This window comes from Hyaena hyaena, unplaced genomic scaffold, assembly GCF_003009895.1.
Source record: "Hyaena hyaena isolate Hyena2069 unplaced genomic scaffold, ASM300989v1 scaffold_1032, whole genome shotgun sequence".
Taxonomy (NCBI): Eukaryota; Metazoa; Chordata; class Mammalia; order Carnivora; family Hyaenidae; genus Hyaena; species Hyaena hyaena.
The window spans coordinates 1,150-289,507 of NW_024081665.1; the positions used below are offsets into that span (position 1 = coordinate 1,150).

General features: G+C 36.2%; 1 protein-coding gene across 1 annotated transcript; it reads left to right on the top strand.

The window, feature by feature from the left end:
* Nucleotides 1–888: 888 nt before the first annotated feature.
* LOC120223708 (polypeptide N-acetylgalactosaminyltransferase 13) lies at nucleotides 889–223,977 on the top strand. Its single transcript, XM_039221941.1, has 11 exons — nucleotides 889–1,024; nucleotides 4,371–4,446; nucleotides 8,655–8,821; nucleotides 9,409–9,616; nucleotides 13,312–13,482; nucleotides 26,580–26,697; nucleotides 57,089–57,269; nucleotides 168,475–168,614; nucleotides 181,390–181,488; nucleotides 211,078–211,212; nucleotides 223,604–223,977. The coding sequence occupies exons 1-11, from the start codon at nucleotides 889–891 to the stop codon at nucleotides 223,742–223,744; spliced, it is 1,572 nt and encodes a 523-aa protein (XP_039077872.1). The 3' UTR covers nucleotides 223,745–223,977.
* Nucleotides 223,978–288,358: the final 64,381 nt, after the last annotated feature.

Here is a 288,358-nt window from a genome sequence, read left to right on the forward strand (position 1 = left end):
TATTTATAGAGATTGGGGGTCTGAACTTTAGTGGTTTAAAACCAACTTTCACTGCAGGAGTCTTACTAAGATTGGTCAAATTAGGTGATGTAATAGTTTAGGATTGGTGGATACAATGAGGAGTCTTGAAGTCAGTTTATAAGCAAGCCATTTGTCTAGTTATGTATGATCCTGAGAAGACAGCTGAGCAGCCTATTTTCCTTAGAAGGGAATTGTTTGAGCAATTTATTGTTTGAATCCATTTATTTTCTGGAAGCCCTTGAAGCATGCAGTAAAACTATTTATGGGTTTATAGCCTTGTCACAGTTCTGATAGTAAACCTGTGTGGTTGCAGAAAGTTTCAGTTCTCAGGGTCAAATGAGAATATAAAGCATATAGTACAATGTCTGCTGCATAATTAAGAGCTTAATAAATGTTCATCACTTAATACTGGTTATCTTATTATGATGTTTCTTAAACCAGGGCTTGACTGCTAGAGGAGATGGGCTAACCCTGGCTGGGGAATGCAATGTTTGCTAATTGGACTAATCCATAGGGTAAAGCAAGGTAGTGGGTTAGTAGGAGGGAGCACAAGTTACTAGATAGTTAGCTCATGGATATTCAAGACCAGGTAAGCAGCAGAGATCTCAGCAGGTGGGCAGATCTTGGCCCTCTGAGTTTTTCCAGCAGAAAATAATAAGCAGAGATTAAGGTGAGTAAGCAAGAAGATTTACTAGCAGACAGCCACAGGCAGTCAGAGAAATTTCAGATTAGGGCAATAAATGCTTTAGAAGACTCAAGAAGACTAAAAAAGAAAGGCAGGACGTGGATTCCATACCACTATACTAGACAAACAAGTAGCAGTTTTCAAGCTGGAGCAGTGTAGACAACACCAAATCTGTTATCGAAATGGCAGTGGAAATAAGGGATAAAGTGGGAGCTTGGCCACCAAAACTAAGGACGAAAGATCAGTTGTTAGAAGATGACCATGGTCAGAATCCTATCAGCAGCAAAGCTGACCCAAATAATTTTAGAGACTGTATCTGTAATATTCTAGACAGTGCTTCATAATATAAGAATAGCGTAATAATAGATTGCATTCACATCCCTTTATAATTTCGTGTTTTCTGTAAAAGTGCTGCAATATAGAAATGACAGCTGCCTTCCTTCAATTTAGGTGATTGACAAAACCCAAATTTAAGGAGTTTGCTCACAAATCCTATACAGCAGAAGGGGGTGCCAAACATGTTTCCAGGCACAGCGTGCTCTCATATTCCAAATAACAATGATGCTACCTATGTCAGAGGGTACTGTGTTATGATACAGTGACTTGCAGATCAATTTTCTTACACTCTTTTCCATCCCTATTCCTAGCTCATTTATGTGCCTTGGCTCTAGAAGCTAGAAAAATAAAACCAATCAAAGATTTTTTTTTAAAAAAGTAGAAAAACTGGTATTTCTACACTTATAGTTCAGAGTATAACAACACAGAGCTATAAATCGAGAAGTAGATCTGATAATTCATACAATAGCCTGCCTCATTGTGAAATTTTCATGCAGCAACCCCCCCCCCCACTCCCATATTAAATGTATTTTGTAACATGCAGGATACTAAATTCTGGAAAGGCAGAGATACATAATATTAACCTTTCTTTTTCTTTTGAAGAATCCTTTAGTCCATTGAATTAGAAAACTATATTGGAAAAAGTATAATATGTCAGGAAGATTGAGGCACATGAGGGATAAGGCTGAGGAAGGGGGCTGAGTGGTCTTCTCTGAGATTAGTGGGAGATGTAGAAAGAAATTCCCTAGTTTTCTGTTCCTGTTTCCTACAACAGGGCACTCTCCTAGCTGAGGTCTTTATGACATATTTCAAACAGAAGGCAACAAATATAGATTTTTCAATATGCTTCTTTCCCAGTAACCCTCCCTCTCCATCCAACTCAATAGGTCAAAGAGCACAGAAGACACAAGGAGTAGATCTCATAGCAAATAGGCCAAGGATGAATACAGGGTCCAACCAGATTTTAAAATAAAGGTACTTGGGATGTATGAATTTTAAAAACAATTCAATTAGTCAATAATTATGACTTACAGGAACTTACTCTTAGAAGGTTTAACACAATGTACATATAAATCAACATACAGAAACCCACACAAAATTAAGAAAACCCATGCTTCATTTTACTGGAGGCCCCAAGCTGTTCAGTTGTTATGAAAGAATCACTTTGCTGTTGCCCAAGTTTTCTTTGCACGGATGCATTGGCGAATGATGAAATTTCCCTGTGTGAATATGAATTTTAATGATTGGGAAACATAGAAACCACACATAATTCTGCAAGGTTCAAGGCAATTCCCATAGCTCTTAAAAATAAGAAGTATACAGAGGGCTTGTATTGTACGTCTTTATTTTTAATTACTATTATTAATCTTCTTGATTGAGGCAGTAAAAAGTAACCACTGACTCACTGAGCAGCAGTTCAACAAGTCATGAAAACTACATTGTTGACAGGCTGTGTAGTCCTAAATGGATTGTGTCTAACTAAACCACTGTGTAATTATGGATCCTTTGTGATTTCACATTCTCCTCTTATAGTCAATCTTTCTTTCTTTGATGTGGCATATTGTGTTCAGTAACTTATCTGAAAACATCAATATGGTTTTGAAAAGGATAAAATCAAATTCTAACGGTCTGTGTTCCTGTAATGTGTGCATAGCCAAGGGGAAAGATGGTAAATAGGTATGCTCCTTCACTGTGTTCCCATGCTCCAGACATTGGAAATACGATTCTACCCCCACGTTCTCTATAAAGGAAAGCAACTGGATTTATTTCTCATGTGTTTATAAATCAACAGCTGATACACAGAAGACTGGACCAACATCAGTGTACATTCAGATGACAGAACAGATTGTAAATGAAGTGGAGAAGACTTTTTGACTCTAGTGCTTACAATTACAGGAAGAGTGCCTATTAATTTCATCTGATATAACTGCAAAAAAGAGCTATATTAACCTTAAGCATCTAATTTTAAAATTTCGATATAAGTAAAAAGAAGGTTCTACATATATATGTATATGTATATATATATATACACACACACAAACACACACACATATACACATACGTATATACATATATACACATTTAAAATCAGTGTTTCTGTTAAATAACTTTAGACAACATTTCTCAGCTTTGGCTGCACATTCAAAGCTCCAAGGGATTTTTAATCTCTTTGAACCTGGCACACCCTAGTCACCTATATCAGAATCTCTGTGGTTGAAACCCACACATCAGTATTTTTTGGTAGCTCGTGGGATTATCCCAATGTGTAGCCAAGACTAAAAGCCACAGATACATTATTACAGAATTAAAAAGAAATAATCTTCCATTTCCTCTCAAGTATTATAGATTTAGCATGTCATAATAGAGGGTAAAAATAAAATGCTGCTATAATAAAACTTACGATTTTACTGGAATGCCAGTTTTTGGGAACTTCATCTGAGTAAATGGCCATCAAATATTCCTTTCAAATTGATGAAAATTACTATTGCCGTCTGCCACTTCACTCTAAAAGTTAATTACATATATATTGTATTCCCACAATAATGTCAACTTTTGCCAATTCCATTTAGTTGTTTACATAAAAGAAAAATAATGTCTTCTTAGGACAGATTGATAAAAGAATATTTGGTCTCTATGTACATAATTTCAATGAAAGCTGATTTTCTATGCATCATTTTAATCGACTAATTCTAGGAGAATAGTTATTTCTCTGATTTAAAGATATATATTTGAGTGTAAGATTAAGGCATATTTTAAAATTCAGATGATTTGGGGCGCCTGGGTGGCTTAGTCGGTTGAGCGTCCGACTTTCGCTTAGGTCATGATCTCACGGTTCGTGGGTTCGAGCCCCGCGTCGGGCTCTGTGCTGACTGCCAGCTCAGAGCCTGGAGCCTGTTTCAGTCTGTGACTCCCTCTCTCTCTGACCCTCCCCTGCTCACGCTGTCTCTCTCTCCTAGAAATAAATAAAACATTAAAAAAATTTTTTTAAAAATATAAAATTCAGATGATTTTTTCTAATATTGCACACACCAGTAATATCATTTAAAATATTTAATATAGCGTGACTATGGGGCAGAAACCATCACTGCTACTAATATTATTAAATAATAAAAAAATATTATTTTTATTTATTACTTTATTATGCAGAATACTGAACCCAGTTCTGTGACTGGAGGCTTGCATTCTGGAAAACAAAGACTTGAATTGGTTAACTTTGAAAGTTGTTTCCAAATCCACCATTTGGAGATTCTGGGCTTTACATGCAGTGTAGACCAAGCAATGTCTGATGCACATGTCAGATTACCTATTTAATCTTACTGTGTAAAAGATGTAAAAGCTGAGGTAGACAGTGGTGAAGTAAGTCTTGCAAACAAGAAGCCATTTGCCGTGTGTCAGAAGAAGAGGTTATTAGTGAGGTCCAATCTATTTAAGTACTGATCCCACATCCACCATGTAGGTTTCTTCTTTTAGTTTTGCTTGTTTTTAATAATTTCTTATAAAAGCAGTGAGTTGTAAACTCTGACAGCTTTAATACATAAAGATATTTTTAAAAAAAGAACCTAAACGACATTTAAGTACTTTTTCTTGGCTAAACAACAAATATCGTGGGGTATCCGGATGACTGTAGGCTGAGCATCCGAATTCAGCTCAGGTCGTGATCTCATGGTTTTTGCCTTGAAGCCCTGCATCATCCTCGCTGCTGTCAGAGCCCCCTTTGGATCCTCCGTCTCCCTTTCTGTCCCACTCACACTCTCTCTCAAAGATAAATAAACATTAAAAGAAATTACTGTATTTACCTGTTCTAAGATGTACCCTTTTAGTTTTACATTTCTGAAATCAGGATGAGTTTTACAGTCAGTGGGTAGTTGCATTCATTGCCTACCAGCTGGCAGTTGTTATATAAATGGTATTTCTTAAGCTTGTACAAATGAAAGTGGTCATAACTGTTCACATAGTCATACTTCATCCAAGTTTTGTGCATTATTTATACTACAAGTGCAGAGTTTACTGGTCATTCAACATTTCTTCAGAAAAGTTACAATCTGATTCAATATTGGGGTGGGGGGGGAAATGTGTGAAAAGAAAGGCAAGGGAACAGTGGCAAGTATTAAATTTCATACCAAAATATTTATTGTTGCAGCAATGACCACAACTCTATATTTTCTTGTTAATCAACAGCTGACTGATTTCTATAGCCTTCCTTCTTTAGCGTGTCAACCAGGAACCAGCAGAGACAATATCACCAGAGATCTCATTAGAAATTCGGAATCTCCAGCCCCTCCTGGATCTACTAAATCAGAATTTGCATTTTATCAAGATGCCCACCTAATTTCTTGGCACCTTAGAATTTGAAAATCATAACTTTGTAGTTCCAAGAAAGATACCCACAAGATGAAGCTGTTTCATATTTTGTTACTGAGATGTGTGCTAAATATATGCCTCTCATATGTTAAGCAATGTAACCTAAAGCTAGAGAAAGCCCCTTGGAATAGATGAAAGAAACTTCAAAGCAACAAAAAGCTGGTGTGACTGACTGATAACCCAGCATGACAATATTGATAGAAATCTATGTCCAAATAAGTTTAAAGGCTTATTCTGTAATCTCTATTTAGGTATGAAGTAGATTCTAATGATAAAAAAGCATATGCTGTGGTTTATTTGATAACTTTCTTTTCTTCCTAGGGATAAAAAAATGGTGGGGTATCTTACTATAGATGAAACAATAGATGCGATGAAGTACAGGCAATGGTAAAAGTACAGTGTAGAAACCATGGAAATGATAACTCCCGTTCATAAGCATCTATGCACTTGAGATAACAGGATAAACTGACATTGAAAATGATTAATTTGTATAACTTAAGAATTATTCTTATTATTCTAGAAATTATTTTATTATCACAGAAAATTTTCTTTGCTTACTAGTTGTTTAAATAGGAAGAAGAGAAAGAATAAATATACTAGACACATTTTATTTTCATGCTACATTAAATAATGATACAGTGTAAATTTTCTCTAAGTAAACATAACGCTTGCATTAATAGTAAATTAGTTCATTATAACTTTGTCACATATAGTGAATATAAAATTAACATTTATAAGTAGATTTTTTAACCACAAAAACAAAGTATGATAGAAATAGTTTAAGAAGCTGGATTTGAATATCTGCTTTCCATTTGGTATTTTAAAAGATTTGTCTAGGCACTTGGGTGGCTCAGTCGGTTCAGCGTTCGACTTCGGCTCAAGTCATGATCTCACAGTTGGTGGGTTCGAGCCCTGCATCAGGCTCTGTGCTGACAGCTCAGAGCTTGGAGCCTGCTTCAGATTCTGTGTCTCCCTCTCTCTCTGCCCCGCCCCCACTCGCTCGCGTGCTCTCTCTCTCTCTCTGTCTCACTCTCTCTCAAAAATAAATAAACATGAAAAAAAACTTGAAAAGATTCATCTAAATACCTCATCCATTTTTTTTGTTGGCATTTAGCATACAAAACATACAACATACATGCATATATAACATACAAAAAAAATTAAAAGAAATCACTTATTTTTCAATGATAGCCCTTACAGATAGTCACCTATCTTTGGGTCAGATAGGTACTTGTTGACTGTTGGAATGCTTCAGCCTCTTATTCTAGTTTTATTTTTTATTGATGATGATGATGATGATGATGATGCTCTTTACCATACTTTTTGCTTAGCATGCCATTTTGTTGAGGCAGAAGAATGGAGGTTTGAGGAAAATCGTGGATAGAAAATTTCTGATTTACCAACATGGCTTTCTGAGTTCATTTGGTGATAAGCTTCCTGGACGCCCAAGTTAAGTGCTGATGAGGCATATAGAAACCATTTGCATCTTGCAATGGGAAAAGAGGACTGCAAATCAAAATACGTTTTCCCATTACATTTTGATTTTCCTGCATATACAATATATTCTGTAGTGTGGCTGATTAATGAATGTTTCCAAATAAATATACGCAGAAAAAAATGTCACGGTTCAGGAATAGTACCTTCTTACCTGACTACATTGCAAAAGATTTCACCGAGTAGTTGATATTTTAGACCATTTTAAAAGATGATTAAAGTCTCAATAGGCATACAATCAGTATTTGTTTAATTCTATGCCTTTATCTCCCATATTTTACTGATTTTTTTCCCACTTACCTGTGAAGGAGTCTAATCTTAACAGTGCTTATTTTGTGTCACTTTTTAGATCATTCAGGAGTGTTAGGAAGTATTGAGTTCATTTATTTTATGGGATGATTTTAATTCTCTAGCTCTTTAGAATATTTTACATGAAACAATAACATAAGGTGAATGAACTTCCATTCCTATTTCAGATAACAAGTGATTTTTTTTCTAAAATTTTTATAATTATAATGACTTAAATATCTGAATGTTGACAAGTTGATGGGGTAAGGACCATCTACGTGTTAAACTTGGGATGATCACCTAGAGCATGACACATACCATTTATCCAGATGTATCTTTTAAAAAGTTTTTTTTTGTTATTGTTTTAGAGACAGAGTGTGAGTGGGGGAGGGGCACAGAGAGAGGGAAACACAGAATCCAAAGCAGGCTCCAGGCTCTGAGCTTTCAGCACAGAGCCGAACATGGGGCTCGAACCCGAGATAATGACCTGAGCCGAAGTCAGATGGTCAACCAACTGAGACACCCAGGCCCCTTTTTAAGTTTATTTATTTATTTTGGGAGAGAGAGAGAGAGAGGGAGAGTGCAAATGTATATTTTTAGACTGATTGCTCAAAAAGTTAAATCTGGGCTTCTTTGAATTTATAAGAAAAATTAAAAGTTTCTCTCAAAACATCAAGTTCTGAAAGTAATGACAATTACAGTGTGCTCTGTGTGACTGGCAGCTTCTGAATCACCTGGAATTTTTTTTTTTTTTTTTAAATGCAGAATCTCAGGCTGCACCCCAGACTTAGTGAATCTGAATCTTCATTTTAACAAATCATAGGTGATTTGTTATGTACGTCAAAGTTTGGGAAGTGCTGATAGACTATTCCCTTTCCTGATCTCCAGTTTTGATTATATATAGTACTAATTGGGAGTCTGCAAAGTAAATCAAGCCCCTAAACCTTTCCTTCAAATCAGACCTGGTTTTTTAGCATCCTCAAACAGAATGGAAAACACACATGCCTAGATTTTAGAACAGAAAAGTAATCTCAGTTTTACACGCTCTAAAACCCTGGGAATGTATATCTTTTCCTGTTCTTATGACTTTTTGAGTTATACGATAATCTTTTTTCTAAACAAGGAATAAAATTATATCCACTCAATGAATTCACATGTCCCTGTTGTAACCTCGTCTTCTACTGATAGTCAGAATGTTATTTTAGCTTTCTCAGCCTTGTGGAAATTATGTTGCTTTGTTCCCTACAGGAATTAAGATAAAGTATTAGTAATTATGCATATTTAATTTTCAAAATGCCAAGTAATTACTCACAGCATTTTAAAAAGGAAAATTTATTTTAGATAATCATGAAATGTTTCCTTAGTAAAGGGCTTTCAAGTCTAAAGTTGTGTTAGCATGGATATTCTTAATTACAATCATCAGAATGGAAAATGGACTTATTAACATGTCTCTCTTCTTCTTTTCCAGATGCAAGACAAAGGTCTACCCTGATGAACTTCCAAACACAAGTGTAGTCATTGTGTTTCACAATGAAGCTTGGAGCACTCTCCTTCGAACTGTTTACAGTGTTATAAATCGTTCCCCACGCTATCTGCTCTCTGAGGTCATCTTGGTAGATGATGCCAGTGAAAGAGGTATACATATTTTTCCTTCTTAATAGAAAACTTTATTATGGTCAAAAAGATAGCTTGGCAATGATCTGTTTTTTCCTTATAATCATATGAGTCCTGAAATCACCTATCAAATTTTCATCTGTGTCTCTGGAACTCCAGGAATATGAAATTAATTCTTTCAGTTTCTCTCAGGATTCCATTTGATCCATACTAACCTAAGAACAGGCCAAAATGATTTTCAAAAATGTTTATTTATTTCCCAACTCAAACAGTCACATGATTGAGCATTAACTTACTTTGTGGACATCTATCGTGTTTTGTTTTTTTGTAAGTGCAGGTAAAAACAAAATGACTTACAGTTAAAGAGTCTCTGTTTGTCAATATGGCCCAATTTCTAATTCGAGTCTGGTATATTAACTTCCTATAATATCCTTATCTTTGCCAGATTTACTGATAAAAATCTCTGTATACTTATTTCACCTAATGCAAAAAAGTGTTGATAGGAGATGGCTACCATTTCTGTTTGTTGAATTCCATTTGGGCAGTAGTATCTCTGCTATGTCTTAAAATAGTTCCAAAACTTTATCAATTCTTATTGCACATTACAGATTTTCTCAAGTTGACATTAGAGAATTATGTGAAAAATTTAGAGGTGCCAGTAAAAATTATTAGAATGGAAGAACGCTCTGGATTAATACGTGCCCGCCTTCGAGGAGCAGCCGCTTCAAAAGGGCAGGTCATAACTTTTCTCGATGCACACTGTGAATGCACGTTAGGATGGCTGGAGCCCTTGCTGGCGAGAATAAAAGAAGACAGGTAAGAACTCATGTGTTATGTCTGCCTGGGTTTCGACTGACCCTTTAGGACAGTTCCAGGTGCCGGTCAAAACTTCTCTGTAAATTGCTATTTTTAGCGGGTTTATTTTCTAGCTTTTAAATTTTTTTTAACATTTACTTATTTTTGAGAGGCAGAGAGAAACAGCATGAGCAGGAGAGGGGCAGGGAGAGAGGGAGACACAGAATTCAAAACAGGTTCCAGGCTCTGAGCTGTCATCTCTGAGCTGTCAGCACAGAGCCCAGTGCAGGGCTCGAACCCACAGATCATGAGATCATGACCTGAGAGGAAGTTGGGCTCAACCAGTTGAGCCACCCAGGTGTCCCTTCTAGCTTTTAAAGAGTACCTCTCCTCCGTTGAATAAAGACCTTGGCTTATTCATGCTGAATATGAATATTTGGTTAAGAAATAGTCAAACAATCCAAAAAGGAAAAAAAATGTTGAATATTCATTTTGTAACGTGATAAAACTGAGTCCAATCTGAAATGGTGCCATATTTTATAAAATACATTTCAAAGCACCTGATTTCATCCTCACAAGAACCCTGTGAGGTAGGGAATGTAAATGTTCTTGTGTGTACTTGTAATAGGGAAGGACGAAGAAGTGAAGCAGCTTGTCCCAGTTATGGGAAGTGATGGGAACAACAATTCAGTTCTTCCCATTCCTAGACCAGCCTTCTCTCTAATAGGTCACTGCCTTTATTCAAAGTCTTATTCTAAACCACCTAAAGGATCTTAAAAATGAAGATACTCACACATTCCACTGGAGTGAAATCATGATTAGAAAATTAAAACTATAAGAATTTTAATTATATAAACAATATTGTCAATCTGTATATACAAATAGTGAGATCTGAAAAGTTGAATAGTACTTTATAGAAACTAACAACCCTCATATATACCTGCAGTTCTTTCTGATGGTGATGCCGTCAAATACTGGATTCTTTTGTGGATATTTGTAAACACTGATGATGAATGATTATAATTCCTAAGCACCTAATGAAGTCAACTATGTTGAATGCTCTCAGATATAATAACAAAGAATCTTATGACATCTTGTTTCCATAGTCATTTCACCTACAGTAGAAAAGATCTTCTTAGAATTGAAGTTTTTAATTAAACATCCAGGACAGGGGTTGCTTAGTGTGAGCTAGTCCAGCTACATCAGGATTTGGTACTTGCCATGAAGATAGATGGAGGTTGTCAGTAAAATGAACCATGGTGGTTGAAGAAAGCAGTGGGAACCTTTTAGCCAGCTGAGTGTTGTACACAGCTAATAACATTTTCCACTCTGTGTATTGTCCAGTATACACAGGAGCATGAGACTGGCAAAGTAAAATGAACTTAGAGCATCTTAAATGCATTTCCTGGCAACTTTTCATACATTTTGCCGTTTTTTAAAACATGTGTTTCATATTCAACTTACTGAATTTTTAATATAGTATTCAATATCGTCAAGAATAGATCATTTATTTTTTAACCCAACATGTTTAGATTGTATTTGCATATAGTGAACTCTAATGTTTTGTCCTGCTTATAGGTTCTAAAGTTGCCTAGCTAGATAATAAAGTCCCATTCAAAATTAGCAGATCTAATTTTGCCTCACTAAAAATTAAGTCATTAAATTTAATGAAGAAAGAGAGAAAGGTATGGATTTTGTAGGGACTGGAGTTACTAAGAAATGTTTCCAAGGCTAGATAAATCCTATTGATTCCAGAGAGCTTTAGACTAATTGTGTGGAATAGAAGACCTAACTGAAAAATGAGCATTAGTGGGGCACCTGGGTACTTCAGTCAGTTAAATGTCCCATACTCGATTTTGGCTCAAGTCATGATCTCACAGTTATGGGATCAAGCCGCCTTATGTTGAGCTCTGTGCTGACAGTTTGGAGCCTGCTCCAGATTCTCTCTCTCCTGTCTCTCTGCCCCTCCACCACTCACATGCGCACATGTACACTCTGTCTCTCTCTCAAAATAAATGAATAAACATTTTTAAAAAAAGAAAATGAAAGTTGGTAATACTGGTGTTACAAAACCAGAATAAATAATGGACAACATTTATTTGCTTTCCCCATTTATGGGTGATTCAAAAGCATATTTGTGTATTTACTGCCTGCTAAATACGAAAAATAAGCTCTGCTTTCCAGAACTAGCTACAAGCAATGCAAACTTGACTAGACCTGAACATTTGCTCTAAAGATGAAAGATTGATTCCATAATACAACAACTAAGCCAGGAGTAGAGGAAGACTGAGAAGAGCACAAAATGGATTAAAAGAATATCTAATCTTCTCTCAAGGTGAAAGTTTCTTATCCTAAAAGAGCTACCATCGTGAACACAAAATCTCCTGGCTCTTCCTCTTAACTTTAAGAAGAAATGGGTCATAAGATAAAACACCAGAAACTTAAGTTGCTTATCTTTCTCTATTTTAAAATACATAGATTATTTAGCAGTGCTATTGCTAGGAATTTACCCAAGGGATACAGAAATGCTGATGCATAGGAGCACATGTACCCCAATGTTCATAGCAGCACTCTCCACAATAGCTAAAACATGGAAAGAGCCTAAGTGTCCATCAACAGACGAATGGATCAAGAAGATGTGGTTTATCTATACCATGGAATACTACATGGCAATGAGAAAGAATGAAATCTGGCCATGTGTAGCCACATGGATGGACCTTGAGGGTGTTATGCTGAGCGAAATAAGTCAGGCAGAGAAGGACAAATATCATATGTTTGCACGTATAGGAGGATTAGGAGGAACTTGACGGAGGACCAAGGGGGAGAAGAAGGGGGGAAATGGTGGGGGAAAGGGAGAGAGGCAAACCATGAGAGACTCTTGAATGCTGACAAAAACTGAGGACTGATGGATGGGGGGGGGGGCATGGAGGAGGGCACTTTGGGGATGAGCACTGAGTGTTATGTGGAAACTAATTTGACAGTAAACTATTTGTAAAAAAAAATAAAAATAAAAATAAAAGAAGTTAGTCACAAAAAATAAATAAATAAAAAAATAAAATACGTAGATTATTTACAGTAAATTCCAAGATCTAGGACAACACACTTAGAAATCATCATGTCCCTAATATCTTTCAGAGGAAACATTTACTTACACTGATGATCACGATTTTTATTGTTGCTTCTGTTTGTTGATTTTTGTTTGTTTTTTCTAGCAGGTATTTTCCCATGAGAAAACATTTAATTTTTTTTTGGAAAACTGTCTCTTTAAGTTAACCTATCCCCTTTGAGATTCAAAATACCAGGTCTAATTTGCCGTCATCCACTCTCTACTTCCTGCATGCTATTGCTTTTCAGTTGGCTCTAGCTAAAATGATGCATAATATCCAAGCAACTCTAGTAATCATGGTGTGGGTGGAGGTTTTATGAAAAATAGACCATATTCATCCTGCTGAGTTAGTACTTAGAATGCATTTGAAGATCAGCTTGAAGACCAGTTGCTATATTGGATTGTATTATACATGATAGAATGAAGTAGAGACTATAAAGAAGATGTAGTATAAGGAGATGATTCCACAGAGAAAAAGGATAAAACGAAAATAAAGTCATAGTAAAGTCACAGAATGATTAAATTTCAACTAAGCTATACTGAGTTTGAGGAAGCTAATGTAGTGTTGAAATTATTATTTATATGTAAACTGGTTTTGATTTTTCTGCAGGAAAACAGTTGTATGCCCCATCATTGATGTGATTAGTGATGATACCTTTGAATATATGGCTGGGTCAGACATGACTTATGGGGGCTTTAACTGGAAACTGAATTTCCGTTGGTATCCTGTTCCCCAAAGAGAAATGGATAGGAGAAAAGGAGATAGAACATTACCTGTCAGGTATGTAGATCATATCTTCCAAAGGATAGCATGCGTATTCCCATAATTAAGGAGTATTATATATGTGTGCTCTCACTTTTAAGTTTTTAAAAGGCATACACCTTTTATTCATATACACATTTGCATTATCACTTACATATTATCTAAGAATCAATGACAATATTGAATTTAGTTTAAATTACCACAGGCAAATTTAACTATTGGCAGAAGTGCCGAATTTCTTTTGAGACTTTTTATATTCTTATATTCAAAATATATTTATTATGAATTTTCTAATTGACAGATACGCACTGGCCTTGATGCTGCAGGTCAATAGATATCTTAGCTAAATGTATATGCCTTATATTAGAGTTATTCTCAAAATTGAAATAACCAAAAATGTTTTGGCAAATAACCTAAATTTACCAATTTCAAAGAGCTTTCTTCCTTATAGATACAGAAGAAAGAACCATTTGGAAAATTTTAATATATTAATGATTATGAAGGATTTATTATTTGTTATAAATTAGTTAAAATAGCCACTTGAAGTATTTATTCATAAAAGATGTGTTTGCTCTTAATACAAAATAAGAAATCTGATATGCATCTTTAGTTGTTTTGATAAGCATTACTCATTGTATTAACATAAAATTATCACCTTCTTATTTGTATATATTATTGTGTGCCTCTTACCTGCAATAATTGATTTCTTAACACTTTATTGGAGAGAGGGTTCACTGGTTTAGCTCTTTAAAGATGAATTTGGCAAATCATGATTTAGTTTGAACAATAGAGAAAAGCCCTAAAACACTGTATAATCCATTATCCAAACAAGAATGTCTCCTAAGCTACTAAAGAAATGACTTATCCATTGGCAAGACTAATTGTCTAATGAATTAAAACTAATTCTTATAACTATAAGAATTCTTATAACTATAAGAATTAGCTCATGGAAAAGAACAGCTCTGTTTGTTATAGAACAGTTAAATATTGGAATTGGTAATCCTCTTGAGATATTACTACATCGAAGACAAAAATAAAATCTGTTTCTACACAACTGCATGAAGACATGAAGTTATTATGTGAATATTTCAAGTGTAACTTAATGATCTTCAAGTCTTGCTGTAATCTTCACATTCATCAAGTCTTGTGGATCCTTACTCCTAACAACTTGAGAAAATACAGTTGCTCATTTTACCATTGTTTATTAGAAATCCTGTTTTCCAAGATCATGGTTTCATTTAGCATTAGCTGATTTTTTAGCTTCAGATCCCATGTGAAAACTATCAAGACACTTGGCCAGTACACTCAAATGTAATGTGTTTATTCATTAAAAAATGAAGTTTAGGGGTACTTGGGTGGCTCAGTTGGTTGAGCGTCTGACATCAGTACAGGTCATAATCTCACAGTTCATAGGTTTAAGCCCCACATCGGGCTCTGTGCTGACAGCTCAGAGCCTAGAGCCTGCTTCAGATTCTGTGTCTCCCTGTCTCTCTGCTCTTCCTGCACTCACACTCTCTTTCAAAAATATGTAAGCATTTAAAAAATTTTAATGAAGATTAAAGAATATGTGAGTGTATTCTTGTTTTCTTAAATACATTGGCAAAAGACACGAGTCATTTAACTTATTTTCTTACAGAGTTGAAAAGTAGATAACTAAGAGGTAGCCAACATTTCATAGTAAGAAAATACTTATCTCATTCACAAAAGTAAATATCTGCATAGAAATTGACCATTATTTTTCATCTTTCATTAATTAAAACAAAAAAAGGAAACATCCAACTTGCTATGTTTTAACCACAATTTGTGTGCTTTTATTGTCGTAACATGCAGACCCAATAAAATCTAAGAATATTTTATCTATTTGCCTCAGTAACTGCACAATATTTCACTTTCTAAAATGCTGAGGGAGCTGGAAGAAGGGAAAGAGAGAAACTTCAGTCTTTGCTGAAGTTTCCAGATTTTTATGGCAAAAGGTTAATTAATTCATGGCTCTGTTGTAACAGCCTGCAGGTAATTTTCATCAGCATAGCTGTAATGTGAACTTACTTTGTGCTTGTAATCTATTACTTGAAGACGTGATCATTTTTCTCACATTCGTACAAACAGATAAATCATTCTAAGGTGTTGAAGACACAGTTTTCCCCTACTTGATTAACAGAATTCTGAATAGCTACAGTGATTAAAATGGGGTTGAAATTTCAGTTTTCTTAGCAGAATGCTTCATTTAAAATGTCAGTTGTGACAGAACTTTCTAGTGAGTATAATTGTCTAGTTAGTCATCATTTAGAAATACAATCATGCATCTGCATACATAGAGGACCAACCTGAACTTGTGACTTAACCCTTGTTATACCACATTTAAGTAAAATTTAGAATGGTTAAACACATTATTCTGCTGTCACCTCTAGACTTTGATATTTTCATTTGGATACTAAGTGGAGTTTGTAAAATATTTGGTATTTGTGAATTATGAGTATGGAATGATAGCACACATAATCTTGAACGTTTAGTCTTTAATCAGTAAACTGTCCTTGACATTTCAGTAATCCTATTATATGACTTTTCAGTAATATCTCAATTATATGTGCAACAATAGGGTAATCAAATTGTTAAACCAGGCTCATAAACCAGAAGCTTGTATGTCAGATATTCTTTGTAGATTTTTTTTTAGTGTATATAGTGTTTTACATTAAAAAAATTACCATATGAAAAATGAGATATTCTAAGTAAATGTATAAATTTTTAGCTATTCTTGAAAAGTCAGAAGATCTTGCTACAGTTGTCTTGTTTTCCTACCTGGCACCATGAGGTTGGCTTAAGTAGAAGCTCCCCTTTAGAAATGGCCTGAAAGTTTAGCCCAGTGCCCCGACTCCATTTTTTGTGTGTTCCTGACCCTGAGGCTGAGGATCAGTATCCATTTGTCATCATTCTTGTACTTAAATCTTGTTAGTACCTGTATCCCAGTTAAAGGTGAGAGAAATATGCTTATTGCAACTATAAATCTTTTAAATTTGTGACCTTGGGGCGCCTGGGTGGCTCAGTCAGTTAAGTGTTTGACTTTGGTTCAGGTCATGATCTCACTGTTGGTGAGTTTGAGCCCCGCAATGGGCTCTCTGCTGAGCCTGTTTCAAATCCTCTGTCCCCTTATCTCTCTGCCCCTCCCCTGCTCACACTCCCTCTCTCTCTCAAAATAAATAAATAAACTTAAAAAATAAATAAATAAATCTGTGACCTTGACTTATGAGCTACTGCCTGGGAAACAGCTCAGTTTGAAACTCAACAGGTTAGCCCTGTATGAATACATATCTGTATCACCTAATGGATAGAATAGGCAACCAGTCCAAAAGTTATCTGGCAGTGCAGATAATCTCCCAAGTCATTTCTTTAGTTTGGGGGTGTATTATGACTTTCTCTAGTACTTGTAATTTTCAAGTTGATATGCTTCAGGCTACTGAAATGAGTTCGATTGCATATGCAAATGCACATGCTGCCATCACACTGTTGAGCACTGTGTTAGGTTCTGTGCATATAACGATGAATCTGGCTATCTCTCCCTGAAGTAGCTCACTGATACTGGCTATGTGTATGCTAGACAAGAGAATGAGGCCAGCCTAAGTGGCCAGAGTGCTGATGCACAGGAGTTAGACTATGTCAACAGCTAGAGTGGTATGTGCATCTGGAAAAGAATCTGGCTTTAATCTTACTTATCATTTTAGTCTCTTAAGTTATGCCCTGTTGTAAATCCTCAATAAGTCCTAGATAAATAAGGTTATAAAGATATTAGTTTCTACTTTAATCTCTCATTGATTAAAATTGATTACTTTATTAAAAACCTACCAGTGAGGGGCGCCTGCGTGGCCCAGTTAGTTAAGCATGTGACGTTTTTTGATTTCGGCTCAGGTCATGATCTCATTGGTGTGAGTTCAAGCCCTGACCAGGCTCTGTGCTGAAAAGCGTGGAGGCTGCTTCAGATTTTCTCTCTCTTTCTTACTGTCTCTCTTTCTCTCTCTCAAAAATAAATAAGTAAACATTAAAAAAAAAAAAAACAACCCACCAGTAATTGATCAAGTCTGTATAAACTTCTTTACTTTTTGTGTCTTGCATTATGGACTCTTTTACATTTTGTCGTTATTAATATTCTTAATATGACTTCATTCTTAGAGTACCATGTTCAATATCTTTCTAAAGTAAAACAAAAGAGTTTTAGATTTTCTTCTAATATTTGCTATCGTAATAAATCAAACATAGATATAATGATGAGTTTTATTCTTTACATGTTATACTTACTTGAATATCCCTTTTTATTAACATTTGTCTGATATTATACATTAGTTTTTCTCTCAATTGGAATCAGGAGTTTATAAAGAAGATCAAATAAATTAAACATTATTAATGATTTCTCAGATTATAATTACTGTTCCTTTATTGCAAAAAACTCATAAAATGTTCACATATATTATTTCCTGTAAACTTCTAGAATGATATCATTGAAGAAGCATTGAAGCTGGCTTTGGAGGATCTGGGTTTTATTTAAAAGCTACTCCAATAAGGAAATTACCCATTCTTTTCAACAACAAAAAGGAGAATTATTCTCTCTCTCTTGTTTAACTCATGAAGTACTGAAATATTAAATGAGAAATATATTTGAAAGGAGTTTTATTTCTTATAATGTACATAACAAATATATGCATTGCTAAAGAAGTGTGACAAGTATCCAAAAATTTAAGGAAGCAGAAGTATTTTGTTATATTTCCCTTTAGCGTGTTTCTTTTCAGATATGTTTCTCCACAATTTAAAAATTGATATATTATGGGGCACTTGGGTGTCAGGTAAGTGTCTGACTTCAGGTCATGATTGTGGCTTCAAGCCTCGTACTGGGCTTGCTGCTATCAGCACGTAGCCCATTTCAGATCCTCTGTCCATCTCTCTCTCTGCCTTTCCTCCAATCACATAGGCTCGTTCTCTCTCTCTGTCTCAAAAATAAACATTAAAAACATTGACATATTATTAATATTTGCCCATGATATTAAGTTTTTTCCGAACTAAAAATTTTAACAGCTGTTAGAATCTCAATTATTTCCTTAGATCTTCTTTTATCTTTTGTAAAGACGAGAGTTATTTTACACATTATTTTTTTTTTTTGTCAATTATGTCTTCTGATCTACAGTTTTTACATATATCATGGTCTTTTAGAATTATGCAAACAAGGAAGATGAAATTCGTTTTAATAGTTTTGCGATCTTTGGGCAACTTGAATCCCTCCCTAAATTATCACTGACTCAGGGTGCCTGGGTGGCTCAGTTTGTTAAGCGTCCGACTTCGGCTCAGGTCATGATCTCACAGTTCGTGGGTTCGAGCCCTTGTGGGGCTCTGTGCTGACAGCTAGCTCAGAGCCTGGGGCCTGTTTCAGATTCTGTGTCTCCCTCTCTCTCTGACCCTCCCCTGTTCACGCTGCCTCTCTCTCTCAGAAATAAATTTTAAAAAACATTAAAAAAACCCACAAATTATCACTGACTCTAATTTGTAGTTCTTCTAGTAAGTATAATTAAAAAACACTTATTTTATCCTATAAAATGTTATACAAATATAAGACAATATTTCCCATTACTTAATAACAGGGAAGAATGTATTTCTTAATTTTTATCTGTTAGATTTTTCTCTATTAGATTTTTCTCAGTGCAATGAAAATACATTTTTACTTTGGAGGAAAGAAACAGAGATAGATACTCTCAGATCCTGTGAGACACTTCTTTACAATAGGAGATATTAACGCAAAACAGAGAGAGCAAAGTTATGTGACTTTGATAGAAAAAGGTGAACTTTGGAATGTTCCAACTGTTCAACATTCCCATGTACTCATGTTAAAATATCATATGTGTTGGTTTTAAAAGAAAAAAAATCCACCTTAGATGAAGTATATGAATCTATATTCACTGGCAAAAATAGCACATTTATATTATATTACCTCCGAATGGTTTAGAAGAAACTTTACAGCACTTCCCTAGTGGTCTGTTGAGATGAGATGAAAACAGGGCATTAATTAAAACATTTAAAACATCTGGCCCCATTGTTTATTTTGACCCTTCCTAAACATAAATGAAAGTAAAAGGAAAGATAAAAAATTTGCACCAATTATTGTACATCCTTTTGGAAGCTGAGGGTTTTATCAGGTTGTGAGGATTATGAAAAAGGATTATGGAAAAAGAAAAATATATATATATATAACTCTTCCATTCTTGCATCTTCTTACCCAAGTATATGTTCAAGTGAGTATAACATGTGCAATGTTTCACTAAACCCCATTTCTTTTCTCTGTGAAAACCTTTATATAAATTCAACATCTGGTTATTCATCACAAATAAAATAGTAGTTATGCTTTTGCTTCCTTTCTGTCTTTTCTGCTTTCTACCTTGGGGATACTAGAATAAAGAAGGAAGGAGAGAAACTCAGTTTTTAAACCTGCAAAATGGTTAACCAAATTATATTTTATGATTTAAAATAATTGAGATTATGTGACTATTGCAGCTGTTTATGCCTCATATTTCTGTAAGTAATAAAATATTTACATTTATCATTTCTCTTTATTCTAGTTTGTAATAAATGAGAAATATTAACAGAGCTACACACTTACAGTCTAGATATTGTTATTTGATCATTGTAAATAACAGTCTGATGCTGAGCTATAGACTCTCAGATCTTAGTTTTTTCCCCCCAGAGACCTTATTTAATTGTCAAGTAAGATTAATAGAATCCTAATATGTTAAAGGGAAAAATTAGTGAGAAGAAATGATGTTTCAATAACTTTGAAAGAAATTGCTTTGAAGAGCAATGCTAAAATTCACAGGACAACATTGTGCATAATTTTCGAGCTGAAATCAGGAACAGTGTATTTCTAATGACTTATGCCAAATTCTTTGATGTATATTGATAAGTTGAATGATTACTAATTGGTAAAGAGGGAGAGAAATATGTAGGGAGAGGGAGAGAAGAAGGAAAGAAACAAAGCAAAGGAAGATTATTTCACTAATCAGACCACTACCCAACTAGGGGCTCTTGTACAAGTCACTTAAACACATTGCAACTAAATTTGGTGGACCAAATCTATAGAGATTTTAAAGCCCCGAAACACTGCAGTTCTTTTAAAAATTAATTAGACTCTGAAAATAATTCTTTAAGAGCTGATTATAATCTTGCCAAACACAGATGTTTTCTCTTCCTTATTAAAATTAATAATTAAAATATGTAGTTCCTATTTTGTGCTGGTATTATGCTAAGAGTGCAACACAGATTTTTACATAGATCCTCATTTTATAGATGATTAAATTGGAGCACAGAGTTTAAGTAGTTTATTGAAGGTCACACTGTGGGATTGAGTGTTGAACCCAATTCATCTAGGTACCAAGTCCATACTCCTAAAAACTAAACCCAGTCCCCTCTCTAGTCTCCTGTGGTCTACCTGCTTCTCACACGGTTATCCTAGTGTGAAATAGCAGATATAACATCTTACTGGTGCAAATGTAGGCATCGCAGTTTAGTGTTAGTGAATGATCAAATGAATTCTTTCGTAATTTCTTTAAATTTACCAGCTTCTGGTGAAACACTTCTGTATGTTTCCATGTCAAATGCTTACTGTTTCTAGTCCTTTCCTCTATTCTATGTTGATGTAAAGCTTTGTATCTTTCATTCTAAAATACTACCAAACTCATATCCCAAAATTTTTACTAGATGATAAAATCCTGGAATTAGCAAAGGCATCTTTGTTACTCTTCAGTTTAGCAGATGTGAAGAACAAATTATTTTTGTAATTTCAAAAATAAAATTGCAGATGATTTACAAATACATTGAATTATGGCCATGGGATTACATGCATATGTGTTTATTTCACTTATTTAACAAATATGTATTAATAGTCTAATGGTATTAAACCAATATATTGTCTATATGTATAGAGGTGATAAAGTGTATACAGAAATAAATATAATACTGAAAAAGAAGTGACAAAGTGCTTTGAGAAAGACAGGGCTATCGAAGGAGGCAGAAGTGTGAGATTATTGGGAGAAGAAGGGCTGTGCTGAGGGCAGGCTGCATGGAATTATAGCCTTTGGCCTAAGAACAGAGCACATTTGAACACACAAGAAGAGGGGCGCCTGGGTGGCTTAGTCGGTTAAGCGTCCGACTTTCGCTTAGGTCATGATCTCGCGGTTCGTGGGTTCGAGCCCCGCGTCGGGCTCTGTGCTGACTGCAGCTCAGAGCCTGGAGCCTGTTTCAGAGTCTGTGACTCCCTCTCNGCTCAGAGCCTGGAGCCTGTTTCAGAGTCTGTGACTCCCTCTCTCTGACCCTCCCCTGCTCACACTGTCTCTCTCTCTCTCTCTCTCTCTCTCTCCTAGAAATAAATAAAACATTAAAAAAAAAATTTGAACACACAAGAAGAGTTTAAAAAGGAAAATCCAAGTGACAAATGGATGTGGACACATGTACCAGGGTGGGAAAGTATGAAGCATTTACTATTAACAGCTTAACCCTTAGAATATAGGGAAATAGAGTTAAAAGGAATGGAGATCCTCCTTGGGCGGCACCACATCTCTGATGTCAGAATAGAAGCTGGAATTTATTTCTTAAAATACATATTGCAACATCTGTTGACATTTTTAGAGGAGTTTTGATGTAGAGAAACTAATGTGGCTATGGTTTGTAGAATACGTTTTGGAAGCAACAGACTCTAGAAGCAAGAAGATTCCCTTAACAAAGAGACACGAGAGGACTAAAATTGGATAGTAACCATGATAGCAGAGAACAGAGATAAGAATCAAAAATACTTCGGAAAAATAAGAGGAAGTATTTGGGAAATGATTGAATGAGGCACAGAAAAGAACGTTGCTAAAAGGGGTATTATCACTTATACTGAAATTCTGGAAGGAGATAGAAGACACTGAAGGAGAAGCAGATATGGAAGAGCTAGCACATTCTCAGTCCTATGTCATATACCCTGAGCAGAGTCAAAGGGATTTTTTTTAGAAAACATCTGGAAAATAATTAGAAAAGCGCAAACAATGCAGAAAGAAGAAATAAAAGGAAACACAGATTAGGACTCTGCCTCACAAAGATGACAAAGACATAAAACAAATGAACTTATGCAGTTAAGGAGTATAGGAAGAGGAAAGTTACACTGAGAGATTCTTAGGAAGACCACATATTGGGACAAAAGCAGACAATTATTAAGCACACACATCTACAAAACAGTATTATGACTGTACATTTCACTCATGTTATACGTATGCAGCTAAGAACTGGAGACAGCCAGCAAGGAAAGGGATATCAATAAGATTCATAAAATGAGGGGTGCCTGGGTGGCTCAGGCAGTTAAACGTCTGACTTTGGCTCAGGCCATGATCTCACGGTTCGTGGGTTTGAGCCCTGCATCGGGATCTGTGCTTACAGCTAGCTCAGAGCCTGGAGCCTGCTTCAGATTCTGTGTCTCCCTCTCTCTCTGACCCTCCCCTGCTCATGCTGTGTCTCTTCCAGAAACAAACTAAAAGAAAAATAAAAAAATAAAAAAATAAAAGTTTCATAAAACAAATGGGAAAAGCCTCTCTGGAAAAATGCTATTGGAGTCTGAGATGAAAAGTATTTCAATCAGGGAGGTTGCTGAATTGTGTTCAAATGCTTCCGAAGACATTTTAAGGAAAGCCTATTCAAGTTCACAATCAACAGGGATCTTTTAGAAAGAAATTATAGTAGAGATGGGAATAGGATCTAGCTTCCAGTTAGAAGGTCAAGAGGAGTTGAGGGAGTACGTAGAAAACATCCTTTCAATAAGGTTCCCAGTATAGGGAATACAAAATATATGTCCTTCCTTTCAATAAGTAGCAGGATGGAGTGAAGGACTCTTTGGTTTAGGATAGAACTTGCTTGAACAGTATTGTAAGCTCAAGGGGATGATCTAGAAATCAAAGGCATAGAACATAAATGTAATAGTCAATGAGCAAGAAGCTGAAAGAGTAGCCAGAAAAGAACAGCTGAGGCCAGAAGAGTGAATGTTAGCTCACAATGAAGGAGATATTCTTTCCTCTGAGGCAGGAGGAAGGAAGAGGCTGTGAGGAGATACATACACATACTGAGGTAGAGATTGGGGGAGTTTAGATTTTATAACTGATGACATTTTTATTTTATGCGTTGCCTTAATCTTCGGTGTTTTGAGGAGAATCCAAGACTTTTAGATAAGAGTCAGTTATAAAAAATGAGACCGCAGAACAGATTAACACAGATGAACGGATTGTTAGCTGTTGTAGACTAAGCAGAGAGTCAATAAGTTGGACTTGCAGTATGACTAGTTGACCTCATCTTATTATTTTCCAGGGAGTCTCTGGTTCCTAGGTGCAGAAGTAGATAATGCATGGGTAGGTTTACCCAGACACTGATACTTACAAAAAGAGAATTGGGTCAGATAAGGGAAGGATAGAGAATTTAGGATGCTAAGCTATTTTTTCACTGACATGGCAAAATCTTGGAGAGAGTTTGGGTGGAAGGGAAGGGAACAGTTCCTGAAGGGGGTCATTATGTGTGACTCCGGAGTAGCAGAGGAACCCGAAGCTACACTATAGAATAAAAAGTGACTGTCACAAGCTTGAAACAGGCGGGGTTAAGAATAGAAAGTTGTGTTTAGAGAGGCAGAGTTCAGAGTTCAACATCTTGGATCTGAAGTAGATGCAAGTGATTTTGAAGTCCAAAATGAGGGTGTGTATGGGACGTCATAAGTGAAGGACACTGGAGACCTTTGAATGATTATCGACAACAACAATGACGACAAAGACATACCACCTAACCTTACCAACTGTTTGTTATGTGTTGGGAACTGTGCTAAGTGCTTTGCTTCTACTAACTCTAATCACCTTCACTTACTGACAGTGGAGGTGATATTCACAGACATTGGGTGCCTTATTTTCCCCCAAAATGGATTGAATTGATTAATAAGGTTAGAGAATATATAGGTTTTTAATTTTCTAGGCACCCTGAACACCTGAAGTCCACACAGGCATACATGAATAGTTCATTAGGGATGATACAGAGCAATTAACTTAGAACAGAACATGTTGCATAACACTGTTGATATTATATAAGGCACAGTTTCTAGACTACTTGGGAGAGCTGACATTGCAAATACAAAAAAAAAAAATCTCTCTAGGAGCATCTGTCTTCAGAAACTACAGGATTTTTTGAGGAATTGTAATTTTATGTTTTTATTTTTGTTACTTTTTAAGTATAAGTGAAATTTGAGTCATTCTTACGGTTAAATATATATATTATTTTAGTCATTTATTGCACACTTCTCATGTATTTATAGGAACTATGACCAATTGCAAGATGATATTCAATGCATGGATTTAAACTAAATGCATCAGTACTTTATTAGTAAATAGATAAGTGAGTAGGCATTCTGAACTGATCATTAAAAATGCATTACTTAACAGTCTTAAGCACTTAGTTGCATTATGATAAGATAATTGCAACAATTTTTGTTCCTTTTTCATTAAATAGACTATCCAGCACTCTTACACCTTGGTATAGTAATTGCCATGGAGTTCCAAAACCCCAGTCAGGTGAGGGTGGTGGGTACTCCATAATTACCATCTGTTTAGCTCTGTTAGTGTTTCTCATTATGTCTCAGAAGGTCAGTGTTTCTGTTCATGATAGGAACACAGCAAGACCAGAAGTAATAAAATAGTTCCGAGACTAAGGATGTTCTGCTACTCCAGGTGACAGACAATTAATTGCTTGAGTATAAAACAGTGAGAGCAGCGGGAGAGATAGGGAATTTTGCATTGTGGTAGATGTCCAAGTACAATATTATTCGGTGGTTTTTCAATGAACTATACTGTTCAATCAGAGGGTATTAGCATATCCTGTGGCAGAAGAGGATATAATCTCCAGAAAAGGAAAACATTGTTTTTTTTAAGCAATCTCGGTCTACTTGAATGAGTGTCCAAATCCCCTAGACCAGTGTTTCTCCTGTTTAAGAGCATATTAAAATCAGCAGGGGACTATACACAGTACTAAAGGTCAGGCTCCACCTCAGGCCAATTATATCTGAATCTGTGGAGTGTGAGTGATACCCAAGCATGGAAATGTGTTTTTTAAAGGTGCTTTGGGTGCCTCTAACATGCTATGAAGGTTTAAAACCACTCTTCTACAATTAAAATTTAAAAATTGTCAGTATAGATAGATCCATTTGTGAAAAAACTAGAATTTTATTTTTTAGTTTCAATTCATTCTGCTTATACAGGAAGACTTGCATAGTGTAAATCACTGACTTTAATTAATCTTTTAAAATTAATAATTAATCCTTTAAAAGTTTAACATCTGACTCCTGAGTTCCTATAGAGAAGTCTTGAATGTGAGAATCAAAAGGCATTTATTCCTAGAAAAAGGTTTTAGAATCTCTGCCAAATGTTCTGCTAAGCCTCTAAATAGCATATGAGATTTATGTTTAGCCAGGGTCATCTGATTAACTCTATCATTTAAATTGGGTAAAGAGAAGAATAAATAATTAGATATAAAGCTCTTATATTAAAAAATATTTAACTACCATTACATACTTAATTGCCTACAAATATTTTATAGCATTTGATATTTTTCATATTGAAATAGGCTATAGATCTTTTCATAGAGAAACCACTTCCCAAGGTTTCTAGAATTCATATTAAAATGATTTATAATTAGGTGACAAAAGATCACAACTTGTAGTTTCATGACCAGTTAAGCTCTTTAAGGGTAGAGCTAAGAGCCCTCACTTCTCTTCACTATGCTTTTCAGAAGGAATTTACAAACCCCTGTCTTAAGTGGCCAGTGTTCCTTCCACATATCTATTGGATCACCTATAAGAAAAACATAGACTAATCTAAATTTAGTTTTACAGAAAATGTGAACTAAAATGCTACTTATTAATTTTAAAACCTCTTACACTTTGGCTTTATGTTTCCAGTTTGAGATTTTTGAGTGCTAGTTTTTTTTTTTTTTTTTTAATTTAAAGTGTCTCAAAACTATTTGCTACAGTCTCATTAAACTCCACACATTGTTTTCAAAAGATATTCTTTTCTTTTTGTTTTTTTTTCAACTAGGACCCCTACTATGGCTGGTGGCCTATTTTCTATTGACAGAAACTACTTTGAAGAGATAGGAACTTACGATGCAGGAATGGATATCTGGGGTGGAGAGAATCTTGAAATGTCTTTTAGGGTAATTGCATTTTACTTTATTTTTTTTAACTCTGAACATACTATGCTGTAGCATGCACATGTAGACCCAGTAATTTACTGTCAAATATTTTTTTTATGAAGTGATGCAAATTACGGAACAGTGGTCATTTTAATACTTATTCTGAAGCTTTGCTAGTCTTTTTGCATGCAATATTTACTGTTAAATGGGAAATTGCAGCCACTTTTAAAGTTTTCAAAAATAATTCTTTTATTCATAGTACAAAGACTTAAGAGCTTTCAGTTTTTTAATAAAGAAGGGTTTTGTTTTTTAAATAAAGCATAACCCTATAAAATCAGATTATGTTTTTGAACTTGAAAGTGTTTATGTTACCAGAATATACAAGTGCTACCTGAGGTTATTCTCAAATACCTTTTAGAATAACCTGTAGTCAAAGGAACTGGATAATTATGCAAGGAGCGGGATGGATTTCATATTTTATTTTTAAATGAAATAAGTTAATGATACTTTTGTCTTTATAGAATTTTACATGAAATATTCAAACCATTGTATTGTTTTCTCCAAGATTGTGTAATGAAATTGTTAGCGTTTAGATATATTTATCTATGAAGTCCAAGAGTTATGACCTAATTCCTCATTTAGAAAGTAAAGTTTGTTTTTCACTAACAGAACTATATTTGGTGTTCTGCAAGTAAGGTCAATATCTGAGAATAAGAATTACTTTGAATTTATATAATGTGGAATTTGGTGAATCTCGGATAATCAGAATTATTTTAGAAGTACAGAATGGTCTTGCTATATATTTTTTGACTATAAACCTTTCTTATAGCCAAATATCTGATAATACCTTTAGTTCATGGATTGTTATTCTTTCCATATTTGCCTATATACTTAAAGTCAGACTAGAATTTGCCCCATGAGATTCCATACCATACTCAGGAATGCCTTGTTGACATCAAGCACATGATATATCTTTGCACAACTTTTAGGGACATTTGGGGACCCAAGCTTTTTACCTGGTGTAGTTCTCTAAGTGCAGAAATTAAGAGATGGATGTTAATTTTAAAAAAGAACAAAAGAATGAAGAGGAAGGAAAGAGGGAGGGAGGGAGGGAGGGACTAAGGAAGGAAGGAAGAGAGGGAGGGAGGGAAAAAGGGTAGGTGGATATTCAAAAACTGAAAAAATGTATGTTCTTACCTTGATATGTAATGATGAGAGTATTTAGCCGTTCATTAACCAACATTCCCTATATGTTGTTCTGGGATTACATTAGGAGAAAAAAAAAATCAATGTAGCTATATTACTATTATCTGTGATTCTAATGCCCACCTTTTCCCCCTAAGATTCTTTTTCACATCTTTTCTCCTCACCCGTTAAGCTTGATTCTCTGCCAATGGACTCCCCTTACTTTCATCACATAGCTCACATACTGGATGGATGCTCTTCATGTAACTAATTAAAAGATGCGTTAGCAAGGAACTTGGTAGTGAAACCAGGAGAACATGATGAGGAAATGCAACAGAAATATAAATGTGCAAAAAGAGAGATTTCAGAATATGGTAGGCAAAGCAGATACCAGGATGACAGAATGAATGCAACTAGTGGCCTTAAGACTGATTAGATCCCTAGAAAATGACACAGGAAGTTGGCTGCGATTGGTTGTTTGAGATCAATAAGACATAAAGCACAGTAACTCCCCCTTTTCTGTGATTTTGCTTTCCACGGTTTTAGTTACCTGTGGTCAACTATAGTCCAGAAACAGATGATTTTCGTTCTTTTTTTAAAAAATGATTTATTTATTTTTGAGAGAGAGAGTGAGTGTGAGTAGGGGAAGGTCAGAGAGAGAGGGAGTCACAGAATCCTAAGACAGACTCCAGGCTCTGAGCTAGCTGTCAGCACAGAGCCTGATGCGGGGCTCGAACCCACGAACCATGAGATCATGACCCGAGCCGAAGACGGACGCTTAACTGCCTGAGCCACCCAGGCGCCCCAGATGATTTTCCTTCTGACATAATGTCAGAAGGTCAATAGTAGCTTAATGCTGTGTCACAGTGCCTATATCATTCACATCACTTCTTCTCATCATATAGGCATTTTATCATCTCACATCATCCCAAGAAGAAGGGATGATACCAGGGGCATCTGGGTGGCTCAGTCGGTTAAGCATCTGACTTCGACTCCGGTCGTGATCTCACAGTTCATGGGTTTGAGCCCCACGTCGGGCTCTGTGCTGACAGCTCAGAGCCTGGAGCCTGTCTTTGGATTCTGTGTCTCCCTCTCTCTCTCTCTGACCCTCCCCTGCTCATGCTGTCTCTATCTCTCTCTCAAAAATAAATAAAACATTAAAATTTTTTAAATTAAAAAATAAAAAGGAAGGGATGATACCATATCTTATTGTATCTTAGAATACAATAAGATGTTACGAGAGAAAGAGAGAGAGAGAGCACATTCACATAACTTTCATTGTAGTATATTGTTATAATTGTTCTATATCATTATTAGTGATTATTATTAATCCCTTACTATGCCTAATTTGTAAATTAAACTTTATCGTAGGCATGTGTGTATAGAATAAAAACATAGTCTATCTAGGGTTCGGTAGCATCCTTAGTTTCAAGAATCCACTGGAGGTGTTAGAACATATCCCCCATGGGTATGAGAAGACTCCAGGAATAAGCGACAATTTTTTGAATATTTTAAAACATATCACAGCCTTTAGTTTCCATATGCCTTCAATAGAAACAGAATATGTATTTTGCTTTCTATTAGACTTGATTCATGTTTTATTTTTTCTTTCTATGACAGGAATATAAATGTACACTTAAGAGTTAGTACTCCAGCTGAGGAAGATATTGGGTAAGAGAAAATACTAGAACAGTATATAAAGAGAAGGAGACTCTCTCTTTAAGTTAATTTCATGAAAAGGTGTGTGACCTGATGAAATGATATATGTTGAGTACTTCAACTCAGATGTCCTGAAGCTAATATCCACATCAATCATTATACAATAGACATATATTGAACATGCTCTATGTTCATTTTTCAGATACCGAGGCTACAAAAATGAATAAGACATGATGCTTTCACTTTCACAGAATCATTTCTGTGAGAGATACATAAGTATTCCTGACAATAAAATGTGATCATTTCTTTAATAAAAGTATGTATGAGGTTTTCTTGTCTAGGAAATGTAGGTATAGGCAAATCATTTAACCTTCATTGTGGAAAGGTGATTATAATAATAGTGTAGTTAGTGTTGTTTTGTAGCTCTAGTCTTTGCAGGTAGGGCAAGGAAAAAACATAGAAGTATTAAGGGCTTGCAAAGTGTTAGGATTTTGGCTGGCCTTAAGGGTTCAAACCAATCCAAAGGAATATATTTGTGTGGATTTATTTATAACAGTATAACTTGATATTTGATACCCAGACTATTATAAGTACTGAGAGACATTGCAAATTTGATGAAAACTCTAGATCTCCCAAGAAAGTTACATCCAGTTGCTTACACACAATAGGGTTGAATACAGTTTTAAAGAGTTGAAGAATCCCTTGAAGTGTCAGGATAAGCATCTTTGGCATAAAAAAATAGTGACTTCTAATACTTATAAAGCTTGTAAATTGAGTAGTTGAGAATTGAACTGCACCATTCTGAAACCAGTGGCTATGCTACTATTATACTGTTACTTCCCCATTAAGATTGAGTTCTTCCTAACATGACAACCCTAACAAGTTTATTAGGATTTATTAATATTAGTTTATTAGGATAAACTAACAGGTAAATGTGATCTTCTTCCACAGTTCTGAGATGGTTGTATCATCTAGTGATCTTATCTTCCTCTTATAGATGTTAGCCTCTTACGGTAGATGACAAACATCCAACAGCAGTGCAAATATGTGCATGTAGTTCCTAATTCTGAAAACTTAGTCTCATATATCACTCACCACTCCATTACATAACAATCATTGAAATATAAATCCTGAGAATACTGTCTAAACATAAATGTTAATTTATTTGACCTGTATGTATTGAGTTTCTATTCATTAGTTGTACGGGATACAGTAGTGAGCAAAACAGACAAAAGTGTGTGTCCTTATGGCACTTAATTTTAGTGGAGACAAACAATAAGCAAAAGAAATGAAATGTATTAATATATTAGTGATAAGTGTTAAAGAGCAAAATAAGAAAGGGAATAGGAATATGAAATGATAAACATTGGAGACGAGTAGGGGTTGAAAATTTAGATAAGAAGAACTCAGAAGTGAATATATAATACATATAAATACCTGGTGACAAAATTAACTGAGTATCGTATGAATTTACCATCAAAAGAATCATGTATCTTTACATGATATCCCTGATGTCAACAGAAATACCACCCACTAAGCATTATCACCAGAAGTCCTTGCCTTTCATGAGCAATAGCACAGGAAAAAATAATTCCAAGAATGCACAGTATTTTGTTCATTTTAAAATGAAATAACCTGCCATTGTGGAGCCAATTGGGGTCATGGAAAAAGAGAGTAAGAAGAGGGTCAGAGGAGCATCCCACTTCCATGAAAGGTAGACTAACGGTTACAAGAATGGTCTGGGAGCCAGGTGCCTGGGTTCAGGAGCTGGCTGGAGCACTTCAAGGTAGCATGTCTTCTAAGCTTTAGTTGTTTATGTCTAGAACAAGGAAGATTGTAACACTTTCCTGATATGTTTTTTGAGGAAGATTCAGTGAGATTATATATATAGTGCTAAGTACCCTACTAACCACAAATAAAGTAAGTCATGAGTGGCAGCTGTCATGAGCAAGTCATGACACTCCTGAGCATGACTTAGTAACAAACTTGACCTTAATTATCTGGCCTTAAATACAGATAATCAAATGAGAGAATATACACGAAAATCCCTTTAAAATAAGAATATGCAATACTTACATAAAGTGCTATTACTCTAGGTGTTAGGAAAGGTGTGGTTCTTAAACTCCCTAGACCAGAAAAGAGGTTAAATTTTAGGAAAAAAGAAGACAACTTTTTTTGACTGCTGTAACTTCCTTTGAGATAACTACAGATATCCTAAGAACCTAGACTTTAACTATCTACCCATACTCATAAAACAGTTAAAAGAAAACATTTGAGTTAAAAATATCAGGGGCCCCTGGGTGGCTCAGTCGGTTAAGCATTCGACTTCGGCTCAGGTCACGATCTCATGGTTCATGGGTTTGAGTCCCGCATCAGACTCTGTGCTGAACGTTGCTCAGAGCCTGGAGCCTGTGTCTCCTCTCTCAGCCTCTCTTCCACTCATACTCTGTCTCTCAAAAATAAATAAATGTAAAAAAATTTTTTAAATGTCATCTAGACTTGGTGTAATATGAAAGATTTAAACACACACTTGAATCAATCAAAGAGTGGACAAAATATGTGAAAAGAATTTCATGATATTGGACAGCAGGTCATGCAGGACAACAGTCTCAAAGATGGGAAGCAAAAAAGGAGAGCCCATTATGTTTGCCTCAGCATACTGCCTTGACAAAGTGCCTAGATGTCAGCACCAGAAGGAGGACCTCAGCAGATGCCCATGTACTTCTCTGCAGAGAAGATGAAGCCGAGCGCTTGAGGAGACCTAGGCAGGAAAGAATTTGGTGGACAGAATATTGGAAGGAGAGCTGCACAGACAGAACTCAGGAAACATTGGGTACTGATCAGTGCATATGTGTGAGGAATGAAACTAAGTTTGAGGAAAGAACCGTCAGTAAGATTAGAGGTCTCACTGTCCAGTGCTCACCCAGGACCGGCAATAGTGCCTGTACTCTCCAGCCAGAGTGATTCATGGGGTATAGGGAAAGATAAGTATTGGGAAACTATATAATACACTTCTTCTTTTAAGTTTTTACTAAGTTTTAAAATTTTATATCCATTTAGTTAGCATACACTTTTTCAGGTGTACAATTTAGTGATTCAACACTTCCATACATCACCCGGTACTCATCACCACAGGTGCCCTCCTTAATCCTTATCATGTATTTCACTCACCTCCCAACCCATCTCCCCTCTGGGAATAAGAAACCATCAGCTTGTTCCCTAAAATCAGGAGTCTGTTTCTCTCTCTCTCTCTCTCTCTCTCTCTCTCCCCCCCCCTTCCTCTCTCCCTCTCCTTTCTTGTCTCCTTTTTCCTTTGATTATTTGTTTTATTTCTTAAATTCCACATGAGTGGTGTTTGTCTTTCTCCAGCTGACTTATTTTGCTTAGCATAATACTATCTAACACGATCTCTGTTGTTCCAGATGGCACAATTTCATTCCTTTTTTTTTTTTTTTTGCCTGAATAATATACCATTATATATATACCACATCATCTTTATCCATTCATCTGCCAGTAGACACTTGGGTTGCTTCCATAATTTGACTATTGTAAATAATGCTGCTATTACATAGGGGTATATGTATTCCTTTGAATTAGTGTTTTTGTATTTTTGGGCTAAATACCCAGTAATGTGATTACTGGATTTGTTTATTTTGAGGAACATTCACAGTGGCTGCACCACTTTACATTCCCAGCAACAGTGTACATCCTACACCAACACTTGTTGTTTCTTGTGTTTTTTATTTTAGCCATTCTGACAGGTGTGAGGTGGTACCTCACTGTAGTTTTGCTTTACATTTCCCTGATGATCAGTAATGTTAAACATCTTGACATGTGTCTGTTGGCCATCTGGATGTCCTCTTTGGAGAAGTGTCTGTTCATGTTTTCTGCCCATTTTTTTAAGTGGATAATTTGTTTTTTGGGTGTTGAGTTGTATCAGTTCCTTATATATTTTTTCTATTTATTTTTCTTTTTAAAGTTAAATCCAAGTTAATTAGCACATAGTGTAATAATTTCAGGAGGAGAATTTAGTGATTCATCATTTACATATAACATCCAGTGCTCATCCAAAGATGCATCCTCTGTAATATCCCTCACCCCTTTGGCCCCTTCCCCAACCCAACACCCTGCTGGCAAGCCTTAGTTTGTCCTTTGTATTTAAGAGTCCCCTAAGGTTTGTCTCCCTCTGTTTTTATATTATATTTATATTTTATATTCTGCTTCCCTTCCCTTATATTCATCAATTTTGTATCTTAAATTCCATAGATGAGTGAAATCATATATTTGTCTTTCTCTGACTGCCTTATTTCACTTAGCATAATACACTCTAGTTCCATTCGTGTTTTTGCAAATGGCAAGATTTCATTCCTTTTGATCATCCAGTAATATTACATTGTATATAAATATATACCACATCTTTATCCATTCATCAGTCGATGGACATTTTGGGCTCTTTCCATGCTTTTGCTATTTATTGTTGATGGTGGCTACTCTAAATATTGGGGCGCATGTGCCCCTTTGAATCAACACTGTTAGATCCTTTGGATAAATATCTAGTAGTGTAATTGCTGGATGGTAGGGTAATTCTATTTTTAATTTTTTGAGGAACCTCTATACTGTTTTCCAGAGACACTGCACCAATTTGCATTCCAGCAGTGAAAAAAAGTTCCACTTTCTCTGCATCCTCACCACCATTGGTTGTTGCCTGAGTTGTTAATTTTGGCCATTCTGACAGGTGTGAAGTGGTATCTCATTGTGGTTTTGATTTGTATTTCCCTAATGATGAGCGATGTTGAGCATCTTTTCATGTTTCTGTCAGCCATCTGAATGTCTTTTTTTGGAAAAGTGTTTGTTCATGTCTTTTGCCCATTTCTTCACTGGATTATTTGCTTTTTTGGTACAATACACTTCTAAATAGCCTGTGGATCAAAGAAGCAGTCAAAGTGAAATTAATCATTTTTTAACTGAATGAAAATGAAAATGAAAACAGAGCATATTACAGTTTGTGTTACCACTAAAACAATACTTAGGGGGAATTCATAGCATTAAATAACTATATTTGAAAGAAGAAAATAAGTCCTAAAATTCATGACTTCAGATTCCACCTTCAGAAAACAGGAAAAAAAAAAGAGTAAACTAAAATATGTAAGAAAAAGGAAATAATAAAGATTGAAGCCAAATTCATGAAACATAAAAGAGGAAAGATTTAGATGAAAGGAATGAAATAAAATGCTATTTCCTTGAGAAGATCAATAAAACTGATAAATTTCTAGTCAAACTTAATAAGAAAAATAGAAGACACAAACTACCAATATTAAGAATGGACAAGGTAACTTCATTGTGGATTCTACAGATATTTAAAGTGTTATAAAGTAATATTATTAACAATATTATGACAATAAACTTGACAGCTTTGATAAAATAGACTATTTCCTCAAAAGACACTATTAATGCTTACAAGAAAAAAATAAATCAAGCAAATACTCCTGTATAAAGGAAAGAAATGAAATTTGTAGTGTAAAAAAATACTTTTTACAAAAGTAACTCTATGTCAGATGACCTTACTGGTGGATTCTACCAAACATTTTGGGCAGAAATAAGAATCGTTCTACTGAAACTTTCAGAAAGTTGAAAAGGATATATAGTACCTCCTAACTCAAACTATGAGATCAGCCTTACTCAAATTGCAAAACTTGACAGACATTGCAGGAATAAAAACAAACGAGTAGAAAAAGGGTACTATTGTCAGTAAATATCACTGGAACAACTACATATCCATGTGGACAACAATTTCTTAAATTTATACCTCACACTATTTACAAATTAACTGACAAATTATAAAAGGAAACATAAGAATAAGACTTTTCTGCCTCTGATTAGACAACCCGTAGAAGTAAAAATTGATAAACTGGACTTCATCAAAATGAAAAACTTTTGCTCTTCAAAGCCACTTTCAAGAGATTGAAAGGATAAGCCACTGACAGGAAGAAGTTGACAACAAATAATATACCTGATAATGGACTTGTATCAGAAAAAAAAAGACACTTAAACCTGAATATTAAAAAAAAATCAACGCAATTAAAAATGGCTCGAAAATTTGAACAGACACTTCACTAAGGTAGGCATAAAGATGACAAGTCAGCACATGAGAAAATCCTTAATATTATTAGTATTAGAGAAATGGAATTAAAGCCATAATGAAATAACACTAGGCCTCTATTAGAATTGCAAAAGTTAAAATGTTGGTGAGAATTTAGAAGAACTGTACATGCAATGGAGTTGGGAGTATGAAAAGGTGTAATAACTGGAAAACAGTTTTACTTTTTCTTAAGCAACTCCTAGCTATTACTCAAAGGAAAGGAAAACATAAGGTCATACAAAGAGACATGGACTAATGTTCATAGCAGTTTTGTTTACAATAGCCAAAAGCCAGAAACAATCTAAATGTCCACCAAAATGTGTATGGATAAACTATGGATTATTGATACACGGAGTACTACTGATAAAAATACAGGAACTATTGATACACCCTGCAAAATTCTGAATTTTGAAATAATTAACACTAAATCAAACAGGGCAGACCAAATAGATTGCATACTGTATGAGATAATTCATATAAAATTTTAGTAAATGCAAGCTAATCCGTAAGTGACAAAAAGCAGGTAAGTTGTCTAGGAAGAGGCTACGGTGAATGGAGAGGAGAAGAGGGAAGGGGGAGCACATGAAAACTTTGGTGGGTAATGGATGTATACATTTATCCTGATTGTGGTGATAGTTTTGCATACACAGTTTAAATATATGCAGTTCAATGTATATTGAGCTGTAAAAATATGAACACACACATACATATACACATACACACACACTGGACAGACATCCTCCAAGGAGAAAGAAATGAAGGGAAAATGTAATGGATCGTATCTAGTCAACTGTAGACCTCTATAGTCTAGATTCTCACTACATGTTAGCCCACTTACTTTTTTTTTTTTTTTACAAATAGTTTATTGTCAGATTGGTTTCCATATAACACCCAGTGCTTATCCCCACAAATGCCCTCCTCCATGCCCATCCCCCCTCCCCCCCACATCCATCAGTCCTCAGTTTTTGTCAGCATTCAAGAGTCTCATGGTTTAGTCCACTTACTTTTAAATACTGTGTTTATCAGAGTCTCATAATTTCAGGACAAATTATGTGGAATAAATGAGATTTACTGAACTTTTTAATAAGCTGTGCCATACTATGGAAACATTAATTTTATTATCATTACCCTTAAAATATAAGCTACTTTGTGTCAATAACCAACATTTTAATCAGCAGGATGGAATTCTCTATAAGTGCCCCAATTTTCTTTTTATTCCAAATAACAATGAACACAGCAGTATATTTATTTGAAGGATATAACCAAGTGAAATGTCTTATGATATAAAATCCATTTATTTCCAAATTGCACAAGCAATGAAGTGGAAAAGAAATGAGAGCTGACATAATAAATAATGGAAAAATGAAAGGCAAATGTTCTTACTGAACTAAAGTATGGTAAATGAGCCAAAGAACTTTGTAGACTTTCTGGGGATTGTAGTATCCAGGTATGTGAAAGTATTTAAAGAAAGTAAAGAACTATCTAGAAATGTCCACACAATTCAAATACTGACAAGTAAAAATGCCAGTTATAATAATTTGTTAGACAGAAATAAATTTAGACAAAAATCTAATTATTTGTTAGAACTCTGCCTTTTTAAAAAACTTATTTCATACAAATTTGAGGAGAATGGATTGTCAGTGTATAAAACTTGACTGTGTTCATTTTTTTTTTTTTTTGGCCAGTCATAGAAACTGGACTATCATGGAAATATTTCGGTTACATGAACTTAATCTCACCAGATTAATGTGTTCTTCACAATTTTGGTGGACATGATTTTGTGGAATCCTTTCCTTTAAATACAATAAAGCACTTTCTTCATGTTAATATAGAGATTTCTTAGCCTCTTTTACCCCTAGCTTCATTGAGGTATAATTGACAAATAAAAATTATATACATTTTTATTTACAACATGATTTGACATGATTATCACTATCAAACTAACACATCCATCATCTATCATAGTCACTTTGTGTGTGTGTGTGTGTGTGTGTGTGTGTGTGATGAGAACAGTTAAGATCCAATATCACCAAATTTCACGTATGTAATATAACATTATTAACTATAGTCATCATCCTGTACATTAGATCACAGAACTTATTCATCTCACAACTGAAAATTTGTACCCTTATAGAATCTTTTCTAAAAAAGGCTAGGAGGTCATAAATGAGATCGTGTTCATATATAGACTCAATGAAGAATATAAACCAGTATTAATAATTATTTGGCCCATCAGACTTCCCTCTGGTTACCTATTTTGTGCAAAATAAACCTTAAACACATTGCAAATAGCTTGAATTTTTAGCTTCTGTGCTTATAATGAAGTCTTCTGGCGTCTGGGCCACCATTCTACCCTAAACCATTGTTTAAACCTATCTTTTTATTCAATCACTTTATTCTTTGTTTAATTAAAACCACAGAATAAAATATCTCCAGGCAAGAGGAAGCTGAGACATTGTTTCTAAAGACTGTATTCCATCTATTATATATGTTTAAGCATTGTGTCAGTAAGAGCCATGTGATATTCAATTAAGTCTTCTATAGAGGACTCAATTTTTCTAAAATAAATGTGTTAGAATTTTATTTTGGATGTTAATTATAACAAATACCTGATTTTATATGGTCTCTTAGAAAAAACAGGTGAATAACAGGAATTTATATGTTAATCAAACTTTAGGAGAATGCTAGAAACATTAACAGAACTTGTTTGGTTTTTAAAGCTTGTAATAGCCTAAAGCTTGGTTATTTTGATGTGGTAGCTGTACCTCTTCATTTAAACTTTCTGGTGCACAAAACGAGATATGAGAATAAACTTATATTGGATGGTCCTTGACATGATTCTTCATCTTCCAAACATACTATATGGAGACATATTTTTAGAAATATAAGGCATTGTAAGAAATTTAGAGATGCCAGAACTTGTTATTAATCTCTGGCTCTTTTTTATAGTCAATTATTTCTTGAAGTATTTTTTTAAATAATTTTTTTGTGTTGTTAGTACCATTCACAATCTAATGCCTTCTTAAACTATTAACATTTACTGATACTTTTTCATAACTTGTCACAAAGTCTTATCACATGAGTGTTTCTTTAGAAAATGTAACATATACTATATTTATCAACCTGGAAATATTTTCATCTAATGTGTTTCCCATTCTGTATTCATTCTATTTGTTATTCTATCCATTTATCCGTTTATCTATGTATGAGTTAATGCGAATGTGAATAATTAAGTATTTGTGAAGACCCAGAATATGAGTCTTTAATAGTAGTTATTACAAAGGAAGAATATAACATGAAAGAAAGTATGGATTTTAAATGTTTATAGCATAAATGTCTATATTGCAAATGAGTGCTGAGTGATGTTCACCAGATATCCTGAAAGATTCAGGACTCAGATAATCAAGAGAATTGGGGAATTATGAAACTCTGGAAAATGGATAGGAATTAAATGCATAGAAAGAGGAAGAAATTGAATTAAAGTGATAGAAAATAATACATTTTACTTTCATAAATGTATAAAACAGAAATGAATTACATTTCTATAAGATTTATTTAGAAAGACATGTTAGAAATATATTTTATTCAAAGATCACTCTGTTTCATTCTATCTTCTTGGAGTAAACTATTTAATGGAAATAAAGGTACACCAAAAAGAAGCTATTGATTTCTGAACTGTGATAACATTTTTGGCAATATTGTTCTTTAACAAATACAGGCATATTTCAAACATTCTAGGCAGAATTTTCTGTATATATCAAAAAGCCACCTGGCTTTTTCAGTGAGTTTTAGTGCATTAAGAAACTTAACAATCAGAATTAGAGACAAGTATCTGAAATGTTGGGAAACACACCCCAATTTTGTGACTGTTTTTTGGCCCTTCTCTGCTAACATGTACAGATATCTTATGCACACCCACATGAACTATAAAAATCTTTATGATCCTTCTGATCCTAAATATGAAAGACCTCAGTTTAACTGTTTGAATTTATGGCAGTAAAAAGAGCTATGAAGAATGTTAATGTGCTCAGAATTATTGCACAGAAAAGTTTGACACCTTTCATTATGGCTAAGCTTACTAATACCTCCCATTGAGTGTACTTAATCGTTAAAAAATGGTCCTGAGAAATAAGGCAATTTTCCTACTGATTTACATTTGAAGGGCATCTAAAATATTTTGATAATGAAATGTTTTACTTTCTTTTTGTATCTAAATGTGTGCTGCTTTGAATTAGATTTGAACTATTTATTTTACAAATTAAGGTTCTGTTTTTTTTTCATGGAAAGGGCAAGTTAAAGTAAATAACTTCTAAACAGATTTCTAGTGTTGACATTTGAAGAATCATTGGTATATACTGTGTTTGATTAAAAGAAATAAGCCTGACATTAAATTCAAGTAAAGTTTGCAAACATAGTTCAGAAAATATAGTGATGGTAATTTAGATCTTATGCTGGAGGATGATGATAGACAATAAATCATTAAAGAAAACTAGTCCCTTAATTCAGGTAAAGTGCATTGAGGAAAATAAAATGAGAGGTAGAGACCTCCACTACATAAGAGTGGTCATGGAAGACCTCTCAGGAGGCACGTTAACTAACACCAAACTGACAGGAAGAAGCCAGTTGTGGAGGGATTTATTTAGCGGGAAAACATTCAAGTTAGAGCACAATGCAAGATGGAGTAAATCAGAAAGGACTTAGACAACTATGAAATGAAAAGCTGAATTCTCTTATTCCAAATAAGATCACAAATATCATAAAGCTTTTGGGAAGGGAAAGCTTTATTATTCAAGGATTAAGAAATAATCAGTAGTCTCTCAGAACAATATTTGATGGATTGATTGATCGATTCAGCCAATAGTTAATATGTACCTGATATGTACTAAGCACTGTACTAGCCATTAAAGATGTAGAAATGAACAAAGCAGCCAGGCCATGCTCTCTAGGAGTTTATTTTTTGATGAGGCTTTACATTTAAATAACACTTTGTAGAATTCTTTTACACATGTGATCCTAATATATCTCAGTATAAGTTAAATATGAGGAGCTTTTCTCCTCCATAGATTTAGTTTTGTCTTTAATGCCTTTTGAAATGTTTGCATTATACTTCAGGTTACCTCTCTGTAGCAGCCACGTATCAACCTACCCTCATTTTACCCATCAATCACTATAGTTATATACTTAGGCCTGCATTAGATAGACTGCGTATATGAGTGATGTGGCTCTTGATTTCTCCTAGAGAATCCAGTATGATCTAGGTATTATCTGTAAGTGGGATATAAAGTGCATCAAGTTCAAAAGAAGGAAAGATTTCTGTGATCTAGGATACTCAGGGAAGAATTTATAAATTAATAACCCAAGGGTCTTGTCTTGTAGAGAGCAGGGCAAGAGAGGAACAGGGGCTAGAAACTGGCAAGCTCTCAGATCTATATTCCTGTGGTCCTCCTTTGTGCTTTCAGCCATACCTAGGTTTAGGTCAGAATATCCGGTCTCCGTGCCTTTATTTCCCTGTTGAAAATTACATGAATAACATATAACTAAATCATGAAATGCATTTTTTGCAGAACTATGATTCAAGTGACAATTAATGAGGCATCCATTAAAAACTCATGAAATTGAGCCTATTATATACCTATATTTGCTCCCCTAAAGATTTTTAGGACAGAATTCCAAACTGTTATTTTTATATATGTGCATTCAGTTGAGAAACCTAGTGCACCTTGCTAGCCAAACTTAATGCATTCAAAATTGAATTCATGCACTTTTTATTAAAGGGCTAAATTTAAATCTCTATGGTAACTACAGCAATAAATGTGCAACGTCTTAAGCTATGATTATACTGTCACACTTAGTGATGTCTATCTTAAGTACATGACTACCAATCGTTTTACTGTTGTTCTAGTCAACCAGAAATGTAGTTAAAAAAGGAAACCAATTATGAGATTTATTTAAATAAGGCTGACTGATTTCAGCAATAACAGATTTTAGATACTAGGAATGATTCTTTTAAGGTGTGAAATAATGTTGAGGGAAGACTTTGATCCAACTGTTCTGAAATTGAGTATTAAGTACCAATAAAATTGAGTTTTAAGTATCATTTAAAAGGTAGTCAGATATTTTACATTGTATTTTTATACTTTATTCTATTTTATTATACTTTTATATTTTATTAAGCTTTTTTATTTTATCTTATTTGGTAGTTGTAGATTTTTAATATTTTTTAAATTACCCTTAAGAATAAATCCAAATTAAGTTTTACTACATCTGCAAAAAATCAAACTTGACGAATTAAACATTCTTTTAATCCTTTATAATCAAAGTAGCCACTGGTTTACACTGCAAATAGAGTAAAATTGAAATAAAAATTTTGGTGTAGAGGGGCACCTGGGTGGCTCAGTGGGTTAAGCATCTGACTTTAGCCCAAGTCATTGTCTCATGGCTTGTGGGTTTCACTTATGAGTTAGAGCCCCATATTGGGCTCTCTGCTGTCATCACAGAGCCTGCTTCAGATCCTCTGTCTCCCTCTCTCTCTCCCCTTCCTCCAGTTGTGTTTTCTCTCTCCCTCTCTCAAAAATAAACATTAAAAAAAATTGATGTAGAATTATTAGCACTTCTCTTTTCCCATCATGATGTGTCCAAATGCTAAAATATGTTTCTGCAAGAACTACTCCACTATCCAAGATTTAACTACATTTTTCTACTCATTTCAATACTTCATAGTCCAGCAATATGCAATTCTAATTTTGTATTTTTTTCTCTAATTGGTCAACCATGTTCTTTATGTTTCTATTTAAATTATGTATTTTAATTGGCCAACCAACTATTATATTCTATATTTTTAACTGGTCAAACAAAGCTATTCGGATTTGAGCAATTACCATACCTTCTAGAATTCTTGAATTGAGAATCTATAAATAAATTATTCAAGGGCAAAGTGGAATTCTATAATGGTGTATTTGGATAGTGATTGAGACTGATGTAAGACTCATGCTCCTTGATCATGCTCTAGATCACTCTCTGGCCCTTTAGAGAAGACCCAGGAGTTCCTTTTCTCATTTTGAGAACAGAATAGAAACTCTTGACTTTTTAAGGTCATGAAGAGTTAAAGATGTACCTGAAGAAGTTGGAAATGTGTTGCAAATGTCGAGGCAAAGTATAGGGAAGGTGACAGATTTGAGAGTTAGCTTTACAGAATTTATAATTAAATGAGCATGTGAGAATCGATGAGTTTGCCAAGAAAGAAAATAGGGAGAGTAGAAGAGCAAGGCATGTCCTTAGGTAGCACCTACATTTAGGGGTGGGAGAGAAAAGAGAAAGTGAATGCCAAGTCAAGGCTGTCAGAGAAGAACAAATATATATCACAAACACTTAGAAAGTTATGGTGATTGTCAACAGTGTCAAATGCTGCAGAGAAGTAAGAAAGAATAATGAAAGCTCATAAAAAGCTTTATGAGCAGTTGCAGATGATAGAATCAAGATACTAGAATATAAGATGTGAAGAAAATTGGATTGTGAAGATATGTAGAGAAAAGAACTTTTTAAGAAGTTTCCCAGTAAATGGGAAAGAAAACACATAGTAACTTAAAGGGTAAATATGACCAAACTATTTCTTTTGTATTTACTATTCTTTTATTTTACTAGGGGGGTAAAATAAAATGTAAGCTGAGAGGAAAGATTAGAACAAGTAGGTAATATTGAAAAAGAAAGAAGGAACAACACCTGCAGGTGTTGAAAGATTATTACAGAGATAATAAAGGTCGTCTGTGCAACACTTTCTAGTTTATATCAGTTTTGTGTTCATCATTCCATCAAGTCTTTACCAGAACACTGTGATTGAGTAGTAGTCATCGCCATCTTATTCTTAACTAGTAATTTTGAATTTCAAAGAAACTAAGTCATGTGGACAGAAATTGGCAAGGCTGAACATCAAACCCATGCCTTCTGCTCCCAGTCTAGTCTTCCCCTATTTTGAGTTCAAGATCCCAAAGGCACGGTTTAATTTTGGAGAGGAGAGTTAACTCATTTTCCTAAAGAAAAAAACTAGGGCAATATGAGACATTTCAAGGTGGAAATGCGTAGAGAGTCTGGTCATCTGTTCTTGAATTTTAAAAAAAGTAGAAAACCAGAAATTCTCTACAGAGAGGATGGTCCTGATAACATGTTTTGATAAGAGGAGCAAGCTTTGAATTAACCACATCTTCGGCAAGCATGTGAACGAACATTGATGGTCCCTATTAACCTTTAAATGGAACAACAATGATATCTTGAAATCTTTTTTACATGTTAAGTATAAAATTTTATTTTATTTTATTTTTAATGTAATTTATTGCCAATTTGGTTTCTACACAACACAGAAACTGGGAACTTACCTTCACTGTGCTTAAACAGCATACCTGAATAAATCAACTTTGCCCTGCACTCTCTGTTCGTGATGAATTAAGCAAAGTAACATGCTAAATGTGACTATTTTCATCCTTACTTCTTCAATCTCCTTTTAAAGTGTAATGTAGCCTACACTGACTACTACCAATTTATTTTTAAAAGATCAAAAGCTGTCAAAGTACAGTATTATTTTCCTTCACAGTGGGTCTTTCGGGTATTTGTAATGAGTGCTGGAGGTGACATCAATATGGATATTTTTATATCTTTCACATTTATCTCACTAAGCATTTTATGACAAAAAAGGAAAAGATGCCTATAAGGTGATTTTTGGTAGGGAATCATAGTTTTCCATTGATAGCATTAGAGTTTTATATGTGCTCCCTAGGGAAAGTATTTATCTGAAGCAAAACTTATAGCTTCCTATAAAAATGTCTCAGGTCCAGGACAAGAAACAAAATGTCTCTAGCTGACTAAAAACCAGGAAAATAATACCCTGTCCATGAAAGGATTACTGTTAGGATAAGTGCCTCTTAAAACAGATTTTTTGTTGTAAGCATGAGAGACTACTCTTCAACTGTCCAATGCAAATTGATGACTGGACTTTAATATGCCTAGGACTAACACTCAACTAGATGGGACTGTGAGCTACTTGAAGACAGAGAGCTGTGCTGGATTATTCTTCCTCTGTGCCCCAGAGCCCAGCACGGTGCTTGACACAAAGTTAATGGCTAGTATATATTTGTAAAAGACACCAGCCAAGGCCTAAGGAAAAATACTGGAGAGGGGAGAGGTAATTTCCTCTTCTCAAGTTTATCCTAGGGCCTTATGTTTGAAAAACATTTGACCACTTCACAAGTTATACAGGAAATCTCAGTTAATCTAAAATCCTATGGCCGCAACTAGGGAGGTGGATGGTTTATAGAGGGAGAGATCAAATAACTGAAGCATAACTCTCTCTGAGGTACCAAGTTTTCTTCCCCTACCCCATTCAAGTACTTTGTAAGTGTCTCTGGCATCCATGAAAGAGCAGGAGATGTGGTCACACACTGCAGCTGGGTACCCAGGTGGTCTACTGATATTCAAAGAGGACTGTTTTGGCATGAATTCTAGGGCAGCATCACGCACCTGCCGTAAGCCACTCTGTGGCTACAAGCGGCAGATGTTACTAGTAGCTGACAGGCAATCAGATCATCACGCATGGGAGGACACCAAAGCGAAATGCAAAATATCTGACCCAAATATCATTTGATAAATCACAGACCCTTTCCCTCCAGTTCTCAAAAATTGCGTCTAAATACAGTGTTTTTTTCCACACTCAAGATTTATTCATAGGATTAATTGTACAAGGAAGAAAGCACAAATTCCAATAATTGTGCCTTTGTCTTCATTAATAGTCCCCTTAAATGCATTGAAAATACTTCCAAAACCTCTAGTATTTATCACATTTTAAAACTGATAATTGAAAGATAAAAGAGTATGACTGTCTCACATATTATTTCTCTTGCTTTTTTTAAATGTAATCTATGCTAATGTAAAAAGCAGTATTTTTTTATAAACATGAAAAGCTAGACACTAATTTTCCTAAGCAGATCCACCTTATATTATGGAGGATTTGCAATATCCGGTGGGCTGTTTTATGTTCTTCATTTCTCGCCTGCTGGACTCACACATGTCATTTAAACAGAAGATGGAAGATTTGCCATAACACAATCAGGATCTACAGGAGAATTGGGAATTTCTTCAATATCAGCAGTCCTAATAAGATGTGGAATAATGACAAGTAACAATTCTCCTGACACCAAGAAATGCAGTGGCCATAATGTGTGGTAATTCTGAAGGTCAGACAGCTCCAAGGCAGAGGAAGTCACTGGAAGGCAAAAAGTAGAATGTACATTATAAAATGTTGGTGTATATATATATTGGAGGTATCTCTACTATGCATTTTAACTGCTGGGAATGGGTGTTTATATATAAGGAGAGTGGTAGATGAGACTAAAAAGCTCCTGTTTGTGACTGCTACCACCTCACCATACCTCCGGTGCACACTGGTTCGTATGCGAACTACCTCAGCTCTGTTTCAAAAACAGTTCCCCCACTTCCAGCCATACCCAGTCTAAGCACACTTTTCCATTCTTCTGCTCTATTTCCTTCTTCTCTTCCTTTCACTCCCCTCCCCCTCCCTTCCACCCTCAACTCAAATGACTTGACTTAGCAAATGACTCTTGAGAGTTGAAGGTGGTAGGGAGGGGGAGAGGAGTGAAAGAAAGGCAGATTTATTTCAGGATTAATGTGTTAGGTCCTATAGAAAATTATTAGGTATAAAAGGGTCCATTTGGAGTGTGAGACTTTCATGAAATTTATTTCTAAGTTGAAAAGAGATCACAGATTCTGGCTGTCCAAGGATGGAAAGTACTTTGGAAGGGACAGTACTTGATAACTAGATATTTTTGTAGCAAATTGATGGGGAATATGAATAGTATAGGTTCAACTCAGGATTGTATTTAATGCCAATATGAAAATAAAATCTTTGGGGTGCCTGGGTAGCTCCATTGGTTAAACATTTAACTCTTGATTTCAGCTGAGGTCATGATCACATGTTCATGAGATCAAGCCTTACATCAGGCTCTGTGCTGACAGCAAGGACCCTGCTTGGGATTCCACCCCCCCCCCACTTTCAAAATAAATAAAAAATTTAAAAAACAAAAAGAAAAGACAGTCTTCAAAGTACTCTAAGATATAGTGATTTCCTGAAAAATTCTCTGAGAGAACAAAATCACTTTTGTGATTTCCCTTGTTTTTATAACATTTATGACCTTCCTAAAATAGGGAACTTCTAACACACACACACACACACACACACACACACACACACACATTGATTGCCTCATAATATTTATAGTGTTATCCCTTTCATACTTTCTCATGTTCAGAGAATAATATCTACACAACTTGTACTTCTAAATACAGCTAAAGTCAAGCCAACTTGCCTAAGTAGGAAAATGTTGATTACAATTTTGGAGAGATGTATCATTTCTATCTAAAAATCTGATCTCTAAAAGTGGTCATATACCCTATATAAAGGAATCAATCTGAATCCTAGAAATCTGGAAGAAAATTTAGCCATTGTTAACTTCAATTCTTGAAAAGTTATCTGAGGCCTCTCAAAACTGAGAGACTTATTCTAATTTCTATAATTAGTTTTTATTTTGAGTCAAGAATATAGTTTTACAATTTCCAATCTGATGCCTTCTTTTCCATAAAAATAATTATTTTTGTTTTAAGCATTAAATTATCAAGTACTGGATAGATTCCTTGGGCATGTTGACTTTGTGATCTCTTGCAGCTCAGGTGCACACTTACAGGCCACACAGCAGCTTGGTGTACAAAGGTCTTTACCTTGAGATGTTACAATACCAGCTCTAGAGTTCCCTTCCAGATCACATAAATCTCCCCAACTATACTGTGAAGTGAAAACTAGATCAAGAGTCAAACCAACCAATTAAATAAGACATCCTCCCCCCAGTCAAAGCAACTATGTGGAATAACTGGAAAATTTCATGTCAAGAGTAAACAGAAATGCCTACTGAACATCTTGACCCTGACCCTTTCAATTAATTACTTCTATGCCTCTTGTGTTTGTGTTCACATATCAAGGATTGTAGTGCCTTCAGGATCTCAGTGAAGTCTCTTTTAGACCTTGTTTCAGTTGTAAGAGTAAAGAATTTGTCATCAGTCTACTTGAATATGTATAAACAAAGTGGAGAGTAGAAGTGCTAAGAATGATTATTCACAACCAACAATAAACATAGAATGAAACAGTTTGAAAATTGAGTAATCATTGTTTTGTTGCAGTTTTCCCCTTGCCAGAACTGAGAAAAATAATCACTTTTGTTTCTAATTGCATCTCATGGTAGACACATTTCATGTATGCTGTGTAATTTTCCAGATTTCCCTATATCACTATTAATAGATTAATCAGCCAAGTCAGCATGTATGGAGCACCAAGATCAGCAAAACGTCTTTGAAACCTCATAAACCCTGATTTAATGGTAAACTTAAGTTCTGTTTGGGATTTTTTTTTCATTATATGTGACTTGTGCCGATTTCAGGAAGTAAAACATGTGATGGTGGAGTTCAGTTTCATAAAGTGAAACATGTGATACTCCTCTCAAAGTGATAATAATACGGGTAGGGAGGTAAGATTACTATATGTAAATAGTGTATATATACATAAACATACATACACATAAATATACATACAAACAGGCACAGACACACAGACAAGAACATTCTGTAAGATGACAATCTATATAGAATTGAGAGCTGTCCGGGGTGGAGTGATGAGGAGTAACTGCTGTGAGGCAGTAGAACCTGAGACCCATGAAATCTGGTTCCTAAGAACTGTCTCCCAGAACAATATGTATGTTGGGTCTAATAGGGAAAGCATAGATAAGGGAAAGCACACATTAATTCTTAATTTTAATTCCCCAAATTATATCAAATTATTACATTCCTCTGTTTTCCTTAACATCACTCTGGTCCAAGTCATTATCATCTCTTCCCTACATTCCTGAGTTAACCTCTTAATAAACCTCTCTACTTGCTCCATTTCAATCCATTTTTCAGGTAAAGGCTAAATATCTTTACGAGTGCCAATCTGCCTCAGTCCTCACAATAAACCTCTCTGCCTGTGGTCGATTCTGCTAGTCTCATGTTATTACCTGAAACCTGAAGCACAGAAAGACGAAGTCACCAAGTTCACCCTGCTAGTAAGTGTCAGGGCTAGCACATGACCTCAGGAGCTACAGCCTCTACCATTCATAACTATTGTGTTATGTAGCCTCTACGGTATATTGTTGTTGCTACTAAGGCCATACTCAACAGTGACTTTGTGCCAGAGATAACATGTGTCCAGGTTAGGAGTGGGGGCATAAAGAGTAGTATGAAAGCAAGCAGCTGCATGAATTTGGCACCACAGCTGTAAAATTAGAAATAGTAGCACTAGAACTGAGATTGCAAAGTTGGAGCTTATGAAGTTTATGAACCTTAATTAAAATGTCACTGATGTAGGTGCCAAAAAACATGAAAAAAATGATGTATGTTAGTTAATTGTCATCTAGCTGGGGGAAGAAACTCAAGTACATAATCAAATGAGCAATGGGCTCATTAATTAATAACCTTTTCCATCATCAAAAGACACTCATAAAAATATCTGGGAAAGAAAGCAAGTAACTAGCTGGCCTCAATTCTCTGTGGATAAAAAAACAGTTTGTATTTCATACATGGTCAAATTTACTTGAGAGAAATACAGTATACAAATACTAATCTGTTGGAAGCCTGGAAAATAACAATCAGATATGCTCAGTGATACAAAGTAATTCGGACATCACATGCTTGTGTGGATGAGACATCATGTTTTATTCAGTTTATGCCGTTTGTTCAGACACTGTAAAATAATTTCAGAGAACAAAATGTAGTGTTCTAATTGGAAACTAATTGGCTATTCTTTCAAACTCTGCACCATACCTAAATCCTTAAACATTAATATTGCAATTTTACTAAAAAGCACAACTGAGGGCAAATTTTGACAAGGTTTAAACAAAATATTTTTTTAAGAACCGACAATAAGCCAATTATCTACAGATATTGGTTTCCCTCAAGAGCAATGAAAGTTGAATAATCTACAAATAACATTTTACTTCTTCCCAGGTGAAGTGTCGGGCACAGTGCTTGATATACACTATCTTATTTGAGTCTTAAGGAATAGTTATTAGTATCCTTATTTTCTAGTGGGAAGATTAAGGCCTTGCAGCCTTAAATAGATTTTACAAGTATGCACAAATAATAAATGACAGAACCACCAGAAAAACTATTTGCTTCTTTCCAAGCCCAAGTTCTTAATGAGTATATCATACTCTCCCTTCCTTCTTTGCTTCCATTCTTCCATTTTTCTGAAGTATTTATTGAAGATACACTAAGGAAAATTATTATGGTAGTCATTGGGTCCCCACTCAATGTGAATTCTTCTTACCTTAAAATTTAGCCATATAGTTTTCTGGGCAATTGTTTATGTCTTAATTTTCTCACATTACTGAAGTGCCTACTAAGTACAGAGTAACTGTTTGGTCAATTTTTTTTTAATGCTTATTTATTTTAAGAGAGAGAGTGAGCACATGGGCACAAGTGGGGGAGGGGCAGAGCGTGAGTGAGAGAGAAAGAGTGAGAGAGTGAGTATCTCAAACAGCCTCCACCCTGTCATCACAGAGCCCAACAGGGAGCTCAGTCTCACAAACTGTGAGATCATGACCTGAGCCCAAATCAAGAGTCAGATGCCTAACCCACTGAGCCACTGAGGCACCCCTTATTTGGTCAATATTTGATCAATTAAATGTTTTGTTTTTATATTAACTAACAGGGTATTATTATGACCAGATAGCAGCCTAACTAATATATAATGTTTTACATTCTTACCTTGGTCTTTTCATTTTCATGCAAATTTTGTGGAGAGGCTTTACCTGGGAAATGCAGTTTAAGTGTTAATCCACACATTCTATAATCACTAATGGCAATGCAAGAAGTTCTCACGTTATTCCAGGAGTCTGTAAATACGGCTCACAAGCCAAGCACAGACCAGTCATCACTGAGTTATAGAACAGTTACTTCTACCTCCATTACCTCTGCTAAATATACCTAAGAACTGCCTTCATCTGAGAGAGTCAAAGTCAGGGCCAAGTTTGCTTTCTGTCCCATAAGTCAACAGCCATCACTGCATTACACCTGTACATGTGCACACAAAGTCTTATTGCAAGTTAGCATGGTAATGAAAAATCAACACTTTCATATATCCGTACCTTTGCCTCTGGGGTGGGAAAGGTGAGCAATTAATGGAACTCAATTTTTGAATATTTTCAAATTAGGTATCCCTTTTTTGTGCGTGTGTACATATTCAGGTGTAGAAACCATAAGCCTACAAAGAAGGGTAGGGCCAAGAAGTGACAGAGGAGAAATAAAGTGCCCTCATTTACCCGAGTACAGTGCTAATCTGTATTTGCAAAAAGGCAAACTCAGGAGACAGCTGTCAGTCCCTGGTTTGTATGCAACAGGGCTTATTGAACAGTCTAAGTTTAGAGAAGCACAAACTTTAAATGATTTTTTCCCCCAATCATTGTAAAATGTTCTGAGGAATATCCCTTTCCAGTGCTGATGTGGTTCAGGACAGACTCAATAGCTTTCTAGCCCCTTCTAATTATTAAAAGTATTAGTAATGCTCCATTAGAAGCTTTGGTTTCCCAAGCAGTGCACACCTCAGATTCTCTTCGCTCCGCAGGCCCCTACTGACACAAGCGCGCAGAAGGGGGAAGGCAGGGTTTTCCAGGTTGCCGCTCCCCCAGGGTACATCAGATAGGAGGGCTACAGAAATCTCAGTCTCATCTGATTTTATGTTTTACGGTGGCTGCTTGCTCAGTATGGTCCCACTGGCTACTGGTGGCCTCGATCCATGAGTCCTGTATACACAGCTTCATTGTTTTCTCACAAGTGCTCTCAGCTTCACCTTTTATCCCCTCTGTTTTCCAAAGTCCTTTAGCAGAGGGAAATCTTGGAGTCTTTCTCACCGTGTATGACCTCTAACTGCCCTTCTCAGTGTTACATCTCCTTGCTGATCTGCCATGTTGCTAGGTTCACAACTCATCTTCCCTCTTCTGTATTCCATGATCTGTAGCATTTGGGGACCACCAACGTCTTGTTCAGTTGTCTCCAAAGACTACCCCTTCCCAGGATCTCTGCGTCACTGTACCTAACAACTCCACTGCGATAAGCTGTCCAATAAGCCCCAGCCCACCTCAGGATTCACTAGGACGTAAGCGTTTCCTATATTATTAGTGCCATGTTTTTCCTGACACGTGAGGCTTTCCCACAAACTCACTCACCACCCTGTGGTGTGTTCTGCTAGCAACACCAGTGTAGTCTGTTGATTTTATTGCTCAGCAAGTATCTAACAGGGAGGAAATGCCAGTCTCTCCTTTACTCACAGAGTTCCCCTATAGAAGTTGATTGAAGGAAGAAAGAAGCTCTTCATTCATGTCTAATCCATAGAAGAGGAGGGGGCACAAAGAAGAGAATATCTGAAATTCCCTCCAAGTGAAACACATCATATGCTATGTCTTCTGAACTTGGGATACATTGTGGAATGTGCTGGTCACAGTACAAATACCTGAGTACTTCACAAAATCATGCTTTTAAGAGAGAGTTAATGTGAATTTATTCAAAGGATTATTTTAATAATATTAAAAGGGAAGATTGTATCATTTAGCAACCTTGCTTGTCATAAGCCATCAACCATTTCTAATGTTAACTTTTTGTGTTGTAACCCCTCAATCCCTAAGGCATGTGAAATAGCCAGTGCATTTGATTTTAGTAGACCACTCTACTTAGATTGATACTCAGAGTATTTCCTTTAAAAATGCTATTTAAGAACCCTTCAAAATATGTCTACTTTATCTCGAGGGGTGCCTGGGTGGCTCAGCTGGTTGAGCACCTGGCTTCGCCTCAGGTCATGATCTCACATTTCTGGGTTCGATCCCCGCGTTGGACTCTGTGCTGACAGCCAGGTCAGAGCCTGGAGCCTGTTTCAGATTCTGTATCTTACTCTCTCTCTGACCTTCCCCTGCTCATGCTGTCTCTCTCTCTCTCTCTCTCAGAAATAAATAAAACATTAACATATATATGTATATATTTAAAAATATGTCTACTTCATCTCATCATCTGCCAGGAATGCTTATTTTTATATTAATCAGGGAATTTAATTTTGAGTTATCCATATCCATTTTTCCATTCAATGAACATGCAATGACACCTCCTGTGTCACAAACAGTGAGCTTGTCTCAGGGATACAACAGTGACCAGATAGCTCCACTGCCCTTTTAGAGTCTACATGCCAGCTGGGGGGGAAAGTGCACAGCAAAACAGATAAAGAAATAAATTACAGTTTGTGATAAGCCAAGAAGGAAATAAACAGAGTGCTATTGCAGAAAATAACTGGGATGGGACCCTTTATTTTATTTTTCTCTATTTTTTTAGTGTTTTATTTATTTTTGAAAAAAAGATACAGACAACGTGAGCAGGGGAGGGTCAGAGAGAGAGGGAGACACAGAATCTGAAGGAGGCTCCAGGCTTTGAGCTAGCTGTCAGCACAGAGCCCGATGCTGGGCTCAAACCCATGAACCATGAGATCATGACCTGCATCGAAGTCGGATGACCAACCAACTGAGCCACCCAGGCGCCCCTGGATGGGACCCTTTAAATATAGAAATTAGGGAAGAGCTCTTTGATGTAGTGTTGTTTTAGCTGAGATAAGAAGTATGGGAAAGAGGCAGTCAGGTGAAGGGCAAACAGAATTGTATTCAGGTTTAGGGAAAGCCCTTGGTGAGGCTTCGGTGTGTGAAAGAATGTGAGATTTGCTATTCTAGGAAATGGCAGAGGGCCAGTGTCACCAGTGCTTCTTGATAGAGGGAGAGAATCATGTAGGGTCTGGGAGGCCCTGGCTAAAGGATTTTGTTTATATTCACAGTTCAGTGAGAAACCATTGAAGTATTTAAACACTGAAGTAAAATGAAATGATTACATTTTTTAAAAACTACTCTGATTTCTCAGTACAAAACAAATTATAGGAAAGCACCAGTGAGAGAGCAAGGCAGTTAAAATTCTATTGCAGTTGACCCACAAGAGATGTTGGTGATTAGGACAAGGATGGTGACAGAGCGGGAGAGATGGGTATGCTGAGAATTCTTTTTACAGATGGCAAAGCCAGGATTTATCAGATTAAGTATACGTGATGGAGAAGGCGCCTGGGTGGCTCAGTGGGTTAAGCATTCGACTTTGGCTCAAGTCATGATCTCGCATTCCTGGTTTCGAGCCCCTCATTGGGCTCTGTGCTGACAGCTCAGAGCCTGGAACCTGTTTCGGATTCTGTGTCTCCCCCTGTCTCTGCCCCTCCCTTACCTACAGTCTGTCTTTCTCTGTCTCTCAAAAAATAAAATAAAACGTTAAATAAATAATAAATAAATATAAGTGATGGGAAAAGGAGAAATCAATAGATTTCTAGGGTTTGGCAGCAGGGAAATGCTTCTGTTTTCTTATTTATTTATTTATTTATTTATTTATTTATTTATTGTATTGACCACCTGAGTGAGTGGTAGCACCATTTATTGATGATTAAAAAGACTGAAAGGAAGTAGGGAGCCTGAGTGGCTCAGTCAGTTGAGCACCAACTTTGGCTCAAGTCATGATCTCACTCTTAATGGGTTTGAGCCCTGTTTCAGGGTCTGTGCTGACAGCCCAGAGCCTGGAGTCTGCTTAAGATTTCACTCCCTGCTCACACTCTGTTTCTCTCTCTCTCAAAAATGAATAAGCATTAATAAAATATAAGTGATTTTGGCAGATATTATGTGAAGGTAGTCATAATCTAGTAATGAGCAAAATTATCAATGTATCAGGAGAAAATCAAAGAGAAAACCAGACCAGTGAAGTTAGTTCTTAAGACAAACTTAGGCATAAGTTTGACTGACATACAAGTATTGATTTGTCTTTGATAGAAGAATCAACTTCCTCCTCTTTTAATGGAATAGAACAATGTAAGGATTTCATAATTCCCAGAAGGTTTATGGATTTAATGCTATAAAGATGAAAGAATTACTAATAGATTAAATACTTTGATTATTTAAGAAAGTTCTGTCTTTTCAGGGTCAGAGTGAATTCCATTCTTCTTTTGTATTTCAGTTATATTTTATACTTACATTTTAGTGTTAGGTTGAAACTTCTTTACTGTTAGCATTATGCTGTTTAGACAATTAGAAAATGAGAAAGAATAGATTGCACATGTAATGTACAAGCCAGTGTTGCTGAATATAACTTGTTATTTAGCATCTTCCATCTTCTGGTAAAATGAATGTCTCTTATTGCTGACCAGGCTCAATAACAACCCTCTTCTAAGATGAATAGTGCTTGAGAGGTCAACTGGAGAAAATTTTTTCTTTCAAAATAAGCAATTCTCCTTAAAAGTGGAACAATGTTAATTACCATATAAAACCCAGGCCTTTCAGGGAAGCCTGTGTAGCTCAGTTGGTTTAGCATCCACCTCTTGATTTCGGCTCAGGCTATGATCTCCCGGTTCACTAGTTCAAACTCCATATGGGGCTCTGAACTTACAGTGCAGAGTCTGCTTAGGATTCTGTCTCTCCATCTCTCTCTGCCCCTCCCCCACTCATTTTCTCTCTCCCTTTCTCGCTCTAAAATAAATAAACGTTTTAAAAAAACAATCCTTCCAATATGTAATGATAACCATGACTCTTGTTTACTGGGATAATCAACCTGTAACACATATGCAATATATTACGTGTAGGTAATAAACATATACATATGAGTGTGTATTTTATGTTGTATGTGTGTGGATGTTTGTATATATTAGTATATTTTATAGATGGCATGCATATACACATGCACATATGCATGCATGTATAACCTATAGCTAAATACTGTAATTTTATAGAAATAAATTTGTTAGGGATACTTAATAATTAGCCTCAACTGCACAATAAATCTAGGATACCAAGAAATATAGGGCATGTTTCCTGAGAGTTTACAGTTTTATTTATTTTTTATTTTTTATTTTTTTTACAAATAGTTTATTCTCAAATTAGTTTCCACATAACACTCAGTGCTCATCCCCACAAGTGTCCTCCTCCATGCCCATCCCCCCCTCCCCCCCACATCCATCAGTCCTCAGTTTTTGTCAGCATTCAAGAGTCTCTCATGGTTTGCCTCTCTCCCTTTCCCCCACCATTTCCGCCCTTCTTCTCCCCCTTGTTCCTCCGTCAAGTTCCTCCTAATCCTCCTATACGTGCACACATATGATATTTGTCCTTCTCTGCCTGACTTATTTCGCTCAGCATAACACCCTCAAGGTCCATCCATGTTGCTACACATGGCCAGATTTCATTGTTTCTCATTGCCATGTAGTATTCCATGGTATAGATAAACCACATCTTCTTGATCCATTCATCTGTTGATGGACACTTAGGCTCTTTCCATGTTTTAGCTATTGTGGAGAGTGCTGCTATGAACATTGGGGTACATGTGCTCCTATGCCTCAGCATTTCTGTATCCCTTGGGTAAATTCCTAGCAGTGCTATTGCTGGGTCATAGGGGAGTTCTATTGTTAGTTTCCTGAGGAACCTCCACACTGTTTTCCAGAGGGGCTGTACCAGTTTACATTCCCACCAACAGTGCAGGAGGGTGCCCGTTTCTCCACATCCTCGCCAGCATCTAGAGTTCTCTGATTTGCTCATTTTAGCCAGAGAGTTTACAGTTTTAAAAGAGAGATAATGAAGTAAACAATTGCTTGCAAGACAGAGTAGTCACTTCTTCATGAAAGGATGTTCAAAGTACAAAAGTCACAATTACAAAACCTCCCTACAGAACCTCTTAGAAGAAATGATCTTGGAGATAGATTTGGAAGGATGGAAAGATGGTGAACAGATATAAAGGAGGCCTAGCACATTTATAAGAATAACATACCCAAAGGTATAAGATTCCAGGAATATAAGATAGCTGAGAATTAATAATCATTTAAAATTGCAGACAAGTGGAGTATAATTGATTTTTCTCCAAATCAAATTTAGATACCTACCATGACATCTAATATGTACAAATTCATTAATTCATAGCAGATTTTAGATACTAAGTACTATTATATGGCGATTAGGTTAACTACTAGAAACTGAAAATTTGGTAGTTTGACAAAGGCACCTGAAAAAAATAATTATAATTTACTTTCACAACTCCAACACTACAATATTTACATCTATCAAGCTCTTCTAAATTACAATCCTTTGCCAAGCTAAGTATACCAGTTCGAAATTTTGTGTCCATCTAATGTTTGCTTGAACCATCTAAGATCTAAAGATTTGGCCTTAGTTAGCCTCAGTTATTTGTCAGACATTATTCCTGCATTATTTACAATGATTGTGATATGATTGCTCTTTTTCCCAGATTTGGCAATGTGGAGGCTCTTTGGAGATCGTGACTTGCTCCCATGTTGGTCACGTTTTTCGGAAGGCAACTCCTTACACTTTCCCTGGTGGCACTGGCCATGTCATCAACAAAAACAACAGGAGACTAGCAGAAGTTTGGATGGATGAATTTAAAGATTTCTTCTATATCATATCCCCAGGTAAACAATTCTGACATCTTTCTTCATCTGCAGGGGAAAAGAAAATATTAAACATGCTGAATATGTGTTTTGTTATTGCTACTATTCTACTAGTTTAAAATGTCATTTATCACCATAATATTGCAGAAAATCATGTTTGAGAAAGTTGTACTATGAAGTCATTTTTCATCTAAAATGAGAAGGACTATACTTATCTCAAATGGCTAAATACTCCTTTTTCTTTGTTTCATTCTTGGCACAAGTATTATGCCAGAAAAGTGGAATAAGCAGTACACAGAGAGATCTAAACTTAATTAATATGTATCAGCTCAATTTAAGAAAAACAATTTTTTAAAAGAAGTAAGCCTTTATTTTCTTATTTACTAATGAAGCTGGATGAGTTGGTAAGAAATTTTGTTAACATTTAAACGGAGATGTCCCTACTGCATAAATGATTTCCTAAAGATACAGGATGGAAAATTATGCAGATATAAAACTTTATCTTTTTAAAGAATATTAAATAACATAGTGAATTCTTCATTGATAGATATGTAGAAAGCATAATAAAGGATAATAAAATATGATGCTACTTTAGTTACAAAGGGTAGATATGGAGATAGAGGTAAATGTAGGCTATCACTGGATAGTAGGATTATGAATAATTTATTCTTTTCCTTACACTTTTCTAAATTTTTAAAATAAAACATAGTAATTATTTTTACATTTATTTTAAAAAAATTAAAAGGAAGACATATTTTAACAAAGAATTTAAAAACTGTTTTAAAGAATGTTACTAGCCATTTAAAAAAGGAGAAAAAAATAAAGTGTGAAAAAATATCCCATACCTGGGTGGAGTGATTATGAATGATTTTATTTTTATAATTTTCTAGAATTTTCCCAATAACCATACTACTTATTTAAAAAGACAATGTCTGAGACATTACGTTGTTTTTTAAGGAAGTAAGATGAGACGTTATGAGAAGATACAAGCAAGGAGAAGATACAGAGGCCTTCAAGATCTCAAAGTTTAGAGAAACAGACCAAAGCACAAATTAATACAACAGGAATTCAACTGTATTAACAAAATAATTTTTAAAATTCTATGTTGATAGTTTATGCATACGCCTTGTGTTCATAAATGCCATCAGTATGTAACCCACAAGAACACCAAAAATGTATGCTCACGTCCTCTTCTCTACATTATAATCTATTGCATGGTTTGAAAAAAACAGTTTGGGTTCTAACTGACAGGCTCTGATTTCTGAAAGTATATATGAGACTGTGAAAATTCTTCTTTTACAAATAAAGGGACAATGAGCAGTATGAACTTTCTTATTAAGATCCAGTATTACTATAGAAAAAAAATGAGAGCAATGCCTCTGTAAATGTGTGATTAGGCGAAGGATTTTTCTCACACATTTTCAAGCCTCTTCTATGTCAAGAAGCTATTGTCAGGAACACTATTTCACTCATAGATGTATTTCTCTTTACAGTAGAAAGCCAGTCCAGATATGCACAGAGTTGAGTTTGGCAAGGACATGTAAAATGCGTAGCAAGGCAGTGACATTTATATAACCTTTTCATTTTCTTTTGATAATACTTTCTGAATTCAAATCATTACTTGTAGAAATATATAAGCTCAAATACAAAGAAAGGACTAGTGGAAGAAAGAAATGTGCCATATGTGATTACATACAACTTATATTCAGGAATATAGTAATTGAGAATAATTACAACCATGTGTATTATAGTCACCCATGATGAATATTATTTGTAAAAAGTGATGTGTTAGATTTTGTATAATTTCCCATTGAGTGAAAAAGGCAGATAAATGGTAGAACTATTTCTCAAACTGTAATGAAATGAAAGCCTTAGAGTTTAAAGGGTAAAAAGGAATGCTTGCTATCTGGAACTATTGACTTTCTGTTGCTCAACAGGGACTGTTTGTATATTTTGGAAGGTGTAGTTTTTACATTACAATAAATATCATTTGGAAGCTTATTGTTCTTATGAAATGGGCTCATTTAAATCCACAAAGGTATTTTGGAAAGCAGAAAAAGGACATTTGGGGAATATGCTGAAAATATTGAGGAACTTCCTAAGGGGCATTTGTGTTTTTGTGTGTCTCTCAGGCTGGCAGTGTTGCCAAGCACAGACCCTGCCTGCTGTAGGATGGGCACAAAGGCAAAACCAAAACCACAAAACAATAAATTGCTTCTCACTGGAAAAAGAAAGGAAGTAAGCTGGAAAACTAGAATTGGATGCCAAAAACAGTTCTGGCCTTAGGCAACTTTCAGATCATCCAAAAATAGATAAAGTGTGTTTTACTGGGGAAATCAAGAATCTGTCGGTTGTACGGCGGTGAGCCTTTTTTGAGTGAATAACTAGTTTAGTCGTCACTGATGGTCTCTGATACTCTTAAAACCAAAATCATGGATTTCTTTGCTATCATCCAGAATTGTTGGGATTCTATTTTTCATATCCTTGGGTAACAGGAATGTTTGTAAGGAGAAAAGTTGGTGTATGGGTATAGTAGGGAGATACATGCGTGCACATCTACACTTAGAAATACATCCTTTAATATACATACACACATAAACACACACACATGTATTTATGAAAAACTCTAAAAAGCTTATATTGAGTTCTGACTAATTCTCCATAACTTCCTTAATAACCTGGCTAAGGAAACTATTATCATGCTTTCTAGAAGGACCTTTTTGTATCTATCAATTTGCTGAAGATGTTTTGTGAAGAGACTCCCATTTTTTACACCCAAGGCTTCTATTAAGAAGTCTTATTCTCCTCTTATGCTCTTATGCAGCTGTTCAAAATGTGATCTTTAAGTACTGAGCCTTTATGAATTGAATTCTGGCAACTTTGTTTCCTTCCAATATAATCTATAAAATACTACCTATTTTCTTGGTTCGTTTCATGCTTCAACTCTGTCTTGAAAAAACTGGGTATTCTTTCTCTCTCAAAAGTGCATTCCCTGTAGTTTTGATACCAATGCATTATTACAGTGTACCATATTGTTTTATGTCTATTACTTGTCTCTATATCCAGAGTAGTTCAGAGATTTGTAGTTACAGTGCTTAGCAAGTTTTCTGTCATTTTACCTTCCTTGAAAAGCTATGTGTTGAATCATTAGAAGAACCAATGAATAACTAAATGAATGGATGCATTTTAAAAGGAAGCCTCTTCTGTTTCTTATTTTCTACTGAACTCTCCATGGATGTCTGGTCTGTACCAGACTCCTCACAAGAATTGCAGCACATTGGAAAACTTTGTCCCACCTCTCTGACCTAACTCCTGATTAGGAACCTACTTCTCTGACCTAACCTTTGATTAAGAAGGACCCACTGATAAGAGGGAAGTGAAAGTTACTCTTCATATATCTGTGATATCATTCCTCTGAGTTTGCTATCCTAAAAGAAGGTTTCATTGGTTTACTCGTGTTCTTAGGGCATTATGATTACACCATAATTATAGACACACACAGTATATAATCCTACCTGCCAGGACTAATATAAAAGTCTAACAGGCACAATTTAGGAAGACAATAACATTCTGTAATAGAGCATAATACCAGAGCCCATAAGCTTAACATAAGTCTACTTTTTCACATGTTGATTTTTATTTTTCTCATGACGCCCATTAATTTAAAGCTAAGATGGTATGTATAAATAACTATGTATGTGAATTACTTTATCTGACTTTTGTTCAGAATATTTACTGTATGTACTAATTGTCTCGGCCTATGCTCATTAGCCATTGGCAATATTGATAGAAATGCCAGTGTCTAATTATGTCTCCCAAATGGGTGTATGAATGAAGAATAGAAATACTTTGAAATAGTGTTGAAGTATACATTTTCAACATTTGTTTAGTTTGCTTTCTGGCTGCCGTTTTCAGGATGCAAATACTAGAGCATCATTGATTTTTAAAGCCCTGTAGGCTCTTAAGGTCTGAGGCAGTTTTTACTAGTAATTGGGCTGTTACAGCTTGAGGCAATGTGATTGTCCTAGCAAATCCTTTGAAATGAAGTGATGTAAGCAGAAACCACTCTTCACAGAGCAGCCCATGATAAATGGCAACATTTTTTTCCCTACTGGTCACAGGTAAAAATCTTAAGAACTTTAAAATAGAGTGTAGTCATAACGCTAACCATATCTTTGAAATGCTAGCTGTTCTATAAATATTGATTTTCTTTTGGGGGAGGTAGATTTCTAACTGTGTATCAATTGACATGGTGATTAGAAGAAGGTGTCCTTATATAACCTTCAGTTGTTCTTCCTTTTCTTAATGGACTGCTTGTGCTCTTGTTTTGAGCAGAAACAAAATGAAAATAGAATTTAAAGATCCCCCAAACATACCTTTAAAGGTATTTAAATGTAACTGGGAAAACAGCTTACTTTCCCTTGGCAATTCTGTAGCATTTTGATCTGTATTCCAGATAAACAAAAACCACACATTTAGAAACACATCCTTGAACTTATTCTGAAGGTTAACTCTATCTGCTAACCTTTTAAAAATACTTGAGAAAAATCAGTTCATCAGAAGCAGCCTTTGTTAGCAGCATCTTTGCATCATTATGAAAGCTGAAGACCTATGTTCCTTTCTGTCTCTTGAAATTTTTATCTATGAAATAGCAAATATTTTTCAGCATGCTGATTTTTTGAAGATACAATATTTAATAGCCAGCCCTTTGAGTGTAGGTCCTAATTTCTTTTATAAGTCATAAATTGTGGTTCCAGGCTGATTTCATGAGCACAGGTTTTGATGTTCCCCACATGCACATGCAGCATGCAGTTTTTTAAAAATAATAGTCCAGGGATATCAGCTTTTGGTTGGGTTAACATGAATTCATCACAAAAGAGCACCTGAATATAGCACCTGTGAATTTTGTATTTTTATTAATAAACACTTTTTCAGCAGCCACTGACTGTGGTCTCACCAAGTGAATAGGATAACATGAGGAAGAAATTCTAAATCATTTTAATATGCTTTATTGTAATACCACATAATTCATGTATCTGATTGATACCATGAAATGCTAAATGTGGAAGAAAGGGATGACAGTTACACTCAATATTGTTGGTATTGTGGGTGGACAGCGTTTTTTCCTTGCTACCATTAAATAAAGACATTCGATCCCTTTTTATTGTTGGTATTTTATGGGTATTTGTTTGTGGTTTGGTTTTTTTTTTTTTTTATAATAATGATACTTCCATGCTTCTGTCTTCATTGGATAAGTATTTATTCCTGATCTACCCTGTGCCAGGTAGGGAGGTTACAAACACAGAAAAGATATTGCCTTTGCCTTTAAAAAGTGAACTGTCTACATCATCACATTTAATTAGCTTAAATGAAAAATAAAATTAAGTGCTAAGTACATGAGGAACACACTGTCAAGATTTAAAAGGCAACTTGTGAGAACTACCAACATTCTCCTTGATTTCTACTTTTCACTCATAAGCATCAGAATCCAATAAATCTCTAAATCTTTTCTCTTCTACCTGCTAAGTTTTTTCAAATCCATTCAGTTATTCTTGTTCGTGCAGTCATCACACATCCAGAGGAACTCCTGAACATCCTGATGGGTCTCCTGCCTAAAAGCTTGCCCACCTTTCACCCACTTTTACCATGATGCTCAAGGACACTCCTGAAACTAAATTTCATTTGATCTCACACTTACCTAACAAACTATTAATGACTTAACAGAAAGTCAAGAATCTGGGATGTGGCCAACGTGGCTCTGTGTGATCTGGTGCTCACTCAGCCTTCCAGCCTTTCATCCTATATTTTCAACCCTAGCTTTCCTCATACCAACCGTGTGGAACTACATTCAGGTCTACAGCTCAACATATTCCCTACAGCTTTTAGAGTCTTGCTTATGTCTAACAGAATTTGATAAGTTCATAGTATTTGATGAGTTAATGAATGAGTTTACCTCTATATAAAGTGCCATAATCATCCACCGACATTCATGATTCATGTAGCAGGTTTACTAGAGTTTTTCTGGGAACTCCAATGGCTTCCTCTGTTATAGTATTTATGCATTTTTAAAGTATTTCTTCCCTCCACTAAGCTATGTGAGTAAAGGGACTATATTTGTTGCTTGGTTAGTTGGTTGGTTGGTTGGTTGGTTGGTTTTGTTTTCAGAGTTCATTGAACTTAGTTTTTTTCTTATTATATTTGTCAGAGGCAGAATATATGTTCTAGGCATGACTGCTATGTCCCCTTGTCCCAAAATAACCCTCTGTGAATCATTTGATGCCTATCCTTCAAATCCTTTTCCTATGTATTTGCACACATAAATAGACATATATACATATATTAAGTAAATAAGATCATATAATAGTATTGTTTTAATTTTCTTTCTTTTAACTATATAGTTTGTCCTATAGTATTTTACATAGAATTCACATAAGATTATGTCATTCCACTTTGCAACTAAATAATACTCTATTGCATGGATATTTCAAAACATATTTAATCATATCCATAGTGACAAACATTTGTGGGCTTGTAGTTGTCTGTTATTATAAGTTACAGAGGCATTCTTGAAATGATATCTTTTGCTAAACAAACAATATTGTTTGATATGTCTGAAGAACATAGCAGCCTAAGAGAATTGGTAGCAGACTACCTGGGTTATTTCAGGTCCTGGCTTCACATAACCCCTCTGTATTTACTTAACTTATCTGCACTGAGTTTCCTTGCTGAACATGGGATTTATAATATTAGGGGCTCCAACATAAAGATTTTTGAGACTGAAATGAAAAATAGACATTTAAGCACTTTGGACAATGCTTGCCAAACATTAAACACTCAGTTAGTGCTAGATATTTTTTATCATTAGCCAGATGTGTTCATAGAAGTAGATTTAGTGAATCAAAGAATATGTACATTTATATTTTGGTAGAAATTTTCAAAACTTTCATCCAAAATGACTGCAATCATTATTCCACCAAGGACTCTTAAGCACTTATAATATGCTATCACCACTCTAGATTGTCAATACTTTTTATTTTCACATAGATATGTGTGTGCACATATATGTGTATATTTATTTATATTTGCTTATAGATTTATATACATATCTAGTTTCTTTTTTCAAATTGCTGCTAGGAATGAATATCTTTTTTTAATTATTATTACCTGGATTTCTACTTTTTATTCATATCCTTTGTTCATTTTACTATCAGGTATCTTTTCCCTTTTATATATTCATAGATCTTTATGTATTTTGGTAACGAATATTTGTATGTTACATACACTGCAAGTGTTTTCTCCCAGGCTACACATGTTGTAACTTTTTTGTATACTAAAAGATATCTTAAAAAAGAATTTAATTGTTGAAGTGAAATCTGGCTGGCTTAGCCTTTATGGCTTTAGATATTATTTTTTGTTAAAACAGACTGGCAAATTTTAGGTACCCCACTAATGTTTGTTGAATGATTTAAGTGTGAAGTTAGTAAAATGTGTAGGATTTTTTTTAAAGTAGTCTGTGATCTCTCTGGGCAAGCAACAGAAGCAGAATGCTAAAATCAGATAACTTTCCTTATGCAAAGTATTATTATCTTTATCCATGGAACATAAAGTATTAGCTTCAATAGTTACATCAGCTATAGCTATTTAGTCAGTGATAACAGTTAAAATTTTAAATAACTCTATTAAATGATTATATGAGTTCCTATTACAGTGATTATTTCCAAATATCTTGAATTGTATTCATGGTCCATAAAGTTAATAAGCAGATGATATATATTATATATATGTAATTATATATATAATAATTATATAATATTGAATTTGAACATTAAGGGTGGACCATTGTATCCTCAGAGTCTTCGATTAACAACTCAGCAACTCAGATAATAAGCCTCTCAGATAATTTTAACATTACCAAATCTGAGTAATTTCAAGTATTTCTAGACTGAATAAATATTACTTAAGTCCTAATATAGATTTATCCACATAATTATCACTGTCTCCTAGGATTCAGATATCAACATTATTCTTACATTTAGTTTTGGGTTCATCTTCAAATGAAAAATGTACAGCTCTAGTCTAATCCCTGTGTACGTGAGTGTGTGTGTGTGTGTGTGTGTGTGCAACTTGTGCAATATTCTGAAGTTTCCAGTAAGTAAATTCTACCTCATTTGGATTGAATGCTCATTATTTTCATTTCCTTAAAGCTTGTTCAACTAGTCAGAATAGGAAATTACAATGTTTTTCAAATTGGTGAAAATTATCAAGAACACTTGTGTAAGATGCATGGATTTTTACTCTCAGAAGTTGGTCAAGAGTTTTTATTTGATGTAAAAGCATTAAATATGGATCAAACATGATTCAGGTACATACAGAGGTTTTCCCATACCTACTTTCATCTTGTGATCTTCAGAGTGCCCCAATTTTATTATTTAATTTTAGCATAATTAAAATTGAACAGCTTAACACTTACACAATCAATTACATTAAATTTCAAATCTAATTCTTAACTCAGTTGAATGGCTCACACTGACACACGGCAGCAGTCATTTACATAAAGTTATTGGTGGTTCGATGGTTAAAATTTGCAGATTTCTTTTCTTTTTTTTTCTCCTCAAATTGCAGATTTCTTACTTTAAATCCTCTCAGTCTAAGTCCCCTGCATTAGGTGTTCTGGTAGATTATCTTTACCAGGATTTCTATGTTATCATCACCGGTTAGCTGTTTTAAATAAGTGTTATTTATTTACATATATTCCTAGGAAAGTGAGCAAAGATAACTTTTAGAGAATTAGGAAACACCATCTTTTCTAGATCCAATAATGATAGAAAGGGGATTAAACTTCTCAGTGTGCTAAATTGGGGCTCCTTAAAATAATCCTTGGCAAAATAAAACAATATAAAAAGGAACTAGCCATATGCTAGCCTACTAGACATTAAATACTAATGGCATTGGGGGTGCCTAGGTGGCTCAGTCGGTTAAGTGTTCGACTCTTTTTTTCTTAATTTTTAAAATTTTTTTAAAACTTTATTTCTAAATGAGAGACAGAGAGACAGCGTGAGCAGGGTAGGTCAGAGGGAGAGGGAGATCTAGAATCTGAAACAGGCTCCAGGCTCTGAGATGGCTGTCAGCACAGAGCCCAACGTGGGGCCTGAATCCACGAAACGTGAGATCATGACCTGAGCCAAAGTCAGACGCTTAACTGACTGAGCCACCCAGGAGCCCCGTGTTTGACTCTTTTTTAATCGCTGGTCATGGGTTCAAGCTCCACATCAAGCCCTGTGCTGACAGTGCAGAGCTTGCTTGGGATTCTCTCTCCCTGTCTCTCTTTGCCCCTCTCCTGCTCACTCTCTATCTCTGTCTGTCTCTCAAAATAAGTAAACATTTAAAAGAAGAAAAAAACACTGATGATAGATTATCTTAGCATCCTAATAATTTACAGTCTCTTAGGAGTAGTCTCCTTTAGCATGTTAACACAAATTATCTAGAAAATAAAAACTCTAATTTTAGTAGTTATCCTTATTCAATGAGGTTGTAAGTTAAGGAGAGCCTTTGGTAGAAAAGAATGTGGGACAATAGTTATAGGCCACATTGGAAAGGTGAATTAGAGAGACAGGGTGAGGGCTTTGCAAAAGAAAATGGAAACAATTTCTGAAAAGGCAAGATGCCTATTTAACAAATAGGCCTCTTGCATGTTTTTACCAGATGCAGCATTATATGAAGTAGTTATAGTTAATGTGGGGTTGTCAGTGCCTTAAGAGCAGGTGGCTGCAATATTGATAACTGTCTGTGAGCCCCCTGATGTGAAAGCTCTACTGTAGACCGTGTGCACACATACACATGAGCTTATTAACACATAGTCAGCGAGGTAAGTGCTAGCTCTATATTAATTATGTAGAAGTACTGATGTTTTAATTGCAGGAGACATGACCAAATATTGAGAATTGTTCTTTTTTTAATGTTTATTTTTGAGAGAGAGAGTGTGTGTGTTAGAGAGAGAGAGAAAGGGAAAGGGATGGAGAGAGGGGGAGAGAGGATCCAAACAGGACTCTGTGCTGACAGCAGAGAGCCCAGTGCGGGACTCAAACTCTCAAACTGTGATATCATGACCTGAGCCGAAACTGGATGTTTAAGCCACTCAGGTGCCGCAAGAGATTGTTATATTTTACAAATATATTTAAAGTGTCAAAACAATGAGGAACTCAGATTAACATTTATCTTTGGTTAGTTTTGCTAAGCAAGTAAATTTTAAATAATACATGATATTAGCAATGAGAATTAAGGCATATTCTAAACATGTGGAAATAGCAATAAAATATATCTAACAGTTAAACTTGTCTAACGTATATCGTTGAAAATAACATAAATGAAGTCACAGTGATGGTGTTCTTATGAAAGTTATTCTGAGAGGTGCCTGGGCGGCACAATGGGTTAAGCATCTGGCTTCAGCTCAGGTCACGATCTCACGGTTGGTGGGTTTGAAAGTTATTCTGTCAGAATTGTCATTACTCAACGAACTTCATCATGACAGTATTTTAATTTTTAAACTGTTTTGTATTATAAACCACACATTTTTGGCACAACATCTCAGTTAACAAAATTTGAAAACTTTAAGTGGGACTTTTGCACCACTTAGTAATTTAGGAAATTCTATTATTTCAGCATAATTTAAATATATTTCCAATAAAAATTCTTATTGGAATTAAAGAATGTAGATATCAAGTGTCTGAATAAGTGATTTAATTGATCAAAATGAACATTCCAAATTAGATGTAACTATATGTAACTAGCCTTCAATCTAGGATATATAAACAACAGTGGAAAGGGGGCTTTTGATTTAAAGATAAGAAAGAGTGAATTGTTTTTTACTAAAAGGGGATATTATGTGGAAGAGCTTAGACATTTGTGTAGATTCAGAAGATAAGAGATTATAAGCAGACAATTTTAAGTTCTCGACCTAGAAGCTTTCCAGAAATATAATGAATTGATTTGCAATGCAATGAGTTTTTTGTCTATGGAAATATTCAAACAGAGACTAGATGTCTGTGTTTTAGAGATGCATTAATGAGAGTTGAGTAAGAGGTTGCATTTGATTTCTTATCAGATCTTTCTAACTCTAAAATTCTATCAGAGAAACTTACATAGCAATGAATAAAAACACATTATATTTATTAGCCCTAGGTTAAAATTAAAAAAAAAAAAAACGATTTCAACCCAAAATGAAAAACTTCTAATAAATTTTTCAACCATGTACAGAAAGCCTTGGAAAAGGGTGACTATCTATCCTTGTTTGCTTGGGATGGGCATGGTGCATGTCTGTTATCTGGGCATAATTATTAATAGCATCTCCTTTCACTCATAACACTGTCCTGATTTGAACAGCAAATTATTTAGTCTATCAGCTTAAAAGGCATTGAGTAAATTGTACGTGGAGGTGACTGTCTCTGGAAGGGGCTGGTGGACTGATAGAAATAGCAATCATTATGCCATTGAGCGACACAAGACTTCTATGCAGGCAGATTCTTGTCTTACCAAAATCTAGAGAAAATCCATAAGTATTTTAGACTTTTGGACTATCACTTTCAATAAATGCTCTAGTGAACTCTCTGACACCCAAAATAAATGCCCTTCCATGAAATTCTATCCACAAAGATATAATTAGTTTTTTTTGAAAAGCTATCTCTTTGAAGATAAAATGATGTCACTGAATTCTGATTCATCTTGATAATGTATTTGCCAACATCTTCTTATTAATATGTCTTATTACTACTTTTTTCACTTTTTATATGTAGTAAGTTTTAACTTTCATTTACAAAATAGAGTATAAACGTATTCAATTTCTTGGCTATACCAGACATAAAGGAAAAATTATGCTAATATGCATATATGAAATATATATAATGATGTAACAGTATATCCTTTACCACATAGTAGGATGTATGTGTGCTATATGTACATATTTATGCATATATATTTCCACATGAGAAAGAATATAAATATACATAAATATATATATTTTTTTCAGATTCAGAATTGTTTGGGAGGTATTGACTTATTTCTATCTGATTTTTTGACTGTGTAATATATTGTACTTTCTCTAGCAATAATACAAGTGCCTTACTTTAAATATACTGGAAGGTAGGGGCATCTGGGTAGCCCAGCTGATTAAGCCTCTGACTCGATTTTGACTCAGATCATGATCTCATGATCATGAGATCCAGCCCTGCATCAGGCTCTGCACTGAGCATGGAGCCTGCTTTGGATTCTCTCCCTACCCCTCCCTCACTCTCTCTTTCTCTCTCTCTCACGTTCTCTCAAAATAATTAGGGGCACCTGGGTAGCTCAGTTGGTTAAGCATCTGACTTCAGCTCAGGTCATGATCTCACAGTGCACCGCATTGGGTTCTGTCCTGACAGCCAGCTCAGAGCCTGGAACCTGTCTTCAGATTTTGTATCTCCCTCTCTGACCCTCCCATGCTCATGCTGTCTCTCTCTCTCTCTCAAAAATAAACAAAGCATAAGAAAAATTTAAAAATACTTAAATATTTAAAAATAAACAAATAGGAAGGTAAAGCTATATAAAATACCCATTTTGATTGAAATACTTTATAGGTTACAATATAATGATAGTAGATTTCCCTATAAGTTTGGAAAACTAAGTAAACATACCATAATAATATAATGCTAGTACCCTTCTTTCAAAAGTCAAAAGATTTCCTATAAAATTATTTTGTCATCCCAGACCATTAGGAAATCTTTCCTGAGAGAATAGGTATTACAGACGTCTGTGCACTTCCTGACTCCCGCCATTAAAATCCTGTGGCATCTATTGTAATTTGTATTGGATCAACCCCAATATTGTAAAATCATATTTTCTTCTTACCAAGGTTTATGCGTGCCAGATAGTGCACAACTAGTGGACATCTTGATGCTTGTGTGTTCACCAATGAAGCACATAAATCAGATGAAATGTTATCAAATACAAATACTTTCGATAGTCATGGGTCCTGTTTTTGAGAAAGTGTATGCAAAATCAGACTTAACTATTACTTCTGTGAGTATGGTGAGTCATTATTTGAAAAATGAACACTTTCAGGAGAAGTTATATATCAAAATTAGATGTTTCCATGCCAAATCTGTGAAGTACACAATTAGAATATATATAATTTATCATCTCAAATTAATAGTTAACCAATCTAGAGTCTCCACCTTTGACAATGAAAATATTATTTCTTCATTGTCAAATAAAATAAGAAAATTTAGAAGCCAGTGTAAACATCTAGGAAATTTTGCATGCACTGTGTTCTGCTTTCTTCCATTGGACTTTCCTGTGTTTAGAGTCACTGTGTTTTATTAACAAAGAAATAAACAGAGAAGGAAAGCAATGAGGTGCTGGCTTCTTGGCAAGCTTCTGAGCATAGGTTCAACAAGAATGTTTCCCAGAAATGTTCATTTATATTAGACACCACAGTGTGCTCACGGAAGCCTTTTTGTTCATGGCTATCAGTAAAGAGAAATAGAGGAGGGTGATACCCATGTGAGAAAAATACAAATACATGGTCTAAACAGGAGCCATGGGATAAAAGCTGTGTTTTATTTGTAAATTTTGTAGCATCTTCTATGGCCCACTTTCTCCACTCTCGCTCTCTGCAGCTTTCTTTTTTTATTGTTTTAGTTTTTAAAGAATATTTATCGTAACTTTCTATTGAAGTTCAATACAATTCAGAAAAGCGCACTATTTATAAGTGTGTAGTTCAATGGATTTTCACACCCCAAACACACTTGTGTCATCAGGATCCAGATCAAGAACCAGAATATTTCAAAGCCTCTTACCTCCCCTGTTCCTAGAAGCCCCCTCATGCCCTTCTGGTTACTACTTTTCTATAAATTCTGATTTCTAAGATCATAGGTTTGCCTGTTCTTAAATGTTTGTTACATTAGTGGAATTATACAGTGTGTGCTGTGACTGGCTTCTTTTGCTGCGCATTATATTGTATAGATCATTCTACACAACACAATCGTTCTTATTGTTATGCAGAATTCCATTATGTGACTATAACATACTTTATATTGATTCCCTTTTTGTTGATGGGCATTTGGGTGGTTTCCAAGTTTGGGGCTATTGTGAAAAGTCTTGAGAATTTGTGTACTTGTCCTTGAATAAACATATGAGTGCATTAATGTTGATATGTTCCTGGGAGTGTAATTGCTGGATCATAAAATTTATAGCTTTTGGTTTTACGTAAAACTTGTGTGTTTTCCTTTTCTGATTATGGGTTTTACTTTCTTATTTTTTAGTTGAGTATAGTTGACACACAGTATTACATTAGTTTCAGGTGTACAACTTAGTGATTTGACAAGCTTATACTTTATGCTATGTTTACTACAAGTCTAGCTACCATCTGTCCCATTACATTGCTATAACGATTTCAATGACTGTATTCTTTATGCTCTTCTTTTTATTCCTGTAACTTTTTCATTCCATAGCTAGAGGCCTATATCTCCTTCTTCCTTCCACCCATTTTGCTGAATCTCCATCCCCCTCCCCTCTGGCATCCATCAGTTTGTTCTCTGTATTTACTGTTCTGCTTCTGCTTTTTGGTTTTGTTCCGGTTTTTTTTGTTTTTTGTTGTTTCAAATTTTTATTTAAATTATAGTTAGTTAACATATACGGTAATATTGGTTTCAGGAGTATAATTTAGTGATTCGTCACTTACATTTAACACCCAGTGCTCATTACAACAAGTGCCCTCCTTAATACACATCACCTATTTATCCATCCTCTGCCCATTTCCCTTCCATCCACCCTCAGTTTGTTCTCTATAGGTAAGAGTCTCATATGATTTGCTTCCCTCTCGTTTTCCTCTTCCCTATGTTCATGTTTTGTTTCTTAAATTCCACATATGAGTAAAATCATTTGGTGTTTGTCTTTCTCTGACTGATTTATATCAGTTAGCATAATACAGTCTAGCTCCACCTACTTCATTGCAAATATCTTCTCCCATCCTATAGGCTGTCTTTCAGTTTTGTTGAGGACCAGAATTGGGATGCCTCCAGCTTTGCTTTTCTTTCTCAAGATCGCTTTAGCTATTTGGGGTCTTTCATGGTTCCATACAAATTTTAAGATTGTTCTAGCTCTGTGAAAAATGCTGTGATAGTTTGATAGGATTGAATTAAATGTGTAGATGGCTTTGGGTAAACATTTTAATATTTGTTCTTCCAATCCGTGAGCATGGAATATTTTTCTCATTTCTTTGTGTCACCTTCAATTCCTTTCATAAGTTTTCAATAGTTTTCAGTGTACAGATCTTTTACCTCTTTGGTTAGGTTTATTCCTAGGTATCTTATGGGTTTTGGAGAAAATGTAAATGGGATAGATTCCTTGATTTCTCTTTCTGCTGCTTCATTATTGGTGTATAGAAATGCCACACTTTTCTGTATGTTGATTTTATATCCTGTGACTTTACCAAATTCACACATCAGTTCTAACAATTTTTGGGTGGAGTCTTTCAAGTTTTCTACATGCATTATCATGTCATCTGCAAATAGTGAAAGTTTGACTTCTTCTTTGCCAATTCTGATGCCTTTTATTTATTTATTTTTGTTTATTTTTTTCTTTCTGATGTTTTCTGATGCTGAAGCTAGGACTTTCAGTAATACATTAAATAACAATGATGAGAGTGGACATCCCTGTCTTGTTCCTGAATATAGAAGAAAAACTCTGTTTTCCCCCCATTGAGGGTGATGTTAGCTGCGGGTCTTTTGTTATATGGCCTGTATCCCTCTATCCCTACTTTATTGAGGGTTTTTATTAAGAATTGATGCTATATTTTGTCATTTTTTTCTGAATCTTTTGAGAAGATTATATGATTCTTTTGTTTTATTAATGTGGTATATCACATTGATTGATTTGTGAACATTGATCCTCTCCTGCAGCCCAGAAATAAATTACACTTGATTGTGATGAATGATTCTTTTAATGTACTGTTGGATTCAATTTGCTAGTATCTTTTGAGGATTTTTGCATCTATGTTCATCATGGGTATTGGCCCATAATTCTCCTTTTAGTGGGGTCTTTGTCTTTTTTGGAATCAAATGCTGGCCTTGTAGAAGGAATTTGAAAGTTTTCCTTTAATTTCTATTTTTTGGAACACTTTGAGAAGAATAGGTATTAACTCTTCTTTAAATGTCCAATAGAATTCCCCTGGGAATCCCTCTGGTCCTGTACTTTTGTTTGCTGGGAGATTTTTGATTACTGATTCAATTTCCTTGGTAGTTATGGGTATGTGCAAATTTTCTAGTTCTTCCTATTTAAGTTTTGGTAGTTTGTATGTTTCTAGGAATTTATTTCTTTCAGATTGCCCAATTTGTTGACATACAGTTGCTCATAATATTCTCTTATAATTGTTTATATTTCTTCGGTGTTGGTTGTGATTTATCCTCTTCAATTCATGGTTTTATTTATTTATGTCCTTTTTTCTTTTCTTTTTGATAAGTCTGGCTAGGAGTTTATCAGTTTTATTAATTCTTTCAAAGAACCAGCTGTTAGTTTCACTGATCTGTTCTACTATTTCTTTGTTTTTGTTGCCATTTCTGTATCATTTATTTTTACTTTAATCTTTATTATTTCTCTTTTTCTGGCTGCAGCCCTTATTAACTATTCCTTTTCTAACTTTTTTAGGTGTAAGGCTGGTTGTATACTTGAGACTTTGTCTTGCTTTTGGTGTATTGCTATATACTTCCCTCTTATGGCTGCCTTTGCTGCATTCAGAAGTTCTGGACTGTCATGTTTTCATTTTCATTTGCTTCAATTTATTATTTTTAATGTCTTCTTTAATTTCCTGGTTTACCCATTCACTCTTTAGTAGCATGTTCTTTAACCTCTATGTATATGTGGTCTTTCCAAAGAAAGACATGTGTTTTTTTTTTTTTAAAGATTCCATGTATGAGTGGAATAATGGTATTTCTCTTTCTGACTGGCTTATTTACAAAGTATAATACACATCAGGTCCTTCCATATCTCAAATGGCACAAACTCATTCTTTGTTATAACTATATAATATTCCATTATGTATATATACCACATTTTCTTTATCCATTCATATGTTGAAAGACACTTAGGTTGTTTTCTTGTCCTGGCTATTGTAAATAATGCTGTAATAAACATAGGAGTGTATATATCTTTTCAAGTTAGTGTTTTATTTTTCCCTGAGTAAATGCCCAATACTGAATTACTGGATCATATGATATTTCTATTTTTAATTTTTTGAGGAACTTCTATAGTATTTTCCATAGTGGCTAGACTTTCCACAAGTCTTTCACCTCTTTGGTTAAGTTTATTCCTAGGTATTTTATTGTTTTCAGTGTACTTGTGAATGGTGTGTTTTTTTCCCTTTTTCTGTGATTTTGTCATTAGTGTATAAAATAGTTACTGGTTTATGGGTATTAATTTTGTACCCTATCACTTTACTGAATTCATTTATTACTTCTAGTAGTTTTTTGGTAGAATATTTAGGAGTTTGTATACAGTATCATGTCATCTGCAAATAGTGAGTTTAACTTCTTCTTTATTAATATGGATGCCTCATATTTTTTACTCATCTGATTGCCATGGCTAGAACTTCTAGTATTATATTGAATAAATGTGGAGAGAGTGGACATCCTGCCTTGTTCTTAACCTTAGAAGGAAAGCTGTTTTTCACCATTGAGTATGATGTTGGCTGTGGGTTTTTCCTATGTGGCATTTATTGTGTTAACGTATGTTCCCTCTAACTCCATTTTCTTGACAGTTTTTATCATGAATGGATGCTGAATCATATCAAATGTTTTTTTCTGCATTGACTAAGGTGATCATATGATTTTTATTTTATGTTATGTTAATGTGGTATATTGCATTGATTGAATATTGAACAATCCTTCCATCCCAGGAATAAATCCCACTGTGGTGAATTTTTTTTTAAATGTATTATTCTGTGTAGCCCATAGCTTTGTTAATTATTTTTCGAAGGCCAGTCTCATCTGCCCTAGGCATGGGCCAGAGAGAGTAAAGAAGTCTCTTTTATTCTACTTTCAGATGCCATGCCATTCTGGTACTAAAAGCTAGATCTTTCCCTGACAAACCTATATCATCCAAGATTCTGTGTTTAATTGTGAACTCCATCCCAGATCAGACTCTTGGGGGCATTAACATTGAAACGTTTTGTTTTTTTTGTTTGTTTGTTTTGTTTTATTTTGTTTTATTTTATCTGTAGAGTTAGAGTCAGAATCCAGTAATAGCTATGTAACCTAGAACAAATTATGTAATTTTTTAAAGTTTATTTTATTTATTTTGAGAGAGAGAGCGAGAGAGAGAGAGACTGTGAGCAGGGGAGAGGAAGAGGAGCAGCAGAGAAGGAGGGAGAGATGGAGAGAGGGAATCCCAAGCAGGATCTGTGCTGTCAGCACAGAGTCTGAAGTGCGGCTCAAACTCATGAACTATGAGATCATGACCTGAGCTGAAATGAAGAGTCACAGACTTAACCAACTGAGTCACCCAGGTACCCCTGTAAGCTTTTTATGCCTCAGTTTCTGCATCTATAAAGTAGGAATTTTTATATTTATCTCACTGAATTTCATTTTTGAGATTTTGGGATTTTCATTTATATCACAGATCCAATTTTTGTAAGCATCAGTAAGATAATACAAATATGTTGAAAATGAATCTGAGACATATCAAGGACTTAATGAACTATAAATAATAATAAATTTCTGAAGAAAATAAAATAAAGAAATACTGATCTCAGGCTAAATATTTTATACATATATATGCATGTATGCAGTTATTGTTAGAACAGTTATTTTAAATATTATTGATAAATATTAGATGTGACAAAAATTATTTGCATAATAAAATCACACTTTTTTTCATATAAGAATATATGTCTGACTTTTGTTAAGGCAGTGTTGTTTAGCTTGGGACAGAAATCACAAACCATGCTGAAAATGTGATGAAGTATACAAAACTATTCCCAATTAGATACATATATACACAACTTTATTCATGCCAATTTGGAATTCATGGAAGATATGGTTCCCATCTATGGAATTCACAGCAGCCCAAGACCCCATGTCTAGAACTCTGGCTTGGAAGACCATATGGTAAATTAGAAATCTTAGATACAAGATCTAAACATGTCAATTTTTTATTCTGGAAAAGTGACTTAATCTCTCAGGTATTGAATATTTTTATTAAATTGGCAGCTGGAAATGATGATCTCTAATTTCAACTCTAACATTCTATTTTCTTATGAAATAACATGCTTCTCCAATTATTTTAAAATATGAGATTGTTTTCTGCCACTTGCTTACGTAGGTATGAATGGGATGATTCAGCAGCACAGACTAAGGAAGTATATCTTTCTCTGACTCAGGCCTTTTAAATTGGAGCCAGACGCAGAGGGGAAGAGCCAAAAACAGAAAGGATAAGAGATTTGCCTTCAAAGACTAGGAGAACAATTAAGTAGAAATATAACTGGGTATTAGTGGCATCCTTTAATCTTCAGTCCTTCCTAATTTTATCCTTGATCCCTAGTCTTTAAAGTTGGTCGTAGTCAGGTTTTGATTTTTGTTTGTCTTTGTTCTCATTTTCTATTACTGTAAAACAAATTATCCCAAAACTTAGTGGCTTAAAACAGAACATATTTTTCTATCTAATGATTTTGTGGGTCAGGAGGTTAGGCAGGGCCCAGCAGAGTAATTCCTGTGTTTCCTATGGCAATGACTGAAGCCACTCAGTGGTATTCGGTAGGCACAAGTCTGGTCGGGAGAGTCCAGGATGGCTTCTCTTGCATATCTGGCACCTTGCTGTGATGGCTAAAAGGTTGAGCTAAACTAAGATGGTCAACTGAAGTGCTTTTCTGTTGCCTTTCCAGCAGAGTGATCTCAGGGCACTCAGATAACTGTCAAGGAAGCGCTAGGGGAAGCTTTATTTGCTTACTTATTTACATATATACTTTTTTATTTTTTACTTTTTTTTTAATGTTCATTTATTTTGAGATAGAGACAGAGCATGAGCAGGGGAATGGCAGAGAGAGAGAGAGGGAGACCCAGAATCTGAAGCAGGCTCCAGTCTCCAAGTTGTCAGCACAGAGCCTGATGCGGGGCTTGAACCCATGACTGTGAGATCATGACCTGAGCCAAAGTCAGACCTTCAACTGACTGAGCCACCCAGGTGCCGCTAGGGGAAGCTTTATGTTTCCAGAGGCCTGGGCAGAAGCTGCAAGCATTGTTATGAGCTAGTCTTAGGAATCCCAACATGCCTATTCAGCTATGTCCTATTAGTTAAGCAAGTCATTAATGCAAACACAAAACCAAGGAGAGAGATTTTATGCTCTTTCTCTAATAGAAAGGAGTAGCAAAGTATTTGTGATCATTTTTAATCTGTCACAATCAGCCCCCCTAAACTTTGGGTAAAGAAGTTTCAGTTAATCATACTTTTTGTTTCATGTCTATGGCTTAGCTAGCTAGCTAGCTCTCTACCTATTTTTCCCTTAATCCTCCCATCATAAGCAACCATTTTAATTTCTTTAATTTGTGTATTTTATTTGACTGTTTGTTTTGAAAAATGTACGTTGTTTAGAGTTTATTGATTGATTGATTGATTATTTTTGAAGGAGAGAGAAAGAGTAAGTGAGGGAAAGGCAGAGAGAGAGGGAAAGACAGAATCCCAAGCAGGCTCCACACTCACCACAGAGGCTGACACGGGGCTCAATCTTATGAATGTGAGATCATGACCTGAACCAAAATTAAGAGTTGGCTGCCTAACAGACTGAGCCACTCAGGTGCCCCTAGGGTTAATTAATTTTTAATTAGCCTAAATGGTGTTGAGTTATAGATCTCATTATTTTTCTTCTTTTATTCCACACACATTATGACTTTAACACCAATTCCTGGTTTCTAAGTGTACATCTATATGCTACAAAGTACTCAGTTGTAGGAATTCTCTACATTTTAACTTTTTGTCCTTTCTGAGATGGTTATCCAAAGTAGCTTCAACCTGCTGCCACCATTAACTGACTAGTTTCCTCAACAAATAATATCAAACATTTACTGTGTGCCCATGGACTTATATAAGAATGAACAATGGGATTTATGTCCAGGAACAAAGTTTCTAGGTCACAAAATCTTGTCAGGTAGCTTTGCAGAATCCAGCAAGTATCTTCTCCCTGGTGCCAATTAACTGTGTACATGAGCTTTCAATCAAGTAAGGTCTTTTTTTTTTAATTTTTAAATGTTTATTTTAAATATGTAATACATTCACATAATTCAAAAATAATATCACAAAGCTATATGAGGAAATCTTTTTATTTTACATATCTATAATTTAAATATAATTAGCCTATATTATATTACTTTAAGGTTTATGACCTAGTGATTCAACAATTCTACGCGTTACTCAGTGCTCATCATGAGAAGTGTAATCGTCATCTACTGCCAAATAACATTTTCACAATCTTATTGACTCTATTTTCTATGCTGTACTTTTCATCTCTGTGACTTACTTATTTTGTAACTAGAAGTTTGTGCCTTTTAATCACCTTTTATAATATGGACAAATCTTACTCCAAACTAATATCCTTCTACCAAATTTCTCTCCCATAATTTGTATTAATTTCTTCTGCATCCCTTCAGTGAGAAATCCTTGATTTTGGTGTAATCAGACTCTGATTTTTCTGCCTTTTGGTGCTCTTGAAGATCGTTTAGGAAACAATTTCTAGGGTTTTCTTTAGTTATTCTTTCTTTAATATTTTTGTTCCATATCACATTATTTTTAGGTATTTGTCTTTATTTTATTCTCAACTATGTCTTGTTTTATTAGTTTGACTTGTTTTGAATTCCAGTATAGTTAACATACGGTGTTTTGTTAGTTTCAAGTATAGGATATAGCAGTTCAGTAATTCTATTCATTACTCAGTGCCCATTATGGTAAGCGTACTCTTTAATCCCAATCATGTCCTTAACTCATCCTCCTACCCACCTCCCTTCTGGTAACCATCTCTTCCTTCTGTATAGTAAAGAGTCTGTTATTTGGCTTCCCTCTTTTTCTCTTTGTTGTTGCTGGTGTTTCTTAAATTCCACATATGAGTGAAATCGTATGGTATTTTTGTCTTTCTCTGACTTATTTCACAGAGGATTGATTATACTCTCTAGCTCCATCCATGTTGCTGCAAATGACAAGATTTCATTATTTTTATGGAGAGTAATATTGCTTTGTGTATATAAATATATATTGTATATACATAGACTTCATCTTCTCTATCCATTCCTCTATTGATGGACACTTGGGATGCTTCCATAATGTGACTATAGTAATTAATGCTGCCATAAACATAGAGCATATATCTTTTGGAATTAGTGTTTTCTTATTCTTTGGGTAAATACCAAGTAGTGTAATTATTGGTTCATGAGGTAATTTTATTTTTAATTTTTTTAAGGAGCCTCCATACTGTTTTCCACACTGGCTGCACCAGTTTACATTCTTACCAACAGTGCATGAGGATTCCTTTCCCCCACATTCTCAACAATACTTGTTTTTCCTGTGTTTTTGTTTGTTAGCCATTTTGACAGGTGTGAGATTGTATCTCATTGTAGTATTGATTTGCATTTCCCTGATGATGAATGTTGAGCATCTTTTCTTGTGTATATTGGTCATCTTTGTTTCCTTTGAGGAAAAGTCTGTTCATTTTTAATGGATTTTCTTTGGTACTGAGTTGTATTAGTTCTTTATATATTTAGGATACTAACCCTTTATCAGATATTGTTATTTTCAAATATCTTTTCCCACTCCATAGTTTGCCTTTAGTTTTGTTGATTGTTTCCTTTACTGTGTGAAAGCTTTTTTTAATTTTTATATCGTCTCAATAGTTTATTTTTGCTTTGGTTTCCCTTGCCTCAGGAGACGTGTCTAGAAAAATGTTAGTACAGGTGATGTCAGAGAAATTATTGCCTGTGTTCTCTTCTAAGATTTTTATGGTTTCACATTTCACATTTAGGTCTTTAATTTTGAATTTTGCTTTGTGTATATACATATATACTATATATGTATAGTATGACGTGCCAAAATCAACATCCCATTCTGAATTTATTTTTGTTTATGGTATAAGAAAAGTGGTCCAGTTTCATCTTATATATATAGCTGTCCAGTTTTCCCAACACCATTTGTTGAAGAGACTATCTTTTTCTTATTTGACATTCTTGCCTCCTTTGTCGAAAATTAATTGACCATATAAATGTGCGTTTATTTCTAGGGTCAAGAGTCAGTTACATTGATCTATGTGTCTCTTTTTGTGTCAGTACCACCCTGTTTTGATTATTATCACTTTGAAGTATATCTTGAAATCTGGGATTGTGATACCTCCAGTTTGGTTCTTCTTTTCAAATTGTTTTGGCCATTTGGAATCTTCTGTGGTTCCATACAAATTTTAGGATTGATTGTTCTAGTTCTGTGAAAAATGCTGTTGGTATTTTGACAGGGATTTTATTAAATCTGTAGATTTCTGAGTATAGTATGGACATTTTAACAACCTTTTTTTATCTTCTAATCCATGAGCATGGAATATCTTTTCACTTGTTTGTGTTATATTCAGTTTCTTTCATCAGTGTCTTATAGTTTGCAGACTACAGGTCTTTCACCTCCTTGGTTAAGTTTATTCATAGCTATTTTATTATTTTTGGTGCAATAATAAATGGGATTGTTTTTTCTTTTTCTGCTACCTCATTATTAATGTATAGAAATGCAATGGATTTCTATATTCACTTTGTATCCGCAACTTTATTGAATTCACTTATCAGCTCGGGTAGTTGTGTGTGTGTGTGTGTGTGTGTGTGTGTGTGTGTGTGTTTCTTGTCGAATCTTTATGGTTTTCTATAGATAGTATCATGTCATCTGCCAATAATGAACATTTCACTTCTTCCTTACCAATTTTGATAACATTTATTTCTTTTTTTCTTGCTTAAATGTTTATTTATTTATTTTTAGAGACAGAATGAGAATAGGGTGGAGGGAAGGGTCAGAGAGAGAGAGGGAGAGAGAGAGACGAGAGAGAGAGAGAGAGAATGAATCTCATGCAGCCTCCCCACTGTTAGTATGGATCCTGACATGGGGTTCAATCTCATGAACCATGAGATCATGACCTGAGTTGAAATCAAGAGTTGGATGCTCAGTCAACTGAGCCACCCAGGTGCCCCAATGCCTTTTACTTCTTATTTTTGTCTGACTGTTGAACAAAAGTGGTGAGAGTACACATCCTTGTCTTGTTCCTCACCTTAGGGGAAAAGTTCTCAGTTTTACCCATTGATAATGATGTTAGCTGTATTTTTTTTCATATATGGATTTTATTATGTCAAGATATGAACCTACTTTGTTGAGCATTTTTATTATGAATGGATGTTGTACTTCGTAAGATGCTTTTTCTGTGTTTGTTGAAATGATCATAATGTTTTTATCCTTTCTCCTGTTGATGTATCACATTGATTTATTTGTGAATATTGAACCACCTTTGCATCCCAGAAATAAATCTCACTTGACTGTGGTAAATGATTTTTTTAATGTAGTGTTGGATTCAGTTTGTTAATATTTTGTTGAGGGCTTTTTCATCTGTGTTCATCAGCAATATTGACCTGTGGTTCTCCTTCTTTGTAATGTTTTTATCTGGTTTTGGTATCAAGGTAATGCTGGCCTCATAGTGTGAATTTGGAAGCTCTTCTTCTTCTTCTATTTTTTGGAATAGTTTGAGAAGAATAGGTGTTAACCCTTTTTAAAATATTTGGTAGAATTTGTCTGTGAAGCCATATGGTCCTGGACTTGCATTTGTTGGGACTTTCCAATTACTGATTCAATTTAATTGCTAGTAAGTAGTCTGTTAAAATTTTCTGTTTCTTCCTAACTCAGTTTTGGGAGGTTTTATGTTTCAAGGAAGTTATCCATTTCTTCTACATTGTCCAATTTGTTGGTATAACTATGTCTTTTTCTTACTAACTTTAAAATCATATGCGATGGATATAAATTTGCCTATTTTTAAAATATTCTTTAAATTTATAAAATTTAAAATTTATAAAATTTTTAAGTTTATTTATTTATTTGAGAGAGGAAGAGAGTGTGTGAGAAGGGGAGAGAGAATCCCAGACAGTCTCTGCACTGTCAGCTGTCAGTACAGAGCCCAATGCAGGGCTTGAACTCACAAACAGTGAAATTATGACCTGAGCAGAAACTAAGAGTTGGAGGCTCTACCAACTGAGCCACCTAGGTGCCCTGCCTTACTAATTTTTTTTTTTTTTTTTTTTTTTTTGAGAAAGAGAGAAAGCATGTATGTGCATGTGTGTGAAAGTCAGAGAGGGAGAGACAGAATCTGAGCATGCAGCCACATGCTGGGCTGGATCTCATGAACCATGAGATCACGACTTGAGCCAAAGTCAACTTTCAGACACTTAGCCAACTGAGCCACCCAGGCTCCCCTGCTTTACTATCTTTTAATAGATTAATTCAGACCTTGGTCCTCTGGATATTATTGAGCAGTGCAGGGCATGAAGATTTATGTTTTTACATTGTATTATATTAGAATGACAGATTTTGAAAAGCTTTTCCAGTGACTGGCTAATGCCATCTCAGCATCTTTTACAAAGCTCTGGTCTGTGGGGATAAAGTCGATTGATTTGCATGAGGAGCCCATGGCCTTCCTCAAGCAATGAATGCTCATTCAAGTTCCATATTTAAGAAACTTAATAGTTTAATATTTAAACTAACATGGCCATAAGAAAGAAAGTAGGTTGCAGAGAAGGTAAGGAAGATCAGCAGGCTGGTACTGACCCTTACACAAAGAACTGGGAATGGATACAGTGGTTCTGGTGACAGAGCAACACTAAGACCACCTTTGTAACTGAGTGCTCCTGGGGCTTGCTGCTCCCTGGGAGTAATGTGGTCACTGGGGACAGGTCAGAATAGTGGGTGGGAATACTTCAGCTCTGCCACAGTGCTTTGGACATGGCCTTCCCAAGCAGTAGTTGGTTTCCAATAAAGAGATCCAACCTTATTTGTGACATAGTTTATCCTAATTATGTTGTGTGCCTCCTTTTTATTCCTGTGTCCTTGTGAGAGACCCAGTCTCCATCCCTCCCTGTCCTGAAACTAGTGATTCCGCTATAGTCAGAATCTCCACAATCTCATCTGTATGAGCCCAAGCCCTGACATATCTTAGCTCTGTGTGGAAGTAGCTGGGTGAGAGGAGGGGAAAAAAAGCTTCCTGCAGGAGATCTTGGGCCAATAGAAAGGAACCCCCCTCCTCTCTGAGCCTAAGCCGGAGAAATGAGCCAGGCCAGCCTCACAGGAGAGCAAGATACCAGCTCACGCCTCATGGCCATGCCAGAACAGAAAGCTTTGCTCTTGTTCTTAATGTGAGACACAATTATTTAAGGCTTGCTGGAAGTACCAGTCTATTGTACTTTATTATAACAGCCAGAGCTAAGACACCACTGTATCAGAATCTGCATTTTATTTTATTTATTGTTTAATGCAGTATAATAAATATACAGTGTTAATTTCAGGTGTACAAAACACTGATTCAACAATTCATTACTCAGTGTATACCAATGTAACTGTAGTCATCATCTGTCACCATACAATGTTACAATATTATTTACTATATTCCCTATGCTGCATTTTTAATATGCATGACTTACTTATTTTATAACGACATTTGTACCTCTTAACCCCCTTCATCTATTTCATGCATCCCTCATCCACCTCCCCTCTGGCAACCACGAGTTTTTTCTCTGTACTTAAGAGTCTGCATTATAACAAGATCTTTGGTGATTCTTGTGCATGTTAAAGTTTGAAAGAATTATTACGTCTCTGTCTTTTTTTTAATTCTCCTCTTGTTGGCCCCCTTATTTCTCTCTAACCCCTGCAATAGGGACAAAGGGTTTCCCAATACTGTATCTCTTAATTCTAAAATTATTATGCTTTTAATATGATTACTAGATATAAAAAGGGATTCAAGCCAAAAATAATAATACAGGATTTTCTGATAAATTTTTTAAATTTTATCTGAGTGAGCAAGAGAAAGAGCATGAATTGAGCAGGATGGAAGGACAGAGGGAGAGAGAGAGAATGCTAAGCAGGCTCCATGCTCAGTGCAGAGCCCGATGCGGAGCTCAATCCCATGACCTGAGCCAAAATCAAGAGCCAGATGCTCAACCAGCTGAGCCGTACAGGTGCTCCAAGATCATCTGTTAAATTTGAATGTAGGATCAGTAACCAGAATTCCTTACTACCTCTACATTCAAAGGAACTAGATTAGATTCCTCCAAATTCAGACACTCAAATTCGCTTGAACATTTAAAAGTAAATGCACTGAAGTTTTGAAAGCAATGGGTCTTGTTACTCTCGACACTAATTTTAAACTTTACGGTCTAGGAACTAGTTCCCCTTTAACCTTCTTTTTGTAACTTATTTTTAAAATGAGGCATTTCCTTTTAATTATATGCAATTACACATACATTGCCCTTTTTAGTTTTACTTTTTCAGTATGCTGTATAACCAGCTTAGGTATTTAGACATCAACTGTGCAGGGAAACTCAAATCCCATGCTTCTTGCGGTGTGAAGCTGAATGAGCATCACCTGGCAACTGAGAGACACGCTCTGAGGACAGTGCCCACGAATCTGTGTTTAATAAGCTTCCAGCTGCTTCCAATGGGCAGTAACGCTGAGAAGCACTGTTGTAATTCCTGTCTATTCCATGTGTTCCAAGTAGGAACAGTGTATCGTCCCCTGTGCTGTCAGTAATGCACTGTCTCAGCCTTCCTTCCAGACCCGGTGTTTCAGAACTAAATCTTTGTGAGCCCTCGCAATTCATATGTTGAAAACCTAACCTCCAATCTGATGATATTGGGAGGTGGGACTTAGGGCGATAATTAGGTCCTGAGAATGGAGCGCTCATGATGGAGGTCAGTAGCTTTATAAAAGGAGCCTGGAGCGGTCTTACACTTTCTGTCTGCCATGTGAACCTGTAACAAGAAGTTGGCAGTCTGCAGCCTGGAAGAAGTTTCTCACTGAAACCAGACCACGCTTCATCCTGATCTCGGATTTCCAGCCTCCTCAACTGTGAGAAGTAAATGTTGTTTATAATTCCTAACTTCTCCTCAGTCTATGACACTTTGTTATAATAGCTCTAAGTAAGACACCACTGTAACGAAATCTACATTCTGACAAGGTCTCTGGTGATTTTAGTGCACTTTAAAGTTTGACAAACACTAAAGTCTAGTAAAAAGTTGTTCAGACTAATTTCTTGTTTGTGCCTGAGATAGATGCACAGGCTTTTTCCAACACTGAGCCCCTTAATTCTAAAATCACTGAGCTTTGTGAATACTCCATATAGAAAGGGAGTCTAACCCCTTCCCCCAAAATGGAACTTTGTGTCAAATTTGAATGTCAGGTAAACAACAAATAACATTTTAATGTGTGTCCTGTGTAGTATTTGATACTTGGGACATATTTATACTGATAAGTTGGACATCTTATATTTTTATTGGCTACATTTGGCGACTCTACATATAGCTCAAAAATCCCCCCAGAAACTAGTAGTTTCTGGCAGCATCAATATGAATATTTGCTAAAACAGCCATATATTTTTATATGATAATTTTTCAATTCCTTTTGGACAAGACAGAAGCTGGAATCATAGTCTCTACCCTCTGGTAAGTCAGCATGTATGTACCTTTGTTTACCTACAAAAGGTATCATTGACTGCAGCCTTAGAAAGCAGGAAATGGCCTTAACCAACCTTTATCAGCAGGAAGGACTTCAAATCAACTATGAAAATACAAAAAGTTGGGGTGCCTGGGTGGCTCAGTAGGTTAAGTGGCTCACTTTGGCTCAAGTCGTGATCTTCTGGTTTGTGAGTTTGAGACCCACGTCGGGCTCTGTGCTGACAGCTCAGATTCTGTGTCTCCTTCTCTCTCTGCCCTTCCTCTGCTCATGCTCTGTCTCTCAAAATTAAATAAACATTTAAAAAAAGAAAGAAAAGAAAATACAAAAAATCTCCTCCTTTTGGAAACTATTCTCCATCATACAAAATTCAGTGTCAACAATTCTCTGCAATGGGTTAAATCTTTCAGGCACCAAGGGCACATTTTGTGGTGAGGTCATTCTGGCATGCCCATCAGGAGTCCCTGTTGCTTTAAATTTGATATTCTGTCTGCTGGATCACAGCTAAAGGTCCCGTTAGTCTTGGAGGAAAGCTGGTAAAGCCTGCTTTGAGTGGTTTGGTTTTCTTTTCTGGTTAAAACTGCTATAATCTGTGTTGGGGTTTGCAGTGAAATACTGGCTCAGTGCTGGGAAGTAACTAAGACACTTTTCTGAAGAAACCTCCCTATCATTGGGAGGTTTGGGTCCTGGGGCCCAACTCTATGAGGAGATGAAAGGTACTTTTATTTGGATGAGAGCACTGGATAAGAGTACTCTTTAATTTCAATAATATAAAGTCTGTGTGTTCAAAAGGTTTCCAGAACTTACATAAATGGTCTTAACCAGCAAACTCATCATTGCAATTCAAACTCTTACTAAAGGAGTAGGGTCGACGTAGAATTTGTGGGTTCTACCAAAAGTCTTAGAAAAGATGTTAAAGGGATATGATGCTAACAATGCACTCCTCTGTATGTTTAAAGTCTTTTTTAGTTCAAATTAGAACACTGGAGAGGTGTACATTTGATCCTATCGCTTTGGCAGAATTTCCTTTTCTGAAATCTCTTTTTAGGTTTTGCCTTCACATTTTATCATTCATTATATAATCCATGCATTTAGATTCTCACTTTATTTTGTTAACCTCCTTTTTCTCTTCTGTATTACATTTCCATTATTTTAATTTATATTAGAGAATTAGTGTAGAATACTTTTTAATTATGAAGACCAGCACTGACGTGATAAAGTACATTTTAAAGAATAATATCAAATATCCTTGTACCCAGCATGCTATTTAAACACTAGGTACTTAAGACCATCAGTGGGCCTTTTCTTAATAGCAGTGTCTTGGCCATCCTGCTGATAGAGTAGAGTGCTGTCCTAAATTTAGTGATAGTTGTTTGCTTCCTTTCCTTGCTGGTTTTTACCACATACATGTTTGTTTGCTTGCCTTTGATCTTTTACATAACTGGAACTATTTCATAGGTATTCTTCTGGAATGTATATTTTTGCTCAGTGTTATGTTTCTAATATTCATCCATACTGGTCCCTTTACACTGTTGCATAGTATTCTATGGTATGACTATATCATAATGTGTTTATTCCTGCTACCAAATAATGCATATTTGGGCTGTCTTCAACTTCAACTGTCTCTTATTGAAATGGTGCTGCTGTGAACATTCTTTTACAAGGAAGGACCCCAATGCACAGGTGCAGGAGATTCTTTGGGGCTTGGTACTGAAAGTGTGTGGTTCACAGACCAGCAACAGCACCAGCATCTGGAGGTTATTAAAAATGCCCCACCTTCTAGGGCACCTGGGTAGCTCAGTCAGGTAAGTGTCTGACCCTTATTTTTGGCTCAGGTGATGACCCAAGATCATGGGATTGAGCCGTGTGTAGTCCCACCCCCACCCCACACTGAGTGTGGAGCCTGCTTAGGATTCTTTCTCTCCCCCCACCTCTGCTATTCTTCCCAGCTCATGCTTGAGTGTTTTCTCCTTCTCTCTCTCCAAAGTAAAAATAAAAAGAATAAAAATGCTCCACCCTAGTTCCACTGAATCAGAATCTACATCTTATTATATCCTTCTGTGGCTATTAAAGCTTGAAATTCATTAGTCTATGGTATATACCTAGGGGTGAAATTATTGAAAAAGTTTAATTATTTTTTTTTACAAGATAAAGCCCAGTGTTTTTCCAAAGTTGCTGTGCCAATGTATTATTGCCCCAAAAGTTATTATTGCTGCAATACTGTCATCAAAAGTGGTATTTTCAGGCTTTAACATAGTGTAACATGGAAATGTGAGAATGGTGTTATTTTCATATTTTGCTGATTATCAATATGGTGTCTAAGTGCAATTGATATTTGCATATCAATTTTCTATGCAGTCATCTTGTTAATGAGGTCGAGCATCAATTATTTGTTGACCATCAATCAATGTTTCTTCTTAAAAGCTTGTTCATAATCTTGTTAACTTTTTAATTTTTTGATGCCTTATTGATTTTAAGGTGTCCTTTGTATATTCTGTTCACTACTTTTTGTTTATAGGAATTGAAAGTATTTTTATCCAGTTTATGGCTTGCAGTTTTAATCTCTTTGAGGTTGATTAACTAAAGTTTTTCTTCTTTTAATATAGTCATATTTATCTTTTTAAAATGGGTATCAGGTGTTTTTTCGTTGTCGTGCTTTGCCAGTTTGGTTTCTCTGGACATCTACTCCACATTTTTGGAAACAGAAGTCATAGTGAAGTTCTCATACCTAGACCTACCACCTCCTTCATATCCTAGCCAATTATTTCCCAGAAGTATACAGACAAGAAAAAAAATAGCTAAATGGGAATCAAAGATCACTTATTAGAGGCAGGGAGAGCTAAAGCACCCATCCTGGTGGCAAAATTCCAGAGAAGGTGCAATCTTACCTAGGAACCCAGTCAAGGGAAATTAAAACATGCAGAAAGAATGACCACATGTTCACTAAACCACAAGCAAACAGGAAGTACTAGAGAGACTAGACCTTTGTCCCTGCTTGTGGGGCCTTGGAAATCCACCATTAGCTTAACATGCTCAGTGAGGGTTTGGGGCTGATCCCAGTCAAATTTGCTGGGCCTGTGCCCACAATGGGGGGTGGGAAGATCCACAAAGGCAATGGAATGAATGTAAAATTTTCATGCTCCTTCACCTGTTGGCCAAAAAGCAAATATGGTAAAATTAGACATTAATAACCTTCTTCTCCTAATGTATACATTTGTTTTCTTTTTTCTCTATTAACACATTGGTCTGTGGTCAACTAAGAGTGAAGCTAGTCTGGTTCCCAGCTTCCCTGCTTCTGTGTGTCCAAGGACTAGTGATTTGGGCATTCAGCTCTTATTTCTAGAAATCTCTGAAATGTCTCTCAATAGGAATACTTTTTTTTTTTAATTCAGACCACACCACAACATGGATCAAAAGTTCACTCCTTATTCTAACCTCCATTTGACATTAAGTTCAACTGTATTATGTAACATAGCTTGCATGTTATTATAAAAGTTCAAATAACAAAATGACCTGAAGTGTAACCTAAAACAACCAGTATGACCTCAATTTAAACAATGTAATCTTATCCCTCCCATTACTGTGCCACCCGCTGTTTCTAAATTCTCCTGTTGTAATATAAATTCAAAGGAATTACAATACAAATATTTTTCTTCCACAATTTAGGATTTCCCTTGTCTTTGGCTGGAAGGGCTTAGAGGACCAAAGATCATATGACGAAAGTAGGATTGAAGTAATTAACATGTCTGGGCACTTTGTTGTTTTATCATTAGGAGGACAGAAAGAAAAACTTATGGCTCATCATAAATATTCCCTTTATAACACTATTCTTTATTAAAAAGAAATAAAACTTCAATCACAGCATTGGCTATACCCGAAACAAAAATAATGCAAGGTTTTGAAAATGGAGAGAAAAGTATGTGGCAAGATTTGGATAAAGTTATGTCTGAAATAATCTATGGTAGCAAAAATCTGTTAAACACTTTTTTTTTTACTTAGAAATGTCCCTATATTTCTAGGTTTCAAAAATATAATTTCCATTACAAATAACAACTCCTTTGGAATTTTAATGCAAATAAATTTCTAAAAAGTTAGTTTAGAAAAAGTGAAGATGTAATCAAATTTTGCCAAAGGAAAAGTAATGTTTATGCATTCTGTTTTGTACTCTGAATGATGCCTATCTTTATCAACAACCTAGAGGTCTTAACATGTGAACATCTGCCCCTGAGTACTTGGTATTCATTTCAAATACTTTAAATTTTTTCTTTAAAACCACAAACAAAGACACTTGAGTGGCTCAGTCGGTTAAGCATCAGATTTCAGCTTAGGTCATGATCTCATGACTCCTGTGTTCAAGCCCTGTGTCAGGCTCTGTGCTGACAGCTCAGCCTGGAGCCTGCTTCAGATTCTGTGTTTCCCTCTCTCTTTCTCTCTGTCTCTCTCTCAAATATAACCATTTAAAAAAGTTTTCTTTTAACCAAAAACATCTCACTCTTGGAATAAATTGATAGCTACTTCTTGCTACAGAAATAAAGAAGGGTAAATGTTATTTGTGAAAGAGACAAGAGCTCTGGAGGCAAATGCCCAAGGCTCTTCATTAATGAAGAAATCCATTTGACTGGTTTAAACAATTTAAACAGCAGCTATGTGCTGACTCTATGTGGTCTATTTTGGGCTTAAATACAGTAGTAGTGGGTTATAATTTATTATATATTATGGAAAATATTTGAAGTTATTAATTATTGGACTCAGTATTCAAAATACTATGCTTCTCATGCTGGGCAAACAATCCAGACACATTTTACCCTCTGTATCTTTATACATACTTATTTTATTAGCTCAGAATGCCTTCATCCTTTATTCATCTGAAAAAATCCTTCAAACTCCTAATCAACTATTATCTTTGTTCTCAGTCTTCTTCCGTGACACTTCATCTGGGTCTCTAAAATTGCATTTATAATTATGTGTTTTTCTTTATATCTTTAGCCTAAGGAGTTCCTCAAGGGTGAGGACTTTGATTTATTTATACATCTTTTCCCAGTGCTTGGTGCAAATGCTCTCCTATACATGCACAGGACAATAGACAAGTAGTGAATGAATGATGAAAGAATGGACAGATGAATAAAAGTAGTGTTTATTGATTCAAGCACATTTGAACACTATGAATTTATAATTTGTCTAATCACCCAATACCATCCAGCATATAAATTGCTTCAGATATTATGACCTATGAGAAAAGCTAGTGCTTGGCAGTATTAAAGGTTGTTTAGATTAAAGATATTAAAGGTATTGAGGTTGTTATTAAGTAAAAAACGTGAATGTTGTATATATATGTGAATGTTGTGTTAGAGATAAAAAGATAGTTTTCTACCTTGGCCAAGTCTAGACATGAGGAACTTAGACACAAACTTAGTAGCAGATGGTTCAAACCCTGGATTTACAAGACTTCTTTCAATAAATCTATGACCTATACTGAGCCTCAGGAACTCATCTGTAAGATGGGAATAATAAATTCTGCCCTAACTAGACCACAGAAAAATTGAGTATCTAGCCAAATGAGGTATTAAAGGAATGATATATGCTCTATAGAGCCCTGTCTTATGGTTTGCAAATGAGGTGTCTTTTTAAAGTAGTATTCTTTATTGGGCCCAATTACCTAGACGCAGAGCATTTAAACACACAAGCTGAGGGATGCCTTTACAATAATACACTTACATCTTCTAGTTGCTCACCCAGCAACCAAGATATCACCAAAACATGATTTGGGATGGCTTCCTATGCTCAAACTTGTTAATAGCTGTAACCTGTACTTAACCTCCCCCAGATTAGTGGTGAGGTGTCTTCAAAACTGGGGAAATTGCTGAAATTGTATTTCAGCCTAAAGGCAAATGCAAAAAAATCCATTAATGGTCTTTTAAAATATCTGACCACAGAAGAAAATGAAAAAATAAGAAATCTAGCTTTTCATATGTGGTTTCAGAGCACGTAGGTGTGTGCTGTCTTCTCTTGGAAGCCTTCCTACCTCTCACATTTCCCTTTGCTGATTGTTCCTGAGCAGAATCAATCACTCCATTCTCCATGCTTCTGTGGAATTGCTCAAGCCTTAGATTTACAATCTCACAGTGCTTTGGAATTATCTGTTTGAATCTGCCTCCCCCACCCCACCCACACACACACACTCAACAAGGAAAATTGTTAGGGGGCTAGTCTTTCCCTTTTTGTATTACCAAGACCTGCCTAGCTCTGCATCTAAGATTTAGTAGGACCTCAAGAAATACCCTTGAAAAATGATATGGACTTTTGGAAAAAAGTCTCTCTGAATCAGAGAGACCTTATTTTTCAGAAATTTTGATAATAATGAAAAGCCATATAGCTGCTTCAACTTAGTACTAAGCAAGTGAGGGTTTTTTCGCTTGAAGAATGCTCTTTACTCACATGGATACATTTATGGAAGGGCTATAAGAATGACTGAGCTACTTCAACAAAGGCCATTATGGAGAAGGATCCGAGGAGTCTGTTATTAAGGTTATTATCCTTGGTGTTTGGGCACTGTAAGGACCCAGCTATAAAACTAATAGGAAACTTGCTTGTGAGAGAGAAATGGATTTTATTTGTACAGAAGACAGAAAAACCTCAGCCACTGAAAGAAGAGGGGGAAAAAAGGAACAATATAAAGGAAGTGTGATGTCTTTGGAATGAAGACATTATTTAAATACTCAAGATAAGACTAAGGAGAAGCCCTGAGCTAGAAGAAAATTAGGTAGTTCTAATCTTCTGGCAATAAATTAGAGTCGTAATGAAAATGCATATGAATAATTGTTGCTATTAAATCTTGAATTATCTCCCCCTTTTTAACAAATGTTGAATATAAAGCCATATTCCCATTCTCATTAATGATACCCCATAAAGGTAAATAAAGGCAAGTAAATAAGCAGTTAGGATGCAGTTAAAAAGCAGGATGTAGGATGGAAGCATGGACAATAGGACATAGAGGAAGCCTTTGGAAAATACTTTTAGGAGGTCAGAGAAGTCTTTCTGAGTAAAGTGATTTCTAAGCAGAGACCTGAATGATAAGCCAAAGTTAGCCAGGGAAAAAGGAGACTAGTGGGAAAATGGAGTTTTTCTGACAGAAAGATTAAAGTCTGTCACAGCAGAGAACTAAGAGAAAGCATGATGCTTTCCAGGAACTGAAAGTGAGAGATTTGAGATGGTTGGAAGAGTTACACGATAGCCTGGAATTTGTCTCACAGGCCAACTGGGTGCCATCAAAGAACATAAGTGGAAAGTGAATTGATTTTATTTTGAGAGATCACTCTGGCTGTTCTATATATAGTAGAAGAATCGGAGTGGGGCCAGGTTGGAGGCTGCAAGGTGTGGTGTTCTAAACCAAAGGTAACTTGATGGTCTAAACTTGTATAGTAGTGACAATGGAGAGGTGTATACAAAGTCCAGGAATATTTTGGGGGTAGAAATAACAAACTGTACTGATTTCTTAAAAGCTTTAAATTAAGCAAATGAAGAAGCCCAAGATGACACAAGTTTTCTGATACAAACAAGTGGGTGGATGGTTATTGCCTTTGTTTGAAATGGGGACACCAAGGAAAAGTTCTGGTGCAGGGATTGTGGGGGGAGATGATAAGGACTGAAAACCTACATCAATTCCTCAACATCGTTTGCCGTGTCATATTTACAGCTTCAATTTTTGGACGGCTGAGAATGCTTCTAGTTCCAATTCAGTTTAAAGGACGTTCATTGATTTCTTGGACATCAGTGAATTATCTTGGTGGATGTTCTTAGAATCCATAATGATTTTATAGTGTGTAGAAGGCTATGGCATCCTATGGTTTTTCATAACTGCAGGCAGAAAAATATTCTCAAGATAATAGTGATAATGATTTCAAAATCTTGAGGCTAGCTTGAGGAATCCTATCTTGAACATTAGTGGAATGAAAAAAACATTTTACTCCTCTGTTTTGGCAAAGAAAATCTTATGGGGATCTTCTAGAATGTCATTTGTACGGATATAGAATGGGATGTTTAAACATTCTGTGAAAGAGCAGAGAAAAAGAAATGTCCATGAGGAACCATAACAATGAAAGTTCAAAAGCAATATAAATGACTGCCTATGTGATTGGCAGTTCCAACATAATGAACTCAGCTGTCTGTGAAGCTTTGCAAGTTACTACAATTGTAGATAAAGGCCTCTCTGATATTATCTTCCATGATTTGTATCCAAGGGAAGACACTAGATTAGTTTCATTTGTTAAAACAAAAGGCTAGTTTCAAAGGAAGCATCCGCTGCCATTTGCAGATTTGGTAGAACAACTCCCTTTTTTCTCTAACAGGGAGGAATATTCATCATTTTAATTTGTCTAGGAGAAGGGATAAACTGCTAATTGCCCTTAAAATAGGAGGAGGTATTGATTTACCACTATTAGTAGTCATTGCTCAGTACTGATACTTTGAGACATTTTTGGCATTTCATTTACAGTTATGCAGAGATATAAAGAATTCATTGCTATTTCAAACGAATTCACAATTAATATTATAATGTGAAATAACAGGGGAAAGTAGAACAATTTTATAGAAAATGTGTCCCCACAATTAGAGACTTGCAAATTTCTTTACTTCAATGAGTATGTTCAACAAATGGCAAATGCTAAACACCATTATTTTGAAACTAAAAATATAATTACATTTCTTACAAAGGATACAGTTTTCTAGATAAAGCATTTATGTATTTAATGCAGCACTCAAGCAACTGGCTAAAAAAATCACTTCAATCATTAAGCCAGTTCATGTAATCATTTTTAATAATTCAAATTTTATCATAAAATGAATGTCTATGCAGCAAAAATAGAAATAAAAATATATTTTTAAAAAAGACAATAAAAATAGCTGTAATTCTAATACTGAGAACATTTTTGTAGATATTCTTATCTCTAGATCAAAAAAAGCAATTAACTGGGGCACCTGGGTGGCTCAGTTGGTTAAGCATCCGACTTCGGCTCAGGTCATGATCTCACGGTTCATGGGTTCCAGCCCCGTGTCGGGCTCTGTGCTGACAGCCAGCTCAGAGCCTGGAGCCTGTTTCAGATTCTCTGTCTCCCCCTCTCTCTGACCCTCCCCTGCTCATGCTGTCTCTCATTCTCTCTCAGAAATAAATAAAAACATTAAAACAATTTAAAAAAAAAACTTAAAAAAAAATTAACTTGTATACCTTGAACATATTTCCATTCAGAAATTATATTTATACTTAACTAATTGTGACTGCATTATGTTAAATTATATAGATTAATCAAAGTTATTCAAACTCTAATTAGTGGGATTTTAGATCATTTTAAATACGTTGTAAACAACATAACGATGTTTTGGAACTAAATCCTTGCCTATCCTTAGTATAAATCATTAGAAGTTAAAATGTTGAAATAGATGGTAAAATAAAAGAATTGAGTTTTTCATGATCTGACAACTTTCTTTATTCCTTACATCACCTTTAAGTTTCCATTTATTTCTTTTTAGTGCCTATTCACTATTTACCTACTTGGTGCTTTAATTTGTTAGGAAGCCTTAGTGATTCTAAGATGAATAATGTATAGATAATGGTCACAGAAGACTATCTAACTATCAGAAGGAATGACAAACACAATATAACACCAAAGGGCTGAAAAGGCTGACTAGCCTACAGGAGAAGGAATGGAGTGTCACCTGCATATAGAACTACCAATCATCTCTAGAAGTCTAATTGGTTAAATGAGCTCCTGTTAGGTTTGGATTAAAAGAACAGATTGTGAGGAGCAACTGGAATGGTTAGTGGTAAAAATATTTTAAATAAGAAGTGTAGATTAGGAAGTTCAGAGCCATAAACTTTTTGGTGTTCCTTTAAAAGTGGCTCTCACCTGGCCAACCCCAAAACCATCAGGAAAACCAAAAAGCTTTGTCAACTCAGGCAGTAAGAGCCCGTGCACTTGAATTAGAACTGCTCTGCACTTTAATGAAGGATATTCTTGGCTCTGAGTTCATTTGTGAGACCACAGGGGTCAATTTAAATTTCAAATCACCAATTGGGTTTATTTCAAGTGGAGAACTTCCCCTGTTAAGCACCAAAGGAAAACAAAGTTACTCTATAGGTGGAACATTTTATTTAAAGTGAGGTTATATTTAAAGGGTGCTTTTAGGATTTAATTTAGAATTTGGAGATCTTCGACAATTTCTTTTGTCTAAGCAAACTTCATAAAACCACAAGTCTGTGTCAATACAATTGTAGCCTTAGTTTGAAAATGTTCAAATTTACTTTTTTATTGAAATTTATTGATATAGTAATTATAGCTTGGCATTCAGTTGTTTCAGATTTTAAGGTCCCGATATTTATTACTACTAAAAGAAATTATTGTGAAATTACTTCAAGTTAACAGAGTCATTCCCCTAGAGTGGTAAATTTATTGATGCTAAATCTCCGGTGCAAGAGTTCTTAATTTTTTTTTTTTTTTTTTTTTTACCATTCATTTTTGAGAATGAGAGAGACAGAGCGTGGGCAGGGGAGGGGCATAGAGAGAGGGAGACACAGAATCCAAAGCAAGGTCCAGGTTCTGAGCTGTCTGCACAGAGCTGACTTGGAGCTCGAACTCACTGACTGCAAGACCATGAACTTAGCTGAACTTGGACTTAACCAACTAAGCACCCAGGTGCCCCTGGTGTAAGAGTTCTAATTGGTTCAGGATATTGACGCTGTTTTCTAGTTTGATGCAAAAATTATAATCAGTATTATATCTGTAACCATTATAATCAGTAACTCTGTAAATCTACCAATTTCAATTATTAACAAATGAATATAAATATTAAATGGTTATAATATTCCCCCATAAAGAAATATATACATATCCCTGTCAAAGGATCCCAGATATGCCCGGCCACCTGTGGTGGAGTGTCAGGACCCATAAGATAAGTATTGCAAGTTAAAGCCAAGGTTTAAGTGGAAGTGCTACCATTTTAAAAAATAGTGATGTAGATTAACATTAGTTCAGTATGAAGAGATGTTATAGTACCACACCAGATAACTTTAATATAGTTTTCCTAATTACAAAGTAATATACATATTTACTGTAGAAACTATAAAGAGTATACATGGTAGATCAGTGTTTTATAGGTAAATTAAGGAGAGTAAAGGAAGAGAGTTAGGTGGGCTTTTAGTTGTGTTTGTAATGCTTTATTTTTAAAAAATGATCAAAAGCTAATAAGGCAAACTATTTGCCTCCATTACACCTAGCTTTATAGCAACATAGTTTAATTTCTCTATTTCTTAATATTTAAAGTTTTTAAATAAAAATAGGTAAAACATCCATAAACTCACTGTATAGGATACACATTCAACATTTCAGTGTTTAGTCTTCCAGACTTTGTTAATATGAATCCGCAAATACATACTTTCTAATAAATATGGAATTATACTTTTTATGTTTTCATTTGAACAATGTACTATACGTTTCCAGAGAAGATATAGTACATGTTATAACATATATTATTAACATCATTCTCTTCTATTAGGCATTTTAGCTAGTTTTTTTCTATCATAAGTTAATTACAGCAATATTGGTCTAAGTGTTACCAAAATGCTTTACCAGAGTGGAGAGTTAGCACCATATTATACTCAGAATGACCAACTTAAAAACCTTTGCTAACTTCATAGGTGAGAAGTCTCTCATCATTTGATTTTCCAAATGTAGTTGTGTTTCATTTCCCAACAGTTTGAATGGAAACATTTTCCCAGAGATTTGTTTCAGTCACATATGGTGAAACCTGTGGGGATGAAAAGGACAATCAGAAAGGAAGAAGTTTGTTATACTCACAGATCCATAGAAACAGCCACGACATAGGGGGGCCACTTGGGGAAGCATAGAGGGTCAGTCCGGAGGCAGAGGGAATGAGGCAATGTGGATAAGAGCCTCTACTGTAGTTCCTATGGGAAGGAACAAACACAGCAGGGTGAGCAGGCCTAGGATTGCCTATGGTAACATGTTCATCAGGCTCTAGTATATGGGAACTGTCCCTTGTTATCTGGTGCCTAGCCCTGGGTCATTAGAGCAAGTGGATTATTTGGCCACTGAAGAGCAGTATAAAGCAGTGAGAGTCCTGTAGAAGTCATGGGGGTGTGGGCTCCATGTTGGTTAGTTTACATGTGGCAGGCATGCTCCCTGGGACTATCTCTGGAGATAAGCTAACTCTGGGAGGATCAGTCCTTTCAGGGTCAGCAAGGTCCCAGATGTCAAAGCATCGTAATAAAGAAAATAAAAGGTATGGTTAATACCAGTTGATATTACATATGATGGTTTTAGAAGGAGCAGAAGTGCATAATGCACATGAGGACTAAGGGAATCAGATCACAGATAACATAGTTGTGGAAATTATGTGTTTATTAGGCAACTATTTTCTGAGCACCAACTACACATTAGGCATTTAGTCATGGGCAAAATCAGGCACAGATCCTGCATTCATTTCACTTATACTTGGAAACTAATTTGCAAATGCATCATGCTAATGTAGCTTTTCTGTAATGTATACTAATACAAGATGGTTCAAAACCAAGAGTAACTAATATGTAGTTGGTATATCTATCGTTATCTTCTATATATTCTCCATATATAGAAGCTTGTTTAGGCTTTCAGACTTGCCTTACTTTTTTTTTTTTTTTAATTTATTTCTAAGAGAGAGAGAGACAGCGTGAGCAGGGGAGGGTCAGAGAGAGAGGGAGACACAGACTCTGAAACAGGCTCCAGGCTCTGAGCTGGCAGTCAGCACATAGCCCGACGCGGGGCTCGAACCCACGAACCGCAAGATTATGACCTAAGCGAAAGTCGGACGCTTAACCGACTAAGCCACCCAGGCGCCCCTGGACTTGCCTTACTTTTTAACAAGAGTATATACTGTTGTATAATTTGATCTTAACTTGGAGGATAATTGACAGACTTTTTAATTTATTTTTTTCCAGTGACTCATTAAAATAATAAATATATTTTAAGCTAGCATTAAAATGTTCTGATACATTTCAGTACTTCCCACCCTCCTTAATAAGTCAAGAAGCATGCTGCCCAAATAGGTTGTTTGAAATATACTCATTTTCTGGAATGAAATTACAAGGTTTCTTCTCTAATATAGATGTTCGTACACGGACATGTTTGGCTGGAGATAGTGAATATAAGGATTAAAATTTGCTGTGAGGACATAGGTAGAGTTTTAGCTTTGAATTGTGTTCAGTTCACACACAGAAATGAGTATATACTTAAGTGACAGTGGATATTTAATGGTTAGGTTTTTGCCAATTACTGATTTAAATTTTGATTTCCAAGGGATGATTTGAATCATTTTTATTTTTTTAAAAATATTTTTTAGTGTTTTATTTATTTCTGAGAGAGAGAGAATGTGTGTGTGAGCAGGGGTGGGTCAGAGAGAGAGGGAGACACAGAATCTGAAACAGGCTCCAGGCTCTGAGCTGGCTGTCAGCACAGAGCCCGACACAGGGCTCTACCCGACAAACTGTGAGATCATGACCTGAGCCGATGTCAGATGCTTAACCGACTGAGCCACCCCGGTGCCCCTCTAATCATTTTTAGTGGTAAAAACTCTATGTTGAGAATCAGTTTTGGGACCTGATCTCCATGTATACCAAGATTTCTTAGATTGATGGCTTATTTCCCAAAGACTGGAAGGGACTTTTTTTTTTTTTTTAATTTTAACATTTATTCATTTTTGAGAGAGCATGAGTCAGAGAGAGGGAGACAGAATCTGAAGCAGCAGGCTCTGAGTTGTCAGCATGGGGCTTGGAACACAGGGACCTGGAGATCATGACCTGAGCTGAAACTGAATGCTTAACCGACTGAGCCACCAAGGTGCCCCTGGAAGGGATTTTTATAGTCAATCTGCTAGAGGTTTACTGATAGATAAAAATATAATTTCAGTTGCAATGCATGCCTTGTAAATATATATTTCATGTTTATTGTAAGAAATAACATTTCATGTTTATTTGCAGGTACATTTAGATGATTAGACTGATTTTTTAAAAAATTTATTTATTTATTTTGAGAGACAGGGAGAGAACATGCATGAGCACAGGGGAGGGGCAGGGAGAGAGAGAATCCCAAGCAGGCTCTGCGTTGGTAGTGCAGAACTTGATAAAGTGGGGCTTAGTCTCACAAACTGTGAAATCATGACCTGAGCCTGAACAAAGGGTCAGACGCTCAACCCACTGAGCCACCCAGGTGCCCCCAAACTGATTTTAAAAAGAGCTTTCCCATTTCCATCTTCAAATGGTAGATGTGGAAAGTAATGGAATATTGTATATGGCTTTTAGGTAATAGAACCTGTTGAGGCTTCCTAAGCCCGACAGCGTAGTATTGTGTTCTTCCCATTGTCTATCTCTTAGCAGATTTCCATTGTTCCAACTGTCTAACTTGGTTAGGAGGCCTAGGTTCCCCCATCCTCTAGCTGCAACTCCACAAATCATCCTTGAACCCCTTCATTCCTTCTCCCCCTTCCTCATCTATGTAATACACATATATTCTTTAACTGCAGCACATGAAAATTACTTGATGTTTAATGCTGCTTGACATTGTTTCATTGATGACCTCAACTTAATAAAATGTTTCTCCAATTTATTTCTTTAGTATTGTTCCTTGTGTCACCTGATGCACCTTATTGATGTTGATGGTAAAATTGAATTTTGTTCCACACTTCTTTTCTTCTTCCACAGCTGGAGAAAAAAATCAATATACCATCAACCTGAATTTAGATTCAAAATGAGTCCTTCATTAAATTCAGATTATAGAGCCCATGGAACAGAAATAAATATGTGAATATAATTGAGTCTATTGCTTATCCTAAAATGACTAGTAGAAATACATATAGTAAACTCTTTGGAATGATTTTGTGTTGAATAGCATTTAATAGTTTACAAAATATTTTCAAAAACACTTCAGATATTTTATCCTCAAAATAATCCATGTTAGGCAGTCATAGAGTATCTTTTTACTTCATTTTACTTCATTAAATATATATATATATTTACTTCATTTTATATCATTTTATATATATATACTATATATAGTATATACATATACTTCTATATATACATATGTATGTATACCCCTAAATGTATATATACACACATATGTAATATATACCATTTTATCATATTTTAGTTGTACAGATAAAAATTTAGGTCACAAACTTTTGAACTTAAGTTTACATAGATGTAAACTGAACTATCCAAGACTAAAGCCCAACATTTATGTCTCTCAATCTAAAGTTTGTTCTACTTTTTAAATAGGAAATATAGGCATGCACAAAGAAAAAAAAGATCTTCCACAATCACAGCACTAAAACATTATTCAATAAATACATTTTGAAGTCCCACTGTGCCAGGTACCATTCTACTTTAGTACGGATAACTACAGTGAAAAAAAGATGAAAATCCATGATCTAATAAAAATTACATTCTGGTAGGATGGTTTAAATAGTTAGATGGTGCAGTATTTGTCAAATAGTGACAACGTGATGGAGAAAAATAAAGCAACAAAGTGTTGGGATTGGATTTGTGGGTTGTGGGATGAAATCAATCAGTAATCAGGAAGTGCCTCATTGAGAAAGTAACATTTGAGTGAAAACCTATGTTCAAGCCTTAGGTACAGTATTACAGAGGTGTTACTGTCCTGTTTAAAGTACAGCAAGGAGACCCATGTGTCTGCAGCAAGTGAGTAACCACAAGAGTTGAGGAAGATGAGTTTGGCAAGTTGGGGAGGGAGAGAAGGGGGAATGAGGAATGTGGGTGAATGATGTAGGACAAAGCAAGGACCTTAGCATTTTCTCTGCAGGAATTGAGCCATTTCAGAAGGTTTTGGACACACAAGTTACATGATCTAGCTGAGACTGGAACAGATTACTCTGAGTTTTGTATTGAGAATAGACTGTAGATAGCAGGGAATTGGGGGGAGGTGCAGATAGTGGGACTAGTTGGGAGCCTATTGCAATAATTCAAGTGATAGATGATAATGACAATAACAGTAGAGGTGACATGAAAAGATTGTATTTCAAATATACTTTATTTTTTTAACGTTTATTTTTGAGACAGAGCATGAGCTGGGGAGGGTCAGAGAGAGAGGGAGATACAGAATCCAAAACAGGCTCCAGGCTCTGAGCTAGCTGTCAGCACAGAGCCCGACGCGGAGCTCGAACCCACAAACCATGAGATCATGACCTGAGCGGAAGTCAGAAGCTTAACCGACTAAGCCACCCAGGTACCCCTCAAATATACTTTTTAAGAGAGAGCCAAGAGTATTTGCAGGTAGACGGAATGTGTGTTGTAAGAGAAAGAAAAGAATCAGGATGCCTCAGTTTCTGACCTGAACAAAGAGAAAAAGGTGTTGCCATGAATTGGGATAGAAAGACTATGAAAAAACAATTTTAGAAGGAAGATTATGATTTTAATTTTGGGCACATTAAGCTTGAGATCAACTTTAGACATGCAGGTGAAGATGGTGAATAGGATTTTTGAAATATGAATCTAGAGTCCAGGAAAAAAAAAGTTAGGTTGAAGATATAAATTTGAGGCCATCAATTCCAGATGATTTTCAGGTCAGAAGACTGGATGAATTCATCAAGAGAGTAGATACAGAGAAAATGAGATCTACGAAGTTCAAATCTAATGTCGTTCAAAGAAGCTAACGATGGTCAATTTGCCTTTCAAAAAGTGGTTGAGTTATTAAGTTAGCACATAAAGAAAAAAAACTGTATAGTAAACATAATCTTAAAAATTCCCTAAATCACCCATAAATTCAGCATACATGGCTTGGTTTAAGCCAGAAGTTGGCGAACTATAGCCATGGGACAAATCCAGCCTGCTGGCTGTTTTGTTGTTGGGTGTTGTTGGTTGGTTGGTCGGTTGTTTTACGGCCTGTGAACTAAGAATGTTTTTTACATTTCTAAATGACTGGGGAAAAAAAATCAAAAGAGTGATCTTTTAGGACCTGAAAATTCTATGGAATTCATAGTTCGGTGTCCATAAATAAAGGTTTATTAGAACATAGCCATGTTCATTTGTTGATGTATTATTTAGGGCTGCTTTGGCACCACGGTAGCAGAGATGAGTAGTTGTAAAAAAGACCATATGTCCCACAAAACCTCAAATATACACTGACCCTTTGCAGAAAAATCTGACAACTACTGGCTTATACAATTCTATGCACCAATATGTAAGTAAAGAACACTATATGATTAAGAGTGTGTATATACACACACATAATGTATACAGGATATTCTTTGGGATTTTTAATTTTAAAGATACTTAAAATCTGTTTTTATGGAACACACATTTAATCTGCCTAAGTTAAGCTCATGGAGCCTATTACCATGTCTTGAGAATCTGCTGTGTGCCAAGTACTTTGCAAAATCACATTTAGTAGGAGTTTGCTATCCCCATTTTACAGACAGGAAAGTTGAGAATCAGAGAGATTGACTTAGATATCAGAATACAAACTCAGTTTTAAGTCTGGGATTTCTTTTACTCTATCATAATCCCAACATGTGGAATTAAATACATGGGGTATGAGCACCTGACATACCATATGTACCTCCAGCAGGTGCTCTCAAAGAAGATACCAGAGATTTGGAGAATATTGAGAGATTTAGAGAAAGGTAAATAAGATGATTTTAAAAAAATATAATATTAAAGGCTATTGCCTGCTTTAGAAGATTAAAATTGTTTTGGGTGGGATGGAATTGAGTGATAGCAGTAATTCCATATACTTACTCATCATAAATTTATTTTAAGAGAGTGGTTTTAATAGATACCTTCCTGGAGATAAATGATAAATGACACATTCCTTGACTCCAAAAAATTTTCAAACCAGTGGTCAGATAAATAGACCACTTTATTATGAAGGAGGTACAAGTAGGTGTGATCTCATAGACCTGGTACATTAGAACACTGGAGCTTTCATTAAAAAATACTTTGGTATTTATTCCTAACCTTTGAAATTTACATTAAAAAAATCAATCAGCAAACAAACAGCCATGCCCTCCCCCAAAATGCTTTTTGTCCCATGTCCTGGAAGTTGTAGATCATCTTGAATATGCTATCCCAAATCCTGGCTGTAACACTGTGTGCAATGAAACAAGTCCACTCATAATTACTGGTATTGTTAGAAAAGGGAAAGAGTCCTAGGGGTTTTGTCTGCATGAGATGAGATAAATATGAATTTTTTAAATTTGTTTTTAGTTTTTTTTATTTTATTTTTGAGAGAGACAGAGTGCAAACAGGGGAGGGGGAAGAGAGAGAGGGAGACACAGAATCAGAAGCAGGCTCCAGGCTCTGAGCTGTCAGCACAGATTCTGACGTGGGGTTCCAACTCACGAACTGTGAGATCATGACCTGAGCCGAAGTCGAATGGTTAACCAACTGAGCCACCCAGGTGCCCTGAATTTTTTTTAAAAAAAGTCTGAGCTATTCAAGCTTGGGAAGGGAGTTGCTCTTATTGTCTTACTAGGCCTAAGTGAACCCCCGAGAAGAGCATTTTGCATTTTGAGAAGACCTATCATTCTGTCACTTGTCTGTTTATAGACAGAATACTTAAGTGTTTTTGAGTGCCCCCTCTGGGGCTTGGAAATAGAAATATGGATCCAAATATATACTATTTTCTCTCCCTTTTATAGGTCTTCTGGCCCATTAGTTGACAGAATATTTCTGAAGAAGGATCTCTATGATCCTGTCTCTATGTTCCTGTATCTAGCAATCCCACATTAACCTCAGATCTGAAATTTTCTGCTTTTGAAACACAAAAGACTGTTTGCAAACTGCATAATTACATGGTGTGAATTTACAAAACTTAAAGCAAATTAACTCCTACAACAGTTCACAAATAGAAATTCTTGCTTGTTGTCTGGCTTGACAAAGACTTTTAACGTGCCATTATGTTGCGGTTACCCATCATCCTTTCATCTTCAGACCAGCAAATAAGATTCTGACAGTGTTAAAGGACATCTGAATTTTTCTGCAGAAAACAGCCCTGAGCTGACATCAATGCTTTCACAAAGGAATAAAATAAAACTGGTGAAGATATTAACCTGACATCATGAGGAAAAATTGTTAGAATGGATTTATATCCAAATCCATTATCCCATTTAATCTTTGCAAAAACCACGTGTTGTAGATATTACTGTCCCTATTCTTCATATGAAGCATCGAGCTCAAGATAGCTGGATAGTCGAATACTATGCCTGTAGCTACATAATTAAGAAATGGTGGAGGCAACACTAAATCCAGGTGGTTTGATTCCATTTTTCATTCTCTTTCAAGGATATAGACTTCTAAAACTACTACCCACAACATGAAATCCAACTACCCTTATTCCTAGGGCATTCTCTTTATGAGATCATCATTGATCATTAATTATATAGATAAGAATTAGTAATGCAGTTAGCTGGAGAGAAGTATAGAAAGGTGTATTTTGATGGCAGATGAAGAGATCAAAGAGGGAGGATAAATTTTGAGCTTGAGAAGTTATCTAGGGTCAGATGGTGAGTACTAGGACCGTGAGAGAAAGTCTTAAAGCCTGCAAGCATACTGTGGTTAAAAAAATATGAAGAGACCGAGGCAGAGAGACACTTAGAACAATATTGGATTGTTGCTAAAACCAAACTCCATATATTGTTCAACTTTGCTTCAAATTGGAAATGCCTGCAGATTTACTATTTGGACAATTAAGTCAAGAAAAGTAGGATTTCCCATGAGCAGCTTCTGAATATCTCCTGAGATAGGGCTTTTCTAAGAAACTTTAAATAAGTACACACTTCACTCCTTCCAGTACTGTTGATTGATGTGATTCCTTCTAGCTTTTGCTATTCTTTCCTGACACCTTAGTAGGTGGAAAATGAATAGATAATACCGAACACCTGGAGTATAAGATGAATGGTCCTCTGAGATCAAGAACAACCCTAGAGAAAGAATTCAAGCTCACCAAATTGTTCAACAAACTTCCCATGTTCTCAGAGTTGAGATCCCCCACAAAGAAGTAGCCAGGCTCTAGGAAATTTGTTACTCAGTAGAAGAATATTCTGCGATAATTAAAAATGTTCTACGATTTTGCACTGTTCAACATGGTAGCTACTACCTGTATTGCTTATTGAGCACTTTAAAAGTAACTAGGGGCACCTGGGTGGCTCAGTCAGCTGAGTGTCTGACTTCAGCTCAGGTCATGATCTCACAGTTCATGAGTTTGAACCCCACGTCAGGCTCTATTCTGACAACTGACAGCTCAGGGCCTGGAGCCTGCTTCAGATTCTGTGTCTCCCTCTCTCTCTCTGCCCTCCCCCACTCACACTCACTCTCTCTCTCTCAAAAATTAAAAAAAAAATTTTTTAAAAGTACCTAGAATGGTTAAGGAATTGCTTAACCATTTTCAAATTTTCTAAATTTTCTAAAATTTTCTAATTTTAATTTAAATTATGTGTATAGGATAGCTCTAGAGTACAGAGAGTGATGCTTGACCCAAAGCATAGCTCTAAAATCAAATCATTTTTGAGACCTACTGAGGAATGCTATAGTCGCACAAACTTCCAATAATTATGGAAGTTCAGTCTCTGATGGGATTTCCATTAACTCTGGATGGAGAGCCTCAGTGCTGGTAACAACTAACACAAAATGCAAATGGTCCCCTTTATTCCAAAGCCTTTCAAGTTTCCAACAATGCTTCTGGCCTTCACTGCAATTAATCCAGCAATCAGCCAAACTTTGTATCCAATGTTTTCAAAAACAGTAAAAACAAGGAAACTACTCTTGTATGTATCATTCTCTCTCTATCCACCTCATTCTCTCTCCAAAATCTCTATGATGGCTTATACTTGCTCTTTATCACTGAATCTCATATATTCTTCTTCCATCAGGCTGGCATAGTGGAAAGTAGAGAACCTTTAATCAAGAGACTGAGGTTCAAGCGCTGGCTGAAGTCTTTAACTGGCCTTCTGAATTTGAGGAAGGAAGTCATTTAACCTCTTTTAGTCTTTTTATCCCCATCTGCAAACACACAATAATATATATCTTACAGAATCATTGAGGGATTAGATGAGAGAAACATGTATGACAGTGCTTTACAAAAATATAAAATGTTAGGGAAACATCAAACATTATAATTAGTTGTCCATCCTTTGTCTCATGGACTTACCGTTTCTTCCTATTTCTAAAGTTTCATACTTAATATCATATATTCACGGTGTATATTATATTCTCCATTTTTTAATATAACACTGCATGCATTTACTCCCTGATGTGTAGATTTTCTCTCAGACTGATCAAATACCCATGTAACTTAGTTTCCAAAACACTCTCAAAAAGAGAGTTTATATATAAATCATTGTAAATGGCAATGAACTATAGGTTCCCTGTGTCTTATTCTGGTATGAAAATTTCTGTCAACTACTTTAAACCTGTGGTAAGTCAAATTCAGTGTTAGATAGAGTTTTACTAGACATCGTCACCAGTAGTAATTATTCATTTAAATTTTAACATAATAGCTGATTAATCCTGTCTCAATATTTTAGTTTACATGCCTGGATTAAGAACAATTCTGGACATTTCGGTTTACGTTTATTTAATAGTTGCGTTTCTTCTTTTGTAAAGTCTATTTTTGGTTTTGCCCATTTATTTATCAGTCTTGGTATAGTATCAATTCATGTGAGTGCATACTATATGAAAGAAATAACTCTTGATCTCTCATGTTTGTTATAAATATAATATTTTTTCCAAATGCTTTTTTTTTCATACATTGGTAACATAGTTTGAGAGTAGGACTTTTAGAATATTTAATTACTGAAACCTGAATTTATTGTTATTTGTAACTTTTCTCTATCTCTTCTGAACATTGTAAATCATTCATTCTCCAGTGGTTTGGCCAATTGTCAAATTTGTTCTATCTCTACCAATCAGTTGCTTATATATTTTGTTTGTTCTTACCTCTGCCTTTGCTCATAATTGGAAGCTAACAGAATTAGATTAGATTATAGAAAAGAGGCCATCTATTGTCAGACAGAGTCATGAGAGAAATGTTTGGTCTTTTTGGTTTTGCCCAACTAAAATGATGGACAAAAATTAAAATCATAGATTGCCCATGAAGGCCAAAGGGAGTTGCCAAGTACTACAGTAGCTACACAGCATATGTGACCTCATTTCATGTTAACTACAACTTTCAGAAATAGATATTATTCAGATGAGGAGCCAGCTGAGGCTCTGAGAGGCTGAGTACTAAAATCAGGTATGTAGAAATTAGTGGACCTGACTTCCTGATCCAGATCCAGGGGCTTCAGGCCAGATTTTGTTCCCCAGAATGATATTTCAAAGGCCACTTATCTTACCAGGACTTTTCTTTTTATCAGGTACCTTCATGTTAACAATGATTCAGAAATATCTAATAAAAATTTACCCTTCCTAGGAAGCATGTACCCTGGTCAGGACTTGTTATGCTTAGTCTTATTAGGTATTGATCACAATATTATAGAGTTGTATTACATCCCTGTTTTAAAGATGAGAAGAAAACTAAGGGGCGCCTGGGTGGCTCAGTCAGTTAAGCGTCTGACTTCGGCTCAGGTCATGGTCTCGTGGTCTGTGGGTCTGAGTTCCCTGTTGGGCTCTGTGCTGACAGCTCAGAGCCTGGAGCCTGCTTCAGATTCTGTGTCCCCCTTTCTCTCTGTCCCTCCCCCACTCACCCGCTGTCTCTCTCTTTCAAAAATAAATAGACATTTAAAAAGTTTAAAAATGAGAAAACAGAGGTTCAAGGTAACAGAAGTATCCAGTAGTAGAGGCTTATAATCTTTGTTTTTTTCCTAACTAACGACCCTTAACCAGTCTATGGTCCTGCTTCAAACTACTGTATATTGTTTCATACTTTAAATGACTTCCCAGCCATTTCAGAGTGGAAAGAACCTACTCTTAGGAACTGCTGCCTGGATAGTTTGTTATTGTTGTTGTTTTTAGCACATTTGCTTGATTAGGCACTTAATGTATTCACTGCCAGTTTAATATTGTTAGTAGTGCTTAGTAGTTTCACAGTGTTAAAAATTTGTTTTCTTTGTTTTAAGTGTACTTTCTATTAGTCAGAAATCAGAGTTAAGAGAGCGGAAACACCCACACAAGTGAGGTTTCCTAGCATGGACTAGAGCTCCTTTGAAAAACACTGTGCATTCCCTTATGACAGGAGCTTTGACCCTGAGGTCTGCCACATTCATAACAAAGCCACAGCATCTATTTCATGTTTGGGCCTGGCCTGTCTCTGATGTGTTATGAGCTGCTTCCCAACTGTGTGTCCCAGCAGGGAAATCTATTTGAGGAAGTCCCAATATCATTTTATACCAGACAGTAGGAAAACCTTCACAAAGCAGTCCTTGACACTTTTATTCTGCGAGGTCCTGGAAATGCACTTGAATATCTCACTCTCTGGAGTTGACACATTATTCAGAGGTGAGCATTAAGGATGAAAGAGCATAGTCAGAGTCAAACAGAGCCTTTCCAGAACTTTTTAAAGGGTCAGGGACATGAAAAGACTAGTGAATCCCTTCTAATAATTCTGCCTTTCTACACTTTTCAGTAGATTTTTAGAAATGAATACTGTGATTTCAAGATCACCTCAGTCGCTGATTCATTAAAATACTTTAAATATCAAAGTATTTGAAATTACCATAATATTTGAAAATGCCATAACTCATACTTGTTCTATAACCCAAATGCAGTTCTAGAGAGTACCAAGGATGTGCACATGGGCAATCATCAGTAAACAGGTTTGTATAATCCAAGGAGAGAGCCATAAAGTAGGGATCAAAGGATCTCCATTTAATTATCATTAATAATCAGACACACAAATGAGGGAATGAGTCAGTGTATTTACCCTGTTAGAGTTTCCTATCCATGAAATGTGGATAAAATACAACCATCGTATCTTGCTTATGGAAATACTGCAAGAATAATCTATATACCATGTAAAATAGTTTAAAGAATTTTTAACAGAGCCTGACATGCAGACTTTTCTCCTCCTTGACTAAAATATAGATGAACATAAATCTTTGTAATGATAAATATTTTCTTTAGAAGATGGAAGAAATCAAAATCTTCTTTGTATAGAATCAAATTATTCACAAGCAACACTGCTGTTAGATCTAACATTTCTGGGTAAGCCCATGGTACCCTTGTGGCTCAGTCAGTTGAGCATCCGACTTCGCCTTAGGTAATGATCTCACAGTTCATGGGTTTAAGCCCTACGTGGGGCTCTGTGCTGACAGCTCCGAGCCTGAAGCCTTCCTTGGATTCTATGTCTCTTTCTCTCTCTGGCCCTCCCCTGCTCATAGTCTGTCTCTGTCTCTCAAAAATAAATAAACGTTAAACAATTTTTTAAATATTCATGGATTCCCTACTATGTGCAAGTGAACACACTGGTTTTAGGAATGTAGAAATAAAAGGTACAGTAGTAGTCCTCATATGCTTCTATTCAAGTTAGGAAATATGTGGGTAAACAAACAGAAAGCAGTATTGTGTAGGAGGGGGCACAAGGTAGTCGGGACCAGGCAAAGGCTTGCCAGAAAGCCTCACACTTGAATCCTGTCTTAAATGACCTGTAGAAAGTAGTAATTCCACTTCAAGAAGAATATGACAGAACAAGAGTGTGTGTGTATTATTAAGGTCTCGATTTTTGGAGAATAGGAAGTAGTTTATTACTGAAGATGAAGATAGGTATATGGGAGTGGCATTGGAGCTGGAGGTGAGGAAGGTGAGGATGCAGGATTTGAAGCTGAAAAGAAGTTACAATTCCATGAAGTTTCACATACGCCACATAAAGAACTCTGATCTCTATCATGAGGCATGTAGGGAAGCTTTGAAGGACTTTTAGCCACAGGAATGACTTAGCACACTTTAGTTCCGATTCAGTCTGAGCATTAATGGCAAGGCCATGGCATACGTTTTTGGAAATGGTGTCATAAACATGATTTCATTATTTTGAAAGATCTCAGATTAAATAAAGCTGAAAAATTTATTTGGAAACCGAAGTTAGCATTATAATATTCTTGCATCTTGTAGGGGTTTGCAGTTGTGAGCTTTTAGAGCCAAACTGAAAAAAAAAAAAATTTAATAAAGACCAGAGCTCAATTTTATGAGATCACTCAGTCACTAGTACACAAATAAATCTCTTCTAAGATTGTATTGATCCATGCATCTCTATCACAAGGAAAAATATAGGTTCTCACCACTTTGATCAATAAAGCAAGTAGTTTTATATAAGCAGATAAAAATGAAAAAGTAAAATACACATATTAATCAGCCATAGATTATAAAAGCTTTGCCATACAGCCGGTTTTTCTTTGAGACAAGCTATTTACTAAATGCACCAACTCTCAGAAACTCTAATTATTTCATATGAATTTTTGTCTACATTTCAGTTCCATGAGGAACATTTTTTACGTTCTTTTTCAGTGCTGTTTGATAATATAGAGCTAGTGTCCTTATTGTTCCAGTTTAGGAAGTGTAGTTACACAATTTTAATTGGTTGCAGTCCTTGTAACAGCATATGAAATAACTAGCACTATCCCTTTTAATAAATTAACAAATTGAAGGCTTGGGGTAACAGAGATTCACCAAGTATCACTGGACCTGCCTTAACTTCATTTTTCAAGGTAGCCTACCTTGCCTACTCTCTAATAAATAATTAACTGAACCACAGACATGCGATTGAAATTGCCCTTTCACAGTTCTGCCCAACCTGCTCCTATTCTGGGCCAATTTCTCTCTAAGTTTGTGCCAGGCCTGGTTTCCCTGAAACTTGGCTTTAAATCTCAGGTAGGTGAAACAAGTATTTACTTATAACCATCTTCTGAAAAGTAAAATGCATTGCCTTCTAATCAACAAATGCTACTCTTTATTGAGTGCTTGCTGATGTTATTAGACATAATTCTAAGTGTGGTCCATTGTGTTATCTCATTTAAAACTTATAACCCATGAGGCAGGTCCTTTTATTTTTCCTGAGAAAAGTGAGACAAACCTGAGTTAAGATAACTTAAAAAAATTTTTTTAATGTTTTATTTATTTCTGAGAGAGAGTAACAGCATGAGCAGGGGAGGGTCAGAGAGAGAGGGAGACACAGAATCTGAAGCAGGCTCCAGGCTCTGAGCTGTCAGCACAGAGCCCTACACTCAAACCCACGAACTGCGAGATCATGACCTGAGCTGAAGTCGGATGCTTAACCGACTAAGCCACCCAGCCGCCCCTAAAATAACTTCTTAAAGTCTGCCATGTAGGAAGTGGTGACGCGAAGCTTGAAATTAATCTAAGTCCGTCTAACTCCATGGCTCCTATCCTTGCCAACACTCATCTCCTTTCTCCTTCCGTGGCAACCATTATAAGAAATGATTCCCAATACTACCCAAGGTCCTTCGGCATACCTACAAGTGTAGGAACCTTTCGTGTGATTCCTACCCAGGGTATCCACTCGCTCTCCTCCAGCTCTGCCTACCAAAGCTTGTTTAGTCAGCCTCCTCTAGCATGCTGAGAACTTGGCAAGTCAAGTGCAAAGTCTAATTAGGGCATTCGGTTAATCTTACTGGTACTATCTTACTGATCTTGTTGCTCTGATTCCTTGGAAGCTAGAGTCTAACTTGGAATGATAATTACTCAGGAATGGGGAACTGGCCTTTTTCTGTGGTGACTGGGTAATTTTCTTGTAAAAAGTTATGGAATGATCCTGTGTTTTGTGCTATAGCGATCCGGTTTCAAACATCAGCTCAGCCATACTAGTTGTATGACTTTTGTCAAGTGACTTAAACTCTTTGAGCTTCATTTTACCATCTGAATAATGGATGTGTAATATATTTCTCATTGGGTTTATTGCCAGTTCAAACTGGGTAATATAGAGGCTATTAGCATAATGCTTCCTATGTAATCAGCATTCAATAAACCTGTCTTGTTAAAATTCTTTTAAATATTTTTTAATGTTTATTCATTTTTGAGAGACTGAAAGTGAGCAGGGGGTGGGGCAGAAAGAGGGGGAGACAGAGAATGCCAAGGGGGCTCTGCAATAACAGCAGAAAGCCAGAAAAGCGACAGAGCCACTCAGACAGGGATCAAGCGCCCTGAAAAAGACCCATCTTTAGAATTCTTAACCCTTTCCCTTCATGCCAGTTCTTTCTTCTGTACAATAGCTCCTTCATGTCTGGATTCCTCTGCTTGCATGCTAGGGTTTCCATGCCTGGGACTCCCCATTTGTCAGTGTGATACTGAATGTTCTTCCTGTCTGGATCTCTGCCCATAATCCTTCCCAGCCAGAAGTTAGACTCAATTGGAATTTAATACTAAACGTGTAGTTCCTCCCTTCTGTGGACTGATTTTGAATTTACAAACAACTTTTAAGCTTTAGTCCTCACTCACCTACAAGCAGAAGAATACACCTTAGCCTGGCACCCATACCCGGCCCCGTATCTTCCCTCTTCCCAAACTCAGGTTGTATTCCCAAAGATATATTTTTAATGTAGTAAATGCTTTCAGATTTGCCATCTCATTTGCATCTCATCATATTTGCAATAACTCAGTTGAGGAATTGTAACAGGTCACATGAAGAAATGGAGACTTGCCTTTTTAAAATAACATTTAATTGAACCATATGAAATTGCTGATACTTGAACATTGCTGGCCTATGGAAACAATTTCTTATGATTCAATCTAATTATTTCCCTAACTATGTAGGATGTAAGTTCTTTTTCTTGGATCCAATAGTCTTGGTTCTTGAAGCACATCAACAGAGGTACATGTAAATGTCACTTTTCATTCTGACAGTGTAGTATATACTAGACTGAAGAGAGAGAAGCCATCATTAGGCTCTCCCTTTTCTACAAAAAGTGGGATTCTGTCAGGCAGATGCCATCCTGAGATCATCAACAGATACAATACGCAAGCCTCCTCAACTTCTTCCTTCTCTCTAGAACTCAAAAACCTAGTTTCTGGTCATACTTGGACGTCTGCCTTGGTGTACTTACCTCATGTTATATTCATTAATCCTTCTTTAGTTATGTGTTCAGTATGAAAAGATGGGTAACCTTATGTACAAACCTATAAATTCAATATGTCCTTCTTAGCACAAAGACTGACACATGGTAGCTGCTTAATAAATCTTTTAAGTTATTTTAATTTATTAGTTCAGTTTTCAGGTACTGCTTAATGTGTAGTGTATGTGTATTAAGCTTTCATTATGCAAAAATAGTTTTATATCTATTTTTCTATTTGAGAATAGTTGACACACAGTATTACACGAGTTTCTAGAGCACAACAGAGTGATTCAGTAAGTTTATATGCTGTGCTCACCACAAGTGTGGCTACCATCTGCATACATCGCTCTTGCAGGATCATTGACTATATTTCTTATGCTGTACCTTTTATTCCCCTGATTCCTTCTGTAACTGGAAAGCTGTACCTCCCACTTCCCTTCACCCATTTTGCCCAACTCCCCACCTCTCTCCTCTCTGGAAACCATCAGTTTTTTTCTCTGTATTTATCATTTTGATTCTACTTTGTGTTTGTTTATTCACTTTTTTTTAAGATTCCACTTATGAATAAAATCATCTGGTATTGTCTTTCTCAGTCTGACTTATTTCATTTAGCATTAACACCATCTCTAGGTCTATCCATGTTGTCTCAAAGGATACTATCTTATCCTTTTTTGAAAAAAAATGTTTAGTATTTTGAGAGAGAGAGAGAGAGAGAGAGAGCGTGTGTGAGAGAGAGCAGGGGAAGGGCAGAGAAAGAGGGAGAGAGAGAATCTCAAATAGTCTCCACATTGTCAGCACATAGAGCCCTATGCAGGGCTCGATCTCACAAACTATGAGATCATGACTTGACCCAAAATCAAGAGTCCAGCGCTTAACTGACTTAGCCACCCAGGTGCCCCACAATCTTACCCTTTTTATGGCTGTGTAATATTCCATCATGTGGTAATGGGTGGTGTGTGCGTGCCTGTATCTTCTTTATCCATTCATCTATTGATAGACACTTAGGTTGCTTGTATCTGGTCTATTGATAAAAACAGAAACTTAAAAACAAAAAAACAAAAAACCAGGAACCTGAAATAAATGCTTTTCTGAACTTCATTCATTCTGAGATATCCTCTTGTATGAAATTAGCAAACTCTTATTACCCTTGGAACATCAGTTTTCTCAAAACAGATAAAATAACCTACATCAGTGAAACATTGTGCCTTGGGCACTTTACTTAAAAGTGTCTAAGTGTTTTAATGATTTATGAGCAGTACTCAAAAATATTGGTGAGAGTCTCAAAATACAAAGAATAATTATGATTATATTTTAATTAAGTTCGAAGCTTACTTTTAACATGAAATGGAAAGGTAGTTTTGGTATGGACATCCTTTCACAGAAGTTGTGATCAAAGATCCATGGATAAGTACTACAAAAATACTGTTCTTGCTTTAGTTTGCAGAAATCACTGGGTGCCTCTTTTAAGGTTATCCTTCTTTTAAGGAAGTCATTACAGAATTCAAATGATTTCTAAAAATCTTGTGGGTAAGTGTGGTGTTTGATGAGGAAAACAGAGGTTTTTAATCTGTCATTTCAAAACAATTTTAACATGTGATAGATAACACTGTCCACATATTCTCCATATTGAGGGAAATCACCATAAATAATTCCATTTTGTGGGGAGATAATGTCCTATATATAGTTTTAACGTGCTATCAGTGATGTTACCTTTCTACTATTCTATCTGTAGGTAAGATAGTATACTTTTTCCTGAAAATTTTATGAAAAATTTTAAACATACAGCAAAGTTGACAGAACTTTACAAAGAACAGTTGTGTATCCAGCCACCTATATTCTGCTGTTAACATTTTACTGCATACTTCCTTTATCACATAACTATTCACCTGCCTAACCTTTTACATATTAATCCATTTTATTTTTAGTACATTTTAAAGCAAATTACAGACATCAGTACACTTCACCTGAATACTTTAATAGTAATACTTTATGTAAATACTAAATATTTAAGTATATAATACTTAATATTTAATGTTAAATATTTAATACTTAAATACTGAAACAGCACTAAATGCTTAAATAGCACCAGCTAAAGGCAATATTTGTGTAGAGGGTTTTTGAGGTGAAATTTACCTACAGGGAACTATAAATATCTTAAGTGCATATTTCTGAGTTTTAAAAAATATATACTAACTACCACATAACCTAAGACTCTATTCAAAATATAGTACATTACCATCACTCCAGAAAACTGCTCTTTGCCCTTTACCTGTCAGTCCCATCCTCCCGAAGGCGGCTACAACTGCAGTGCAACTCTGATGCTTGACCTAGAACTTCATATCAATGGAATTATGATATGTAAGTCCTCTTTGATTATGCATTTTAAAAGATTTATTTGTGATATTCCATACATCAGAGGTCTCTTCTATTGCTAAAATAGAATGCCATTGTAAGGATATACTATACTTTGTTTACCAATTAATTATGCTATTAAGGAATGCCTGAGTAGTTTCCAGTTCAATTTGGTTTTGTTTTGCTATTATAAATGAAAATGATGGGGCACCTGGGTGGCTCAGTCGGGTAAGCTTCCAACTTTGGCTCAGGTCATGAACTCACAGTTTGTGAGTTCGAGCCCCGCATGGAGCTCTATGCTGACAGCTCAGAGCCTGGAGCCTGCTTTCCAATTCTGAATCTCCCTCTCCTCTGCTCCTCCCTGGCCCATGCTCTGTCTCTCTCTATCTCAAAAAATAAATCATAAACATTTAAAAAATTTTAAAAACGCTATGGACATTTGTGAACAAATATTTTTGTGAATATCTGCTTTCATATAGTTTCCGTAATATTTAGAGGTAGAATTTCTGAGTCATGAGATAGTTGCATATTTAAGTTTTATGAGAAATACTCAGACCACTTTATAATCCCACCAACAATATATGAAGATGTTGGCACATCTTCACAGAGATTAGATGTTATCAGCTTCTTAAATTTTACTGTTCCGGGATATGTATGGTAGGATCTCCTTTTAATTTGCACTTCCCTGGTAACTAATGATGTTGAGAAACTTTTCTGTGCTTATTGGCCATTTGAATATCCTTACTTGAAATAGCTCTGTACATTATTTTCTAGTTTTAATAATTGAGTTGTCTTTTTATATTATCGATTTGTGGAGGATTTTATATATCTTGCATATAAGTCCTTTGTCAGATATGTTTTCCAAATATTTTTCTCTCTGTGATTTGCCTATTTTTCATTTCTAATAGTGTTTTTTATAAGCAGAATTTTTAAACTTTTGGTGAAGCCTAATTTATCAATGGTGATTTTATGATACCATGAGACTTCTTTTTCTACCTCTGCGTCAGACTTATTTTCCTGTTTACTTCCAATAGCTTTATGGGCTTAGCTTTTATATGTAAGTCTGTGATCAATCTTAAATTATTTTTTATGTGCAGTGAAGTAGGGCTTGAGTGTTTTGTTTTGCCCGTATGGTTTCTCACTTATTTTAATACCAGTTTTGAAAATATTTTCTTTTCCTCATTGTGTTCCTCTGACACCTTTGTTGAGAATCAAGTACCTATTTAAATGTTTATTTATTTATGGACTCCTTAATTTGTTTCACTGATCTATATGTCTGTTCTTTTGTGTATAGCACACTACCTTGATTACTGTAGCTTTATAGGTCTCGAAGTGAGATACTAGAAGTCTATTAAAGCGGTTCTTTTTTGGGGCGCCTGGGTGGGACATTTAAGCGTCTGACTTTGGCTCAAGTCATGATCTCGAAGTTTGTGAGTTCGAGCCTCCTGACTTCAGCTCAGGTCATGATCCGGCGGTTTGTGAGTTTGAGCTCTGAGTCAGGCTCTGTGTTGAAAGCCCAGAGCCTGGAGCCTGCTTTCGATCCTATGTCTCCCTGTCTCTGCCCCTCCCCGACTCACACTGTCTCTCTTTCAAAAACAAATATACATTAAAAAGAAATAAAGTTATTCCTTTTCAAGATTGTGTTGGGTAATATAGGTCCTATTATCTTAATGAACCATTTTAAAATAATTGACTTTTTTACACTGTTGGGAGGTATAGCAGGGGCTGGCAAAAAATACTTTATCTGAATATTTTTCTAAAATAACTCAGTTTTTATTTTTCCTAAGTGTCTATATATCTAAAGTTTAAATAGTGGTTTGACATTAATGGATTGGTCATCTTAGGAAAATACAATGTATCAAATATCTCAGAGAAGGTAGAGATTCTTTAAAAGTGTCTGGTAAGATATATTTCAATTATTCAAACATAATTTGAAGCTGAAGTGTATTTCAACTATTTAAACATAATCTAAAGCAATGAAATAATGTAAAATTTCTCAGAGGTTGAAAGTAACACGATTTCTGCAGAGAAATGGATACGTGAGATTCTGATTCCCAAGTATAATGCCGACTCTTGAAATGACCATGGGTACTGGACTCTTTCTGATTTGCCCTATACTCTGGTAATGCCTAAGATACCTAGTAGTTGTCCATGGACTTAAGTTATTGGCTCTGTTGTATTTTCAATACTGAGCCTGAAAGAGCATGCAGTGTAGTCTTAATGAAACTGGATGGGAGCCTGTGATTGGGAGTGAGACATGTTTTATTTTGGTTCCTATTAGGTATTTGGCATTTGTCCATAGCTACTATTGATGACGGCCCCAAATCTTTTGAACCTTCTTAATTACTATGTACACTGACAGGTTGAATGTCCACTATTGTTTTATTTATTTACTTACTTACTATCATTATTTTTTATTAAAATTTTTATTTACTATTATTATTTATTTATTAAAGTTTATTTATTTTGAGAGTGAGACAGCATGAGCAGGGAAGGGACAGAGAAGAGAGAGGGAGAAAGAGCGAGAATCCCAAAGGGGCTCCATGATGCCAGCACTCCTGACCTGAGCCGAAGCCAAGAGTCAGACACTTAGCTGACTAAACCACCCAGGTGCCCCTCTACTCTTATTTTAGATAATGTGATTATTGTTTCTTTGTAGGCAAATGTAGTTTATCTTAAGCCATGTGAATCACAGCTCCGGTTGACCTTGTTTAAATTTTGTCTTTAGGAAACAAACATATTTCAGATGTTGGTAGATAACACCTCAGGATGTATATTACATAGTACAGAGCTATCTGCTTTTTAAAATCGTATATATTAGGGGCACCTGGGTGGCTTAGTCGGTTAAGCGTCCGACTTTTGCTTAGGTCATGATCTCGCGGTTCGTGGGTTCGAGCCCCGCATCGGGCTCTGTGCTGACTGCCAGCTCAGAGCCTGGAGCCTGTTTCAGAGTCTGTGATTCTCTCTCTCTCTGACCCTCCCCTGCTCATGCTGTCTCTATCTCTCTCCTAGAAATAAATAAAACATTAAAAAAAATTAAAAAAAAAATAAAATCGTATATATTAAACACAACACAACACAAACACAAACCACGTATAATAAAAGTTGATCAAGAATTACGAAAGTTCGTTTTCATTATTGCTGATATGCTTAGCTGATAACCCTGGAGTTTATTGATAAATGTACTAGTAAAATCTCCCAGCATCCACAGGAGAGCTTTTTGTTTAGCAGACAGCATAAAATAAGTACTTTGCTGAAACAAAATTATCTATTTAATGAGGTTCCAGAACGTTAGACACTATGTTCTGAGGTCAAATTGTTTTCGATAATGGACTGTGAGGTCACATTTTTCCTCTTTGCTACCAGTGTACCAAGGACAGGGTTTAAGTTTCCTCCTTAGTGGTAAGTCAGAATCTCAGCACTGTCTCTTGCTGCCAATATCTTTAATTGCTATTTGTTCTTACTGAGAACAGGATTTTTGTTTGTTTGTCATCAAGCTCCCCTTAAAATGAAAATGGTTTCAGATATCACAGCTTGACTTCATTTAGGTCTGATATTGTTCACTAAATCTCTACTAAACATGATTTCTAATGATTCTTCTTTGATCACTGTTTTATTATTATTTGTGAGCAAAGCCTCAGAATTGTTTTAAAACTGGTTTGTTTTCAACAAAGTTATCTACAGATCTTCCCATTAGCTTTCTGCTATTAATCAAGTAAATTTAAATCTAACTGCTATCAAATAGATTTTTCTTAGCACTCTTTGGAATAAAAAACTTGAAGAAACATGCCTCTAGTGTATTATTTAGATTTTCTAAACTCATACTCTAAAATACTGTGTTTTTACTTAAGAGCCTGGGATTTTCCAGTTTTCAATTTGCTCAGATTAGATTTCAGTTATGAGAAATCTAGACCCATGTCAAAAGTGCTTTTGAATCAGTTCTTGAGATCAATATTGCAATAAAGCTATGCATGAGAAATAAATTATCTTGAAAAAAAAACTTTATAGGGTGAATATCATGGAGTATTCTAGCTTATTTCATATTTAGGTGAGGTGTTTTATCACTTACACTAAATTATTCTATTCAAGAATCCCCATCACTATGGAGCTTTTGGTAAATAACCACTTTTCTCAATTTTCTATGTTAATATATTCTATTTTGGATAAGTAGCTCCCAAAAATGTAATTAATTTATTTGCATCTCTTATTATTTTTGCCTATATTTACTTATTTTATTTCAATCGATTTTTAAATCCACCAATTTAATTGAAACTTTAACTATGAAATTATAGATTGATGCACATTAAATACATATATAGCTATTAAGATTTAAATTTATGTCTACCACATCACTTAAAAATCATGTTTTCCAGTAGGTACACAGGTATCTGTTTAAGAAAAGCTTTTGGGGGTGCCTGGGTGGCTCAGTTGGTTGAGCATCAGACTCTTGATTTCAGTTCAGGTCATAAAACCAGGGTCTTGGGATTGGGCTCCACCTCTGGCTCTGGGCTGGCCATGGAGCCTGCTTGAGATTCTCTCTCTTTTTCTCTGCCTCACTTCCCTGCTTGTAGGTTCTCTCTCTCTCAAATTAAAAATTAAAAAAAAAAAAAAGCATTTGGTTTCCTACCTGATCTATATAAATATGGATATTTGACAAGATCTGTTTCTATTAATCTGAAAGTTAATTAGAAAGAAATAGGGGCACCTGGGTGGCTCAGTTGTTAAGCATCTGACTTCAGCTCAGGTCATCATCTCACAGTTTGTAAGTTTGAGTCCTACATTAGCTGAGCTTGAGCCCCACTAAAGTTGAGCCCTGCTGTTTGTGCGCTCGCTCGCTCTCTCACTCTCTCTCTCTCTCTCTCTGCCCCTACTGGGATCTGGGATTCTCTCTCCATGTCCCCCACTCATTTGCACCCTCTCTCTCTCTCTCTCTTAAAAAAAAAAGAGGCTCAGGCAGTATGTTAAGGGAACATTGTATTGAGAATTAGAAAAAGTAGTCTATCTTCTAATTAACTTTGTATTTTTTCCTTGTGATACATAGTTTTGGGTACATCATCTGAGACAAGATCAGGTCCTTCATCTCCACACTAAACGTATAGATTTGCTAAGACACCTTCAAGCTTTTAACTTTCTGGGAAAGTCAGAAATGCTATATAGCACTCTTGGATGATGCTCTATTTTGGGTAACACATATTTAAAATTGTATTACTATTACTATTTTTTAAAATTATACTTTAATTTTTATGTTACTGAAGAGAGGATGCTGTTTTTTGTTTTATTGTTCCATGTGAGTTCTCGTAACCTTGCTAGAGTTCAGTGTCTGGCTTGGCATCCCAGGTCTGATCCTCATTCTTACCCAACTACATGTTCAGTGTAGAAAGTAGGGTGCTTCTGAGATTTAAGGAATGCAAATTCTTTAGTTAGCTAAGTTTATTAGTCACTAGCAGGAGGCAATGGGGAAGCATTGTGCTTGGTGGGAAGCAGTCAAAGAAAGACTTGACTTTGATATTCTTTATAACATTGGATAAGCTACTCAAGTCCTTAGATCTTTCATGTTTTCCACCTGTAACAAAGCTACAATTATTAGAACTCCCATGAAGGTATTGGTCAAGGGATAGCTGATCATTCAGTGGAGGTAGAGGTAGTCAGGACACTCTCTAACACATCATTATCAGTCATGTTTGACATTCAACTGGTGCAATGGCAGGAAAAGATAGATACCATTATCTTTTGGTGTGTGCCATATAGAAGATAAAAAATGGCAGGGTGACACTCTGTTGATGGATCCATAAACCACTGATTAAATTACTATTAAATAAAATGAAACCATTAATATTTTGGTTTTTCTCCTTTATCTAATTTTACCTGTTATTCCTCTTTGTTCTTCTGTGCTGAGGTTCTAACTTAGCAGATTTTGAACATATCTGAGCTTTATGTGGACTATGCCCTTGTGACCTATAAGTATTTCTATAGAATGTGAATATTTTTGCATATTACTTAATAGAATACCTCTTAACATCATCTCCTTGGTGGTTTTGCCCTGACACTAATTACATAGAGCACTACATAAGCACACTATAACCAAGAAGACTACTCTTCCAAACAAAAAGTTCTGTTACTATAAAAGAGGGATCCAGTTATCTTTGATGTTATTTTTCTTCCCTCTTATGTTTTCAGTGAATCACTCATTTGAAAAATCTGCCATGTATGTCAGAAGGTGATGATTTTTTTTTAAATATTTTTATTTATTTCTAGGAAAGAGAGAAAGCGTGAGCAGGGGAGGGTCACAGAGAGAGGGAGATACAGACTCTGAAATAGGCTCCAGACTCTGAGCTGGCAGTCAGCACAGAGCCCAACACAGGGCTCGAACCCACAAACTGCAAGATCATGACCTAAGTGAAAGTCGGACACTTAACCGACTAAGCCACCCAGGCACCCCCAGAAGGTGATGATTTTAAGTGAAGTTCACTTATCATTCATTCTAAGCCAATTCTATGTGCGTCCATAAAACTATGTTCACTCTTGTTTAAATTTTACAGTCTTATATATGAAAACAATGTCCGAGTGCAATATCACTTGACTTCTCCTTGCAACTTAATAACTTCAAGCAATTGGTTAGGAAAGGCTATACAGTACCATATGAAAGAATCATAACTGGTGATTTTTTTTTTTTTTACTAGTTTGCTTATTTTTTTTCCTTCTCAGGACTAAAATCTTACCAGTTTTCAAAATAGATCTTTATCTGCTGATTTTATATACAAATTTGCAGGATCTTTGAACCGGGTACTTGCCCATTTTCCTTGTGCTATTCCAAGTTTTATACATCAAGCTTTACTACTCAGATACTTGCCAAGTAATATCTCCAGCTCTTTTAGTCTATAAGAAGCTACAATGAAAGAAATGTGTGGCCTGCATTCATGGTACTATTTTTTTTTACCTCCCTGAAATTTCCTAAAAACAGAACCTATTTTCAGCCATTTCTTATTCCAATCTGCATTGCTTGCCTGAATAACTGTAATAAAATAGTACAAAACAAATTTTGATGGGCAATTTCAGCACAGCCCATCTGTTCGGCTATGCCGTGTGGCAGAAACCGAGACTTATCGGTCCTGCTGTTTGTAGAGCTGCCTTACGAAAGTGTGGAGACTCAAAAGAACGAGGTATTTCATTTATTTCTAGGGCTTTTGTTTGACTCCCTTCCCCACCCTTCGCAATGGGACTACAGCAGCCAGCAGGGATCCAGTGGGACCAGGGATGGGAGTCCAGGTGGAGTTGGAACTAGCCCAGGTGTCCCGTTAGAGCATTAGTGGGATAAGCCCAGGTTGTAATCCACTAGGGAGAATAGATTCAGACTCGAGAGAGACCCACTATACCTCCAAGCTCAAAAAACAAGAGGGGTAATTAAAATGAGGGATCAGAGCCAAGAGCGAGCAGGTGGGCAGAGACCAGCTCTGCTCTGGAGCGCATCATAATCCAGCAAAGAGGGCTGCTGCCTGGAGCAGGGAGTCTGGAGCTGCTGTTCACCAACTGGAGAGTTCATAGGATTGAAAGATCGTGAAAATGTTGACAACTCCCTCGGTCCTTTAGGCTAAAGCTAGGCCGCACCGAGACTTCCTTTTCTGGTAAAATTCCTCAGATTTTCTACTCAAAGGAAGGCAATCTGCTTGTGATTCAAGGGTCACTTGTTCTTCCTCCAAAATGGCCTTGCACATTTTATTGTATTTTATTTGAATGTAAACACTATTACTGAACAGTAAATAATGATTTTCCTTACCCATTGATTACTTAGTGCATGTTGATGCATTGATTTGTACAAGTCCGGCTTAAAATGGAGCAGATGGGTATGTAAAGGTTTATTCAAAATCAATGTGAATTAGATTGCCGCTCCCCAGTAAAATGGATTGTAAGTTAGAATGGCTATTTTCTTAAATCTAATGTGATAGAAGAATGCTGTCTAAGGCGATCTGTTAAGGTGAACTGACTGAAAGTGCAACTCTTGATCTCAGAAATAAACATTTGCAAGAGATACTATGATTTAATGAGTATAGATATAAATATCATATGAAGGGACCATATTGTGTCTTTGAAAATGTAGTTAATGAATTTTAGCAAATCTCTGAGAAAAAAACAGGCTTGGCAATAAATCTTGTAAAAAGAAAGATAATCATGTTCCTTTGAGTTATACAGTATTGCATCGACTGCTTTTCCTCCTAGATTGGGTGTTTGCAAATATTCACATATGCATATGTTACAGTAGTTTAATCATTGCTGTGAATGCAGGAGTGCTGGCAGGATGGCTTCAGCTAAAGGAAAATTATTAACATTTATGTCCTTGTTTACTAGTGTTGCTTACAATGTAAAGAAAATGATAATCCATATATAGTTCATTGGTTCCTTATTCAAGCTTGTTCCTTAACACAAAAACTGTCTAACCATTCAGGTTCCTGATCATTAAGGGAACAGGCAATTCTTTGTTCATCTCTTTTTCCTAGGTAGATCTTAGAGGTTTAGAAAGGCCAGGCAGGAGAGGAAGGTATCAGAAGGGATACAGAATATTAGGTTTTATTTCAGTACAGGGTGCTGCATTGGCAGAAAACAAAACATATTTCAAAATGATGGTGAGCTTTTGTTTTTCCACTAGAAATGCTCATCAATGGATTGTGCTTCTGATTTCATCATGTCCATTTATAGAGTGATCGATTTGCGACAGTGTACCTGTGTGTGGATAGATGTCCCAGAGAAAGCCTATTCTCCTCGATGAGACTACTTACTAAACTTTCATTGAGTATATCATTTGTAACAAGTAGTATACTGTGCACCAGGGATTTAAAGAAACATAAAACAGACCTCCTGCTTTTAAGGAACTGTTTGGAGTGGGATTGTGATAACGATCAGGCAACGTCCATCCTATGCAAACTGTGTGAATACAATGCTTCAAGAACTTAGAGGAGAGAGGGTGACATTATTCCATTCAAGGGTGTTGTGGCATCTTAGTTGGGCCATAAAGATGAACTGTACTCTGGAGGCTTGGGATAGCAAGGTAAAGTTGGAATTGATGAAAAGCTAGGGAATTCAGTAAAGCAAGAAAAATACAGTACATAATTTGGAAGGGTGGGTTACATAAAGGAATTGGAGCATGAAACATTTGGTGGGGGAAGAAGATAGGGAGATCTTGAACAGTCTATTTTTCCTATGTAGTTTTCAGACTAAAACACCTAACAGAACATCTTATTTATTTTTGTCTGATTATTTAAGTTCAAGGAAGATTTTATTGAGCAGAATGTGGTCAACACTGCTGGACATAACAATGAATGGGGAACGGGCACATTTGTAGATCACTGGATAGAACAATGTATCTGTGTAGTGTGTGTGTGTGTGTGTGTGTTGTTTATGTGTGTGTATGTATTAAAACATTCCTTTCAAGGAAGATGTGTGACATAAATTATGTTACAGTTACAGTTCTGACACTGACCAAATATGTGACTTTGGCTTAAGTTATCAACCCTTCTGAAGTGTAACTAGGTGGTCTCTAGTATTTCTTTCACTTATAATCTTCTTTGGAATAACCATCTAATTCTGTGGTTCAAAGCAGAACATAAGGAGTCAGACTGTCTTGAGTCAAATCTTAGCTCTAATACCAGGAATACTGTAATACTAGGAAATTCTGTATTTCCTAGTTCTGACTTTCCTAGGACTTTGTGGTTTAGCTTCTGGTACTCCCCTAAGCCCTGATTTATTTTTGGAAGACTAATTAGACCCATTTTTTAAGGAAACTCTTGCCTGGATGCCAAACTTGATTTAGTTTATTCACAATTCTAAGAGGTGCCACCAGTAGCATACCCAATCACGGGGAATTAACAGTGATTGGGCTATCACTTTAGAAATAGGAAACAAGGGGTAAGACAGGCAGCCAGGATATAAAGACCTGGATAACCATAGAGAAAGATGATACCCTATAATTGCTACATAAACATAGGCAGTAAGACTCAGCATCATCCTTAGAAGTTTCTACTCTAACGCATATTATGAGAGAGTGCAGAAAAGGGCCACAAATGCTTCCTTGCCATTAAGAAGTGAGTCTAGTTTTCCATGTCTTGAATCTGGACTGATCTTATAACTTACTTCTGTGGCATAAGTGACAGAATGTAAGTTCTGAACCTAGGACTACAGAGGGCTATGCACCTCAGTCCTCCATCTTGGGAGAGAGAAGGCTTACCGTGCAAGCAAGCCAATTGTAGCTTGTTGCAGTGGGAGACCACATGGAGAGAAGTTTCACTTCATCCCAGCCTTCCCAGCTGAAATTCTCATGAACACGCCAGCCCCCACCCAGTTAGCCGCTCTTCACAAATGCAAGATGAACCTTGAACCAGAAAACACAAGGAAAAAAAAAAACCCAATCAAATTGATGAACCGCAAAATTGTGAGCAAAAAAACTAGCTTGTTTTAGACATTGTTTGGGATGGTTTGTTCTGCAGCAGAAGTTAATTGCTATACTTACCGATGCATGAATCACATCTTAAGTATCTCCACTAACAAGTGGCCAACTAGCTTTCCCATTAAGGAAGAGAGATTCCAGCGTTTGTTTTCTCCATATTTATTTTCATGACTAAGGAGACTCTATTGGCTCAATTATGAGTTTAGGTCAACCTTAAAGTCTTTCAGATACTAACTATATTGTTTGAATTTTCATCATAACAGTTAAAAATCATCAATAAAATTTATAGCCTGTTTTTGAGATACCAAATTTCATTATGCAGCTTTTAAATTGTCATTGTCCTGCCTTTATTTTTATTTCTGATTTACTTGAACCCAGTAATATTTTCTGGGCTTAAATGCATTCAGTGCTTGTATTTTGTTTTTTGTTTCTTTCTCATCTAGGTTTCTAAATTCTGGGACTTGCTGAAGTTTTCTGAATCCAGTTTTGCTTTTTGCAGCTCTCTCTAGCACTGTAATACCTTGGTTATGTCGAAACCCAAAAGGTTCGGTGAGCCAGATGTGTGCCTGTCCAACCAGCTCACCCTGGTTTGAAACACTACCCTTTCATCATCCTTGTCTTCCCGTTAGGGCTTAGATGTTCTCAAACTTTGGCTTGCGTCCAGCCTTCTCAGAGAAGCGCTCTGAATTATGTCTATGGCATTTGTTTTATCTTTTCTTGGGTAAATGTCCTGATCATTTATTCTATGGATTTCTGTGATGGATCTAGTGAGGATTCGCCAGCCATAGTTATCTCTGTCAATCCATCAGCTAATTGCACGACCTTTTCTTAAAAAACTCAATTTTGCTGCAATCACTGTTCTGCATACTCTGACCCATTAAAGTAATGAAAGAAAATTAAAGCACACTCCAAAATATGAAAAAAAAAAAAAAAGCAAAGAGCAGCAAGATGAAATGAAATGGTTATGTCTATAGACTAAAATTTAAATGTGGGCAAATTCTTTGTCAGTAGGGAGTTTTTATGTGAAGCTCTTTTAGAATAAATATAAAAGATAAAGACTAAAGTTAAATAGAAGTGTTGAATTGACTTCCCAGTCCTGTGCCTTCCACATCATGTTTATGCAATTGTGTTTTTAAGTCAATGTCTTTATTCATCTGAAAATATCACCCAAGTGCTTTATCCCGGCTACAAAGGAATCACATTTCAGTACCGCTCAGTAGGTTGGCATAAAAGTTTTAATCCCTTTATAGCCATCAGATGAAACTAACTAAGGGGAGAGGTGTCTAAAAAGTGAAACAGTCCCAATCATTTACCTTTCAATAATTATGTTTTGATGTAAAGAGGATCTAAAAATCCATCATCCTTCAGCTGCAAATTACATAAGCCAAAAATCACACAGGTTATGTATTGAAAGGAAAACAGTGACATGCTTATCTTGAACAGAGATGAGTTACTATTGTCTCTCATTATAGAATTCAAATTATCCCAGAATACCTATTTGTAAGCAAGTGATATTGCACTGAGAGACGAAGAAATAATTTACAACTCTTATAATTGTAGATATTTCTAATTTTATCTCATGCAGTTAAAATAGAAATAATTTTTAATTAATGTTCTGGGAACCTCATAATGCAACCTCCTTGTTGCCAAGAAGACATTTAGCCTAACCTTCTAAAGCATTAACATATTGTTCAATATCACTTCTCCTGTGGGAAATCAGCAAAATTTGATGATTACAGAGGAGTGGCCTCGAAGATTGTAGGGAGAACATATAATTTCTGGGGAATTCCACAAAGACTGTGAAAATGATGTGATAGCAACTAGTAAATACAACAAATTAATACCCGCTAGATTACTTTGGGCCCAATGAAATCAGATGTTATCCAAAATGCTTTGTTTTAGAAATTAAATTTTAATCCATCTTCTTTTAAGACTAATTACTGTTATTCTACACATGTACATTCTTATATTTTATATAAGAATTTACACGTATGAGGGGCGCCTGGGTGGCTTAGTTGGTTAAGCGTCCGACTTTCGCTTAGGTCATGATCTCGCGGTTCGTGGGTTCGGGCCCCGCGTCGGGCTCTGTGCTGACTGCCAGCTCAGAGCCTGGAGCCTGTTTCAGTCTGTGACTCCCTCTCTCTCTGACACTCCCCTGCTCACGCTGTCTCCTAGAAATAAAATAAAACATTAAAAAAAAAAAAGAATTTACGCGTATGTATAATTCTTATATTTTTGAATAAATTGCCAAGTTAGTACCTCTTAGATAACTAGTTCAATAACCCTTTCTTGGCATGTGCAAAATAGGATCCTACTAAGTTGGGGTGGTTTTCACATTCTGCTCTACTGCTTTCTTTTTTTAAATGGCTCTATTAACTCATTTATTCCATTCACTAAGCACCTCCACCAAGTTGGTTACTACAGTAGGCTCTGGGAATACAAAAATAGGCATATGTTTCTCCTAATCCAAGCAGTGGTTGGATATAGTTTTTATGTACATTGTTCCCAACTGTAACCTAAAATTTAAATAAACCAGGAAAACACAACTAGGGCACCAATAAAGAATAGAATGAAAAGTATATTTTCTCAATTTTTGCTTTAAAGCCCCAATATTTTTTTTAAAAATGACCCTATATAGAATGCACCATTACTTACGCAAAGTTCCATAGTCTCTTGTGTGCACTATTGTAATGATTCATACCAAAACTGCTGAAAAACTAAGTTTTCGAAATAATGGTAAGATTCAGTAAATGAAAGCATATTTATTCCATAAAGTAATATGGGCTACTGTGACACAATCATCCTGTAAATGAACCCAGACTTGCCATTTTGTCGAAAACAAGGAAGTGATTCTCCACTGGTTTTATTCAGAGCAAGTAGAAACAGCCATAGGCTTGGGATTCCGTTGCCATTCATTTTTTCCTGTTAGATATTCAATAAATGTAATTAGATTGACTGACTAAACAGTCTTATTTACATCATAGAAGGAACTATCTGGGTAAAAGGAAATCCCCCTTGATAGCCAAGTCTTCCGAAGGATGTCTTCAATGCAAAGAGTAATGAATATTTCCCTCTGGAGACAACTGACCTAATATCAGCTTAGTGAAGAGACTTAGCCCTGTGTCCATTAGCGTAAAGTCAATGCTATTGACAATCATCAAATGCTTTTATGTTTTGCACTAGGTACTTAAGAAATAAATATCATTGATGAGAACTAAAGTCTGTTGATGTGTTCCTGTAATTAATCTTAATTAATACATTAAATATTTTCATGATTGTGCACATACATCATTTAACATTGATTTATGCCAAAGCCATTAGGAAAGATTTAGTGGCATATCACAGCCGGGGCTATTCTTTTACTTATTTTTCTCCTTCCTTTTCAAAAAATGTCCTAATTACCAATAATAAACTAATTTGATATTATGCTTAAAACCATAGTAAAGTTTCTGATACCTTCAAAATTGTCTATGTCTAATGTGTAGAGTTTAGAAAATACATGTATATAAATAAACACAATACCTATAAAAGAGTATGTGCATGTCTCTATGTAAATAGGAATATGAACATAAATGTATGTAAATGTATATATGTGCGGACGTAAGAGATGAACATCTCTTTTGAAATAATAAGACATCAAATGCAAGAAGTTAAACTGTGTTTTGAAAATATTTTTTTAATGTTTGTTTATTTTTGATAGAGAGACAGGGCGATTAGGGGAGAGGCAGAGAGGGAGGGGGACACAGAATCCAAAGCAGGCTCCAGGCTCTGAGCTGTCAGCACAGACTCAGATGTGGGGCTTGAACTCATGAACCATGAGATCATGACCTGAGCTGAAGTCAGACACTTAACTATATCTTTGGAGGAATCAAAATGGAGTCATTAAGAACACAGTCAGAAACATCTACCCTTAGATCCAGATTCTATCAATTATTAGTTACGTCACATTAGAAGGTAATATTGCCTCCTTTATCTTCAGTTTCTTTTTAAAGAAAATGGGGAAAAATTATCTCAAAGATTTTAAAGAACATTATTAAGTGAATTTGTGTATATATAAGGAGATTTTACTACACAGCTTAGAACATAGTAAAATCTCAATAAATTGTCAGAGTTGTATAGCCCTCTGAATTATACCAAGATTTTGGAGATTACTATTAAAAATGTAAGTTAAGATTAAAGAAATTAAGATTGAATCCTAAAAGAACAGGAGAAAATATATGCTGCAAATCAAAGAGAAACATATGCATATAAAGATGGAGTTTGAAGGCAATAAAATTAATAAACTTTTTCTTTTTTAATTCAAATTTGTTGTAATGGTGTAGAAATAGAATCTACACTGTGTGGAAAGTTCCTGGTTATAAAATAACTGTGGTATAAACCATGAATGAAGAGATAAAACACAAAGGGTCTAAGTATGATCATCCTAACTGGCAGGGAGCAAAATAATAAGGCTAAGATTTTATGACCTTGTCAATTTCTCTATTGATACAGCAAGACTGGGAAATGGGAGAGATTTCTAAAAGCATTTTTAGATGACAGTCAGGGATAAAAATTTGTCTAAAGTAGAACAGTAATGGAACAAAAGCAAATAGAATGAAAACATTTGTCATGGGAAATGGGAATACTGGAGGAAAAATAGAAAGTTCAAGAGTTAGGTGTAAGAATTTATGATAATAGAGACTCTCACAATATTTTTTGAAATGTGGTTGAAAAATGAGCAGTGCTAGATGTAAAGAATCAATAGGCCAGTATTACAGGTCGGAAAGATTAGGTTTTAGTAAGAAATGAGTCTTGAAATGTAGGGTCTTTTTCCCCTTAGAATAAGCTATTTGGTATGTCTCCAGTGAATTTGCTTTGATTAAAAAAATCAGATAATAAAGTGGATAAAATATGTGAAAAAATATTTCTGGCACTGATATCACAGATTTGCTACTACTCATAATGAAAATCCTGCTTTAATATTTTTCTGATATTTTTACTATGAGCTTGTTCCCATAGCAGATTAGACCATGCAAAGGCCAGTACAGCTCAGGCAAAGCTCGCCACAACTTAGAAACCCCCAGCAACATTGACATAATAGCAAAGCCGCCTCTGGGAGAGATGGGTGACCAGCTGCAGGCCAGCCTTTCTCTTAAAGAATCATGGGTGCTGTTTATATGGGCTGAAGGAAATTCTTCTGCGGAGGATATTCAGTCAGATGTCTCCCTAATACTACCTTTTTCATGTTTTACTTGTAGAGTAAAAACCAACTGGGTTTTAATTTTAGAATTGACTAATGGGGAGGCAGAGAGTGGGACTGAATTGGCTTCGAGGGCCAGAGCTTAGGAGTCAGACCCATCTTTGAATCCTGTTTCTGCCATTGCCTTGTTGGATGCCTCACAGTTAGCAAATGTTTCTGAGCCTCTGTTTTCTCATTCCAAAAATGGGGATATAACATTCACATAATATAGGTATGGGAACAGGGTCTGGGAGAGGAAATCCTCAATAAACGTTGACCATTGTAATTATTACCTCAGTGTAACATCCCAGAAGATTCTCCACAGCTTTGTGGTGGCTAGTAAGAGATGGTGGCAATAAGATGCTATGGAGGCATCATTCTCCTTAACTACCTTCACAAGTTAGATCTTGCTAGTTTTATACACAATTCATCAAGTGAAAGTTCCATTATGTTCCAGTAACACAGAGTATCCGGTAGAAGCTTTAGGGGGCCACCGAGTTTATTTTCTTGTGGACTGTACTTAATTTATCCAAGATAAAGTTTTCCTTGAGAAACTTTTTTTAATGTTTACTTTTGAGAGAGAGAGAGAGAGAGACAGAGAGAGTGAGAATGAACATAAGCCGGGAGGGACAGAGAGAGAGCTAGAGAGAGGGAATCCCAAGCCAATTCTGCACTGTCAGCATAGAGTCCCTGGGGAATTTTAAAGCCTGAGACAAAATTTCCTTCAAGTAACATTGTGCCTAGTTATATCTGAAGGGACTCTGAGCACAACTTTTAAGTAGACTGGGATAAATCCTGTTTGCTTTATAATTTTGGTTAAGGTTCATTTATAGGAGTTTCCGTTTTCTTGAATGAAATCATAATCCATATGTGCCTGGGTTTTGTGAAAATTATTTAAGAAACAGTACCGTACCTATGCAACATTTCTACCCAGTCAGTACCAGCTCTCAGGACAGGAAGGAAATCAAAGACTTCTGTTTAATCAATGCGTGTTTGCCACTACTGTATCAATACCTCGTGTAGCTCCTTCAAACCACTTAAGCATTTCTCAGATCATGGAATTTGTCTTCTTTTTTTAGAAGTCCTTTTGGCTTTATTAAATTATCTTATGAGTTTGAGATATTTATTCATTCAGCAAGCATCTATTAACCTAGGCACTGTTCTAAATGCTAGAGATACTACAGTGAACAGGACACAGGCACTCTCAGTGCTCGCAGAGTTTAAATTTAGTGGCATAGATGAATAATTTATGAGGAAATAAATAGGACAATTTCAAAGACAAAGTGCTATGAAGAAAATAAAATCAGGTAAGGGGAACTGGAAGAGAGAGAGGGCTGCTTTAGATTGAACGGTTCAGAAATGGTCTCTCTGTGCATGTGGCATCTGAGCCGATGAGTAGGTGCAACAAGGCAAAGATCTGGGAGAGAGAGGCCCAAGGCAGAAGACATAGTGTGAAACCATAAGATGGGGATGAGCTTGTTGCTTCTGAGGAAAAGAAAGAAAAACCGTATTCATGCTCCTCACTCTGCCGTAACAGAATGCTATAGACTCAGTGGCTTAAACACCAGAAATGTATTGTCTCAAAGTTCTGGAGGCCGAGTAGTCCAAGATAAAATATCAGTGCGGTAAGGTTGATGCTAAGGCCTCTTCTCTTGGCTTGTAGGTGGTCAGCATCCCACTGCGTGCTCACAAGACCTCTTCTTTGTGAGTGTGCTGAGATCTCTTTTTTCCTCTTCTTATAAAGCCACCAATCCTACTGGATTAGGGACCCACTCTTATGACCTCATTTAGCCTTCCTTACATCACAAAGGCCCCATCTTTAGATATAGTCACATTGGGGGCTAGTGTTTCAACATATGAATGTGGGGTGGGGGGAGAAGAGGGTACATATCAATCCATAGCAGCTACTAAGGCCTAATTAGTGAGAGAGGGATTGTTATAAGATATAGATGGACACATAGAGAGGCACTAGATTATTCAGTGTCTTCTAGACTATTCTAAGGAGTTTGATTTTATCCTAGTTGATAGGAACTCATTGGAGAGTTTGTAAAGCATTTCAAAATTTGACTTACATTTAAAAACAATTACTATGGTGGCTGTTTGGAATCTTGAATATGAGAGGAAACAGTAGAAGCAAGAAAACCAGTTTGAAGGCTACTTTCATAGTCAAAAGGAGAACTCATGGTAGCTTTAATGGGAACAGTGGCAAGCAGGGTGGCATAGTGATCTAAACTAGTGTATTCCATAGTAGAGTCAACAGGCTTGTTAATAGATTAGATGGAGGGGCATGGTAAGAGACATAGAAATAAAAATCTTCTAAATTTTAGCTATGAGCTCTTGAGTGGTTGGAAGTACCATTTGCTAAAATTCTAAAAAAGCAGGCAGCTTCAGGTTGAATAGAGTTGAATCCAGAGTTTTGTTTTGCACTTCTTGAGGCACCCTTCTAGATATTCAAGTATAGGTGTCCAATAGGCAATTGAATTTACAAATCTTGAGTTGTGGAGTAGTGTTAACAATTTGAGAGTCATCTGTGTATAGCTAGTATTTAAATCCTTTGGAGTAAATGAGGTTCCAGAGAGAGAAAGTTGAGATTAAAACAAAGAGTCTCAGAATTAAACCTCAGGACATAATAATATCGAAGTCTAGCAAGAGAGGAGGTACCAAAGAGAATCTAGAATTGCTGTTGAGATTCTAGAAGATTGCGGTGTTGTGAAAGCTAAGAAAAAGTAAGCTGGCAGGAATGGAAGAGTCACCTTCATGGGATGCTACTGAGAATATAAATTGAGGACAAAAAAAATGACTATTGTATCTGGTAATGTGGAAGTGATTGGTGACCTCGCTTAGTGGAGTTTCAATGTAGTAGTGTTGGTGGGAACCAATTTTAGAGTAGATTGAAGACCAAATGGGAGGTGTGGAATTGCAAATGGAATTGAAACAAGTGTCTTTCATCTTAGAATCACCTATGGAAGTTTGAAAACTACCAGTGTCTAATCCCAAACCAGTCTAATCTCAACTCAGTTAAACCAGAGCCTCTGGGAGGGAGGAACAGAGCTTAGAAGTATTATAGGAGCCTGGAGTGTTTTTTATGAGTTCCTCAGGCAATTCTAATTTGTCACCACCATTGAAAGACACTCTTATTGTCAAGTGTTTCTAGAAGTTGTTTTGTGTGTGTGAAAGAAGACAGGTGGCAGTGGCAAGAAAAGTATTTGTTGTGGTTGTTATTGTCATTATGGTTTTGACTGTGTTGCTCTTTTTAAAACCAGAAATACTAGAGGATATTTAGGTTCTAATGAGGAGGATCTAGTAGAGAGGAAGAAGTTAATAATTTAGGATAAAGAGAAACAACAGCAAGAAGGAAGTCCTTGAGGAGGCCAGAGGAACCAAAAACTGTATACTTTCAGGTATCTTATCTTCTAGTAGCAGAAGCAGACATTTTTATTTTCTAGCACTGAAGGGATTCATTTTGCCTCACTTGCAGCTGTAGTCTGATCCTGACTGGAAAAAAGATATGAAACAGGTCGTTAGGTTTTTTTAAAAATGCATTTTCAAAAACAATTTTATAAACTGTTCATAATTTTATATCTTTTATGTTTCTTAGTAATTAAAATTCTCAATACATGTTAGTGCTTTAGTTAACTTTTTATTTCCTACAGAACCATTAGTCTTTTGGGGTCATTGTGATCAAAAGCTTTGGCAAGACATGTCTAGAAATACTCACCTATCGCATATTTAGTTAAATTAGAATGAACAATTTATTCAATACAGAACTTTTCTAAGTTTAAGAGAGTAGGTTACACCTGACATAGTGCTTGCACCTGCCATAGATGGTAACAATGAAAATCTATTACTTAAAATCATATTCAATACATCATTATAATATAGTAGAATGGAAGAGATGCTTTCATCAAGCATGGAGAATGTAGAAGGCCACTTTTTGATGAGTAGTTCATATATCTTTGAGAAGATTCGAAAGCTTAATGGCTTTATAAAAAGCAATTAAGCCATATTTTTGGATTACAGGAAAGTTACCTGGATTACACAAAATGAATGTGTAAACTTACACTTTCATTCAAAATTCAAAACTTAGAAAATTCATCAAACTGAGTGAGATTTTATTGTCAAACTAACTTGAAGTTGATCTAGAGAGGAGACTAGAACCTGCTCAGACTAATAATCTTAGCAGTCTAAAGATCTTAGGGTGTGGAAGACTTCACTATTCACTTTGCTTTGCTGATTTATTTGTGTGGTTGTAATTTTTTTTCTAGCAACTAGAGGCAATAGAAAACAGATTTCTGCTCCCTGTAGCCCCATTAAGAAAGAGATTTACAGGTTATTACAAAATTTATGCAAATATTTATGCACAAGTGTATTTACCACACTGTTATTTGTAATATTATACAGAGATAAGATCTAACAGCAGTTGGGGGCTGAGTAAATAATGGTATATCAAATAGATTATCGTATACCATTAAAATATTTATAAAGTGTTTTTCATTAGGAAATCATTTCAGAAGTATGATAAAATATAAAACAAAACAAAAATGTAAAATACAGTATGTTTTCAGTAAGATGAAAACTACCTAGAAACTAAATATTGAAAATAAATGTAATTTTTGCTTATTTTCTGGGTAGTGGGGGTTGTCTGATTATTATGTTTTTTCTTTCTTTTCTGTATATTTGAAACTTTCTACAGTGAGCATATATTCCTCTATATTTAAGAAAAAGCCGTGCCTTTTGTAGATGAATTCAAATAATGAAAATGTTATAAATTCCATTTACTTTTTTTCCTTTTCAATACATCAAAATAAGTTAAAAGATGGATTTGGCCTTTCATTATATATATATATATAAATGTTTTATAAAGAACATTACTTTCTAAAGGATACTGTTTCTAGGACCCAAGATAAGTGAAAATTAAATTTTGGTTTTAAAAATTCAAAGCATTTTACTAAGTATTTTAATGCCAAAGTCAATTAGAGTCATGAAAACATTTTGAAAAATGAATAATGTGCAAAAAGAATCCCTTATTTTGTAATAAAGCTTCAGCAGTTGTAATTTATTACCAGATGCTGATGCAGAGACTGAGACATCTGGCATAATATATGAGGAAACACACTAATTAAAAAGAAAAAAAAAAGAAGCATTGAACCTAGCTGTTTTAGTCATCAAAGTAAATACAGGAATGACATGAGAAAATTGAAGTCATATTATGCGTGTGTCCTCAAAAATTTAATTGAGGCTTGAATTTGAATGACATGAGGATTTTTCTGTCCTTTTCTCCTCTGATTTTGTCTATGTCTCTAACAGTTCAAAAACCTTGAAAGTAATTTACAGATCATCTAGTCTAGTCCCCAAATTACTAGGAAAAGCAATGTACAAAAAAATGTATTTTCTTTGTTGATGTTCACAAAGACCATATGGATAGACCAGAGTACCCCATCATTGAACTTTCTTTTTCTCCAAAATCTTACATAAAATCTATACCTGCCTTTAAAATAAATGAACAACTCATGTCTACATTTAAATTTTTTTAATTAAAAAATTACTTTGTCTTACAACTAGCTAAGTCAAAGACACAGTCAGTTTTTATCACAGAATGATTACAACAAATGCTTTTCCATCTTGGGCACAAATCTTGACTTGACCTTCTAATTGAAGTTTACACATGTAACAGGAATACTGCTTTGAGGACTTTTAAAGATTTTTAAATGGAGTATGGGTAATAACAAAGATACTCCTAGCTCTGTGGGTTTTATGTGTACTGTGGTTTGTTTTGTTTGTTTAAGGCCAATTTCATACATCTGTGTGCTATTTTTGATTTCATGTGGTAAGGCTAAGGTTGTGTTCAAATATACAATAACTCCTCAAAGCCTTCTGTGAGTTCCTCCTTCACACTTGTCAGCTGAAACAGTTCACCAGTTATAATGATATTTCTACTTCTGGCCTCCTCCCATTTCCTGCTTCCTTCTCTTCTGGTTCTTGTGCAGTATAGAAATTGGGTCTGTGACTGGGAGATGAAACCCTCCATTTTGCAAATTGGAAAATTATTTAATTGCATCACTGTAAGCCATTTAGATACATGATGAATTTCCAGTATTCTGCAAACATTCAAATATTTTTTCCAGATCTCTGCCTGTTGAAGAATGCTTACATACTATTAACGTAGAGAAGTTGTTGTAGCTGTTGTTTTTCAAATCTTAATTAAGTACATTGCTTTTTTGTCCTTAAAAGCATATGGGAGATGCTTAAACGAGTTTTCAATGAAACGTGAGCTGATGACTCCTGCTTAGTACAAGGAAAACTGATGAGCAGTTAGAGCAGTTAGGAGCCATTACCAGAGATAAGGCTCTAAATTAAAGCTTAACTATAAACTTCAAAACGGAGTAACAAAGGGAACAGGGAACCATTATCTAATTGTGATACAATTCAGTGGAAAGTAGGTAATGTTGATTTCAAGTACTCTGGCTACACTAGTAGAGGTTGCCATTGTACATAATTGTTTCATTAGTTTGACTTGTAAACACATAGAAAAACACCATTCAACTGCCCCTTTTAGAATTAAATAAAAGTGTAGGTTTCCCGCCAAAGTGGTAATTCCATACTGAGACTTGAACTCAAAAAAATACTCAGCCAATGCTGTACAGTGTAATGCTCCAAGCCCAGACATTTTAACTATCCTAGTTTTGAATATCTTTCTAGGAGACAGAGGGCTAAACAACCAATCTAATAGACTAATAGTGATTTAATTCAGCTTAATAATTAAATCTGATCGATTATTTAGAATGCAATCATTTATTCCCTAGACAGTCAAGTGTTAAGAAAAATCTATAGATGTCCTCAGAGGTAATACTCAGGACTCTGGGTAGAAATCACCAGTCTGAGAGAGAAAGAGACCATACTCAAGTACAGAGAGAAGCATCCAGGCCATGAACTTCAGTGTCATCTGTCAGGAGAAATCCTGGCCCAAGGGGGGGCCTAATTCTGACTGCCCTCTGCTCATATGAGTAAAGAACCATAATGTTAGGAAACAAAAGTAACCACTAGCCAAAAGAATTTATCACTGAGGGAGGGCAACTAAACGAGGACAGTAATGCAGGAAGACAAACCAAGCTGCAGCCACCAAGAGCCTGGCCTCAGGAATCAATCGATTTATTTATTCTTCCTCTTTCTCCTTCACCTCATGGGGGTCAAAACAACTTGACTTTGATAATGCAATTTTCAAACCACTTACAAAGCAGGTAAATTGTGGTCTTTGTGATATGTTCTTAAGAGAGCAAGCTCCCCCCCCCCTTCACCTCCAGCTATTTTCAGCTACTCTCTCATCAGCAAATACAACCACAAGCTTTTGAAGCAGTTTGAGTTTTAAAAGGGAAAGGCTTCCATCTACTGGATTCTTTGAGTAATAAAGACTATGTGATTCCACATTAGAATTTCTTTTGGTGATGGCAGTGCACAACCTGGCATGTCCACTTAGAGGTTTCATCATTTTCTTAAATTGCATTTCATTTTAAGACTCTAGTTATTAATGAACATATTCAGATTTATGAAACATCCCCTCTTTATGTTACACAAGGGAGTCAAAAGGAATACATAATTTGCCTTTTCCCTTTAAAAAAAATGATATGAAACAGTAATATAGCCAACAAAAAAAGTTCTCTTAAAATCTGCAATGAAAATAACTTTAATATGGAATATCAAAATGATAGAAAGTAATGGGGTGTTTTGTTTTATTTATACAAATAGTCACCTCACTTTCTTTTCTAAAAATTGCCATTTCACAAACTAACCCCAGCTTGATTACAGTGACCCTAGTTTCAGTTCAGTTCATGTTACTTAATGTCCTATTTTCTTTTTTTTTTTTTAAGACTTTTTGGAGGTTTATTTATTTATTTATTTTGAGAGAGTGTGTGTGCATGCACACATGAGATGGTGAGGAGCAGAGAGACAAGGAGAGAGAGAGAATCCCATGTAGGCTCCACTTTGTCAGCTTAGAGCCCAATGCAGGGCTCAATCTCACTGTAAGATCATGGCCTGAGCTGAAATCAAGAGTTGGATGCTTCATCTACTGAGACACCCAGGTGCCCCAATGACATATCTTCTTACTGAAATGCTGCACTACATAGATAATAGCAGGAGTCCTCTTAGGGGGCATACGATGAACTACACTAGAGGGTATAAACACAATTTGAGATAAGTCATGTAATATTCCTCTTCTATTATCTTTCACTGACAGTACAAAGAAGAGGTAAAGATCTGTCCCCCACCAACAGGTTGGATTTTTTTAAAGGAACATTAGAATATAAGGCTTTTATTTAATACAAATTTAGTCAGTAGAATGCATATGTACCTGAAGCATAATTTTTAGGTGTCTATGTTTTACCGAACTCTCTTGAATTTATAATCCCAATTCATGTCTAAATCATGCTGAATATCTTTTATACCTAATTAAAATGAATTAGAAGTTACAGGTTAAATCTCCATGTATAACTATGGAGAATATCTGACAAATAAGACAAAATTTAAAAGTCAGAATTTTTTTTTTACTTTAAATTTGTAGATACCTAGGTAGGACACTGTTATCTGTGGGTTTTCCACAGGACCATAAGACTTGGTTTAAGAAATAACGGAGAAGACTGTTGAATTGTCTCTTAAACTACAATAAATACCTAAAGGTTCCCAGCTGAGTTCCCTAGGACTTTAAATTCCTTCCTTTACAAGTTAGTGATATATAACTCCACATCTAAAAAAGAATAAGTCTTGCTAAAACAATTCATTAGGGTTGCCCTGGACCTCATTTTGAATACTCTTAGCTCAGAAGCTGGAATATACTCTTCCCAGTTGAGATTATGACCTTATATTTAGACCTGAAGAATACCCTAAAATAGGATTTTTTGAAGACTGTGAAATGGTTTGCTGAGAATAGTAGATAACTGTATATATTACCTTGATAAGTATATTCAACAAATTAAATTATAAACAATAATGTGAAAGTAATTCTCTTTAGTGAGGACCTATTTTAGTCATATAGATTCCCGTTTTTGAATTGTGTATGTTCTGTTCGTTTTCTTTTGTATGGCCAAACTTTGTCACATGTCTATAGCCCATGTTAATTGACACCAAGAACTTTTTATTTTTGCATCAGAAAATTTATTGCCATTGGAGAGACAGACAGACAGAAATTGGCTTTTTCTTTGCACTTTCTCCTCTAACAAAATCAAACCCAGACATTCTAAATTTAGCAATAAATAATCACTCTGTGACTTTAGTCTGTGCATTAACCTTAAATTATTTAAGGGAGACTTTACAAATGAAACAAAAGTGAGAAGTTACATAGAATTAGTTGATCTGACATAAAAGGAATCGTTTATTCATTTACTTAACAAACATGCGTTGATTTTTTAAAATGTGGCATTCTTCTAGGTCTTGAGGATCGAGAAGTATATCAAATCGACAAAAATCCTTATCTTCATGGAGCTTACCTTATATTAGAAAGGCATTAAATAAAATAAGTAAATAGTATGTTTGATTATGACATTGCTAAGGAAATTAGTAGGTCGTGAAAGGGGACTGGGCCAGACTAGCTGTGCCATTTTAGATAGCTCATTAGGAAAGGCTTCATGGAGAGGAGTTAGTGAGTTGAACTTGACATTGTGGCCTGCTGGTGGAAAAGCTCAGGGGTCTTTGAGGTCATAGTATGGTTTTAGCTGGGTTATCCTAACCTACCTCCTTGTGACTGTGCTTATATAAGCTCCATTATCTGGGAGTACCCTTAAACCTATGTAGACTACTCAAATTTCAGACCCACTGGCCATTTTACCTTCAGTTTCCTGTCAAGGGGAATACCAATTCTCTATTAGGGAATCCCACCCCAATACACCACATTTAAATTAACCCCCCATTTAAGAAGTTCACAGTGATCATAGCAGCAGGTTGCTCTGCTACATACACTCAGTGTTCAGATTAAGAATTGTTCATTTATCACAAATGTTACTAAACCCCCCTGGTTGACTCCCTTCTGAGTGCTCTGTGATGTGCTTCCATGCCGCTTCTCTCGATTTAATGAGGAAACATATAATGAATATTACATGTGAGGGAGAATGACTTCTTCCTGAACCTCTTTCTAGTAAGAAAAGCCTGAACTCTAGGAAACCTAACAAAACATTATTCCACCTCTGTGTAGGTACCTTATCAAAAATAGTTTACAGATGCATAAAAATTGCATTTTATTTTGTGTAAGTTAAACAATACAGAGGGCAGGTGGGCTGCAAGAATTTCTTGTATTATAAAAGTATGCATTAAAACTTCTATATTATAGAGTAAGAAAAAATGTTTTCCCTAGGATTAACCATTAATCTGTACCATTTTGACATGATGTTTTTGCTTTGGCTTGCATAATTAAGAAAACTACTGTCTGTGCTTCAAACTTGATAAACTGTAATTTTAAAAGAATATTTAAGGCCCAGTCTCAGGAAAATTTAGCTTTCCTATATAAAATTAAGCCATAAAAATAGGTATTTCAGAGAACGTATAATAGATGACTGGAAATATATAATGTCAGCTTAATAAATGATGCCTAATCTTTTAAAGCAGAAAAGAAAACCACATCAGCAATTATTTTTTAAAAAGCCATCTAAATTTTATGTCTTCAGCCCTTCTTGGTAGGACAGTTGAAATTTTCATATTTTGTATAATGACACATATGTCACCTTGGCTAAGAACTAATAATAATATGTCCTAATGAAATAAATCCACCATATAAAATGTCATGGAGATTCCTCTCCTTTTTTTTTTTTAGAAAGACTTAAATAGAATTTTTATTAACAAGGTTTGATAAAATGTTCTTAGCCATTTGTTAATGTCACTATTGACCATATTTAAGAGTAGAGACCTTGGTTATAAAGCTGTGAATCAAAATTAACATAATGCTTTAGTGTAGATAATATTTTTTCAAATTTTATTTATTTATTAATTAAATAGTTTACTGTCAAGTTGGTTTCCATATAACAACCGGTGCTCATCCCCACAAGTGCTCTCCTCCATGCCCATCACCTCCGTTCCCCTCCTCCCCACCCCCATCAGCCCTCAGTTTGTTCTCAGCATTCAAGAGTCTCTCATGGTTTGCCTCCCTCCCTCTCCTCCACTATTTTTCCCCTTCTCCCCCATGGTCCTCCACTAAGTTCCTCCTAACCCTCCTATATGTGCAAACATATGGTATCTGTCCTTCTCTGTCTGTCTTATTTCGTTCAGCATAACACCCTCAAGTTCCATCCATGTTGCTACACATGGCCAGATTTCATTCTTTCTCATTGCATGTAGTATTCCATTGTATGGATAAAACCACATCTTCTTGATCCATTTGTCTGTCGATGGACACTTATGCTCTTTCCATGTTTTGGCTATTGTTGAGAGCGCTGCAATGAACTTTGGGGTACATGTGTCCTATGCATCAGCACTCCTGGATCCCTTGGGTAAATTCCTAGCAGTGCTATTGCTGGGCCATAGGGGAGTTCTATTGTTCATTTTTTGAGGAACCTCCACACTGTGCAGAGGGGCTGCACCAGTTTACATTCCCACCAACAGTGTAGGAGGGTGCCCGTTTCTCCACATCCTCGCCAGCATCTAGAGTCCTCGGATTTGCTCATTGTAGCCACTCTGACCGGCATGAGGTGGTATCTCAGGTGTGGTTTTGATTTGTATTTCCCTGATGAGGAGGGATGCTGAGCATCGTTTCATGTGTCTGTTGGCCATCTGGATGTCCTCTTTGGAGAAGTATCTGTTCATATCTCCTGCCCATTTCTTCACTGGGTTGTTTGTTTTTCGGGTGTGGAGTTCGGGTGAGTTCCTTATAGATTTTGGATACTAGCCTTTTGCAACTATCTTTTCCCATTCCGTTGGTTGCCTATTAGTTTTATGGATTGTTTCCTTTGCCGTGGAGAAGCTTTTAATCTTGGTCAGGTCCCAATAGTTCATTTTTGCTCTTGATTCCGTTGCCTTTGGGGAATGTGTCAAGTAAGAAATTGCAGTGGTTGAGGTCAAGGAGGTTGTTCCTGCCTTCTCCTCTAGGGTTTTGATGGTTTCCTGTCTCACATTCAGGTCCTTTATCCATTTTGAGTTTATTTTTGTGTGTAGTGTGAGAAAATGATCTAGTTTCATTCTTCTGCATGTTGCTGTCCAGTTCTCCCAATACCATCTGTTAAAGAGGCTGTCTTTTTTCCATTGGATACTCTTTCCTGCTTTGTCAAAGATTAGTTGGCTGTACATTTTTGGGTCCAATTCTGAGTTCTCTATTCTATTCCATTGGTCTGTGTGTCTGTTTTTGTGCCAATACCATACTGTCTTGATTATTACAGCTTTGTAGTAGAATCTAAAGTCTGGGATGGTGATACTTCCCGTTTTGGTTTTCTTCTTCAGTATTACTTTGGCTATTCAGGGTCTTTTGTGGTTCCATACAAATTTTAGGATAGTTCTAGTTTTGAGTAGAATGCTGGTGAAGTTTTGATTGGGATTGCATTGAATGTGTAGAGTGCTTTGGGTAGTCATGACATTTTAACTATATTCTTCCAATCCATGAGCATGGAATGTTTTTCCATTTCTTTGTGTCTTCTTCAATTTCCTTCATAAGTTTTCTGTAGTTTTCATCATACAGATCTTTTATATCCTTGGTTAGGTTTATTCCTAGGTATTTTATGGTTTTGTATGCAATTGTGAATGGGATCAGTTTCTTGACTTCTCTTTCTGTTGCTTCATTGTTGGTGTATAAAAATGCAACCGATTTCTGTACTTTGTTTTTGTATCCTGCAACTTTGCTGAATCATGAATCAGTTCTAGTAGGCTTCTGGTGGAGTCTGTAGGGTTTTCTATGTAGAGTATCATGTCGTCTGCGAAATGTGAGAGTTTGACTTCTTCTTTGACAATTCTGATGCCTTTTATTTTCTTTTGTTGTCTGATGGCTGATGCTAGGACTTCCAGCACTATGTGAAACAACAGTGGTGAGAGTGGACATCCCTGTCATGTTTCTGATCCCAGGGGAAAAGCTCTCAGTTTTTCCTCAATGGATGATGTTAGCTGAGGGCTTCTCATAGATGGCTTTTATGATGTTTAAGTTCCTTCTATCCTGACTTTATTGAGGGTCTTTATTAAGAAGGGATGCTGTATTTTGTCAAATGCTTTTTCTGCATTATTGACAGGATCATAATGGTTTTATCTTTTTTTTTTTTTTCATGTATCACATTGATTGATTTGTGAATATTGAACCAGCCCTGTAATCCAGGAATGAATCCCACTTGATCTTGGTGGATGGTTCTTTTTATGTGCTGTTGGATTCGATTTGCAAGTATCTTGTTGAGGATTTTTGCATCTGTATTCATCAAGGATATTGGTCTGTAGTTTTCTTTTTTTGCTGGGTCTCTGTCTGGCTTGGGAATCAGAGTGATGCTGGCTTCATAAAATGAATCTGGAAGTTCTCCTTCATTTCTATTTTTTGGAATAGCTTGAGAAGAATGGGTATTACTTCTGGTTTAAATGTCTGGTAGAATTTCCCTGGAAAGCATCTGGCCCAGGGCTCTTATTTGTTGGGAGATTTTGGATAACTGATTCCATTTCCTCACTAGTTATGGGTCTGTTCAGGTTTTCTCTCTCTTCCCATGTGAATTTTGGTAGTGTGTGTGTTTAGGAATTTGTCCATTTCTTCTAAGTTGTCCAATTTGTTGGCCTATAATTTTTCATAGTATTCCCTAATAATTGCTTGTATTTCTGAGGGGTTGGTTGTAATAAGTCCGTTTTCATTCAGGATTTTGTCTATTTGAGTGCTCTGTCTTTTCTTTTTGAGAAGCCTGGCTAAAGGTTTGTCAATTTTGTTTATTTTTTCAAAAAACCAACTCTTGGTTTCGTTGATCTGTTCAACTGTTTCTTTGGTTTCTGTATTGTTTATATCTGCCCTGATTTGTATTATTTCTCTTCTCCTACTGGGTTTGGGGTGCTCTTGTTGCTCTCCCTCTAGTTACTTTACATAATGCTTTAGTGTAGATAATATTTCAATTTTTTTTCAAATTTTTATTTAAATTCTAGTTGGTTAACATATAGTTAAACACTGGTTTCAGGAGTAGAATTTAGTGATTCATCAATTATATATAGCTCCCAGGGCTCCACAGAAGTGCCCTACTTAATACCCATCACCAATTTGGCCCATCGCCCCACTTCCCTCTCTCCATCAACCCTCAGTTTGTTCGCTATAGTTAAGAGTCTCTTACGGTTTGCTTTCCTCTCTCTTCTTTTTTCCTTTTCCCTGTTTCCCCTTCCCCTTCGTCTGTTTTGTTTCTTAAATTCCACAGATGAGTGAAATTATACGGTATTTGTCTTTCTCTGACTTATTTCACTTAGCATAATACACTCTAGTTCCATCCAGGTTGTTGCAATTGGCAAGATTTCATTCTTTCTGATGGCTGAGTAATATTCCGCTGTGTTTGTATGTTTATGCATGTACACACACATATATGTATACACACATACATACATACAGCATTCATCAGTTGATGGATATTTGGGCTCTTTCCATAATTTGGCTATTGTAGATAATGCAGCTATAAATGCTGGGGTGCATATGCCCCTTCAAATCAGTATTTTTGTATCCCTTGGGTAAATACCTTGTAGTGCAATTGCTGGGCTGCACCTTAGTTCTACTTTTAACTTTCTGAGGAAATTCCATACTGTTTTCCAGACAGCCTGTACCAGTTTGCATTCCCACCAACAGTGTTTTCCACATCTCCACCAATATCTCTTGTTTCCTGAGTTGTTAATTTTAGCCACTCTGACAGGTGTGAGATGATATCGAATTATGGTTTTGATTTGTGTTTCCCTGATGATGAGTGATGTTGAGCATCTTTTCATGTGCCTTTTGGCCATCTTGATGTCTTCTTTGGATAAAAAAATTCTATTCATGTCTTCTGCACATTTTTAACTGGATTATTTCTTTTATGGGTGTTAAGTTTGATAAGCTCTTTATAGATTTTGGATACTAACCTCTTATTAGATATGTCATTTGCAAATATCTTCTCACATTCTATAGGCTGCCTTTTAGTTTTGTTGATTATATCCTTCATTGTGCTGAAGCTTTTTACCTTGATGAGGTCCCAATAGTTGATTTTTGCTTTTGTTTCCCTTGCCTCTGAAGACATGTCTAGTAAGAAGTTGCTATCGCAAAGGTCAAAGAAGTTGTTGCCTGTGTTCTCCTCTAGGATTCTGATAGTTTCCTGTCTCACGTTTAGGTCTTTCATGCATTTTGAATTTATTTTTGTATATGGTGTAAGAAAATGGTCCAGTTTCATTCTTATGCATGTCCCTGTTTTCCCAACACTATTTGTTGAAGAGACTGTCTTTTTTCCGTTGGATATTCTTTCCTGCTTTGTCAAAGATCAATTGACCATATAGTTATGCACAGTGTTGACAATTTTAAGTAATTCATATTTGGTCTACTGACATTGTCTAATATTTTCCCACATACTTTCTTAAAAGGCTATTTGATTCTCATGCTGTATATCTAACAGTAAAATAACTTTTTTAACTTAAAAATTAAGTAGCAACCATCTAAAATGTAAAAGCATGCTAATAATTACTGAATATGAATTAAGTCCAATAGTGTTTATGTTTTGTGCAATACTGAAATAGCAAGCATTGGTTTATTGTCAAGCAGAAATCTGTAATTATACTATATGTTAACAATATAATTTTAATGTTCTCAAAAATTTGTGATGAAATCTGTAACACCACTTTGCAGAGTACTTTTTTTATTAATAGTTTATTTTTAAATTAACATCCAAATTAGTTCGCATATGCTGCAACAATGATTTCAGGAGTAGATTCCTTAATGTCCCTTACCCATTTAGCCCATCCCTCCCTCCACAACCTCTCCAGCAACCCTCTGTTTGTTCTCTATATTTAAAAGTCTCCTGGAGCACCTGGGTGGCTCAGTCAGTTGAGCGTCTGACTTTAGTTCAGGTTATGATCTGACCCTTGTGGGTTTGAGCCCCATGTCAGGCTCTGTGCTGACAGCTGGAGGCCTGGAGCCTGCTTCAGATTCTGTGTCTCCCTGATCCTCAACTGCTCGCTCGCGCTCTCTCTCTCTCTCTCAAAAATAAACAAACATAACAAATTTATATAAATGTCTCATGTTTTGTCCCACTCCCTCCCTGCTTTTAATTATTTTTGCTCTCTTTCATTTATATTCATCTATTTTGTATCTTAAAGTCTTCTTATGAGTGAATTCATATGAGAGTTGTCTTTCCCTGACTAATTTCGCTTAGCATAATACCCTCTAGTTCCAGCCACATAGTTGCAAATGGCAAGAGTTCATTCTTTTTGATTGCCGAGTAATACTCCATTGTATATACGTACCACATCTTCCTTATTCATTGATCCATTGATGGACATTCTGGCTCTTTCTATACTTGGGCTATTGTCAATAGTGCTGCTATAAACATTGGGGTGCATGTGCCCCTTTGAAACAGCACACCTGTATTCCTTGGATAAATACCTAGTAGTGCAATTTCTGGGTCATAGGGTAGACCTATTTTTAATTTCTGAAGAACCTCCATATTGTTTTTCAGAGTGGCTGCACCAGTTTGCATTCCCACCAGCAGTGCATAAGAGATCCTCTTTCTCCACATCCTCACCAACATCTGTTGTTGCCTGAGTTGTTAACGTTAGCCATTCTGATAGTTGTGAGGTGGTATCTCATTGTGGTTTTGATTTGTATTTCCCTGACGAGTGATGTTGAACATCTTTTCATGTGTCTGTTGTCCATCTGGATGTCTTCTTTGGAGAAGTGTCTATTCATGTCTTTTGCCCATTTCTTCACTGGATTGTTTGTTTTTAGGGTAATGAGTTTGATAAGTTCTCTATAGGTTTTGAATCTTAGTCCTTTATCTGAGATGTCATTTGCAAATATCTCCTCCCATCCCATCAGCTGCCTTTTAGTTTTGCTGATTGTTTCCTTCACTGTGTAGAAGCTTTTTATTTTTGATGAGGTCCCAATTCTTCATTTATGCTTTGGCTTCCCTTGCCTCTGGGGACATGTTGAGTAAGAAGTTGCTGCAGCCGAGGTCAAAGAGGTTTTTGCCGGCTTTCTCCTTTAGAATTTTGAAGGCTTTCTGTCTTATGCTTAGGTCTTTCATCCATTTTGAGTTTATTTTTGTGTATGGAGTAAGAAAGTGGTCCAGGTTTATTTTTCTGCATGTCACTGTCCAGTTTTCTCAGCACTATTTGCTGAAAAGACTGTCTTTATCCCATTGGATATTCTTTCCTGCTTTGTCAAAGATTAGTTGGCCATGCATTTGTGAGTCTATTTCTGAGTTCTCTATTCTGTTCCATTGATATGAGTGTCTGTTTTTGTGCCAATATCATACTGTCTTGATGATTATAGCTGTGTAATACAACTGTATTACAGCTTGAAGTCTCAGACTGTGATGCCTCCAGTTTGGTTTTCTTTTTCAAGATTGCTTATTCAGGGTCTTTTCTGGTTCCATACAAATCTTAAGATTGTTTGTTCTAGCTCTGTGAAGAATGCTGGTGTTATTTTGATGGGTATTGCATTGAATATGTAGATTGCTTTGGGTAGTATTGACATGTTAAGAATATTTGTTCTTCCTATCCAAGAGTATGAATCTTTTTCCACTTTTTTGTCTTCTTCAATTTCTTTCATAAGCTTTCTATAGTTTTCAGTGTATATATTTTCACCTGTTTGGTTAGATTTTTCCTAGCTATTTTATGGTTTTTGGTGCAATTGTAAATGGGATCGATTCCTTAATTTCTCTTTCTGTTGTTTCATTAGTGGTGTATAGGAATGCAACTGATTTCTGTGCATTGATTTTGTATCTTGCTTTGCAGAGTACTCCTTACCTCAGTAAACACTGAACACTGGGCAGGAAGGCAAAAAAATGCAAGATGAAGGACTAAATAAAAAATGTCAAAGGGATTAAGATCATTGAGCCCCATGAAAATATTAATAAAGAACTATCTTAATGACTACTATCTGTAATAGCAGATATCTTAATATATGACTAAAATCAGTTACAATTGCTTTAAAATTGTTCCAATCTAGCAGCAGGAATGTAGTTAAACATGAAATTTTTCTCATTTTTTTAAAAAAATTCAGAAAGTGGAATAAGATGGCAATTTGTCATTAGATTATGAAATCCTTACTGAAAAGTCTAACTGAACAAAAGACAGACATTTATAATTTTTTTGACATAATAGTAGTTGAAATTTTTGAGCTCTCTGTGTGCCAGTGTACTTTGTGTGTATTTTCATTCATGTCATCATATGTCTATGAAGTCATTACAGTTATTATCTCTATTGCACCTTCCAAGGTCATAAGGCTAGTATATGATGAATCTGGAATTCATACTCAGGTGGTCTCCATTTCTCTGAATCTTCAGCCTAATGCTTTTTTGGCCATAGTATATATAACATTTTGAAATAAAGGTGGTAGCAAGTCTTTCTTTATGTATTCTTAAATGAAATTCTAAATGTTCAACTCTAAAAGACTTCTTAAATGAATCTATATTAAGAAATGAATAATGATGTAAATAATTTTATACTATTCTCCCTAGAATTTTCTTCTTTGTTTTATAGGAGATTTTTATAATACAGGTCTTAATGCTACCAGTAGCAAAAGGAGACATTTTAAATATAATCTGAAATGACACAAAAACACAATATATTATATATTGCTATGAAGTAAATTAACACAAACTTAGTGACTTGAAACGACACACATTTATCATATCACAATTCCTGTAGGTCAGTGCAAGGCATTACTTCAGGGTCTCTCACATGGCTACAATCAACATGTAAGCCAGGGCTCCAGTCATCTCTCAGGGTCTGACTAGGGAACGATCTGTTTCTAAGTTCATGTGATTATTGTCAGAACTTAGTTCCTTGTAGATTGTTCAACTGAGGGTTTCAGTTCCTTGCTGGGTGTTGGTCAACAGTTTCTTGCAATATGGTCTCTCCATAAGCAGCTTACCACATGGCAATTCATTCGCCAAAGCCAATAAGGGAGAGAGTCTGCTAGCAAGATGTGAGCTACAATCTTACATTAGTACAGTAGTGACATCCCCTCATCTTTTTAATATGCTCTTTATTAGAAGCAAGTCATAGGTTCTGCTTATACTCAAGGAAGAGAATCCACACAGGGCCTTGAATACCAGGAAGTCAAGGTAATCAAGGCCATATTAGAGTCTATTTGTCACAGAAAATTATGCAGAAATAAAAAAAGCGAGTATCCCTTGGTAAAAGCTGAAGAAACATACCCTTTTATCAAAACGTTTCTAAAAATCAAAACCAGGTGGCATTTACTGTAATGCCCACCCAGTTCACTCTCAATCTCATCTCACCCACATTTGATTACCATTTCAGCTCAATGACCCTTTCCTCAAAGAAGCCTTCCCTGACCTGCCCCTCCCTAACCAGCAGAGAATCAACTTCCTATTGTATGCTTTTATACCCTGAACATCTCTAAAATACATTTGTGATTTTACATTTGGTAATTTTCATTTCTGTTGGTTATTTGATTACAGATTGAGCTGTGAGGGAAGGAACCATATTTAGTTTTTGTTCAAAATTTTACCCCATCACCCTGAGTAATACATAACATAGAGAAACAATAAAAACAAGTCGAGTTAAAGAGAATTATGGGCACCAACTGGGAGATCAAGAGACCTGGGTCCCAATGTAAACTCTTTCTCTTATCAACTGTGCTACTTCACACAGGTCCAATCACTTTTTGAGACTTACCTAGGTTTTCCATCCATGAAAGGTCTGTTGTAAGTCAAACAGTAATAACTTTGCTGCAATTTTGTGATTTTATACAGTTAGTAGCAAGTAAATCTCCACTGATTTGAATTTTTCCCTCAGTTTTCAGTAACTACTCCTCTGTCTTTTGACTGCTGATTTTGAGGTTTTAACCTTTTGGCAACAAGTCAAGTCAGAAGGCAGGAGAAATAATGTGAGAAGCCTAAACAACATTTGCAAATCATTTATATTTTAAAGAACACTCCTGGTATCCTTCAGAGTTTGTATTTGAATACCATAGCTATGATATGATTCAAAATGCTTTGGTCTCCTCTAGACAAATCACACCCTTACCAGAAAACAAAAAACTACATTGCAAACATGCTGTTCCTTTAAGATGTTGGCATTCTGCCTTTCCCTTCGGCTGCCCAATCCCCTGTATGGACCCAGAGGACTCGTTCAGTTAGGTGGTAGCATAGACTTAGCCCAGTGACATGGTAAGAATAATACAAAGCTCTAAAAAAGAAGAGAGACATGTTAGAATTCTCTGGGTAATAGGGTCCTAGACTATTATGTAGGAGAATATTTTAGCATTATAATAGCACAGCTGACACATTTGGCCTGTTTTCATCATTACTGAATGTTGCTCTTGTGTAGTAACTGTTGAGAAATTCTCATGCCAACCAGTGTTAAGTCTGGTTTGTGAACTGCATCTTATATGTGCAATAAATAAACTCTGTGTTGTTTCCTGTATCAAGTCTTTGACATGACTAGTGCTGAAAGATGATAAATACCTCATGGGAAACCCAGGAGCAATATGTTACTCAACAATTCCCAACATCATAAGTCAAACCCATGCTTATTGAAATTTTTGTCATTGGCTGTTCCACAGTAATGGCACAGTGATCCAGGGGTGATGAATGGCTCTCCTTCACCCTTTCCCAGCTCACTCATTTATAGTATGTTCAGGACACAAGGGGAAAATTTGTTGACAATGGAGACTGAGTATAATTTTGCGATTTTTCTTTCAAAACATAAAATCAGTGTGTTCTAGAACAGTTTTTTCTATCTTAATTCATACTGTACTTACTAGTGTATCTTCTATCCTTGAAAGACCTTCATTATGGAATTTGTTTTTCTTATGTGGCATATGTGTGACAATCACTGCAGTGCACAAATGTGGATGGGGGAAGTGGCTATGAAGAGATGTGTGGCACTTCAGCTTTATTTTATTAGTAATTGGGATTTACAAAAATGCTTGGGTTGACACCTTGAGTGATATCTATAGTAGTGACCATCTGAGGAGTCTTAAAAGCAATGTATGGTATACTTCTCCCTGAAAGGGCATCTGGGCCAACGTTAACTGTTGATTTCCCACTTTATTCATCTAATACACAACAGAACTGCACAGGCTCAGAGAATAACCAGCCTACCCTTCATTTAGAGGATGATGTGCCCCTCCAAGTCCATATTCACAATAAAACAACAAACATAATAGGCAGCATTTAGTGAGCAATTACTATGTATCATGCACTATTTCATTGTTTTACATGTTAACTCAGTGAATAAGCACACTTAACATTCTGAAGAAGGTTCTAGTATCATGCCCATTTAATAGAGGAAAAAACTGAGGCCTTGTGAGGTTCCTTCTATTGCCCCAAATATCACATCTCATAGGGAGCAGAACAGAATTCAAACCGAGGCAGTGTGAATCAGTCTGTAAGTGCACTGGTGTGTTCTTAATCTCCTTTAATCACATCTGCATATAGTTCTTCTCCTTTGCTGCATAAACAGAAATATTTAATGCTATGGAAGTCATTCTATTGAGAAAAATTGTATGTCCTAGGTTTACATTCTCTTAAACTAGATAATCAAGAATTCACTATGTGCACTTAATATTGCCTTTGAGTTAACATGTTCCATAATATAATCTCAGATATTGCTTGCATTAATAAGATGGGATACCAATTCACACTAGTTTTTCTGGGTCGTGTTAGTTTTTTTCTCTTAATAACTCATAACTCAAAAACATAATTAGATTTCCTTATTGTCTCTGCAGACAAGAATGCTGACTAAATACAAACTAGGAAAATGCACTTTAATAAATACTAATAATTATTAATTAGACCAAGTAGTACTTTGGAAGCAAACTTTGCATAAACTCATTCTGCCCCCTCCTCTAATGTGTGTGTGTATTTGAGCATCTTTTCATGTATCTGCTGATATATATATGTATATATATATATATAAATAAGTCAAAACACTTTTAATACATATAAAGTCATTTTAAGTCATGAAAGCAAATTATTTAGAGCCATATTTTTTATGCAGACATATATGTGAGGTTGAGAGGGAATGAGATGGAAAGACCAGGATAAAAGAGAGCATGTGCCAGAGAGTAGTGCAGTTAATATCTGAAGAATGTCCATTGGTGCCAGATACTGTTCTAGGAACTGAACGTAAATACATTAACAAATATGTATCTGTATTTCATATGATTGGTTTAATTAAAATCTTTAAGATGGAAACTTGCTAATGAAAAAAATTTGAAAAGCATATCAAATTTTTCCCCCCACAAAGATTCTTCTCTAATGAGATCAATTTATGTCCTGTGAATGACTAATGTATTTGCTTAGACATAGAAAACACAATAAAGCTGTATTTCTCAAAATGTTTTCAATGGAGCGTTGTCTCAAAATTTTTGAAAAGGGCAAATACATTTGGGAAATATTACTTATTTAGGATATTTTTAATACTCCTCATCATAGGAAAAGTTATGAGAAGTTATGTCATAGAGATACCTATCTGTGTTTAACTAATTGTTTTTATTAAAATATGACCAGATAATAAATGTGTAAGTACTGCATTTAAGCTGCCATCAATTTAAAGATCATTTTATTATATACCACTAATAAAAAGTTTCCAGTTAAACTATGTTGTAAAACCTCCTTGCCACTTAGAATTATTGTGTCCTTATTAAAGTCTTTCAGATGCAAACTAATTCAGACAGCTTTTTGATCATATCTCATTCTTGTGCATAGAATTTTTTAAAATAAGGAAAATAAATTGATCAAGTAATTTCTTCATATTTGGAGGCTGACTCTCTTGAATCACTTTTCAATGCAGACTTGCTGCTATGTATGTGTTTTCCATCCACCCTATTCTCAATGCTAATCAAGATGATCGGTGATGTAGGATGTCTACAAACATTATTATCCCTAGGATTTTCTTTCAATTCCCTGCAGCCATTCAGCAAATTTTCATTTTGGGGCTTTCTTGATTTTTTAAAAAAGATTTTGTGGGTTTTTTTTTTTTTTAAGTAATCTCTAACACCTAGCGTGGGCTCAAATTCACAGCCCCGAGATCGAGTTGTGTGTTCTACTGACTTAGACACCCAGGTGCCTGGTACTTTCTTAATTTTACTGTAAGTATCAAAGGAAAGTTTTTCAGGCAGTAATTGGGATATATTTAATGCTTATTAATTAATTACTGAAATTGCAAATTGCTAGTTATACTATAAAGAGAGAAACAAGTTTGCACATGCTCAAGCAGTGACAACTACACTGCAGTTGTCTTCTCACAAATGTAAGATGACGTTAATTATAAAATATATCACCGTTTCAGGGATGGTATAATAATACAGTATGTGTCAAATGAAGAAATAGTTATATTTAGCATTCTGCAGAACTAGTGATGGATAGGATACAATTTGTGAAGCACTTTATGGAAATAGATTGGTCAGTCAATTGCACACTGAAACTTTCCAGGTTGTATTTAATTGTCAGATCAGTAGAATAAATTCCACTTATGTCATTACTGATCATTTGTCTGTGTAAATTCAAGTTTGTCCAGTATCTTGGATCACATTGATCTGTTGAGACAGGGAAAATTTGCCAAGTGGATCCTATTCTGTACTTCAAAGAATGATAATTACCATGTTTTTGTACCACCACCCAGGAAATGCTGTATCTGTGTAGATCTTTTTTCAAAGTTTCTCCAGTTTTTTGCTCCCATCCCAGAAGGGTGGATAAGAGCACAGAGTTCAGTATTAGATGGGTATGAGTGACTTCTAACCCTTCTGCTATTTTCTACCCTTAAACCAAAGGCAACAATAATAGAGAAGTTATATAGATTTAATGAGAAAATATACACAAAAGTGTTTATTGTGGAGTTTTGAGAATGAAGTCCTTTAAATAATGCTGTTTCTATTGTTCTAATACTTCTGGGATCTAACCAAATCGTATTATGCCCTCGGTTGTTGGATGGATGGATACTTGTACTAAACCAAAAATGGTTTGAGAGGTCTTCCTAAATTCTAAATTCCTATGATAAACTGGAGAGAATATAGAAAGATACCTTAGCAGCTATAAACTTAGTGGTGTTTATAGGATAAAAAAAATCAGTTGTTAGGGAAAAATATAACTCTTCCTGTTTCTAGGTCCATAAAAGAAATTGCTACTGAGGTTCCTTATTAAAAACAAAACAGCATTATGTAATGAAATGCTCAAGGACCTCAGCATATTCATATTGCTCATACAATAACAAGTATGAGTAACTGTTTTTTACCCTTAATGAAACCAATATCATAATGCAAATTCTCATTCAGATTGCAGAGGCGTCAAAATAATATCATCTAAAAGCACAATTGTACCACACTGACAGCATGGAGCTGACTTGGGATTCTCTCTCTCCTCTTTATTTACCTTTCCCCAGCTTGCACAAGCGCGCGCACACAAACACAGACTCTCTCTCTCTCTCTCTCTCTCCCTCCCTCCCTCTTTCCTTTCCTCCCCTCTTTTCTCACAAAATAAATAAATAAACTTAAAAAAATAAAACACAGCTATACATTATACTGAGTTGATGCTAGATAAAATTTAGAATACAAAAGTGGATGGTTCAAGCAATAAGACATATTACAGAGCTAGTTAGTATCCTTAATTAAAGTAAACTGAAGGAGAGGCAGGTGAATCAAATTAAAAAAAGTATATTATATGCACCAAGAAACAAAAACAAAAGCCAAAGGAACATGGTTGGAGATACACTAAAATGAATTTCAGATGATTAAATGAAAAAATATATGGGGCGCCTGGGTGGCTTAGTCGGTTAAGCGTCCGACTTTCGCTTGGGTCATGATCTCGCGGTTCGTGGGTTCGAGCCCCGCGTCGGGCTCTGTGCTGACTGCCAGCTCAGAGCCTGGAGCCTGTTTCAGAGTCTGTGACTCCTTCTCTCTCTGAACCTCCCCTGCTCACGCTGTCTCTCTCTCTCTCTCTCTCTCTCCTAGAAATAAATAAAACATTTTTAAAAAAATGAAAAAATATATGAAGTGAAAAAAATTAAGAATGTTAGAAGATATAACTAGACATGTTTTTACATCTTAGGATAGTAAGGGCCTTTCTAAGCATAATATAAAGGGCAGAAAACACAAAGGGAAAGATTAGTTTTTGTACTACAAAAATGAACACTTGAAATTTTAAATATTTGCAGGAGATGTCTGCACTATAGAGTAAAATCTTGGTTTGTGAGCATAATTTGTTCTGGAAACACTAATCTAAAGCACTTGTAGATCAAAGCAAGTTTCCCCATAAGAAATAATGGAAACTCACATGACTCATTCCAAAACTCAGAAATATATAAAAATGATGATGGTAATGGGGTGCCTGGGTGGCTTAGTCGGTTAAGCTAAGCGTCCGACTTTCGCTTAGGTCAGGATCTCGCGGTTCACGGGTTCGAGCCCCGCGTCGGGCTCTGTGCTGACTGCCAGCTCAGAGCCTGGAGCCTGTTTCAGAGTCTGTGACTCGTTCTCTCTCTGATCCTCCCCTGCTCACGCTGTCTCTCTCTCTCTCTCTCCTAGAAATAAATAAAAAACATTAAAAAAAAGATGATGGTACTGTAGTATAATACAAAATAATAAAGTAGAAACTATAAAGAAAAATAAATTAACCTGCACTTACCTTTTAAAACATTCATGGCTGATGTGAGGGAGACGAGAGAGGAGGAGGGTTATTATGTAGGATGAATTTCACTATCACTAATGGAATTATCACTATCCGCTGGCTCAGTGGAATCTTTTTCTTTTCATGCAACTTTAACAGGAACCTATCCCATGACACTTGCTTTTGCCACCTTTTGAGGATTTCTCAGAAATGTGACATTGCATTGTCGTTAAAAAGATTCATCACTCGCACTACTACAGCCTTATCTGGGTGGTGCTTTTCTACAAAATTTTGCACTGTTTCCCACATTGTACATATCTCTCATATAGAAAAACAAAGGACTATCCATAGGTTGTTTTGAAGTGACAAAAAATACTAGTGCCAGTTGTGGGCAACTTCCAGTGTTCTGAAAGATCACTGATTTCTGCCAAACACCACGGCCTGAGACCGAAGCTTCAAAGCATAGGAGACAATCACCCACAATCCCAAGGGGGGGAGGGGGGGAGAGAAAGAACCATTTGCTCAGTTGTGATCATATGACATTCAGTGTTTATGAAGCAATGTAAGACATCACTTGTTTATCAAGTTAAAATTTATTAGAAATGGTAGCTCATCTTGCAGAATGCTCACAGAACAAGTTACTCAGTCTAAGGTTTTACTATATTTCACTGATTTTTTTTTTTTTTGAGAGAGAGTGCACGAGTGGGGGAGGGAGAGAGAGAGAGAGAGAGAGAGAGAGAATTCCAAACAGGCTCCCCACTACCTGCATGGAGCCAGATGCAGGGCTCAAATTCACAAAAGGTGAAATCATGACCTGAGCTGAAGTCAGACGTTTAACTGACTGAGCCACCAGGTGTCCCCCACCCCCAAATATATTTATATCAAGGATGTTTAAACATCAAAAAGTGAACACTTCAATGGAGATCTGAGAAAAGGGAAAGAATAGGTGATTCATAAAAGAGAAAAATAACAAGGCTAGCAGGAGAATTCTCACTAGTAATCAGTTTTATTTATTTAAAAAAATTGTTTATTTTAGAGAGAGAGGGTGAGCAGGGGAGGGGGAGAGAGGGAGACACAGAATCAGAATCAGGCTCTAGGCTCTGAGCTGTCAGCACAGAGCCCAACATGGGGCTTGAACGCACGAGCAGCGAGATCATGACCTGAGCACAGGTAGGACACTTAACCAACTGAGCCACCCAGGCGCCCCTATTTTTAATTTTTTGAGGAACCTTCATACTGTTTTCCATAGTGACTGTAGCAGTTTGCATTCCCACCAACAGTACAAGAGGTTCCTTTCTCTCCACATTGCCAACAACACCTGCAGTTTGTGTTTTTGATTTTAGCCGTTCTGACAATTGTGAGGTGACATCTCATTGTGCTTTTGATTTGCCTTTAACTGATGGGTTAGTATTATTGAGCATCTTTTCATGTATCTGTTAGCCATCTGTATATCTTCCTTGGAGAAATATCTTCTTGTCGTCTGACCATCTTTAATTGAATTACTTTTTAGTGTTGATTTCCATGTCTTTGTGTCATCTTCAATTTCTTTCATCAATGTTTTATAATTTTTAGAGCACAGGTCTTTCACCTCCTTTGTTAAGTTTATTCCTAGGTATTTTATTATATTGGGTGGAATTGCAAATGGGATTATTTTCTTTTTCTGCTGCTTCATTACAAATGTACAGAAATGAAATACATTTCTGTATATTGATTTTGTATCCTGCAACATTACTGAATTCACTTACCAGTTCTAGTAGTTTTTTTCAGAGAGTCTGTGCAGTTTTCTATATATCCTATCATGTCATCTGCTAAAGTAAAAATTTTACTTCTTCCTTACAAATTGGATGGCTTTTTATTTCCTTTTCTTGTCTGGCTGCTATGGCTAGGACTTCCGATACTGTTGAATAAATGTGATAAGAGTGGACATCCTGGTCTTCTTCCTTATTTTAGGAGAAAATCTCTGTTTTTCGCTATTGAATATGATGTTGGCTATGGGCTTCTCACATACGGCAATGGCTCTCTTTGCCTGTTGTGGGCAGGGTTTGGTCCCTGTGTTGTTTGCGGGCCAGTCTAGGGCCACTTTGGGTTTAAGTTAGGCATTTGCCAGAGATGCAGCAGCACTGCACTGTAGGGTGCTCTTGCTGTGTGGTTTCTTTGGAAGCATTTGCTGGTGAGTGGGGCCTTCAGTCAACTGGATGGCTGCCTCCAGCCCACTGCAGAGACTGCAGTTGTTCTGGAACACGTGGTTGTTGTCCTCTCTCCCCAGAGCAGGAGTTACTTTGGAGAGATGCTGTCCCCGTCGGGGCTGCTTATATACTGCCAGGCTTGTGGCACCGGCTTGGATGGGCTCTAGCCAAGGGCATATTGGAGAAAATGGTCTACAGGAGCATGCAGGGCCAGGGCATGGGGTACTAGGAAGGTTTTCACATGTCTGCTGTGGGAGGGATCCTGGAGCTGAGGCCTAGCTGGAGGGGGCATGTCTGCAGGAGAATGCAGGGACTGGGCTCAAGTCGGATGCTTAACTGACTGAGCCACCCAGGTGCCCCTGTAAGAAGTTTTAAAAAGACCAATATATAAATTGTGCAATTTATAAATTATGCAAACCTTTCCTTACTACTGGGGAAGAAGAAATTAAAGCAAGTAGATCAGTAGTGTTTTTTAATTTTTTAATGTTTATTCATTTTTTGAGAGAGAGAGAATGTGAGTGGGGAGGGGCAAAGAGAGGGGGGAGGCACAGAATCCAAAGCAGGTTTGAGGCTCTGAGCTGTCAGCACAGAGCCCAATGTGAGGCTTGAACCTATGAACCACTAGATCACGACCTGAGCTGAAGTCAGACTTAACGTTCTAAGCCATCCAGGTGCCCCTAGATCAGTGTTATTTTTATTGGCTCAATATCTCCTTTGCATATGGAGCAGATGACTGCATAATCTGGCTCTTCTAGTGTTCTAAACACTGCCTTGAACATCCTTAGTGGATTTTTTTTTCCTATACCAGTCATAGATTTTATAGTCTGTTTGCCTTAACTGATACTAAATTGACCTTTATTTTTAAAGGCCATCGCAAAGATTCACTTTTCTTATTTCACATATTCTCCTTGATCTGGGAGCAAGCAGTTAAAAATGAGTTTTTTATTACCAAATTGAACTGAAGTTTGAGGCAATTACCTAGAAAATATAGCCTCAAGACCTGCCCAAACTTTTGACTGTGGGATCAGACAGACTTAAATAAATTGAGAAGTTGTCTTATATTTGCAGCTTCTATGTGATATATCTCTCAGTAGAAGCTATGATCTTTGTACAATTCATTATCTCATTCTTATTCCATTAAAATAAAATTGCAGTAATAATAGGAAATGATAAATTCAATAGATAATCACTGTATATTATTAGCTGGCATGTGCCATCAGCCTGATAATGTAATTCTATCCAGTAACTGCCTAGTGAATGGTTATGAGCCTGGGTAATTTGTATGTGTATCAAGAACAGATTTTAAAAAAATGGTGACCTAAAAGAATAGTTTTAACTTAAAAAAATATTTGAAGTAATCTGCTAAACCTCTGACACAATAAAGTGTTTAAATACTCTAGAATACAATAATCTCTAGGTGGCTTAAAAATGATTTTTAGGGATTACTGGGTGGCTCAGTTAGTTAAGCGATCAACTCTTGGTTTCAGCTCAGGTCATGATCTCACAGTTCCTGAGTTCAAGCCCCACATCTGGCTCTGTGCTGACAGTGCAGAGACTGTTTAGGATTCCCTCTCTCCCTCTGTCTCTGCGCCTCCCCTCCTTGTGCTCTCTCAAAATAAGTAAACAAATATTTTAAAAATGATTATTTTTATTATTAATACTTCTGAGGAGAAAGAAATGCAGATCTTTATCCATAAAGCTTCTGATGATAAATTTTCAAAGTAAATAAGAAAATAAAGAAGGTGATTTTCTATTAACAGGGAATTTTGATAGTATATTAAAAAATCCTGAATTAACATTGACATAGTGGAACAGGAGAAACTTAACAGAAGACCATGGGGGAGGGGAAGGGGGAAAATAGTTGGGGAGAGGGAGGAAGGCAAACCATGAGAGACTCTTAAATACTGAGAACAAACAGGTTGATGGGGGTGGGGGAGAGGGGAAAAGGGGTGATGGGCATGAAGGAGGGCACTTGGGATGAGCACTGGATGTTATATGGAAACCAACTTGACAATAAACTATAAAGGAAAAAAATAAAGAGGTGTCAGAAGAGCCAAAAGAAATATTTTCACATATAATATGTTCAATGGGAAACAATTAAAACAGTATGTAAACATCCAGTAAATAAATTTTTACTATTTTTGAGATTAAAAAAAATTCTGAGTTGAAACTATAAATAATGATCTACTATAACATCCAAGTGTATTGTTAATATATCATTGTATATAAAAAACAGTGACTTGCTGCATAGTGTTAAGTGTACTCAAGGAAAAAATAGGAGATTTTTAAAAGTTTTCTTCCTCTCTTTTAGTAGCAAAGGAATGTGCTGGGTTTTTTTGTTTTTCTCAGTTTTTTGTTTCACATTTAGTTATAATGACAATATAATTAAAAGTATGTATCTAAATTTAACTAAATTTTATTAACATTTTTTTCATATTCTTACATAGGCCTAATTGTTTCAATATGTTATTTTGATAATTGATCTACTTACGCATTCCTGATGGAAGGAAATATTTCCCCTTTTCTCCACATTAAGCTATGCTGCAATATATATTCTTACATATAAAACTCCAAGCTTTGGCCTATAATCAGGCTATTCTGTTATCAAGTATCTTGATTATAGGCAACCAGAACTATAGGCTAATGAGCCATCTACTAAGGAAGAACTTAACTGAGATTATTGATTGTCAATTTGTTATCTGTTTAAAAATTTAAAGTACAATTGCTCTATATATCTAAACTTAATATTACCTTGAAACAGATTTTAAAATGATGAACAAAGGACAGGTTATTAAAGTATAACAAACCTGTAATTTTTATAATTTACCCATTAATTACACTTACAAATTATGAGTTGATTAAAATAATCTTTTTAACTTGTTGTGAAGCTTTATCTATTGTCAGAGCTTTCCCAGTGTTTATGCAAGTCCCATCGAAAGACTTACTTTAAAAACCTGAAACTTTTATAAGCTGCCCTTGAAAAAAAATTATAGCACATTAAGATGAATTCTATCACAACATTCCTCCCTCACACTAGTGTATTTTTGTTATAACATGTATCGCCTTCTAATGTATTACTGTTTATGTCTCTCTCCTCTAGAATGTAAACTCCATAGAGGAAGATATTTTTAATTTGGTTTGTTCATTGATGTATCCCAAGTGTCTAGAAAATGTACCTTGTATATAGTTAGGACATAACAAATATCTGCTGACTTAATCTTGGCCTGGCCTCTGTTCTCTATTTTTGTCTTTTTTCCACTTTCTTTTTCCATCTATGTGTTTATTTTACTCCTGGTATTTATGTCACTGTCTTAGGCATTCTCTATATGGTAGCCTCAGAAACTCCAGGCTTAAATCATCTTTATAGCTAACAATTCCAGAGGAAATAGAGCTTCAACTTCTAATAGTCCTAGAAAATTCTAAGAGTATATAGTTTTATTAGGCTGGCTGGTTCATAGGTCCAGTCCTGAGCCAATCACCATGATGGGTTATGTGTAAGATGGAAAAACGGAAAGCCTTGATTTTCTTGGGTGTTACTCAGATTTGGCCTGAACAGCAGCAGCATCCCCTGGGAGCTTGTTAGATATGCAGATTCTCAGGCCTTACTCCAGACCAACTGAATCAGAATCTGCATTTAAACAAGAATCCCTGGTGATATACCTTTAGTTGATGTACCCAGTTGGAGCCGGAAAGATGAGAAGGGCAGTGTGGTTATCAAATCACACAAACTGAAAGTGGGAGAAGGATGATTGCTCAAAGAGAATCTGAATGCTCTTATCAGAAGGCAGAATGGATATCAGGCATGCAGAAACCAGAGGTATCTATTATAATATATAAAATGTACTTAGCAATTATATACCAATAATGTATACTGTACTATGTACGGTGCCTCTTTCAAATATTATATAGTATTCACAACATCCTATAAGACATTATCAGATAGGATACCCTGGGCTTCAAGTGATTAATTTATCAAAAATTTTTATTGGGGAGTCAATAAGAGAATTAATCTATACTGTCAAGTAGTTATAAGTACCCTGGAGAATGATTAAGCAGAATAGAGGGATGATAGAGCAATGATGCAGGATGATGGGAGGGAGGGATCAATTTAGGGAGGAAGGTCAAAATGAATCTGAGGAAGTGAAATCTTAGCAGACACTTCAGTGTAGTAAAGGACAACTTGTGGAAGTTCCTGGTTAATACCATACCAGACAGGAAAAAAGACAAGTAAAGCTGTCAATTGGGAATGAACTTGGCATGTGTGAAGAAAAGAATAAAACAAAAAAGCCAGTGTGGCTACAGTGAATACAGATGATTAGGTCATAGAGATAATCAAGATTCACTTTATGAAAGATCTTAGCAATGGCTGGAATATTGTCAATTATTCTTAGCACAATGAAAAAAAACCATTGGAAGCTTTGGAGCAGGGTAGTGACATGACTTTATATTTCAAATATATTGTGCAGGGAGTCGGCAATAGTGAATAAAGGATAGATGGAGAAATGCAAGATGTCACCTGTTTCAATGCTAGTTCAGGTAAGAGATGACAGATTATTGCAACCAGGATGGCAAAAGGGAGTTTTGAGTGGCTGAAGACATACTGTGAGTGTAGAACAAATAGGAATTGCTAATGAACTGAGTGTGTGTGTGTGAGTTAGAGATAATTACTCTTATGTCTTTGCCCTGAGAAAATGGCTGGACATTTGTGGTAATTGTTGAAATGGAGAACACTGGAGATGAATGAAGTTGGAAAATCAAGAGGACTATTTTGGACATGACAAATTTGGGATGCCTATTTAGATCCCGGTGAAATTGTTGGGTAAATAATTGGATAAAGTACTTTGGAGAGGTTTGGGTTGCAGATAAGAGTTTGGGAAACAAGTGGAGAATGACTAAAGCAGATAGAGGGATAGAACAATGACCCCAGATGATGGGAGAGAGGGATCAATTCAAGCCATGGAACTGAATAATTCAGGCTCTACTTCACAGTCTTTCATTGACACAGGCTAATAAAGGCCTCACCATCTTGTAGCCATGCCCACTGTGGTACAAGGCCTCCTCAGCTCCTATAGTAGAGGAAAAAAAAAAGAGCTGGAGGGTGTCATACCTGGTCTCCTGTCTTTAGGACAAGAAGTGACATTTGTACCTTTCCCCTATTGTTTATTCCCCAGGACTAGTCAATGTCCTTGCCTAATAACTGCAAGGACTGGGAAATGTGGAAAAATATATGAATTTTGGGTGACCACTGCTGTGTTTCATATAATATCTCACTTTTTTAAAGGGCTTAATGAATAATTTTTAGTTTTAGTTTTATTTCCAGTATGGTTAACATACCGTGTTATATTGGTTTCAGGTGTATATACAGTGATTCAACAATTCCAGACCTCACCCAGTGCTCATCATGACCAATGTAGTTCTTAATCCCTATCACCTATTTCATCCACTCCCCATTAATCTCCCTTCTGGTAACCATGGGGTTTGTTCTCTATAGTTAAGAGTCTTTTTCTTGGTTTCTCTCTCTCTCTCTCTCTTTTTTCCTTTGCTCATTTGGTTTGTTTCTTAAATTCCACATATGAGTGAAATCATATGATATTTGTTTTTCTCTGACTGACTTATTTTGCCTAGCATTATACTCTCTAGCTCTATCCAGGTCACTGCAAATGGCAGGATTTCATTCTTTTCTGTGGCTGAATTATATATATGTATATGCACGTATATATATATACATATATATATGCACGTATATATATATATATATGCATGTGTGTGTGCGCGTGTGTGTGTGTGTAATTGTGATATATAGATCACATCTTTATTCATCTATCAATGGACACTTGTCTGCTTTCCTAATTTGGCTATTGTAAATAATGCTGCTATAAACAAAGAGGTGCATCTATCCCTTTGAATTAGTATTTTCATATTCTTTTGGTGAATACCCAGTAGTGTGATTAGCAGATTGTAAGGTATTTCTTTTTTTTTAACTTTTTAAGGAAACTCCATACTGTTTTCCACACTGGCTCCATCAGTTTTCACTCCCATCAATACTGCAAGAGGGTTCCTTTTTCTCCCCATCCTTGTCAACAGTTTTGTGTTTTTGACAGTTGTGATAGCTCATTATAATTTTGATTTGGATTTCTCTTATCATCATGGTAAATGATGATAAGCATCCCTTTTCATCTGTCTGTTGGCCATCTGCAGGTCTTCAGAGAAATGTCTGTTCATATCTTTTTCATGTTTTTTAATTGGATTGGTTTTTTTGGCTATTGAGTTGCATAGGTTCTTCATGTATTTTGGATACTAACTCTTATAATTTCTGGTTTCTTTGTGGGTAAAAACAGAGGGGGAAAAAGCTATCCTCAGCAAAATATTAATATAATCCCATAGTATTTTTGTGCATTTCTAACAGTAATTTAAAGTTATCATCTAGGACTAAGACAAAACCTATGTTGTAGTGGCAATGCCAAGGGGTGGTTTAGAGGTGGTAATGTGAGAAGGTTTTAGCTTCTCCTAAGAGTATCTGACAGTATCCAACAACCAAATCTTTGCCAAATTTGATGTAGGCAATTAACATTTCTCTAATGTAAAACATATGTAACTGAATCTTCAAACTCCTTTTTAATCAGAATACTGCTCATAAAACCCTTCTAGGAAAGGAGTGCCTGGGTGGTTCAGTTGGTTAAGTATCCAACTTTGTCTCAGGTCATGATCTCATGGTCCGTGGGTTCAAACCCCTGTGGGCTCTGTGCTGACAGCCCAAAGCCTTGAGCCTGCTCTTGATTCTCTGTCTCCCTCTCTTTCTGCTCTCCCCCACTCACTCTCTGTCTCTCTCTCTCTCTCAAAAATAAATTAACATTAAGAAAAAAATTTTAAAGCCTCCTAGAAAAAAATTCTGGAGCCAGGACTACTACTACATTTTAATATGATGGAAAAGGAAGGATACTGATAGATAAATAAACTACCTTAATTAAATTTACCCACTTCAAAAATGAAACAGAACAGTAAAACTGATGGTCGAATTAAGTCCTCTGAAGCTATAGTGCTCCCTTTCTTTTTTTGGGTCCAATAGCATCTCTTTATATGATTTTCAAGACTGTTTATTAGATCATTGCAATTGATGTAGCACTTAACACAAAGAGAATTCTTGTAGTGATCTATTTTGTAAATGTTTTCCAGCCTCTCTCTTTGAAGGTTACTCTCCAGATTGGAAGTTCTGAATAGAATTATTTTGAAAGCAAATATTTATGTATTTAAAAAGCCCAAAGACCTTGTTGTTTTCCATCCAAACACCAGCTAGAAAAATCAATATTGTCTTTTAAAAGGAAATGGTTTGGCTGCTTAAGCATCATCAGAATGCCTTCTAACAATACTAAGGCATTTAATTATGGAAAAACAGAAATTCTGAAGAATTTTTGAAGATCAATGGGGACGGGGGGTGGGAAACTAACAGGTGATGAACTTCAAGAGTGTTGCCTCTTGAATACAGTGACTCAAATAATGACAATAGTTACAAACATTTGGATGATCTAAAAAATTATTCATTATTTTATAGAAGGATTGTTAGATTTTTGCTGCTTAATGGGGACAGTATATACTAAGTACTGGGCCGTGTTTGTGCAAGCGTTTGTGCCCAAATCTGGTTGCTTATTTGTCTTCAAGAAACAGGTTAAACAGAATCCTTTTCAAAATAAGAAATGTAATCTTCTCATCATTTATTTCAGTCAAATCATTTTTAATATTGATAGTAATAAGCAAATAATACCACTGTGATTTCTTTTTATGTAAAATTAGCATTGTTGTTTTTAATTATCAACTAGAAAGCATTTTTTATGATTAATGAAAATATTCATTTTAATTTCACATTGTGCTGTTACATGAAGTGAAATTAAGCATTTTTAATGTACATATGTGAGTATAAGCCATTTGTTTATGTTAGCCTCTTATCTATTTACTAACTTATCTAAGAATTTGATCTGGCTTACATTAATTAATTAATTAAATAATACAGAAAAAAATCAGGTCTCTGACAGACCTAGAGTAAAAGTTCAAGGAAAGAGAAAGGGAGCACACAGAAGTGTTTATTGTGAGGATCATATCTATATAACTATCATGAAATCTATGGTGGTAAGTAAAAGATACTACGAAAATATGAGGTTTGGCATTTTTAATAAAGAGAAGCAGCTACATTATCACACAGCTCAGTTAAGCTTTGATTATGAGATGTTAAATTAATATCAATTTACACTTATTTGATTAATTATTCAGTCTAAGAAGTGTAAGTACTTGGTAATAAATATTTGCATTTGAAAAGTCATAACCAAAGGAAAATCTGTTTTTGAGATCTATTTCATGTACTAATTGGTTGCTAGTAAGAAAATCAGTGTAGTAGCAGCTGCAAATGCAATTGAATTTGATGGAATTATAATTATAGAGGGGAAAAACACTGATAGCAAAGTAAACAGAGTGGAACAGTACTAAAACAAAAATAGAGCAAACTGATTTGTGTGTTTCTCTGAAAAATTCCAGGTGTTGTCAAAGTGGATTATGGAGATGTGTCAGTCAGAAAAACACTGAGAGAAAATCTGAAGTGTAAGCCCTTTTCTTGGTACCTTGAAAACATCTATCCAGACTCCCAGATCCCAAGACGCTATTACTCACTTGGTGAGGTATGAATTATTTATTTTGGTTAAGTTATAAATATATTTTGCAAATAGAGCAATTTCTAAGGAACTCAATTTTTTTTATGTTATGAATAAAATGGTTTAAGTGTTTTTAAATAAGTCTATTTTAAGTAACCTCTCAAGTCACTTATAGTCTCAAGGACCATAAGGTCTTTATCACTGGGATTTGCAAAAGTAAGCGATAGTTTAAGATTAAATCGTATTTTCTTGTTTATTTACCAACAGGTCAGAAACTTTTTGGTCATATGGACCTTATGCTCTTATAATTTCTTGGGAACCCTAAGAGCATTGGTTTAAGTGGGATAAAACTCTATTTCATGTATTGAAACTAAACCTGACAACTTTAAAACCTATTAATTCATTAAAAATAATGTTTCTGGGAACATCTGGGTAGCTTAGTTGGTTAAGTGTCTGACTTTTTTTTTTTTTTCCAAATAGTTTATTGTCAAATTAGTTTCCACATAACACTCAGTGCTCATCCCCACAAGTGTCCTCCTCCATGCCCATCCCCCCTCCCCCCCACATCCATCAGTCCTCAGTTTTTGTCAGCATTCAAGAGTCTCTCATGGTTTGTCTCTCTCCCTTTCCCCCACCATTTCTCCCCTTCTTCTCCCCCTTGTTCCTCCGTCAAGTTCCTCCTAATCCTCCTATACGTGCACACATATGATATTTGTCCTTCTCTGCCTGACTTATTTCGCTCAGCATAACACCCTCAAGGTCCATCCATGTTGCTACACATGGCCAGATGTCATTGTTTCTCATTGCCATGTAGTATTCCATGGTATAGATAAACCACATCTTCTTGATCCATTCGTCTGTTGATGGACACTTAGGCTCTTTCCATGTTTTAGCTATTGTGGAGCGTGCTGCTATGAACATTGGGGTACATGTGCTCCTATGCCTCAGCATTTCTGTATCCCTTGGGTAAATTCCTAGCAGTGCTATTGCTGGGTCCTAGGGGAGTTCTATTGTTAGTTTCCTGAGGAACCTCCACACTGTTTTCCAGAGGGGCTGTAAAGTGTCTGACTCTTGATCTTAAGGTCATAAGTTCAAGCTTTACATTGGACTCCATGCTGGGCATGGGGCCTACTTAAAAAAAAACAATGATGATATTATCCATTACATGTTAATATAAGTAATATGTTTAAAAAGTAAATATATTTTCTGAGGCAAAATCAAACAGTAAGATAAACATCAGTTATATTTTTGTAAATTTCATTACTGTCTGGCCTAATAGAAGTTAACTGGACTCGTCGATTTTGGTACTCGGCACTGTAATATCACACATCATGTAGTCTCTAAGAAACTCCTTGTACATCAGTGAGGAGTAATATCTCAGTGTTATTTAAATCATGTTGACTGTGTAGACCCACTGAAAACCATTGATCCTTTTACCATTGTTTTCTAAAATATTATCTTTAGAAATACACAGTTGGCTTCATTATGACTATAAAGCATATTATATATTCACTTGCTCAAACTAAGAACCATACCTTTATGAATTTTATGTTCCACGTTTTTAATTTCTCACTGAATAGGGATTAGATTTGAGAATCAAAACTAATTTAATAGTTATAATTAAAGAATTTTGACAACAATGATACAATGCACTTAGAAGATAATTATTAAGTTTGTCCTTAGATTGAGCTTGCCATTTTCTTGGATCATAATAGAATATCTGATATGTGTAGGATATAATCTAACACTTTTTTGGTACATTTGCTGAAAATAGAAATCTATAACTTTAATCTATAAACGTAATTTATTTATGATTAAGTAGAAAATGAAGAAAAAAAATACTGAAACTGAATGGATCTCTGGCTGAATTGTTTTTTAAAGGCTGTTTTTCTGTGTCACATCCTGGCACTGTCTGTCAGCCATGCAAATATCTCCTTATAGAAACGTTCAGTTTACGTTTATTTAACCTTGAAATAAATGATGTAGTACAAAGATTCATGTGTAGTAACAGTGAATGTATGACTTTCTAAGTGTGAGTCTAGTTAATAGTCCTGTGCCTCAGGGTTTTTTTTTTTTTCATTTTTGTTGGCTTTTATCGGGGGGAGGGGGTTCGTGCCATTGTTTTCAAATATGTAATATTTCCATGTAAGTACTAATGTTATTGATTTATATTTATTACATAAAATGAGTGATTTTTAAACCAGAACACTGTTTGCATGCTAGTTATTATGATCTAATGTTACTGAAGATCCCCAGTGTCTAATACTTTCATTTCTTTACTGAAAAGTTTAACAGTTGTGAACCTGACTGTACCCTAAGGAGAAGGGCATGTTCCTGTTCTTGTAGTAGAGCATTTCTCTGGTTGCAGTCAGTGGACCCAGCTAATGAGTAAACATTACTTTTTCTAAAACAAGGTATAACCAGGGCATATAACAAAACAGATATGAGTAAGGCACACTTTTTTGGAAGATTTCTGGGGCCACCAGAGTGACTCCTGAGAAAAAGCTCTAAAACAGAACCTAGATATTTACTTCTGTGTTAAAAATCCAACTTTATGGGGCGCCTGGATGGCGTCAACTTAGGCTCAGGTCATGATCTCACAGTTCCAAGGATTGGTTCCCATGTCGGGCTCTGTGCTGACAGCTCAGAGTCTGGAGCCTGCTTCAAGTTCTGTGTCTCCCACTCTCTCCGTCCCTTCCCCACTCATTCTCTCTCCCCCTCTCAAAAATAAACAAACATTAAAAAGAATTCTTTTTAAATCCAATCTTATGGTTTCCTGTGCTACATCTAGGAAACCTAATTAACTGACTTGCTAAAAAACTAAAAATATAGTATGGGTAAATTCCTTTGTACAACCTACTGATTTTGAATTAGCTGTCTTCTGTGATGAGTCAGGTGGCTATATTTTAATGTACAGAAATGGGTTGAAAGAGAGAGATTGCACCTTTCTGGGTTTTTGAAACACATCCAAAACAGGCAGCATGTTGTACTGAAAAAATCCCAGGCCTTTGAGGCAAGCAACGGAAGGTTTAGATTCTGACCTCATAGCTTACAACTCAAATGGCACTAGGTATCCTCTCTGCTGTCAGCAGTGTGAAGGTAATTATAAAGGGCTATAGTGATATCTGAAGATATAAAGCATCTAGCATAATGCCTGGCAAGAAGTAGTAGCAGCATCAGTAGTAATAGTTATTGTAATTATTATAGCTACCATTTAGTGCTTTCTCATTTAGTCAAACACTATGCTACATGCTTTTTAACAATTCCATTATTTAAAAATCTCAACTCCATGACCTGGGTTTTATTATCCCAATTTAAAATGGAAACTGATATAAAGAAAGTTTATGTGACTTGTCTATAGTTCACTGAACTACCTATTAAAGTCAGGATTCAAATACATGGTAGTCTGACATTAAAGCTCAGTTTTTCTTATAACTAGAAAGACAAAATAGCTTGTATTATTACAGTTTATTCAAAATGCTTTCATTAAATAAGAGATATAGTTGTATTCTATGTTACATGCTAAGAATGCAAAGTGAAATAAGTGAAGCCCTTTACTTTTTTTTTTTTTTTTAATGTTTTTTATTTATTTCTGAGAGAGAGAGAGAAACAGAGACAGTGTGAGCAGGGGAGGGTCAGAGAGAGAGGGAGATACAGAATCGGAAACAGGCACCAGGCTCTGAGCTGTCAGCACAGAGCCCGATGTGGGGCTAGAACCCACGAACCGTGAGATCATGACCTGAGCCGAAGTCAGGCGCCCAACTGACTGAGCCACCCAGGCGCCCCTGAAGCCCTTTACTCTTAAGCTATTCTACTGAAATGGAGGCAGAAGAGGTGGAAAGAAAAAAAATAGTTATGAAATTCAGAGAAATAAAAGATGCCCTATATGAGGTATAAAGGCATGCTATGAAGTGCTACTTCAACCCCCCCCCAAAAAAATTCAAAAATCTATGAGAGGTACTGTTTTAAACTTAGTGGGATATTAATGTGCTGTAGTTTTCTACTTTAAAACAAGCCTTAAAGAGATGCAATCCAGCATCTGTTTCCATGGAAACAAACAGAAGGACAATTTTACCAAGAAGTACTCCCCAGTTTGATTTTGCATAGTCATGTATACATAATTTAAGACGGACATTTTAATAATGAGTTTGGAATGAACTGTTAATGGACAACAGACATTTACTTAAAGGTTTTTCTTTCTTACCGTCAGCCATTAACCATTTTTGGAAGAAAGTAAAAAGCTATCTTTCTTTATATATGAAGGTATTTTTTTTTCCAAGTAGTTGGGGCCTCAGAATGATATCCAAGTTACTCATCAAGACAAATGACTTCTTTGTAATATGTCTATTTCTTATAGGTACTCATCACTGAAAATAAAATTGGTGGCATTTAAGAATTTAAATTTTTTTTACATTTCAATGTTGTTCAAAGCCTGTTATTTAATATTGCAGTATATTGGTGAATATAAACTCTTCCCTGTCAATTCTTTATAACTTTCTTAGCTGTTTTAGAAGATGCAAATGTGTTATTCAGCTTCTCATTATCCTGTATCAGCAACAAAATAATCATTAGGAAAATTATTCTTATCAGTGTCTTAATTTCTTATGTTTGGATTTTACTCAGGTAATTGAAATATTACTTTACCCAGTCCATGAATTACATGCAGTTCCCAATGGGAAGTTAAAAGCTGTGCAATTGCTTTGAACTAAAACCTTTAAGTAGCTTAATGAAGCATGTGCCTTTTAGGCTCAGTAAGCATATTATAATGGAATAAGGAAGTCAAGTTCTTCATAGCATTAAATTCTTTCTTAACTAGCCCTTTAGCTTATGGAGATTTAGAATGTCAATTTCTGATCTCGTAAATATAAAGGCGAATTTCAATACTATAGGACTGAAAAATAGGATTTTAAAGTCATACTCCTCATCTCAAGTTTTTGGGCCAGTGACAGGCCAGCATTTTGAGAAAAAAAAAAGTATTGTGAATTATATAGAACACTGGAGTATTGGGGGTAACAGGGAGAAGAGATTTCTGTAGCCTAGTGACTTAACTCTTGGGGCTCATAATTTACATTTGCATGTTGCTTCACAGATGTTTAGACATGTTTGGATTGCCTTCCTGACCTCACAACTTCTTTTTCCTTTCATATCCTTTAACCATAGCAGCTTTGGTTAAGGGTGCTATTGCATACTGGTACCATATTCTATAAATATTGTTAAAAAGGAAATTTGTGTAACTATCAATAGACAATGTGAAGCTGCTAGGCTGCAGGGATTCAGGGTATAATCAGTGACTGCTTAACTCAGAGGCTAAAATGCTTAATCAGATCTATTTATAGAATCACGGTCTTCTGACTTTCCAATGGGAAGCCTCACTGTAGATAACTTATACATTCTCTCTGGCCACTATTGTATTTCTAAAACTCTTTGAGATCCAGTAGCTAATTTTCAACCCAGGGTAACTGAACATGCCTATGTACAGATGAAAATAAATGTTACTCTTCATCTGGTGTTAATTTTAAAGACTGTTGGGTTGTGTCACCCACCTGTGAACAAAGTGAATGAAAAAATATTTTTTACTTCACATTGCTGGTAGACTAGAACTAATTCTAACTGCATTACTTAGAAATTGGCACAAACTGTATTCCAATTAGGCATTTACTGCATTCTCTCAGTATTCTTGGTATGTTTTTGTTATCCACCAAAATAAATAGAATTCAATTTTCTATGTTCTTTGTGTGTGTGTGTGTGTCTGTGTGGACCAGGATTAATATATCATGTACTCAGAATTTTAAAATTGGGACATTTTAAACCCAGGTCTACATAAGCAGTCAGCTTGGATTTGTTAAATATATAGATTTTTGCACTCATCCTTCTGATTTATGCACAATTTGGTAAAGAGAAAATCTACTTAAATGCATATTCACTGCAGCAATTATAATATGGAAACATTAACATTAAACTGGAATTCACTGCAAATGTGCCTATTTTCTTCTTTACAAGTAAAGAGAAACCAAACGAGGTTGACATATGTAAAATAATGATAATGAGTAACATAATGTGCAATTGAAGGATAAGCATGTGTTAGAGTAATTAAAGCAAAAAGCTAGTTTAAGTTTAGATTATTATCTTTGGAATGGATTTTACATATTAGTTTCAAAATGCAAAGGTATGAGAATGAGGGGGGAGTATATATGCCTCTTTTCTAGAATTAAGAGCTCTCATTGTTGCTTGCTGTCACAATCCAGCAGAGGGAGCAAAAGCTAATGAACAAACTGTGAGTGCTAAGAACATTACCAAGGCTGCTGCTGAGTAGAAACATTTAGAAAAAGGCTTGCTGATTTCAAACATAAAAACACAAGTGGGAAAAATACTCTCAATTTTATGTCATTAAAAATTGTTTTCAAGCAATAAAAGATGATGTGTAAACAAAGGAATCTCAAAGCAGACAACAATTAAAGTTAAAACTATGTTGGCCCTATGCCACATAGTCAAAGCTATCCCATACCATGAAGAATGAGTCAAAAGAATTTTCCAGATCTGAGAAGTACCAGCCTGCTCTACTTATGTGGATACAGTTCGTAAAACAGAATCTGTAAGGAATTTCTAACGAATGATCATCAGTGGTTGGCTGCCTATTTTTTTCTCAGAATTAATGGCATTACCAAGTAATTGGAGTGGTCAGGTAATATGGTACCAGGGGTGAGATCAGAGGTCTTTCCTCAAATTGACTGTTTTGCTTAAACAGCATTCTTTGAGGCCCCAGGCTGTTCTTAAAAAGGTTCTGATTTAAAATTCACACAAATTCATCCTAAATCACATCGTCTTTTGCATCTCAAAAGATTAAGGCACAAAGATTGAACTTGCCTGTATGCCAATACCTTATCATCTGCAGTAAGATTTGCTTGATGAGGATTGTCAGTACACGCTGGTGACCATTTTTATATTTTTAAGAAAATATAGCAGCTTCATAGTGTTGGGTTCACTGACTTGATAATAATCTGATGTACTAACTAACATACTAACCTGCCTTCTGAGAGTGCATGGATTTTTTTTTTAAATCTGGGTTTTATAGGCATAATGACATAAAAGTTTTGATATTGTCTCTATCCAGATGATGCCTCTCTCTTGATTTTTTAAGTTGGCTATCAATACCCTGGTTCCTGACGTTCTGTTTTCTATCCTATTTATGCCTAATGTCATCCTGGCCATAACTAGAAATTATTTACATGACCTCAGCCCAACAGTGCGGCATCTAATATTCATGACTTGGTCCCCTAGATCTGATCCTAGCCTGCCTTCATGTGTCTTGTTCCATGTGTCTTCACCATTGTCTGAATGACCTCTTGTAACCTTTACCTCTGGTTAGCTAGAACCCAATCTTTCCTTGCTCCTTCCTCTCCTCTCCTTTCTGATAAATACTGCTTGCCCATCTGGATGTCAGGATTGGGCAATACCCAATTTTGTTACAATAGCTTTCAATTCCTTATTTGGGCAAATTATTTAACTTCATTGTATCTTAATATTTTCATTTATGAAATGGGGGTGGTAGGTTGGTTGTAAATATTAAATTACCTGTTACATGTAAGTGCTTGGAACAGCACATAGCACATACAATGATAATGACTGCTAATTATTATTATTGTAGGTGGTGGTGGTAGTCACCCCATCTCATCTCATTCTGACAGCTGTCCTAAACTGCTGACTCCTCCTATCTGTTTCTAGTCCAGATTTCAGATCTAGCCAACTTCATCAGATTTGACGTGAGTTTCTATTTTGTATCTTAGTAGCACCTGCTGTATCCCAAGGGACAGGTAATATTACATGTCCAGAAACTACCAAATCATTTTGTGGAGTAGTTAGAAAGCACTAGCTTCTTTTCATGAAGTCCCCCAAATCAGTCTATTTTAGAAATCCAAAAATAAACAGTGGTAGCAGTGACACAGTATTTGAATCTCATTGAATTCTCCCATTAAAACACAGCATCCAGGATAACAAGACAAAACTATGATAGAAAACACTGACCACCAAATTAGGTGGCAGGTAGTCTCACAAATTCCAAAATATAAGTTGTCAATTTCATGACCATGTGAAACTCCAATCTTTGCAAGAGGATCCAAAGAAAGCAATGGGATGTCTGATGGGAAATGAGACCCATATAACCCCCAAAGTGCCAACAGATACTCATTTGAAATTGCCTCAGGCCAATTTGACAATAATAGCTGAAACTGGGAGAGGTGTTTTCATACAATCCAATTTGTAAGTCAGTGAAAAGTCTCATTTCTAATGTCTGAAAGGCTTACACACTATGAGAGTTGTGAATTTTAAAACTCACTAGCTGAAGTTCCTTCTTAGGAGAAACTTCAAGGAATAAAGCCCAATTGAGGAGGAAGAGACAATGAGGATAAAGGAAATGGAAAATCCAGATGAAAATAGAAGAGAGGAACAGAACCAGGAGATCTCAAAAAACAGAAGTCTACTTTTTCAACTTTTTCAGGAAAGTACAGGAACGGGAAAGTCAGACTTGTAAAGTTAGTTAGAAGTGGTCTTCTGTACAAACATTCCCTGTCCCGACAGCTGGAAACATCTGCCCTTCAACTTTACCGCTGAGTACTGAAGGAATCAACTTTACTATAAACCCCACCTTTTCTTTCCACCAACACCCAGAGTTTTCAAAACGACTCACAAAACAGGCCTCCAGCTAGCAAGTACTCCACTGTGTTCTCTTGATGCAAGGGGTTTCAACCCTGAATATACACTCACCTTAATTGCAGAGTTTTAAGCTGTCTCCTGGTCCTATTCCAGACCATTTGGATCAGAATCTATGAAGGTGAGGCCAAGCAGAAGCATATTATAAAAGCTTTCCTGATGGGAACCACTGAAAAAGAAATTAGTTTAGAAAGGAAAACTAATTATAACAGTAATGTAACCATTTAACATCAAAACCCTGCATACCTCCCTCCAAAATGGTAGTTGCTAAACTCTGCTGCACATTAGAATTACCTGGGAAGATTTAAAAGCCCCTGATGGCCAAGTTACCTCCTCTACCAACTACATGGGAATGTGCAGACTTGGGAACCAGGCAACAGACGAGTTTGAAGATGCCAGGTGACTCCCAAAAGTAGAAAAGAAAGAAATGATCTTCTGATCAAAGCCTCTCTCTTAAAAGGTCAGGAGAATTGGATTCATGCAACAATAAGACCAGCAAGAATGATGAGAAGAGGATGGCCACAGTAAGAATAAAGATAACAAGGAGGGGAAGCAAAAGATAAGGAGGAGAAAGATCTGTCTACAAACAATGTATGGACATCAACACTTCATGCCCATAGACAGTAAAAGTGTAACCTAATATTTCAAAATGAACTAAAAGAAACTGTATGATAAAATACAGAAAAGAATGCTATAAATCAAATTTAGAAATACCTTTGAAATGAGGGTCTGAAATGTAGTAAAGAATTATAAAGCATGTATTCATTTAGAAATGAAGGCTAAACCTGAACAACACAGGTCAATAATCCCAGAAGCCCCCAATAATTCCAATTTTAATAGAAGGCGACATATAGAAGAAAGCAATAAGATCCAAAATGATAGGATTTCCTAGTGGGGAAGATCAAAGCAATAAAACAAAATGAACATTACTACCTATAATTTAAGAAAATGTTTTTCTGAAAGTAAAATTCAAGCTTCATGTTGAAAAGGAATGCTATATATCTGGAAGAGTGATCCAGAATGAATGATGTTAAGATGCATTGTGGTAAATCTATTGAACCTTAAAGAAAAGAAAGGTCAGTTTGGCAGTCAGGCAAATAGACATTTGTGAAAAAGAATAAGGCAAAGAAAACCAAATTATCATCAGACTTTTCAAAAGCAACTATTTACACTGGAAGTAAATAGCATAACATTTAAAGATACTGGAGGAAATAGATTGTGAGCCAAGGATTTCAGATATACCAAATTAATTTTCAAATATAAAGGCCACAGATATATTTATTAACATGCAAGAACTCAGAATATTGTTCCCAGTTAAGAGAAACATCATTTGTCCATTTGCTCAAGCAAAACCTCGGAATGCTTCTTGATGTCTTTCCCCCCCATAGCTCATATCCAGTTCAACTGCAAGTCTTACTTGGTTCTATCTTAAAAACATCCCCAGTTTGACCTGTCCACCTCTATTTCTATCCTATTTCAAACAGCCACCATCTCTAGCCAGCATGACCACAGGAGTCCCCTTATGTGCTTCTCTGCTTCTACTCTTTGCTCCGTCTAAGCTGTTCTCCTCACAGCAGCCACAGAAAACTATAAATAGGCCATCTTCATGCTTAAAAACTTACTTCTTACATTATTTAGTTTTGAATACCTCTCTCCTCTGCCCATTGTTAACTACACCCTGGCCACATTACTAGCTTGTTTCTTCACTCAGTTTTTCTCAGCTGCAGAGAGCATCCACTCGCTCCTCCCCCGATCCCACCCCCGATCTGGAATGCTCTTCCATACATGGAAATATGGCTGCTCTCTCAGTATACTAAGGTATCTTTTCAAGTATCATTTTCTCAGAGTGGCCTTTCCTAGTCCCCTATCTAAAATAGTACTCCTTCCATTGCTTTCTCTACCCTTCCTGTGTTCTTCATAGAAGTTCTTGATCTTCTGACATATGACAAATGCATTTGTGCATTACATTCTTCTCTAAAATATAAGCTCCGTGGTGGAAAGGACTATGTTCACTTTTGTTCACTTCAGTAGCCTCAGCACCTTCAATATGTTTACATGAAGTGCACATACTCTCAATATGTGTTGAATAAATGCATTCATAAGCGGGGTTACAGACGAAGCATATAGGTTTGTGAGCTATAGGTCAATAATTGGTTGTTACTGAGGACAAAATACTTTGGAAGCATTCTTAAGTTCTGTGCTTAGTTTGTCAAAAAGGATAACATGCATTCTCATATGTCCCTTTAAAATGCTACTGTCAGAATATGCACAGGTCTGAATATGGCTTCAAATCTTGTGTTGTCCAGCAAAAAGACAAAATTTTATAAATGACTCAGCCTGTTGCCCCAATAATTATTAACCTGAACTATTCAAGTACCATGAATCTAGCAGAGGTCCTCTGAATCAGACTGCATAGCCTACATGTAAAGGTAAATTAATCATTTTGTGAGCTACTTATTCCTGTAAGGGTTGTAGTATTATACCATTCCATACCTGTAGGATAATATACCATTTTATTATTTCTCAAAAAGGCTGCCTCTTATGAAATGTTAACAAGAAAGTTTGATGTAAAGAATTTATGTGAAATCTAGGCCACCTGATAAACATCATCTATCAACTGTTATCTTTCTCAGTCTTGTCAAGCTACAGGTCATGAAGCCTTTAATCTTCACTTAGGGGCTCAGTATTCTTCAGTGCCTGAACCAGCCTATATCAGATTGAGAGTATATTTCAGCCCTGCACCTACTAGTATGTAACTTGAACATGATTTTGCTTCCTGAAGCTTATATCCTTTCTCTTTAATATTCATGGTGTGTTCTGTTCTTTCTAGTGTGTTGCAGCTCAGGTTCTTGATGAAAGCATCTGTAATCCTATTCTAAATCTCAATGCATTGGAACAAGGGCTTGACACTTCTGCTTAGCTCTGTCAACTTTTGCCAAGTATGAATTCTAATCCCCACTATTCTCAATTGCTGGCTGGGGCCTTAAAGCAAATCATACCACTTTTCCCAATTCCGGAAGCCATTACTTGCCTTTTGCATTCTGCATCATACAAAAAAGTGATTCATATAAACCTAGTCAATCTTTTTTAGAAGTTTTTGATCTTATTCATTGCAATATGAAGAAATATGTACCTAAAGCATAGATGACTAATTAGGGGTATGCAAATAATTTATGAGTGAAAAGTAAGATATGCATGTTCTAATAAGAGAGACAAGAATTTTTCAGAAGCAGAGTGGACAAGTATAAATACATACTTGTAGTTAAGACTAAAGGAAAAATTTAAAATATTCCCATTCCATTAATTGGAAATGCCTTTTTAATTATTCATTTGTGTTTGATTTAGTAGTTTTAGCATCTTTAAACTCAATGAATGGCTTTTGTAATTACATGTGTCTCAAATACGAATTGACATTATGTTAATTATGAAACTAATGCAGTATTTGAGTGTAAACCAAGAATCTTATGTTTGCACTTGGCAACTTAATCTTGTTTTTGAGAGATTTTTAATGTGAAATTACTAGTTAGTTTTATAATAGCTTTTCTTAGGCCAACTCTTTCCCATTAAGTTTGGCATTAGGAATGAAAAAAGATGAATGGATATGTTTTAGTTATAGAAATAAACAATAATTAATCTTTGTTAACATATGATGGAATATCTAGTAGTAAAGCAATCTAAAAGACATAAATTTGAATATTTAACCAATTTGTTTCAATTCCTTTGCATATGGTACTATAGGAGTTTGAGAATAGACTATGGATTTTTGCGTGGAATCTGGCAACTGCCCTAATTTTAAAAGGACTTGAGGATGAATGACTAAGTTGTAATATGCAGATATTTCCCTGTTCTCTGCTACTATGCTATAAACAAGGAGTGCCTCTTGATTAGATGCTAATGACAATGCCATTGCTGTTCAAGTTTACTTAAGTAGGAGTTTAGAAATTTATACAAAATTAAGAATAGACGTAGAAAAAGAAAAATATTTGTGTGTTCTTTCTGGAGAAACTTCCTTGCAAACATGTATCATCTTATTATGAATATACAATTTGATAACACCAGGAAGATTTTCTGACATCTTTTTGTATGTTTCCTTTAGATAAGAAATGTTGAAACCAACCAATGTTTAGACAACATGGGCCGCAAGGAAAATGAAAAAGTGGGTATATTCAACTGTCATGGTATGGGAGGAAATCAGGTAAACTCTCCTTTTTTTTATCAGCTTCATCTCTGGGGGGAAATATTTCTGTGAAGTGATCACAGTAAACCATGACTCACATGCCAATAACAAAGCCTTAGGTTAGGAAATTAATGGGCATTCAAATCAAGAACGAATCTAAGTTATTACCCAAGTATCTTAAGAAAGCACTACAGAATTTAATAGGGCAACATTTTCAATGAGCCCAATTAATGAAGAGAGCCAAATGTTTTAGACCTATCTCATTTTACCATGTATGGCCAAATGAGGACCACATTTTATTCTGTTATTAACTGAACAGTATAAAATAACTCCTCCACAACTAGGATATTTTCCCAATGGTGCTTATTCTAAATGTCTTTTGTAAATGTTTACCCATATCATGTTTTCTATGAATTTCTGTAAATTCATAGAAATTTACAGTTCAGTAAAATTTTAAAATGCATGAATAAGCACATCTGTTACATTTTTGTTTTGGGTGTCTGAAGATGTCCTTTGGACCAGGTAAAAATGTAGTGTTTAAACAAAATTGATGGTTGGGTAAAAGTCTAAGACAGCTTTTTTGTGTGTTACAGTCCAATTATTAGAGAGACCTGTCAGACTATAACACGGTTTCTTGTACTCTCTTTAGATGTCAGAAAGTGGCTCTGCAAGGTGGGCATCTGGAGGCTGCTTAGTTGCGAGTCTTCAGGTGGACTTGGAATTTGTAGGAATTTATAATAGAGTTTGAAATAGCTTATCCTCAGTAGACAAGCTGTCTATAATAGTCGAGGAAAAACACACCAGTGAGTTCTTTACTTAGTGCATTAGAGTGAAATTAGGAAGCAAAAGTTATACTGTCCAGAACATTATGGTTATATTGGTAATGCAGTTGAAAGTGTCAAGAATCTACAGAGAGAAATTAATAGCTCTGTTGAGTTTTGACACCATACTTGAAATAGGATCTGTATGGCTCAATGGAGAATATTAAAAATGGATTTTTTTTCTTTTAAAAACCAAAAAATATTAAAATCCTAATTAGTGTCCAAAATTTCAGTGTAAGCAGGAAGATATTTAAGCCATAGTTTCTAGATTACAGCATGGAAAAGTAACTTTTTGAAACAAAATAATAGGAACAACAATATAGGCAGAACAATGACAGAGCATTTAGAAATGGTCCAGCTTATATATTGATTCACAATGAATGTGAGAGGCCTCTACTACCAAAACCAATGGAATCCCAATGAATTCAGCTGGAAATGGCAAAAGTTTAACTTTTAGACGACTAAAGGTGCAGTGTTTCATTTTTTCCCAAATGAAAGTAGTCAACTCTTAACATTTGTTTGGGTCCTCAGTGACTTTGTCAAGAAACCAAAAACTTTCTATCTTTCCATTCTTCAGTCCTTAAAGTTAACTTTTTGTCATCAGCTGGTCACATGAGGGCTGCTGAAACTCCAGACATAATGTCCACATTCAAGGCAAGAAGAAATAGGGGTAGAGAAGGGCTGCAGTAACCATGACTGTCCTTTTATTAGGAGAAACAAGACTCCCTAAAGGTTTTACATACCTCCCTGTAAGTCTCTTTGGCTAGAGAAGTGTTACTTGAATACTTCTAGCACAAAAATCACTGAATATTTTACTACACTTTCATGTAACTACTCCATGGAGTTCATTTACCATGGATACTGAATGGACATTTAGAATTGTCTCCCATAATGTGTTTCAACAGCTTATGGAAAAAAGTCAGCTGGTCATCTGGACCATGATGACCTATAGAATTCCAAAAAGCCACACTATTTATGACATCATTCTAATTCTAATGCAGATGAAAATGAGGAAGATAACCTAGATGAATTATCCTCTTAAGTTTAAGTTGCCATAGTTAGTATTAAAAAGGATAACTGGTCATAGATCTGTATGCGTCTAAATGACACAAAACATCTGGATCATAAATGTTAAAAATTACATTATTCCTTTATAAGTGTTCAAAAATGCAGAAAAAAGCTGTCCCACTCTACCATAATCTTCTTGTTGGCAGGGACTATGTCTTACTCCTCTCTCCATCTCCAGTCACTGGCTGAGTGCCTAGGATATGGTGGGTACCTAACAACTATTAATCAAGTAAATAGATTTAAAAAATCATGGTCAAAACAATAGACTTATGCCATAGAATAGACATTGCCATAGAATGCTGGTATTGTCATAGTAACCAAAAGTATATAAAGACACCTATCCTAGGAGTTCATTAATAAAGTGAACAAATAGGGGTGCCTGGAAGGCTCAGTTGGGCGTCCAACTTCTGCTCAGGTCATGATCTCCCTCCTGGCTTGTGAGTTAGAGCCTCACATCAGGCTCTGTGCTGAACAGAACCTGGAGCCTGCTTCAGATTCTGGGTCTCCCAGTCTCTCTCAAAACTAAATTTAAAAAGTGGACAAATAATAACTAAAAAGCACATACTACATGTATTCTAATGTTTCTATATTATCAACTTAATGGCAAAATGGAAGTTAAAACCAATATTTTTTCATCTAAATGAATTCATGTCTACAAATACACATAGAAAAAAGTCTATACAGGAACCCTTTCTGTTATAACATGAACAATGGATACAACTAAATATTTACCTAGACAGGAATGTTTAAAGAAATTGTGGTGCATCCATAGTATAGAATGCTATATAGCCACTGGGGTAAGAGAGGTCTATATGTATTGTCATATAGAAAATTGAAAGAAGGGAAAAAATACGTATTATAACTTAGTTTGAATGATTTTATTTATGAAAAATATAGACACTATTCTCAATAAAATACGTATAATATCTATATAAATGTAATATAATCTGTTAGGAATGCATAGAAATCTATCTGGAATATAATTACCTCTGGCATTTATATATGAATGAATTGGAACAGGAAATTGTACTTTTTACCCATTTTTCTATATATCTGTATTATTTCCATAATTAAACAAAGTGGAGAAAACTGAACTACTGAGTCCAAGAATATCAGTTTAGAGCCTTGCTCTGACCTGGTTAATTGGGTCATTTATGGTACATTAGTTAATATTAGCTTTAGTATTTTATTTACAAAGTGAGTAAAAGACCTTTACTAACACTAGCTTGGCATATACTAGACACTCAGTACATATATTGGTCTATTGCCATTAATTATTCTCTTATTTCCATTTCTGTTTTCAATTGTTTCTCTTTTCTCTATAGAAAAAATAAAGTGTTCATTCAGTGGCTAATGCCAGAGGCAAGATAAAATGCACTTCCTATGGTATTGTTAAGCTTAATAAAATTAACTGCCTCTCCTGTTTTTTTTAATATATATTATGAAAAAATTAAACCATCACATAAAACCCTATTATGATTTATACTTTGATGGAACTCAATATTTCTTGGATGACTAATTCTAGTTAGTCTGTATTTAGGGACATGTTTACAGTTTTGACTTTAAGAAAGAACAGATTTTAGGATTTTATTCTCAGAGCTACCTTCCCTGTTTTTTTATTGTTACTCTCTTATGTTACCATTGAAGCAGTATCTATTTTTATAGTAATTTAGTTTAAAATTTTTAAAAGTAGCCCCAACCCATATAAAACATTCAAATTTCTCACTCCTGCCTTTATACAAAATTCATAACAAATGGTAACTTTTTTTTAGCATTTCCGCTCAATTGCATTTCTTTTGAAAAAGAGAAAGAAAGGGAGGGGCAGAGGAGGAGGGAAGCTCCAAACTGACAGCCCAAAGCCCCATTCAGGGCTCAAACTCAAAAAACATGAGATCATGAGCTGAGCCGAAATCAAGAGTCGGACACTTAACCAACTGAGCTATCCAGGTACCTCATTTAGTTGCATTTCTAAAAGAAGGTGCTTTATGTTTATTGACAACTATCCCTTAACCATTTCTCCTTGCACAGGAGTTTTTTGTTTATTTAATCTTTTTAGAGATAACAGAAAGAGACTTCTTTTCAGTAGTTGTTGGAAATATTTTTCTTAAACACTAAAATATTCAGCATATTTTCTCACCCTCTAGCACCTGCAGGGCTTGGGATATGGTAGTCACCTAATTAAAACTAGCCAAATTTACAAGAATACATGGAAGTTTTTGTAGCCCGAATACCATAAAAACAAGAGATCAAGTGTAGATTTATTATTACATTCAGCATTTGATCCTGAAGCATTCTTTTAGAACCATAATAAAAATCTTCTATCCCAAAGAAAAATGACAAAATTAGAAAAGCCATTCCTATTTGTCCTTGAAATGCTTTCATTAACAAGTAATATGACATCATTAAACAGTTTCAAAAGAATGAAAATAAAGAGGAATTTAATTAAAACTTGAACACAAATTTTTACAAGTGAAAGAAAACACTTAACAATTTCCTGGTAGAAAGTACATACTATTAAGTTATGGGACTGTCTTCTCTATATTTCTGAAAAGATGAATTCCTGGAAGCAGTTCTATGTCCCCTCAGTGCTAATGACTCAGATTTATATTTGCATCCCTCGCCTCTCTCCTGGACTCTGGAATCTGTTGCCAATTAATTACTGAGAATCTCTACAGGCATCTCAGACTCACCTGTTCCAGATTGTACACATTTTCTTCTCTTTCACAGGAGCATCCAAAATTGAAATCCAGCATACACACTTCTGAAGTACGATTGGTCACCAAATACTGGTATTTCCATGAAAATGATGTCCCTTGACTCCCACCTCGAAGACACTTTGTAACTAGGGCCTATATCTTTGTCCTCGCCTGTATTTCCTTCCACCTGTGTGGTCAGAAGACCTCATTATTTCCACATGTCATATGGAATTCCATTCATACATTCTCTATATGCCACATTAGAATTAAAATCTGATTAAAACCTCCAATGAGTCTCCGCTGCCCCAGTGAGTAACATAAAAATTTCTTACGTATGATATATACAAAATGCCACGTAATTTCATCCCCATCTGACTTTCCAGCCTTATCCCCGTTGATGTTCTAATAGTTCTTTTTGTGCTCTGGACATATGTTTGCTAATTTTCTACTCCGTATGTGCTCGGTGCATTTTCATATACCTGCAATTCACTGTTAGTGACCACACTTGCAAACTTAAGACATACTCACTGTTTAAAACCCAAATAATTTAGCTTCTTCTCAGCTATCTGTTGACAACTTAACGTAAACAGAGTATAATTTATTTAATCACTCCCTTATTGCTTAATAAACAGTACTACTTGTGAATTTTTATCATTATAAATCAGGCTCATCAATAAAATGATGAGCTTGTAGCTAAAAATCTAGTGAGTATTCATATTCACTTCTTTAAAAAATAGTGTCTAGAAGTAAATTTGATGGGTCAGAGCTGATGCAACATTATATGGCTTTTTATAGTGGCAAATTGCCCTTTTTAAGGTTTTATCAGTTTAATGGGACTAATAGCTAATATAGGAAGATGTACTATGTTAAACATTTTACATGCATTACCGCCTTTGATTCCCACAACAATCTATGAAATACATAGTGTTATTTTCCTGATTTTACTCATGAGTCTAATGAGAACCCTGAGAGATTGGTAACAGGATTAGGAGGTAAAGCCAGTTTGATTCTAAATCTGGCTGACCCCCCATCAAGGGTACGTTCACCTCATTTGTGTTGACTTCCAACTCCACTCCCTCAGGATTGCGGTCAGAGTAGAGAACCCTAAACGGGTATTGTATTTTTGCTTTGTTTTGTTTTTCATGCCAATTTAGTATGGGAGAAACATTTTATCTTATTTTGAATCAGATCTCTAACATTATCAGTGCATTTTAACAGTTTAAAATTTGACATCAATACTTTGAAGATATTATAGTCATGTGTTTACTTACACTTTCATTGTTCATTGAGGGCATTCTTGTTTCTCTTGTCCACTTATAAAAATACTGAGATGATTACCTTCTGTGGTACATGTTGCAGATATTCTTTTGACTTGATGTTTTGTTTCTGGTGTGTTTTCATGTACAAACTATTAAACAGCTTATTCATCGGGTGCCTGGGTGGCTCAGTCAGTTGGGTGTCCAACCTCAGCTCAGGTCATGATCTTATAATTCATGGGTTCAAGCCTCGCATCGAGCTCTGTGCTGAACACTTGCTCGGAGCCTGGAGCCTGCTTCGGATTCTATGTCTCGTCTCTCTGCCACTCTCCTGCTCATGCTCCATCTCACTCTGTCTCTCAAAAATAAATAAATGTAAAAATGTAAAAAAAAGTTTAAAACCCAGCTTATTTATTCCCATCACTGTTTGCATTTGCTTTCTCTTTTTGATGTAGAAATACCATTTTTTAAAGTTTATTTTGAAAGAGAGAGAGAGTGCATGCAAGCATAGGAGCGGGGGAGGGGTGGAGAGCGAGGAAGAAAGAGAATCCTAAGCAGACTCCAGCTATCAGCAGAACCAAGATCATGACCTGAGCCAAAATCAAGAGTCTGACACTGACCTCACTGAGCCACCTAGGCACCTCTACTATTCTTTTTTAATGAGATGCTTTTAAATGTCATTTACATTGTCTTAAAAGAGCCAATATCAGGCAAATAGGCCTCAGTCTTATTGGTCATATATCTGACATGACTTTTTTATTCAAAAATTATGTAAAATATAATTGGGTACAAATTAGATTAATATTTATAAAATTACCATTTTACTTTAATATCAAGTACCAATATAAAATTATTAAACATCCAATGGTGAGTGTTTCCTTTGAATTATAACACCATTTTTTAAATGTTTTATTTATTTTTGAGAGAGAGACAGAGCATGATCAGGAAAGGGGCAAAGGGCAGAGAGAGAGAGAGAGGGAGACACAGAATCTGAAGCAGGTTCTAGGCTCTGAGCTGTCAGCACAGAGCCCAGTGTGGGGCTCAAACTCACGAACTGCGAGATCATGACTTGATCTGAAGTCGGATGCTTAACCAACTAAGCCACCCAGGTGCCCCTGAATTATAATACCTTTTTAATCAAAAAGGGCAGGGGAAGCAGCCCTCATATATATTGTACTCAACTTTTCTAAAGACAAAAAATCTAAAATGATGGAAAAATACTCACATTTTAGCAAATGCATTTCTAATGATTCTCTTTGTCCCTGGAGCCACTCATTTGGAGAGAGCTAGAAAGCATATGGTAATATTCCATGTAATTTATTGTAGTAAATGATTCACAGCCATTTTTCAAGGTAGCAAGCCTTTAGGGAAGCTTATGCTAGCCATTTATTAAAACCTTGTTTTCTGCCAAGGTAAAGAAGAGATTACTAGGTCATATCAATACTTTCAAATATCTCCTCCTCTAAAATGTGAATGTGATTATATTTAAAAAGAATCTTACCTTATGACAGTAAATAAATTTTGAGAGTAAACAAATACTTTCTCTCATTATAGACCCTCTCCTAAAAAAAAAAACTTAATTATTTTAGTAAGCATTCTAATGTACTCACAGATTGTAATGAATACATTAATTCAATAGATATGAATTGACTTTACAGTTTGCATTTTTATAAGTATTATAATTACTTAGAAGCCCTTTCTACATTAATTTGATCCCCTTTTAGCAAACTTTGTGCACCAGAATTAAAACTCACCAGGGTAAATTTGCAACTGAAATGAAATAGCCTAAGAGGAAAGAAGGAACTTACATTCGTTAAATGTTTAAATGAGCTGGATAGCAACCTAGAAGAGAGCATCATTATTTGTATTAAAGGAACATCTAGTAAGCTTGGAATTGATGGGAATTTGCAGAAACTTAAACATAGGATGTGAGTTGCCTAGTTTGCCTGGCTAAACTGTTACTGGCATAAAAACAAATAGCAAATCTGTTGTGTTCAACCCCTTTCTTTCCCTGGTAGGAGTTACTCAGAAATTGTGAAATTTTTTCTTAAGTTTCCCTAAAAAATGAGCACTAATATTGGCCAATTCTTAAATTTAGCTTTCGCTCTAGGGGATGTACAGTCTAATTTCATATGTCTCTACATAATGATAGTTACTATCTGATGGCGTGCTTGAGCGAACGGCTAAGAAAGAATTCTGGAGACATCTTTGGTGCAAAAAGGTGATTTGATTACAGCACAGGGACAGGGCCCATGGGCAGAAAGAGCCATGCTGAGACCGTGAAGACTGACTGACTATGTATTTTTAGGTTTGTGGAGGGAGGAGGATAGAGGTAAAGTAAGTTTCTAAGGAATTTGGAAGCAAGACTTTCAGGACCTTGAGGGGCTAGCTACTGTTAAGATTAGGTGACTTTTAGTCTTCAATAAAACAAAAACACGAAGGAAGTAAGGCAGCTATGAGTTGCTTGAGGAAGGTCACACACTGCGTGTTTCAGGGGTCTGTCAGCAGGCTGCAAGCTGTAAGGGGATTTCATTTCTCTTGCCTTTGTTTCTCCCATCACTATCTAACACATTACTTTTTTTTCCCCCCAAAAGCTATGGAAAAATTGGCAGTGCAAGTTAACCTAGCAAACACTTTTACTATTTTACTGTAAGTATTTAAAATTAATTTCCTGAAATCCTGGATTCATTGAAGTAAGCCACACCTGAAATAAGCTTTGGCTTTGAGTTTTCTAGCTAATAAGTATGAAATTGGTTATATGATTCACTGTGTCAATAATACAGAAACAAGCCACCCTCAAAAACATTCACTTATTCCTGGTCTTGAAACGATAAAAATTTCTACTGTGAATCCTGATAAAGACAGCAGCAAGGAGGGAAACCAGACCAAACCTAGAGGGACAAGAATCTTTAGGAAGTCATCTTAGGAAACGATAACGATATCAAAGTATGTCAGTGCACACCGCAAGACAAAAGAACTATTTATTCTATTGATTAATCAATTAATTATAGTGTATCATTGTATCAGTCTATGCTCTAAAGAGCTTAAAATTCAATTTCTATAGGGCTTAAGTGTCAAAATACTTTAAGCTCTTTGGGAAATAATTCACATAAATTTGTATCCATTTTACTAATGAGATTCCCAGAATATTTCAAAAAATTCCCTTGGAAAGTTAAAATATCCTACATTCTCATAAAAAGGAAAGTTTAATACTACTCTAGTTTAATAAAATCACTCCCCCCTCCACATACGCACACACACAGGTGCGCACACACACAGTACTTCTCTATCTCACACCATCAGTAGAACTTTTCATACTGAGAAAGGTAGGCTGTTAGCACAAACATCTTAGCAGTGACTGTCTGTTCCGGCTCACCCTCTACTCGCCCGTTTATCTGCTCGGCAGCCCTGTTAAGTACAAGACAGACTCCAAGCTTCCTGCTAACATTACCAAGACAGGCTTGTCTCCATTAAACCATGAAGTGCCAGCAGAGCTCTCTCCTCTGCACTGTTTCAGTCTTCTGAACCTCATTCCTGTCTCCATTTTATCTTCAAGTGCTTTTCTCCAGATTTGTGCATAATTCTTCTTGACTCAACACTGGAGTTTTAATCATTACCATAGTAAGCTGCTTCCTTGTTCATGTGAACTTTCTGCCAACATTTTTGTATATTTAATATAAAAAAAATCTAGTGGTGTGAATGCATGAATTTACTATATATAAGAATATTAAGGTCCTTCGAAATGATTTCCTGTTCTCCCCCGTTTTCCATGTGTATGCCTAAATTTCCCAGAGAACACGAATAATTATTTAAAATGACCATTTGAAGCAGTTTAAGTAGATAATGAAATAATTTCATCCTAGCTTAATCCAGTAGTAAAGGCCACTTTATTAGTTTCTAAGTAAGGTAAACAATGTCTATGATTTCAAAATTCACAGTGTTGGCTGGCCTACTTTTATATTCACTGGAAGCCAAACAGAATCCATCCGTATTTTGATTTGCTTTACTGTACCTAAGATATTCTTCATCCTACTGTGTTCTTAATTCTACCATAGTTATTAAATTCTATAGAAGAGCAGTAACAGGAAAGGGTATTTCTAGGTTTGTGTTTTTATTTCAAATATGAGAACTTGGTTTTTCAGGAAAGAAAAGGTAGCACAATAAAGCCTCAGTAACCAAAATTCATATTCAAATACTCTACTAACCAATGCCAGGAAAAGCAGCATAATGTTTGGAAAAAGGAAAAATCCATAAGATCTGCAAGACAAATAGAATGTCAGGTATACTTTTTGATAGCACCAAGATTTTTAAGGCATTCTTTACTTAAAACAATTTTTAAAAGGAATCATCATATAAAAGATATTATGAAGATAAGTCCATTGAATGCAGCTTACATAGGAACTCCTGGCTGGCACAGTTAAGTATCCTTGATTTGATTTCAGCTCAGGTCATGATCTCATGGTTCGGTTGTGGGATGGAGGCCCCTCAAACAGCACAGAGTCTACTTGGGATTCTCTCTCTCTCCCTCTCTTTCTGCCCCTCCTCCTCCTCCTCTCTTTCCCTCTCATGCACACACTTTCTCTGTCTTCAAAAATAAAATAAATGTTAAATAAATAGGTAAGTAAATGCATATCTATATGATATGTAAGAAAACAAAGTGTTTTATATATTCTATTTGTTCACAATTAAGTATATATTCAGAAATATTTTACCTTGTTAGAAATGTAGACATAATAATAGTGGCAAAATATCAACAAAATATCTTTCATATTTTAATTGTCCTAGTGGTTTTAGGAGATTTAATGATTCTTTCTCACCTCCATTGGGCAGTCTTCCTACTTAATAATCTATTCTCATCATTAAAACCTATTACTTTATAAAATTTTTATTTAATTTTGAGAGAGGCAGACACTACGTGCAGGGGAGGAGCAGAGAGAGGAGGAGACAGAATCTGAAGCAGGCTCCAGGCTCCAAGCTGTCAGCACAGAGCCTTACACGGGGCTCAAAGCCACAAACCTCAAGATTGTGACCTTAGCTGAAATCCGATGCTCAACCGACTGAGCCAGCCCAGATGCCCCAAAACCTATCACTTTTATTATTATAGAAGTATGCCAATAATTTCTCTTCTGCATAAAACAGCACTTTTCAATGTTTTTATCAGATTAATTGCATCCTACACTAAATTAAAGCCCAGATCAGCAGTAGGAGATGGTTTAGTTAATAATATTTTTTAAGCTATTTAGGAATGGAGCATGAATTCTTGGTCCCAACAGTCTATGACAGTGATGAGCATGGAAAATCTTATATACTGAACACTAGTCCTATGGTAGACCTTTACCAGATGGTTTAAATATACCCAAAATTTGATTCTCACAATAACCCTAATAGTAAAGTATCATAAATAGATTCTAGTTTTCATATACCTTACTATACAGCATTATATCTGATCTGAATCAGCGTTGCCAAAACGTCAAGAAAACATCATAAGACCTGAGTGTCCAAATTGCCCTAAGCCTGCTTAGCCTGCAATAATACAAGCTCATAGGCTGGGTGGTTTAAACAATAGACATCTATTCTGTCACAGTTCTGCAGACGAGAAGTTTCAGATCAGGGTTCCAGCATGCTCAGCTTCTGGTGGGGACACTCTTGCTGGCTGGTACACTGCTGCATTCATGACACAAAGAGAACTGGCTCTGGTCTCTTCCTCTGCCTCATGGCACTAATGCCATCATGGGAGCCCCACCCTTATGACCTTATCTAACCCTAATTAATTCCCAAGGACTTTACCTCCAAATACCCCATCACATGGGCAGCTAGGATCAGCATATCAACTGGTGAGGGGGGGAAATGCAAACATCCAGTTCATGGCATTGGCTGTATGGAGGTTCTTTATCCTTTCTGCCCTCAGTTTCTAGTACTGTAAAGTGATATGGAAGAACTAGATGTTCGTCAGTTCTAATAGTGTTTCTCTCTATCTTTAGATAAGCAAGAGCAGCAAGTCCAGATGATTTGTGAAATCTTTGTTCCAATGACAGGGGACATGGCTTAAATTTAGAGAAGAAACATGTAGAAAAAAATGTTTTTAGAAAATGTCTTAGAATAATGTGAAAATTTTGAACAACGTGTCAGTCACCAAAACCTAATGATTTAAAGAAAAAAACAAACTCTATTAATCGAGAATTCAGCAATGTATGGGCACCAAGAGGAACACAAAAATATACCTAAAACTCAAACTATTTTGTATATAAAGATGTTGGTGAAGTTGCTATTTGTTACGTGACATAGAATCCTTCCATGAGTATCCCTGAGAGAATCTCATACTGCACTGAGTAATAGGAAAGGTTGGTTGTCTCCCAGGATAGGTTTTTCTTTCCCTTTTACTGCCAAGTACCTGATCCACTCAGAGAAAATTAATACTATTTTATGGAAAAATGTTTATATTGACCTTATATAGAATATTTTTCTTTTAAACATTGCCATTGTTTATGCAGATGTATTTTTTAAATTACTATGTGTATGTTAGATCTCTATGTAAAACTTTAAATCCACTTCCACCTTTTTGCGAGATGAAACATAAGTACGTAAATAGGCGTACAATGTCTATACTCAATCTCAATGGGAATATAAAACAATTATCATTGAAACAAAAAAAATATTTGTACTGCTATACCTGAGGAAGTGTTCAGAAAAAGGTCTGAGAAGAACAGGAGTGGGTCTGAAAGGCTTGACAAAGCTGTCAGTGAGCACAGAGAATGGAGTGGATGGAAGGACAGTGAAGATACTGGCCCAAATGGAGTAGAAGACCTGGACCAAGGATAGTGGAGCTTTTAAGTTTTTATAAGTAGAGGAGCTAAGATGATAATGGAATGTAAATATCAAGCAAGGGAATTTTGATTTGAAGGAACAAAAGGAGCAAAGAGCTTTCAGACTGTAAAGGTTGTCAAAGGAGAGCTTGTAACCTATTTCTAATACAACATCATGAAAATACTTGGACATGCACTTCTGTTATTAAAAATGACATGGTGATGCAGTCAAAATGAAAAGGGCTTTTTATTCTTGTTATTTAGTACCCAAATATAATTTCACCACAATAAAGGACAGACTATAGACCTTTCTTTCAGTTCATTTCTTTTATCAAAGGACTTGATCCAATATAGAATAAGAAGCTACATGTAGTATATACAGAAATTACACCTTTCCATTAAAGAAAAAAAGACTTCAGTAGGTTACCATAGAAACAGCCTAGCGTCCATTCCAGTTTCTAATGAAGGATCTTAATCTTCTAATGAAAACCTACCAGATAGATATATTTCTACTCAAACTTTCTAGTTGCTAAGTTTCTAGATTTGGTTGCAAATCTAGATAGATTTGCAGAGTTTGTGTTTTGGTTTGGTTTGGGTGTGGGTGTGTGTTTTGACAGAGAGAGAGAGAGAGCGCGTGAGCAGGGAAGAGGGGCAGCAGTAGAGAGAGAATGAGAGAGAGAGAATCCCATGCAGACTCCATGCTCAGCCAAACACTGGGCTTGATCCCACAAAAACTTACAAATTCAGAGGGGCATTTTATGGTGATGGCAACATGAAGGAATGATCACAGTGGTGTCTATTGTTCACAACGGCCAATGTTCAATCCATGTCTTACATACATGTGAGAGCAAGTGCCACTTCTACGTGGCAAAAATGGTCACGCTATAATTCCATCTCCTAAAAAGAACGTTTCTTCATCTTGCCAGTGAAACAAGTAGCCCCAACAAGATTTATTATGGGAATCTTCGTGTGTTATAGATAAACCCCATATAAAGATAGGGCCCCAATCTTAGCCTCAAGTTGTTAGAGACACATTAAAATTGATCTCTGAGATCTCCTGTAAAGAAGAATTCCAAACAATTTGCATGGAGAATCCCCTTCCAGGAGGTAGACTTTAACTCTCTTGGCCACCTTGCATGTGGACTTGCTTCTTGACCTGCTTTCAAGTCAACAGGGAAGGTGATGGTGGTGGTAGCTTTATAGTGGAGAAACATGGTTGATACTACCTTGAGTAAGTGGTCAAGGCTCTACGCTGTGAGCCACATGGGTACCATGAACCCTTGATGCGATGTGATGTGATGTGATGAGAATGGCACTTCACCTTCATGGTCTTCCTCTCAAAAACATTCTATGAGATAAACATTAGACAAACATAAACTGAGGGACAGCTATAAAATACCTAATGAGTACTCCTCAAAACTGTCAACATCATCAAAAAGAGGAAGTCTGAACATCTGTCTGAGTAGGCTAAGACATGACAACTAAATGTACCGTGGTATCCTGGATGGGATCCTGGGAGGGAAAAATGAATATGAGATCAAATGGACATGTTAGGGGAAAACAGTGAAATCTGAATAGTCTAGAGTTTAATTTTTAAACTATCAAACAAGAAAATGTTACATGTTTAAAAAGACCATGGGATTTGGGGGCTGCTAGACTATACATCAAAGACAGGTTCTTATAAACTGAGTGACTGGGAGGAATTTATTTAACCTTTTCAAGCCCCCTAAGCCTCATTTATAAAAGTAATTCTATGCTTATCCTTTTTTAAAAATGATTTAGTTCTGAGGGGGAGAGAGACAGACAGACAGACAGACAGCATGAGCAGGGGAGGGTCAGAGAGAGAGGGAGACACAGAATCCAAAACAGGCTCCAGGCTCTGAGCTGGCTGTCAGCACAGAGCACGATGCAGGGCTCAAACCCATGAACCGTGAGATCATGACCTGAGCCGAAGTTGGACGCTTAGCCAACTGAGCCACCGAGGCTCCCTCTAATGCTTATCTTGAAAGGTTATTAAAGAAACACATAACATATGACATGTGGACGATCATACCTCTATGTACAATATATTTAAAATGGCTTTCATCTTGCCTAACACAGAGCAGGTCCTCCAATGGCTTGTATTTTCTCTCTTTCCACTTGCTTTCATCCCAACATCCAAAGGCCAGAACCTCTGTCCCTTGCCTGAGGGTTTTCACTGCCAGAGCCTGCTTTGCCCACCTCTTCACTCTTGGGGAATCAATTTCACCTGGAAGCACACCTCAAGCAAACCGAGGGCAGATAACATGCGTTATCCCAGATTCTTTACCCTTTGAGGAGACTGCTTGTTCCATGCAGAGATCTCAAAAGGTATAAGCTCCAGTTATCCACAGTATGATTAATCTGTAATGTACCATTTGTTAGCTCTTTTCCCTTCCCTACTCACCCACTAGATTTGCCTGGGATCCTCTAAGTAATAAACTACCTACACTTGAATCTTTGAATTGCAAACTAAATAGAGTCTGATCTTTGCAGCATAAATGTCATAAATTAAAAGGACCACTTTAAGCTTGAAATAACCTAGAAAAATTTAGCTTTATTTGCATTCAGTGCAAATGCTATACTTATCTGGAGATTATTTTTTTAATTATGTCTAATTTAATCTAAAGAATAGCTTACAAATAAGAAACAATTGTAACTGATACACAATGAATATCTTGGCGGCATCTAGGACATTATAATTTGCCTTTCGAGGCCGGTCATATATTCAATCATTTTTATCTATTATCCCAAACACCAGAGTTTTAAGTATATAATAAGTGTATACCTTTTAAGATAGGAAATATTACCAAAATACCAGTAAAAATATATTCAGAAAGGATGCCACAAAGTCTTTCACCATGAATTTGTGTCTAATAAACACAAAAACAAATATACTAGTTTATATAGATGTCACATGAATGGTATGTATTATTGCTGTTATGTCTATATTACATTCGCAGGCATATATCACTAAGAACCTCAAGACCACATATCTTGGTGCTCCATGGTACTAACCAAGGATCTAGTGATAAAGGGAAAGTAGCTATTAAATTGCCCATGGATTAAGGAAAATATCCCATCCAGTAATTCATTTGACTTTCCCTGCAATTTATATGTGCAAGGGCAAATTCTTCAGAGAATAAATATATAAAGAATGATATAATCAGGGGAAACATATCAGAGAATATGATCAAGAGAAAGATAATTTGTTACATAAGATCATTACAATGGGAATATAGAGAACAGAGTTCCAGGCAGGCTGGAATAGTGGAGGAAACACTTACAAAAATTTGGCGCCCAATTAGATTATTTGTGTTTTGAGTTCAGAGTTTCAGGAAGAGCCTACATAGATTGGATAAGGCCTGAAGCATTTAACATGCTCAAAAGTATTTGTTGAATAAATACATGGATGAATAATTGAGTAAATAACTAAACGATAGAGACATAACATTGGAGAAGGTATTCACGTGGTAAGAATGATTCAAATTTGTATGTATTTCCTTTTTCCTAATGGTCACTGTATTAGTTTTCTATTGTTGTATAGTAAGATACTACAAATTTTGTGGCTTAAAACCATGCAAAATGATTATCTCACAGTTGTATACGTCTAATTCAGGAGCAGAATGGCTGGTTCTCTGCGTAGAGTCTCGCAGGTCTAAAATCAAGGTGTTGGCTAGTGCTGAGACCTCACTAGGGACTCAGGGCCCGCTTCCAACCTTCTTGGTTATTGGCAGATTTCAGTTCCTTGCAGTTGGAGAAACTAGCTTCCATCATTTTGGGTTTTTGTTTGTTTTTCTCCTGACTGTGTGCCACGAGCTGCTGTCAGCAGCTGAAGGCTCTTCTAGTTTCCCTGCCATAGTGGCTGTCTCCAAAACAAGGCAGTGTGCATCTTCAAGGCCAGCAGTAAAGTCTCTTTGGTTGGCTAATTCTAGGTGTTATATAACAATGTAATTATGGAGTGACTTTCCTGTCATAGTACAGTCTCACACACACTCAAGGGAGGGGTGTTTATAAAGGACATGTATATCAGGGTAGGAATCTTGGTCCCATCTGAGAAATCTACCACAGTCACATAGAAAACAACATCTGCACATCCAAATGCATCTAGTGGGATATCCAAGTGGGCTTAAATTTGTAACTTATATTCTTCAGTAGCACAATAGTAAACTAGGAGTACCTGGAGCCTAATGTTTATATTTTTTTAGATTTCTTGCATTGAAGCCTTCCTTTAAACCCCTTCAAGAAAGTAAAGTACTAAACATACATAAACTTTAACATCAATAGTGTTTAAAATGGGAGGATTTACTAATGAAGTAGAAGGAAAATAGAAATAGAAAAAAAGAATAACATTTTGTTACTGTATTAGTGTACCCTGCTTATACTATTACCTTAAGCCTTTTGTGCTATTTTCCAGAAAGTGGACTAGAGATTCCAAAGACAAATTGTTTTCATTACAATGCAGTAAGTAATTATTGGGTAAATATTCTTTTCCTAGAATTGTTTATATAGGTGTTCAAAAGTATATCCTTAGAATTTGTTATTGAGGCAGCAAGATTTAAAAAATAAAATAGAACACAGAAGCAAGACAGAATGTAATCAAAAGTGGAGTATATGCCTGGATTTTGTACAGATAACAACAAATAGTGAGATGTTACTTGCAGCAAGTACTGTATTTAGAGTTTGCGTGAAATGGGGCGCCTGTGTGGCTGAGTCGGTTAACCGTCAGACTTCGGCTCAGGTCATGATTTCACAGTTTGTGAGTTCGAGCCTTACATTGGGCTCTGTGCTGACAGCTCAGAGCCTGGAGCCTGCTTCACATTCTGTGTCTCCCTCTCTCTCTGCCCCTCCCCTGCTCATGCTCTCTCTCTCTTGGTCTCAAAAATAAAAACATTTTTAAAAAATTAAAAAAATATATAGAGAGAGTTTGCATGAATTACCTTATTCAACCTCTGAAGAGCCCAGACAACAGGGGGCATCTTTATCCCTTTTTCCAGACGATAAAGGCAAGATTTTGACAAAGCCTGATAGTAACTCTAGTTCTGATGAGTAGTAGAGGGAAGTCCCAAACCCAGGTCTGTGCATTTTCCAAAGCCCATTCTGTGAGTGCTATCCTGCTCTCAAGAAATATGCAAATGATGCCATACCTGTAATGCAATGCAGATGAGCAGGTGAGAGTAGTTACAAAGTGCTACAAGAAGAAAGTGAAGAAGGTATAAACTTTAAGGGGAGTAGACCTTTACTGGGAAAAGTAGAATGGTAAGGAGAGCTCTAATGAAGTGATCAGAACATACCCAGTCAGAGATGGAAGGATGAGGTGACTTGCTGATCACAAATTCACAAATATAAAGTTATGTGAAAGTAAAAGGGGAAAGAGTTAATGTATCATGGATGATGTTGAGGATGGGAATACTGAACACGAGATATGTACCAACATTCTAATTTTAAGAGAGTTTTAGACAATTAAATCTATAAAAGACCATAGATATCATCTAGGCATGTAAGACAAGTAGGGAGCACATAGCCAGAAGCTACCTACTCTCCTTACTCTCTTCCACACAGACCACTGAGCTAACGAGCTAGAGATGAAGCCTGAAATAATTAAGACAGAAAAAGATCCAATCTAGAAGTAAAGGTTTCTTTCCTTGGCAGCTCCATTGATGAATTCAATTCCATCTATGCCTTCTTCATGCAAATTTCACAATGGTGTGAGGTACAGTGAGAGAGGACATTTTGAAAAATAAACCACATTGCTCAAGGTCTGATTTTTATTGTTAAACAATTTTCCCTATTATTTCAGTGCAAATTTTACCTGGGCTGTTTTTACAGAATGAGGGGGAAGAAAACTACTATGATGTGTGTTTGTGTGTGTGTGTGTGTGTGTGTGTGTGTGTGTGTAGGTAGGTAGGGGAATGTTAATAATTTATCCTTCTAGATTCTTGTTAACAGATCTCTCAAATTGATAGCACTAGAAATACCTAAAGTGATCTCCCAGAGGGCCCAAATTTCCAAAATGACCAAGTGACAGGGGTGTAAGGGGTAGTGTATTCAAGTAAAAGACTAGTGGCGATGAGTCTGGGGTTCAGAAAGACATCTGTCACTAAGTGGTCCTGGAAATTGTGTCAATCCCATAACTCTGTTGCTTAGTTTCTTCATCTAGAAAGTGCAGCAGTTGGCATACAGTGACAGAGAGTCCCTTTTAACTGTGAACTTTTATAGTAAATCGGAGGAACTCAGCAGGAAAAGTATTTTATAAATTCAAAACTAAATCTAGAAGAATCACAACCTAGGGCACCTGGGTGGCTCAGTTGGTTAAGCATCTGACTTCGGCTCAGGTCATGATCTCACGGTTCATGGGTTCGAGCCCCGTGCTGGGCTCTGTGCTGATAGCTAGCTCAGAGCCTGGGGCCTGCTTCGGATTCTGTGTCTCCCTCTCTGACCCTCCCCTGTTCACATTGCCTCTCTCAGCAATGAATACAAAAAAAATTTTTTAATTAAAAAAAAGAAAAAGCACAACCTATATAGTAAAGGTGAACAAAATACACTTATGAACCTTTTAAACAGAATACGTATAAACATAATATATATAAAACTTAGTATGTGCATTGCAGAATATTTTTCATGTTGTAAGAAACCCTGTAACAATACACAGCCAGCAGAGGGCGTTTTAGTTCCTGAGCCCCTTGCGTAGAACAGTAAACTTGCTTTGCAACTTTCAGTGTCTGAACAGTTTTGCATACAGCTGCTGATGCTACAAATTGGAGCAAAATTTGCTTGCAATTTTTCAAACTTCAAATTTTTCAAAGAGGTAAGGATAAAAGTAGTTTTAAAGAAGTAATTATACGTTAACATTTTAAGCATGGTATGTATAGACACGGTGTTTAATTGTGTAAAATAAAGAATTAATGCAAAATATTTTAGATCATTCTCACAACAGTCCTTGAAAATTGTTAAAATGTTTTAGTTGTAGATATTTGAAGAACTATGAAATAAATGCCTTTGAACATACTTCCCAAAGTGAAAAATCCAGAACCATATGTATAGGTGAAATAATGAAAATGCTTACCTTCTCTGAAAAAAAATATTAAGACTGAAAGGAATGGAGACTGAAATTGGTTGTCATCTTTTATATGTTGGGCTTTACTCCTATACTTATTTGACTACATCAATTCAGAGACAGAAATTAATCTGATCTCTATAAAGTCTGCAACAAAAGCAGGTATTTCACCTCATCAAAGAGCCACTTTATGAAGATGCATTTAAATAGAAAAATGATTATAAAAATAATTGATGCTTTCAGAAAGTATAACTGGATGTTACAATTTTCAGCCCAGACACCAAGATACAATTGATGTGATACCTAAAGTCAGACTTTGCTCTGCAAAATTTGCAACCATCATAAGGAGAACTAGAAGGAGGTATGTAAGTTTCTTAGGGCTGCCCTAACAAACTACCACAAGGCGAGTGCCTTGAAAAATAGAAATTTATCATCTCTCAATACTTTAGACTACAAGTCTGAAGTCAAGGAGTCGGGAGGGGCATATTCCTTCTAAAACCTCTAAGGGAGAATCATGTGTGCTGCCTCGAACTGCAGGTGTTTGCCTGCAATCCACATGGCTTGTAGATGATGTATGGCTCCAACTTCTGCCTCCATCATCGCAGAAGCATCTTCTTTCCATATGTCTCTATTTCTCTTAAGGACACCAGTCATTTTTTGAATTAAGGGTCCACCCTACTCTAGTATGCTCTCATGGCTACATAATTAGTTTACCTAATTTCATCTGCAATGACTTTATTTCCAAATACATTCATATTTTGAGGTGGTTAGAAGTACTTCAGCATATCTTTTGGGGGAAACAATTCAACCCATGACAAAAGGTATCAGAAGGTGGAGAATACTAAGGTTTTCTATGAAGAGGGTAGTTGCCCTCCACCTAGAGAGGAGGGGGTGGGATTCTAACTTCCAGGGGCAAGCTTTATTGAGAGGAAGACCCAAAGCAGGGGCAGCAGCTTCATTGGTGTGCAACCCATGCCATCAAGCAGGGTTTGAAATTTGAAAGTCTTAATAATTCTTGAAAAGCCTGCATTTCATTGTACACTGGGCCCTGGAAATTATACAGAACACCATTTTAAGGGTTACTTGCTATGTACTTCATGCTCTTGGGGAATATGGAAGGCTGTAACTTGATTCACACATAGTAAAGCTGGCCTGTGACAAGTGAATTGAAGTGACTACACCGCCTGTGTCACCATGCCTCCTTGGCCAAGCCATAAAAAGTGGCCCACTTGGGCACCTGGGTGGCCCAGTTAAGTGTCCAACTTTGGCTCAGGTCTTGATCTCACTGTTCCTGGGTTTGAGGCCCAGTTTGGGCTCTGTGCTGACAGCTCAAAGCCTGAGGAGCCTGCTTCTGATTCTGTGCCTTCCTCTCTCTTGCTCTGTCCCTCCCCTACTTGTGCTTTCTCAAAAATAAACAAACATTTTTTAAAGTGGCCCACTTATAGAATATGCATTGTCTTCTTAGGTAGCACTGCAGTAAGAGGTGCTTAGCTATAGGAATCTCTAAAGAAACAAACACTCTCAGGAGAGGGAGGTTTAAATCTCTGCCAGGCCAGAGAACAGGAAGGAATTATCAAGAGACAGTTCAGGTAAGACCTCTTATACTTTTTACCACCCTGATGGAATCAAAAACCAATTAACAGCCTGGGAGAATGTGGGAGTGGGCAGGAGATATAAGAAAGAAAAAACATTCTTAAAATGGTGAGATAAAGGAGTCAACTATGTCCTACCCCAAGGCAAGCTTCCAACCTAGGAGAAGTGGAGATGATTTGGGATCACATTCCATTCAGAATTTCCATTAGTAATATTAAACAGACAATTCTGTTTTCTGAATTGAATCCCCAGGGGTCCTAGACAGGTAAGTGGAAAAATCTATAGTTTTTATCTAGAGGTAGGGAAGGACATGATATTTCTTTCAGTTTAAGGGGTTAATAAGCATTAGGGGCTGAACTGTGGCTCTCCCCAACCCCAAATGCATATGTTGAGGTCCTAATCCCTGAACCTCAGAATGTGACTACATTGGGAGATATAGGACCTTTAAAGATGCAATTAAGATTAAATGAGATCACTAGGATGGGCCCTAATCTAATAAGAATGTTGTTTTTATTTGAAATGATTAGGACACAGGCACAGAGGGAAGACCATGTGAAGACAGAGAGTAAAAGCAGTCATCTATAAGCAAAAGAGAGAGGTGCACAGAAGAAACCAATCCCACGGATACCTTGATCTGGGGCTTCTGGCCTCCAGTACTCTGAGGAGATTAAAAACCACCTAGTCCAGGGTACTTTGTTATGGCAGCCCTAGCAAACTAATAATAATAGGAGACAATAAAAATTAAAATGTTACAGTCATCAAAATAATTAAAAGCACTCACAAAAAGGAACAAAAGAGGGGCACCTGGGTGGCTCAGTCAGTTAAGCGTCTGACTTCATCTCGGGTCATGATCTTGCGGTTCGTGGGTTCGAGCCCCATGTCAGGCTCTGTGCTGACAGCTTGGAGCCTGAAGCCTGCTTCGGATTATGCGTCTCCTTCTCTCTCTCTGCCCCTCCCCCACTCATGCTCTTTCTCTCTCTGTCTCAAAAATAAATAAACTAAAAAAAAAAAGAACAAAAGATTGATCACCTCTTATAAAATAAGTGAACTTAAAATAGTTGAGTAAAAATGGCCTTTTTAGTGGTTGTTTATAGAGCTAGCTTCACCAACAGACTACAAAAGAAAATATGTAATGCTAGATGGCTCATAATGTTATGTGTTAAATTTGTAGATTATGTGCAAAACAGAATTTTCAAAGCACCATAAGTTATTGCACCTGTACGGTTCATGTGAAGAGCTCTACTTACTATGCTTTTTAATAATGTTGAGTTGGTTTGCATAGGAATATGAATGCAGTTGTACAATGAAACAAAAAGGAAAATTTAATATATAGGAATCATATTATACATGGTTTCTAAACCAGATAGGTGTGGGGGACAGGGGCCAACATGGTGGGGAAGCAGGGGGATCTGTACTGCCCATGAGTCTCAAACAAAGAAGGGCTGAAGCCAAAGGATTTTGAACCCCAAGAGTCTGGGAGGAAAGGAGTCAGAGTCTACCAGGAATAAAACAGGAAAACCAGATGGCCCCAGAGGTGTGTGATTGCGAACTGGGGGGAGTTAAAACAGGCTGCACTAGTACAGAGGGGATGGATCTTCTGTGGAGAGTAAAAAGGAAGAGAAAGAGTGGCTGGGGAAGCATAGGACAGTATCTGGACAAGAAAAAAACCTGGGCAGGGATGGAGAGGGATCTCACCATCCCATCTCTAACCACAGGGCTTTCTTCAGACTGTGGCCAGCTGCCCTGTTGGGAGTCACCTCCAGATTTGGTGGTATGGCAGGGGTGCAGACGGCAGCAGGAGAATCTAATCCTCTCCCCTGAAATGCTGCAGCACAGCTGTGTGATCACATTTTGAGTGACATCATTAACATGCATGGAGTGGGAGTTCAAAACGCAGCTAAGTGTGGGACATAGGAGATGGCAGAGTGGGACATTCCACCTCATTTTTGCCAGTGGCACAGTGAGGATGGATCCAAAGGAGTGATTTGGGACACCTGGTCCCTGAAGACGGGAGTAGGAAGTCGCCATTCTCCCCCAATCAGGAAGACAGGGCTTCAGGGATTGTCCACAAGGCCCACAGTGGTGGCAGGATCCGTCTACACCAAACCACACCCCTCCACGCCGGGTAGCCACTTTATCAACTGGAGCTGGATAGATGCTGTGGAACTAGCACTGCGGCATTGCCTGGATTAATTCGAGGGCTACTTCAAGGAACCAAAGCATAACTGGTGGAGAGCTCAAAACATCACTATGATAGGGAAATAAAATATCCAAAGTCACAACAACAGAGAGCAAGTAGCACTCCAAAAAACACTTTCTGAACAGCCAGGCCCTGAACATTGCAGTACTCGCAGGTACAGAGCACATAACAAGCTTTTAAAACTTACGAGGGACAGAAAACCTGCCAAAATGATGAAACTGAAGAATTCTACTCAAAAGAAATTCCAGAAAGAAGTGACAGCTAAAGAATTGATCAAAACAGATATAAGCAACATAACTGAACAAGAATATAGAGTAATAGTCATAAAATTAATCACTGGGCTTGAAAACAGCATAGAAGCTGCAGAGATCAAGGATCTTAAAAATAGTCATGATGATGGGGTGCCTGGGTGGCTCAGTCAGTTAAGTGTCCAACTTTGGCTCAGGTCATGATCTAGTGGTCCATGGGTTCAAGCCCCACATCGGGCTCTGTGCTGACGGCTCCTGGTGCTTGTTTCAGATTCTGTGTCCCCAACTCTCTCTGCCCCTCCCCAGCTCATGCTCTGTCTCAAAAATAAATAAGCGTTAAAAAAAATTTTAAAAATAGTCATGATGAATTTAAAAATGCTATAAATGAGGTGCAAAATAAAATGGAGGTGGCCACAGTGTGGACTGAAGAGGCAGACAAGAGAACAGATTAATTAGAGTTGAGATACTGACAAATCGAATTCAAAAGCATATAAAAAGTATTATTCACCATGATCAAGTGAGATTCATTCCTGGGTTGCAGGACTGGTTCAATATTTGCAAATCAATCAATGAGATACATCACATTAACAAAAAAAAAAGATAAGAATCATATGATTCTGTCAATAGATGCAGAAAAAGCATTTGATGAAATACAGCATCCTTTCTTAATAAAAACTCTTGAGAAAGTTGGAATAGAAAGATCTTACTTAAACATCAGAAAAGCCATTTATAAAAAGTCCACAGTTAATATCCTCAGTGGGGGGGGTGGGGGGGGGAAGAGAGCTTTTCCCCTGAGATCAGGAACATGACAGGGATGTCCACTCTCACCACTGTTGTTTAACATAGGGCTGGAAGTCCTAGCATCAGCCATCAGACAACAAAAGGAAATAAAAGGCATCAGAATTGGCAAAGATGAAGTCAAACTTTCACTTTTCACAGATGACATGATACTCTACATGGAAAACCTGACAGACTCCACCAAAAGTCTGCTAGAGCTGATCCATGAATTTAGCAAAGTTGCACAGTACAAAAATCAACATACAGAAATTGGTTGCATTTTTATACACCAATAATGAAGCAACAAAAAGAGAAAGAAACTGATCCCATTCACACTTGCACCAAAACCATAAAATAGGAATAAACCTAACCAAATATGTAAAAGATGTGTATGCTGAAAACTATAAATAACTTATGAAGGAAATTGAAGAAGACACAAAGAAATGGAAAAACACTCCATGCTCATGGATTGGAAGAATATTGTTAAAATGTCAATATTACCCAAAGCAATCTACACATTCAATACAATCCCAATTGTATTGAATGCACCAGCATTCCTCTCAAAACTAAAATAAACTATCCTAAAATTTGCATGGAACCAGAAAAGACGGGAGGCATCACAATCCCAGACTTTAGCCTCTACTACAAAGCTGTAATCAAGACAGTATGCTATTGGCACAAAAACAGACACATAGATCAATGGAATAGAGAACCCAGAATAGAACCTACTAACGTATGGCCAATTAATTTTTAACAAAGCAGGCAAGAGTATATAATGGAAAAAAGACAGCCTTTTTAACAAATGGTACTGGGAGAACTGGACAGCAACATGCAGAAGAATGAAACTAGACAACTTTCTTACACCATACACAAAAATAAACTCAAAATGTATAAAGGACCTGAATGTAAGACAGGAAACCATCAAAACCCTAGAGGAGAAAGCAGGAAACAACCTCTTTGACGTCAGCTGCAGCAATTTTTTACTCGACATATCTCAAAAAGCAAGGGAATCAAAAGCAAAACTGAACTATTAAGATTTCATCAAGACAAAAAGCTTCTGCACAGCAAAGGAAACAATCAACAAAACTATTAGGCAACCAACGGAATGGGAAGATATATTTGCAAATGACATATCAGAGAAAGGACTAGTATCCAAGATCTATAAGGAACTCACCAAACTCCACATCTGAAAATCAAGTAATCCAGTGAAGAAATGGGCAGAAGACATGAACAGACACTTTTCCAAAGAGGACATCCAAATTGCCAACAGATACATGAAATGATGCTCAACGTCATTCATCATCAGGGAAATACAAATCGAAATCACTCTGAGATACCACCTCACACTGGTCAGAGTGCCTAAAATGAACAAATCAGGAGACTATAGATGCTGGTGAGGATATGGAAAAATGGGCACCCTCCTACACTGTTGGTAGGAATGCAAACTGTGCAGTTGCTCTGGAAAACCGTGTAGAGGTTCCTCAAAAAATTAACAATAGAACTCCCCTATGACCCAGCAATAGCACTGCTATGAATTTACTCAAGGGATACAGGAGTGCTGATACATAGGGGCACATGTACCCCGATGTTCAGAGCAGCACTCTCAACAATAGCCAAATCATTGAAAGAGACTAAATATCCATCAACTGATAAATGGATAAAGAAGATGTGGTTCATATATACAATGGAATACTACTTGGCAATGAGAAAGAATGAAATATGGCCATTTGTAGCAACATGGACGTATCTGGAGGGTATTATGCTAAGAGAAATTAGGCAGAGAAAGACAAATACCATATGTTTTCACTCATATGTGGATCTGGAAATACTTAACAGAAGACCATGGGGTAAAGGAAGGGGAAAAAAAAGTTACAGAGAGGGAAGGAGGCAAACCATAAGAGTCTCTTAAATACTGAGAACAAACAGGGTGGATGTGAGGTGGGGCAGATGGAAAAGTGTGTGATGGCCATTGAGGAGGACACTCGTTGGGACGAGCCCTGGGTGTGATATGGAAACCAATTTGAGAATAAGTTATATTTAAAAATAAAACATTTTTTAAAATAAAAGATAAAAATCAAGCGAAAAAAAAACCAGATAAGTGCTCGATTAATGTTAAGTTCCTCCCTATTCCTCTTTTATAATGGATGGAAGGACACGGAGATTGATTATTTTACTCTGCTTCTAGTCACCTTAGTTTAAAGTGATTAGACTTTGATTTAACCAATTATTATTAGAATCAGACTGGCATTGGAGCAACTGGAAATATATGCTAAATCTAGCATGCGTAACTCACTTCTGGTTTTGGTAAGAATCAGTACTAATAACCAATGATAGAGCAATTTCAATGGTAACTAGAAAGGGAGGAATAGCATCCAATTTTTATAAAAGAACATACAATTAGATTTCACTAATGAAGGACTGGACCTCATAAAGTCAACAACATGTGTGATGTTTAAGTTAATGTGTTTCGTATGTGTTCAGGACTGAACTATCTTACCTTGTAATCAGGAATAAAGATTTTAACTACAGCAAGAGAACAGATTGGGCAGATACTCTGCCAGGAACCACACCTACCACCTGAGGGAGGCTACATGGGGTACTGACACAGTCAACAGGCAATGACCATAAGGAGCACCTGCTCCCTAGGGAATCTAAGGACACTGTCTCCAAAGTCATAAGAAACTCAGTAAAGGGGGACTATATATGCTTCAAGTGTCAGGATAGTCTGTCATCAGGTATTAGAGCCTCTCCTCAGGGCTGTATGTAGAGGGCTCAGCACAGACAGGTAAGAGCAAAACCTGCTGGGCTCCTGTCCTAAAAATTCTTTGGGTACTGAGCATACTATCAAGGCAGGAATTCATATACAAGGCCACAACCTAGGAGGACCTCTAAGATTGGTATAATAACACGAAGTACCACTTACTGACAGTTTTCTGGGTACCTAGGATCTTTGCAAAGTACTTTGCACATAATATTTTAGTCTATCCCAAAGTGAATTCCATGAGCTTCCTACAGTAGGAGATATGAAAAAGCACAAAAATGATCATTATGGGTAAAAAGATGATAGATAAAAGGAGTAAATAACTGAGATCAAGCCTAATAATTTCCAAATAAAACCAAGAAAGACACGTATATACTGACATACACTGACTTGTTATTAGAATAAAAACTATCCTTAACACTTAAGCATAAAATGCTTAAACATAAAATAAAATTCTCAGAATGAAAAATAAGTTAATCATATTAATTATTTGTTATTATTTGTTAACTAATTAATTAATGCCAGAAAATAACAAAGACTTATGTACAGATTTTTTAAGAAAAAATTATCTGTGGACCAAACATTTTAACATCAGTTAATTATTTTTCAAGTGCAAAGGCCAAAGAAACACAACTTCAGGTAATAAATATAGGCTCAGAAAATATTCTACAAATATATCTTTCTTGCATATAAATCACTTAAGATAGTTACTGATTGAATTAAAATTAGGAATCAAGAAACAAAGAAGGTGGTAAAGTTTCCAAACTGTCATAAGACACCTGAGGAAAAATCATTTTTCAGGTCATGGTTATACTCATCATACAAAATTAATGGCAAATGTGAATGCTTTGGTGCCTCTATTTACATTGGCATCTGTATACAACTAAAAGAAAATACTTCAATGTGGAAAATTATACCTCACATTAAAACAAAAGATAAAAGAAATTTCTCTAGAAATTTCCCTCCTTCAAGTCAAGGTCTCCTACTAAATTCAGTCAGCTAATTAAATATGTTTATTTTAAATTAAATATTGTATTAATAAGTATCGTGTTTGGGAAGGATATAATACATATATTTGATGGGTATTTCTTTTATTCTCTTGGTTACTCATAAATCCCATTAAAAGTATAAGCATTAAAAAGTACTAAAGATAGGAAATTTTTTATGAATGCTATATATGAAATCTGCAATATTTTTATATAGTTCAATTAAATGAACTTCATATACTTCTCAAAGTTTTATATTGTTGAGTGGAATGTACAACCTGAGGGAAGAATGTCCTTATCATTGACTTTGTACTTTCCTCATACCACTTGTAACTTTCAGAGAAGTCCTGAGTCTCGGTGCCGAAGAGGCCAACCCCTTCAAGACTAACTTGCTCAGATTACAGACCAGGGCTCCAAAGTTTTAAGTGATATGTAGAACTGACTTCCTCCAATTTTACCATACTGCAGTGGAAAACTAAAAGATTCTCAGATAATCTTCCTTATTATATTCCCTCTTGACATTGCAAAGAAAAAAACACCCACAAAATACTGAACCATGCTTATCATAGATAACAGAAGAAAATAACTTTTATAATTAGGTACTTACTAACTCTTCATGAACTTTCAATAATCAAGGTTATAAGTAAATTATTCATACTATAAATTTAAAAAATAAAGCTTCTTATAGTATCAGTTTAAATTAGCCAACAATGAATCCACAATCCACCTTGACATTTCTTGGATCTTTTCAGAACCGTAGCCAAGCTCAGCTATAACCATATGAGAAAGATAAGCAGAGAGCCTACCTTTAATGAGCTCTCTAGAGAAGCTAATTCTACAACCTTTGGAAACACACTGACAATATTTAATAAAACTTACATGATGTTACGGAAAGAAAGATTTAAACGTCTTTATGAAAGATATCATTATCTCTACAGAACTAGGGTACTGGTCGTATGGTGGTGAGAACAAGGAGTGCCCTTTATTGAGCCCCATATAGTTAACAAAGTTTATTTCACTGAACCTGTTGTAAGATATAGGAGACAAGTATAGTGCAGGAAATGTGGTGACACCAAATAATATTTACTATGTTAGTTTATTAGACTGAGGCCTCACAAAAACCTTATAAAACAGATGACACTGCCTCATTTTGCAGCTGAAGAAAAGGACTCAGGGGTGAACTAGCTTTCTCAAGATCACACAGCAGAGACCATTTGAAAACACATGTTGATAAGAACTCTTCCAGAGAGAAATCTGCTATATTGTGGAGTTTCTTTTTGTTTTTAAGAAGATTATTTTATTAGCTGAATTTTATACTTCCAGGTGTTTTCTTATACTGCTGACAAAGAAATCCGAACCGATGATTTGTGCTTGGATGTGTCTAGACTCAGTGGACCTGTAATCATGTTAAAATGCCACCACATGAGAGGAAATCAGTTATGGGAATATGATGCTGAGGTACAGTATTTTCTTTAATTTATTTATTATTCAGTGCTCAAACTCATTTATATATTTCAAATACATTTAAATCCTGAGCTATTTTTTCCGCATTGGAAGAACTGTATTTTTAAGCATGCATGCCTCTATCTGATAGCATTAGAGTGGTATAGCATATAATAGATTTTTGCCAAACTAATCCATTCATGTAAAATGTGAATAAGGAAAATAAATTCATTTTTATGTGCTTAATATGTGCTATCACATGTACATGTTTAACATAAATTAGGCAACTGGCCAGCTATGCTTATGTGAGAGGTATATATGAAGATGCATATTATAGGACGATATCAACAATATTTTCAAATTTTAAATTTTATAGCTTCCCAACTTAGAGGAAAAAAGAAAAAAGCTGATGAGCATGAATGCTCTTTATTATAGTAAATACTTTGCAAAATTCAATAAACTAATTATGTACATAATCAGCCAAGCAGCATTGTCTCAATATAGTACATCTTTCTGATAGAAGAGAGGGAGAGAAAACAATAAAATTACTGTTGGGAATTTATAGCCAGGCAGTGTGTAAAAACCAGATCAACCATCAGATGGAGCTAATAAAAAAGAAATATTTTCTTTTCCATAAGGAAGTTTCCTTGAAACAGCTTCATTTCTTTCAGTTTCCTTTGCTTAACAAAATGAATTGGGTCATCTGTGTTACATTTTCCTCATTATTAAATGGTTGGTGACTTAAAATAAGAAAAACTATTCTTACAAGATAAATATCGTCTTCTTTTTAAAAACTTTTTGAACATCCTTTCATTTGTATGATGTAGTTTCTTAGCAGGAAAACTTACTGAATTTTTTACATGATTTGAAACTGATTACGTACGGTTAAAGTTTCGCTCTAAAATTTATAGAATATAATCAAGCTCTTTGGACACAAAATATTCTTCTTCTGGGACATAATTAAGGGCAAACATCCTGAATTGTTCCTATAATGCACCAGGGTGTTCTATTCAGACCCTTGTCTCCTCTGTACCTTGTTCACCTTTGTCTGACCCCAATTATTTCTCTTGAGCTATCATCATCACCATCCTTTACATTATGACTGCAGAAGATAACCCCTTCAAAAATACATGAGGGTAAACAAGGAACCTTGGCTCTCTCCTTCTGTAAAGAAAAGTACAGATAAGGGAGAAATCCTACAAAAATAGTATTTTTTAATAAAACTCTTCATTGCTGTTGTTCTTTAGTTGTCACAAGGAACCCAGGACTTTATTGGGCTTGTGCTAAAAATTAAAATCTAGAATATACAAGGAAAGGGGAATGAGAATATGTACTTTTTATAAGGTAAAGCAGTGTTGAATTTCAGAGTACCACTTTTAATCTCCAATCTTCTATTTTTTGAGTGGGCAATGGCTACTAGTCATAACTCAGATTCTTTAATTTCTGAAATAACTATATTTTTGGTACTTAGGTGTGTATTTTATGTTTTTATCAGCCAGCAGTAAAGTAAGATTATTGAATACTAAGGGATTGTGAAAGAAAAGAGAAAAAAAGATTCCTTCACCTAAGCCAAAGACATGGTTTTTGCAAATTTACGATTTTGGATGACTAGTAGTTAGCTATTGTAGTATTTTTAGAGCATTGTAATATTTTTTGTCATGTAAACTTCATTTCCAGAACACACATAAAAAAGCTTATACTATGCCATAAATATTGAGAAGTGTTTGTTTGAAAAAAATCTGATCATAGTAATAATTATATAACATACTTTCCCTCCTATATGTTTGTTTTCAGAATTAAATTATGATGTTCAACTTGCCTAAGTTTACATCATAGTATAGATTTTTTGCCAAATTTATGAATGTATAAACCATACTGTAGAGAAGTCACAAGAAAATAGAATAATTATAGGAATAATGAATCACCTTTCTGGAAATTTCAGCTTTGAAATAAGACTGATTTTATTTGTAAAAAAGTCAGAAGAATAGAGATAATTTTTTTAAAAGAAATTGAAATCTAATACTTAAGTCTATAGAGTAGTCCAACTCTTACAACCCAAAGTGTGATTCTTAGACTAGTAACATCACCTGGAACTTTTTGGAAATTCGGAAACTTACTAGACTATCTCAGAGTCTGCATCTTAACAAATCCCCAGGTCATTTACATACATATTAAAGTTTGAAAAGGATAGGTCTAGACAGTGGCCAAACATCTACTTATCTTCCTTAGTCTTTTTATAAACCATTGGAATTATTGCAAAGTTAAGAAAAGGCATAAATACACTTTGGAAAAAATGACAGGCCTTCAGGAGAGATGGGGGAGAGGGAGGGAGTAAAGAGTGAGAGGCGCTGGGAAAGAGGAGTCATTGCCAAGTAGCACTGGTCTTCTGGCATCTAACCTGTGGGAAGTAGAAAGTGCTACTTGCTACTTCTTTAATTATTTATCTACTGTTATCAAAGGCAAAGTCAGTTTTCTTTGAGAAACCTCTGAGGGTGGTTAACTATCAAAGTAGAATAAAACTTGGTGGAGGTCACAGGATTACAAGAGCTGAAACTTTTGTTAAAGTTCTCTTCTTTTAGCCTTTATCGGGCAGAAAAATAAGCACACCACCAATGAATGATAGGGACAGGAATTAGGTTCTAATAAAGTAATCAAAGAAAGCTAGTCACCAGTACAGTTGTAAACCTCACTGTGTGAACAGCTAAAATATTCCATCTTATCTACCATAGCACTTTCAATTTTAGAAAAGTAAATCATGGGGAGCCTTGGTCGCTCAGTCGGTAAAACATCTGACTTCAGCCTAGGTCATGATCTCACAGCTCCTGGGTTCTAGCCTTGCATCAGGGTCTATGCTGACAGCTCAGAGCCTGGAGTCTACTTCAGATCCTGTCTCCCTCTCTCTTTGCCCCTCCCTCTTTTGCACTCTTTCTCTCTCTCAAAAATAAACATTAAAAAAAGAAAAAGTTGAAATAGGAGCAAAATTACTAGAAAATCTAGAGAAAAACTAAACAATATCACAAAGCCTCAAAACACCGAGTCTCTCCATTTTGTTTGTTTCTTGGGTGAGTGGAGGGAAAAGAGAAGGGAATGAAATTTAGAGTGTCTATAATCTGTTTTCTCAAGCAATTCTAACAACAGTCCTGTATAATAATATTATTTGTGTTCTTCACATTAGTAAATGTAAGTTTAAAGTGTTTAAATAGCTTATCTAGCTTTCAGACCCCAGGTTTCTGGCACTGAGTCCAGCAATCTTTCCACTACCTTACATGGCCTTGAGATCACTGAAAAACCAGAAACAATTTGATGCTTTTAATGATGCTGATCTGATAAGCTAGATGTATATTATAAATGAAAGAAATTATTAAATATTATTATTTGCCATACCCAATTTTATTCACACAGAATTTCTCCTTTCCTTAATATCTGGAATGATGTTCTGCAATAAACTATCTATTTAGAAGAACAGCCATAAAACCACTTAGTCAGTATGGTCTAATTGCTTACAAACTTTATATTCATAATATAATTAATATCTAATTGCTTCTCCCTTGAGTGAAACTAAGCACATGTTGGTAATAAATACGCATCTTTGGCCAACTTTAATTTGAAACAGAGTTTTTCACCTTCTTAACTAAATATTTTTTAACACAGCCATGAATTTAATTCAGTATCACTTTATACCTGGCTAAACAAGTTCAACTTGGGGGTGAACCGGGCATCATTAACAAAGCTACAAGATCCTCACCTGGTCTAGAATCTCTTAAATAAATTACCAGAACAGTATAGTGCTTTGAAAGCAATTACCACAGAATTACAACAAAAAAGAAATAAAAAACCTAAATTTCATCACATTGAAACCTTTTAAAAAGTATTTTTATAAAGTTGTCATCCATCCATTCTATTTTATTCAGATTTTTTTATATTCTATTTCAACATTGCAGTTGTGTTCCAATGCATTTGAAATTTACATTTTCTGACAATAAGCGCACATAATCACATTTCTTTTTGAACATCCAAGCAGCTATATACAGTGTAAGAATCTAATTTTAGAACAGAACACTTATGCTCAACAAACACTACGCAACAAAGAAAAAAATAAGGGAGCAAAGTATGATGCTAAAAATAAGTCTTGTTTTTCATGTGACTGAGCAAGTTGACTGAGAAAATGAATTCCATATCCATCTGTATCAAATGTTTCCCAGAGTCACAAGATAAGAGATTTTTTTTTCAATAGGTAAAATATGTTGGATTGCTATTTACTGAAATCACAGAAGCTTATATTTAGACTTTACTTAACACCTCCTCTTTTATTTACCTTTATCAGAAAGCAGGTAAATGGCAATATAATTTGAAGGTAAGTAATCTATAATGGCAATCCAGCCATTTCCCCGTGTAGTACTCCTAATAAAAACAGTGACTCAATTTACCTTTAGAAGGCTGTGTATATCTGACTAGTGTTACCTTTCCATATTCCCATTGACCCATAGCTGTGGTTTCTTATGTAGACTCAATTAGTGAATAGGAATTTCAGTAGTTTAGTACTATAATTTTAGTTCTTGTTTCGGAAACATTTACACTTCTTTTTTAGAATAGGCATATTCTGTTCTAATGAAACACAGTTCACCTCGTCAGGAGATCATACTTAATATTTTGAATAACAAAACTTCATTACATCACTCTTTAAATAATTACTGTGTACTTTATCAATACGGGAAATCTTACTGCTATTGAATATAACAATCTGTTTTTCTCATTATATATAACAATCGAGTTTCATTTTAATTTTTTTTACTTTTTAAACTAAATTGCATTTTAGGGGCCCCTGTGTGGCTCAGTCAGTTAAGTGTCCGACTTTGGCTCAGGTCATGATCTCACGGTTCGTGGGTTCGAGCCCTGCGTAGGGCTCTGTGCTGACAGCTAGCTCAGAGCCTGGAGCCTACTTCAGATTCTGTATCTCCCTCTCTCTCTGACCCTCCCCTGCTCACATGGTCTCTCTCTCAGAAATAAATTTTAAAAAAAAGTTAAAAAATTTAAAAAATATATAAGCTAAACAGCATTTTAGTATGGAATCTTTTAAACTGAAGCCTATATGATTGGTTCTTTAATCGACCAGCCAGTCACTCCTATTAGTTCATTAAATTATCATCAGGTTTTTCACTTAGTGCTTTTTAATAAAGAAGATGCAAAAGTATGACCTGATTTTATAATTTTGCAATTCCTACTTTGTCATTAAACTTGTTTTCCTAGCCTGATGTCAGTTGGCTTTCAACATAATTAGCTTTTCAAAAGGGTAGATTTAGGGACACTCCATGCATGACACACACATCCTGACTTAGACAGCAAAACCTACAAATACGTTTAAAGACGGGAAATGATTGTTTTCTTGCACATATTTAAATAACACAATTCAAATTTTGTAAATCTGACGAAATATTAATGCTTTATATTTCAAAGGAGAATGATTAAGTAATGTTATAAACGAAAACAAATACTAGCTTGGGGTTCATTTTACCCTGTTCCCTAGTCAATATTTTAAATAAAGCAATAGGAAAATATATTTGGCATATGCTTCATATCAGGCTGTATGCCACACTACCTTCAAAACTGAATTAACATGACAGTCTTCCAAAGTTGTGAGAGGGCTTAGCAACAAGTACAATAAGGGCTGATATGCTTAATAAAGAGTATTTAATAGAAAAAATATGCCTCTTAGAAAAATATGCAAGGTCTTGAATAAATCAGCACAGGAGAAATATTTAACTTTTTCTTTCATTTTCAACAGCTAATTATAACCATCAAAAATAAATAAAAAATCATTTCATGTGTATTCTTATATCTATTTCTCTATCCTGTCTATCAAGAAATGTTTTTCATGGAACACACAACACTGGTGTAGATGTAGTAAAACTGACACCCATGCAGTATCCTGGCATATAATAAGCATAAGAAATGTTAGCTGCTACTGCTATTATTACAAAATAAATATTGTAGGTTTTTTTAAACTTTGCTAGTATGTATTAAAATGTTCATACCTTTTGACCCTGTGATTTCATTTCAAGAATCATTTCTAAATAAATGATTACAGAAGTGGAGAGAGACATTCAGAGATGTTTATGATAGCATTATTTATAATAGCTCCAAATTGGAAAGATATTCCCCAAACTGGAAAAGTGAAATGACTTTTGGAAAACCTACTTTGTAGAAATTGTGTATTTCTTATGTTTTTAGATTATTTGAACGATAAGGAATAAGAAAGACCACAATAAAGTGGCAGGGTATGTAATTAGATCAACATAAATTTGCATAATATGAACACTAAAAATAACTAGAAAACACATAAAATATTATTTGGTATCTCCTGTAGACAGAACACTGAGAAAAAAATAAGTAAACTACACTTATTTTTCGAACAAATGAAAACTCTAAATGTTGTTGTGTGGGTTTTAAAATGAAAAATACTTTTTTATCTCAGTGGGATTATTTGAGATTTCTAATATTTCTTCTGATTTACTGGCTTTTCAGAAGTACCAGCAGTGAAAATTCTTTGAATTTTTTTCATGGTATTCATGTGATAAACAAATGGGGGAAATATTTTTATGGAAAATTTTATACTGTGTTTATGATCTGGGGTTACACTTCCTGAGCATAAGTAAAATCAGGTTGTTTTGTTTGAAATCAAGGAACTTTATAACTCCATTTTTATTTTTCATAATAGATGAAATTCACAATCACTAACACTAGGGTCTTTGATGTTAACATGACATTTACCAAGAAAAACTTATGAAAAGAAACATCACTGAAGGTAGAGGATTATCAAGCTTAGGATTTTGAAGAGTGTGGATAGGAAATTCAAGTTTGGTTAAAAAAATATAGAATCTTAAATGTAAGTTATATATATAACATATATAATTTATATATCATATGTAACTTATTATATATTATCCTTTCTATCTTTATAAATCATTTGTCTACTGTTTTACAATAGAAACTAAATCCTTGAAATAGAAAATCCAAAGATTTGTGTCCATTAAGCTACAAGAAATGCAGTTTAATTTTACCAGAACTTATTTTCTGCACTGGCCTTTCACTACAATCAGAACTTATAAAGAGCCTCCTGTGGGCAGGCACTAGGCTTGATGTATGTAGTTCTTCTAGTTTCTGGCCTTCCTGGAGCTAATGCTCCTGAGGAGGAAATAGACAGAAAGCAAGAAACTAATTAATTACAAATTGTGCTTGGAGAATTAGGTCAAATTAAGAGCCCAAGTGGAGCTGACCTTTTCCTTTTTCCTCTCTCCTCTGTTCATTAACTTTCTAATTGACATTTAGATGAATATGGCAATGCAGATGCGCAACACTTTTAACACCGGTTAGCTGTGAGAAAACATGGTGGAAACAGTTTGAGTACCATACTCTACAAATGAAAGCAAAACATTAATAATCACTAAATTCTCGCCTGAATTCTTCCCTGGCATCTGCTCAAGTTTAGGGCAAAGGAGTGAGGAAGTCAAAAACCATAACTGAAAAAACTCTGGGAGCTCAATAGCTTTGAGTTCTACTCACAAAATAACCGATTTAGCACTAAAAAAAATCATTTTATCGCTAGAGTGAACATTGAGAATATACCTTTTCTGTCCAAAATAACCTCTTGCTCAAAATGTTTCAACATTTGATCTCAGGCTCTGCTCCCAGTCTTATCTTCATTTGCTCCTACTTAATACACTTGATACTAACGCCATCTAAAAAGATATGGCTCATAGTTCCATGGATGCAATTATTATGACGTGTGCCTTCCATCCTTATCCAGTAGAAATTGTATGTTGCCAAGAATGATTGATTTATTACTGCCTTTGTATTTGATTTTGTCATTATTCATTATTTTCTTTGTCAAACAGACCCACACTCTTCTTCACATAATCACCCAGTCCTGTCTCTCAGTAAGCAAAGTAGCGGATGGCTCCCAGCAGCCCACTGTGGAAACATGTAATGATAGTCCTTTACAAAAATGGCTACTAAGAAACTATACAAGAATGGAAGTTTTTAGAAATATTTTTGAGAATCCTACTGACTACATTCTCTAATAAGTTTTTATAAGCTTGTTTTGCAGACTGTGTTAAATTTATTTTACTATTTTTGTTATGTTCTCTTATTGAAATCTAGAAATTTTTTAAAAATGTACTTTAAAAAATCTTTATGTGCTATTTCTCCGTGGAGTTATTTGCCTTTTACTTTTAGCTGCTTATTAATTCGGAGGCTGACTTCATGAAGTAGCATTTGGTCTATTATTAATTAATAGACATTTTCCAGTTTTCACTTTATTTCAAATATTTATGTGTGCATAAATATAATTAATGGAATACATTATGACATTTGGGTTCACTATAGTCATGTTTATATAATAGATTTTGCATTAGAGCTAAAAATAATCAAAACTAACATAGCCAAAAATATGAATTGTTTGGGGAACATTAAAATTAATTAATTTTGTTAATTTTTTATTCAGATACTTCCATTGTGTGCAGATTTAGGGTAGCTTTTCTATAATTTATTTTAACCTGAAACTTTAAGCAAATGCATTTTCGAAGACTAAGATGTAATTTTCAGTAACTTTATAGAGTAAATTATATCTAAGATTTTCTTTGTGGTTGGCTGAGTGATATAATAATAAAAGATTTTTCAAAAGTATACCTTTTATCACTTGTGTGATTTGTGAATATCTTCTCAGGAAGCAATGAAAGGAATGGTTATTCAGTCTAAGTCAAAAAACTCGTATGAAATTCTTATAAAGCGTGCAAATAAGAACATGTGCTAGTTCTTGATCTTACTGGGATTACTGTCTTGTAAATAAAGGATATTACACTGTGCAGTAGCTTCCTATGAGAATACATGGGAAGTTAGGGCATCAAAGTTGTTAGTAGAAGACACAACGGAGCTTGGAACGCTCAGTGACAAGGCTGAATGGAGGTATGGAAAGGAGCCAAGAAAAAGAGCACCGTTTACATTAGAACTGCATTTGAGATGTATTAGAAAGCTGGAAAGGTTTGGACATTTTGCCCAGAGAACTTGTATACAAGACCATTTACATATATTATCTTAGTTTGTTTTCAGAGCATACCTGACAGTGTAACGTTCAACAAAGGGTCTTCTTAGAGTTAAGTAGACATTTAGAATTCTAGGATAGAAAGCACGACTTGCTTCTCTCAGCAGACCCTGCATCAGTTCATATAGCCTTAGGGGTGACAGCCCTCTGTGAAGAGATGAGAACCATAGCAGGCTGATGTGGCGACCATCCAGTTTGAAGCACCCGAGACACGTCTCTGTAACAACTCCATAGGCCCAGCTCTGAGGAACCCAAAAGAGTATGCAAAACTACAAATCTTGGCGCTGAGAGATGCCCAGGATTTGTTTTCCTATCAGGTGTTTATACTGCAGTGTATCAGATACAGATGCAGTTTACCATTCAGAGGTTATTTTTCCCATAAGTAATATTGCCTAGAAACATGTTAACAGTATCATTATTACCCTTATCAGATCACTAAAGGGGATCACAGTTATATAGTTGAATAAAGTTAAATTTTTTTTAATATATTTTTATTTATTTCTAGGAGAGAGAGAGAGAGACAGCGTGAGCAGGGGAGGGTCAGAGAGAGAGGGAGACGCAGACTCTGAAACAGGCTCCAGGCTCTGAGCTGGCAGTCAGCACAGAGCCCGACGCGGGGCTCGAACCCACGAACCGCGAGATCATGACCTAAGCGAAAGTCGGTCGCTTAACCGACTAAGCCACCCAGGGGCCCCTAAAGTTAAATTTTTTAAGCAGAAGGGAAAAGAGCATTTTTAAATACTGAGTATAATTAAGTGTTTTCCGATAAAGAATCGAGTCTTCAGAACGATTTGGTGGCTTGCCCAAGTTTTCATGGCTGGTAAGTGGGGGAAGAGGAATTCAAACTTAGGTCTCTCTGACCCTAAAATGTCTGGTCTTTCTACCGCACTACATTAAAAAGAAGAGGTTTTGGGGGAGTTTTTTTTGTTCTCTTTAAGATGGTGCCTTTTGACTATTAATGAATTCCTTCAAAGAAAACACTTTTTAGGAAAATGTACTAATATTGTGTAAATTATCCCATTTTAAAAAAATCTAATAAAAGTAATCAAGGGTAAATTTTTTTTTTTTTGAAAGAGAACATGTATACACAAAGGACCTCAGGAAAGTAACAAAAATGAAGTATTTTTTTTTATTTTAATGAAAATTTTCTAGAAAAAATGTTTTGCTTTGTATTTTTTTTTCCAAGTTGGTTGCTGGCTCATTAGCCAACAGCATAATTTCTAGCTCATTAGCCAACAGCATAATTTCTAGCATCATAAGACACCTTCTGAAATCATCAACCATCTTCTTGCCTATCTTCTGCCATTTCATCTCCTCTCTCCCTCTCTCTCTTTAGTATAAACAGCTTGATTTCACCTATTGAAAGAGCAACAAAGGCCTCAATCTTGAAATTTCCTTCACGTTTAATAGCTCTGTACTTTTAATTTCCTGCTTGTTGTCTATTAAGTGTTCCCTCCACAAGCCTATTTTCCATTCCATCTCTTCCCAGGGCAGCGCAGTCCAGGGTCTCTGCAGTCCTGTTCCAAACAAATTACAACTGTCCGGGCAGTGTTTCTCCACCCTTTTTATTACAGGCCTCCTGCATTTTTAAAATTTTTTTAGAGAGAGAGAACGTGTGCGTGCACACGAGAGAATGGGCAGAGAGACAACCTTAGGCAGGTTCCACACCCAGTGCAGACCCCTATGCAGCTGGATCTCTGGAACTAAGAGATCATGACCTGAGCGGAAATCAAGAGTTGGATGCTGAACCAACTGAACCACCCAGGTGCTCCCTCCACATTTTAAAAAATCCAACCTGCAATGTAATATCAAGAGCCATTCCCCACTTCCCCCAACAAAGTTTGTCTAACTTTAATTTTGGTATTTGCAACAAAATCATAATGTGTGCTTTTTTCAAGATATACCTGCAAATCACCTGCCATATGTTCAAACACTTTTCTTCAGGTTGGGAGTTTTTCATATAAAATGGCCGTAGCCATTGCCCATGAAACTTAGCAGAAATTTATATAATTTGTGTGCATAAATTAATATGCATAAAACATATGGATTTAAAACATATATATGAAAAGTTCAAAAGTATGATTTCAAAGTATAAATGTGAACTTGGTACTCCTGGGTGGCTCAGTTGGTTAAGCATCGGACTCTTGATTTTGGCTCAGGTCATGATCTCCTGGTTCGTGAGTTTAGGCCCCGCATCAGGCTCTGTGCTGTTAGCACAGAGCTTAGGATTCTCTCTCTCCCTCTCTCTCTCAGCTCCTCCCCTGCTCATTCTCTAAATGAATAAATAAAACTTAAAAATGTACAACTATGAACTCAAAAGACAAGATATGTGGGGCACCTGGGTGGCTTAGTCGGTTAAGCGTCCGACTTTCGCTTAGGTCATGATCTCGCGGTTCGTGGGTTCGAGCCCCGCGTCGGGCTCTGTGCTGACAGCCAGCTCAGAGCCTGGAGCCTGTTTCAGTCTGTGTCTCCCTCTCTCTCTGACCCTCCCCTGCTCATGCTGTCTCTCTCTCTCTCTCTGTCTCCTAGAAATAAAAAAATTAAAAAAAAAAAAAAAAAAGACAAGATATGTGATAACTCGTTCACATGGTACAATTACTGGAATTATATTTTAGCATTTGGGTACTGAGAGGATGCTTATTCGTGAGTATCATGATTATACAGAAAGTAAAATATGGATATAGTATTTTAAAATGTATGACCATAACATCCCTTTTTGTATTTGGCATTGACATTTTTTTAAAATACTTAAAAACGAAAACCAAAATATGGTGAGCACACTATCAAGTAACACAGTTCTTTGTTGCTATCATAATCATTCTTCTACACAGAATGGCACAGATACTATGGTGTGTTTAGTATTTGAAATGGGAACATCTCTAGCAGTTTTTGTTCATTTGGGTCACAGCTGTGACATCTTCTTTGCATGTTTACCAAATGGTTACTGAATAACACGTGCCTAAGAAAACGAAGGCTTTGTGAAAGCATGTTAATATTTGCAGCCCTCAAGTGAACTCAGAGCTCACAAACGGGCTTTTTACAAAGGAGCCTGAATTCTTGGCAATGCATGATAAATGTCAGCCAATTTCCTTAACCATCTGCAGATAAAGGTGCGTTAGACAATGATGAAACTGTAACAGTAAAAGTTGTATACCAATTCGGAGCCACGTGCAGTTTGTTTTACAAACATATATATCACTGTGTTTATATTAAAACAATAGTAAAGGATTTTCAAAAGAAATTTAATCTGATGAGCAAGTGATGGTGAAGATAAAATAGGTTGTACTGATCGTTGGTTATCTTTTACAGAGGCTCACCTTGAGACATGTTAACAGTAACCAATGCCTCGATGAACCTTCTGAAGAAGACAAAATGGTGCCTACCATGCAGGACTGTAGTGGAAGCAGATCCCAGCAATGGCTGCTAAGGAACATGACCTTGGGGGCATGAAGATTGTTTCCCCAAAGCCATGAACGCGTCTACACTTTTGTTTTTTCCATTATTTCAGTTAGGGAAAAATATTAACTTTGCTGAATTGAAAGTTTTAAAATCCTTTTAGTATTCTAAAATACAGTTGTTTATAATTCATTTTTAGGAATGTTTGCTTATTTCCCTACTAAAATTTGTATCTGATCAAAGAAGCACATAAAATATATAAATAACAGCAAACTGTTATTAAACATCAGAACAACTTGAAAAATAAATTGTGTTTGCTTTAAAAAAAAATCTTTACTGCCCTCATCTCACAAGATTAGTCAGGGGCTTACTTTAATTTTGTTCTTGTCTTAGTGATTGAAAGGGAGACAATGTAAATGCCTTATAAAATATCTTCATTATATTATCAAATCTTTTAAAAACTCACTGTTTCTAATGGACCTTCATGGAAACATGTTGATTTTCTGTGTCAACAACAAGGCCACACATTATTTCTGAGCAGTGAATTCAATGTGCACAGTTTCAGTTTTGTAGGAAAAAATTAAATTGGATATTTACTTCTCACAGAGTTCTCATAAAAGCATCACAGTTACACAAAATAGAGAGAGTTTGAAAGTTCAATTTTAAGGGCATGAAATCAGAAGAAACCAGTTGGCACTGAAGGTGGCAAGACGAAGCTAAGGTGAAAAAAAATAAATTATTTTAAAAGGTATTCTGTTTGGGTTGCAATCACTCCTAACATAGGTTGGGCATAAGCATCATCTTGGTCCCAGAGCTGATGCCAGAAACTCAATTCTTTTTATTTTTTTTTTTAAATGTTAATGTTTATTTTTGAGACACAGAGCATGAGCAGGGGAAGGGCAGAGAGAGAGGGAGACACAGAATCCAAAGCAGGCTCCAAGTTCTGAGCTGTCAGCACACAGCCAGATGTGGGGATGCAGGGCTCGAACTCACCACCGTGAGATCATGACCTGAGCTGAAGTCAGACGCTCAACCGACTGAGCCACCCAGGTGCCCTCAGAAACTCAATTCTTAACCACTGCCTCTGTGTCCCATAAACTATACAAACCCTTCTCTCTTCACTCTAGAGAGTGACTTCTCTCTTAGGCTGTACAGAATTGTAGGGGAAGGGTAGAGTACTATCCATAATTTTTCATTCTTTTGCATTTCAAAATTCTAGCTACTTCACTATTACCATTTTCACTTTATGTTTAAAAAAAAAAAAAAAACAATGCAGTACTATCGGAATTTCATTGCCATGCAACAGTACCTAAGGTTTTCATCACCAGGGGAATGAACTCCATGTACATCCATTGAACTTTTACTCTAATTAAACTGCTTAAAGTTATTTGCCATAAATTGTAGTTCAAGGGGCACAATCATAAGTAGGCTACCTTCACATGTTCCTTTTCCATTTTAAAACTCTGTATTCAAAATACATGAACAGAAGATATGAAAAGGAAAGGAAATCTGATACTTGTGCTAGTAAGTTTTAATATCTGACACCATTTAAAATGCCCATAGATTTGTTCAACATAGGTATCTTATTCATTAGAAGTGTACTCAGCTGGGGCACCTCAGTGGCTCAGTTGGTTAAGCCGAATTTCAGCTCAGGTCATGATGTCATGGTCTGTGGGTTCGAGCCCTGCATCAGGCTCTGTGCTGACACCTCAGAGCTTGGAGCCTCCTTCAGATTCTGTGTCTCCCTCTCTCAATTTTCTCCTGTTTGTGTTCTCCTGTCTACCAAAAGTAAACAAACATTTAAAAATTAAAAACAAAAAAAAGGAGTCCACTCAGCTCCTAAAAGAAATTTGGGGAAAAGATGGAAAAAGCATTCTGTGGAGTAGAAGATGCTACACCTTTGGCCCTTAGCTTAAAAATCTCTGAGAGAAACTTTTAATCAGTTTTGGTACACAGAAACCCTCTCTCTCTTTTTGCCTCTCTTTTTTTGCCTCTCTCTCTCTCTCTCTCTCTCTCACACACACACACACACACACACACACACACTGCTTTATAATGAAAAGGATGCTTTCTGAAGGCTGGTAAACTCTTGTATGACTTTCTCAGCTAGCATCCCCCACTCCTTTGGCTGTGTCCTGGTACAACTCTAAAGAAGATTTCTACAACCTGAAGCATTTCAGGTTTACTCCTTCAAGTGTACACACATACCCCTTACCTTATGGTGTCTTAGAATCCTTCAATCTCCTAAAAATTATAAACAAACGTTTGGCTGTCAGGGCATAATGTTTTGAGAAAATAATCTATAGCTTCCAGCAAACTTCAAAGGAACTATGACTCCCAAGCACCAGTGAACCACTGCCTTAAATTTATAGCGGCCTCACAAGGCAACCGAATCCTGACTTAACAATCACAGTTTCCATTTCTTTTTTTCTCCTGTCTTGACTAAAATACAGTAAAATGTCCCTGCACAGTGTTCTTCCTTAAACTTGAAAATCTCAAATGCTGAAGAACTCTGTTATATTATCTGTTCCACTTCGTATGGATTTGTCACTCAAAATGCTTATGTTATCCACAAAGTGGACAGGGACAGATTTTTAAAAATACAGTTACTCTGTGGAAACTGAATTTGACCCATTGCAGCAGCATTTTTAACATATGAAAGTCCATTATACATCAACAATACAGGAAAAATTAAAACTGTGTAAGTTTCATGCCACAGGTTTTCAAAGAACACTCAGATGGTTTAAACACATTGTATTAGAGTGTCTAATAAAAAAGGCATAAATGTTATAAAACACCAAAATCCAGAAAGCAATGAGTAACGTTCAATTTAAAAATATTTATTGTATTCACTACAGAAAATTAAAAATAATGATTGGGTTCCCAATGCATTCATTTTATCTGTGGGGCTAAACTAATAGATATTTCAAATGACCTCAAACTTCCCCTTCTAATGTTGTCCCCACAACAGTGAATGCTAACCCCAACTTTCCAGATGTTGAGATCAAAGACCTTAAGTCACTTTTGATTCCTCTGTTCTTCTCTCAACTTTCAGCTAACCCATCAGCAAATTCCCTTGATTCTATATTTGAAATATAAGCAGAAACCAATAACTACAACCATGACTTACCACCACATCCGCTGTGTGCCACCTTTAACTTTTTAAACTGCAATATGATTATAATTTGGTTCCGATTTCCCGGCCCTTGCCTCTAACAGTCTTTATCAAATACAACAGCCATAGTGATTTTTGTTAGACAGAAATTTGGTTGTGTCACTTCCCTGCAATGACATTCCACGTCTCTCTAACCAAATTTCTTGGTGAATGATGCCTCTGAACTCACGCATGCGCTCCCTGGATCTCCCCGCCCCCGGACCCCGCCCCCACAAGCACTAGTTTCTGACTGCATCTGCTCATGCTGCCCCTTACTTGCTCCACTCTGGCTGCCAAGCAAGTTTCTGGGTTATTGTTTTGCTTCCCCTGCCCCCCAGAGTTCTCTCACCTCACCTTCTTTAGGTATCTGTCCAAATATGATCTCATCAGTAACGCAAACCCTTCTCTCTCCTGCCCTCCCTAGCCCCCTGTACGTTCACCGACAAACTAAATTTGCTTCTTTATGTCTACCCTTCCACGTCTCCCCGATCCCAACATCCTCATCACACGCCCTAGAATATAAACCCCATAAGGCCAGTTTTTGCCAGTTTTATTCACTGTGGTATCCCCAGCATCTAATATAGTTCTGGGCACAAAGTAAGTATTCTATAAATATTTCCTGAATTAATGAATTGAGAAATGTGTGTTAAAGTTGCTAAGTACTACTGTATCATATTTTTTGCACAGTATTTTAAATTTTAAAATAAAATCTAGTAATATATTTAGACGAGATTTGCATAACTTTGTCTCCAAATGATAATTTTCTTCCTAATACTCTTTACATTAGAGTATGGACTATATTTTGTTCTCTATGGTAAAATATCCTGCCTTATGAAAGTGAAATATGACATTTCATAAACATGTTGCTATATATATATATGTTGCTTTATTAAGGTAAAATTTCTATTTTTATTTTTTGGTTATATTCAATGGCTACCTGAAGAAGTAGGATTTTTTTTCTTTTGGAGATGTATCATCCTCTTAAAAATTATATGTATATTCATGGTTTCATAGGAGCTATTACTAATCTATTTTCTCAGTGCAAGTCTATGAACAATACACAAGCATCGTAACTTTAAGAGGAATTTAGAGATAATCTATTCCTAGCTTCTTCATTTACAGCTACTGAGACTGACATCCAGATTTATAATGTGGCTCACCCAGGGATCAGAGAACTATAAGCAGTGTTGCCAGGACTTAACCATTGTTAATATAACCTGTTATTGTCTTCAATTAAAAACTACTCAAAAATAAAATAGAAAGGGCACAACAATGAGGAGAAATGTCTTCAATAAACATTTTGTGAAACATGCATTGACTCTTTAGAGATATAGAACTTCCCACTACCTTTCATATTTAAATAAGCTTAATTCTATAAAATAATACCACAGGAAGTAAAGACCTGTAGCAACAATAAAGAAATTAACAGGAAACAGCATAATTGCAGACTATCCTGACATTATTGGGCAAAATTGGTTTCAGCGAAGCAAGCCTCTTAAGCAGTAACTAACGGAGCATACCCTCTCCTCACTTCCATTTTCCTTATAATTACGTTCCAGTTACAAATGACTGGCCTATAGCTTGCACAGAGAATTAGACCATCTATTACTGTGAACATTTGGTAGATTCTAGGCTATGTAGGTTTAAAGTCTGCAGGGTAATCACCAGAGATTTTTCAGCTTCCCAGTCTAACTCTCTAGACTCCACTAAACACAACCCATAAATTCTATTTTGCTATGGTTCTTGGAAGGAGCCTAATAAATAAAAAGGGGGGGAAAAGCAGAGAGAAAGAAAATGAACTACAACCATAAAACAACAAAAATGATGTTATATATATATATATATATATATAAGTGTTTAGCAGGAAGATAAGAGAATAGTATGAATTGGTTCAGTAAATCTCAAAATATTGGCTGCCCACCTACATCACTTTTTTTTACCACTTGAGAAATGGTGATTATATGTGAATCACCACCATTTTATTTGTATCTTGTTTCTAGCTGTTCTGTCCAGTCTCAGAGGATGCAAACCTTATATGCATTTATAAGTCATAAAGTACACTCATTTAACAAATACGAAGATTTAAGAAATTTAAGATCTTAATGGATGTGTCATCATCCACAAGCTGTCTTTCTGCAAAGTGGAGATCTGCACATCTTGGATAAATTTCTAATTCGATTGGACGGCAAAAATTCAATTAAGTCTCAAAGCAGTTGGTCTTCCAGGATTCAGCCACTACCTGCCACTTTTTTTCTTATTTTCCCACAATATGTCAAAGTATGGAATAGGTAGATCAGAGCTCCTCTGTATAGCACAGGATCGCATCTGGTGTGACTACACCATATTCAAAGCACTATTAAGTATCAGCTATTGTAAGAATTGAAGGCATTGAATGGACACTTGCAATGTATTTTGAACAGTTTGTGTGCATTTGTGTCCAACTTTTGTTTTATATTGTTCAATAAATTCTAAAGGCAGTTTTCACTGTATTTGGTCACAAAATCTCTCTGAAATGCTAATGATGTAGGGCAGCTCTTTTGTTAACTGCCTTTTAAGATAAAGACCACTTCTATGTTAACTAGTGTCATCATTATAGTTATTTTGTTTTTGTTTTTAGCTAGGAAGAACAAATCACTTAATATTCCGTTTTAATGAGTTCGAATGTGTGGAGCATTAGATGATTAAGGCTAGATCTGTAATGGTTTAAAAAAATGAAATTTTCCTCATGCATTAAATTTGGTGTAAAAATGAACGTAAGCTGCTGCTTGCTTTCACTTCTACTTTCTGCTAAAAATAGCACAAGTGCAAAAAGAGAACTTGATGATTATATGGTTTTTATTTTTATTTTTTTTGGAGCTTTTTGTTTTTTTGTTCAGTGTAGCCACAGCTAAAGCGAAATAATCTCAAAAACAGTTTAGATATATGCTTGGCACATGGTTCATTAACATTTATAAAAGTAGCTTGTGCATAAAGAATTATACATTTTAAATATTGTAAGCATTACTAAATGGTATAATTGTTCTTTTGCTATAAATTTAAATATTTATACGTTTTTGTAGAATTAAAAAAATAACCAATTTAGTTTTCCAGCTATATGTTGTTTTTTAAAAAAAATTGTTAGCATTTTAAACAGACAAGTTCAGTGTTTTAGGCTTATGCTCCATTTTGTAGATTATATAAATAAATGATTAAGTGCCTATGGATAACTCTTAGCAGTAACAAACTATTGTGATCTTACAACAATTTTGATAGCAAAAAATATATAAAATAGAAACATTAAAATGTGCATGATTTGAAGAATTTATCATTTATTTTTGTTCTAAAATGATTTGAAATACTTTTTCTCTTTGTTTTATAAAAATGAAACAGGAACGCTAAAATGTTTCATATTATATGATGAAAATTTGGGGCTCCAGGTGCCTCAGTCAGTTGAGCATCGACTTCCGCTCAGGTCATGATTTTTACAGTTTGTGGGTTCAAGGCCCCCATCCGGCTCTGTGCTAACAGCTCAGAGCCTGGAGTCTGCTTCCTATTCTGAGTCTCCCTCTCTCTCTGCCTCTCCTCTGCTTGCACTCTGTCTCTCTCTCAAAAATAAATAATAAAACATTAAAAAAAAAAAAAGAGGAAAATTATTCTTCAGACTACTGTGAGTCTTGGCCAATTCCTTGCTTCCGATGCTGGTATTCTAGATGACTACCAGGGTTAGGAGGGGAAGGAGGAAGAGGCTACAGTATCTCCCAGGATCAACCCTGCAATCCTAGTCACACACACACACACACACACACACACACACACACACTCAAGGGAGAAAATTACAGATTGTTTCATTTGCTAAGCTAAAAGAAAGCAGGAAGAAAAAAAAAGGAGGCGAGAAGGAAGGGAGAAGGGTGCGAGGATCCTAACACTATTTTCACATTTTATTTTATTCTGAAGGAAACTCTCCTAAAACAATCATGCATTGTTTGCATGATTCGGAAGCTTACTGACTTGTAAACACCAGGAAAATCTCATTGACTTTCCGAAAATTTTTCTGTGACTGTCAGTAAGAGTAAAGGATGCTGTCTGGACTTTGTGTCTCACACGCACGAAGTCCCTTCTTGGCTTTCTGGACCCAGGGGGGACACCCTGTTACATCTCCTTTTTCTATTGTGTCCCCTTCCTCTGGTCCAGCAGCACAGCCCTACATTTCAAGCGCTAACTAGTTTAACCCAGCAAAGAAGCTCCTGGTAAAGCAGGTAGTCACTCCTGCCCCTTACCTTTTGTTTTGCGTTTCTTCAGCACCTGGTAGACACACACTGCGAATTCTGCTGCTCAACAACCGCACGTTCTTTGCCTCCTCAGCGGAGGAGCTATTTTCTGGCCTCTGCCGACGCCGTCTTTTCTGACGTAACGATTATTTTTTTTCCCACCTGACATAGGATATTAATTACCAATCTCAGCGTCTACTATCAGAAAGAGTTGGCAGATAGAGAGTTGACGAATCTGCTGACAAATCTCTTCACCAATTTTGAGGAATGGAAACCTAGATAAACATACAAACATCTATTCCATAAGTTTCTCTAAAGAGACGCCTGAGCGTGGCGCCGCAAGCACCCTTTGCCAACCACGTGATAACTTACGTGTTAAGGCGGAGACTAAGAGCTCAGCGCTGTGCAAACAATTGATAATGACCCTCACAAAGATGAGTAGCACCTGTGCTCTCAGCCTCAGCGCCTGCCCAGCAGCCTTCCTCTTTCCTCTCATCTCCTACTGTTGGAGCGCTCCAGAATGCAATCCTTGGTCATCTTCTCTCTCTCCCTCTCTCCCTCCCTCCCTCCCTCCCTCTCTCTCTCTCTCTCTCTCAAGTTTATATATTTATTTTTGATAGAGAGCAGGAGGGGCTCAGGGGCAAAGGAGAGAGAGAATCCAAAGCCTGAAGAAGGGCTCAACCTCAGGAACCATGAGATAATGACCTAAGCCAAAATCAAGAGTTGAGGAAGCCTTAGCCAACTGAGCAACCCAGGTGTCCTGGTCATCTTCTCTTATTTACACTCACTTCCTTGGGGGTTTCATCTAGAACTGTGGATTTTTGTACCTGCCCCAGGCTGCTCACTACCGAATGTCTCTCCAGGGTCCAAACTCTTTGAAATCCAACTCTCTACTGGATTTCTCCACTGAATGACTAATATGCATCCCAAACTTTATGTGTCTGTGACCGAAGTCCTTACTTTACCCTAAAAAATGTTCAATTCAACAAGAGTTTCCATCTCAACCGGTGGCAACTCCATTCTGCCAGTGGTTCAGTGTAAAAACATCGGTGTCCTTGGTACCTCCTTCTCAATTAGCAAATCGTATTGATTCCACCTTATTTCCCAAGTTCAACCACTTCTTGACACCTCTGCTACCACACACTAGTCAGGGTCATCATCATGTTTACCACAATGCTCTTTTAATTGGTTACACCCTTGCGTCCTCCACCATCTATTCTTTTTTTTTTTTTAAATATGTTTTATTTATTTCTAGGAGAGAGAGACAGCGTGAGCAGGGGAGGGTCAGAGAGAGAGGGAGATACAGACTCTAAAATAGGCTCCAGGCTCTGAGTTGGCAGTCAGCACAGAGCCCGACGTGGGGCTCGAACCCACGAACTGCAAGATCATGACCCAAGCGAAAGTCGGACGCTTAACCGACTAAGCCACCCAGGCGCCCCCTCCACCATCTATTCTCAACAGAGATCCAGAATGATGCTGCCAAATGTAACCCAGTATGCCTCTGGGCTGCTCAACCCCTGGAGCTTCCTGTTTTACAGAGAATAAAAAGGCTGTGGCCTCACAAGAGTGTAAAAGCCACTGCATGCTTTGATCCCTCTTTACTCTCTGGCCTCCTTTCCTTCCCCTACCGCCTCCTGTTTGCTTCATCCTGGTCACTCCGCCTGCCATTTCTTTGAACAAGCCAGGTGTGCTCTTGGTTTAGGGCCTCTGCCTGGAATACTTGAGATATACACATGCTAACTCCCTCACCTTGATTACAACTTATGTTCTCAGGGGGCTCCCCTTCCAACTTGTTTTAATGCATTGGCCTACCTCCCCTCTCTCACCAAATGAAGCAGTCCATAACCCTGCTTCACTTTTTGTTCCATAGCACTTATCACCTGCTCACATATTATCTTGTTTACTTCTTTATTATTTTTTAATGCTTACTTATTATCTTTTGCTATCCAGCACCCACTCCTACCAAGCATCCACGACTTCATTATAACATACCAAAGAGCAGGAATCTCAAAATCATTGTGATACGTTGCATGTACGTAGGACAATGCCTACCACATACCAGGCACCCAGCAAATATTTGCTGAGTATCAAATTAATCTGCATCTTTTCTCCTGTCTACCTGTGTACAATATTCCTATGTGCAGAGGACAAGGGGGAGGCAGAGAGAGGACTTTAAGATTTTTCTCGTTATTTTTGTGTTGTTATTTTAACCGCATCTTTACTTTTTAAATGCCCTCCTACTATAAGGATTGCATTGTATTTCTTCATTGCAAAAAGTTAATTTTTAAGATAACGGATGCATTTGGAACTTGAGACAAAAGCATAATTATATGAGTGTTAGAGTAATTAAATCTGATAGGACACTGATGGGCATTTTTCCTCTAATAGAAGTATGGTATTTGTGATAGGATAATGCAATGTTAGGATGAGAGCCCAACACCTGAAACAAAAAAAAAGTTTGCTATCACAGACTAACTTTATTTGTACAAATTATAATTTCTAAGATTTCTTTTTTTTAAGTTTATTTATTTTGAGAGCAAGTGCTAGTGGAAGAAGGGCAGAGAGAGGGAGAGGGAGGGAGAGAGAGAGAGAGAGAGAGAGAGAGAGAGAGAGAGAGAATCCCAAGCAGACTACATGCTGTGAGCATGGAGACCAAAGCGGAGCTTGATCTCATAAACCGTGAGATCATGACCTGAGCCAAAATCAAGAGTCAGATGCTCAACCGACAGAGCTATCCCTCTAAGATTTATTTCTGAAAACTGCATACATACCACTTAGACATTTCTAAAGATGTATGTTTATGCAGTTAAAGAAAATACATAATATAAATTTATACATTTCGAATTTTAAAAATACTGAAAGTTAAATTTTACCTGCCGTGCCCTTCATTAGGGTCAAAATGTATGTGCACAGGCCTCTGGACATGGGCAAGTAGATGGGCTGCTCCCTATTATGTTCCCAGATCTGAAGGGGTGTTACTTCTACAGTAGGACTTTCCCTCCTCCTCTGTCTGCCATGGGCAGATCCAGGAAGCTCTAACCCCTATGTCTCTTTGGCAAGAGCTGGAAGTATAGGTTCTTGTTAACTGCAGTGTAGGAGGAAGGCTCTGAAGATTGCTTGCCCCTGACAGAAATCTATATTTACACCAGATAAGCACCAGAAGAGCTATCTTGTTTAGAAAACCACGGAGGTCAGTCTTCTTTACCTTGAAATGAGTCCTGACCTTCTAACCATGTGATTAGAGTGTAGTAGAAAGAACACGGATTTTGAAACCAGGTGAGTTACATGAACATTTCACATGGGCCACGTATCTACAAAGCTGCAAACCTCCTGGTCCTTATCAGTCAACGTGCCCATTTAGGGCATACCTTGAAGAGCACTTGAGAGAATTAGCAACAATCCAGGTAAGTGCTTCTAAACAAAATACAAGGTACACAGGGCAGGTTTATGCTGTGTCTGGCATACTCATTGTTGATTCCTCCATTTAGAAGAATGGCTGACACAAAGGATGCTTTTTGATGGATAGCTAATGTCCAAGCATTTCATATTTATCTTATCCCTCCTTTTCCCACCACGTATGGAAATAGGCTTCTGTTTTGTACAATAAGCAGCTAAAAGCCCTGTGTTTATCCCCTCGGCCCCACAATCAGTGGGATAGGATTTAAACAAGAACTCCCTGAGGCAGATTCATTCTGGAATTTAGGAACTTTATGTAAGAAGCTCTTCAGATCAGCTTCTCTGAAAAGAAGCAACATAGATTTTCAGAAGCCCAGAATGCAAAAACTTTTAGCTGTTCCTCAGTAGCTGGCGAAATACAAAACTCCTTGTGATAAGGTGTACAGATCCCTGATTCTGGGTTCTGCAGATAAGTATTTTTAAAAGATGTCCAATGCTATTAGTGTTATTGCTGCTTTGTTTTTCAAAAGATGCAATTATCAGCAAAGCTCAAGTTTATGTATGTTTGCCTATACAAGAATCATTATATAAATTAGTTTTGACTTGAGAAGCTGAAGTTGCCTATAGCATTGAACTTAAAAATATCATTAACTGTAATCAAGGACTGAAAATTAGAACCGTTTGTTTTCCCCATAATGACTTGTTGGACTATTTTCTGGTTAAAAAAAGTTTTTTTTTTTAAATCTGTTTACAGAGAAAGTCACTAAGTCAATAACATTTGACTACAGGTAGAAGTTGTGATTCTGAAACTATTTGGTTTTCCTCAACTGCCAGATTCTCTTAAAGGATAAAATTTATTGATGTCTTTATGCTCTGAATTTTGTTAGGAAGCTTAGTGTAAGAACCTTTGTGCAAGAAAGTGATCGCAGTGTGGTGTGTGTCGACTTGTAGTATACATTATAATTAAACATCAAACAGCAGTTATTACATGATTGCCTATCTAATGCCACTATCCAAAAATTGAAGAAAGGTGAAAAGCATCTACTTGCGTTTTCTAACAGTTAAATTTAAAGTGACTCATGAAGTCGTAAGCTTCAAAAAGGGTAAGGGGCACAAGAAAATTAGGAAACCCTCCTCATTCTTTATGCTCCACTCAGGCAGAATATTTCGATCTGATTTCCCTCCTTTTTCCCAACCAGATCCTTCCAGTTACATGCCAATGAAATACACCATTAGCAGGATGATGTACTTTTGGCCCTCTGGAAACCTGCCAAGGTCTGAGGCAATGGAAGGTGGGATTAAGGCAAAAAAAGAAGTTGAAGAGAAAAGTGAGAGATTTTTGTTAAAAACTGAAATTCTTATAAATCTCCGTGGGGAAAAAATACTGCCCTGATTAAAATAACACACATAGCTTATGAAAACTGTGATCTGCTAACCCAAGTGCACTGAAGACAAGAAGGATATATTAACATGAATCCTTATGGTAATATGCTAGTATTTCATGGTTAGCGAACATGGTTAGAAAATCATTCTCAAATTAAAGCTCTTGAGCTAACATGTAATTAGATAAATCTAGTTTCTGATGGAGGCTCTGTGAGGAGACTGCTGTTTGAATATTCAGGTCGTGATGAGATGGGTAGACAGAGAAATGCTCACACGTTTACTGTGATGTTGACTTACTTTGTGACTTCCTGCCTATTATAACTACTATTTACTTTATTGCTTGAAAATAAGAAGTATCTCCTCTATGTCAAAGCTGTATAGTCAAAAGAGAATATCTGTGATGTTTCTTCAAATTATAGTTTGACTCAATTTTAACCTAACCCTCCATAATTATGGTAAATGTGTTTGACAATAATGTGTATTTGAAAGGACAGCATTGAAGTTGATAGATTGCAAGCGAATTGATAGTGGCAGCATTGGGAAAGTCTTAAAATACTGCTTTCATGGGCCACCTACCACCAACCATCTCTACCTTGTACTCTCTTTGGATAAGAGGTCACACATCCAGACAACAGGAATAAACACATGATCCAGCATGCGCCAATGGAACTCTCTGGCCCTGACTGTGGTGATTGTTCCAGAAATGGACCTGTGACAGAAGCTAAGCCAATTAATTTTTTTTAAGTGTTGTATTTCGACCTATTGGGAAATACTCTCATTTTCTCTAAGAATTAAAAGAGCCTCATGCAGAAATGGGTTGAAAGAAACTATAAAGAGAGAGTAGAGAATAATGAAAAAGAGAGTTTAAAGAGTTTAGGGTCATAGATCCAAACATCATTAAATCCAGTCCTACCCTCATCCTTTCTTTTGTTTGACTAATGCATCGGTAACTGCCTTTTTTCCTTAAACTAGTTTAGATTAGGTTTTAGGCACATGAAAACAAGATTATGCTAGCTAATCACATGAATTAGCTGGGCCTGTTTCCTTCTTTGTACAGTGTAAATGATAAAATGCATGTGATATATTTCTTTATTTTTTTATGTCTGTTTTTGAGAGAGAGAGCAAGAGAGAAAGAGAGAGAGAGAGAGAGAAAGAGTGGGTAGGGACAGAGAGAAGGAAACTGAATCCAATGCAGGCTCTGGGCTCTGAACTATCAGCATGGAACTCAATGCGGGATTTGAACTCATAAACCACGAGATGATGACTTAAGCCAAAGTTGGCCGCTTACCCAACTGAATCGCCCAGATAACCCTCATGTCATATATTTCTTATAAACTGTAATCTATGCAAAGCATCCATTGTATGTGAGTTAAGAGGGTATACAAAATAAATTAGTTTTTTTTATCCACTCTTATTTCCAACACACCAAGAAAAAGCATGTACAACGGACATTATTACATACCCAAGTAACATGCTAACACACCATTAATGTACCTAGAGTTTAAGCTAAATGACAGTGACTTTTTTCTTTAATGTTCAGTGTTTTGGAAAAAAAAAATGTGGGCTTTAATAACACAATTTCTCTCAATTGAGGTGATTTTTTTAAGTTTTTGTAAAGATAAAAATATCTTCTGCACTATATTAGCTACTTTTAAAATAGAATGGCTTGAAGTGTAAAAAATGTTTTTATTAAATAGCATCTGAGGTACAGTGATTATAACCTATAATTCTACCTGCTTATAGCCAAAACCTTCACCTCTGTTAAAGTATGCCCTTGGTTATTATAAAGGAATCCATTATAATTCTGCTTCCCATAAAATAAATTCTCTAAACTTGTAGCACCTAATAAGAAAGTCTTTTCAAAAGTTTTCTTTTATTTATTTTGAGAGAGAGAGAGAGAGAGAGTACAAGCAAGGAAGGGGCAGAGAGAGAAGGGAGAGAAAGAATCCCAAGCAGGCTCCGTGCTGTAAGCATAGAGCCTGATGCAGGGCTTGAACTCACGAACTGTGAGATCATGACCTGAGCTGAAATCAAGAGTCAGATGCTTGGCTGACTGAGCCACCCAAGCACCCCAAGAAAGTCTTTTTAAAAGCAAGACACAATTAAGTGTCTCAGCTGCAACAATGAGTGACAAGGGATGTGACTGCATCAAAGCAACGATGAAATTTTACATTGGAAAAGATAAATCAGTTTGTATTTGATTAAATCAAGTGAATGTTTTCATCACTTAAATTATCAAATAATACCAGCAATAATATGATTAACCTGAGTAATGTGAATATTAAGTAATATTCATCACAATTTTAAATTATGACTAGTCCTATGAGTAACATAAGTAATAATATGAAAATTAATACTCATCACTTAAATTATTTTTAAGCACCTGTCTTCTGAGGACTAAAGCTAAATACTCTGTGAATGATTTAATAGAGCCAATTTCCACTTTCTAGGAGCTTTTATAAGTAAGATAGTTAAATAATGATATTATGAAAAGACATCAACATTATTGTCACCCTTGCTTACCTTCATGTGTCATCTGAGAATATATTAACTTTGTAACTTTGTCTAGTATAATGGAGTATATGCGATATTCTAGTAAGATCCTATCATTTAGTATATCGTCTGTGGGAAAGGTGTGGTATTAAGTCAGTGCTTGAAACCAAAGTAGCTTTGTGAATGCAAGAATAAAACCTCAAAGGTAATCCTTCAGAGGCCAAAGCAAATTTTTTGTGACTGGCTTTCCGAATAAAGATTTGAAATCAAGATTCTTAATAGTTATAAAATGTAGGCCTAAAGTCAATACACAAAATCATAAATGATAAAGATACTATTAAATTCTATTGAAGAGAAACCTTTCAAAATCACCCATCAATTAGCATGTTGCATGTGTGTCTGTGTATGTATGTAAAGATATCTTGTAATAAAAAACAACAGATATCTTTTGGGCCTGCAACCAGCCAAAAAATAGCCTTCTATGCTCCCCTTGGTTTCATGGAACAGGCCTGGAGTTTAAAGTTGGGTATTCTGAACTCAGTCTTCTGCTAACCTTCAGAAGATCAAGCTTCAAGGCACTTTTGCCATCTCTGATAAGCTGAGCAGGGTGGGAAGAACAGCGGGGCTTTCGGTGAAGATTTCCTGTGAGAGTTAATCTAACCCAGTTGTTTTCCCAAGGCAGCCATTCTCTTTCAAGCTACCTTCGGGATGCTTCTCTGTGTATTCTCTCCTAGAACTGTTTTATTTTTGAGAGAAAGAGAGACAGAGCATGAGCAGGGGAGGTGCAGAGAGAGAGGGAGACACAGAATCCAAAACAGGCTCCAGGCTCTGAGCTGTCAGCGCAGAGCCCAAAGGGGGTCTCAAACCGACAAACAATGAGATCATGGCCTGAGCCGAAGTTGGATGCTGAACCTACTGAGCCACCCGGGCACCTCATCTTTTCCTAGAACTGTTGTAGCAGAGTACCAAAAACTGACTAGCTTAAACAACAGAAATTTATTCTCTCACTATTCTGCAAGTTAGAAGTCTGGAATCAAGGTGTCAGCAGGGTGAGGCTCCTTCCGAAGGCTCTAGGGGAGAGTCCTTCCTTGACTCATCCAGCCCCTGGTATTTGCTGGCCATCCTTGTTGTTCCTTGGCTTATAGAGGAGCATCATTCCAGTCACGTGGCCATCTTCTCTCCTATTGTCCTCTCTATGCCTATCTGCCTCTCCTTTCCATAAGCTGGTTGTATAGGACTAGGGCCGACACTAATGACCTCATTTGTCTCACTTACACCTGGAAAGACTTAATTTTAAGTAAGGCCACATTCTGAGGCACTGGAGGTTAGAATTCCAATATATCTTTTTGGGGAGACTCAATCCAACCCATGCCACTCAAGGTTTGCCTCTTCCTTTAAAGCTCACTCACAGAAACAAGAGTGTTAAGGAAGTCACAGAGGCACTTTAGTTGCCTTCAATTACTGCTATTCTTATCCATGCTCTATACCTTATGCATGCTTTGCCCTCTCCCTCCACATCCCCTTTTCTTCCAAAAACATGAATATTGTTTCATACTCACACATTGTCTCTGTAATACTCTCCCCTATTCCCTACTTCCTGTATACAAATACTGATGATCATCCATCAGAACTTCCTCTAAGAAAACCTTAAGAGGTATGCAATATTATTTTCAAGCTTTCCACTTGACCCGACTCTCACCTTATGTGGTTCCAACTTCTACATGGACAAGACTCCATTAATAACCAAGGCAGTCAGGCAGAAATAAGAAACATTGCCTTCTCACTGCAGTGGAGAAATCTCTCTGGGAATGTGGTAAGATGAATAGAGTTGTCTCTTTCACTCCTTATTCCATGAAATACTTTAATTAAAAAAGATGGGGGATTGGAACTGAAACAGGATGAAACTCTTTCCTTGAAGGGTCAGACATTTGGTAACAGTGTATAATATCTGCTCTTCATAAGGAAAGGGGTTCTTTTACAAACATTTTTTTTTAAATATTTACCTTTGAGAGAGAGGAGAGAGTGAAAGAACGGGGGTAGGACAGAGAGAGAAGGAGACAGAGCATCTGAAGCAGGCTCTGTACTGATAGCAGAGAGCAGCCAACATGGGGCTTGAACTCAGGAACTGTGAGATCATGACCTGAGCTGAAGTTGGGTGCTCACTCAACTGAGCCACCCAGGCGCCCCAAGAAAAGGGGTTATGATGTTGTCTTTTGATTTGCTTGGTGGGAGTTTATATAAAGGATTGTTGCCAAAAGTAATCTTTTCTACCTTGTCATCATTTTCCCTAAATCTCAAGTTAGAACTCCTTACAGTGGATGTTAGGTTAAAGGTATAGAGTTCTTGCTATACCTCAGTATAAGGTATAGCAAGTCTTTAAGACAGGTGATGGTTTTTGCTTCCAGACTGTGCTGTGAAGCATTGCTATATACTGATAAAGCACAGTGCCCAAAGACAATGAGAAACACACCCATTGTCAAATAAAATTAAGTGTTACAGCAAGGCATATATCATATGTCATTGTGAGAGAAAATTTGTAGGTAAGGAAGAAGTGTCTGAGCAGAGGAAGTAATATATGCAATGCATGAAGATGTAAATTTTGATGGTACAATTAAGGAGCTGTATGACATTTACTGTGACAGGAGCAGAGGGCTTATTTGGGGACAAACAGGAATAAGAATGGGCCAGGTCATGGACATCTCTGTATGCCTGGTAAAGATTTGGAGGTGTGTGTGTGTGTTTTTAATAAACAATGGGGAATCATCGAAAGATGAAAAGCATGCTAGTGATATGGTTATATTTGCATTTTAGAAATACCTCTTTAAAATCAGAAGAAGGGATAGAGTTCAGAAATTGAGACTTTTGCAATAGTTTAGGCTTGAAAGGATTAGACCTTGAAATAGAGCTGTGACTTGGGAGTGATTTGTGGGTTGTGTCAGAGATGAAATTGTATGACTTAGTAGGTGATGGGGATGAAGTAGAAGGAAGAATTCAGAGCAGGAATAGCAAATAGATGTCAATACAGAGTGATATCTGATGAATGTAAAGTGCCTGCCAGGAGTCCTCAGTTCAGAGTGATTGGAGGGCAATTTGAGCATGTTCTAGAAAACTGATGGATTAAACAATAGTTGGTTGGCATGAGGGGAGAGACGGGGTATATTTGTCATGTGAAAACGGCATTATTGGTTGCCTAACAAGAAACCGTTTTCTGATTCTCTCTTCCTTCAAGAACTTTAATTTTCTCCCAGACAGCCACTCTGGGATATAATTCATGTTGAGAAAAGTTGATCACATAATAAAACTTCAATAGATATTCATGATAGGTTAGCCAATCTACCTTTGCAAATGGATTGGTTTATGAACTTAGCCCAAAGCTAATTTGCACTTGACACTTCCCCAAACGTTGTGATTAGTTTAGGAATGAGCATGTCAATTCAGGTCAATGAGATGCCAGGGGAGTTTTTCTGTGGGTTTCTAGGAAAGAAGTTTCCTGCTCTTAAGAGTAAGCCAGGATTTAAGCCAACCTTAATGATCCAATAAATATCATTGTTTAAATCAGTTTGAGGTAAGATTTATGTTACCTGCAGTCAAAAAAAAAATTAACTAATGATTTCTTTTCTCCATCAAGGACAACTCCCAAATTTCTACTTTCAATGACCGGGTAGACTTTGGCTCCATTCATTAAGCCAAAAAAATAGAGGAGAGAAGGTTTTATAGGTATTTGGATTTGTGAGACATATAGGACATCTATAGAAAGATACCCAATAAGTATATGTATAGCATGTCTAGACTTCAAGAATGAGATCTAGGTTGGGGTTTTAGACTTGGAAATCATAGTATACAGTAAGTACTTTAAGGCATTGTGCAATATTAGATATTATATCACCCTATGGTGTGGAAGCCAGCATGGCTTGTTTGTTTGTTTGTTTTGGGGGACATAGTAATAGAGTACTTATGGTTGGATAGAATACAAATATAAGCATATATTGAATGTAATGGAGGAAAGTATTGTGTCTTAAAACTTTTACATTTTTAGTTCTGTAGATTTATTTTCTGGGTCATAATATAAAATATATTTATTACTATAAGTAACAGTTTCCAAAGCATTAATGTAGAGTGAGAAACAGAGAAAAGTGATAATAAAACTGGGTGGCAAGTAAGGAGAAGGCATGGGACAAGAAATCTGAATAGGAGGTGATGGAGAAAGTAAAAGGAGGCCAGGGAAGTAATGAGTTATAAAGCCCACATGAAATGTTCTCATCTATAATTCATTCAAATCCATCTACAATTCCCTTTTCATGAAAGTTTCTCATACAAACACCGATGGATGTCACATTTGGATAGTTCAGCATTTGGTGTAGTGCCTGTTACACATCTTATCAATCCTGTCCCTACAAACAAAATGCCCTTACTTCATGCCCACTGGTCCTATATGCCTGGCTCATCCAGTCTCCTGACACTTGGACCCTCATCTTTTCCCAATACGCCATTTCTTTTTCCATAGTAATTCTGAATTTTCATCAGCTTCAAAATTTTATTTTGAGCATCCTTTCATACCCACTTAGGAACCCTCTACTTCAGGAAGTGCCTGGATGGCTCAGTCAATTGAGTATCCAACTCTTGATTTGGGCTCAGGTCATGAATAAGGGGTCACGGGATCCAGCCCCACGTCAGGCTCTGTGCTGAGTAGGGCCTGCTTAAGATTCTTTCTCTCTTTCTCTCTGTCTCCCCATTCATATGCATGCACTCTCTCTAATTTTTTTTTTCTAATTTAAACATTTAAATAAAAAGGACCCTCTACTTCAGGTATTTTAAGTTTCTTAGATTATTTCACACCTTAACATGACTAAGAATATTTTAGAAAGCAAAGAAAATCAATAATTTTAATTCTTAGAACTGAATTATATCTCACATAAATACAGTACTTTTCAATGAAAAGCTTAATGAAATTGGTGCATGTAGACATAGATTGACAGACTGAATCAGTTTTCTTTACTTGAATCATAGAAAAAACCCCTCATTTTCACAGAGAAAGCTGTAGTGTGATGTTATAGGAAATCCCCAGAGACTTAGTTGGATCAAAATTCAATTCTGCTTTTAAATAGATCTGAAACAGCATGGATCACTGTTTTCTGCAACCTCCCATGTAGTCATAAAAATTTCATGCTGGCATCTAACAAATCAATGGTATTTTTTAAAGACTTTCACTTCTTGTGGACTTGTTTGAACAGCTAGAAGGATTAATTTGCTTTCTCATCAAGGTACAAACCACATAATACTGCATAATGAATATTCTAATACACTGTCTATTCAATGATTGCTTCTTTGTTATGTAATGTGTACCATAATTTCAAAATATGTCTGGGATATTATTTGGTTCTTATTGTATAATGTTAATTTATAGTCCACAAATGCATTCCTCTAAGAATCTGCAAATAAAAGGGACTCATCTCAAGAAAAGAATAGAATGTTTTGTTCCTCACTGAATTTGAATTAAAAAGCAAAAATAGAAAATTTACAAATGCATACTTTTAACTCTGAAGACACACAAAAATAAAAATAAAAAAGAGAAACTTTTAAATACTTTTAGCATTACTTATAGCATTACTTGTATAACAATTAGTTGTGTTTAACAAACCTATTTTTTTATACCAAACTAAAATATCTATCAGTAGGGAGCTGCTTGAATGAGCTATGGTATAATCACATAATGGGATATTATGCAGCTATAAAAATAATAATATCTGTCTATATTACTCTGCAGTCATCTCAAATACCTATTCTTGATAAAACTTCAGTTTATAGAATAGCCAATTCTATTTTCCAAGAATTGTTCAACATATTTTTCATCCAACATTAGCATGTTCATTAGAACCCTGCTACTCTTCCTTCAAGAAGTAGAATATATAAAGATATATATCTCACTTTGAAATTCGGGAGACTATTTGACTGTCTCATTAAGATACGGAGGAAGAGAATTATGTCACGTCCAAGATGAGGTTATGAATGGCAATTAACTTCTGCCAGTCACCAGGTTGATTACTTTCAACTATATTCATCATGGATAGAGTAGCACTCTGTTTTCAGTGGAACACACACTAGTTCTAGATGTGAATTTGTCTTCCTTCCGACAATACTTCCAAAAATCACCATCCTTAGATTTATAACATGTCTTATTCACTTTTATGATATTCCATTAAGAAACTTCTGACCAAGAAACTTATTTTTCAGCAAATGAAGCAATGAGTTAATGCTTATTGGGTGGATTGGCCTTTGAAAACTCAATAATGGAACCAGCTTGTTCACTATATCTTGTGGGCTGAGAGTGTATATTTTCCAGGACGCAGTGTATATTCTACATGAATGATTAATATATAGTATGACTTCTCTCATAGTTAAGGTTTATAGGTCTGGGAATCAAGGAGTGGGAATAGGAGTGGCTGTTCTGTCTATAATCTCAGGGAAATAGTAGTTGCTTCCTATATCTGTAACATTGGGCTCTGTTTGTATGAGGTCTTAGATTGCAAGAGCAAAATCCTTCCACCAGGGGATACAGGAATGAATCATTAAATTGGAATCAATAGGCAAAAAGGGACTTATTGCACTTATAGGTTAGATTGATCCTAAATATCAAGGGAAAATTGGGTTGCCATTATACTATGAGAGAAAGAAGAGTACAGCTGAATTCAGGCCATCCTCTAGGGTACCTCTGAGAACTCCCATGTCTTGTCATTAAAGTCAGTGGTAACCAGAATGAATCAATAGAGGGAGAAGCTCCAATGGCTCACACCTTTAGGAATGAAAATTTAGGTCACCCTTGTGACCTTGTAGGCAAGGAAACACCATCCATTAAGGTGCTTGCCAAGGTCCTGAGGGGTATGGAATGTGTAGTAGATCACCATAAGTATCAGTAATGACCATTTGTCAAGTTGAAGGAATGAATTGATAGTCATAAATATTTCTTCCTTATATTGACATAAATACAAAAAATAAAGATATGTTTATGTGTGTTACACACATACATATGTAAGTTATCTTTTTCTTACTCTCTACTATTCTCTAGCATCTAATGTGTTAATAGTAGGAGGCATCATGGCAGGATTTAAGTTATAGAATACCAAAGGGGAAGCATGCTTCAGCAAGAAGAGGAATGAACATTATTCAAGATGACTAAAAGAACTTTGTGTCCTCTTTTGGGAGGAGGGTGATATTTTTGGTTAAATGAGGTATAGTTGCATAATGTTAGATGGAATCATGACTTTGTTACTGAATTTTGGGTGGCATTTAAGTATAAATAAAAGAGAGATGTATAGTGGATAACAAATTGACAAAGATGGACTGTGGTAGCTTTGTATAGTGTCAGCTTAGTTGGAGCTACATTTTCTAGAACTCTCTTCCATGCATAGTTCTAGGTTGAGATTGGTCAAAAGCAAAATTTGCATGGGAGTTGAAGACTGATTGGATTCCAAAAAATAGAAATTGAAGGAAATTTCTGGACTCATTCTATGAAGCCAGCATCACTTTGATTCCCAAGCCAGACAGAGACCCAGCAAAAAAAGAGAACTACAGACCAATATCCTTGATGAATATAGATGCAAAAATCCTCAACAAGATACTTGCAAATTGAATTCAACAGCACATAAAAAGAATTATCCACCATGATCAAGTGGGACTCATTCCTGGGTTACAGGGTTGGTTCAATATTCACAAATCAATCAATGTGATACATCACATTAACAGAAGAAAAGGTAAAAACCATATGATCCTGTCGATAGATGCAGAAAAAGCATTTGACAAAATAAAGCATTCCTTCTTAATAAAGACCCTCAAGAAAGTCAGGATAGAGGGAACTTATTTAAACATCATAAAAGCCATCTATGAGAAGCCCTCAGCTAACATCATCCTCAATGGGGAAAAACGGAGCTTCTCCCTGAAATCAGGAACACGGCAGGGATGTCCACTCTCACCACTGTTGTTTAACATAGTGCTAGAAGTCCTAGTATCAGCCATCAGACAACAAAAGAAAATAAAAGGCATCAGAATTGGCAAAGAAGAAGTCAAATTTTCACTTTTTGCAGACAACATGACACTCTACATAGAAAACCCTACAGACTCCACCAGAAGCCTACAAGAACTGATCCATGAATTCAGCAAAGTTGCAGGGTACAAAATCAACGTACATAAATCAGTTGCATTTTTATACACCAACAATGAAGCAACAAAAAGAGAAGTCAAGAAACTGATCCCATTCACAATTGCACAAGAAACCATAAAATACCTAGGAATAAACCTAACCAAAGATATAAGAGATCTGTATGATGAAAACTATAGAAAACTTATGAAGGAAATTGAAGATGACACAGAGAAATGGAAAAACATTCTTGCTCATCGATCAGAAAAATAAATATTGTTAAAATGTCATTACTACCCAAAGCAATCTACACATTCAACGCAATCCCAATAATAATCGCACCAGCATTCCTCGCAAAACTAGAACTATCCTAAAATTTATATGGAACCACAAAAGACCCCAAATAGCCAAAGTAATATTGAAGAAAAAAAACAAAATGGGAGGCATCACCATCCCAGACTTTAGCCTCTACTACAAAGCTGTCATCATCAAGACAGTATGGTGTATTGGCACAAAAACAAAAACATAGATCAATGGAATAGAATAGAGAACTCAGAATTGGACCCACAAACGTACAGCCAACTAATCTTTGGCAAAGCAGGAAAGAGTATCCAATGGAAAAAAGACAGCCTCATTAACAGATGGTGCTGGGAGAACTGGACAGCAACATGCAGAAGAATGAAACTAGATCAATTTCTCACACCATACACAAAAATAAACTCAAAATGGATAAAGGACCTGAATGTGAGACAGGAAACCATCAAAATCCTAGAGGAGAAAGTAGGAAACAACCTCCTCGACCTCCACCGCAGCAATTTCTTCCTTGACACATCCCCAAAGGCGAGGGAATCAGGAGCAGAAATAAACTACTAGGACCTGATCAAGATAAAAAGCTTCTGCACGGCAAAGGAAACAATCCATAAAACTAATAGGCAACAGACGAAATGGGAAAAGATAGTTGCAAATGACATATCAGCTAAAGGGCTTGTATCCAAGATCTATAAGAAACTCACTAAACTCCACACCCAAAAAACAAATAATCCAGTGAAGAAATGAGCAGAAGATATGAACAGACACTCTTCCAAAGAGGACATCCAGATGGCCAACAAACACATGAAACGATGATCAGCATCCCTCCTCATCAGGGAAACACAAATCAAAACCACACTGAGATACCACCTCACACTGGTCAGAGTGGCTAAAATGAACAAATCAGGAGACTCTAGATGCTGGCGAGGATGTGGAGAAACAGGCACCCTCCTACACTCTTGGTGGAAATGTAAACTGGTGCAGCCCCTCTGTAAAACCGTGTGGAGGTTCCTCAAAAAATGAACAATAGAACTCCCCTATGACCGAGCAATAGCACTGCTAGGAATTTACCCAAGGGATATAGAAATGCTGAGGCATAGGAGCACATGTACCCCAATGTTCATAGCGGCACTCTCAACAATAGCCAAAACATGAGCTTAAGTGTCCATCAACTGATGAATGGATCAAGAAGATGTGGTTTATCTATACGATGGAATACTACACGGCAATGAGAAAGAATGAAATCTGGCCATGTGTAGCAACATGGATGGAACTTGAGGGGTTATGCTGAGTGAAATAATTCGGGAAGAGAAGGACCGATACCATATGTTTGCACGTATAGGAGGATTAGGAGGAACTTAACGGAGGACCATAGGGGAGAAGAAGGGGAAAAATAGTTGGGGAGAGGGAAGGAGGCAAACCATGAGAGACTCTTGAATGCTGAGAACAAACTGAGAGCTGATGGGGGTGGGAGAGATGAGAATGGGGTTGATGGGCACAGAGGAGGGCACTTGTTGGGATGAGCACTGGGTGTTATATGGAAACCAACTTGACAATAAACGATTAAGAGTCTCACGCTCTACCGACTGAGCTAGCCGGGTGACAACAATAAACTGTTAAAAAAAAAAAAAAAGACTGATTGGAATCAGCTGCTAGACATACACTTCTATCAGTGTGAGGTCAGGCACCACTGCAGCTCATACAGCCTGTGCCATTGTGATGGCTCTGCATAGAGCAGCAGCTCAGCAGGCAGCTCCTCCAAATTCCCCTGGATCCCCCTTCAACTTCTCCCAGTACTGGTCATGCTGGGTGTTGACATTGTGGCAAAGCATTCCAGCTCTTTTGCATGCCATGTACATCATCAGAGTTAGAGGCTTTGAGATGCTGAGACACCATTGCCAGTGCAGATGAGAGACAGATGTAGATTCCAGTGACTCTTCACAGGCTCTGGTTTGTTCCCTATTCTCTTCCCTTTACGTGCAGCACTCATTCCCAACTGCTGGGCAGGCTGACCTCAAGCCCAGCACCAAATCCAACGGCACCAGGCTTACATAGACAGCTTAACCAGCCTTCTTGATTGCATAATATCTAATCCCTACAATAAATCCTTTATATCACTCATAGTGGTTCTCCTTTACTGATCAAATCCTAATAGATTTTATTTAAGAAGAGTGTAGAGTATGCTGAATTTTTTTTAAGTGGAAGGATAATCTGGAAAGTAAGAAAAATGGTTACTCTATGGAAAGGAGGGAAGATGATGAAGCTGGAAACTGAAAGTATTTTAGTTCATTGTTTTGACTTTGAAATCCTATCAATAGTTTTCATTAATTAAAAGCCAAAATAAAATAAAAACAAACAGAAAAAAAAGTAATCCCTTAAACTGGAAATAACTCAAAAATGAGCTTGTTAGAATATAAACTTGGTGGAATAACCACATACAGAAGTTATTTGAAATGGCTTTTAAAAGCAATACTTGACTTAAAAATGTAGAGGTACACATTCTAAGTTCTGAAAAGAACAACACAGATTGTAAACTGCTTTCAGTGAGCTGGCTTATTTTTAATGACAATGTGGATAATAGTATTTTGAAACTATATAATATATATTTACAAATTATGTTGTATGTAACATATATACATATTAGCATAAGATAAAGCAAGTATAATTATGCTAACATAATTTAGAATCCCAAGTTTTTAGGACAAAGAATATAACATATTTTTAAGAATCGTGTAAAGTGTTACACATTAAACCCTGTGATGCTAATTCCAAATATCAGTATGAATTCATGATTTATTGTTTTTCTATAATTTCTATATTTTACAGCTCTGTGCCCTAAAAGTTCTAGAAGCAAGCAGCATTCCTAATGTCCATACTGTCATCCCTAAATGCAACTTACCAGTGAAAGGAACTGTGGTCCTAGGGAAAATGGCTGATTCAGAGTCCAGGGCAAGAAATGTACAAAATGAACCTGAAATAGACTCCTGTAAGAAATCCATCAAAGAGGAGCCAGGAGCCACTGGCATTAACAGGATAACTTGAAAATACACACACACACACACACACACACACACACACACACAAATTATGGCTGCAATGGACTGAATCATAAAGTATGAGAAAATGCATGGGTTCTTAAATGACAAGATAGAGAAAAGATTGTTAGTCTCCTTAAGAAAGGGCACCAACTGAAAATTATTTTGAGAATTGACCAAAAGGAAGAATCAAACATTTTCCTGTCTTCAGTAGATTTTCTAAGTCATCAAACTGTTAATTAAGATCTTCTTTATGTAAGAATCAAGGCTATTCAATGCAGGAGGAATGCTAAAACTAGAAAGTCATATAAGTTCAAGAACTAAGGGAATAATATAACTAGGCAATAACATTGATAGATGCTAAAATTCTTCAGTGAAAATTTGATAGGGATGTAAGAAATGGATGACATTGTAGGAAACTATTGATGAATCTTTATAAATTTTAATTCAGAGAACTGATACAATGTGTCTCTTGATGGAATGCAATGGGATACTCAATAAGTAGATCTAACTAACTAGATACAGAAAATAAAGAAAATTATTGATGAATAATAAAAACAGAATGTTGACACATATTGAAGCTTGGTTATAGGAATGTGGAAGTTTATTTTATTCTCTTTTTCTATGTACATTTGCAAGTTTTCAAATAGTCATACATTTCTAAACATTGTATATTCAGGTTTTTAAAAGTATCAAAATTTCAATTATTGGTGAAGAAACAATTTTTTAGGAGCAGTCTAATTTGAAACTCTGAAAACCTGAAAATTGTGTGATTCCATGTTTCTTCTTTTTCTATATATCCTATGGCATAGTATATATGTGTTACTCTGTAGTGAAAAAAAGTATTATAATAAACAGGATGCTGCTCTTGAGGTGAGAATCACTAAGCAACATTTTCTAATATTTTCCCAATGTCTAATATTCAATTACTGAAAAAAAGTAAAACACTTCTAGTTTTAAATACGTTTATATTAATATTTTATAATAGTGCTACAGAATAAAAGGCTTTTTGCTTTTGTAAATCATAAAAATAATCTTAAAACTATCAATTAAAATTACTTAAAACTACTAATTTTCAGGAGTTACTATGCTGACTTCTTTTCAGGCCCCAAATTCAGATTTTTATCATCTCCTCCTTTTGATAATTTCTTCTAGCAATTGATTTGTGAGGATGTGTGTCCTTTGAAGTCAGTAAGTGATTTTTATCTCATGAGCTTAGAATCATAGGGATATACTATAACACCGGTACAATCTCAAGGTTAAATGAGTTTGAGAAACTCATTTCGAATCCCAAATTCCCTGTTTCCTTGAGATAGGTAATGGACCACCGGGGGTCAAGCTTCCTAACATGGCAGTGGTCAGCACAAGTCATTTGCAGAACCCCCTTTCTCAAAAGAAACTGTCCTGATGATTTTCTTTTAACGACAGTATTTGTGGCTTGATGCCTGCCCTCTTTGTTTCCAGCCCACCTGAGCCATGGTGCTTCGTGGGTGGGAAGTTAATGAATGAATGAAGCAGTCTGGGAGAAATTAGAGAAAAGAATGCTTAACCCAGCTCTAAGAGATTAAGCAACTACCAGAAAGAAAAGAAAAAGCTGCTGAAAAAGCTGCTCACTGGAGCCCTATCAAGGGGATGTTTTCTAAAGCAGCTGCACAAATATACCCACTAGAGGAGGGCAGCTTTCACCCTGCAAATGTTTGGAAAATATATCCTCCAGGCTTCTGCCTCCTGCTGCAGATCCGTAGGGTATATTAATGGCTGGCAGACAGCAGTAAGCTGTGTGTGTCTGATTGCTCATGGCAGTATTTTTTCCTCCAAAGTTTGCATCAGAGAATATTTTTCAAAATGTTTCTAAAGGTCATTTGGAATCTTATTGAAAGTAAGAAAATAATGAGATGCCTCGAAATGTTGAAACACTTCCTTTCAAATTGGTAGCTGAAACACAATAAGCCTTGATGTATATGTCATCAAGACAGGCTTCGTTTTCTGCAGAGATGCTCTCTCCCAAATGATTCAACATACCTAAACTTGGCAGAGTTCAGTCTCATCTGTGCTAAGGTTTTCAGGATATATATTGTTAAATTTCTAAAACATTTTGTGTATTTCCAATAATATAATTTCATTTCTGCCTCTAGTAATTTCCAATAGTTATAAAAGAGTTACCAAAATGCAAAAGAACAGGGGTGCCTGGGTGGCTTAGCTGGTTAAGTATCAGACTCTTGAACTGGCTCAGGTCATGATCCCAGAGTCTTGGGATTCACACCCTGCTTGATATATTCTCTCTCTCTCTCTCTCCTTCTGCCCCTCACCACCCCCCACGTGTGGGTATGCTCTCTGTCACACTCTAATATAACAATAAAAAATAAAATACATAAAATGCAGAAGAGCAAAATCCTCACAAAAGTGTAGCTAACGATTCACCCAGTGTTAAGATTCCTAAATATAAGTTGCACTTGTTTCCCTAATAAACAGCAAAACCATATAATCTAAAATGCTGTGCAAGCAATGCTTTTCAATTCTAATGAAATCAATAATGATGATGTTGATGATTAAAATAATCATGGTGGTCAGAATCAACATGCTTCCATTTGAGAAGTATAGTTGTTTACTACCCCTGAGCAAATTGGTAGTATTTACTGCTTATAAATTACAACAAAATAGCTATAAGGTTGCAATTATTACAAATATTAACATTTGATTTACTAATCTTGATGCTTATAAAAATCATGTCAACATAATCCCTTCTGAGGAGAGGGTAAGAGGGAAGACTTATATAATCATGCAACTTTAGAGCTGAAATGAACCACTGAGATCATTCCATTTAACCTCTTAGTTTTTCACAGAAGGAAACAAGAGGTCTAGACAGATGAATTTATTTTTTTGCCCACAGCAATTAGTGCCAGCGTTGGAACTAGAACCCAAATTGTCTATCTCCAAATTGAGGGGGCAGAAAAACAGCAAGGTTGGCAAGCATTGCTACCTTCCTTTGGAGCTGTCAACCTTCAAAATAAAACAGCCAGTTATTTACTAGCAAAATAGCAGGGGAATAACAATTTGGGACATACAAGCTGTACCGAATCACAGGCAGATCTGAAGAGACAAAGGGAAGGTCAGCTTTTATTAGATTTTAAGAGGAAAGTGGGAAGGGTTGTTTTAAGCAAAAGTTCATGAAAGAAGAAGTCGGAGGGGTTCCTCATTGGCTGCAAGCCATGGTTAGCATGTTGTTGCTGGGGCACAGAGGGGTCTTCCCTTTTTGTCTTAAAAACAGGAGATAAAATGCCTGTGCGAAAGCATCCTTCCTTGTCAAGACAGCTCTTACTTTCCTTTGCTGGGTTATGCAGGCTGTAGCCTGTGGTGTACGTGGGAAAGCACTCCTTCCACAGCAGGATAAGTCGGAATGGATGTAATGTAGACAACAACTTATTCTGGACAAGATACTGTCCCAATGCCCTTTTTATGTATAATCTTATTTAAATTGCCTGCAACTCTATGAGGTAGTTATCACAGATGACAAAAGCAAAGCACATAGGTTGTAAATGGTTTGCACAAATCACATGGGTAATAAGAGTTGGAGCCAGAATTTCATTCCAAACCCTATGACTCTAGAGAAGTGTTCTTGATAATTATTCCATTCCAGATATGAAAATGGTGTCAATTCTATCATTAAAGATTATAGTCACAGTTAATTTTTTTAAAGTTTCCTTTTGGTAAATAATTTCAATCTTAGGCAGTATGCATTTTACCACAACTCACAGGAAGTAAACATCACTGATAGGATTTTTAGTTCCTTTGTCTTGGGGACAGGAGGTGATTCCTGTGGAAAAAAGATTCATATCTTATTTAATGAACTGTGCCTATTCTGTGTGTCAGACATCGGGCATGGAAATACAGTGGGAAGCAAGAGAAGTGTATAGAAATATGAATATATTTCATATAATACATAATGAAAAATAAAAATCCAAGATTTATATCATTTATGTTAGATTTAGAAAATTTTCATGAATTCTCTTAAGCAAGTAGAAGAGATGGTAACTTGATTAGGAAAAAAAGAAAACAAGGTTGTTTCAAAAAGCTGAACTATGGGGCGCCTGGGTGGCTCAGTCGGTTAAAGCCTCCGATTTCAGCTCAGGTCATGATCTCACGGTTTGTGGGTTCGAGCCCCGCGTTGGGCTGTGCTGACAGCTAGCTTGGAGCCTGGAGTCTGTCTTCGGATTTTGTGTCTCCTTCTGTCTCTCTGACCCTCCCCTGGTCATGCTGTCTCTATCTCTCTTTCAAAAATAAATTTAAAAAAATTTTAAAAAAGCTGAACTATGAAGAATGATCTCTAAGAAATATTGAGTGCTGGAAACAGTGCATGTCAATGACCTCCATTCTCTAGTATTGATTAGAATTGAGTGAAGACCAAACTCCCTTTTGAGGGTATTAATTTTCTTGACAGATATTTCACTGGGGCAGTAAGTGAGGAGAGAAAGAACATCTCTTTCTTTAGCTCTCAAAAGAACATCATAGCCATTTCTGTTTCTTATTCTTCCCTGAACTAACAATGAAAAGGTCAAGAAAATTTTTTAAACCTCTGCTAAACACCTACTAAAAGAAGTTTCTACTATATTTAAGAAATAGCAACAGGATTAGTAGGCAGTAAGAACTTCCATAACATACAACATGGAATATGATTTAAAATCTTTTATCCCCCCAAGACAAATTAGAATATTGGATAAAAAAAAGAATCATCTCTTTAACCCTAAATTGGGAAACATCAATGAACTTGGCACTGACTTTTATTTATAATCACATTTTTCTAACCCAAAGTACTTTATTTTGATCAAAATTGGAAGCAAACGTTTTCATGTCCATGTAATCTTCATACAGATTTGATCGAGGACTTCTGAATTGTTTTATGACAAAATGTGTGTGCATATCCATATTAGGCACATTAGTCTTGGATGGAAAATCTGTGGGGTTAATTCTCTTTGTTCTATTCTAGAACAACACATGTAATTAGCCATTTAATTAAAGCTTGCTGGGGAGGGTGACTCATATTCAACTATGTCTTTACTTCCAGTGTGCAGCAGTAAGGAAAGTGGTTATCACCTCCAGTCTCTGCCTACTACTTTAAGTTTCATCCCCTAAATGATGAGGAACTTAAAGTTCTGTCTTTCTTACCAGCCTTTGGGATTGAGTCATTATTAATTTAATCTTTACAAAATGAGGCACTCTTATGGGTATCAAAGTGGCTTTACATGTGATGACTTGGTTGATATTGGGTAGAGCCTTGATACAAAAAAATTAATAGGTTGTCTCATGTATAATGTTTTCATACTTAGCAATGGTTCCTATATGTGGCTGGTGCCTCACAAATACTTATGGAATGAATAGATGAATCCCTTTCAATCCAATAGTTTAGAACCACCTTATCAAAATCATATTAGAACTAGTTGAAATCAAAGCCCTTAGTGGATGGAGTGGGTTAGGCCTTTGGAGTGGTAGAGAAAAGTGAGGGTTCTGGAATGATTCACAGGCTAATAAATTCAGAGGAGAGAGTCTCAAAGCCAAACTCATCAATTAACTGCTTTGCACAGCACCTTGGAAAGAAGGCCATGAAATTATAAAATTATGTGTGTGGACCTCATAAATTGAAACTTTTGGGTGATGATGCTGGGGTTGTTATTCTGTAAATGGGAACTGTTCCAATTATGAATTATTGCTCTGGGGACAACTCTAATGATGAATTATCAGAAATGACATTTGATAATCTTCAGGATAAATAGTTAGTAAATCTCTGTATTTTTGGCATTGCCAAAGATACAAAGAAATCTAGAAGAGGGTTTCCATTCTTCATAAGTTTAATTCTTATAACAATAACTGTTATTAGCCCTTATGTTACAGATAGGCAAATGAATCTCAGACTGGCTGACTACTTTGTGTAATGTCTCATAAATAGTAAGAAGCTAAGCTGGAAATTAACCAGAAGCCCATTTCCTTGTTATTATTCTACTCTAAAAACTCATAGTAGAAGATAGTGTATACTAAGTACCAGTACCCTTGTAGAAATCCTCAGCCTGGTCTGTAATAGTCTCACCTAAGAAGTTAGTAAATGTGTAACCCATTTAGGATGTTAATCAATAGTTTTATTTACTTATTTTCGTTACTGAGCTCATACCATAAGAACTACCCACCCCACCCCCAACACCCCTGTTTTATTGAAATTAGCTGAATGGTTGCCTCTGTTCTCCGGTTTCATATCAATTGAAGAGATTTAGTGTATAGGGTCTTATTTTCTGATTTTAGAATTTGAAAATTCTAGCCCCTGAGGACTGAACTGATTAAGGTCAAATTAGAAAAGTGTTTCCTTATGCTCTGTTTAAATAATTTTGGATTTGAATCATCAGGTTCAGAAACCAAGTTTTGTGGTTTCCGATTACAGAAGAGCATGGGATTCAGGCTTTAAAAGGCAAAAATGAGGGGACACCTGGGTGGTTCAGTCATTTGAGCTTCTGACTCCTGATTTTGGCTCAGGTCATGATCACATGGCTCGTGGGATGGAGTCCCATGTCCTGCTGTGTGCTGGCAGTGCAGAGCCTGCTTGGGGTTCTGTCTGTCTGTCCCTCTCCTGATTTTGCATGCTCTCTCTCTCTCTCTCTCTCAAAATAAATAAATAAAGATTTTTTTTTTTAAAAAGAGATGAAAATGAGAAGAGCATGTGTCCTAATCTTTAGAATATTCTCAGGGGTTTATTAATATTTCCTGTAACAAGTTGAAACTATGGTATCAAATGCCCTTGAGGAAATGTGTTTAAACGCCAGGAAACTGGGTGTGGACTTTGGTCTATTTTTATTCCTTCTTGGTACTTCTGTATGATTTTCACATAAAGAAGTGCTGGAAAGGAAGGCACTAGTAATTAATTTCTTCCTGGTTTATTTATATATATTTTTTTCATATCCTGAGTCTGCTAGATTGAATTTTTTGGGAGAAAGTAAAACATATTAGGATCTTTGCTTTTCTTATGATTTTTTCCCATTGGTTTTAGTTCTTTTTTAAAAATATAATTTGTTGTCAGATTGGTTTCCATACAACACCCAGTGCTCATCCCAACAAGTGCCTTCCTCAATGCCCATCACTCACTTTCCTCTCTCCCCCACCCCCATCAACCAGTTTGTTCCCTATATTTAAGAGTCTCTTATGGTTTGCCTCCCTCCCTCTCTTTTTGTAACTTTTTCCCCTTTCCCTCCCCCATGGTCTTTTTTCTCAGCTTCCTATTTTTCCGTAATTTTATCTTCTAATTCACCTATTCTCCCCTCTGCCTCTTCAATCCATGCTGTGACCACCTCCCATTTTCTTTTGCACCTTATTTGTAGCATTTTTTAAATTCATTATGACTATTTTTTAGCTCCCTGATCTCTGCAGCAGTAGATTCTCTGCTGTCTTCTATGGTTTTTTCAAGCCCAGTGATTAATCTTATGACTATTATTCTAAATTCTTGTTTAGTTATATTGTTTATATCTGTTCTGATCAGTTCTTTAGCTGTCACTTCTTCCTGGAATTTCTTTTTAGGAGAATTCTATTTTATCATTCTGGCTAGTTTTCTGTCTCTTATTAAAAGTTTTAAAAGATTGTATGTGCTTTGCACCTGTGAACCCTGCTATCTTAAAGGAAGGCCATACACTGTCCAGGGCCTGGTCTTCAGGAGGTGTTTTTTGGAGAGTGTTACTTGTTCTCTGTTGTTGTGATTTTGGTTATTTTATTTCCCTACTCATAGTGATGTTTTGGACCCTCCACCAGATGTGCTTTGAATTGTTTCTTGAAGTAGCCCTGGAAAGGAAAACAAACAAACAAATAGGAAGCAAAAAACCACAAACACACAGACAGATAAAACAAACAATCCAAAAGCAAAAAACACCAGCTGCAAGTAGAGAACAGGGGGGGAGGCAGTACGGATGGAAGAGCACATACAAAGAGAAAAATGATAGGGGCAGGGGTGGGGGGGGTGGAAGAAAAAATAAATATTGATCAGGCAGGGAGACTAAATGGCTTAATTCTGAGAGAGAAAGAAAGGAAAATAAAGAAGGGGGGGTGAGAAAGGAAGATAAAGTTACCCAGAGAAACTATATGGCTTGATTATTCCAGAGAGAAAGGAAAGGAGGAGGTACAGAACACGTATCAAGAGAATGGATTAAATATGTATGTTTAAACGAACCAACAACCGGAATGACCAACCTAGAGGAGGGAAGAGATAAGAAGGAGAAAGGAAGGAAGAATGTATCTAACTAACGAGAATTGTACTAGAATTAATCCAGGCAACACAGCAGCACTGCGGAGAGGGCTCTCCGGTTCCTCGTATATATCCTGGTCCAGAAGACACGCAGATTACCAGGCGCGAGGGGCGTGGCTTGGAGGAGGCGGTCCCGCCTCCACCGTGGGCCCGGAGGACCAATCGCTGGGGCCCCGCCTTGGTGGTGGTGGTGGTAGGGAGAAAAATGGCGGCCTCCCAGGCTCCTCTCCATGGAGCCAGTGTCCCAAATCACTTTGCTCCAGCCCGCCTCACTGTGCCTCGGGCGCACGCCAGGCAGTCCGTCTCGCTTCGCCAATTGCCATGCCCGGCGCTTGGCTGGGATTTAAACTGCCGCTCCGTTCCCCCAGGGCACTGGCGAAGTGCCTCTCCATGCTGCCCGATGTGTGGCCCCGGCTGGTTTTGTCTGGTTTTGTCCCGTGCTGCAGCACCTCAGGAAGGACCGCTTTCTCCTCCTGCGGACTGCACCCCTGACCTACCCCCTACCCCGGGTGCACGAACAGGGCAGCCAGCCCCAGTCCGGAGAAAGCCCCGCAGTCAGAGACGGGATTCCTCTCTGTCCTGGTCCGAGGTTCTCTTGTCCAGGTACAGTCGTCCACTTCCCCAGCCGCTCTTTCTCTTCTCTCTGTCTCTCTGCAGAAAGGGGTCCCCCCCGTCCATGCCCAAGGGGCCTGTTTTATCTCCTCCAGTTCCCGGTCACTCACCTGTGAGCTGTCAAGTTGTCCTGGTGACTCCCTGGTAGACTCTGTCTCTTTTCCTCCCAGACTCTTGGGGTTCAAAGTCCTTTGGCTTCAGCCCTTCTTTGAGAGTTGGGAAGTATGGATCCCCCTACTTCTCTGCCATGTTGGCCTCTCCTCTTCCCAGGATCTTAAGAGGAGTATGAATATCCACCTGGAGATTCCCTCCAAGAAGGCGGGCCAAACCAAAAACCTAGGGAACAGGTATATTGACTTGTAATCTGAAATACTTTGTTTTAGCTGGAAAAGTGAAGGCACAGAGGAATGCTACCTACAGATAATTGACCTTGCAACTTGGCATGCTAATTTTCTTTCTTTCTTTCTTTCTTTCTTTTTTTTTAGGTAAATCCAGCTATAGATGAAGAGTTACATACTTTGTATTAGGTAAGGAGATAATTCAGAACACAGGTTCAAGAAAAGCATACCATTTCTAACACTTACTTAAATGTATTACCTTGAGAAGTTATTCTCTGCAAGCCTCAGTTTTTCCCCCTCTGTAAAATGGGATAGTAATAATACCCACTTCATATGATTGTCTTGAAAGTTAAATGAGAGAATCCACGTTTACTCTTTAATGACAAAAGGTCTGACACATCACAGTTATGGTGATGATGATGGTTGTATTCTTGCAGAGCTCAAACTGTCTTCACACACATGATCTTATTTTTCTTCCAGGGACTACATGTACGTAATAGCTTTATTTTCTCACAGGGGTGGGAGAGTAAGATTTTGCGAAACCAAAGGAACACTTTATTAATTAAAAACAAAGCAAACAAAAAAAAAAACTCCTGAAAATTAGGAATAACAAAGTAGAAAAGGAAGACGGGTGCATTCAAGGTTGTGTTATTCTACCCTTAAAAGCTGGAGAAAGAACAAAATAACAAACCCCTTCTGTGAATATAGGCGGGGGAATGACTGAGAATAAGTGACTTTCTCAGGGTCACAGAGTGATTTTGCTACAGATGGGAGACTAAAGCTTCATGAAGGGTAAATTCCCACAGTCATGTCTGCATCTTTTTGAAGCTTTTCTATTTTTCTGATTGCTCTTTCTCCTATTTCAGTGTGGTATGTTTAAGATATTAATGAAATTTTAAGGCTACGAATATTTGAAATGTTACTACATACTTATGAGGTAGTATCTGTCATCGCATGGCAGTGGTGACACAGATGATGGATAACAGTAGTTGCTGCTGCTCATGGAACTGCAGGGAACAAGGGGTACCATTGCTGTATGCATGTATGCCAGGCTTAGCTGCACGCCTGATAGTCTTGACTGGAGGGGGAAGTCATATTTAATATAAAAATATCAATTGTGGGGCGCCTGCGTGGCTCAGTTGGTTAAGTGTCTGACTCTTGATTTTGGCTCAGGTTATGATCTCACGGTTTGGGGGTTCAGGCCCCCTGTCAGGCTCTGCACTGACAGTACAGGGTCTGCTTGGGATTCTCTCTCTTCCTCTCTCTGCCTGTCCTCTGTTCACACTCTCTCTCTTTCAAAAATAGATAAACATTCAAAAAATGTTGTGTCGATTGTAAGAAAACTTCCTAAGATTGTGTCTGCCACATGAACAACATTTTACTTCGCTGTATTCTGGTAGCCACATCCTGTTATGCTGCATGTGATTATAAAGATCAGACTAGGGCTGAAGGCTAAACTGCAGCTTTCCCCAGGGACTTTTGTTTTCAAACTGCAGAGGTTCTGGTGTGTTGTTAGTCACTTTGGTTTGAATTAAAGCTGAGTTGATTGTATCTGGTTGACTTCTTTAATCCTTCTCTTTCCCGTCTCCTGTCCCTTCCTTATGGAGTTCTTATCCAATTCTCAGTCAAGGCCAGGAATCTCATTATAAGTGCAAGCTGGGATCTTTTGTCCTTCAGGGCATTTTTGTTACTGGGCATATTTCCCTAATATGACTGTGATTCTAGTCAGAGCTGTGGTTGCATTCCCTTAGCTCTGCAGTGTTTCCCTAGTCCATGGTGGAGCTGCGCACCAAGCACATCCGGCAAATATTTGATGAATGGACACATTTTGACTTGGTGGAGAAATGGTTCCTGGGCTCATCATAAAAAATTTACCTGCGTTCACTTTTGGAGAAAAGGTTTATCTGGAAATAGTATTAATAGTTCTATATTGTAGTCTTCGTGAAAGTTCTGATCAAAGAAAATGTTCAGGCTTTTCCCAAAATGTTGATCTTTTATTACAGGTAGAAAGAGTTAATGAGTTTGTGTTTACAGTGGTACTGGGCAAATATGTATAAACTGATCAAACTGGTGATTGGCTCTGAACTTTAAAGGTTGGACATGTATGTGATACCTAAAGTTGCCTCCATTTTATCTGTTAAGACCAGCTCGGCACAGCCTGGTCCTTCCTTAGGTACTCTGTCCACAGTTTCAACGGCAAACAACCTGATGACTAACTCAGACATGGTTATCTGAGAGACAGTAGTGACTACCTTAGAATAAATTCATCTAAGCCCTTCCAAAGAAAAATGAGTTTTCAGATGTTCTTGCTTTTGCTACTTTATTTTGGTAGTTTAGTTATAGTTTTTAACTGAGAAGTTTGCTGTTTCTAACACTACCAAAGGGGTGCTTCCCCTGTACCTTAAAATCTTTTCTGTCAGCTTCAGTACCCATATGGCTTCTTCCCATTCTGCTTTGACTCCCTCTTGGGTCTTGCCTGATCTTGTTGGAGAAATTTTGCTATCGCCACAACCTACATGGGGATGCCAATACCTATGCCAGAATAGGGTGTCTTTCTCTCAATAGTGGTACTAAAAGTTCTACACGGTGATTATTTCCAGGCTGGAAGAGAATGAAGGTTCTCTCCAACTTCCAGACATACCTTCTTGTCTGAGACCTGAATTTTCACAGGGTCTCCAGGGAATTATGCCTGCAGATCTGGCCAATACTCATCACTCACAGGCAATCAGTTCTACAGTGAACATATGCCGGACATGCCGCCCTATCTTGACCCCCAAGAACGGAGGACCATGCAGTTTTCAGTGATGTCAGTGTCCTTTCCCCCTATCCCTTCCTACTACAAAGAGGGAAGGATTTGAATGGAAAATTGGTAATTAGCTTAGGGTGACTTAGACATTGATTTATTTTAATTAGTCTTAATGTCTTCTTACCTTAGTCAGCAGTGTCTATAGCAAGAATTTTTCAGAAGCACCCTGAAAATGGACTAATTTTATCTTTGTCACCCTCTTTTCTCCATCTCTATCCTTCCTTCTTCCCTATGGGAATTAGGAGCTTCTTAATGTTCAGTGTCTAAATATTGTCCTCCTGCATCTTTCTGGCCATCCAAATAGCTTGATATCATTTCCTCCCCTTCTAAAGCAAAAAGTCCCTTTTGTTTCAGTCCTTGACAAAATAGATGTTATTGTGATGTTAATAATTCACAGTAAGGGATAATGGACAATGGTAATGGAGGGTGGATATTAACATCAGGTATTTCTTTCTAAAACAACTGACAGCCCAAAACTTCAGATTGAAGACTATGTGGGGGAAAAAAAAAGTCATTCTGCCTATTACTTCCAGAGAGAAAAGCTTGAGCCACACAATTCAAGCTAGGTTCATGTCATTCCATCAGAGTGTGTAGCACTCAAGTCATAGTAAAGGGAAGAAGACAAGCACCAGTTATTTGATGTAAGATTCAGTAAATTTCTAGATTTTGAAACCTATAAACATAATTTTTAAAAATATAAAAGCCTTTCAATATAAGGAAGGGTACAATTTTAAGCAAAGTTTAAAGAAACAAACACCTGGATAACTATCTCAATCCTTAATTGTTAGTAGTAACTTTTGACTTTAAAACTAATTTTCTGTTTGGAGGTTAAACTTTTCTCACATTGCCAATAAAAAAAAAAGTTTTCAGTTAAGTATTAAAATTCCTTTGTAGAGTAGTGAGATAAATCATTTGTGATTTTTAATCCCAGAGAGTCTACATCTGAGGTCTTGATTTACATCAGAAGGCAAACTCTCTCTCATTTTTAGCCTTGGCAATGAAAAAGATCATTTAGACAGGGCCTGTTGAGCCCATTACCAACCTCATCTCCTTAAAGGATTTTATAGTCAAGGATGCATTTATCTGACAACCACATTTATCCAGCCCTGATACCTATCATAGTTCAATGTGCCCAGGCATGGGGTAAAGGTCCTAACATAAAGAAAAGAAAGCTCTGGCACCAGCTATGGTGTGGGGGCATGCAGCCACAGCTAGATGCTGGAGACCTGGAAGCCTGACAGCTGGGACAGAATCACCAAAGAGCTCATCTGTAGCTCTTTATCTAATTCAGCAGTCTTATTCAAGGATATCCAAAAAGTGTAAATATGCCATTCAGTGCACAGGTAACAAGCAGTACTCACATTATTCAAAAATTCAGTCAGGCAGGTGGCTTAATTAAGGAAGAGGAAATAAGTCCTAGGGGCCTGGATATTGATATTTAACCTGATATTTACATGGAAGCTGGAAATATAAAGGTATATTGATTACATATTTTAGAATATGTTAGCATGGCAAAATAGAAAATATACTGAGCTTAAAGTTAGAGCATGGGAATTTCATCCTACTGCTCTAGTGGCTACCTACTTAGATTTTGAAAGATACTTCTTTTAGTTTATTAATTTATAATGAAGTTTATGTGGCCCACCTTACTCAAGGGAAGGTGGGAGGCTCACGAGAGGGATATAAACAAACACACATGTAAAGTTAAATGTTAAGACAAAAAGGACGAAGAAAATAAGGAGCGGAAGACAGTAAGAGAAAGAGAGCCCAGCATTAGTAAAATGATGGGAAGCAAACCAACTGGAATAGAGGGTGGTGTGCACAGAAAGAATTTAACTTCGTATTCAGATAAAAAGGAAGGTTAGAGTAGAGACACAATGAAAAAGATAGACAGCCTACTTGAATATTCTTTTGTTGACTAACTCCCAGAATATAATAACTTCTCATTGCCCTTAAAGTGCAAATCAATTAACTCTTTATCACAGATATTTAGTTCCTCTGTATTCTTAAAATCTGAATAATGACGAGATTGGTTATAGTAGTCCGTATGAAACAGAATTATTTTCTGGGTGGTTGTATTAACAAATAGAGAAATGTAACACTGTGAACTTTCAGTAAATAAACAAAAGCCTTTAGAGGCCAGCTTGTCCAACCCTTATCCATGCAACTATTGTTCCCAAGGGGCAGACATTCTTGAGTGCCCTCCACCGCAGGTCAGGGAGTGCACTTGCCTCACCGAGTCCCTGCAGTCATTTTATGAGGAAGGTGGTATTTACATATGGGGAAATGAAGCTCTATTGAGGTTCGGTAAACTGATAGTAAGAGAAAATTTTTTTTAAGTTTATTTATTTATTTATTTATTTATTGAGAGGGAGGGAGAGAGAGAGAGAGAGAGAACATGTGTGCAAGTGAGGGAAGGCAGAGAGAGGGAGAGAGAGAATCCTAAGCAGCCTCCACACTGTCAGCACAGTGCCCAACGTGGGGCTTGAACTCACAAATTGCGAGATCATGACTTGAGCCTACATTAAGAGTCAGATGCTTAACTGACCAAGCTACCCTGGCACCCCAAAAAGATCTTCAGTCTTTTCAAAAGATCTTTCAAAAGAGCAGAATGTTTAAATTTCAGAGAGTGGTAACCAGGTCCTTGGGAAAGATACTTCCTGGTCTATAAAACTGGCAAGAGGCTAGGGAAAGGTTTGCATACATTTTAAAGGAGCAGAGAGAGAATTTTCAAGCTTTCTAGAGTAAATCCTCTAAGAAAAGGAAGGATAGGGGCCTACAGTGAGAAAGAAATCTGTTTTAAGTTTAGTCAAGCTAAGGGGAACATTAAGATTATCTTGGTCAGTTATACTTTAGATTTGGCATGGTAGTATACAACTAACCAACCAAAAGCCAAACCAAGAAAATGCCAGGCCCTAGCCCGTACAAATTAATCTGAAAATCAGTATCTCTAGTGATATGGACATTTACGTGTGTGTGTGTGTATGTGTGTGTGTGTGTGTGTGTAGTTGTGGTAAAAAACATATAGCATGAAATCTACCCTGTTAACAAGTTTTTAAGAATTTAGTACAGTATTGTTAACTACATGCACATTGTTTTACAGCAGATCTCTAGGACTCTAAAACTTTTTCATACTGCATGACTAAAATTCTAAGCCACTGGAAAATGTATATAGACAAAATGAAATATTATTCAGCCAAAAAGAGAAGGAACTGTTGTCACATGCTACAATATGGATGAACTCTGAGAATCTTATGCTAAATGAAATAAGCCAGCCACAGAAGGACAAATACTGCATGATTCCACTTAAGCGAGGCATTGAAAGTAGGCATCAGTACTTCTAAAAGCAGCCCATCCTTTTAGAATGTGTCTTAAGAATCAAGTGTGTAGGTGCTTAGGCCTTAATGTCACACGCTAAGAACCCTCCCCCCCGCGACTGAGCCATGAATCTATTTCTCATCCTCCACAATTTCACCTTCCCTGCCCCCATGATTTTGTATCAGCAAAAATTAGTTTAGATTTGGTGATGGTGTAGTCATTTCAGTTTTAGTAACTGTGAAATTCCTGAGACTTTGATTATATGACTATGTCCTGGCAGACTCTGTTGGTTGTCGATTCTCTTTTCCTCCCCGTTTTGGTTCAACACAGTTTTGGATTTGTTTGGACCACGACAGACTCAGGGAAGGCAGGCCCCTCCACAGATTTAGGAAATGATCAATGATTTCTCAAAGACAAGTAAGATGACTGTTTTCCCTTCTGTGAAGTAATTCCTTTATGTGTAAACATGACTCAGGACTGGCAAGGAAGATGCAAGAGCAATGTCCTGGGATGCTGGTAGGCAGGATATTTGTCCCTGCTATAAAGAAACCATGAAAAATCTTGCCACTTTCTTCTTACTTTGGATAAATTGGATAGCAAATGATGTTTATAGCTGAGGGAGCCATCTTGTAACCAGCAAGTAATGAACTAAATAATGAAAAATCAAGTCCTGAAGATGACAGAGTGGAGTGTTAGAAAGAGCCCAGGTCCTTAATGATATTCTTAAGTTACTGGACCTCACTTAGAAATCACCTTTGTCAAACTGTCTTTTCTGTGCGTAAGATTTCTTTTTTTTTCACTTAGCCAAGGCTAGTAAATTATTACTGTACTTACAACTGCAAGTGTTCGACTTGGTAATATGTCATAGGATGGTGAGCACAGATTGAGTCTTCTATGAGGAGGTTGCAAAAGTCATCAATGGGAGAAAAGAAAATGCTCTTCCTAGAAGCTTGCACACAGTCTGAATTCATCTCTCTTTCCACAACATAATGGTACAAACACTCATTTTATTTATTTTGTTTTATTTTTTAAAAATATATTTATTTTTGAGAGAGTGTGTGTGGAGGAGGGGCTGAGAGAGAGGGAGAGAGAGTATCCCAAGCAGGCTGTCAGCACAGAGACTGATGCCGGGCTTGATTTCATAAACAGTGAGATCATGACCTGAGCCGAAATCAAGAGTTGGATGTTTAACTGACTGAGACACCAGGTGCCCCATGACCTCTTGTTTTAAAATTACTGGTATACGTGTCTCTCCTCCCTGTTGGACTGTGATCCCTCTGGAGGGTAGAGGTGATGTTCTATTTATCTTGGAATCCCCTCAAGCCCTAATTCAATGATTGGCACATGCTAGTTGCTCAGTAAGTGTTGAATGGAGTGAATTGAAGTTTGAAGTCTGTAGCTGAGTGATTTATGGAGTGGGATAATGTTGAGCTGAATGAAGTTCTCCATGGAAATAAAAGTGTTGGTAGGATTAAACATGTCTGAAAAAATACTCTATGAAATGAATATCAAGAGATCTCCTTAAATTGGTCTTTATATTGTCACCATTATCCCATCAACAATTGAATTATTAGGTGTGGCTAGAATAATCAATCTAGAAAGTCCCTGGGACTTTTCATTTGCTTTGGTGATGAACATCTGGTATTCCTGAATAGTTCACTAAAATGGCTCTTGTATTTGTTTTATTTGAATTATCATTCTTTTTTCAGTGCAATCCACTACCCAACAGGATCATGTGAAGCCACTGGCTTCACCCTACTCTCTCACCTCAGCAATAGAAACATCGTATCAGTATGGCTCACTTGCCCTGCAAAGACAGTCATATGCACTGATAGTAGAATTAAAAATAACTCTCTGTTTGGAATTCAGGATGAGTAGGAGACTCATCAACCTCCAAGGCTAGCCTCTCAGAACTGTCAACTGCCACTCAAGAGAGCTAATGTAGCTGCAAGGCATTTCAATACCAATGTTTTCCCCACAGCGTTGTTGATTCAAGAGTGTGCATGAGGGAAAGAAATACACTTAGGGCATGAACTCAAGTGGTCTTCTTTCTTAGAGTCATGTGGATTCTCATTTAATATTATTATTTAATTGCACATAGAGCTCTAGGCTGTCATAGAAGGCTCTGCAGTCATGTAACCTTTGACTCTAAAGAAGTTGATGCCTACATCATCCATCACAGATTATTAGCTATTCAGTTTTTAAAAAGACAGCCAGACATGTGGATTTCACTAACATTAAACAGAACCTGACCTAGCGTTGATGAGCTTGAGAACAAAGCAAGTATTTCTTTTGATTGGTTAAACTCTATGATAATGCTGTAATTGACACATCTATCTGATGTTGCCAAGGGGACATGAGTGATCATTTTAGAGCCTAAAAATATATTTTTTATAATTTCATCACGAAAAAATTAACAATTATGTGCACAACAGAGTCCTAGATTTTATTCTTTCTTTGACTGTCATCTCATCCTAAGTCCTTCTCAAGAAGGGTCATTCTGACCATAAGCCTGCCACCACCCACCATTGCTATACTTAGCAACTCTGTCAACATGAACCAGTAATTTTTGTGGCAGAATCTATTGTCTAATTTTATATACAACTGTTTGTGTGAGTGCTTACCTGTAGCTCCTTGCTTTCTCTATAAAGTGAAGCCTACAGTTTTCATGTCTCAGAAAACTTGTTTTCACTTTATGTGGTCTATCAGACAGATAAGGATAAATCTGACAAAATATATGAGGTCTATATGTGCACTGAAAACTATAGAACATCACCAGGATAAATTTTATTTTTATTTAATTTTTTTATTTTTAAAAAATTAATTAATTAATTTGAGAGAGAGACCTAGAATATTGCTAGGGTAAATTTTATTTTATTTTCTTTTTAATTAATTAATTAATTTTATATTTGTGAGAGAGAGACACACACACAGAGTGCAAGCAGAGGAGGGGGAGGGGCAGAGAGATGGAGACAGAGTCCGAAGGAGGCTCCAGGCTCAGAGCCTGATGCAGGGCTCGAACTCACAAGCAGAGAGATCATGACCGGAGCTGAAATTGGATGCTCAACTGACTGAGCCACCCAGGTACCCCAACCAGGATAAATTTTAAAAGATCTAAGTCAGTCATCTTTTTCCACTAGTCAAAAATTCAGTATTGTTAAGATGGCAGTTTTCCCCAGTTGGATCTATAGATTCAATATAATGTCAATAAAAAATCAAGCAGGAATTTTATAGAAATTGACAAGTGGATTCTAATATTCATATGGAAATTCAAAGAGCGTAGTATAACCAAAACATTTTTGAAAAAGAACAACAAAGTTGAAAGACTGATGCCATTTGATTTCAAGACTTATTTTAAAATTACAGTAATTTTCAGAGCATGGTTTTGGTGTCAAGACTGACAAATATATCAGTGAAACAGAACAAGGAATCCAGAAATAAGTCCATATACATTTAGACAATTGAATTTTGACAAAGGTGAAAAGGTGATTCAATGAAGAAAGGTTAGTTTTTTTGTTTATGGTGAGTCAACAGTTATAGCTCTATATGCAAAAAAGGAGAAAGAAAAAAGAGAACTCCATAGCCCTCACCTTTTACAAAAATTTAATAACTGTGAAACCTAAAACTACAAAACTTATAGAAAACAAAGAGAAAAATCTTTGTGACCTAGGTTAGCAAAGATTTCTTAGATGTCCCCCAGATGACAATTAAGTGACACTGAAAGTATAACTCATAAGAGAAAAAAAATAATTATACTTCGTCCAAATTAAAATCTTTTGCTCTTTAAAAATATTAAGAGAATCAAGAGACAAGCAAAAGATTGGAAGAAAATATTTACCAATAATAAACCTGATAAAGGACTTATCCAGAATATAAAAAGAACTTTCATACTAATAAGAGAACAAAAAACTCTCAAAATAATTTCAACAAACCGTTTACTAAATAAGATACGTGGATAGCAAAGCGCAATATCATTAGTTACTACAGAAATTCGTATTAAAACTACTTTCCCTTCTAGAAACCTCTTAGGATTATTAGAGTTAAAAAGATTGATCATATCAAGTATTGGCAAGGATATGGAGGAACTGGAAGTCTCATCATGTACTGCTACTGGCAATGTAAGGTGGTTCAACCACTTTGGAAAATAACTTTGGCAACTTCTTAAAAAAATACAGCTACCATACTATCTAGCCATATTTATCAAGGAGAATTTAAATATATATTTATACAAAGACTTGTACAAAAATGTTCATAAAAGGCTTATTTGTGTTGACCCAGAACTGTAAATAACCCCAATGTTCATCAACAGATGGCTAGATAAGCAACTTGTGGTATATTTATCCAAAAAATATTAGCCAGCATAAAAAGGAACACATTATTAATACATACAAAACCAAAAAATGAATCTCCCCCAAATTATGCCATGTATTAAGAATCAGACCAAAAAGAGTATATACTATATGATTCCATTTATGTAAAATACAAATTAATTTATTTTGACTGAAAGTAGATTAGTGATGCCTGGGGAAAAGGTCAAGAAGGGTAGGAGGGAGAGATGGATCATAAGAAATTGATTATGTATGTTAATTATCTTCATTGTGGTGATGATTCCTTGGGTGTGTACACATATTAAAACATCAAATTGTGCACATCAACATGTACAGTTTTTTCTATGTAAATTAAGCATCTTAAAACTATTAAAAAAAAAGCTTAAGAGCTTGCCACCAGCTATATATGAGCAGTGAGTTTACTGATCCAAGTTTTTACTCAAATACTTCAGTAAGCAGTGCTGTATGTAGCTTAAGAAGAAAAAGAAAAACAAAGACAGGAGGAGGAACAGGGTAGTTGGCAGTCATGAATGAGTGAATGAGTGAATCCCAAGTGTACTCATCCCAGATAGGTTCCATTTGAGAGCAAAGAGCAGAGAGAAGAGTGCTAAGTAGCATCTTGCCTTTGCTGGTACTAGTTATACAGCTTTGGACAAGACAACTCACTTGGTTTCTTCACCTGTTTGGGCCTGGTTTCTTCACCTCATAAAGAACAATGGTATCTACTCTGACATATGAAGTTTTTTTGGATGATAATTGAATCTGATAATTCCATCAAATCATTCTATAAGCTATGAAATATGCCACATGAATGTGAATGGTTAAAAATCGGCAACCAATTTACTAGTGGATCGGTAGGAAGGATGCAGCACAGGCCACGTTAGAAAATGAATTTATCATTTTTTCATCACTCTATTAAAAAACTCTTGTCAAATCCTTTTTCTCTCTTCGGCATGTTATGTCTCAGATGCTTTAGAATTTCCAGACACTCTCAGGAATTCATAATCTTATTTTTAAGATAGAAAAATATCCATTCTGAGTAAAATTCTCACTCATTTGATTGCATCCCCCCCCCATGCCCACTCCAGGTTTGGGGGGCTCGGAAGCCTGTAGGGAAGGGCCATGAAAGGTTGCTTCACTGAGGATCTGTATCATCTTTTCTACTAGCTGGTTCCCTGGTTAATACCTCTGTAGTTGCAAGCAGGGGGTTGCCCAATTCTAACTTGAACGATGCTCTCTAAATTCGTCTCTGGAGTTCTCTCTGTGAGATGCCCAAATGGTACCTTTCTCATGGGGTGATTCTGTGACTACTAAGAAGTTCCACCCACTTGTCACCTTCCAAAGCAGACTTGCTCTTCACAGGTGACACCTTTTTCCGGGCTGGCTGCTTATGACTTCGTCAGCTCTTGGCTCCTGTTGTCAAAAGATGCTTTCGGTTGAATGGACATTGGCTATGCAGTTAGGCCTTGTCCATGGGGTTCCTTTCAAGGTAACTGAATTCTAACTCAGTTCTGCAGGTGCAGATGTTGGCTTCTGGAAGCAGTTCACTGGTCAAAGAATGTCTTGTTCGCATTGCAGATTCCTCATTTCTCTTCCTGCAGAGGCAGCTCCAGCCAGGAGTTGACCATTAGCAATTGTTTACATCTGAGGAAGATACTAGTTGTTGTGGACTTCCAAGTTCTCCAAGGGGTTCTCTTGAGCATTACCAAGTGTGATTGAGAAAGACTGAAACTGCTCCCTTTTCTGAGTAGAAGGGCAGAGAAAAGAAGACAACCCTTGAGTAATCTTTGCAAGAAGTGTCCCCAGGCATTCTTCCTTCTGGTGTTTTGCAGCCTTTCTTTCTGTGGCAAGGAGGTGGAGAGAGGGCTAGCCTTTCAGGATGCGTTAGAAAGTGAGCATTCTTTGGCAAATCCTGTTCTTTGTTTACTTCAGTCAGAAATTCCGAGCTGGAAGACTTGTTTTTACCTCCTATTAAAAAGCCTGAGTTTGATCAAAGAAGGCAGCAGAAGAAACGCAAGGAATAATCTGTTGAAAATATATGTTGATATAGTTTTTGGGTTCTGGTAATGAAGCAGTGAAACTGTATCTCTTCATATTAGGTCAGTTTTTGGAAATAAATCATCTCTTTGCAAACTGTAATTATTTGTAAATTGGAATATTATATAAGGACTATTGAGTACATAATTGTTTTCTATTCAAGAATATAAAATGGAAGGAGATTAATGATTATGGGAAGAGATGTACTCCAATAATTATTAATAGAGCTGATATGCTCTTTTTAATAAAAGGGAGAATGAATCCATTGCCTTAATTTTCAGAAAAATCCTGGGCAGTAGAGTTCTTATCTTGAAAGTTAAAAATTATAATGATAATCTTGCTTATTCTAGTCATAGCTTTTTTATAGAGCATGAAATAGTGGAGGTCAATGTCAACATCAATAATCCCTACAGTAAATAAGAATATTCATCTTTCCTATCGTATTCATATGCCTGAACGTTTCCATAGGAATTTAATACACCAGAGGGGCATACCTATGATTGGAAGCAATGATTTATGTTCAATATCTCAAAATCATTAGTTATATACATAACATTTAATACATTTAATTAACAAAACAGAATGACCGTCTTTACATATTTACTTGTAAACACTTCAAAATATAGGCATTCTCCTGCCTTAATTATGCATAATAAAAACAATACTCAAGATAGCTTCAGATATGATAAATTTTGGCTGTTATTCTTCAAATCTGGTAATGTGAAAATTGTGACTTGTTTACTTTCATTGCTAGTCCTCCAGGAAGAAATGTTTACAGATTAGTTACTAAGAAACTGTCATTCTGTATTCTTAGGAAGCCACCTGTTGTCAGACAAGTAATTCTAGGAGGATAAAGCATATGCTGAAAAAAAGCGACACCCAAACAGCATATTTATTTTGTACTTTTCACAAATTAAGTTACATGGCATTAACATCTAATGGCTCTGACTTCATACAGAGAACGTTTTAATTTTTTTACATATAAAAAAGGTCAAGCGGGAAATTACAGTAGATGTTACATATGGTGGTAAATATTTTGTGTCTGGATCCAGATTTGGATCACATACCCTAAAATTACTTGTCTCTACATCCTAACAATGTGTCAGTAGGTTATATTGTATTTTGATTCACTTGGCAAGTGAACAGTGAGGTAAAACTGACTCAGTATTTTAAAATACTTTCTCAGGTCATGATCTTGCACTTCATGGGTTGGAGCTCTGTGTCGGGCTCTGTGCTGACAGCTTAGAGCCTGGGGCCTGCTTCAGATTCTGTGTCTTCCTCTTTCTGCCTTCCTCTCTGTCTCTTTCTCTCTCTCTCAAAAATAAATAAACATTTAAAAAATAAATAAAATACTTTCTAAAAAAATTAAAAGGGAGAAACTCAAGACTTATTTTGTCTTTCAAAGTTTAATAGTGATTAAACCTGTATTTTACAATAATTAGATTATTTGTGTACCTAGTTAATTCTTCACATTCATTACAAACAGAACTGAAGTGGCCTGCAATAACTACACCAAACTAGTGAACCCTGTTCTCGTTTGTTCTATCTCCATCTTTTGCTTCTACTTTGAATGTCCATCTCCTCTAGGTTTTAGATAGTCAAGTGCTTCTGTTCTCTTATATCTGTTCATCCTTCTGAAACTGAAGAGACTCTTATTTCATCTTTTTAAACTTGGTGGTTGGGACTGATCACACATTCATTTCAAGGAGTTTTAACCATGCCCTAACTCAATCAATTGTTTATCTTGTAAGCCTGTCTAATTATAAATATGGACATCGTCAAGTGTAATGCCTGATATTCTGAGGGGCTGGCAGGTCTCTGAAATTATTCATAGCAATTAACAAGAATACTGTAGAGGATTAGGATGACTATGAGGTGAGGATTGACAATGAGCTAGAAGACAGAAGGACTTGTTTCCCACGTAATTTTTCTTAGAATACTTAGCATTGAGACTAATTGCATCCTGAGCATTTAATTATCAGGATTTGGAAATGAGATCACCTGTGCCAACTTGATGTAAACATTTCTTCCAGGAAATTCTTACCCAAGACAACAATGCTGTAAAATAATAAATAACTTCAGGAAATTTTTGAAGATCCATTTGTTTAGGCAAATAATTCCATTACCTGAGCAAACAGCTAACTTATCAAGCAAAAGTTTAATTAAACCTGAATTAAACCACTGAGACGAAACCTAAAACCCTATAAATATCTTTATCTGATCTTAGTCTTCTGAGATAGTATTAAAAATGTCAAGATATAGTTAACTCTTTCTGAAGTAACTTTAATATAAAGTTTGCTTGCTTGATCACAGATTACTCTGATGGTCTTCTGGGGGAGGAGTAGGCAGTCCACAAGTCTTAAGCCTTTTTCTGATGGGAATCGTTCCTGTTATTTTTTTCCCTGAAGCCGATCTTTCCTAACACAGAGAGCACCAGGGAGCATCTGCTCTCCATTCTCTGCTCGGCCATCCTCCCTGTCTTCAGATGTATATCTTGGGTATCTTCTATGCTCCAGCATCACTGGAGAGATATTTTGTTCCTAAAACTCTGTGCATTTTAGTTTTCATTAACATATTCTCATGATAAACTGTAATTTCTACTATTTTGAAACATTTCTGTCTCTGAGAGTTGTCTAAATTTAGGTAATTTAAATAATTATTGGTAGCAAGAGATTTGGGAAATAAATAGCAAATGAGGTGTCTTCACAAATATTTCAAGATTCTTTGAATCTAGTTTGACCTTGGATTCTGTTCTATTTATGAATAGACAAGAGGATCATGATATCTGCCCCTCCACTAATTATCATCATAGATCTGACTGACTTGCCTGGCATGGTTCCTCTTTTCTTCTCACAAAAGCTACATAGACTCTTCCTGAATCTCCAATTTGAAAGAATCTCCAATTCTTTCTCTATTTGAAAGAATAACCTTCTTTACTAGTAATCTATCACATTATTAGAGTTCACAGTGCAATGCAGTAAAAGTGTGAACTCCAAGTTAGAAATCTGTGGGCCAATTGCATTTATTTATTTACTTTAAACTCTCTAAGATCTTAATAAGTTTAGGCTGAGACTTTCAGTCCAAAATGACTGCCAACACAAGTAATTTAGGAAGTTATCACCAATATGACCTAAAAATCAGTAAAGAATGGACAGACTGAAATAAATACTTTTCCAGCTCTTTTCACAATGGCCAAACATTACATGAAGCCATTGAGCTTTAATGTATTAAGTTTTAATTTTTGGTTGACAAACATGTAAGATATTTTCCGGAAATGAAAATGGATTAGAGCATATGGTAACTCGAGTTTTAAGATAATGTAACAAAAAAATTACAGATTTTATTTCCTAAAATTGGAAGTATTTATATAAGAGATACTATTACTGTTAAATTACAATCTAGGAAAAGTATATAACTTTGGAAAGCATTAACACCCATAATACATAATAAATCCTACAGATAATAATATGAATATTCACCTGTAAAATAGGCAAAATAATTATATTAGCAAATTATAAAAATTGAAACAAGAGAGGTCAGTAAGTATATGAAAACATTCAATTGTGCTAATAATCAAATAAGTAAAAATAAAAATACCAATAAGATATAACTTTTCAGCTGCCATATGGATAGAATTTTTAAAAGTCTGAGGTAACCAATATGAAGGCTCTTACTCTATTGATGGGAGTGTCAACTGATGTTGCTTTTTTAAAAAGAGCAGTTTGGGGGGAAAGCTAAAAGGGTGGCAGATTAGGGGTCTTTGCTCCAACACAGCTAGATAACTGTTGAATCTTCTTAAACACCCCAAAAATCAACCTGAAGACTGACAGAACAAACTCCACAACTAAAGAGAGAGAAGTCTCATTGAAGATAGAAAGTGCAGATCATGGTTTAAAAGAGAAATGGATTGGATTGCAGGTGCTGTGGTGGGGGTGGCGGGGAGAGCCAAGGTCATGGAGAAGTGGAGGGATGGAGGGAGAGAGAGAGAGAGAGAGAGACAGAGAGGGACAAAGACACAGACAGAGAGAAGAGGCACATAGGGGAGTGCACAAGGAGAACACTTCCCCAAAGCCATTGACTCGGAAAATGAGAGGGCTGATTTTTGTGAGTTCTTGCAACCAGTGGAGCTTAAAGTCTGGAGTTTTAAAGGTTGGTGGGCTTGTCTGAAATAGAGCCCTGAGGGAGCTGCCCTGCATATGGAGAGCAAATTAGGAAATCATAACTTCCTAATGTAATAGGAACCCTTCAGAATGGGAGAAGATATTTGCAAATGACATGTCTGATAAAGGGTTAGTAACAAAATATATTAAGAACTTATCAAATACAACATCCAAGAAACAAATAATCCACTTAAGAAATGAATAGACTTTTTTTTTTTTTTTTAAAGATACACAGATGGCCAACAGACACTTGAAAAGATACTCAACATCACTCATCATCCACTGGGGAAATACAAATCAAAACTACAATGAGATATCACCTCACACCAGCCAGAATAGCTAAAATTAACATCACAGTAAACAACAGATGTTGGGGAGGATGCAGTGAAAGGGGAACTCTCTTAAACTGTTCCTGGAAATGCAAACTGTTGCAGCCACTGTGGAAAACAGTATGGAGTCTTCTCCAAATAGAACTATCTCACAACCTAGCAGTTGCACTAGTAGGTGTTTATCCAAAGGATACAAAAATATTAATTTGAAATCATACATGCACACTGATGTTTATAACAGCATTATTAGCCATATCCGAATCATAGAAAGACCCCAAATATCCATTGACTAATGAATGGATAAAGAAGATGTGGTATAGGGGCACCTGGGTGGCTTAGTTGGTTAAGTATCTGAGTGGATCATTGGTTATGTGTCTGACTCTTGATTTCAGCTCAGGTCATGATCTCATGGTTCATGAGAGCCCCATGTTGGGCTCTGTGCTGGCAGTGTGGAGCCCACTTGGAATTCTGTCTCCCTCTCTCTCTGCCCCTTCCCTACCTGTGTGCTCATACTCTGTGTCTCTCTCTTTCTCAAAATAAATAAACATTTTAAAAGTTGTCATACACACACACACACACACACACACACACACACACACACACACACACTGGAATATTACTCAGCCATAAAAAAGAATGAAATCTTCCCATTGCAATGATATAGATGGAGGTAGAGAGTCTTATGCTAAGCAAAATAAGTCAGAAAAAGACAAATGCATATGATTTCTCTCATATGGGAATTTAAGAAACAAAATAAATGAACACAGAGGACTGGAGGACGGGAGGAAAACCAGGAAACAGATTCTTGACTATGGAGTACAAACTGATGGTTACCAGAGGGGAGCTGGGGTGAGGTGGGGCATGAGTAAAATAGGTTACTGAGTATTAAGGAGGGTACTTGTTGTGATGAGCACTGGGTGTTGTATATAAGTATTTAATCACTAAATTCTACACCTGAAGCTAATATTACACTGTATGTTAACTAACTGGAATTTAAATAGAAACTTATAAAAATAAAAGTAAAAAGGAGTAATTTGGCAATGTAGATCAAGTTTATCCTTAAATGTATACTAAGTAAGCTATCCTTAAAGATATTCACATTAGCATGTAAGTATGCAGTGATATGGATTCAGGATACTTTCTGTCACACAGTAATGACAAAATAAAATGACACAAAATCAATATTTATCCATAGAGATTTGTTTTTTTATAATATGGCTCCATACAATGGAGTACCTGCAGCCACTAAAGTAATGGCATAGATCTACATATCCCGACACTAAGACATGTGTATAATTTATTACTAGTAGAAGAGTGCATGGTACAAAATAACATGCTCTGTATAATCTCAATTTTTGAAAATTAAAATTATATTAAGTGGGGTGCCTGGGTGGCTCAGTCAATTAAGCGTCTGACTCTTGGTTTCGACTCAGATCACAATCTTATTGGTCCTTGAGTTTGAGCCCTGCATCCAGGTCTGTGCTGGTAGTGCAGAACCTGCTTGAGATTCTCTCTCTCCTCTCTTTGCCCCTCCCCTGCTTGTGTGCTCTGTGTCACTTTCTGTCAAAAATAATTAAATAAACTTTATACAATTATAGAAGTGATAGGGAGATAGGTGGCCCTGTAAGGACTTGTCATCTAACTTAACAATGGTTGTTTCTGGAAAGTATAATTGTAAGGACAAGGTTGGGTGTGCTTTCAATTTCTGCTTTTAGCACTTCTATATTATTTAAATAATCCTATATTAGTTTTATGTCAAAAGAAGAGTTTTCATATTAAAAACAAATGAATTTTGGGGCGCCTGGGTGGCTCAGTCAGTTAAGCGTCCAACTTCAGCTCAGGTCATGATCTCAAGGTTCGTGGGTTCGAGCCCCACGTTGGGCTCTATGCTAACAGCTAGCTCAGAGCCTAGAGCCTGCTTCGGATTCTGTATCTTCCCCTCTCTCTGACCTTCCCCTGCTCACGCTCTCTCTCTCAGAAATAAATAAAACACTAAGAAATTTTTTAGAAAAAAACTAATTTTGGAGTCCCACTATTTTCCATTTCATACCATCATTTCTGTATGCTTCCCCAGTTAGTCTTTGTCTGAAATCTGCCATTCCTATCCAAGTCAAACATTTTCCTAGTACAGCTTCTTTGATAAAACAAGTAGAATTACTTTCTGATATACTTGGAAATTTCTAATCTGAAACTTTGATTTTAAATCTCCCAAGATGGTAACATAGAATGTGGAAACAGGGCATGGTCAGCTCTCCAGAAATAGATTTTGCATGGCTAATAATGGTGCTAAACTGACTCTGGAGAAAAAGGGAAAAGTAGAACAGAGAAGGTCCTGCATGCTTATCATTTCTTGTTAGATTCATGAGCTTTGGAGCCTTGTTCACTCAACCTGGATGGATAAAATACTGTTCTAGGCAATTTCCACCTGAAAATGCCACCACCGGTACTACTAGGGATAGTGATCCCATGGTAATTTTCTTACCACTTCCATGTTTTGTGCAGTGGCATAAGCCCTTCTGCATATAGAAAAGATGGTTGAGTTCTCATGGTTAGGCGTTCCGTGGGGTTGAGTTTAATTCACAACTCTTTCAAGTAATAGCTCTGTGATTTGAAACAAACTATGGAAGTTCTCAAGTTCTGCACCCAATCTGTAAGGTTGCAAGAATGACGGTACTGACCTTATAGAGGTATTGTGAGGGTTAAGTAAGTAAGATATACAAAGTACTTATCACGGTGCCTGCATGTAAACACACTCAAAATATTAGATCTTAGTATTTATATACAATATTATTATTTAAGTATTAGTATAAGGGCCTAAAGTATGCTTACCAAATGTTTTAATGTTCACATAAATCCCTAGGAATCTTGTTAAATTTCAGAGTATTATTTTTTAAAAAATTTTTAAATGTTTATTTGTATTTGAGAGAGAGACAGAGCATAAGACAGGAAGGGGCAGAGAGAGAGAGGGAGACACAGAATTCAAAGCAGGCTCCAGGCTCTGAACTGTCAGCACAGAGCCCAACTCGGGGCTGGAATTCATGAGCTGCAAGATCATGACCTGAGATACAGGTCATGATCTCACGGTTTGTGGGTTCGGGCCCCGCGTCGGGCTCTGTGCTGACAGCTAGCTCAGAGCCTGTTTCAGATTCTGTGTCTCCCTCTCTCTCTGACCCTCCCCTTATCATGCTGTCTCTCTCTCAGAAATAAATAAAACATTTAAAAAAAAAAAAAAAGATCATGACCTGAGACAAAGTCGGACATTTAACCAACTGAGCCACCCAGGTGCCCCAGAATTCAGATTATTATTGATTAGGTCTACGGAGGGATCTGAAAGTCTGAGGTCTACACATTGAGTAGCAAAGCATTAAGGGATACTAACAACCAGCCAACTGAAGAAAAATATTCCTTCTTTAAGTCCAAAATTAATGTCTGAAATCCCAAACACAATGTAAATTTCTTTAGATTAATTGTTCGAGGCTTAGGTTAGTTTTTACCAAACATGGATAACATTGTACAATGGAGTCTTATGAACTCATTTGAGTTAATCAGATTAGCTAGTTTTCACTAAAACATGGTTTTAAGAAAATGAGACACAGAAAAGTTATGTTTACATTAGAATTTGAAAAAAAAGAACCAAAGATCTAGAACACAGAGAGATGTCTGGGTAGAAGGGCTAGCCTGTGTGGCAAAATGACATCAGTGTCTTGACAGTCTGTAGTGAGATATTGTAAAGAAACAAGGGACATTATTAGAAAATGGGAGTGTGTTGGGAATGAATTATCTTTTCAAATTTAGCACAAAGAAATCCTTGAAAAAATGTGAGTATGATGTAAATAATAGGAATTTAAAAAATTAAAACCATCCTGGTGGCATTTGGTCTTAAAGACAATGATAATTATTGTAGCGTATTTTAAAGGTTTGGCGTATGAACTAATCCTTTGGTTTAAAAATACTAAATGTAACAGAATTGTTTATTGACTTTATTCATGCTGGAGAAAGTTAGCTAATTGCCTACACTAATGAAAACTAAGAAATACAAGTAATTAAAACACTATTCAAGTTGCTTAGTACTGCGTTATTTATTTATTTTCATTAATTAATTGATTGATTAATTTAGAGACAGAGCAAGTAGGAGAGGGGCAGAAAGAGAGGGAGAGAGAGAGAATCCCAAGCAGGCTCAACGCTCAGCATGAGACTGACACAAGGCCCAATCCCACAGCATTGGGGTTATGACCTGAGCCAAAATCAAGACTTAGACTGGATTAACTGACTGAGACACTCAGGCACCCCTGAAATCCTATACTTATTAAAAACTAATACTCCTTCCCCCCTCCCTGCATTCCCTGGACACTGTCATTCTATTTTCAGTTTCTGTGAATGTGACTACTTTAGATACCTCATACAAGTGGAATCACATATTATTTGTGCTTTTGTGACTGGTTAATTTCACTTAACATAAGTGTCTTCAAGGCTCATCTGTGTCATAGCATTTGTCAGAATTTCCTTCCTTTTTGAGGCTGAATAATATTCCATTGTATGTATACACCACGTTTTGTTCATCTACTCATCTGTCAATGGACACTTGTGTTGCTTCCAACTTTCAGCTATTATGAATAGCTGCTATAAACATGGCTATAATTTGAATATATTCCCAGAAGTGGAATTACTGGATTATATTGTAACTCTATTTAAATTCTTTTTAAGCTGTTGTAATATTTTCCAAAGTAGATGCCTCATTTTACATTCACAATACCAGTGCACTAGGGTTCCAATTTCTCTACATCTTTACCAATGCTTAATTTCTATGTTTTTGTAAGAGCCATCTTAATGGATATAAAATATATTTTACCTACATTTGACAACATTTTAGATTTAAGCTTGGCAAAGCATGGTTATTAGAGAAAGTGTTGGTTTTTGCTTCCATTTCTGGGGAGGACAATGGTTATTAATAAGATAATAACTTGGTGGATTATTCGTATTAAATCCCTAACTACTTTTCTTTGACAGAAGTAGATTTCCACTTTGCCTACAAATACATAGTTGAAAAGTTTCTAATTCTTTACACTATTAAAATATTACATGGATTTAGAACACCCTATCTTTCTACATAGACAAAAAAGGGATTTGTAAATGATAAAGTAGTACAAATGTGACATGTATCAACTTGCCATTTCTCCCCTGCTGACCTGGTGTTCTTTGGTTTTGAGTCTGCCAAAAATATCCCAGATATTTCTGTTAGCCATTAGGAGCATGAAGATTCATGATTAAATATTTTAAATGTTTTAAGAAAAAAAAATGTATAGACAATTTTATGTATACGAAATAACCTTTGTCATATGTGTTTTGCTTTCACTAATTGCCAAACAGAAGCAAAAAGAACATAAGCAACAGAAATGAATGATACACCGGAAAAAAAAGACAAAAGTAGCTTGATGAAATCTACTATTTTGATTCTGTTATTATATAACAATATATAACTACAACCATCTCCCAATTGCTTAAACATCCCTTTTATTCCTGGGCTCTTCAGTCTGATCATATATGCTAGTGAAGGTATTGATTGCATGCTATTGAACAAAGGAATAAAGAGAACACTGATCTGGTATTTTTATCTAGCACACATATCATTTAAAATTATTTCAATTCTTAGGGAGAGTTAGTAGGGCATGACATTATTGGATTGTCAAACACACAAAATCTCTCACTCATTTCAGTGGTTGTGAGCTATTTCAACAGACATCTGTAATTGCTGACAGCCGAGTACAAAGGAAAAGAATAAAAATCAAATGGGAGGTTTTAAACAGAACTGTGGTCAATGAACACATCCATAAAGTGAAAGTATCTAATTTATCCAGTTGCTGCCCACAATTAAGACTTCAAAAGGTCTTGACTCTTACTCCTTACCTAAAATTGAAATTTGGCTTGATATACCTCATTTACTAGGCTTTAATTTTCAGCTCTCAATCAGGGTAAAACTAGAGGCTTTCAGTTTTGACTGCAATGGAACCAACATATGTGGAGCATGTGGATTTTGTGAATAATGTACTTTGCTGGGCCAACAGCGTCAATGCCAGCCCAATTGTTCCAAGTAGTGGTTTTTTCCTTAATGAAGACTTCACAGTGCAATTGTTGTAGAAAAATAATGATTACTTTAGGACAGATGGCAAAGTGGCAAGATGGGGAAATTGTCCATATAATTCTGACTCTCAATCCTGAGCTTGATGAAGGGTAAGAGTCTGACTGAATACTCCAGGAGGGGTATTTATACAGCTTTGAATCACTCACTTATTGCTCAGCTCTTCATTCTCTTTTCCTTAAATAATGCAATCTTTGCCTATGGGGCTGAAAAAGGGAATGACAATGTTTATTCTTTAACTAATTAAATGCTTTGAGTAATGCTGAAGCATTGTTGTATTTTTGCTTCTGTGTGTGTTCTAAATTCAAAGGGAGAAGTAAGACTGAAAGTCCAGAAAAATTCATTTTAAAAATTAACATATGTATGAGACAACCATCTGGATTTTTTAGATTAAACATGAAAATCCATGCTTTTTGCCTTTCACAATTATTTCTGTACTGATGGACCTATATCATGCCTACATCTACTTCTGAGCACCATGCTTCTCTGAGACTGTTAGCATATGGATACACATCTTAATTTAAAAATAGAAATCTTTATTAATAATAAGACTGATTTTTAGTTGACCTATTATTCTTAAACCAAGAATTTATCATCTACTCTAGTAGAGTTTTATCATCTATCCTAATAGCGTATATAGTACTATTGAAATTTTTTTTGGATATAACTTTTAAACCTTACCTAACCAAACAATAGGAAAAAATTAATTAGCAGTAAAGATTGATTATAGGCAGGGATATTTAAACCAAGCTCAATAAATGCACTGGAATTTTATGTAAACATTTGTGAATGTAGGTTCATATGTACTTTTCTTCTGAAAGTGCCTTTAGCATTCATTTAGTTGCTGTAGAAGGGGCCTCCAATGCAGAACAGGTAAGGACTAACTACTTAAAATAGGAATAGTGTTATGGAATACCTCATTTTCAAAAGATTTTTATCCGATTGTTCTTAGGAGGTTTCATTTGTTTCTAGTCCTAGAGCAGACAGATACCAATCAGTACACAAATTAATTATTTTGTTGGTGCAAATCTGAACATGTGTTCAGATTGCCATATCAGCTGTTTTATTACCCAACACTCTTGCTTCGCTATTGGCAATGCTGGTATGCAATCATTTATTGTTGCCTATAGGTCTTTTTGTCCAGTCATCCATGATAATCTATTAAAATATTTCTAGTATTCATTTAGTAATTCACTTATGAATATGTTTTGTGTGCTACTAAATACCATACCGAATGCTCCATGAATCATTGAAATGAAGATAAGATCTAGTACTACAGGGATAATCAGGAGCCATATATTCAGAAATTTATGTGTCAGCCTAAGGATTTGGGAATTTATATATAGAAAATAAGAAAGCACTGAAGGATTCTTAGCTGGGAAATGACACATTGAATTTGGATTTTCTATGGATCACTCTGGTAGTAGAATGAAAGATGAATTTGAGGACGTTAAGGTCAGAGGCAAAAGTAAGAGGTAAAGAAAACCTGTGGGGTTTTTTTTGTTTGTTTGTTTGTTTTTCCAGGGGGGAGCCTGTATCTGAAATAGTGGACTCATTTTAGAAATATTTAAGAGGGAAAATTCACAGGCCATTAATACATTTAGCCATAAGTTACAATAAGTAAGAGGAAAGAAGAAACAACCTTGGGGGAAAAAACTAAGATTTCTGTTTAGGATTTTTGCTTTGGTTTGTTTTGTGTTTTTGTACCCAGCTTTGAAACTGTATAGCAAATACCTGAAGATAGAGATATTAAGCCAGAGGAATAAGTTGGGAATTAAAAAAGAGATTTAAAAAATCTCGTTTCATTTTTTATGAAGTAGTTACATTATATAAATGGGTAAAATTCTGAGAATAGTCAGAGTCATAATACAGTAAAATGAGTGGTAGGAGTAGATGCATGTCTTGAGTTGTGTGACTACTTATACTTGCAGGGTGGGCTCAGGGAGAGGAGCCCTGAAGAGAGACACGAAAGGAATGGTCAGAAAAAGTTGAGTGGAAACCAGAACTCATAATGACTCTACAGTATCAAATAATGCAAAGATGTAGAATAGATAAGAATAGAAAAACATCTTTTTAATTTGACATTTTATGAGTGGTTTACTGATGCATAAAGCCATCTCAACAAATCTGCTTGCCTCCTTCAACATATTTGACCACTTATGTTGAAAGCCATTTTATTTAATTATCTGATTATTATTTTATTGATATTATACACTTTTTATTTTATATGCAGAATCAAAGCAGTATACCTGTTGACATGATGTTACATATTCTGTTTCTCAGGTAATGCTTACCGTGATATGTCAGTAGCCCAAATGACTGTTATGAACTCATTCAGTGAAAGGTTTAATATAACAATGCATACTTAATTCTCATAAATATGTTTTTACTTTGCAAGAGTGAAGAGGAGAGGCCTTTACCTGCATTAAACAGTGTGGGTTAACCAGTAGGGGATGAGGGTTGCCCCAGAGAATGGACATAATCTTAGAGGAGGCAGCTGTTATGGTCAGAGGAACTTTGGGGGCAGACTGGGTTGAGCCTCAACAGGCAACACTCCCAGCAGCTGGGGAATGAGCATTTCCGTCCTGAAAGGAGGGTGGTTTTCTGGGCAACACCACAGCGGTATCCTATAGCCAGTCATGTAAAATAAACACACAACCTAATGCTTAGTATACACTTAATAAGTGTTAGCTGATGTTATGAAGTGCTTGAATCAAAGATATAAATACTTTACACGGCTAAAAGGCATTGCCAGCCCCGACATAACACCTCATTATAAGCGCTCTTCACTTGCCCCTCCACATTTTATGTTCCCTAAATTGGCATCCTCCTGGCCTGAAAATAAAAATTCTCTTTACCCAGAATCTATTCCCACACTCCCAATTCATAATTGCTACTCTTAGTTCAGAGCTTAATAGTAAGGGTCACTCTCTAAGGTTTTTATTTCCTCAACCTAAATATGTGCTCTTTTTCTCCTATTTGATAGGCCCACGGTGTATGTGACTTTGCTTCAAAGCATTTATTATAATTGAAACTATATTCATAGTCATGAGTTCCATAGGAGAGTCTTTATGTTAGGTATTGTCTCCAATATCTAGCATTGTGGCAATAAATATCCTTTGAATAAATAAGTGAATGAATGAATCAGTGTTGATAAATGCCATGTAGTGAGTATAACACGTACATAAAATAATAACAAGCATGGTAAAGATTTTTATAGAGTAATCACATCCCAACTCTCAGGATCTTCTTATTTCTATCCAAAATCTCTGATTGTATTTTACAGACCTGCATTTAAGGAAATAAATAAACAACTACTGGAGTGTATACTATACACACATGTAAATAGGGAACAAGTCTCAATTACTTGTGGGTTACTTACCTATTAGAAAGAGTTCACTTAATGAAGTAGGGTGCTCCATTAAGTAGCAGTAGTTTTTTTCTTTGTTGTTTTGTTTTGTTTTGTTTTGTTTTTCTTTTGTAATCAACCAGGAGAAGTCTATGGCTGAAAGTAGGCAACTCTTGCAAACCTACCCATGACCTGGACCATCTTAATGACAGCAAGTTATTCCCTTGCTAAAGCTTCATTGTTTTTTTTTTTTTTCCCCCCAATTCATTGATTTATTTTGAGAGAGAGAACATGGAGGGCCAGAGAGAATCCCAACCAGAATCCATAGCTTCAGCACAAAGCCCAACATCGGGCTCAAACTTATGAACTGTGAAATCATGGCCTGAGCTGAAATCAAGAGTTGATGGTCAACCAACTGAGCCATCCAGGTGCCCCCCAGCCTGCCCCTTGCTAAAGCTTTTTATCGGCACAGCTGAAAATATGTTGCTGACCAGTATGAAATCTGTTATTTTCCTCCAATCTACTAAAACATGCTTGGATTAAACTGGGTGCATACTTCCAATTTCAATTAAATTCTAGTGTTATAATTTGCTCACTACATGGAAGGTTCTTACTAAATAAAATTAAAGAGCTGGAGTGCTGCTGTAGTTTGGCCCATGAAGGGAATTCAGAAAGGCTGTGGATACAGATGCTGATGGTGCACACGATTCTGGCCTGCTCTAGTGTGAGAAATATTTGTGAACATATGAGTTAACTACTCAGCATGAAAATTCCCAGAAAAGTCAGATCCTCATGCTATAATGGTTTCCCAACTTTTAATCACCTAGAGAACTTGTACAAAATGAAGATTCTCAACCGATATCCTTAACAAGCATCTTGGAAAATTCTGATACAAGTGATTTGTGGATTACAGTTCCCAGGAACACTGGCCCAGGAGATTATGTTCCAGCTCCTCAGTTTAGATGAAATGGGACTGATGATTGTCTCCTGTTGAACACTAGCCCGTCACCCTCCTGGCTTCTCTTCCAACCCACTTTCTAGTTATAGGGAGTCCTGAATGTAACAGTGCAGCTATTTTATAACTTTTATAATTTTACATATTTATATATATATATATTATATATATAATATATATATACTTTTTATTTTAGGAGAGAGAGAGCACATAAGTAAAGGAGAAGGGCATAGGGATGGAGAGAATCTTAAGCAGGCTCCACACTCAGCATAGAGCCTGACCTGAGGTTTGATCCCAGGACTCCAGGATCATGACCTGAGCTGAATCAAGAGTCTGATCCTTAACCCACTGAGCCACCCAGGCACCCTAGCGTACTACTGTTCTACGCTACACAGCACAGTAGAGAAAGCAAATAGACAACGTGAAAGCTGACCTTCTCCATCCAATAGACATCACTGGTCATGTCTCTGACTCCATTTCAAATGCTTCTAATTCATGCTCTAGAAGCTAACAGCAACTAGGGTGCCTTAGTGGCTCAGTTGGCTAAGCCTCTGACTCTTGATTTTGGCTCAGGTCTTGATCTCATGGGGTTCCTGAGTTTGAGCCTCCACATCAGACTACATACACACTGACAGTGTGGAGCCCGCTTGGGATTCTCTCTCTCTCCCTTTCTCACTCTTCCTCTCCAACCCCTTCTCTTCACCACCCCATGCTCACTTGCTCTTTCTCTTATTCTCAAAAATAAATAAATAAACTTAAAAAATATAGAAGCTCACAGCAACCTTTGAGGTTTGGTAGATAAAAGCTTTTGACCATTCTGTTAGTATTTTAACTTTATTATTATCATCATCATCATCATTACTACTACTACTACTACTGTAGCTATATTATTCTATAATGTTCATTTGTTTATATATGTGTCCCCTACTGACAGAAACAAGAACCATGCCTTATTCACCATTAGCTCCTATCCTAGTAGCTGGCATAGAGTAGGCTCACAATAAATGTTCAATGGATGAAATCATAACTGAATGATACTGCTTGTTTGAGGAAGATATATTTTCTATGTTCACCTATACTTTAGAAATAGCTTCTGGTCTTTTATCCCCTTGATTGTAGTTTCACTCAATAAATTTCTTCATAATCATTCAATTGAGAACAAAAGCCAAATATAAATTACTCTTTATGAGAAATATTTTCATTATGTCATTTGTATGCGGTAAAGATTTCTAACCAAGATATATAACCATGAACCTTTTCTTACTGATGCTAAAGCATGGGAGACTGTTCAACCTCTGATCATCAGGAGTTAACAGAAGATGAGCAATCTAAGGCTAAACAAGTCTCCTCTGTCTTAATTCCTACTTATCTTGGGCAAATGTCATTTTATCATCATTACAGCAATAGCGTTTATTGAACATCCTCTAAGCTTCTGACTTTAATATCTGAGGGTTTCACTCTACTGATCTGCCCTTAAAGAGCTTTAATAAAGCTTATTCTCCTTAATGGGGTGAGATAAGATTGCATTGGAATGAGATTGGCATAATCAGAAAGAAGGAACCAGAAGGAACAAATGTTCAGAGAACAGATAAATTTAGTAAATACCTTCAAAATAGAAACATTAAAATTTCCAAAGCCCTGTTATTAATAAGAATAGTATCACTTGTAACTTTGCTGTGGGTTTATATAACCAGTATCTTCCAAAGAGCTCAAAATAAAATCGATTTGCTGAAGATAGTTGTTTGGTTTTATGAATCGAATCTCCAAATAAGTAATTAATATGGGTGAGGAAAAAAAATAACCTCTAGGACTAATTATTGTAGCTTCCAGAGCTCTTTAAAGTATGTCTAGGCATCGGGCAAATGTTTGGCGAGAGAATTAGC

Coding starts and splice junctions, on each gene's coding strand:
- LOC120223708 (XM_039221941.1), top strand. CDS start 889: ATGGCAGTGGAAATAAGGGATAAAGTGGGAGCTTGGCCACCAAAACTA. Junction 8,822..9,408: donor AGATGATGCCAGTGAAAGAG/GTATACATATTT, acceptor TGCACATTACAG/ATTTTCTCAAGTTGACATTA. Junction 57,270..168,474: donor CTTCTATATCATATCCCCAG/GTAAACAATTCT, acceptor GAAAAATTCCAG/GTGTTGTCAAAGTGGATTAT.